The sequence below is a fragment of the Pipistrellus hanaki genome, assembly GCF_964339955.1.
Source record: "Pipistrellus hanaki genome assembly, chromosome: 1".
NCBI lineage: Eukaryota > Metazoa > Chordata > Mammalia > Chiroptera > Vespertilionidae > Pipistrellus > Pipistrellus hanaki.
Window position 1 is genome coordinate 152,324,073 of NC_140503.1, and position 288,358 is coordinate 152,612,430.

At 37.7% G+C, this 288,358-nt stretch overlaps 1 protein-coding gene across 9 annotated transcripts; it reads right to left on the reverse strand.

The window, feature by feature from the left end:
* Positions 1–3,469: 3,469 nt before the first annotated feature.
* Positions 3,470–197,527, reverse strand: PDLIM5 (PDZ and LIM domain 5). Of its 9 annotated transcripts, none has more exons than XM_084897144.1 (15): positions 197,096–197,459; positions 193,416–193,549; positions 131,779–131,930; positions 82,135–82,177; positions 77,010–77,026; positions 73,540–73,554; positions 69,979–69,996; positions 69,551–69,723; positions 68,534–68,570; positions 45,676–45,863; positions 24,580–24,754; positions 15,354–15,534; positions 12,096–12,216; positions 8,425–8,540; positions 3,470–6,629 (listed from the first exon to the last, which is right to left on the reverse strand). In XM_084897144.1, the coding sequence occupies exons 2-15, from the start codon at positions 193,509–193,511 to the stop codon at positions 6,540–6,542; spliced, it is 1,422 nt and encodes a 473-aa protein (XP_084753270.1). In that variant the 5' UTR covers positions 193,512–193,549; positions 197,096–197,459; the 3' UTR covers positions 3,470–6,539. The 9 variants fall into 9 exon arrangements, 8 of the variants coding, with proteins under 8 accessions (XP_084753270.1, XP_084753273.1, XP_084753269.1 ...); XM_084897147.1 differs by lacking the exon at positions 77,010–77,026 and adding an exon at positions 80,113–80,531; XR_014796172.1 differs by lacking the exons at positions 69,979–69,996; positions 73,540–73,554; positions 77,010–77,026 and adding an exon at positions 80,113–80,204 and having other exon boundaries at positions 3,470–4,039; positions 4,086–6,629; positions 45,676–45,860; positions 197,096–197,527.
* Between the last annotated feature and the right edge of the window lie 90,831 nt (positions 197,528–288,358).

Genomic DNA, 288,358 nt, shown 5'->3' on the forward strand with positions numbered 1-288,358 from the left:
TCCATCCGTGGTGTGTGTGTGGGGACATCTGGTGGAGCCCTGCCCCGGAGTGCATGCAGAGTGCACACATCAGTGACTTCACATCCCCGGCCGGGGCCGGTGGCCACCTTGCTGCAGCCCCTGGATGCGGATACCCTGTGTTCCAGGCCTCAGACCCACAGCAGCACCCCGACTCCCTTTGTACACCACCCCCTTGGCTTACCTGCATTCTGGAGGGTTGTTGCCTTGTTTCCAGCCCGTCTCAGCAGAGAACTCTGCCCTTCGGTTCAGTAAACCACAGCCACACTCTCCAACAAGGACTCCTTCTAAGGTTGTCCTTCCCTGGATCCTCTCTCTCAGCCCTACAATACCCTTTGGACTCTTCTTTTTTCATAGTTATTTTATCACAGCTTAGTAATTCTTCACACTAAACTTCTCCTAAGTTGCTGTGTGATTTCTGTCTCCCAATTGGACCCCATCTGACTCCCCTCCCCCCACCCCAGGAGTAATCAAACACTTTTTCCCACTAAGCTCTGATTTACTCTCAACGTCTAAGCCATGTGGATATTGTTAAAGATCATCTAGAACTTCCTGGATATTCATGAATAAGCAAGTTATAATAAATTCACAATACTGATTTATATCTTTTCTTGGGACAGAAGCACTGGGTTCACTTTAGTGCTTATTGAGTTCATGCTTCATCTGAAGCACTGATAATGGTGCCGGGAAAAAATTATTCAGCAACAGCAAAATCATTTATGCGGAGCAAAATGAATGGCGAGTCTCAGTTTGTACATTGAGTTATTTTAACTTATATTTCCAAGTTTATACTTGAAAGCTCCATGCTTTCTCCTGCTCTCCATTTCGTGCAACGAAGGAGGCCTGAGGGCTTCAGGATTCGCAAGCACACAGGGACAGAGTGAGCTTCCGGGCCAAGTGACATCACTATCGCGTCATCGGAGCAAAGACTTTTATTTACATAAAAATTCATCCTTGTGTGCTAAGTACCTGGAGTTCAATTTACCGTCTTATTTACCAAGGGAACAGCTTGCCGTATCAGTGACACACCAGGGGGAAAAAATAAGACACCTCTGAAGACATAGTCTATTGAAACACTTGGAACAATGGCATTTTTGAGTAAGTGCTTAGAATAGCACCAGCTGTGTGTGCTCTACAAGCGAAATAAAGAAAAAAAAGGAGAAAAAAACAAACCTAAGTATATTTGAACTAGAGAGCAAATGTGACAATTGAGAGCATGAGGATGAAAAACTCATTTGGAACCCAATTATTATGCAGAAACCTTGTCCCCTGAAACACTGGGTGCATGAGAGGCCATGTCAATCGGTTCAGGGACCTGGCAGAGAAGTCGTTTACCTTGGGAACTATATTTGCCTGAAGAGAAATTGAAAAATTATCCTCTCTGTGAATGCTGTTCTACTTTTCTCCCCCCGGTCAGCGATCAGTGATTTTCTGACAAGGAAATGTTTTATCCTTATTCTCCTATGCTAAGCAACAGCTCCAGGCTTTATTGTATGTGATCACACACAGTTACAAACACAGGGGGGGGGGGGAAATTCATTTATTAGGGCCCCCCCCCACCCCCCACCCCGTGCTCTGCCCTTGGTGCCAATCATGAAACACACCTTGCTCTCCCTCAGCGCGGCATCCAGGGAGTGGGAGCCACACCTTGCCCTTTAATCATTGCTGTGATCTGGCCACCTACGCGGACAGCTTCAAAATCATGGACGTGAGAGTCCAACTTCAGAAACACAAGACAGCAGACTGACGGTGTGTTCCGTGTTCTCTTCACGAAACAAGGAGTTGAGCGAATCAGACACTTGCCACATTCAAAATACTCTGCATATCTCCTGGGTATGATCACTACCTCACAGCCCGCGACTGATTTTTTTTGGGGGGAACGGGTCCTTTCACCAACTTCTGGGCATGGTGCTTCCTGAGCTCAATGCTCTCATTCATAAGAACACCACAGCACGGTCTGCGTCTGAGAGTCCTGTTGGGCAGCCATGTGTCCTAGCCCCTTTCCTCTTTTAAATTTTAAATAGTGCAAAGGAACCATTTTCCCCGCGAGGCTCCCACACTTGGGATGAAACCTCCTCTGCGGAATTTTGGCACCCTATTAATTAGCGGTTATGAGTGGGAGCTGCTCTCTCTCAGCAACTCCTATTCTGCCATCAGTCAAGTGTGATTCTGTAATAAATTCCCACAAAGCAAACTATTTCTGGTAATTCTCCCTAATTAACACCAGGCCCGCTAATAATACATCAGTACCTATGTGTTTCTGATATAACCAAGATCTTGTCTGAGACTACTCCAAAAGGGAAACCGCCAAGCTAAATTAAGCTTTTGCAGGCAGAAAGGATTTTATATGTAGTTCTGTAAGAAAACCTTTGATAATCTTATATTGGGGACATTTGACCAGCAAACATTGAACGGCAGGCAGGCTTGTTCTGGTCTGAGCACTGAATGGGGATTTATTGTGAACACACACTGTTGAGTCTTAAGCCTATAAATCTTGTACTGGATTACTGTTTCTTAACGAAGGAATGACAGATCTCTTATTTTGTCGGTGTATTTTAATGTGCAATGACGTGATTGATAGAAACCAAACAGCAGCTATTAAAATGTCAGATGCAGACTTGATGCCCTTATAAGTTTGGCTTCTGGAGTTTAATATACTGTGAGCAAATAGACTTGAATTTGTCTTTTATTCCCACTATACAGCTTGCGACAGAAACATTCCTCTTAACTTTGCACAGTTGGGGGAAAAATTCCTACTCAAACCAATAAACAAATGAGGAATAGGTGAGCCTATCTGGTCATAGGAAAGTTAGCTAATGAGAGCGGGATAGGTTAAGCATGAAGGAAAGGACCCTAGCCAATGAAAAACGTGAAAATGTAGACTTCTGTTGTTTGAATATGATATATGACACAACAGAATGCTTGACAGAACAGACTGATCCAATAATTTCAGTAATAAATATTTTTAAAAGACAAAGAGCTTACTTATCGATAAATTCACAAGTATTTGTGAATGTGTGTAACATGCAGAGTGTAAAAAAGGTTAAAGTGTCCAGCCAGTGTTGCTCAGTGGTTGAGCATCAACCTATGAACCAGGAGCTCACAGTTCGATCCCGAGATAAGGGCACATGCCTGGGTTTCAGGCTTGATCCCCAGTAGGGGGCAGCTGATCAATGATTCTCATCATTGATGTTTCTCTTTCTCTCTCCCTCTCCTTTCCTCTTTGAAATCAATAAAAACACTTTTTTTTTTTTTTAAGGGTTAAAGTAAAATAAATGTGACAATATTTTCAAATGTTTTGTTTCTGGGAAATTTGATAAGCAAATGTCATAAGGGGATTCTCCTGAGAATTATTACATTTCTTCCTGTCCTTTGAACATGATTTTTCCCCCATGATAACTTAGTAGAAACTACTTGCCACCCCAAAAGAAAAACCAGGAGAGCTAGTCTATATCATTGAAGCCATTTATTTGTTATGTGTTCATTAAGGTATTAATTTCTCATGTGATTTTTAATTAGAAAATACATCCAAAAGCAAAACAGCACAGACATATATGTATATAAACTTAAAAAATGTAAAGAAACAGAAAATAGAGATTAATGGATAAGGCAAATGATACATTGAGAATACAAACCCAAACCTTAAAATACCTGGGGGATGAAGAGTGACAAACGGAAGCCATGCTGGATGTGTGTATCATTCTCAGCATGTGTCCCCCTCCTGCCTGCCAGCCTCTCCTTCAACGGGGGCTGCAAACATCACCGACAGGTTAACAAGCTAGGTTCATGCTTGATCAGGGACAGGAAGACAGGATTCTTTATAGAAGTGACCCGAATATAGTGCCCCTTGAAAACGGTACTACAAAGACATTTTTGTTGTAGATAATTTTTAAACATAATGCTGGTCTGATATTTTGAAGATTTAAACTCTTATTTCTGTTTATCTTAATCCTGGTCAAATGATTAGGTTTTAGCTTTAGACTCTAAGTGTAACCCGAATGAATAGAAAGTATGCAAGCTACTATAAGCACAAGCACAAGCACAAGCACAAGCACAAGCACAAGCACAAGCACAAGCACAAGCATAAGCATAAGCATAAGCAAGCACAGGGGATTCTTGTTAGGCTGCTCCCTCAGGGGCAACGTTCCGTCCTTGTTATTCAAACTGGGAGGCCCTAATAGGGGTGTTTTAAAAGTCAGGTACTATGACTTTAATCTGTATTGTGCCAGGTACAGCTTTCCAAAATATACATCTAGAGAGATTAAAAGTAAATGCTCTACAATAAAGAGGTAATAATTTAAAAATGCTACTGACAGGGAACATTTATAATCAGAAAAATAAATATTCAGGGAGCTCACCAGAATAAGAAAGTGCTCTGCCTGAGTTTTTAAGAGATTAACGCTGGGGTGTTAAATATGGCATTCCCCACTGGAAAACAGAGATCCTTCTGGGTTATAATCAGTATTTATTTCATAGAATTTAACTGTTTTAGGAACCAACAGTAAAGAAGGACAAAGCACAATGATGATGATACATTAGGAAGTAATGTTATACACTCTTAGGAATAAAATTTAGAGAAATGCAACATTATGCTCTATGAAGAACATGCAGAAAGAAAAGTCTAATAAAAATGATATATTAATGTAAGATAATTTTATATGCAATCCAGGTCAAATAAATTTTGAAGAAGATATCCAAATGCCATAGACTTATCAAATACTATCTCGGCATATCAGCTATAAAGGCAAAACTAAATAACAAAAAGAAGCTTCTACCACACCACAACAAAACCACCAACTACTTTATACTGCGTAAAGCAAAAGACTGACATTAAGATATGACAACGCATATGAGCCAGTATGTCTTCTATAGGTGGTTTCAGCAGCAACAAGAACTAGTACACAATTCAGTTCCAGCGCTTAACACACACACAAACACGTCCCGCTTCCCTACAAGGGGCAGGGTGAGGGGATGGTGTGGGGTTGCTACTGATGAAGCATTCCGTTTGCCATTTTGTGTCACTCTTCTCATTCTTCTATCCCCAGTTAATAATTATCCGCATATAATTTAAATCTGCTAGAGTCTAGCAGCTAGACCATAAATTAACAGCTTTCAGGACAGATGCCTTAAAAAGTTCTTAGGGAAGTCCAACAAACATCGTAGCCTAACACTCCCCTCTGATACAAACACGTACACAACGGAAGTGAAGTCATTAGTAAGTGATAGGAGAGGAAGGACTTGGGGCTCAATCTCAAATTTGAAAGCACCTTGCTCCCAACAAATTTAAATTATAACTTAGTGGAATCATGAGCTTTCATCCATCCTGGAAACACAAAGAGAAAAACTACCAAACGCTGTAATTTCTTTTCTTATTTTTCCACAGTTCTCTGTTTTCGTGTGGTAACTACATATATTTTTTTCCCCAAATGAAGAAAACAAATAATGGGCCAGCCTTTATAATTAACCACCAAACCTCTGTGCATAAAAGTTTTCAAACTTCGTGATCACACCTGGAAATGGTTCATTTATTACTGAGAGAGAACTATCAAAATTAAAAAAAATAAAAAATCTAAATTTTATCACATGTTCAAACCAATCTGTTATTTTCTAATAGAGAGTTCGAGAAAAAAATTATTATGCAAAGTCTCATACCTTCATCAGTCAGTAGTACAACTCTGAAACTAATTCATTGTCAAAAAAGAGTAATTTTGAGAGGGAAATATACCATAATTCCCAATCACATTCTTTCTATTCATTCTCTTTAAGAGAGAGAAAACTCTCAGTCCCAAGTTACTCAATTAGCTCTTTACCAGAGCATGAAGGAAAAGAGAGAAAAAAAGAGTTTGACTACTATAAGTAATAAAACAATGAATAAAAATGGTCATATTTTTTAAAAGGCAAAAATTTGAGACTTACAAGTTGTATGGTGGCATCTCTTATTGGCATGACACATTTTGATCAAAATCTCATTGACCTTTCCTACTGGAATGATCAACTGTAAAATTTAAAAATGCATAGTTTTTAAAAAGGGACACCTACTACTACTGATAAAACTCTGTTTAAACTCCTATTTACTTTTTGAAAGATGAACACTAATTTTAAAAAATACAATGTTTTGCTTATTGATAAAGTATAAGGCATTTTCATTGCCTTTTACAAATTTACTTTTAACTACCTAAGAAGAAAAGCATAATTATTTCAGCATAGAAGTTGTAGTTTTTATTCTAAAATTCAATTCTTCGCTAACTTATTTAAGATGAACCATGAAATTGGTTTTTATAAAAGTTACTCTATGGGCAGAAAATACAAGGAAAACGTAATAACAAATGTCAAACTGTCCCTTTACATTACGAAGCCAAATATTTCCTCATAGATTTGGTTTTTAAAGCTAGAATTTATCCCTTCTGGGTTACTATTATTTTTCAAAAATCCATATAAATATTAAACCTAAAAATTAATTGGTAATTTTAATTCTTCTCTTTCTCTTCAAATTTCTTTCTCTTCTCCTGAACTGTAGACTTTCAAAAATTCACAGAATGAGCATGTTTCTTGCAAAGTGGCTTGTCCTTCTTGGAGAAAAAGGTTTGACCTTCCAAACTTTCACAACATACCTGGGGGGGGGGGGGGGGAAAGCATTATATAAGAGAAAATAATTACTTTATTAAATGCCCATGAAGGAGAAAATGATTTCTCACCCAATAGTTAATAAAGCACTTTAGTTAGTTGTTAGACATCCTGACATTCACAATGACTATATTTCATCAGTCTTTCAAGAAAAATGAAGAATGACTTTTTCTAGAATGCATTCTAATCTATTTAAATTATTTATCATTATTTATCTTTATTGGGGGTGAAGTAATTGGCCCTAAAGAAAAACTAACACCTAAGGAGGTCACACTAAATGTAATTCCTCTTCCCAAATTCTAATCAATGCTTTTAATCTGCCTCCTGTTGTAGAGAACCAAAGCATTCAAACAGAAAACACAACTCCTTTACCAAACATTCTCAAGCCCCAAAAACATAGGCATAGAATACTTGAGAGTTCTTTTTAATACATCCCTTTGTTTTTTATAGTGAAAACCCTGGTCAGCCATCTCACTGCTAGATGATTATGCAGTCAATTAGCTATCCACGAATGTCTTCTTGTCTTTCCTAATGCCTTTGTTAATTATAATGCTCATGAAGATAAATCTGCTGAAAGTTTTCATTAATTTTTAAAAAATGGGTTTTTACTGATTTCAGAGAGAGTGGGAGAGAATCACTGATTTGCTACCTCCTGCACGTCCCGTACTGGTGATCAGGCCCATAATCTGGGCAAGTGCCCTCACCAGAATGAGTATGACTTCCTGGTTCATGGGTTGATGCTCAACCACTGAGTCACACCTGCTGGGCTAAAAGTTGTTCTTTAAATAAATTTTATAACATCTAAGAGACAATTGAGGTAAACTAGAGAGTTGAATGGTAACATTTGGAATAATCATTTGGCTTCAATTAACATGTATTTTCTCCCTTCACACAATAGGTAATAAAAGCTATTTGTTAAAAACTAATTTTTGAAAATTCAAACATCTAAACAAAGTATCTTTATTGATATTTACTTGTTAAATTTCAAAAATATATCTTACGTTAATGTTAATCTCTGAATCTATGCTCATAAAAATTTTAAAACATTAAATGCAATAAGTAAACATATTACTATATGTTTATTATAGTCTCAAAAAATATTCATGGACTATTGCTAATGAAAAAAATCACCCTATACTTTACTTCCAATGTTAATTCAATAGATTTTTTTTTAATATATTTTTATTGATTTTTTACAGAGAGGAAGGGAGAGAGATAGAGAACCAGAAACGTCGATGAGAGAGAAACATCGACCAGCTGCCTCTTGCACAACCCCTACTGGGGATGTGCCCGCAACCAAGGTACATGCCCTTGACCGGAATCGAACCCGGGACCTTTCAGTCCGCAGACCGATGCTCTACCACTGAGACAAACCGGTTTCGGCAGATTCAATAGATTTTTTAATAATTATTTATTTTTATTTTAAGAAGTACCTGTGCTTCCAAAAATTACTAAAAACATTCCATTAAGAGATGGCTGTTTTTTTGTTTTGTTTTGTTTTTAAGTAAAGGACTTTTAACTGTTTTTAAATACATATAACTTCTCCTTATAAACAAAAATGTATTAAAAATATAATTTTCTCTAATGGGTAAGCATCTTATTCTAAGCCAAATAATTTTTAAAAGTGCCAAAAATGTTTAATAAACAACTTTCAAAATCACCGTAAAAATATTTTTAGGTTTGCAGGAAGATACAATCACTGTTATTTCCAGTTGGTGTTTATGCTTGAATTGGCCACACGGTGCTCCTTTGTTTGGGAGACGGGGAGACGAATTCACTTACTGAGCACACAAAGCAGGTGTCATGCCAGGTATAGCCCAGGGCTTCCAGGAACATGTCGCCGGCTTCTATAGGAAATTCACATCCGCGGCAGATAGTACCAAAGAGGGCATAGTAATCTGTGTGGGAGGAGGAGACGTAATTTAACATGCCGCTGTAGAATGACAATTCCTAGAAAGCAGCAACAAAATCTGAACTGGATGAGATGATGAAGATAAAGTCACTAGTAACCAGAAAACTGTCAGGTGGCATATTTGGCTTGAGATACTCTTGGTTAAACATTATTTATACAACTTAACATTCTTTATTCTATTTTTTCCATGTAATATCTTTCATTTCTCTCCAACTACTTCAATGCCCAAATATGTATAAGAACACATATGTTATCAATAGACATGACTGTCTCAATATAATACAACAGAGCTTCTAATAACTAGCAATAATAAGACTAATGAACTTAAATCAAGAGGAAATACCTGGAATTAGCAAATTTTATAGTATATCTGACTTGGTAAGGAAGAAAAAAAAAGTCACAGGAGACTTCCATGAATAAACGCCACAACTGAGTTTCTAGCTGGACTATGTTACAATATGAGCCACGAAGTGGAGTTTTCTTGCTATATTTTCCTTTCAATTTTATGACTTCATGCTTAAAATCATTAGCTATAGAACACCATTGACTTGACAGAGGTTGTAGTTATAAAATATTAACAGGACTTCCTCCTGAAGAAAGCAGTTTTGATAAGATGTTTCTTCATTATTACTAAACTAGAGGCTCAGTGCACGGAATTCATGCACAGGTAAGGTCCCTAGTGGCTGCCGGCTGCTGGCCAGGACCTCCCTTCCCACAGCTGCCTGCCGTCCCCTGGGGCCTTCCTTCCTGAGATTGGTCGGCCAGCCCCACCCTCTGGTTGAACTCCCAGTCAAGGGGACAACTTGCATGTTAGGCTGTTATTATATAGGATTAGATTTATTGGCATTTTAATTTTCATATATATATATATATATATATATATATATATGTTTACTCATAGTTCACTTTTTGGTCTTTGACGTTTTTAATCCAATCTGGGTTGGAAGAAGATGTAGGCTATCTTGTGCAACTTGATTCACCTTTCTCAGCAATCTTTAATATTTCTTAGCACTATTTGTTCAACACAGCCACAGAGTTCTACTGTGTGCTAGGTACTGTTCTAGGCTCTGGCTGGAGGTATGGTGGTGAAGAAGACAGATGTGATTGCTCTCCTCATGAGGCTTATATTCTCCTTGGGAAAAGATTGTCCTAATTTATTGTATTTTCAAAATAACTACCGTGTTTCCCCGAAAATAAGACATCCTCCGAAAATAAGACCTACTTACAGGTTTCCTTCTGAGTGAAATATAAGGCATCCCCCCAAAAATAAGGCCGCCCCCTAAGCTAAACTTGAGATTTGGTCCACTGATTCTGGGGAAATGGAGTCACAAGAAATTCACCAGGAAATTCAGGAATTGGATTGTTATGATGATGTTCCAGAAGATGATGACATGATTGCCATTGAATAAATGAGTAAATTCTTGATACTGTAGGATTCAGTTTGTCTGGTTTGTGTTGACAACTACCATACTACTGTACCGTATACAGTAATAAATTTCCTTTATTTTCATTTAACAATAAATGTGTACCGTATTCTTCTTCATGGAAAAATAAGACATCCCCTGAAAATAAGACCTAGCGCATCTTTGGGAGCAAAAATTAATATAAGACACTGTCTTATTTTCGGGGAAACGGGGTATCAAATAATTTCAGATTCTAAAAAGTACCACGAAGGAAAGAAAACGGTGATGTGATATAAAATAACTGAGGGATGTAAAATAACTGTTATATAATATAACATTATAGGTGGGTTAGAGAAGGCTCTCTGAGGAGGTAATAGTTATGTTGAAACTTGAGAAGGGAAAGAGGGACCACCACGGAAAAGCTGGGGAAAACATCCAGTCAGAAGAAAGGGCAATACAAAAGCTCTGAGGTGGGAAGGATCTTAACATGCTCAGAAGCAACACAGGGGCAGGTATGGCTGGAGGCTAGAGGCCAGTGACTGGCAGGAAGGTGGCAGGAGTGAGGGTGGCAAAGCCGGCCCTGGGAAGGAACCTAGTTTTTACTCTAATGAAAGCCACAAAGGTATTACACACTATCGGATTCACACTTACACAAATGTTACCATAACTGGGGAACAGAAGATATACCATTTAGTTGTCAATTACAATGCCCAGGCAAAGGGTGAGAATGCTTTGGATTTAATGTTATGGCTGAAAGGAAGAGAAAGGAATGAATTCAATATACAGATTGGGGGTATATGTCAGAACTTATTAATGAAATTGGACACAGGGAGAAGACGGGTAAGAGCATAATCCCAGATGGCTCCTAGGTGTTGGAATGGTGGACTGGGTTAAGAACAGGTCTGGGAGGTTAGAGAGAAAGAACAAAAATGATTAGAAGTGATATTTAAATAAGTCTTCAATAGTGTTTTTTCCTTCCTGCAAGCAATTTCAGGGTTTCAAAAATATGACTTCTTAGACTATATTAAATATTATATTAAGGCTAGTTTTATATATGTTTTGACTAGATAGAAATTACCTGACAGTTAGTCAAAATGTCTTGCAAAGCTTTTAAAACAAACAACAAAAGCTCTTTCTTCAGAAGAATTAAGTGGCATTACAAAATGTGAAATATTCTGGTTGAATCAGGGCAGACAGCTTATAGCCAACCTGTCCCCCAAAAGCTCATGGGAGGTAGTTCACTGGAATTTCCACAGGCTTCTGGCCTGACATAGATCGAGATTGGTCTTAACTAGGTAACCAAGATAAAGGTGAAAACAAGAGGACACTGAGCGAGCAAAAAATGGAGTGGTGTTGACCAGCCTTAAATTAGAAGCTGACTGCTCCTTTAACTTGACTCTGTGGAATAGTTCCTTCTTCCAGCATCACACTTTGATATTCAAGGAAAAACAACAATAAAACTCCATAGTGGGAATGCAGTATAGTGAGCGGAGAAAAAATATTTTACTTTTGGGGGGAAAAAATGTATATGTAATAGTAATATCTAGGTAAGAGTAATATTAATAAATAAGCATTATGAAAGTCTACTTACAGCCTTTGGGAAGGAAAAGGAAGTGTCCAGAGTTAGTAGATTGGTCCTTAGAGTCTAGTTTATTAAAAATAACTTTACCAAGGGAGTAATCCAAGCCAGGATTACCCTCCTATTCAGTAAAAACACAGGACTTCCAATTTATTGTCAAGGTAATTATCTTAAAGAGAAAATCAGTACCATACTCAAAAGTTGAACAACTGTCATGTTTATAACCAATCAGAATTTATTTACTGAAGTTGAAGATGTGGCTGTAAGCTACATGATTTGTTAGAATTTATAAACATAAGTTATTGAAGATCATGCAAAATATTTTTCTCCTAAGTAATGCTTACATGCTTAGATCTCTTAGGTTGGGAATATCTATTCTGACAGAGTCGAATAAAATTATATATAGATTTTTGCTATATATTTAGGGTAACATTAAATGTTCCTAAAAGAATTAGGAAAATTATTTTGCCTCATATTTCCTTTCAACTTTATAGTAATATAGGGGTTGCTGTTTTACCTTCATTCAAAACTTAGGAAACTAGCGGCTTCAGAAGCTTACCGGTCTCACAGTAAGGCTCGCCATCCTCCAAGTGGAAAACATTGTTACGGATGGGATTTCCACAGGCCACGCACACAAAACAGGAAACATGCCAAGTTTGTTTCAAAGCATTGATGACTTCCTGTTACAGAAAAAGAATTGGATGTGAAAAAAAGATGACAACATACAAATACTTATTCTACTAGTTAAACCAATAGCCATTCTAAACTGACCGAAAGTAAACAGCTGTAGGTTGTCTTTGTCTTGAGCTTTCCTCCTAAGTAACAGGAGATACGTAAGGACAGACTTGAAAATCATCTCAGCTAATGCACTTTTTGTGCATTTCCCACAAATACTACCAATAAACTTGTTTAAAGAATGATTAGTGTGTTAAATATTATACAAATGGTGAATAAAGGAAGCATTTCATAAGCGCTTGCTATAATACATTCTGCTTTCTCTCAAAGGGTGTCAGGAAACACTAACTTATAAAGGTTTCATAAGATTATCTTGAAAATCTCATGGGTGAAGGGCAAACATTTAAAAACTAAAACAAACCTATACTTTGGTGCTTTAGGAAAACAACAACATAATCAGTGTGACCCAATCCGTTTAACACGTGTTTAGTGTTTTGGGAATCAGCTGTGACTGTACTAAGCATACTCAAAAGAGTATCTAAAATTTGAACCATAAAGCATTGATTCTAGCCAACAATGACCCTACGGTTAAATATACCAAGTATCAAATATTTTAATTAGTAAAAGTCTTAGGCAGTTGGTTTTGCAAGGAATCATTTCTTTGGACTGAGAGAAAGAGATGGAGCCATTAAAAAATCATTTTTGAAGAATAGTTAATAACATGGGAATTTACTCTTTCATAATATTTATCACTAAAAGAAGATACTATACATAAAGTATGGTTATTATTTTGTAAGTGATTTATTTATAAGGAGCAAACTGGAAGAAAATCCATCCTAAGGTTAACAGGAATTACCTGGGATTGGTAAATATATAGGTCATTTTAATTTTCTTTACATTTTTTTGTATTTTCTAATAGTTATAAGGAGAGATGTTTTCTCTTTTAATAAAAATATTATGAAAACAAAAGAAAATGATATAGAATACATTAGCCATAGAAAATGCCAGAGTTCACTATGGAAGGATAATGGAAAGAAATGACAGCTATTTAGATCCCAAAAGATTACCATGAACATGTACTACAAATGTGCAATCAACCAAATCATTTCCCAAGGCTTCAAGTATATCCTTCCTTTTATATACTTGAGACAGGTTACTATTCCTTCTTTAGTAGGTATTCATGTAACAGTGGGGATTGTAACCCACCCAACCATTCTTTTGACATTGTTTCTGTCAATGCTGACTCTGATTAATATGTTGCTTGTAGATAAACAGCATGTTTGTATAAGAATCCTAGGAACTAAATTCAGAAGATAGAGACTCGGACCTTTGGCCATCCCAGTTCCGGGAGATTTGCTGACCTTTAACCATACAACCAGGATAATGCAGAACTGGAAGACACCAGACCATCACTGGACCAGTTCAAGATCATTATTGGAACGGGCTGTGCTGGTCTTAACATAGAAAACTTGTCAACCCAACCCCCTTGATTTCTTTGTTTTGCCTTCCCTCTCCCTTCTTATAATAACCTCTTCTTTTACTGAGGTGGGGAAATGGGATTTGCAGCATGAGTCCCCTCTGTCTTATCAGGTGACTGGCACTTGAATATCAAGCTTCTTTCCTTTTACCAGCATTTGTCTTGCCAGTCTGGTTTTCCAGTGGCAGGCAGTCGCATGGTTTCGGTGACATTTGAACAAGTAAAACGCAATCCAGTGGCTCTGTCCTTTAGTAAAGGGCTGGCCCACCTCTGAAGCAATGAGTGTAAGGCTTCCATTTCCTAGAGCAGTGGGAAGCAAACTGCAGCTCGCGAGCCACATGCAGCTCGTGAGCCGCGGTTTGCCGCTCTGTAGACTAATGAGTTTGCCGACCACTGTCATATACTTCCCTTTACTTCTTTGCACACAATATGCCACAACTGCCTAATCCTCATAGCTTCCAACTACATTTAGTCTAGCAGTGGTTGGCAAACTCATTAGTCAACAGAGCAGAAAAGCATGGCTTTTTTTTTTTTTTTTTTTTTTTGCCAACCACTGTTCTAGAGCATCATTTTGTTCTAAGACTGTTTCTTGACTTTGTTTTATTAATTATTTTAGAATCCTTAGATTTATATACTAAAACAGTATTAATTTTTATTTGGGAAGGTACAGCCTGAATCATTCTATCCTTCTGTTCCAAAAATATTGTATAAATTAATAATATAGAAATATCTCATGTGGTATATTACTGATTTCTAAGTGTCCTCATAGTTTTAGGCATACTTAAAGATATATTCTAACACTAAGACTACTCTATAATTCATGCTCACTTTTCTCTTGATATTAATTTAGAGTTTCATTATTATATTTTCACAGTGAGAATAGCAGAATTCAGCAATGCCATTTCCAAATTTTGTGTTCCTGGTATGAATTTCGTATGAAACCAGGCAATTTGGCTGCTTCTAAAGTAAAATTCCAACTCCTGGTCGCCCATAGGAAATGCCTGACTCTTACTTTGTAATTGCAAACTGGGTATTCCAGGGTAGAAAATTCATTCATTCATTGTTATTCGTTATGTGCCTGACACCTAAATTACTCCTTTTCTTTAAAAAAAATTAAAAAGGTGTGGTTTTATTATTTTTCTATAGTCTCATAAAACTGAGTTATACTTTTAAACATTATATGCATTCAAGAAAAATATATCATTTATAAGCCTGTTTTATATACTTCACGAGATCGGTGCCCTGTGCTTGAACCCTGACAAGTAGGGAAATGCTGCTCTTATAAAAGCTATGGAATTTAATTTAAAACAGTGAAGGTGTCAGTTCTGAGAACTGATATGTGTGTGGTCCTGTACGGCCTCTTCATTCCTGAGCACACAGGGGCCCGTGGAGGTAGCACACCCACGGTAAATTACTTTTCCTCACAGCCGCTAGACTTCCACCAGACAAGCCAACACTCAGTAAGACAAAACCAAAGACAACCTACCACCCATAAGGCCTATCTGCAGAGGTCTGTTTAGTGTTGCTTTACAATAATAAATAGTGATGAAATAGAGAAGGTATCCAGCAACGAGAAAAAAAAATGCCACAATGATAGAAGGGGTTCATAACAAAAATCATTCTATTTTAAAATTCACTCAGAATGAAAAGATTTCCAATACTTACTCCAAGGATCTTCCTTTGGCATCGGCCACATTCCGGAGCGAAGAATTTCTCGTAGCACAGCTCACAATACAGAGCTCCCTTTTCCTCCACAAATCCGATGTAGGCCATTGTGTTTTTGCAGTGAGCACAGTTAAATTCCTCTGGGTGCCAGGATTTCCCCAGGGCCACAAGGAACGGTCCCCTGCCAAAAGGACAGAGATCAAGTTGGCTCAGGAATCAAAGTCTCTCAGCTTTGCCTGGATCGGACCTCTTTTATACAATGTCTAAACAATGAAAGATTTGCTCACTTCTCCTTCTCAAGGATTCAACGTATGGGTGCTGTAAAGGTACGCGGGAACTCTGCGTTTATGTGAAAAGAGGGGAGGAGTAAGAACACTGAAGGGCCATACTCCTGCCCCTTTATTCTATCTTCAAGAGATTTGGTAGGCCGAAACTGGTTTGTCTCAGTGGATAGAGCGTCGGACTGTGGACTGAAAGGTCCCAGGTTCGATTCCGGTCAAGGGCATGTACCTTGGTTGCGGGCACATCCCCAGTAGGGGGTGTGCAGGAGGCAGCTGATTGATGTCTCTCTCTCATCGATGTTTCTAGTTCTCTATCCCTCTCCCTTCCTCTCTGTAAAAAAATCAATAAAATATATATTTTTTTAAAAGAGAGATTTGATAGTTATGTTTTTTTCCCCTGAGTTATAATGAGTCTGTCTGTAACATGATTATGATTAAGAATGAGGATGTTAACTGTGATAGAAAATAAAATAAATAGAAAAAATGGTGGTTTAGGCAGAGATGAGAGTTTGGCATTTCTATAAAATAAACAAAATAAAATTTTCAATTTGGTAATGTTAGGGTCTTAGAAATAGTACTGCCCGATAAGACATCCCAGTCAATTTCTCTTCCCCACACATAGTTTCGTATATTTCTCAACTTTATTAAACCCATCAAATCCTCACCCTCCAAAATGACTGCAGAAATTGTAAACTTGTATCGGAGATTGTTTGAAGCTCCTTGGAAAGGTTTTATTTAATTGAAACATGACTTATTTTCAACGCACCTGTATATCGTAAAGAGGTTTTTCCCCCTACAAAATGCCATACAGTCATGAACCGTTAAGATGGATTCCATTTGCTTGACAGGAATCCATTATGAAGCCTTATCTAGTCACGAAGCCTGCAGAGATTAACCATTTCAGCCTCTGCAACGTTCTTTTCAGTAGCTGCATCCCACGAATTTTTATTCATAGAGCAGCTTTACCTCCAGCCACTCTTACATTTATCTAATTTGTCAGCACAACATCCCTGTGAGAGAGTCCAGGGCAGTTATTAAAAACCCAGTTTAACAAATGGAGAAGCTGAGATAGAGAATGTTCAGAATATATGATAAATTCCGTAAAATCACTGACTGAGTGAAGGCCAGAAGCTGAATTTCCTGATTCCTAGTATGGTGACGGAGTGACAGATAATTTGCATATTACCCTTTTATTAGATAGGATGAGTACATCTTCAGTTCATCCACAAGCCTGGATGGCCCCATGAGGCCAGTATCCTTAGGCTTCTATGTGTGTATAAGAGTCAACCAACCTCAAACTCTGAATACTGTTAAAGCAAAGGGTTGGTATGTAATTGGAATAAAGTTTTACTTCTGGAACATATCTATTAGTGTTACCAAAGAGTTAACAACATTCATCTTAGAAAGAAAAAAAAAAGAGATTTAAGAAAATTGGTTAAGAACAATAAAATCCATTTTATAAAATATGTGTTGAGATCAACTCAAGTCCAGCAGAGAAACAGGTTCTGCAAATCCGAGACCCATTCCACAGAATCATTCCTTTAATGGCCAGTGTTCAGTGTGATGCCATCAGTCTGCACTGACACCTGCTTCAGAACATTGCTCCATGGAACCCACCTCTGCTCCCCGTTCCAGTGTTTTTCCTTAGCCCACACAGGGCGATTTCCACAGGCTTCCTTGGGAAATTCCTTTCAGATTTTTGCAATAAGAACAATTTTGCTTCTTCTGAGTAATAGAAGTATAGTAATTTATCTCATTGTATAGTAATTTGTAAAATTTAACTCCTTTTCTGTGGACTACTACAAGGCTTGAAGCCAAATTTAGCCTAACCATAGCAAGTCTGTGTGTCATTGTTGTAGGTCTTATCCAATCTCAATGACAAATTCCTGTCCAGTGTTCATTTTTAATAGTCCCATTCAAGACTTTTATTCTTCTTTTGATCCCTTTTGTGATTTAGAAGGTTTTCTTTATTACATGCATTTTTTTTTTTTTTGAAAGCTTTCTGGACTAGAGTCCATACAAAAAATAGATAAATAATATTGTCCATTGAAAGGGAAATTTTAAGATATTTCCTGTTTCTTTATCATATTTGAATAGTGAATGATCTTAACAACAATAAAGAAACTCCCTCTGCACCTTTAAAGTGAGTTGAAAATGACCCTTGCTCCTGCCAAATCTCCTTTCTTAAACAAACACGCTCAGTGCAGATTCTGACCTAACCTGATACTCCTTGGCTGCACTGAGAGTATCTTCCATCAATGCCCTTAAAGTTATGTAGAGATTAAACAATAACATCTTCTGCTTATAACAAAGTACTCTCTTCTCTGTGTTGGCAGAGACTAATTTAACAAATTCATTAACACAGGATTAGCACTGAAGCAGTTCTTCTAGTTCCGGGTAGGACTAGGTTTCCATCTGTAAACTGGAATGACAGGCTTGGATAACCGCAGAGTGGAATTAAGTATTCAGCTACCTCTTATGATACTCCGCACCTCATGAGCCCTTACTTAATACTTGTTGACTGACGACGGGAGGGAGGGGAAAGAGTTAAAGCACTGATTGGCCCAGGGAAGGGCTTTGGCGTGAAACTTTCCTCTCTGTTTCTCTTCTTTGAGACTTATGCCAAAAAGAAAAAAATAAATAAAGAGCTAGGGAAAGAAGCTAAGAGGTAAGAGAAAAAGAAAAGATTACAAATAGGTGAAAAGAATTGCAAATTCATTTTTTTTTAAAGATTTTTTTTAAATTGATTTTTAGAGAGAGAGAGACACACATAGATCAACCACGTTGACCAGGAATTAAATCGGCAACAAGAAGGTGCCCAACCAACTGAGATACAGCAAACAGGCACAATCTAACAGGGATTTAACTTAGAAATCAAATGCTTACTTCTTGCTTCCCTTTGCTATTTGGTTTTCACAATAACTCCCAATGATAGACATGAACTCTATAAACAGATGAAGCTAACATCTTAGAAGTTTGCTAATTTTCCTAAGGTCCCAGTGGATGATGACTGTAAAGCTGGACCCTCTAAGGCCCAGCCACCAAAGATTAATCATTGTATTTGACTACAACTTTCTGCATCAATAAGTGTTAGAAACAAAAGAAGTTTTTTAAAAAATGAAAAGTTAATCAACAAAAGTTTAAAACAAAGCACAAAGAAAAGAACTCACATGCTCCAAACTAAATATGGAATCTAATGTTCTACTTAACTAGATATAATAAATAATAAAAATGTATAAGCCAGTATTTATTATGCTCAACTTTTAGGGAGGGCCTACCATAAGTAAACAATCTACGAAAAGCACATCTAGAAAAACAGAATGAAATAAAAAAGATTATTAGGAGAAGATGCACAGCACACACATTTAGAATCATAAATACACACAAAGACACATGCAGGAAGAGAAAAGAGTAAAAGAAAATGAAACGCAGAGATTATCTTTCAAGATTTATAATACTTCAAAGTAGAGAGTCTAACAATCCTTCTAAAAATTTAGAAACATTGTATTTTGACACCCTTAATTCTTCATTCTCAGTGGGTTATGCCCAAAGTTTCCAATTTGGAACACAAAAAATATATAGTTCTTTCATCGAGTACCATCTTAAACTTAATAATCCTTTAAAATACTGCATTTAAAAGGTTGTAAGGCCTTTTTATTTTGAAAGACATGCTTGGTAAGAATAAATGCATAGGTAAAATGAGCCCCAATATAATAATGAATCAAAAGAACAAGTTCTAAAACATGGTTATATAGATAAGTTAAAAACAAATTTATTGGAGGCAATTATAGTCAATTCTTTATGTTGGGGTTATTTAGAAAATTAGAAAAGCAGGAGAAATGTGTGATTCCATATGAGACAAGTGGAATATAATTTCAATTTGGCAATACTGATATCATTCATTTCTCCAAATATTTTTTTTAAAGCAAATGTTTTTGTGTGTGTGTGTGTGTGTTTTTTTAAATATATTTTTATTGATTTTTTTACGAGAGGAAGGGAGAGAGATAGAGAGCTAGAAACGTCGATGAGAAAAACACCGACCAGCTGCCTCTTGCACACCCCCTACTGGGGATGTGCCCGCAGCCAACGTACATGCCCCTGACCGGAATCGAACCTGGGACCTTTCAGTCCACAGAGCGACGCTCTACCACTGAGCCAAACCGGTTTCGGCTGTCCAAATATTTTTTAAAAAGTTCCTTCATCAACTGAACAAGTATTTATTAAAGGCAGTAATATGTGCCAGGCCCTGTTCTCAGAACGGATTGTAAAGCAAGAAACAAAGCCAGTAAAAGCCCTGCTAGCATGGAGTCACACTCTAGTATGAAGGAGAGAGACAACAAAAGGAAAAATAAAAGATACGGTGTGTTAGATTTTAAATGCTGAGGATACAAATGAAGAGGAAGGGAGAGAGGGGGACTGTGTATGTGTATGAGGGGAGGGGTAGGCCAGGAATACCCTGATAATTGAGTTAAGACCCAAAGGAGAGAGTGAGCTATGCAAATATCTAGGGGAAAGAGAATTTAGGCAAAGGAAACAGCAATTTTTCAGTACAGTAACTGAAATTTTGGTCTATGTTTTGCTCATAAATCTTGGTCTGAGTCTTTGGTTGTTTCCTTAAATTCAGGGACTAACACATTAGGCCAAAAACCTTTTATTTTCAAGTAAAATCTTAACTGGAAGGGAAAATAAACAAAGCCTATAATAAAGGAGTGCTCAGAGATTGGAGTGGATGGTGAGGCAGCCAAAACACCCTATTGGCCTCGCCTTGAGATAACTGAGATGGCTCTCCTTATGGAAATGACTTAGCGAGAAACAATTCAGTAATTTAAAATTCTCTTTTTCGCTGCAATCAACAATGGGTTGACTGAATGTGATTGTTCTGGTGCAGGCAAACACAGAACGATAATACTGGGGCATTTTTTTTTTTTTAAGCATTCCATATCTAAGAAGAAATTCAAGCACCATAAATCCCTTACTTCTTTCAGAAAGATGCTAAGATGCTAAATATGAACGGCCCATTTAACTCCATGTAATGCATGCAAGTGGTCAACAGATTTTAATGCCACCAGATGTGACAGGCAAGGAATAAGCTAGAGTTTTCATAAACCCGTTCGACCAGGGAAACTAAAATGTGGTTTTGGCTACATTACTCTGATTTTCTGTTTCCCTATTTCACCAGCACTCCAACAGTCAATCTATTCATGAGGTAAGAGTGGAAGAAATGGTACCCCTATCATAAATGGATTAGAATGGTTCCATAGCAAATTGAATCACTGTTGCAGTATTATTTCTTAAAGTGTAACACCCTACCCATCTGTAAAAAGCAGCTAACTAAAGTAATGCTAAAATAATACAATTTAGGCAAAAGATTCATAATCTTTTCTAGATTCAAATTAAACAAAATTTTAAATATTAGATACAAATAAAATGATTTACGAAATTTTAAACTAAATATGGACTATAAGAGATAACAGGTCAGCCGTGGCCAGTGTTCTCAGTGGTTAGAACATACTGCAGGTTCAATCTTGGCCTGATAAGGGCGAGTGTGGAAGGCAATCAATCAATGTGTCTCTCTCAAATCAAAGTCAGTCTCTCTCCCCCCCCCCCTTCCCTCCTTCCCTCCCTCTCCCATTACCTCTATTTAAAACTCAATGGAAAACGATTTAAAAATAATAAAATTAAAAAAAGTAACCACTTCAGCACTAACGTTTAGTGATTCAGGTTTCTGAGGTTTTAAAAAACAATTAACTTTGCTAAAAATAAAACAGCCCTAGCTGGTTTGGCTCAGTGGATAGAGTACTAGCCTGCAGACTGAAGGGTCCTAGGTTTGATTTCAATCAAGGGCACGGGCCCAGGTTACGGACTAGATCCCCAGGAGGAGGCATGCAGGAGGCAGCCAATCAATGATTCTCTCTCATCATTGATGTTTCTAACTCTCTCTTTCTCGCTTCCTCTCTGAAATCAATATATAAATAAAAAAATAAAACACAAAATTTGCCTCTATCTGGCTTCAATAAAAAATGTTTTTGAAAATGTCAAACATTTAAAAACAATATATAAAATAAGCAATATAAACTTAAAACAAACAAAATAAATTACACTGTGGTAAACAAAATTACATATTGTAAACAAACAGTATAAATTCTGAAATCTTAAACTGCTTAGACTTTGCCAGGCTGCAATATCCTGTATGGAATGTATCAAGCTTATAACTGCAGCTTGCTTTTAAAACAGGTGTACAAGAGAATGTCACTTGATCCAACGCCTCCTTGCTTTGGTAAGTGATACTGGCATTGAGGCCAAGAACTAGAATTAAGCTCTGACTGGGCCCATGAACTGACAGTCTATTCAAGCTGCTTCAGCATCTGAGCACCAAGCAAATGTGCTGTGTTAGTTACTGTTAGGAGATCTTGACATGAAATAATCCTGGATCCTATTAATTTCCCAATAAATGAAGCATTAAAGTTTAATTAATAACAAGTGCTGGGATAATTCAGAGCCATAGAAAATCTAACAGGTGGGGAGCAATAAGCAATGGCCATTCATGTCATTAACACAATATATATTTATTTCACATGACAAGGAGATTGTGCATTAAAATCACATCCTGATCTAGCATTAAAACTGAAACCAAGGCAGGAAGGGTGGGGAATGTAATTTCTCTCCGGACTAAGTTTTTCAGATGTGCTGATGGTGGTGATTACAGGCTGCCTCAGAATTTGATAATCAGACAGCATGAATCAGCAACTGATATAGTTTGACTTTTTGTTAACCCATCCAATTACATGCTACAACAACACACAAATAGCAGCGCCTCGTGCCTCCACAGAGGGTGTCTCTGCCCACCATGAGGTATCCCGAAATACCAGTCCACATAACCAAAGCACCGTACTTAAAGAAGCAGTGTGACAAGTTAGAATTTTTTATTTCATTCATATTAAACCTAATATAACTAAAAAGTGTTTCATTTACTGGAGTAAAACAGTACCAAACTAAATTTTGTAATATTGTAGTTTAAGTATTTCTGCAAGGCAATAACCACATATGTAGTACTTGTAGAAAAATGAGTCTATCTGAATTAATATTGCAGCCTGAACGATGAGTGGGTCCGCGTGCCCTGTTCCTGTCAAACATTCGCTGAGGGCCTCTGCGTGCCGGATACTGCGCTGGACTGTGGGAACCTCTGATTTCTCCTCTTCCCATGGCCACTGCCACGGCTAACACTGCTCCTGGCTAATTCCTAGTAAGCAGGCACTACTCAGTATGAAAAATAGAAGCAGCTTACACAATATCGTATGATGATTTCACTTCTGTAAACAACATCGGTCCTGTGTTTGTTTTAAACGTGTGAATTAAAATACTAACAGTGGCTAGCTTAGGAAATGGAATTAGGGGTGAATTTTTGCTTTCAGTTTTTCTATATTTTTGATATGCCACAATGAACATGGACTACCTTTAAAATATAAAAGCTATTTTATTTTTAATCGCTCATTATTTAAAAGTGGGTTCAGGAGCCGAAACCGGTTTGGCTCAGTGGATAGAGCATCGGCCTGCGGACTGAAGGGTCCCAGGTTCGATTCTGGTCAAGGGCATGTACCTTCGTTGCGGGCACATCCCCTGAACGGGTTGTGCAGGAGGCAGCTGATCGATGATTCTCTCTCATCGATGTTTCTAGCTCTCTATCCCTCTCCATTCCTCTCTGTGAAAAATCAATAAAAAATATATTAAAAAAAAAAAAAGTGGGTTCAGGAGAAGTGCATTTATATTTGGTTCTTAAACAAGGTATTGAAGCTTCGTGGGCTCCCTTGGAAACATTAATTAGATACATGAACCGAAGCAATAATTACGTAACAAAGGAAGGGAAAATACAAGTTAAGTCTCAACCTTAGAGAAACCATCATTTCCACTATTTCAAAACAGAATAAATTAAAAACAAGGGGGGAGCGTGAGCAGTCATTTCAACTAGTCATTTGCTACCACCAACAAGGCAACTCCCAAAGGCACCAGATCCTGCTGGTGGGATCCTTGCAGTCAATATTCACACCTAAACCTTGGAACTTTTTGTGTTTGTGTGTGTTTTTTTAAAATATATTTTATTGATTTTTTTACAGAGAGAAAGAGAGAGAGAATAGAGAGTTAGAAACATTGATGAGAGAGAAACATCGACCAGTTGCCTCCTGCATTCCCCCTACTGGGTATGTGCCAGCAACCAAGGTACATGCCCTTGACCGGAATCAAACCCTTGAGTCTGCAGGCTGGTGCTCTATCCACTGAGCCAAACCAGTTTCGGCCCTCGGAACGTTTTAAAAGCCACTCATTAAGAAACGCTCAGAGTAATAAGTACCAGTACAGTGCACTCACTTAAGATATCTGGGCCTTTTTTCCTACGTAGAATTTAAAAGACAGGAAGATAAGATTTGGGTAAAAATATTATAATGAAGCAAGTTTTGATATAATCTAAAATTTAAAGCATTTATGTATATATAGACCTGGAGGTAATTATATCTTTCAGTGCTTAGGTCTTCAAAAACTCAATCTTTTTTCCTATAGGACTCAATGTTCTTTTTTTTATGTCACCAGTTATTTTTCATCTAAATGCAAGTTCTCACTTTTATGATTTACAAAATAATGAAGTTCAGATAAATGATTTTCAGGGTCCCTCTGAGTCTTAACATTTTTATCATTCCTTGAAAGGCCACATTAGTCATTATTTTTCCTTAGGAATAAATAACTGGAAAAAAAAAATAAATGTATTTTTAGTCTTAATTTCAAATGCCCAGAATTACTTTTCACTACAATAAATTCTAACAAATTTATTCATATTTATCTACTTCAATAATAACATTTACATAGAAAAGTGACAAGAGTGTTTTTTCTAATAATATTGTGAACCTCTCAGAAAATAAAATGTAAATAAAAATCAACGTTCTTATCAAGTAACCAACCTGATGACCTGGTTGCAGTGCGCGCACATGGGAGTCCGTTTCCCTGCCGGGATGTGCTCCGCTCTCTGCACGAAGGTGTCCTGGTCGCCTGGCTGCGGCTGCCCCCCGGCGGAGTTGGCCGGGGCCACTGCTCCTGAGGAAGTGGAGCTATTTGAGATTCTCCCAGTGGAAGGTGCTAGGGGTCAAACACAGAAAAATCAGAATGAGAACGGGCCAAATATAAGCTTTCTCTAACAAATAATAATAGTTCTTTTAAAAATAATCTACTCACTGTCTTATTCACTCACACACTCACTCATATTTAAGGAGATTAACAGAAATGAAAATCAAGGATTACAACACAAAGAGTTTCAAAAGATGCGTGCATAGCATGTTACAGGAAACAGAAATACTTCTGTATCCCGGAGGAGATAGTTAAGGTCCTGACAACAAGGCATTTCTAGTCATATATACATCTCTGCTAAGCATTAATTAGATTTCACTTGAACTATATATCACAGGCACATTAAAACTCTCGATGGGGTGAAAATAACACTTCTATATTTTTATCTATATTCTTCCCTTTTATTCTCTAAGAAGACTGTGCAGTCACCCAGTCACATAACGTAAAGGTCCTACGAAAAATCATCCTAGGACCTTCTTCTCCCTCATCTGTGGTTATAATGGGTTCTGTTCATTTTATTTCACAATAATTCTTAGTTTTGCCCTCTCATCTCCATTCCTACAACATTGTCCTGGTTTAGGTCCTCAACGTCTGCCACCTTTTTTGTCTTGTCCTCCACAAGTGATCCTCTCAACTGCCATTGAAGACTTCAATCTGGCCTGATCATAGACCCACTGGCAGGATTTCTCTGTCCTCTGAGCACCAAATGTAGTATCACCTTCCAATCACCGCAGGCAGGTTCCACTGGCAGTCTCTGCCTGGCCCGCCACGACTGCCTTTTAGTTGGTGCTACTGTAACGCCTAACTGCCTCACTTTTTCTTGTGAATGGGCCTTCACTGTTGTTTCTCTATGCTTCTTCCTCTTCACCTAGTAACTACAACTTATTAAGATTCAGCCCAAAAGCCAATTGTTCCAAAAATCCTCCTTGAATTATCTCTCCCTGCGGCCCCTTCCATGTTCGCATAGTTTTCTGTGAATTATTTTATTATTGCTTCTGCTACACATATCTGTGTCCTTTGTTCTCCAACCAGCTAGTAAGCTCCCTGAAGGGAGGGACTATGTATTATTCTTTACCCTCACATCTAATACAGTGCCTGGAATAAATAAACAAATGAAGGAATGAAGAAATAAACTGAAACCAATACATAAGTGAATGAGTACAAAACTGTAAAGACTGAAACCAACAGAAGGCCAGCTTGTTACCCACAGGCAATTAAAATGTAATGGAAGAGAAAAAAACATATATATTAAGAGGGTTTAAAAGGAACAACTTTTAAGAAAACCATGCTGTGCCCTAGCCGGTTTGCCTCAGTGGTTGAAGTGTCAGCCAAGGACTGAAAGGTCTGGGGTTCAATTCTGGTCAAGGGCATGTACTTCAACTGCAGGCTCAATCACTGCCCGGGTCAGGGCATGAATGGGGTCAACCAATCGATGTGTCTCTCTCACATTGATGTTTCTCTCTCTGTCTCTTCCCCTCCTTTCCACTCTCTAAAAATCAATGGAAAAACATCTTCAGGTGAGGATTAACAAAAAAGAAAGAAAGGAAGAAAAGAAGGAAGGAAGGAAGGAAGGAAGGAAGAAAGGAAGGAAGGAAGGAAGAAAGGAAGGAAGGAAGGAAGGAAGGAAGGAAGGAAGGAAGGAAGGAAGGAAGGAAGGAAGGAAGGAAGGAAGGAAGGAATACAAATTAATATAGTAGTGTATGTACATATACACGTGTGTGTCTATTGACAGGACCTATAGTAAAGGTGTGGTCAAAACTGGATGAGAACAATTAGGATAATAGAAAGGACAATTCTCCCTCCCAGAATAGAGCCTGTCAGCAATGACATGCAAGGACAGAGCCAGAAGCCATGTGTTTATAAATACTCCGCACGTCTCCTGAGGAGCTCCGCCTGGCACTGGAGCTGTGAAATGGCACTTTGCAGGCCAGGGAACTTGACTCCTGCCCATGTTTTAAATGAGTCCACTGGACTAGGAATATGTGTTCATTCTCTTAAACTCACACTCTCTCTTCTAGAAACGGGAGAGAAAATGATTATAACATTCACTGTGAACACTCTCTTCCTTGTGACCTCATTCACTCACACAGTGCAACTGGGGTTCTTCCATTGCTGTGTCCGGTCTGAGTTCTCTTGGAGCACCAGGTGAGCACTTCAATGCCCGACCTGGCCTTTACATTCAGGACATACAGTGTATTTCACCTTCTTGCCCACACTGCCAGCTCTTCCCGAGAATTCCTATGGTTTGAATTTTCCCACGTACTCAGACATGGCCTTCTGCCTCCCTGACACGGTCCCCAGATGCCAACAAGGGTTTCATTATAACTGTCTGCAAGGTCTGTCCCTTCTTATTAATCCGAACCCATCCTCTATCGCTTGAGTCCTGGTTTGAATCCCTCCAGCCTGGACCATTACAAGTCTCCTAAGCAGTGTCTCTGCTGCACTCTCTTCTTCAATCTCTTCTGCTAAGTTCTTTTTTCCCAGATACCCTAGTCTGACCATATATTCTTTTTTAGAAAGCTTTTGGTAAGTCCCTGCTCCGCACTATATGCCGTCCTGATAGTCCAGCCCCTTAGCGAGCTCACCCCAATCTTTCTTACAACCTGGTCTTTTATGATCACCCGTGTCCTTGTCATCATCATCATCATCATTCATTCTTGATTTTATTTATTTAATATTTAACTTGTGCTGGCACTATTCTCAAATCCTTACAACAGCCCTATGATTTGGGCATGATCAGTACCCCTCTTTTACTCTGAGGTCAAACTCAGAACAAAAGGCAGTCCGAATCCAGGCGGTGGTCTGGCTTTGGAGTCTGCTCTTAACCTGTGCTCCAGTCTAGTCACTGTCCCCTGAACCTGCCATGCCATCCCCTGCTCCTATGGTCCCAGCCACTGAAAGGGCCCTTTCTCCTCTGCCACTCAGTTTTTCCATTCTGCGAGGCCACGGATGTTCCATTTTTGTTCCCAGCATCCCCTGAGCACTCCAGCTAGAAGTGCTCTCTTGCTCCCTTTAATGTCTATCAACACCCTGCCTGTATAATTCATTTGTTATTCATCAGTAAGTCCTATTATGCCTTTTTCTTATTAATTCAGTTACAAATGCTTAAAAGACAAACTATATATTCCTTTCTAGCCACTACCAGGAAACTGCCTTAAAGACTGAAGTCAAAAAAATTAATACTTAATCAAATAAATGGAAAAGGGAAGGTTGTGAATCACTTTCATTTTGCCTTGTAAAAAGGCCACTATAAAGAAAGACGTTTTTAAAACATGTACTGGGTTCAAGATTTCAAACAGTGGGAAAGCTACCAATTGAAAAATCTGAAAGAGAGACCTCAAAGAGAGTCCAACCCTTTCATCTACCATATGCCTTTATTTTATCACATTATCTATGCATAAGCCCTAAAATCCCGAGTCACTGAGACAGTTTTAGCAATGAAAGCGCGTAGTAATTCTGCATCAGTCATTGTAAAAAGCGACATAACCCATCTGGCCCCTGCCGCCAGGAGAAGGTGCATGGGGAACTAACTTATTTAACATGAGAAGCCGTTCTTAAACTTGAAACATCTGACCATCTTAAGCGAATATAAAAAGGCTCCGAGCTCACTGCTGTTCCTTGCTGGTGAAGAAAGCCTCGCTTTCTGTGGCTGCCCCATTTTCGCCGTGTTGGATAAGACCGAAGTTCTCACACCTCCGTTTTGTTGCCGTGTTGCTAGCACACTGGCCCGCACACAAAGCTACCCGAACCTGTTAATTACCAGGCCCCAAACATGCCCAAACCCCAGTTATTTCCCATATGAATAAAGTGATGATGTTTCATTTCTTCAGACTGAATTTCTCACTACGCTCGCACAGGAATGGGCTGCTTTGGAGCCAGCCCGCGCCAGCCCGGCCTCTCCTCACTTGGCTTCCTGGGGACATGGAGGTGTGAAGAGGAGAGGCCCTGGGTGTGGGGAGACAGCGCACAGGAGCCCTGCTTCCTTTAGGATTCTGAGGAGCACTGAGCTACCTATAGGGCAAGCAGTCTTCCATGGTAACAGTGATAACACTACTTCAAATTTAGTGAACCTGTTCTAAAAATCAACCACTTTAAGGCAGAAAATAAAACAAACACGTTTCTTTAGAATAGCAGCTTAAAGATGACAATCTACTTAGTTGTAATAAATGGGGTTTCTTTTCTTTTAAGTAGTAGTAGAACTATTAAATAAGAGCACGGAACTAGCCCATTTCATAAGCTAAGGATCTAAGTCAGAAAAAACTTAAGTGACTTACACTAACTGAATAATGAATGAGTCCGTAAAGGGTCACAGTGGGAACCTTAGGGAGTTCTTGACTCAAGGTTTCCTTTTTAACCTTCACCTTGAGCTACTTTTACTAAATTTGGCTTCTTTTGTGGCTAATCTCTATCCCATTAAGGTTCTTGTTTTTAAAATAATTTTTTTCCCTTTTGTATCAGATACACTTCAGCACCATAAAACTCATCTAGAAATTGAGAGCCACTAGCTACTTTCCAAACCAGTGTTGGTGAGAATACCTTCTATTCATTTTAGAATGGCTGAGTCTTCTAAGGTTTTGAATGACGTGCACTCATAATTAATCTATGCTTCTGTTTTTTAGCACTGACAGTCAAACCCAAAATTACAAAGATTATCTTTAAATAAGTAAACATAAATTAGTGGGAACACCTAGCAGCACAATAGACTACTTTCTTAGTTTATAATATGTAAAGTTGTCGAATTAATTGACAAAATAACTACTTAAAAAAAAAAAAAAAAAACTTAAGCAACAACAGATACTGCTCTTACTGGACACAGTGCTTTTTAATTGCTGAACATATTCAGTAGAACAAGTGAGGTGCTGGAACACGAAATGCTCACAATGCAAAAGATACATAACTTGATGACTTCTTACCAGCTCCACAGTACATCCTGGTCCAAGCCACAATCATCTTGTTTGATTTATTACAGTTACCGCCTCTATTTTACTTCCACACTTGCCAACAACACAGAGGCCAGATTATGCTGCTACTCTGCTCAAAACCCTCCAACTGTTCCCTCCTAAGTTAGAACTAAAACCAAAGCTCCTATAGAATCTGACTCCTGCCATCTCCCTGCCCTGATCTGCCCCTCTCCTCTCTGCCCACTATGAGCCGCACCGGCCTCCTTCTATTCCTCTCAATGGCCAACATGCTCCTGGCTCAGGGCTTTTGTCCTTTCCATTCCTCTGTCTCGGAATCTTTCCCCAACTTTTGCACAGCTTGTTCCTGCACTACCTTTAGGTCTCTGCTCAAAGGCCATTTTATCAATGTGGCTTTCTCTAACCATCCTATATAAACAGCAGCCCCTCCCCACAAACCACATTCCCTATACTCCTTAACTGGTTTACCATTCTCCTTAGCATCGATCTAACCTATTTTACACGCTTTTTATTGCTTTTTACTATCTATCTCGTCACACTTTGAGGCCAAGGACACTGTATTTTATTTGTTGCATAGCAGTCTCTGGCATATTGCTTAATAAATCTTTGTTTAGAGAATGAATGACTCCAGCCCAAAATAATTGTCTTTCCACTAAAAGAAACCAGAATTTTTAGAGAAGCTGCTGACTCGAGGACTGGGACAAAAAAAATGAACAAGGAATGTCTAGAATATCTTGTCAGATTGGAAAGCTGTCAGAAAGTACTACAGTTGCATCAAATGGACCTGGCAAAGCAGATAAGGCAGTTTCTGCATAAATAAGAATAACTACTCCAAAAGAGCAAAGTGCTTCCAAAATGTTTAAACCAGTTCTGGATTTTCTTTAAATTGCATCACCTTTAGAGAATGCTAAAGAACCAATTCTTTATTTTAAAAATCAGCAAAATGTAAATATAGGGAAATAATCAAGCTTTAACAAAGTATTGTCTCATCTTTGATCATGTGTCATCTATATCCCTCACACTCCCTTGCATCTCTGAACTATTTTGAAGCAAATTCAAGAGTTATCACTTAATACAGACTATTTCTGTATGATCTCTAAGAGAACTCTTAAAAAAAAACAAAAAAAAACAACACCTAACCATAATATCATTATTGCACCTAAAATAACATAAATTACCAATCAATTTTCAATTTTTTTCAGACTGCCCTCTGTATTAGTTTTCTACTGGATTGAGCTAGAAGAACTGATTTCCAGAGTCATCAGCAAATTGCTAACATTTGAGGCTGTGGGAGTTAAGGAGATGGCTTGAGGAAAGAGGAACGTGAAAATTGAAGAGCTTCCAAGGCATAAGGCAAATGACAAATACAAAGAGAGAGGCAGTTGGAATAAAACCAGCAGAGAGCATCATGAAAGCCAAAGGAGGAGAGTGGACATTGGGACAATTTGGGATTCAAGACCACACCTGCCTGACTCCTAAGCCTCTGTCCCTGTGCAATTGTCCATGAAATACTTATCATGTGCCTTCTGTCAGTCAATCAAAATATGAAGGCAGATCTCCACACATGTGATCTAACCCAGGAAGTACTAACTTCTGGACCAGTTTAAAGGAGGGGATAATGGTAATTGAGATGATTAATTTCTCCTATTTTAATTTATTTAATGAGCTTGGTAGGATAGATTAAGGAATAATTGATCAAAAAATTATTTTTTATTTGCCCTGATGCCTAGCATGCTTAGATTATCACTTTTAAAACTTTCCTGTATTCTGTAAGAGATTAGTTTAGCATCCTACAGAGATGTTTCTTTCCCTAAACCTGGCTGCTGATAATTATAATCAATGGCTGCAAAGTTGTTGAACTGAAATATAAAATTATAAAGCTAGATTTTTCACATTTTGAGATAACTTAAGAGGATTCATAAAAACTGCTTCAGAAATGAAAACATAATTTATAGATCTAATACTACTTTTACTGAGGATAAACCGGTTGAAACATTAGAATTCTGTATTCATTTTGTTGTACGCTTTCTATTAGTCTAAATATTTCAAATACTACATTTGAATTAAGATACAGCAGCAGAAAATGTAAATTTAGGGATAACCATACTATATACTGTACTTTAAAAAAAAACCCTATATTGTTTCATTCTTATTAAGTCTGAAGTAAAACCCACCCCCAAAAAGAAGAGAGAGAAATATTGACAGCCCTGCGACTACAGAGGTCACCTGTGAGGTTTTATGGTGTGAAAAACAACTGTTCAACTGCAAGGGGCGTTCCTGTTATAAACGGAAGCTAATGCTGTCCCCAGAGAAATAACTGGGCTACATCAAAGTGGCATTCTGGCACTCTTGGGGGGGATAAAGTATTGCAATTCAACATCGCAGAGAATCTGTGCGCGAAGGCATGGTAGAAATTTTACACGTACTAAATTGGGCAGCAGCGGTGGCAACACACTCGCACGCCACCACACTCGGCCAGCGCTTCCTTCTTCCTCCCGTCCCCGGCCAGCTCCAACAGATGGTGGCAAGGGAGGCATGGGATCTGCGCGTTTTTTTCTGTCAAGCTTCTTATGTTGAAAGTATAAACAACAGTCTACCCTCCATAATCCAGGCATGAAACTGTATCCAGTACAAACAGAAAAGGTTTAAAGTTAAACCAAGACTTAGGATCAGAGGGGAAGTACATTCTGGAGAGGTTTCTGCAAATTTTATTAAATGGAATCAAGGAGTTTTTAATTCAATGATTAAAAGCAAAACTGGACAGATTAAACTATTATCATTTCTCTAAGTAGTGGAGAATGCTGGTATGTGCGCCATAAAGAATTGGAACAGGTGCGCCCAAGACTAAGTATCAAATATTTCCGCAACTTCAGGAGGTTAGTTTCTTCCATTAGCAACCAGCCTTTCAACTCTAAGAACTCCGATTAAATTGGATCTAGAATGTCTTAATTAAAGTGAGTGTGGGGACCTGGATAAGGTTCCATTCTCTTCTTTTTTAATTTGTTGCATTATACATCATCAACGTTCGGGAAACACAGACTTGCCTTTTTCTCTTCCTTACTGACCTGACAAAGAAAACTTCCATGTGGTTAGTTACAACTAAAAGAAACCCAGTCTGTATCTTGTAAGGAGATGAAATCATAAAATATCTAGTTTACCACTGTTCATTTAGAAGTCAACAAATTATCACTTATACATAGTAGTTTCTAAATAATCTCAGTATCACTGTTCCAACTTCAAATTTTGTAACGGAAAGACAAATCCATGCTCTATCTGGCAGCGGCCAGTATGCTTCTATGAAAGAGCAGGGAGAGAGGTAATGGGTAAGAAGGAAAAAGAAAAAAAAGAAAAAAGAAATCTCAAATAAAATATTTTTAAAAACTAAAACAGATATGAGGTGTGGTTCACGATCTCAGGAATGCTGTAGAGAATCACTGCTGACTGCATAAAGACTGTGTAATCTAAGAAGTTGTTTAACACTAGAGGCCCAGTGCACGAAATTCATGCATGAGTAGGGTCCATAGCGGCTGCTGGCCAGGGCCTCCCTTCCCATGGGTGGCCAGCCAGCCCCGTACCTGTTCCAACTCTTGGTCAAACTCCTCGTTGAGGGGACAATTTGCATATTAGGCTTTTATTATATAAGATATTACATTTCTAGAATTTTGCTCATATTTGGAGTTCTGATATATCTTATTTCCAAAATAGTCTGAAACCCAAACTGGGCTTGGCTTTTACCATTTTCCGACTGATGTTCATCTACATAAGTGAGAAAGCAGCCTAACCTCATAAATAAATGAGAAAAGTCCCTCAGGTTTGAACTGCTCATAAACGTAAAATTCTTTTAAAGTGAGCAACAACAAAAACTGAAGCAGAGCTGAAAGCGATTTGGCTCAGTGGATAGAGCGTCGGCCTGAGGACTGAAAGGTCCTAGGTTTGATTCCGGCCAAGGGCATGTACCTTGGTTGCGGGCACATCCCCAGTAAAGGGGTGTGCAAGAGGCAGCTGATCGATGTTTCTAGCTTTCTATCCCTCTCTCTTCCTCTCTGTAAAAAATTCAATAAAATATATTAAAAAAAAAAAAAAAAAAAACTGAAGCAGAAAAAGAAGGAATACTTACATAGATTTCCTCATGTCAAGCAATATCAATAACTACATTACTTTTTACATTTCTATCGCCACTATGAATTCTCTAAGATATCTCTCTCAATTAAAGTTATTAGGTCCCTGAAATAAATACAATTTTATTATCATTATCCAAAGTTATGTTTGAATTTCACATCTTTTACTAGTAAAAAAGCAGAGAACATTGCTGAGATATCTTATGCTGGAGGAAGCAGTATATATAGTGAAGGACTAATGTTAAGATACCTTGTTCTGCTCGTTTCTGGCTGTGTGAACTTAGAAATGTCATCATTCTGGGTCTTAGTTTCCTCAAGTGTAAAATAGCAATCCTAACAACTCCCTCCAAGTGTGAGAGAGTTAAATGGGATAGTATAAGTAAAGGGATGACTTACAGTTCCTTGAATGTGTAAGATGTGCTTCATAATTGTCAATTATTACTGCACTCTCTTACCTGATTTAAAAAAAAATAAAGTGTCCATGCACGCATTCAACACTACTTACTAATAGAAGATACAAACAATAATTCAGATATAGGAACTCTTCTGGTATGAATGACACACCCAAGAATAAGATTCTTGTCCCAGAAGAGTTTAAAGAGACAACAAAGTGCCTTACTGCTCATTAGTGTTGTCCAGAGTGTGCATGATGCCCTATTGCATCTATTGTGCAGAATTATCAAGCATAATTTTTCTTATTCCTATGGTTTAATTTTGTTGGCAATTAATATGGTAGGCAATTTTTTTTTCTATAAATGACCAGAAAATAAATATTTTAGATTTTGTGGGCCATATGATTTCTGTTGAAACTACTCAGCTCTGCTATTGTAGCACGAAGGAGCCTTAGACAACATACAAACAAATGAGCATGGCTGTGTTTAAATAAAGCTTTATTTACAAAACTAGATGGTGGCCAGATGTGACAAAGAGCCAGTTTGCTAACCTCTGGTTTAAACCATATGTATCAATTAATAAAAAGTATCAATTCTTTATTAAAAGCATATGTGAATAGATCCAGGTATCTTCCCTTACAAAAAATGTAATACTTTAATCTCAGGTTGAAAGGAAAATGGGGAGAAAGACGAGCTTTTACAATGTGCACTGGAAAGCTTCCAACATGGAAATAAATCCCAATAAGATGACATTTAGAAGAAAATAAAGAAGGCAGTTCATGGTTGTTACTTTTTTCTCCTCAGAATCATGATTCTAAACAAAAATCTACTTGCTATATAAAGAGATACAGCATATCGACATGCTTCACACCAAGGTTTTGACAATGGACAGCTCCAGCCAGGCCTTTGTGGCCAGTGGACTGTTTAGTTTAATGATGTCAGAAAGCAGGGGCGCAGATGGCAATAAAACATTATTAGAAGAGATGAAACATAAGCAACTGGTAGCAGTTTACTTATTCATATAAAAATGGAACCAATAAATCTATCCATCTTAGCTAAGCAAATCTAGTTATCTCGATTTATTACTGCAGCGTAAAGCCTACAATGAAATTTGGGATGGTTGGAGAAACAGTAATTTCCTTTCTCACCCCTATCTCCTTTAGATTTCAAATAAAAGATAGAATTTATATCCACTTACAACTGAGATGCACACCATTCAGTTTTTGATCTAATCAGATCTCACAAATATATCGAAGTCTTCCTTGAAAAAAATCCTTACAAAGAATATAAGATCTCTTCAAAGCTCTTTCTGTAATGAGTAAATAAGTTTTTCTTTATTTCTAAAATGCAGCACACATCAGAGACAGAGTATAATAAAGGGTCATGCTAACTAGAATCTTGGCTAAATTTAAAGAATGGACTTTAGATGCAAAGAAAATGTTACTTGAAACATCTTAATAGTTGTTAGTCACTAGTTTATCCTCCCTATGTAAGGCAATAATCCTTTCTACACTACCAAGAGACGCAGTTCCCCTTAAATATATTTATTGATGTTATCTTCTAACACAGGAGAATGAACTACTTAGTCAAAATAACTGGGTTCAAATCACCCTGGACAATTCTTTTGACTTCTCTTAGACTCTGTTAGTTCATTGGTACAATGTCCATTTAAATTTTTCATAGACTTATCTGACTGTACACTCTAAATAAAAAAGATACTTTTAAATTTTGAAGGAATTATACGCCCAGCCGGTGTGGCTCAGTGATTGAGCTTCAACCCAGGAATCAAGAGGTCACCAGTTCGATTCCTGGTCAGGGCACATGCCTGAGTTGCAGGCTAGATCCCCAATAAGGGGCGTGCAGGAGGCAGCCAATTAATGATGTTACATTCTCATCAATGTCTCTCTCTATCCCCCTCTCTTTAAAAATCAATAAAAACATTAAAAATATTGAAAGAATTATTACTACCTACCATTTTACTGTTAAATGAGGTTGGTTGCCCCCTTCAAGGCTACCCATTATATTCCTGAGTTCCAAATGCCCAAATAAGGATAGTAAGTAAAATATTCATTTTGAAAGTAATTTTGTGTCTTTTGTCATTTTTTATTTCACCCCTCAAAAAGTCCTATGTCCTTAAAATACCTACAAATGATCTCAACTTTTCTGTTTACACATTACTTGTACTGTGCTTCTTCAAAACACAAATTATATTTTATAAAAGAATCACCAATTTTTATAAATCTGTCAATTAAGAGCTCTTGCCTTTACTACATATGTTAAAACTGTTTCATAAAAAAAATTAAAAAAAAATAAAAAAAAGCAATTCACTAATAAAAAGTTTATAAACCAACAAGAGGCCCAGTGCATGAAATTCCTGCATGGGGGAGGGGGGGTATGGTCCCTCAGCCCAGCCTGCACCCTCTCCAATAATACATCCCTCTCACAATCCAGGACTGCTGGCTCCCAACTACTCACCTGCCTTCCTGATTGCCCCTAACCTCTTCTGCCTGCCAGCCTGATCACTCCCTAACCACTCCCCTACCAGTCTGATTGCCCCTAACTGCTCTCCCCTGCAGGCCTGATCCCCCCTAACTGCCCTCTCCTGTCGGCCTAGTCACCCCTAACTGCCCTCCCCTGCATGCTTGATCACCCCCAACTGCCCTCCCTTGCAGGCCTGGTCCCTCCCAAATGCCTTCCTCTGCTTGCCTGATTGCCCTCAACTGCCCTGCCTTGCAGGCCTGGTCCCTCACAACTTCCCTCCCCTGCTGGCCATCTTGTGGTGGCCATCTTGTGTCCACATGGGGGCAGCAGCCATCTTGTGTGTTGGGAGTGATGGCCAATTTGCATATTACTCCTTTACTAGATAGGATTATATGATACATATAAAGGAAATAACGTCCTAAGTAAAATAAAGGAAAATTAATATTTTTCAATATGGAATATCAGAGCTTAAGCATGCCTACTACTAAATGATAAAATACTACCAGTGTACTGAGCATGTCACCATATCAGCTAAATGAGCCTGTACTTTTCCTCAGGGGAATGTCTGCCTCCATGGACACATCCTAATAAAAGAGTAATATGCATATTGACCATCACACAAAGACATAAGATGGCTGCTGCCATGTGGTCAAAGATAGCTGCCCCCATGTGGACACAAGATGGCTACCACAAGATGGCCTGCAGGGGAGGGCAGTTGTGGGAAGTTAGGAGTGACCAGGCCAGCAAAGGAGGGCAGTTGGGGGACATCAGGTCAGCAAGGGGGGGACCAGGCCTGCAGTGGAATGCAATTGGGGGGGTGGGGAGAGAAAACTAGGCCTACAGTGGAGGGCTGTTGGGGGGCAGGGCAGGCCTGCAGGGGAGGGCAGTTGTGGGTGATCAGGCAAGCAGAGAGGGCAGTTAGGGTGACTGCGCCAGCAGAGGAGGGCAGTTGGGGGGGGGGGGCGGCCTGCAGGGGAGGGCACTTGGGGGGAACCAAGCTAGCAGTTGAGGGCAGTTGGAGCCAGCAGTCCTGGATTGGGAGAAGGATGTCCCAGATTGGAGAGGGCATAGGAGGGAATGAAGGACACCCCCCCGCCCCAATGCACAATTCCATGCACTGGGCCTCTAGTTTAACAATAAAAGTAAAATAAGATAAAATAAATCCACTACTTTCTTGCCAACATCGCAGGACATAAGAATAAACAGGGAGTTACGTGTATATATGATTAAAGAAAACATGAAGGTAGCATTATTTTATAAGGCTATAAGTACAGCTAATGAAAACAGCTAAAAAAAAATATTTTAGCACATCTAACACTAACTACAGTGAAAGAAAACATAACAAGTTGTGTGTGTTTTTTCCAATGGCTCTATGAAATAGTCACATTCCTCTATAGAAAACTGTGATTGCAATATTAGCCAATATTGTAAAGATTGCTCAATGAGTTTTTGAGAAAAAAAAAATCACAAATTTATAATGGTAATACATTTAAGTATCGTTACAAATGCTCTCAAAATCAACATATTTTAAAAGGAAAAGAAGAAAAAAACCTGTAATTAATGAAAAAAATTAAGGCCTATCTACAGACAAAGCTTTCTGTACTACATACAAATGATAAGCAATTAATTTTTGACCAACAGGGTTCTACAGAATTTTTCTTCTTTTGTTTTGGAAAAATCAATCCTTTTCCAAGCTCATCTTTGTTTCCATGACAACAAGTAGTATAAATGTTTTGTGCAAAGGCAAGCTGTACAAGGAGGATCATGCCAAAGTTACCAATCTCATATTTGCAGATATAAAGAATGGAAAGAGACAATATATAGAAAACGCTAATTTAGAGGAAATATATGCACTCCCATGAGGAAATGCTATAAAAATAGACTACTTATGTTATAAAAGTAAGCTTTACCTTATTTCTCAAGTACAAGATGCAATCCACTCAGAGTTATATTTTGTAACTAGACACATTACATTTAAAAAACTAAAGATACATTCAACCAGGTTTCCTGCCATAATCAGACTTATTTAGAATGAAGTATAGGTTCTCCAAACCGAATATATATATTCTCTACCGTTTTAATAGAAGATACATTATACACGAATAAGGCTCCCTGGAAGTGCAATGGCTAGAACGTGCATCCCGGTCAGGTGAGAGTGTAAGCACTTGGCATTCTCTTGCCCCTAGAATGCTCTCCACTGCCACTGCCACAGTCATTGCCCAGGGTGATACTCCTTATCATCCTGTCTATGCTGGATTACCTCAGCACCTCTTAGAGCAAGCATGTCAAACTCGGGTGTCCAGGACTGCAGGGCGGGCGGCTTATCCTTCTCCTGGGCTGCAGCCCCAGCTGCTGGCTCCCAGGACTGTGGGGTGGGTGGCCTGTCCCTCTCCCGAGCCTCAGTCCCAGCCGCTGGTGCCTGGGACCACAGTGCATGCGGCTTGTCCCTCTCCCGGGCCAGGCTGGGCCTGGGCCAGTGGGGTGTGTGGCTTGTCCCTCTCCCAGGCCACAGCCTAGCTGGTCCCATTTAATAAAATTTAATAAAAATGAAATTTTTATTAACACATTTTTTACACACTGTTATATTGACCGCCTTTGTATTTAGCATGTCTCTATTGAAATAAACCTATGTTTCTATGAAAGCTGAAGCTTTTGTGTGTGTTTTTTGCAGCCCACATAAACTTTGTTTATTTGGCCCATGTTAGCCTTTGAGTTTGACATGCTTGTCTTAGAAAGTCTCTAGGACTCCAATCTTAATCTTTTACACAGAGATCATAATGATCTTTTAACAACGCAAATCTGATTGTGTCACTCCCCAGATGGTGTCACTCCCTTCCTGTCAACATTAATCCATACTCCTGACTTTCAATGACCAGGCCCCCAATAACCCATCCAACCTTCCTTCTGGCTACTATGCACTGCTGAACACACCAAACGACTTGCCCTTTTTCAGAAGCCAAGTTCTCTGTGAGCTTCTGCACATGCAGTTCCCTCTCCACCTTGGCCTCTTCCTAAAAATATTCACGGGGCATTGGTTTTACTTCAGACACAAACATTAACACTCTCTTCCTGCATAAAATTTGACTCCATCATAAAAAGGGACATATTCTACCTTGAAATTGTATCACTGAATTTTACTGGTCCTTTAGATTGATCCAGACCTCCAAGCCTTCTGACCTGGGCCTTATAATCTGACTTAACTCTCCGCACTTTTTGTGGATTTCTGTTATTTACTGATGCTTCGTATCCAAGTTAATTTTCCCACAGCACAAAATAAGTGTCATTCCTAATAGTTCCTCTGTATTCGACCGCTTGGTTCCTTACATGCCATAAATTTCCATTTTTATTTTTTTTGGGGGGAAGGGATGCTACCATAGAGCTTCAGATCTATTACCAATTTTTTTAATTAGTGAAAATGAATAGAGTTCTAGCACTGCCTACAGTCACAACTATTAAGTCTTACAGGAGTTTAGAGCTTCCCCTTGTTCTTAAGCAATCTGTGTATTTTTAATGGCAGCCTTTGGCAGACAGCATGCCCACCTTCGTTCAATGACTATTGTGGCAATTTCAAGTCTGGTAGGAAAAAAAAAGAACAATATCTTGGTAATCCCTCAAATTACATGGAGATGTACAAAACAAGACAAGCTGACCTACCCACCCACTCATTTATTCCCTCATTGACACTTACTTAGGGTCTATAAACTGAGCCAGGTATTGTTTTGATGCCATAAAACAAAGACTAGTGAGACTTGGTCCCTGTCCTGTAGGAGATATACAAACAGCAGTAAAAGACAAATATGTAAACAATTAAAATTGTCATGATGAATGCTATAATAAGGCCATCATCAAACAGAAAGGAGTAGCAACTATTTATATGCTCAAGAAAGGTTCACAAAGGAGATAGCATCTGGTCATAAAGAGTGAATAGAAGTGTTCATGAGGAGAAGGGTGTAAATGCAGGAGCATGTCAAACAAAAGGAGCCGCTGGTGCAAAGCACAGAGGTGTGTGCCCACGGAACGGTATGACCTGATGAAGCTGGAGAAGGCCGGCACAGGCCGTGAAGGGACCGTACGGCCTGTTGAGGAGCCAAACATTTAATGTGCGGGCAGCAGAGACCCCAAACATTTTCAAGCCGGAAGTCACATGAGAACTGTTTTGTTGGACGGTAACAGCGTAAATTATTGATGCTATTCCTAAAAAGAATAAAGGGGTGAGAACTTAACCTTTTTTGAGTATTGTCTATGAATCAAGCACTTTGTTCTATCACATGAGCTTCACAAGAAAGCTCTAAGGGACTTTGTTACCTTTATTTTAACGGGTAAACAAATTAAAGGCTTAAAATGCTCCACTTGGGATCATTCCTGGCCTTCTGAAATCTAACTCCAGGGGGTGGACATTCCTGTTCTTCAGAACCTAGCAAACTGGACTCAATGGACAATAGGCCTGACCTAGAAAAGCACTCATATTCTAACAAATTGGTCATCCTCATTTTGTATACAATTAAACTAAACTTGGAAAACTGATGTGCTTTCAACATATAATGGCTCTTTATGGCTTTAATACTGGGTTTGGGAAAAACACCTGACTAGATTGGGTAAGACAGTAATATTTTATACATATACTTGCATTGAATGAACTAATCTGGTATCCGTAACCTAAACAGAATCTAGGAAAAACATTACATAGCAAATTAGGTCACCTACATAAATACAAGAACATATTTTTTTAAAAAATATATTTATTGATTTTATACAGAGAGGAAGGAAGAGAGATAGAGAGCTAGAAACATCGATGAGAGAGAGTCATCGATCAGCTGCCTCTTGCACACCCCCTACTGGGGATATGCCCGCAACCAAGGTACATGCCCTCGACCGGAATCGAACCAGGGACCCTTCAGTCCCCAAGCCGACGCTCTATCCATTGAGCCAAACCGGTCCCGGCATACAAGAACATATTTTTAAACTTATACCACTACATTTACAAAGGTTTTGAAAATATCTATCTAACCACTTATAATTATATATAATATGAAGTCTTCAAATATTACAAAACCTATTAGACATATAAACATAGTGAATTAAAATATGTTTAAAAAAGTATATTTCTCCAATTCTGAAAAATGACAAAACAAATCTCACCTATTTTTCTAGATCAAGTCAAATTTCTAAAGGGACTATTGCTTCTGAATTATGGAAGTCTAACCAAAGATACAGGTGAGTGGAAAGTTTTGTAAAATTCAACCTTGGATTCTAAATTCTTCTGTAGTATCTTAATTCTTTCATGCATACTATGAACTTTTGGACATTTTGCATCCTAAACTATTTAGCACTTTTTTAAAAAAAAATTGATTTGAGAGAAAGGAAGGAAGAGGGAGAGATAGGAACATCAATGATTAGAGAGCATCACTGATGGGCTGCCTCCTGCAGACCCCCTACTGGGATCAAGCACGCAACTGCAACCCGGGCATGTGCCCTGAACAGGAATTGAATAACTTCCTGGTTCATGGGTCAACGTTCAACCACTGAGCCACACCAGTCAGGCAAAATATTTAGCTTTTTATCAATCACCAGCAAAATTGTGTATGTGTGGTAGCATATACTAAACTACAGGCCTGAGGAAAAGGAGGTCCAATCTGAGCTATAATGCTGTTACTGGTATACACACACACACCTGGTTCCTAGATATCAACTAATATAGCAATATTGTGTTCTAAAAGGCTTCTGGTACACAGACTATGTAACACCACAAGTGAAATGATGGAAGATTTAAAGTCAGACCTTCAGTGGAGGTATCAGAAACCCATGACAGGTTCAGAATATAGTAGTAGGTCTTCAAATTCCAATTAGCCCTTTCAATGCAGTCTTTTCTTTTTTTCAAGCTATCATTTCACAACTACATTAAAGTGTGACTAAAAACTACTTAAATATCCAACAAAGTGTGACTAAATACTACTTAAATAAGTGACTCCCAAACTTTTAAACTATAAAACACAGTATTAAATATACTTTATCTGCTGACCTAAAATATGCTTGTATGAAAATATATATATATATATATATATATATATATATATATATATAGCTACTTACATACACACACTAACTAAAACCACATTTTTCACAACTTGATACCTCCCTTAATATATTAAAATATATTTTCTATTCTATTTCATTTTTTAATGAAAATACTATCTATGATCCACTAAACTAATTTCAGGATCAACAAAGTGGATCACAGGCTGCAATTCCATGATTTTGATACCATCCTTCTGTAGGAATTATTTTTAAATGACATCACTAGTAATAGTCATTCTTTGGTTATGGAGGGAGTGGAGGATTAAAAAAAATGTACTTGCCCTTTATTCACTTACACCAGTGCACAGCTGTGAATCATCAAGAGAAAGAGCCTAAAATTCCCTGTGAGAGAAGGCAGGCCACCTGCCTTGATGCCTTACCTAGTCCTCCAGCCCAGCCATCGGCCTCTGGAGTTCTTGCATCCCTTTGGATGAGTGCAGTTCTCACAGGTGAACTGTGAGGAGCACAAGAACCTACGAGGCACCCATCACCCTCTAAATCCAAAGAATTCATTTGCATTAGGAAGCTCTTGAAACTATTTATAAGACTCAGCACAGATTCTGAGGTGTTTTCTTTTGTTTTAAAATATAGTACACTGTTAGACAGAATAAAAGAATTTGAGGAGCTGGGAATTTTTTAAATTATTTCAAAACTTGTACAAAATAGTGTAAAATAAATAACATCTATAATAATAAAAGTGTAATATGCTAATTAGACTGGACAGCTGAACGACCTTCCAAATCTCCTTCCAGACAACCTTCCAGATGAAGCTACAGCTGTGAGGGCCGAGGCTAGCTGCCTCCGTTGCAAGGGCTGGCCCCCTGGCACGAATTTCATGCATCGGGCCTCTAGTTTACATAGAACATAATAACTCATTAAAGGTCAGTATGAAGCACCTAGAGCAAGATAACCAGCATGGGCTGAGCTGCAGGTGTTCTGCAAATACTTTCTGATTTGAGTAGAGTAAGCATCATGATGAAATTCAACAGACTTCACAATGGCAAAACATTTTATTTTTCTAATATTAATGCTTTACAATGTGATAATGCTTTATAATGTTTCATACTGTTATAGTTTTGTTCAAATTAAATTCACTTATACGTTCGTAAAAATGTGTAACATTTTAAATACTGACCATGTGAAACATGACTAATTATAAAGCTTGCCTTGATTCTTCAGAGAAGAAAGGATTCTGTCGCCCTCTTGTGGTAATTTTGCTGTAGTGTATTCTCCAGAAGTTCTGCATCAAGTGAAATTTTTCCTTTTCACTTTAATAGGTGAAGTGTTATTTTGACCGTAGTTTCTGAATTTCCAGGTTACATGTTTTCTGCCCTCCCCAGTACATATACTTTGTGCCCTCCTTCAGTTTCTATCTCAGAAACTTAGTCTTGTCCTTACTCTTTTAGGACATATTCTCTGTCCCTTTCCAATTACCATACCAGATAAATCTTTGAGGTATGTTCTGTATTTTAATGCACATACAAAATATTTACAGCAAACCTCTATGGTCATGGATAAACTTTAAGTAAATGGAAATAATTAAAAATGCATGGCTGAGCTGTCAGCATTTTTCGCCAAGGGAAAAGGTCTGGCTAAGTTATTTAATAGTCTAGAAATTTCAGAGGCTGATGATGTTAATCTAAATATTTTAAGTTTTAAAAAAGTAATAAAACTGTGTATTCTTTCATATAGTTTAGATCAAACCCAATTGGGAGCAGCAGGAGAGGAGCTTGAGGAGATAGCGGGGCCAGCGTTAACAGGATCTTAAATGGCAGAGTAAGCAAAGCACCTGTAGCAGGACAGTGATGGGTGAGGTAAGCTGGAGCTGCAGAGAGATCACTGGCGGAAGACAGACAGGAGCGGGCAGGGAAATGAGTTCAAGTTGTTTGAAGGACAAGGCCTGAACCAACGGAGTGGAGAGAAGAAAATAAGTTGGAGAAATACTAAGAAGTGGAATCGTCAGGTGTTAATTTCTTTGAGGACAGGGATAGGGAGTGGGAGGTGGCAAGTTCACACCCCAGCTTTGGTGACTGGATGCGTGCACCATTCAGAGACAGGCAGTGACATTTTCGGCCATGCTGCACTGGAGGGGCTCCCTGGAAACAGCAAGTAGGTCAACGTGGTTTGAGGAAATGAAGTCCGGGAGAGAGGACTGTATAAATCATCAGCGACTAATAGAAATCTGGATGGAAAATCGCCCAGGGAGAGTGCAAAGAATGGAAAGAGATGAAAGCTAAGTGTGGATCTGGCAACCTTCACTAGTAAGTACAGTCCCATCTTCCGTTGAAACAGTTACTTCAGTCCGACAGTCATAAACTTAGTTCACGTTGGAACAGACCATTTAGTCTGCCTACATCCCGCAGATCGGGAAACGGGATCAAAGGGGTTGAGTGACTTTATGTAAGGCTACTTATCTATAGAAGAGACTCAAAGCTCAGGTTTCCAGACTGACCCTACGCTGCTCCATCCTAACACCGTTCAAAAGCTCCCATTCTAGTACTGGGTCCTCCTTCCACTCTGCCCGTGAATCTTCAGAGGACAAGAAGACAATGCTTCTTCCTTCAATAACGTCTGATGGCAATCAGTGCTTCTGTTGTTATGTTTCACATATCATCAAAACCAAAATGTTCTATTTACAAGGAAACCTCCCAACAATATAGTTCGTTAATAAGACCCCAAACTTCCAATTCTACACATGCTTTCTGAGTAACTGGGAAACAAGAAATTGCCCAATTCTGCAGCTATACACAGCAAATGGCAATAACACCAAACACACGGAGAAAATGTTTAGGAAACGTGTCAGAGAGGAAAACAGCTGTAGCAGTTCTCTGCAGCCCTTTTAGACAGTCGATAATCGGTTTCACCGATGGGCTCTATCATATATCCCAGAACACATTTCCATAATTACACTTAAGGAAAGCAAAAAGCTGGCGATTGCCTTGGCGTACCTGCTTGGCTTGGCCGCTGCCAGCTCGGAGACTTGATGGCACTGGTGGAGCCCAGAGGCTTGAAGGCAGCAGCGGTTGTGAGCCCGGCCACCCCTGGTCTGGCGAAGGCTGGGCTCTCCGGCCTCTCAGGCACACTCTGTGCGGACGCTGCAGACGGCGCCGAGTGTGGAGAAGGCTCCTGGGTGCTGCTGGGAGGAAGATAAGAAAACATGCTTGGTGAAGTGGTAGCAAGCCAACCTAGCACTGATCATTTGATTTTCTCAGCCTATTCAATCTCCAAGGAAAACAAAAATAATCATCACTTAATTGATATTTTAAAATAGAGTACTCTAAAACCATGACTCAGGGATTGACTCTCTAAAAAAAACACACACACACACACACACACACACAAAACACACACACACACACACCAAAAAAAAACCCCCAAAAAACACACACACAAAAAGAAAAGGAGTCAGAATGCATTTGTCCAATACTTTAGAAATCCTCTTCTAAAGGTCTACCATGAGAAACTAGGCTATTAAAAAACTTACACAGCCAATCCTTTGATTTCCTATTCCTCTCTATCTCAACACTCAATCATCTAGAATAAAATAAGCCATTATTAAAGAGTCCCTGAAAAATCTCTATGAAACAGCTCAGATGTTTCTTTACTGTTTCCCACATTCTTCTGGTATTTTATGAACCAAGTTTCGCTGCCGTCTCAGCAGTCAGTCTTTTGCTCACAGACTCAGTCACTCTTTCATTCAATAAATATTTAAGCACTTGTGCCCTGTCAGACATTGTGCTTCACACTGTTCGCACAGTGGTAAACAGAGAACATCTCCCGTCTAATAGAACATCCACTCTTCTATGTTCATTACACAGGCAAACAAGAGGCAAGACCACCACTATCTGCTCTCAGAGTTATTTGCTTAACAGGAGGCCTTATCTGTGCTTGAGTTAGAGGATCATTTGGCTTTTATCATCCAGTTATTTATTATTTACTATTATATGTCATTTCCAAAAAAATCTACATAGCTCAGATAAAATATGCACTTTGGAATGACACAATACAAGAACAGATTTTCTCGATTGAAATAATAACAATTGTTATAACAAGAAGAAGAATACATCCTAACTTTTCAATAAAAGATTGAGGTCCTGGTAACTTAGATAATTGCATGCACAGAAACTCAATTTCTTCACTATCTGAAAGCAACAGCTGAAGCACCCCATGGACAAAGATAGGATACTATATTAATGACTTCAATAAAATAAATACTGCTTCATTATTTTGTTTGGTTGATAATATTTCAAGGAAAATAGATTTCGAATTCAGTCATGTCCACTATGCTTACAAATGAAGAGGAATAGCTGATTTCCCCAATGCCTCTTGAATCTGGGAAAACACCTAACTAAGGAGCCCCGAGGCTGCCTTCCCTCAGGAAGGCCCACTTGCAAGGTTGGCCTTTGACTGGCATTTGGGAGTTGGCTTGTAAACGGTTCCCTCCAGTCTTATAAAGCTTTCTCTGAAAGATAAGAGCTGCTCGCTGTGCCCAAACGATATATACAATATTGTTTATGCTGAATACTGCTTTTCTTCTGAGAGTCTGGAATTTCAGTGTGAATTAGGCACAGCGTGCTTACATAACGAGCCTCATTAAAAACCTTGTCTTAGGTACTTGGTTCCTAATGAGCTTCTGGTAGACAACATTTTGCACGTTTTGTTAAAACTCATGGCTGAGGAATCAAGCACATCCTGTGTGGCTTCACTAGGAGAGGGCTTTTGGAAACTTGAGTCTTATTTCTTCCAGACTTGATCCCACAACTTTTCCCATTGCTGATTTTGCTTTGTATTTTTTCACTGTAATAAATCTTAGTCATGAGAACAAGAGTTCTGTCTCCCTCTAGTGAATTGCCAGACCTGGGGGTGGTCTTGGGCACCTCTGACACTGAACAGTTTTGAAAAATCATACTAATGCTATTTTAACTTTCTTGAAATAGTGTTCTCCTAAATTCGGGTATAATAGAGCCACTACCTTCTGTTATAAGTTCTAATCAGTTTTTAAAATATATATTTTTTATTGATTTCAAAGAAGAAGGGAGATGGAGAGAAACGTCAATGATGAGAAAGAACCTTCCATCAGCTGCCTCCTGCATGACCCCTACTGAGGATTGAGCCTGCAACCCAGAATGTACCCCGACTGGGAATCAAACTGTGACCTCCTGATTCGTAGGTCCATGCTCAACCACTGAGCCATGCTGGCAGAGCATCTAATCAGTTTAATGAAAAACAAAACCTGCCTGATGTTAAAGCATACTATACAATGAAAATTTTAAGCACTCTGATAATTTTCATAATAAATAAAAAAATGTGAAAGATTGCTTGCTTAATGACAATGCTGGACACAATAACAAAAAAAAAAAAAAGATGACAGAATAAGTAATATTAACAGAAACAGATTAAGCATTATAGTATAACTAGAGGCCCAATGCACAAAATTTGTGCAAGCGTAGGCCTTCCTTCCCCCGGCTGCCAGCACCGGCTTTCCCTGTGGCACCCGGGATCCAGGCTTCCCTCCAATGGGCATCAGGCACCCTGGACCTGGGTTCCCTCACAGCCCTGCCTTCGTCGGGAAAGTTGGTCTAATTAGTGTATTATGCTTTTATTATTATAGATGGCTTTGAGCAGCTTTTAAAGCTATGTGATGGACAAATTATTTTATATCTCTAAGCTTCAGTTACTAAACGTTAAGTGGGGATAGAACTTTGACCAGTTGCCTCCCATACACACCCTGATGGGATCGAACCCACAATCTGGGCACATGCCCTGACCGGAAATCTAACTGGTGACCTTTCAGTGCAGGAGACAAAGCTCAATCAACTGAGCCACACTGGTGAGGGAAACAGCAAAATACTTCTAAGTTAATGACTCATTTTTAAAGCTAGTATGTAATAATTACCTAAATTAGATTGGTATCTTATTTCTAAAGACTCATTTTTTTCCCCTAAATTTAAATTGTTTAAGGCATACCTAAATTCTAAACAAAATTAAAATGCTTTCAAAAAGATTCTAATGAGGAAATCCACAAACACCCTTGATTCATGCCACAGAAGGTAAGAATCAAATATGGTCATGTTCACTAGTTTGCCAGATAAACAAACATTGAAATGAAATGTTAAATTAATACTACTTCCATCTCAAGAATACCACAATTTTTGTTTGATATTTCAAAAACTGAAAATGGAGAAAAATGTACTAATAAAGCAAAGATTTCTTTTTAAAACTGAGCTAATGAGGAAAAACAGAAAAAGGGAAAGAAGTTTACTTTCAGTGTCAGCAACCTGATTTATCTTGAGTTTACATTCCTTTCCCACATTTGTTTAACTATTAAAACAAATAAATTTCAGCTACAGATTGAGAACAGTTGGAAATTTTAAGTCTATTTTCAAAGAAAAACTCTGAAGAATACCCTTGAGGAGACTTTACTCTAATTACATATCTAAATTTTTTAAAGGGCCAATTGTATAGCATGGGTTTAATTATATCAATGTTTAAATTAAACAGTTTTTACTAAATCTTATAAAATCTTATATACTAATACACAGACTCTGAAGTGGTAGGAAATGAATATTTATAAAGGAGTCATAATTATAAGCAACTTTTTATTTTATAGATTTCTCCATCAGAATTCCGTAAATGAACCTGGACATATATAGGAGTCATGAGTCTCCTTCCTTCCAGAATTCTGTTTACAATTTTTTCTTGTATTTTTCTAAGCAAAATTCTTTAACTTAGACTTCTATACCAAAATTAAAAGTGTTAAGTACACTATAGTGAAAAGAAACAAGTTTGGTATTCTACGATACTTCATTATAATTTTAAAGATTACTATTACATAAAAATAACATCCAAGATAAAACATCTCTGACACTGTTCCTCCCAGCTGCTCTTCAGTCCCTTCTCACTGCGGTAGCAAGGCCTCCTCAGGGTATCCTGTGCTCCTGTTTTTCAGAATGCCAACTGGCTAACCTGGTACAGAACCACTTTTCTTTCCCAAATATCAAAATACATTTAGTTTGTGCCAATTGCTGTCAGTAAACAGTGGTGATAATGACTACTAACACTAGCTCAATCAGCCCATAACAACTTTTTTCTTTTTTTAATAAAAAGTTTATTTAAGCAACAAGATACTTGCTTGACTTGAAGGGAAAAGTATCTAGGATTTATTTCTTTTAGAGTAATTCATTGCTGCTTAAAGTCAGATTGCCCTATATGTAGTAGCTATATACAAAAAAGCTATAAAACTGTTCTTAGTTTTACAATAATAAGTGAAAAGCATTAAAATTCTCTAATTGAACAAAATATGCAAGAATTTTTATGTTGTTCTTTTTTCTGTTAAACAGTGAGAGCAAAATAACTTACTAGAATGCCAGAAGTGGAAAAAGGGAATATTTTCACAGAACCAGTATTTTTCCCTACCCCATCTCCGTTTGTTGTCGATCAAAACATACCTCTGGCCATTTAGTGTGTATGGGATTTCTTAAAATGCACCAGGTGCTTTTTTGGAAAGACTATTCCAAATGTGGTCAGTAACCAGTCACTGTGCAGTCTTAACCGTGACAATGAAAGAGAACTGCTCCTTTATTACTCATAACTCCGCAAATAAAACATAACTTCAGATGTTTCTTCTTAGAGCAAAATGGACAATGATCTCTCTCTCCTTGTTTAAACACCTCCCTTAAAGTTACCCAGGATTATAATGAAGTCTATCAAAAATCTCCGTAACAATGGACAGGATACACACCCATGATCAACAGAGAGCCCATGTGATACCAGGCTTTTACTAACTACAGTCACAGGATACACTGCCATTAATTTATGTTCGGTCAGAAATCGTTTTAGAGTTATTTCACTAAAATTATACCATTAGTAAGGAATACTTGGGATGTATTTACTTTTGGTTATACGCAATAATTTTTGCCATGATTGTTAAGTTTAGGAGAAAATTAATTTTGGTTCAGTATTTCTCAGATATTGCCCAAGTACAACCTTCATATTTGAGAATTGCAAGACAGTAGACAAAAAAAAACACACAATTATTCTATTATTCTTTGCCATTTTTTTTCAGAAGCTATAAAGGTATGTCTTACTAAACATTTAAATATACTAGTATAGCTATACCCATGGAATAAGAGACAGGGCTTTACTATGATTTAAATACTTGCACTACGACTCATACCTTCATACTAAACACCAACTATGCTAACAAAAGATGTCACGAAGGGTTAAAAGGCAAGTTAATAACCATACAAAACAGCATGCTGTGCATTAGCAGTGCACTGAACGTAGTTAAGTGAAAACTGGACACAAATCCGTCCTAGGAATTTCACATCTGGCCTGTTAATATGGTGGTTAAGTGGTACAGAAAGTGTCTTTTACAGCAAACCACCACTATGACATCTGTTCCCATTGTACCTTGTTTTCTTAACCTGGACAGAGCCAGTCGATTTCCTCGAGGGCTGGAGATAGGAAAAAGCTAAAGACTTGGAAACAGGACTGATGCAAAGTGCATCCAGGAGTGAATGATACTTTACAGGACCGGAGAGCCTGGTGAGCAGTTAGAAAGACTTTTAAGTTGGAAAATCACACTACCAATAGCAAAAAGCAGTGAGAGATAGAGACAGAACTAAGCAGTATAAAGAGAGTGAAAAGAGGGCTAAGAGTGTATTAGATTATTATACTCATTAATATAGAGTAGATTAAATTTTCACCATTTATCAATGCAATCTTAAAAGCATTTGTTGCTATAAAAAGACACTAGAAATTATGTATAAACAAAACCCCACAAAACAATAATCTTTTATTCTTTTACTGGGAGTATTACAAAGAATAGTGATCACTCTCAAATATAGTAAGTTTGTGGGACAAGATAAAACCAGTAAAAACTTAAAATACTTATTTGTACCGGATTCTGTTTAAGATATAAAAACTACAAATTATAACATCCCCAAAGTCAACAAGGCACACAACATGCAATAACCTACATAACTGTTAAGTATCACAGACAGATGGCAGTTAAAAAGATTCAAGGATGATTTAAAGCAAAATCTGTAACACAACCTAGACAATATGGTGATGATCTCATAACCAAGGGGATGTATTCTTTGATGTAAGGTGTTAAGGCAGTGAAAAGTGTTGGCATCACAACAGACACACCCTGTACACACAGCTCTACCTGGTTTTTGCAGCAAGAAGAGCAGACACATGAGCGGCTGTGCTGCTCAGAACCGCAGCACTGTATCTAGCAGGAGAAGAGAAGGCAGGAAAGTTTTGGAAACCTTCCAAGGAACTTGTCACCACGTTTCTTGTAGAGCTGCTTAAATGGATAGGTAGGGAAACAGAGAAAAACAGAGAAGAGGAACAAAAAGGAAAGTAAGAAGAGGTAGCATAATAAAGATAAGCGAGGAACCATTCTATATTAATAATTAGACATACACAGGTGTGACATGTCAGAAAGATAATAGGAGTTCAGGTCATTTATTGTGGCTGTGATTTTCCCCCCCTGAAATTAACATTTGATATACTAGAATCCTCCATAAAACTTGTTTTTGAGGTACAAACGTTTATGAATGTATTTTTCACTGTCTCTAATCCTATTTAAAATTAAATCAATATCACATAACAGCAAACATTTGAAGACTGAGTTGTCAACAACTAAGCAGAAAATAAACTAAATGTGAAGTGTGAGCAGAGAAAGAAGAAAGGCTGTGTCGACCATTCCAAACTGTCTCTCCAGAAAGGGTCTAACCTTAGAGATGACACAGTCCCAAAGCCTGACATTTTAATGAGAATTGTGTTTTCAGGGGAAGTAGGTAACCATCAGCTACCTATTCAAAAGCAGTAATGCATAATAATATGAATAAAAAATAACTGTTTAAAAGGTTGAGAGTAAAGCTGTTTGGGAAGGGCAAGTACCTTTGTAAAATAAAAAGTAGTTAAGACTAAAACAGCACCTTCTGTGTTGATGTTGATAATTTATTTTCAATTTTCTCTGTAAAGATTAAAAATGCTGGTATGAAGTTTTATCTTCAGGACATTTATTACTTAAAACTTTAATTATTTTCCTTTGGTCTTTGAAAAATGGTCAGACACCTGGACAGGAAGGAATGAACATTCCATCATGAGGGCTGTAATGATTTCCAAATTCGATTATCAAATTGGAATTGAGAATTTCTTTTTTATTAAGAAGAAAGTCTAAATTGCACAGTGTAAAACCTGTAACCTCTCTTCTTCATTTATATCTACAAGTTATTAATGGATATTCTCAATAGACTATGACTACTTTTGACAGAATTCATGACAGTGGCTACTTCCAACACAAAGTAATTATGTGCCAAATCCATCCCAGGTTAATGAGAGCTCAGATGTAGAAAACTGAGGTTGACATAAATCTCTTCTCCCTGTCAGAAGCTTTTGATAATCCATGATTCCTTATTCCTTTGGCTACAATTTTATAAGCCATTAGTAGTCAAATTAAAGAAATGGTGGCAAGCCATGTTTTTTTTAAAGTTATGAAGATTTGTTCAAGTGTAGGTATAAACTTTTTAGCAAGTCTGCACTTTAATTGAACTATGTGGCCATGTTTTAACAACTGCTGTGCATGGCGAGGAGAGGAGGAATGGGGCAGAAACGAGAAAGAAAGAGGCTGTCAGGGGCAGAGCAGGATAGCATGCAAAGTGGAAGAATAAAGTTACCAAGTGATGCAACTTTGAGTTTCTCAATTACTCTGCATCTTTGAGGCAATGGCTACTATTTGGGGGAGTGAATAATAACCAGAAACATAAATCTATTTTTAAAAATCAGCTAAAAGACAAATCAGCTAAATTATCCTTCTCCTTTAGGAAGAAAAGGAAATTTCTTTCATCTTACTGTATCACAATCCTTACTAATAGAAGCCCAAGTAGTCATCACGCCGTGATGCCCTTATAGGGTCACAGGTGTGCTGGGCTTGATGCTACATGTGCTGCATGGAGACTGCCTGGGAGTCTCACCTCCTCCCAGCTCCACGCTCAGAGCCAGGAGGAGGTGGTACCCCAGCTCCGCACTGTGAGGCCTGCCTGGGGGTCCTGGCTCTGTGTGACAAGGCCTCCCAGCTCCACACGGTGCAGAGGCCGGACCCCCTTCCCCACCCACTACTCCGGCCTAACTCTTTGGGGCAATCCATTGAGGAGCCCAGATGGGTGGGTGGGGGTCTACCACTTTGGGGTGATTGATTGCAGGCTCCTGTACAGTGAGAGGGCACAGGCCATGAATTTCATACACCAGGCCTCTAGGCCTGTCTAATAAAAGAATATGCAAATTGACCATCACTCCAACACACAAGATGGCTGTCTCCATATGGTCAAATATGGCTGCCCTCATGTGGACACAAGATGGCCACCACAAGGTGGCCAGCAGAGGAGGGCAATTGTGGGTGACTAGGCCAGCAGGGGAGGTCAGTTGTGGGGGATCAGGCCTGCAGGGGATGACAGTTGTAGGGGAACCAGAGGAGGGCAGTTGTGGGGGACCAAGCCTGCAGGAGAGGGCAGTTGGGGGCAACCAGGCCAGCAGGGGAGAGCTGTTGGGGGCAACCAAGCCTGCAGGGGAGGGCAGCTGGGGGAGACCAGACCTTCAGGAAAGGGCAGTTGGGATGGACCAGGCTTGCAGGAGAGGGTAGTTGGGGGTGACCAGGCCAGCAAAGGAGGGAAGTTAGGGGGGACTAGGCCTGCAGGGGAGGACAGCTGGGGGCAATCAGGCCTGCAGGGGAGGACAGCTGGGAGCATCCAGGCCTACAGGGAAGGACAGCTAGGGGTTACCAGGCCAGCAGGTGAAGGCAGTTAGGGACAATTGGGCCAGCAGGGGAGCAGTTAGGTGTTGTTTAAGCTGGCAGGGTAGTGATTAGGGGGTGATCAGACTGGCAGGCAGAAGTAGTTAGGGGCAATCAGGCAGGCAAGCAGGCGAGCAGTTGGGAGCCAGCAGTCCTGGATTGTGAGAGGGATGTCTGACTGCCCATTTAGGCCCGATCCCGGTGGGGCCTAAAGAGGCAGTCGGACATCCCTCAAGGGGTTCCAGATTGGAGAGGGTGCAGGCTGGGTTGAGGGACACAGATCCTCCCTGTGCACAAATTTCATGCACCGGGCCTCTAGTAATAACACAAATGAACTTAGTATCAGCAGAGTCCAGCAAAAGCTTATAAGAAGAATTAACCTGAATACCTTTAGAATATATTTGGGTACCTGGAATGTATGATCTCTCTTGTTCCTTTTTGTTTGTTTGTTTGTTTGTTTGTTTGTTTTAAATATTTTATTGATTTTTTACAGAGAGGAAGGGGGAGAGTTAGAAACATCAATGAGAGAGAAACATTGATCAGCTGCCTTCTGCACACCTCCTACTGGGTATGAGCCAAGGTATTGTACATGCCCTTCACCGGAATCGAACCTGGGGCCCTTCAGTCCACAGGCTGATGCTCTATCCACTGAGCCAAACCAGTTAGGGCTCGTCCCTTTTTTTAGAGGTGGATGTGTTTGTTGGTTAAAGTAGACTTATGACAAACTCAAGCAAGTTGACTTTCCAAATCACAGTGAATAAATAAAAGGCACAGCTTTCCTGATTCTACATTAGAACTTAAATCTAAACAAAAAGTGAAAAATACAAATGCAGTGTAAAGCGGTGTTCCAGGGCTCAGTGCCAAGCTTCCTTGTCTACATATTAATGATGTCAGTTCTGTACTCTATGATCTCTTTTGCTTTTTAGTCAAACAGGTTTAGCATTTCATTTCATCACCAGCATTAAAATTTAGACACACCAGGAAGAAAAAAAAAAAAACTCTACCTAGAATGTGTAGTCACTTTAGAAAGCGTGGCTACTTGGCTACGGCTATTTAAAACCTGAGGAGCTGCCGGTGGGTGAAGCCCACTCTTAGGTGGTTCTTCCAGAGAACTGTCAAACCTAAGTTTTCAGAAGTAAAATAAACAGGGCAAAGGAAATATTAATGAAAAGTGCAGGTATTTATCATCTATAGTACCTTTTATTGCACATCGCTTTTATTTTTGGAAACTGCTAGTTGTGTTTTTTAACTTTCTATCTGTATAATGTTAAAAACCAAAACTAATACCCTCACCACTACCAAATGCAGGCTGTTTTCCCCCACAATTTTTTTAACATGTTACTTCCATCTGATAAAAGATTATGATTACAGGGGAAGAAAGGTGGATGGGAATTCCCATACACTATGTATTTTGCGTGCATCAGGGAAACTTCGCCTCTAAGAAAGTAGGTTGTCCAATATCATATACCCAGTAAGGGTCAGATGGAATTTGTACCCGACCTGTCTGTACCATACATACTCCGAAATGCTCTCCAGCACACCACAAAAAGCAACATTCCAAGTCAGAATGTTGTGTTTGTAGAATTGGAATTATATGGATATTGTTTGTTTTACTGTAAATAGAATATTTTCTCCAGTCACACAAATTGTTTGCCTATAATTGTGTTACTCTTAGTATTTTTCACTTTGTTTTTCTTTTGAATGCCAAAATTAAATTTTAGGAGAACTATTACCAAGTATGAAAAAGGATGAAAATTCAGTGTGAGGTTTGAAAGGAGAAAGCACCAAGTATAATACTATGGGAAGAAATAAATGAACAGGAAACATAGAGTGTTACCCATTATTAACAAATAAAAAGCCTGTGAATAAAAAATAGAATTGGTCAGTCATGTTAAACTGATTTCAAATGGAAAATGTAATAATAATGTAAAGAAATTAAAAAAAAAGGGAGGTTATGTTCCCATTTTTTATTTGGCATTGATCAAACCTTTACCAGTGTTGAAAAAATGTAGACAACTTAAGTAAAATTTTGTGGTAGAACTAAAATATCATTTAAAAGGCACAGCAGAAAAAGTTAAAAGGGGTCAGAAAACCTGGCTCTCAGGCCAAATTCAGCCACCACCTGGCTTTGCATGTCCTGGGATCTAGGAGTGATTTATGGTTTAAAACAATAAAAAGATTTCATAACTCATGAAAATATATGAAATTCAAATGTTAGCATCCATAAATAGAGTTTGATGGAACACAGCCAACTTTATTCACGTCCATATGTCTACGGCTACTTTCACACCATGCACAGAGCTGAGGAATTGGGACAGAATTTATGGCTCCCAAAACCTAATATATTTACTATCCAGATCTTCACAGAAAAAGTGTGCTGACCCCTGTCCTAGAGTAACATCTAGGACTCAGCTAGCAGAGTACAGTTTTAACAGTGCAAATCTTTTTTTTTTAAATATATTTTATTGATTTTACACAGAGAGGAATAGAGAGAGATAGAGTTAGAAACGTCGATGAGAGAGAAACATCGACCAGCTGCCTCTTGCACAACCAGAGATGCAAACCCCTTGAGTCACCTATCATTCCTGGACTCTAATTTTTTGACTGTTTTGTGCATCTCCTAATCTGATCAATATCGCATTCTTCTCAGCCCTCAAAAGCCCTCTATCATTCTACATCTTCCTTGCAATTCCTTTCAGAGATTCCCTTTTCCCACATCACACACGTTTATAAACCTGGTGGTGATACAAGCTCCCCCTCATTACTGTTTCTAACGTTATGAGTCATCTTTGACTCTAAAATCCCAATTCCATTGAGGCTTCCATCATCAGACTATCCAACTCACTAGCTAATGTGCATTTTCTTGCCTCTACCTCACCTATTTGCTTTAGCCCTCAGCTCACTGCCTTTCTCTTTACTCAATTCCAATCATCTGTCTTGCTGACTTTAATGTTATCACGTTGAATCACTGACTGCTAAATTCTCTGACTTCTTCACCTCAACCATAATTCCTAGGTTATCTTAATTCTGCAATACCTCAGCCATGAACTCCAGAATTCATAATCTTTACTATCTTATCAACAAGTATGACATGTCTAAGATCTGGACTTGGAGAACCTTCTCTTTTTTCCTCACTTGTTCCTCTACCTCTTGATTCTATTAGCTTTTTTACTATAATGAATTGACTCTTACCAATTTTATTGACTGGATTAATTCTTACCAAATTCGCTGACTCAGCAATACCCCATTATCTACCCCACAACCCCTGATATTTCCACACTCCTGCAAAATACAAACCCATCCAATTCTCTACATCTCCATTAGTACCTCCACAGCCTAACCCAGTATCCTTTCTTGCCTGACCTAAAGGAATACATAGAACTACTCTCCTGCTTTCATTATTTCTCCCTTACAATCAATTTTCCATAGTATTCAGAGTGACCTTTTAAAAACATACACCAGATGTTACTCTCATGATTAAAATCCTATACTTGGCTTCCTATTTAATTGGAATAAGAATCTGAATCCCTCAACACAACCTCCAAGGCAATTATTGGATTTATCTATTATGTATAATATATTTATATGTAATAAACATGCACAGAGACCACTGCTAGTCTATGAGGCCTGAGATAAAAGGAGAATGTTTGGGGAAGAAGAAGACATGGCTATGAATTTAGGGCCAGGAGCTAGCCCATATAAACAGCTAAAATCAATTACTCATATAACTTCTCTGACCAGAGACAGCTTAATTATTTCATGATTTTTCAGTTTATTTTATTGAAATTATTTATGTAATTGTCAGAGGTTAATGCCAAGGATTAAACATAATATATGCCAGATGAGATTTTCCTAGTGCTAGTGTGGGATAGAACTATGGCCTGCCTTATAATTTTAGGAGCCTTATCACACAACTAACTCATATTGGGTTTATTTTCTTCTAAAATCCATAATTAAAAAAAAAAGTTGTATTTGCTAACTAAATCTCCCCCCTCTCCCTCCTCATGTCCCACGAAAGTTAGAATGATTTGATACAAACTGTATATAACCGTATCAAACTTTTCTTTTCCTTTCTTTCACTTTCTCTGTTTTTAAAAAACTAGATCTGGTCCACTGTCTTAAGCTTCCAATATGCTGGTTATGGAACATGCATGCTCTTCCTTCCTACTTCAGGATACCCACAAATGTAGGCAGTGAGCGGCAGGGCTCCTCATCCAAGTCGCTGACTGAACCTTTAAACAATATCCTTTGGTTACATTTCCTCAACCTGATAGAAATCTACACCTGACAGTCATTAGCCTCATTTCATTTTTAAATTCAATTAAACTTGAGTCTTTTTTTGGTAACTTGTTAAAATTAGCACTTCCCCAATCTATCCAAAATGGGTTAATGAAGTTGGAAGTCATTTATTTCGTGAGGACTTAATTTTAGGTATTGACCAGTCTGCCTTCTGTTCTTATGCTTCCTAGCCGTGCTTCTTAAGAATGCCTTCTAAACTTTTTTCCAGGTTCAAGTTCAAATTATAGTTTTAAAAGTTAACCTTTTTTTTTTTTCCTTTGAAAATCAGTACTACATTTACCTGTTCCCAGTCTTCTATTTCTTTATTTTCTTTCCCATTCTCCAGGTTGCTTTTTTTTTTTTTTTTTTTTTTTTTTTTTTTTTTTTTTTTTTTTTTTAATGCACATACTGTTACTTAGCAAATCCCACTTGTAAGTTCTTTAAATCATTGAGAAAAACAGACTACGGAGAGTTCATTTCAAAACACTTTTTACTGGGGCTTCAATTCCCTCCAGAATGTAAATAAAGCAAAGTCTTTCCCGTTTGGGGTGGTTTTTATTTGCTTAGTTATATCTTTCACAATGAACACTTACTAATTTCATAACAACCCTGGACATCACCACATTAGTGTATTACTTTTTATTTCCCGAATTAACATTATCTGGTTGTTTTACTTTCCACATTTAAATGTGTGTGTAGTTTGTTTGTTTTTGTATGTGTGGGTGTACATTTTCTAACATTCATGTAGAATTGCTTCAATATCCCTGCTAAGAGATTTGCTGATTTTAATGAGATGTTTGACTCCAGTGCTCTAGGCAAATGCTCTGTTTGAGTGTAAAAGTGTTGCTTCTTTGTATGAAAACCTCAAATTCATCCATTATCTAAGTAGTGATATACAACTACTTGACGCCATTAAAATCTTTCAGAAATATTCTCAAACATTTTTTTTCTGATGAACTATTTAGGATATTGGGATAAAAAATTAAAGGACCTAGCTGGTTTGGCTCAGTGGATAGAGCATCGGCGTGTGGTCAAAAGTTTGATTCTGGTCAAAGGCACATGCCCAGGTTACGGGCTCAATCCCCAGTCAGGGGCGTGCAGGAGTATGTTTAGTAATATTAATGTGTAATATTAAGTGGCGACTAGATTCTCTCTCATCATTGATGTTTCTCTCTCTCTCTCTCTCTCTCTCTCTCTCTCTCTCTCTCTCTTTTTTTTCCTTCCTCTCTGAAATCAGTAAAAATATATTAAAAAATTAAAGTATGTTAATCTCTTTCTAAAAAATTCAAGTATGTTAAGACAAAATAAATGTGTTCCACTAACTCAAAAATTGCAGAAGTGTCATCCTAGCTTTAACACAGTCTTCTGGTTAAAGAAATAAATACAGACATTTCAGGAGTAATTAATTAGTTGCATCTGGGAAATGAACACCCATCAATAAAGTTGGACATAGAAGAGGCACCCAGCATATAGTTGTTAATAGATATAAAATGGAGAAATACAAAAGAGGAGACATGGACAGTTGAGGATGCTTTTAAGATTAATTTAATTTGAAAGTAGTTCTTCAATTTGACTAAGAAAAATAAAGATGCCAAAATATACATACCTGTCATAGGTTTTATACTATATTATGTAATATAATTTTAATTTTCTTTTATAATAATCTTAACATTATTATAACACATTTTCACATAACATAAAGGTAGAAAAACCTGGGTTTCTGAAACTTTCAATGTGGTTGAAGTATTAAAATTGAATAGTGGCAAAAAGTAGAAAATTAAGCATTCCATCATGGTAGAAATTGCCTAATATCAGTGCTCCTAATTCATTTTAAGTTATGATTTTCTTTTTTAATTAAAAAAAGTAAACTGCAGGAGCTGTCTTCAATATTGAGTTCTAGTCAAGAAGGAGATTTTTTTATTTTCTGGTTTAATTCAATAAAATAATTTTGTTGTGTTATCTCTCTAAAGGTAAAGTGGACAGAATTTATCCAAACAACACTTATAAAAGAAGTGTTGCTGATCTGATAAAACTTCTAAGAAACTTAGTGCATATTCTGGACTATGAAAGTCAATTTTTGCATATTACAAACACAGATTTTTGTGAAAAAATCTTTATGTGGTAGTATTTCCAATGTAATTTGAGAAATGTACATGAGTATTTCCATAATTAAGCAGAGAATTAAACAACTCTGTGTGAAAATATACTGTATATGGTAAATAGGAACTATGTTTCTTGCTTCAATAATTTTAAAGTACTATTCTCATAAGGAAGTGTAGTAATTATTTATGTTCAATAGATGGCGACCTCTCCATGATAATCACAAAACCAGCATTTGCATAGTGTAATCCACCAGGGAAAAAAAAATGAAAGGAGGTAAATTACAAATATTCCACATTTTACAATTGACAAAATTATTACTTAATTATATACCCATTTTTATTTTGTCTTGTGGTCTTTTTTCCAGGTTGGTGAAGTACTTTGCTTTATAATATCAGCTAAGAGATTCTATTTGGCTAATATTGTTTTATTTTTATTTTTAAAAATAAGACTGTGCACCCTGGGCAGTTTGGCTCAGTGGATAGAACATTGGCCCATGGACTAAAGGGTCCAGAGTTCGATTCCAGCCAAAGGCACATACCTTGGTTGCAGGCTTGATCTGGCTCTGGTCAGAGCATGTGGGGAGGCAACCCTGTGTCTCTCATACATTAATGTTTCTCTCTCTGTGTCTCTCCCCCTCCATTCTACTCTGTCTAAAAATCAATGGAAAAATATCCTCAGGTGAGCATTAACAAAAAAATAAAATAAAATTAGACTATTCTGTGGAAGGACTGGTGTTTTTTGTTTTGGGACAAATTCAATTGTTAAATTCTCATCTCATGAAAATATGAGACTAGGGAATGATTTGTGATTTCTTTGCATAGCTTATAAAGGATAGTAGTTTTAGGTTATTTAATCAAATGGCATGAGTCTTAATAAGGGTATGCAGCAAGAGTCCAGTGCATTTGTGAAACACAGCAATAACAAAGACATGGCATAGGTCAGCAAATTGTGTCTTCATTAACCTCTTTTATGCTGGTTGTATGATATCTGTGAACAAGCCACTAATTTTTAAAAATGTACCGTTCAAAGAGTATGCTTAGAAATATTTATGTAGTTTCTGTTCAAGAAGTCACTTAAGATCTGTTCTGACAGCCTTCAGCTAGAAATCATGCGGGCATCATCTAGTGCTATGGGGCAGCCTGTAAGAGGATATTTTCCCCCCATAACTGTTTCAGTTTTGTGTAATATTAAGTGGGGACTAGATTAAAACCATTTTCCTGCTGAAAGGATAGGCAGTCACTTTCCCCTTGTAAGTATTTTAAATCTTTGAAAACTGCAAATCTGTATCATACACTAGTATTAATTCTTAATCATATAAAAAATCAAAACCTATCATTTTTTTCTTTCACATTATATGTAGAACCTATCACTTCTTAAACAAGATTTAAAAAGTATGTTTTCGTCATGATAATATACATTTTTGCTAAATAAAATTACTACCATATACTTATTTATATAGACCTAAGCCTAACCCCAACGTGACAGTATGTTGAGAGAGCTTCAAAGGAGGTAGCTAAAGGTAACTGAGGTCACAGCGGGAGGCCTCTGACCCAGTAAGGCTGCTGTCCTTGTCAAAAAGGCAGACACCAGAGCTCTGCTGTGTGCACAGAGGAAAGGCCACACGAGGACACGGCGAGAGAAGGTGGCCATCTGCAAGCCAGACAGGCCTCACATAGCACCTCTGCTAACATCTTCATCTTGGACTTCTACCTTTCAGAACTCTGAGAAAATGAATTTCTGTTGTTTAAGCCATCAAGTCTGTGGTGTCTTGTTATGGCAGCCTGAGCTTATAAAGTACATTTCTAATTTAAGAAGTGGTTCACCAGAAATGAATCTTACAGTCCTAATACCCACTTTCAAATTGAATTTGTATATATTTATATATTATCCTATATAATAAAAGGCTAATATGCAAATTGACTGAATGGTGGAAGGACCGGTTGCTTGCTATGATGCACACTGACCACCTTGGGGCAGATGCTCAATGCAGGAGCTGCCCCTGGTGGTCAGTGCGCTCCCACAGGGGGAGCACCGCTCAGCCAGAAGGTGGGCTCATGGCTGGCAAGCGCAGCGGCAGTCGTGGGAGCCTCTCCCACCTCCATGGCAGCGCTGAGGATGCCTGCAAGGAATGGGCCTAAGCTGTCAGTCGAACATCTCCTGAGGGCTCCTGGACCACGAGTGGGCACAGGCCAGGCTGAGGGCACCGCCCCCCCATACACACACACACACACACACACACACACACACACACACACCCCAGTGCATGAATTCTGTGCACCGGGCCCCTAGTATTTATATATACATTTCTAATAAATTTCTATTTATATACATGGAATTATAATATATATTCAATGTTCAGAGCTTTACTTACATAACTCTAGTTGCATCCAGGAAGAAATACCATGCCTATTAGAATGCCTTTTCCTCCCAGTTTATACTATTACACAAATATCCATAATACAAATTAGAAAAGGAGGTGCCAAAAAAGGATGACAATAATATAGTATGTAACTTCAGAAGTAAAAAGATTTCTACTGCTGAGGGTGGTGCACTGTGGGTAACAGTGCGTGGCTGGCATTTTAGGAAGGAACAAGAAAACCTCTGGAAGAGGAAGCACTCGCACTCAGTGCCGCTCTCAGTGGCACGCCCTGGCATTTGGAGCAGCATGATGCTCGCATCTGTTGGCTGATTCGGAGCATTACATTTAGCACCCCCAGTCCCTCAGGAGCACTCTCCTGGCCTCATCGTGTCTGTGTTATCTACACGTTCTCAAAGGCTACGCAGCACCAGCATCGCTTCCCAGAGAACTAGAGGTAAAATTTAAAGAATGTAAACAGCAGAGATGATCAAATGAAATGTTTTAAGTGACAAATAAATGACTAATACATTTGATTCTAAAATGCTGCATATGGAAAATTATAACATACAAAATCGTAATATTTTATTCAGTGCTGCCTTCCAGTTACAAGTGTTCATTACATTTACTCAGAGTGAACCCTAATTTTCTATTTTAAAGCTTCCCATTTCACTGACTCATTCCTAAAGCCCTGACTTTATTTCTAAATACCTTTACATACTCATTACTCCAGGATACTTCCGATGCAGTCAACAAATATGTTTTCCTTTTGACTTCCATACAACTTTCAGGCTGACTTACCTGGTATCATCTCTTTCACTTAATTATGTCCCTAAGTGGTGTTTGCGATCTGAGTTGAAGATTTAAGGAGAAGGGACAGGTGACCAAGGCAGAGTGAATGATGAGAAGATGAAGACAAGAACCACACTGAAGAGAACCCGTGCAACCCAGGCCCCAAGGTGGACCTAAAAGGTTATGATTCTGCTGCAGATCAGGTTCCCCAGAAAGCAAACATCAAGACTGAGTTCAGCATGGAGGGTGCTTATTAAGTGCCCGTAGGATCAACAGGGAAAGGAAAAGAAAGAAAAGCGCTGGATCTAGAACAGTGGTTCTCAACCTTTCTAATGCCATGACCCTTTAATACAGTCCCTCATGTTGTGGTGATCCCGCCATAAAATTATTTTCATTGCTACTTCATAACTGTAATTTTGCTACTGTGATGAATCATAATGTATATATCTGTGTTTTCCAAAGGTCTTAGGCGACCCTGCTAGCGGTTCTCACAGGTTGAGAACCACTGCTGTAGAGCCTAAAATTGTAGCACAATTATCTCGTATCATCTTGTTCATATTTTTATCTATTATTCACTACTGAATCCTGGACACATATCAGTGCTTGGTATTTAAATATTTAATAATTACTCATGTAAGGAAATGAATGCAGACAATGAATGTTTATGATTTATAGAATTTTAAATACACATCAGAAACACAATTATAAAATTATTTGTCTAGAGGAAATCATTCTATATTTCTGAATAAATTTGAATTTAAAAAAGGACTGCTACTATTTTAATAGTAATATTTTCTTAAGCTTAAATATTTTTACTCTGAATCTTCTTAAAAGTCATAATGTTGCCAAAAAAGAATATGTTTGTTTCCACAAATAATGTATTTTTAAAAATATATTTTATTGATTTTTTTTTTTTTACAGAGAGGAAGGGAGAAGGATAGAGAATTAGAAACATCAATGAGAGAGAAAAACATCAGCTGCCTCCTGCACTCTCCCTACTGGGGATGTGCCCGCAACCATGCCCTTGACTGGAATCGAACCTGGGACCCTTGAGTCCGAAGGCCGACACTCTATCTACTGAACCAAACTTGTTAGGGCAATAATGTTTGTTTTTTTTAATGTTTTCTCTGAAGGTTTCTTTTTTTTTAAATTAAATTATTATATGTGCACATATCTTACCATTGCCCCCTCCCGCCAATAATGTATTTTTTGAGGTAACAAAACTAATGTGTGGGAAACATTCCATATTCTGACTGTTAAATTTTTTTTAAGGAAAAAATGTTGAAAATTCTTAAGACTAACTTCCCAATTTTACATTAAACAACAAGCCTATGATAAAGAAAGTCTGTACAAGAGAGACAAACAAAAACAAGGTATAAATTAGGCCACTAGACTTACAATAATATTTTTGCAAGAAGCTTTTATAATTGGTGGCTAGTGTCTAAGCTAGGAATATAAGATGTCCCAGAAGATTAACTGAGTTTCGGAATTCAACCTCTGACAGGGTCAAGAGGAATATCCTTTGTGATCTTGGCTAAACATTTACCCTAACACTCAAATACAGACCATTCCATTTATCTAAGTTTATACTTTTAATGCAACATAAAAAATACTTAATTTTCAGCTGGACAAGGTATTAAATTCTTATTTTCATCTGCACCAATTTCAAGTAATACAGTTCTATACACAATTCTCTTCTCTTGAATAAGGGAAACATTATTTTATTTACCTAAAAACTCTCCTAATAGTTCTTTCTATCAATTCTGTATTTATTCTAGAAGTTTGGTTCTTAATGGAAAGTACTATGTTCACTCTACCCACACAATTAATTTTCATGAGAATTTGATTCTATCTTCTTTCAAATGTCATTTTTGAGATCAATAAGGCATTATTAAGTATAGGAAAACCTATACCTTATTTCTTATAGAAACCAGAAACTCAGACATAAATGGGACTGATGTCAGGATAATAAAATCACCACAGTATATGAAGAAGAACTGAAGCAGTAAAAGAAAGACATTTTAATATCTTATGAAGTAGAGAAGAAAAGAGCATAGATAAATACTATAATTATTTTATTTTTTAAATATATTTTATTGATTTTTTTACAGAGAGGAAGGGAGAGAGATAGAGAGCTAGAAATGTAGATGTGAGAGAAACATCAACCAGCTGCCTCTTGCACACTCCCTACCGGGGATGTGCCCGCAACCAATGTACATGTCCTTGACTGGAATCGAACCTGGGACCTTTCAGACTGACGCTCTACCACTGAGCCAAACCAGCTTCGGCCTATAATTATTTTTTAAATGCATTGAGCAGGCCAAATTTTAGATAGTAATCAATCACTAACTGACATTAATGTAGTTTCTCTAAATTATCAGGCAGTTGTCCTAGTCAATGGTAATATTAAAGTAACATGGACAAATTAAAATAGAACCTTGAATTACGGCAAGATCCTTCAGTAATCATTTCCACACAGAGTAATTCTAGGTTGTGCCATAGTCTATGATACTTAAGATATGTTAAATAATGTAACAATTGGGGAGGGGGAGGGGCCGCGCGTTAAATAGGGGCCTTTATGGTACTCTACACTCACCTTTTAGTAACCTCAAAGAATTTAGAAGGGTTCCCAAGTGACATGTCATGATAATTCTTTATTTTACCCAAGTAACATTATTAACAAATCTTGGCTACATTGTTATCAGCTTCAAGGAAACAGAAAACAAGGTACAAAGCTAAGTTAAAAGCAACTTTATTACAATACTTTTCCAAACTTCAAAATGCATTTAGTATTGCATTTAGACCTAATAATATTATATATTATATTACAAGACAGAAAGCATTTCTGGTCAGATATTTAGTTTGAATGTATTAAAAAAAAAAAAAAACAGAGCTTACTAGGAATAGCAGCAACACACAATAGTTTATATCACTAAGTGAAATGTTTCTCAGATATCTCAGAAAAAATCACTCATATTTCAATCCATTTTATGTTTACTCCCCTGATTTAGAAACAAAGCAAAGCTATATTTTCTATCACTTACTAGTTAATGCCTAGAAGTTGTCTATATCCTAATTATATCCACCAGCTTAGAAATATTTTCTATGGTAGAAAATATGACATTTTAAATTAACCAAACCAAACAAACAGTGTATTTTTCCCCACTGCAAACAGGGGCAGAAATTTCTTTCCTTTTTTGGGGAGCCAAATCTTGGCTTCCTCTCTTCATGTAGCCATCCTATATTATAATTAACTGCTCTAAAAGATACCCAAGTCTACAGTGAAATCTATTCTAATAAAGTCTTCTTGTTTTAATTCACAACCCACTCTGAACATCATGTAATAATGAACTTAAAAATAATCTTAGGAAAGGTAGTACCATAAGGAACTATTTTCCAAATTAGACAACGACATTATTTGCTCACCCACCTCTGCTTCAAATGACTAACCCAATTCACCTTATGAAAATAATTCTTTTTCCAAGGTTACTACTCTGATAACAGTAAATCCACTAAACAGCTCTAGTCCTTTAATGTGCTCTGTTGGTTTAACATCTGTGAGCTACCGACTAGCACAACACATGTTCACCCTCCTCATTTTCACAACAGCAGGAAATGGTTAGGAAAGTATAGAAAAGGTCCTTTTGTTTTCTTATGGCAAATCTAATACAGATTTCGTTCTGAGTTGGAGAAAAGAAAAAGTGAATGAAAAGGTATGTGCTGGCTGCTTGAGGGGGCAAAGCTCATGAATCACTGTACGTTAAGAGCACGTGCTGAAACTTCATGGTGCCAGTCACGTAATTTTGTGTATTTGGGGCTAAACACGTGAAGGGGTATCTTTTCCCTGTGGAAATAGAAGAGAAGAAAAAAGAAAAAAAGAAAAGTGATAGAAGAGTCATAAGAAAGAGCAAGAAAAAGTTTCTACACTAAGATCATCATGCAGAAAACATGCCTTCTAAAGCTTAATTTCACAAAGCTGTGTTAATTAAGAGCAAAAGATTTTAAGGGTAGAGAGCATTTTTTAAATACAAAAATTAACTATCAGAGCCCTCTTGAGAACTTCCATTTTTATACCCAAAATAAAGTGACTGCAAGATCACATGAATTCATTCATAGACTACAGTGTTAAAACACACACACACACACACACACACACACAAAACACTCCAAACACACCTTCCCGCCTACTTATTTCAATGCTTTCAATGCTAAAGAGAAGAAACTTTAGACATAAAATCCAGACAATATCTATTAATTATGAAATCTGTAAGTTGTACATTTAAGTTCCACAAAAGGCACCACAGTTAAATGCTTAGCTTCTGGTTGCAAAAACAAAATGCCATACCATTACACTTGCAAATGCAAATGACAAACTGAGACCATTCATGAAAGGAAACCATTCATTCAATATACAAAAAAAAAAAACAAAAAAAACCCACAATAACAACAACAACAAAAAAAACGGACAACTTACTTTGCCTTCTTTGTATTATCAGTTTCAGCTTCTTTCACTGAAATATAATAAGCGATATCCAATATTAGTTAGTTTTTTAAACTTTAAAATCACTTAAGCCAGTGATCTTCAACCGGTGTTGCCACAACAATTTTTAAAACATGAAATACCTGACTATTTGGATCAGGGGCACTGACCTTTTTTTCCTTAGATTGTCAAATTTAAAAAAAAAAAAAATGACAACAGCCAACACAATAAACAGCCATCAGGTGTAAATGAATCAAAATTATACCTATTATTTTTGTCAGATCAGCAAAAAACATACTTTTTGGTGTACCACAGAATTTTACTAGTTAATGTGTATCATCAAATGAAAAGGGTTGAAAATTGCTGATTCAAGCAATTACATGCACCGATCAATAACAAATGGTCAAGTTGTACAGAGCCACTAAAAAAAAAAAAAAAAAAAAAAAAAAATCTATATCATCTTATCACCTGGTCATAGACTACAATCAGTAGTACTACTATTACTGATACTTTTGCACTTTTCAATGAAACTCTCCTGGGCTGATTTCTTATTTACAATAGCCATGTTATGTAAGGCATAATTTAAAAGCAAACTGCCTCAAGAAAACTACTATTTCCTAATAACTGTTTATCTGTCTAAATCAGTGTTTCCCAAACTTCTCTCATGATGAGAATCACCTGGTGGAGTTGTTAAAACACAGATTCCTGAATCTCAACTAAGAAGTGCTAAACTAGAATTTTTGGGAACATATAGGTAAAATTGTATACTTAACTAGTGCTCTAAGACAGATGTTATATACAGAGCACTAAGTTAGGTATGCAATTTTACCTATATGTTCTCAAAAATTCTATTGTAGTTTAGCACTTCTTAGTTGGGATTCAGGAATCTGTGTTTTAACAACTCCACCAGGTGATTCTCATCATGAGAGAAGTTTGGGAAACACTGGTCTAAATGCTACTTCTCTATGGGAAAGAACATTCATCTATGAGAGTCCCTCGGTAGTCACTTACGGTTTTCAGTCCCAGTGATCTGGGCCAGGATTCGGAAGGAGCGAGACTGAGTGGTGCCCGTCCGCGGGTGCCAGTCTTCGGTGTCCTCGATCAGCCTCTTCTTGCTGGCGTCGCTGTGAGTAGGTATGTGATAGAACTCTGTGTTACGCTCCACAATGTGTTTTCTCGGTGGGCTAGGATTAGGCAGAAAAAAATGAATGAAAATTTTATAACTATATTAAGGATAAGTATTTTTCTGCGAAATTATTTATAATGCATATATTAATCCTTAGTGTTCCTTTTGTATATTTTACTTTTGCAAGCATACACAGCTTCAGTTTTTTTTAAGAGCACCCTTCTAAAATACAGTAGATGGAATTTTTTAAATAGAAAAAAGGCACATATATGCTAATATAATAGTATAAGCAACTATTCAACAGGAAGGTTACCGTTTGGGTGGGGTTTTCCTTTTTAAGTGACAGAAGAAGGCAGCAGAAGAGAGAGTTCCAACATGAAAAGGAAAAGAGAAGATTAAGAAAAGAAGGAAACAAAGAGAAATCTAAATACCCACAGAAGTAAAAATAGAACAATTTAAAATTATGTACTTATATTGTTCATCTATTGCCTAACAAAACACAGATATGTACTACATTCAGAACCACTGCTAAACACTGATATGCTGCTAAAATGTATTAGCTTTCACAAAATTAAATGACCATGTCTTCATTAGACCCAGGAAAGAAGTTTAGTACAGGCCAAACCAGCAATTCCAAACGCAATTTGGTGTCATTTTCTCATTCACGTGTACAGATAGATATCCCTCATCCCTAACAAGACTGTGCAGAACCAGCATAGTAAAGAAGAGCTAAGGTATATGATAAACCAATGAAATATTTATCAAAGGACCCACATATAAATCTTGGCTCTATGATTTTTCAGAGGTGGGGTTTTAGACAAGTCAATCTCACTAGGACTCACTGTTTTCATATATAAGATAAGAATATCACATACAAAGTCATATTGTTCTGAGGATTATATGAAATAATAAATGTGTAAGGAATCTGTAAACTACAAAGTTTGCTAAGAACATTCATTTTTCTCTTAATAAAGCATAAATATTGGGGAACTTACAAAGTACACTTTACCCCTTTACCCTAAGGCTGTGGTCAGCAAACTGAGAGGCTCACGAGCCACATGCGGCTCTTTGGCTCCTTGAACGTGGCTCTTCCACAAAATACCATGGCCTGGGCAAGTCTATTTTGAAGAAGTGGCATTAGAAGTTTAAATTTAAAAAAATTGACTCTCAAAAGAAATTTCAATAGTTGTGCTGTTGATTTTTGGCTCTGTTGACTAATGAGTTTGCTGACCACTGCCATAAGGGACCTTATCAAAACTGTGACCGTACACTAGAAGTGTTTTTGTCCATCAAAGAACATGATAGAATTAACATTAACCTGGCTTTAGAATGAGGAAGATAAAAGCTCAGGTACTATATCCTCCACTCAGTGTGTGTTTAATGCAAGTCATTTAATTTCCCCAAATCTAGATTTTTCCCATCTGAGAAATGGGGACTACATCTATCTTGATGGGTTGTTTTAAGGAATAAATAATGTACGTAAAGTGTTTTTCCACAGTGCCTAACAGTAATTATTTCATATTGTTTTCTCTTATTATTACCAAAATAATTATTAGTTATACATGCTCTAAAACTATGGATCATCTTCATATACAATGAATAGCATCAAAAGTATTTATCTACAAAATTAGTAATACCTACTAAAATTTATGATGTTTTAAATATACCAGAAGTGAAATCTCTAAAACACCTTTTACTAATATTGAACAAAACCAAATCCTTTTTAAAAGACAAAATTTTTAAAAATTAAAAAAATAATAGGCATAGATAACTTCATAACAACAGTCTTTGGCAGATAGAAATTCCTAAGCAGACAATACTTAAACTTCTGCAATTACCTGAATAACTTTATTTTAATATTAAACTTATAGCTTTAAATTTCTCTGTAATTAGTGACTGCAGTTTATGCTTAAATGGCAGCAATTTCAGGTATAAGACTATTGTATAGTCTATAAAAGGATTTTTCTATAAAAATATAAAACAAGAGTGTAAAATTAAGACACCACGAATTGTAAAACGAAACCATTTAAGAATGCTTTTAGCTGTGATTCACTTGTGATCCTCTGTGACATTCACCACAGCAAAGGTCTTGTGTTAAAATGATATGAATTAATTTAGTTTTTTTTTCGAGCTTTCAAACTCTAGACTCTGATTACTATGATTAAAAAAGAGAATAATCTCAATGATTTTTTTTTAAGTATTTAAAAACTTAACTAGCAAGAGCAAATTTTTTCAAAATACAGGCATTAAAAATCAGCAAGTTTATTCAAATCTTAAAAAAAAAAAAAACACACAAAACACAAAACACTAAATGGAGAGGCTGAACTACAACTCTCACAATATACATAGTGTATAATATCGGGTCTAGTAATAATTAATGTCGTTTTTAAACATTCGTTTAAAATCTTGCTTGGCGTTGACTTGTATTGACATAACCTTCAAACACGTGGTATCTACAGAACGTGTGAAGTGCAATTAACAAGTTTTGCTTGAAAAAGTTTGTGTTTGGTTTGGTTTTTGTTGCAAAACTAGGGCTAAGAAGATGGCGGATGAAGAGCATATTCGGCACTGCATGCTTTACGAGTTCCAATTAGGAAGAAAAGCAAGTGAGGCTGCAAAAAACATCTGTAGTGCTCTTGGTCAAGATGCAGTTAGCGCCAGAAAATGCCAGCGTTGGTTTGAGAAATTTCGCGAGGGAAATTTCTCGTTAGATGAGAAGAGTGGTCGAGGCCGTGTGTCCAATTTTGATCAAGAAGCTCTTCAAGCTCTTTTGGTGCAAAATCCTCAAATTACCCAACAAGAGCTTGCGACAACTTTAAATTGTTCACAAAAGCAATTTCCAATCAATTGCGTGCACTTGGCAAAGTCCAAAAGTTTGGAAAATGGGTTCCTCATGAGTTGACCGACAACAACTGTAATCAAAGAGTCACAATTTGCAGTTCGCTCCTCTCTTGTCAAAACCGTTTGCCGTTTTTAGAGCAAATTGTTACCGGAGATGAAAAATGGGTGCTGTATGTTACTTTGAAAAGGCGGCCTCAATGGTTGGACAAAAATGAGGCTCCGCAGCCCACGCCAAAACCTGACTTGCATGCGAAAAAAGTGATGATGTGTGTTTGGTGGAATTTTAAAGGAATTCTTCATTATGAACTTTTACCATCTAACCAAACCATTACAAGTGCAGTGTATAGTGCCCAATTGGAAAGGTTAGCCCAAGCTTTAAGAGAAAAAGAACCCGTGCTGATTAATCGGAAGGGCGTAATTCTTCACCACGATAACGCACGACCGCATACTTCAAGAATCACTGCTGAAAAACTGCGCCAGTTGGAATGGGAAGTTCTCCCTCAACCTGCATATTCTCCTGATATTGCCCCTTCCGATTACCATTTGTTTCGTTCTTTGCAATACTTTCTTCTTGGAAAAAAATTTAATAATGAAGAATGCCTCAAAAATGCATTGACCGAATTTTTTGCATCAAAATCACAAGAATTTTACAACAGAGGGATTAAAATGCTTCCTGAGCGTTGGGCACAAGTAGTAGAAAACAACGGCAACTATATTGTTGATTAAATTTTGTTGTATTGTTTGTATAAATTCGATTTTAAAAAAGTATTAGAAAACGACATTAAATATTACTAGACCTAATATTTATTTATCTCCCTAAGGGTTAACTGAAGTGTGGGTGCTGTACACATACCCCTGATTCATATGAAGTTCTCTAGCATGAAAAACATGTTCCTGGGCTCCTTAACATATTTGAAAATTCTTATTATGAGAAGATATTATCAAAATTTGCTGGTGTTAAGTTGAAAGCAAGATGGAAAGTTACAGAGACAATGATGAAAATGACAAAAGGAACCACTGATTAGGTACTTACACGGTGCCGGGGTTACTGAAAGAGAAATACACACACACACACAAATGTGAAAGAGTAGAGAAGACATTGATGTTCCCAGGATGATGTAAAATCGACAAAGATGAGGCCAGAAAAAGAAGAAAAGGAAAAAATGAAATAACGAAATTCAAAACAATGAATTTATATGAAGATGTTACACAAGCATCATGCTTCAAAATAACCACGTAAGCACAGACAAATAAAAATGAGCAACTGTTAGTCAAAACTTTGTTACAATTATTGGGACAACAGTCTTATCTGCGTTTTTGTTTGTTTCCCAAAACACTAAAAAATACTTTATATATCATTGCTAACTCAAGTCTCAAGCTACTAATACGAAGAAAGATCCATTATTTTTTTAAATTTTCTAGGTTTTATAAGTTTCATTTCAGTATGAATCCAAATTCCTATTATGTTCCCAACAAAAAGCACAGAATAAAACAATTATTAGATGTAAGATGTGAAATCAAATTGTTTTAGAATAATTTTTAAATCAGAGAGATTAGGAGAAAAACATTTTTACATAATATATGTAGTGGTATATAGTAATAGCAACTGTAATCACACATAAATTATTCTGAATTAGGAATTATGCACTATTTGAAAATTTTCTTAACTTTTTTAATGTGGTAATTATGGTGAAAAATACAGAAAGCACGGGTCAAAAATAATGGGCTATTAGTATTCAATTTTCATACTCTCCCCTGTCCACCACTGCTACTACTCTCAATCACAAGCAAATCCCAGGGAGTTTAGATCTGAATTTCAGAAACTCCAGTTCGGTCTTACCAACTACCTTATTTACCCAGAAAGGTGTGTCTGATATTATATAGTAAAGGACCTAGATTAATAAGATCTAAAGAGGGAAAACCTCAAAACATAATTCACTCACATAGCCTATTAGTTAACAGAATCATTTAAAAAATAAAACCCTTGAACAATGTGAGTTAGGTGTGCTGATCATCCACCCTCCCCACCCCACCCCAGCCCCACTGCAGTTGAAAATCCAAATATAACTTTTGAGTCCCCGAAAATTGTGTTGTTCCCTGGTATCCTCCAGGGACTGGTTCCAGGACCCCTTTGGGTACCCAAACCCACAGGTGTTCAAGTTCCTTATATAAAATGCATGGAAAAATACATGCAGTCATCCTTCCGTATCTGTGGTTCCCAAAAATAAGAATAAGGAGAGTCGACTGTATATTTACAGAAAAAAATCTGCATATAAGTGAATCTGTACAGTTCACACCCATGTTGTGCAAGGGTCAACTATATATTCTTATTACGTTAAGGACAGAGAAGATAAAGTATAAACTCTAGCTTTTTTTACACACTGTTTAATCAATCGTTCCACAATAGAGTTTTAGTCAGAGTAACTAATAATTCATTATAAACATAGTGAGAATAACTTCCTACCAGTTTTAATATTAAGATTGTGAATGTGCCTACATTCCCAAATGTCAAAGTCAGTTTTATAAGTTCAAGAGAGGTTGAGTTTCACTGAATGGGGTGGGATGTAGGAGTAAGTTTATCTCAACAGTTTATCAATATTTACTCTTCTCTAGCCCAAGTGCAAAGCATTCCCTCCTCTGCTTTGCTGTTTTAAGTAGTAGGGAAATTACAAAGTTTTGGGAAACAGTTGTATGTCAACATGAAGTTGGGGAGAATGTTCTATAGTATGGTGAGGAGCTGATTGTTTTTCAACATAATGCCAACTTGAATATGCCAAGTATTTTCATGCATTTTAGAAAGTTTGCCCAAGTAGAACAGCCCATCATACACCACAGAGCCGTTGTGGCAGTGAGATGACTTGGCTTTTTGCCCTGCCTGTGCTGCCCACTTCCCCTCTGCCCTGGGCAAGCTGCAATCTACAGAAAGAAGCCCCTTTTCTTCAACAGTGAAATGGACTGCAATTTCTCTCTCCCTTAGTCTGGTTGAAGGGCATATGTTTAACATATTTATTTGAAGGTACTCTGAAACTATACAAATACAGATGTGTTCTTAGGTTAGATACCTCCAATGCTCATTATTAAAAACTAATAGCAAACCCAACTGGAGTTTATGCATGTTATGTACTCATATAGCCTCAATTCACTCAATTTAGCTTCGCGTCTATAATCATTAAAAACAAATATGAATTCAAAGTAACAGAAATAAGCCGAGTTCACAAACAGGTGATATAGAAGAAGATATACCGAAATTTGACTTCAAAAGAAGTAGGTTCCAATCTTAGCTCTATCACTTACAAGCTGCCAGATTTGAGAAATTTGAGTGACTTCTCAGCATTCAGTTTAAATGAGAATTAAATCACATTAATGCATTTAGAAACACCTACCACAATGCACAGTAATACCTAATAAGTTCATCTGAATCTGAATCTGAAATACATATTTAACCTAAGTGCTTAAATTTCATTTTCCAAGTCTCATTTCCCGCCCCCCCTTTAAAGTCAAACTGTTTCATTGGAATCTAGTAACTAATCAAAGTCTTTGTGCATAAGAATTTAACTTTAAATAGACAAACAGTAAATCAGAGTTTGGGATTTTTCACCAGCACATTGGTGTGCAATATTTCTTGTGTATGTAATGTGAAACTATTCAGTTAGCAAGACCAAAGCCACACTGGAATATAGTTGCTCTAATAATTCAGCAGTTAATTCTTGAGTGTAGCTAAGATATTCCATATTTCCAATTCTACTCTCTTAGAGTAATGATAAAGAAATTTCAGCACAACTCACAACAGTAATAACTTAACACAAAATTATTTTAAATTCTAACCTAATATGATTGTAACCTATTTTAAAGTTAGCAATCACAGGCAGTTTACTGTCAATACCAACAAACAATAGCAAGATTTTTAAGTTACACTACAGTGATTTCCAATGTCTATGCCAACTACCTGTGACATTTAATAAATTGATAATTATTTCTCTTAACTAATTTAAAAGGTGTATAGACTTTCTATTATCCAGGGACACATAACTGCACATGTAGAGATTTAAATCTTTCAGCCTCATTGTTTGAAAAATCAAAAATGTTCTTGGAGACTTTACCTGGAAAATACTTGTTTTGTTATATGAATTTGGAAATCAACTCAATCTTACATATACCAATACTAGTGGTATATGTTTTCTGCTTTCTCTCTTACCTTTACTTTGTCTTCTAGTAGTATAGACTGATATACATTCAATTCCCCAAAGCATTACTTTTTTTAGCCATTGCACAGCACACCCCACATATATTTTAAAACAAAAGTCAAACACTAATATCTATTACTATAAAACAATTCACCACCACATAGCAATGCAAACCAAACTCACTGAAAAGACTAAATGTGGTTATTCTAAATTATAGCTGTTTTGCAAAATTTAACTTAATTTTGCAAAAATCGGGCATTCATGCTGTTTACTCATATATAAATCACCATATTTCCTCTCCAGTAATGTAGATACTAACTTTGTCACGTGTGTTTTCTGCAAAAAGAAAAGTATTTAAAAACATTACTACCATATCATTATATGTTGTATCTCCCAAGGCCAGGTTCTTCAAAATACCACATAGGAACTGTTAGGAAAAATTATAGTCCAAAGAAATTGAAATTAATAAGGATACATGAAAGACTTACCTTGAAAGCAGTGGCCATTATAATGCAAGGGCATATGGAAGGGGAAAAGGTAAATCACTTACACTACTTGATGCAAAACAGCTTATCTTCCAGTTTGGAATATAAGTCCCATTTTGCTCTAAGTAGAGTACAGAGAATGGTAAAAAAAAAAAAAAAAAAAAAAAAAAAAAAAAAGTAGCAAGCCAAGACCAATAATTTTCATATGTTAAAGAAAGATTAAAAACTTCTTCAAGTGCCTTGTTCACTATTATTTATAAGAAACAGGAATGCTGACATCATATTAAGAAATATTCTGAAACTATCAACATAATCATAGATTTCATATTGGATAGGATGAATAACTATTTCTCAGTTATGGTACATAATTAATAAGCACTTGTTTGTACCTTATGTTTACTAATCCTATATAAATTTGGATGAGATGTCTATCAAATTGGCAAAGTAACTATTTTATTTTATTTCTTTAATTTTTTTATTGATTTCAGAGAGGAAGGGAGAGAGAGATAGAAACATCCATGATGAGAGAGAATCATGGGTCAGCGGCATCCTGCACTCCCCCTACTAAGGATCGAGCCCACAAACTGGGCATCCGCCCTTGACCAGAATCGAACCCAGGACGCTTTGGTCTGCAGGCCAATGCTCTATTCACTGAGCCAAACTGGCTAGGGCACTAGTTACTTTAAATCACTTAAGAACTAAGACCTCTTGCTTTGAGGAAAAAGATAACATGAATTGAGCTTTACATCCTTCTAAACTCTTAAATTTTTTATTAATGGTACATATTATCTTTTAAATAAAAAGTAACAATTCTCAACTTTGAAAATGTTTTGTTGCAAATCTCTTGTAACATAAAAATATGGAAAATTTAATAATCACATAATTAGTAAAATGTCTTGACAGTAATTTAAAAACAAACTGTCTGGCACCTGATACAGGAAATGCAAATATCATAAAACATCTACCCTTCAAAATGACACATCATGGACAAGTGTGTGATCTATTTTTTGTTTCTTTAATCTTACATGTAGTAAGAGAAAGGGCACTGCAAATTTGTTTTAGAATTTCAGACACCACATTTGTTTTCAGAATAATCAAATTTTCATTGCCCTAACATCTGGACAACATTTGAAATCAAGCTATTTTTAAACACACCCATTTGCCAATGATGGCTGTTAAAGATGCAAAATGCATAATGATCCCTTTTCTCCTGACTCTTGCACAGTGCTGGGCACCAGGCCTGTGCTCAGTAATCACATGACGATGGACTAAGAAGCCACCATGAAGATCCTGTAACTATACCACTGCCTACAGTTTCGGTTTGAAATAATACGCTTTCAACCATTTCAAGTTTGATCATCAAAGCTATACTTATAAACCACAAAATATAAAACTTGGTATTTTCATATACTTGAAAAGTAGTACTTTACAATAACCTCAATTTGCTTTTAACTCTACAATTTTCCCTTAGGAAGACTTTCATATAAAATTTCAAGATGTGTTAATAAGGAGAAAAGATTTTAGTTCAAACACTTCCTTCAATGGACTTTTTCCTAGTGAACCTGGAATTTAATAAAGGTAGTAAATTTCTGCTTTTAGTTTTCTGAGGGGCTAGCATTTGAAAGGCAGCATCTGTCTTTTCAGAATATGTACTTTGATGACTCTATAGTCTTAAAACAAACAGACAACCAAACACACCTCAACACTACATACTATTCTTCTTCCTCACATGGAAGAATAACTTTCTTAGAAGGACACTAATTTTCTGCAGTATACACATCAAAACTTTAAAAAGCCACTCACAACCACAGAACCACATGCAGGGCTGTTCCTTCAGACCTCCTCCTGCTCTTTCAGCAGCAGTCTGGAACCCTGCCACCTCTCTCTCAAAGCCCCACGGTTGCCATGGTGGCAGTGCTACCCAAAGCACAGTCCCTTCATTACATGAATTACCGTTCGGAAGGGATTATCTCAGAAAGAACCTATCCACACAATTATTTTAATTATATTTTCCTGGGAACTGGCATTGGTAAAACCAATCAGGCATGCAGATCATTTCCCTTTGTTTTCCTTTTAAAGTAAATTTTTGCCACAATAAATCTGATCAAATAAATTATTGGCTTAAAGTCTGATCAATGAATTCAAAGAATAAAATGACCATCTATAAATACTGTTGAAAACAAACTTCAAAAGGGAAACATTATAAGAAATAGATTTTTAAAAACATCTGACATTATATATTTAGTGCCTATTCATTTAAATCCATTCGTTTTAGAAAAATCTTTACAATGAAAATACCTACTAATTTGCTTCTAAAGTTTTTCATGCGTCCCTGGACATTATTGTTTTGTCATTACTGTTTGCTTTTAAAGACTCAATTCTAGCATGAGCTTACCTGAAAAGAACAACGCTTGCATTTTAACCTAAGCTAATGCATCAGGCACAGACATAAGTCAAAACTTTGATTTCTATCTTTCTAAGACTTAATTCCTAGGGGAAAAAAGCTTCTTACAAACTCATTTCCTCTCTGCTTAGGGTGTGATACATAAGCTGATAAACTGATAGAAATGCAACCACTGTTGAAACTTTTGGTGACTAATAAAGGAATGGAAATTTTGAGGAAGAAAGATGTAAGATTTGCCTTGCATTATAAGTGCCAGCTGCTCAATGCTGTGCCAGGACTTGGACAAAAAGAGTTACAGTATGTTACATGGTTCATAACATGTCAAAATGCATAATTAGGTTTTGATTAACCTATCATTGCCTTGCAGAAAGTGCAGTATGTATATAATATAAAGCTACATGCTAACAAAGCAAATAAAACCTCATCTCCCTTCTTTCAAAGAACAGCAGATTTTGAGGGGATTTAGATTGTTTCCTGGAAATTGCCTGAAAGAAGAGTTTTGATAAGAGCAGAAAGCACCCTTGGCCACCTACCCATTTTGCTGTTTACTGTCACCCTGGGATCCTCTTCTCTGTCCCTCCGCTAGCTCCTGAGCAGTCTCGGAACACACGCTGGTGACTGTGGGCTGCCGTGGGACATTAACTGCAGGTTTACCAGCGCTCAGTGCAGGTGAACGCTGGTCAGCACTAAGATTGGCATTAGCATGCAGTCCAGATGAAGCGAATGGGGGAGAAGTGACAGCAGCCACGGGTGGAGGGGAAGCATGTGATGAAGTGGTGGCATAGGCTGGGGTGAAGGCAGACGATGGTGATGGGATGGATGTGACTTTTGGTGAAGACACAGAACCAAAGGGCCGTGGTGCCTTATTGTAGGCCATGTTGGCTGTGGAAGTGACTTTGGACACAGCAGGAGATGTAATGGGCACAGGTTTAACTACTTCCTTAGGTTCTCCCTATGTAAAATAAAAATAAACATATACAAAAACACACCAGATACATGCAAACCAGATTCTCTTAAAAGAACAAAGCTTGTTTTTAAAAAAGGCAAACACAATCATGTTAGCAGCTCAAACTTTACAGGTTTCCCGATAAAAACAATTAAGTTGATATAGCATAACATGCATGCTAACTGCTCCCAACATGCATAACACAAATGCACACACTGAGTACATTTTTTAAAATAAAAATGAAAGGAGTTTCAAAATATTTAGAAAATGGAGCAGGAAAGCTATCAAAAAGCCTAAAGGCCATCATAAGTGTCAATTTAGACATATTCCAAAAGAAAAATTTTCAAATTCCTCACAATAAATAATACATTGCTAATCAAAATGTTTATTTTAAAATATCCAGAGTCTCAATTATAATTCCATCTTTCAAGCATATTTAATTACTCTCCAGAGTACAATCATTTGATTCATGCAGAAGCAGCAGCATATTTCTAACTCTACATGAAAAAAAAAAAAAAAATGACTATTTTCAACTAACTCAGAAATGTGCACATTCTAATTAATTATTTTGAATCAAGAAATTGCTTTTTTAAAATCAACATAAAAAACAACAAGTGAACAAACAAAATCAATTCTTTTCTAGTCCTGCAATCCACCAGTTTCTCTCTCTGGAATGTTTTGAGATATCATTCAGGGAATAAAAAGGAATAAAATTATTTTCCTTTTCAAAAAAAATATGTTTAATAGTTACATGAGGAAAAAAAAATGATCTTAGATGTTTCTTCACTGCTATCAGCTAAAAAAAAAATAAGTAGTAAGAAAGATCAATTCTTTCTAAAATTAACAGAATTTGTGCTTACAAATCTCTATTCCAAAGCAAATATAAAGTTTAAAAAAAAATTAAAGAAATCCCTACTCATCCTAACATCCTGAAACAAAAACAATAAAAAATTTTAAAAGCATACGACGGCAACTTTATTTACTTCATTTTAAGAAAGCAAAGGTAATCTTAAAAAAATCTTATAAAAATTATAAATCTAACTAAAGGGTAAAAGTAGCTTGTTACCTCGGTAAATCAATACAATAAGCATTTGATAGTAAGATACAAGTAAAATTAAAGAGAAATTCCTAAACAGCATAAAGCAGATGTATACGAATAATAGTTTGGAACAATTTGAGGATATAGATGAGGAAAAAAAGGCATTTGCCAGTAATCTAATTATAAGAATACTCAGCAAATGTAACTTAAAACTTATTAATATTATGAATAAAATAAGATTAAGGACTTATAATATTCATTTTTAGTAAACACTTTTTATCTTTAGAATATATGAATAAAAACTGGCAAGTTAAAAGTAATGTAAAAATTTTGTATATAAGTCATTAAAAATACATAATACTGCAAAAATGTTTTAAAATATAATTAGAAAGATGGTAATTCTGTATGTGTTGATTTCCATTTTCCCATCATCTTTAAAGGAAAAGAACTGTAAGGAAAACTGTATTGAAACTATACATTGTCAGTATGGCGTGAGAAAGGAATGGAAATTAGAGTATTTCAGGAGGGACTATCAAATGGTACCCTAGTGACAGTAAGTTAGAAACACACCTTTTGAACAGGTACTGGTTCCGGCCTGGATGTAGCAGATGCTCTGGGGGGAAAAAGAAGAGAAAAAAATAAAAAACATGAACTGTTACAAACTTATTAATGGAATTTATGTTATTATATACCTTAATATACTAAATAATCAGAATTTACAGTTTTATAACTCATTATTTTTGACTATTCACAATCTACTAATTAGTTTATGGAACTCAAATGCTGCAAGATCCAATAATACCTCTACATTCATTAGTTCTCTACATACTCAAATGAGGAAAGACAAGCACCAATCATGTTTACTACTGCACTCAAGTTTAATATTTAAAGAGCAAGGATAATAAACGTGACTTTTTGATCCTTGAGTGGCTCCTGAAACATCATCTGAATCATCTCCAATAGTATCTGCCTTTCCCCCTCACATCCATGAAACCATCCATAGGATATTGGCCTCTTTGTGGAGATACTGAATAAACTCAGGTTGAACTGAGTCACCAAATGAATATTTATTTTGCATTCAGATTCTTCTCTGCTTATCCAAGTTTACTCTTGATACTAAAGTGTAAGTTCTTCCTTTAAGCTATAATTTCAGCAAAGGTGATGACCATGTACCATTTGTTTCTGTCAGTACTGTACCTGCCATGAAAGAGTAATGAGTGTTAAAAGAGAAAGAGCAAGAAAGCAGGACAAAAACCCATGTACAAAATAGACTTCACTATTTCTAAATCCAAATTAATTATTTTTAATATATGCTTTTTGTATTATTACTGTTCCTTTGGTTAGTGTGGATTAATAGTAGTAATAATTGATTTACAGGAATTATCTCATGCAATCATAAAAAATAACCAAGTGGAAACCGTCATTATCCTGACATTTTAGATGAGGGACTTCAAAGTTAGAGTGAATAAATTACTTATTAGGATGGAGCTGAGGCCACTAGTCAGGGAAAGTAACTAAATGATTGGGAACGCATCTAATGATTTAAAGGCTTTTTACCCAGCATTAGGTACATGTTATGTTTAATAAGCAGTTGGGCTCTTCCATCACACAAGCCTGAGGACAAGCCATGAAGTGCAAAATTCAAGAAAAATAATTATAGTAAGTAAACGAATGATCATTTTAAATTACAAACTATGAGACTGTTTTACTTATAGAGAAAGAAGATGCCAGCGAAGTATATTTGGTCTCTATGAGCGTAACCTAGTAACGAACTCCAAACATGTTAGCAGCAACTGATTTTTTCCAATATCTAATTTGGTTAGCTGGGGCAAGCACTGACTGAATAATTGGCTAAGCTAAGGAATGGCCAGAATAGATGCAAACACTTGGTTACGGTTATATAGAATTATATACAATTGCATAACTTTCCATGTGTACTCTCAGGCAGACTTTCCATTCATACTCTCAAGTTTCTCTTTTAGCTCAGAAGGTCATTATAACAAGCAAAGGAAACAAGTTCAGTACAGAACAACGGAATCTTCCTTTCACTGAAATTTCACAATAGGCTGAAAATCACAAAGGATCTATATTAAAAGCACCCAAGGCATTACTGACAGTTGGTATAATAGAGAAGATGGTATCCCATTTTTACTTCTGGACACTTGAACTTTTCTAGCAACATAAAAACAGTTTATGAAAAAGAACATGTTTACAAATAGAATAAAAAGCACAGGTTATATATATAAAAAATAAAATCTTATTTTTTTCCAGATGTTTCTTTTTTTAAAAAATAAAATAAAAATGTTTGATTTCAGAGAGGAAGGGAGAGGGAGAGAAAGAAATATCAATGATGAGAAAGACTCATTGATTGGCTGCCTCCTGTATTCCCCATACTGGGGATCAAGCCCACAACCTAGTCATGTGCCCTGACCGAAAATGGAACTGTTTTCTGGGGTTCATAGGTCCACACTCAACCACTGAGCCATGCTGGCTGGACCAGATGTTTCTTCTTATTTAAACAATGTTAGCAACAACAGCAAAAGCCACATAATTGTTAGTTTTCATTTTTCTTGAAGAAGAAGAAGAATACAATAACAATAAGTCCTGATACACTTTACGCATTGAAAGTTCCACAAAAATACTGTTTGAAATTTTAAATTCACAAAAAAATTATAAATCTGTTTTCCCTTCTTTCCTTCTAATAAGGTTTTACTACTGTAGTGACATGAACTAAGACAAGTAATCAGAGAAAAGAAGGGCAGCATGCCCTGAAACCTCCAGGATTGAGTCCATTACACATTAAAAACACAACCGTTTTATAGAAAAAACATAAACTAACTTACAATTAAATGTCAAATAAAATGGCTGACACCAGATGCAATAAAAATTAGTTCTGTTGGTTTAAATTTTTAAATAACCACAAAATTACTCATAGAATCATTGAAACCTGGAAGGTTCTTTAGTGCTACTTTATCGCATTGCCAATCAGGTACTCATCTGACCTCAGCTTGAATGTTTGCAGGTGCTCACAATTTAAGCCATGTATTTTCTGAACATTTTTGTTTAAACTGGCCTTCATTTGTGTGTGTTGTTTTGCTTCTTGGAGTAAACAGAGTAAGTCAATCTTTCCACATTAAAAATATTTGGAAAAACATTTTTTTAAAAATATATTTTACTGATTTTTTTACAGAGAGGAAGGAAAAGGGATAGAGAGTTAGAAATATTGATCAGCTGCCTCCTGCACATCCCCTACTGGGGAATGTGCCCACAACCAAAGTACATGCCCTTGACCAGAATCGAACCTGGGACCCTTCAGTCCACAGGCTGACGCTCTTATCTACTGAGCCAAAACGGTTAGGGATGGAAAAACATTCTGACACACAGATTATGTACATAAAATCTATAACATACATTAATTATATTTTAAAGTATCAGTCAACCACAAAAATCTTATAAATTTACATACTCTTATGACACAAACTATTGTGGTTAAGGAAATTAAGAAAATAGGACAAGTAAAATCTGCAAAATTAAATTGTAATAACACTAGTATTTTTTTTAAAAAAAAAACTTTACTAATTATCAGAGAATAAAAAAATAAAAAGATTTTTACTTTCAAATATGTAAAGACTAGAGGCCTTTGCACAAAATTCATGCAAGAGCAGGCCTTCCTCCTCCCGGCTGCCGGCACCAGCTTCCCTCTGGCACCCAGGCCCGAGGCTTCCCTCCCAGCCCCGGCTCAATCAGGGGTCCTCAAACTTTTTAAAGTGGGGGCCAGGTCACGGTCCCTCAGAGAGCTGGAGGGCCGGACTATATGAACTACTAATTCCTACCGTAACACCTCGGCTGCGCTCACTGCCCAAAAAACCTGGCGGACAGGATCAGACTCCCCTGGGGGCTGCATGTGGCCCGCGGGCCGTAGTTTGAAGACCCCTGTAAGGGTGCCCAGTCTAATTAGCATATTACACTTTTATTGTTATAGATTGGTTTTAATGTTAATACACAATGCTTGTGCGAATAATGCTATAAGTTGCTGGAAGAACTATGTATCTTACGATTCTTTTGGAAACTAATTTGGCATTTATTTACAAAAAAAAAAACTCATGTCTTTTGATATAATAATCAACTTCTGGGAATCTATCATAAGGAAATAATCTGAAATATGGAAAACGCTTATGTATAAAAAGATTTGATCCTGTAATTAAAAACAACTAATTGCACAATGAGCAAATGTTTAACTTAATAAAAACATATGATGAATCAGTATGCAATGACTAAAGTCATTCTCAGAAAGAATCCTGAATTATGATAACATGCTTTCTTTATAATGTCAAGTGAAAAAAGGAAGATATAGCACATACAGCATGAAGAGTGCATGGGGAAAAGGGGATGGAAACACATCAACATTTTAATAGAGGCTTCCTATGAATAATATTTGTATCTTCTTTTTTGTGTGTGTTTTCCATATTTTATACAATACACATGTGCTACTTTTTACAAGTAAGACTATTTCTCTAAGCATGCTTAGCAGAAAACTACTTTCCAAAACACAAAATAAATAAAAAGGTTCTGTTTTCAAAGATGTTTGGAAAACTTGAAGTTACAAAAGCATCTAAGCAACATGACTTCTCAGAGCCTTTAAATGCCTACAGAAGAAAATACTGTGGATTGTTGTCCATACCCATTTGAAGTATGGAATGCTTATTTATTTAGAATACTCATTCAAGAAACCCTTTACAAGAATGAAGTTAGGAAATTAAAAAAAAAAAAAAAAAAAAAAAAAAACTCTCTAGGAAATCTTAGTTAAGAGAAAATAAATATATGTAAGTCTGAACTGTTTACTCAGGTCTTCCAGAAGGAGATAAAATTAAGGGAAAGAAATATTACAACCCATAAACTTAGAGTATCATTCTTATCCAACTAGTACTTTTTCAAACTTTAATAAGATACCCAAAGACTATGTGCATAATTTAATCAATGTTTAAGAAGGAAAGTCCCACTTCCTTCATCAAACTAAAATTATAATATATGAATAGAGCCAAAGCCAGTTTGGCTCAGTGGATAGAGCGTCGGCCTGTGGACTTGAAAGGTCCCAGGTTCGATTCCGGTCAAGGGCATGTACCTTGGTTGTGGGCACATCCCCAATGGGGGATGTGCAAGAGACAGCTGATTGATGATTCTCTCTCATCGATGTTTCTGACTCTCTATCCCTCTCTCTTCCTATCTGTGAAAAATCAATAAAGTATATTTAAATATAAAAAGAATAAAGAAAACTATTTCTCAAAATTAAAAAAAAAATTTATAGTTGTCTTTCTATTGTAGAAAAAATATATTGAGCATCTGCTCCTTTACTTAAATGTCATAGATTACTTAAAAGCAAACACTTTTTGTCACCTGATTTTATGGTAATTTTGCCAATTCAACACCAACAGGGATCTCCAATTTGGGGTGCGGTGAAGAATGAAATTTTATTCAGTGCAAAACAGCTCATTTGTGATATAGCACGGTTGTGGCTATGATGTCCCTCTCTCTGGCCAGACAACTCTGCTCTGCTCCTCACAAGTCTGCTTTATTGTGCACTGGTCTGCTCCATCTGTGCCTGTCTACTCCTGCCTGTACTGGCCTGCTCTGCTCTGTTCCAGCGAGACATGTTGGGTGTTTCAGCTCCAGCCTGGGAAACACAGTCTTCAGTGGAAAGGGAAAGTGCACTCAAACCCAGAGGGGCCTGACTTAACATAGACAGAAGCCACCCCTACCCCCTCGTCCCTGCTTGGTCTGTCACTGTGCAAATGAGGGCATCATATCCTTGCCGTTTGATGGGTCCAAAAGGCACTGTTCTGATTGGTCATAATGGAGTCACGCTCATTGGCTAGCGAAGATGCTGATGGGGGACATAGCTAAGCAGCTCCGAATGGATGGGGAAAGCCTCGGTCCTATTAGTTGAAATAGGATCCTAGGAGCTCCTTTATAAGGACTGGCTCAGATGGCAGAAACACAGTGCAGGCAGGAAACTTAATGCACAGGCAAGTACTAGTAGTTCAATGCAGGCTTCTCTCTGAAGTGCAGTTTGTATGAGAGGCCTCTGTGTAGAAAGGGCTGCTAAGCTCGTTTGTTTTTAATTTGAGCCCAGTTAGCCTGAGGAGCCCTTCTTAGTAGTTGTCTCCTTTCTTAGGGTCCACTTTTAATAAAGACTTTTAAAGAAATAAAGTTTGAATACTAAGCTATAATTGTTAAAAAGTATTCCTACATTTTTCTTTTCAAATCCTGGGAAATATGTAATGGGATAATATATCTTCCTTTCAACCGCCATGATCATCACAAGTCACTTTTGTGTAGTATGTGTTTCAAACCAGCAGAGATCCTGGCCATGGCTTAGTGCCATGAACTCAACAATTTGCTCATTGTTCTCTCTTCCTTAGTGTGAAGCCACTGTACAGGAGTAAGCCATAATGGTGAGAGCCTACTGCCTTGGCTCAGGCCTATCCTCAGCTCATGGAATTCAAAGAACAAAGACGTCACTGTGGCTAGAACAATCTATTTTGAAAGTTGATTGATTTTTATAAGAATGGTATCCAAAATAAAAATCCCTGATACATTACAACCAGTTTCAGAACTTCTGGCTGAACAGTTGAAAGGAGTTCTAAGTTATAAAAGATCATATAAAAAACTAGAATTGTGATGCCCTGGTTAGAATAATGTATAGGAAAAATGATGCCATAAATAAGCAATAGTTCTATCAAGGACAAGATTCAAAGGAACCAAACACCCAATGAATGGTGTTATATTTAAGTTATATTTTTCATTAATAAATGCATTTTAATACTGCTTTATAAAGTAACATGTTTTAGTTAATAAAGTAGCCAATGAATGGCCACATTAGTCTTTAAGAATGAGGAATTAAGCAACAAAACTAGACTGATAAAGGTTATTCACATTACTAATTATGTCTTCGTAACTCCTTCAACCATATCTAATATACTTAACTCATAAACAATTGTACAGAAAAGAGGAGGATTTTTGTTCATCTTCTGTGAGATGAGCTCTATCTAAGTTTCCCACAGTATGGCCATCTTTGGGCTCAGTGACCTCAGGACCCATAAACACTAGGGTACATCATTAATCACTTTAATTGCAAAGTTGTCAATTTGCAATAACAAAGCAACTCCAGAGGGGAAAAAGTAAGCACTCAAGTGTGCAGAGGGATGTCTCTTTATACAATTTTCCGATATTTTATTGTACTTCCAATCAGTCTACTTTCCTAAAAACTTAAACCTTAAACATTTAAATCACATGTCAAAGTACCAGTGGCTTTTTATATATATATAACTTGAGAATATGTGAAGATTATGTTTTCCATAAGCAAAAGTGCAAAACAGTTATGTATCAGCACCTTTCAGCTTATAAAAAATTATACTTATCACATACACAGGCACTCATACACAGAGTCTCTCTTTCTCTTTCATTGTTTGCATCTTTCCTGTCTTATAATGGGAACTAATGAAGTACATTTTTCCCCTCCAGAGATAAAGAAATAAGCCAAACTAGACAGACTTTGAAGAGTGGGATAAAGACTGTAAGAGGAAAGAGCAAGGGAATTACTCAAGCCCATCTCTGCATGGGTTTGGCTGGAAACTGCGTGTGGATCTGCTATATCCAGAGCAGGCAGCTGCTACTTGATAATTATTTCCCATGGCAAGGGAAAGGGCTTCTGTTTTAAAGATCCTTTTCAGGTTAATGAGGTTTGAGGAGAAATTTTCATCAACCAATTCTGAAACCCAGAGAGGATGAGAGGGAAGAAAGAAGAAAGACACCAATGAGCTTCCCTAATCCACATGGTTACACTATTTTCAAGGGGGGGGGGGGGGGGGGATGCAGAGGGGAGGAAGGGGGAGTAAGACAAGGGAACCTTAGGCAAAACTTAAAATAAAGTATTTCCCATCATACAAATAATGACAGCATCAGCATTATAGCTACCATTTATTGGGGTCTTACTAGAGGCTCAATGCTGAATTAAAGGCCTTATGCATAATATATCACTTACATTTCAGAAATAAAGCCTAGAAGTGTTAAATAACTTGACCACTAAAAAGTTTGTCTACATAATCCTCCCTCTAATATATCTATTTACATAATCCTCCCTCTAATATATCTATCTCACCCAATAAGAGCCAACAAATTAACAAACATTTTTCTCTCTTGTGGTATACTGTTCTATTTTCTACTAGAGGCCCAATACATGCAATTCATGCAAGGGGCTTCATCCGGAAGGAGGTCCAGAAGGTTTTTCGGCTATCAGATCTAATTAGCATATTATGTTTTTATTATTATAGATGGTTGAAATTCACCAATTCAATGCTATTAAGATCTTCAGAAATGTACACTGAATACTGGTCAATTTAAATAACTAGTTTTGGTGACCGTTTTATACACTGAGTGACCAGATTATTGTGAAATCTGAATGCATAATAGTCTGGCCATTCAGTATGTACAATATATATATAGGTATAGGTATAGGTATATAGATATATTGTAGATATAGATATAGATATAGATATAGATATAGATATAGATATAAATAGATATAGATATAGATATAGATAGATGATATAGATATAGATATAGATATAGAGATATAGATATAGAGATATAGATATAGATATAGATATAGATATAGATATAGATATAGATAGATATATAAATAGATATAGATAAAGAGAGAGGCAGGCCTGGTGCATGAATTTGTTCATGGGTGGGGTCTAGCCAGGGGGAGGGGACGTGGGCAGTTGACCGGCCTGCCTGCTGGTCAAACTCTTGGTCAAGGGGGCAATTTGCATATTGGCCTTTTATTATATAGGATATGCACTGAGTGGCCAGATTATTATGCATTCAGAGATCATAATAATCTGGCCACTCAGTATATATTACTTAGCATCCTTCACTTGAGATCATCCTTCTATCTGTACAGTCATCAATATTTGTTGATCCATGGGCCCTGTTCCAGGGTTTAAGAATACTGTAGTAGACAAGTCAAAAAAGGTCCCTGTCTGAATCTGTATTCTAATGAAGGAGACAGATAATAAGCCAATAAGTAAGATAGTTTCAATAGTGATAAATGCAAAATTTCACATTATTCTACTTGATTTTAGAACTTTATTTTTACTCAACATTTATGTCCACAAGAACATTTTTTTAATAATTTTTTTAAAATATATTTTATTGATTTTATACAGAGAGGAAGGGAGAGAGATAGAGAGTTAGAAACATTGATCAGAGAGTCATCGATCAGCTGCCTCTTGCACACCCCCTACTGGGGAAATGCCCGCAACCAAGGTACATGCCCTTGACCGGAATCGAACCCGGGACCCTTCAGTCCCCAAGCCGACGCTCTATCCATTGAGCCAAAGCGGTCCCGGCCACAAGAACATTTTTATCAGGGAAGAAAGTTTTATCTGTCAATTATGTCTTATGTCCACATTTAAAATAAGCTCAGAATCATTTAAGAGGGTGGGGTAAAACATTTTTTAGAACTAGTATTTATAAAATAATTTCTATAAAAAAATGTTGAAGCAATTAGATAATATTTTAGATGTGTTCAAGATTAAATAAAAGAAAATTCAAAGTTCAAGATAATTCATTCTTATCTGGGTAAAGTTCCTCTACAATGAAAATACTATTTTAACAAAGGTTGTTATAAGGAATCTATTTTACATGTCCCATTGTGAAGAAATGGATAACTTTGTAGAAGTCCAGATAGTCAATATTTAGACTTTGTGGGTCTCGGGATCTTAATTCAACTACTCAGCTCTGCCATTCTAACAAGAAAAAATAACAGAAAAACTCTAAATAGGTGAACATGGTTATATTCCAATAAAACCTATTGGTAAAACTATTTATAAAAATAGTCAGGAGGCTAGGTTTATCCTGTAGGTCCTAATTTACCAGTCCCTGGTTTAGGTCATTTTATAGTGTTGATTATAACAAACTTTCTGGGATATAGTCCATGACCATAGTTCTTTTGGACTCTAAACCTAATAATCATTCTGCAGAATGAAAAAAAAAAATCTAATTATAATTTGTTCAGAAAATGAATTTAACTTCCCATTATTCTTTCTGTGGTTGCATGGCAGAACCTTTCAATTCCTCTTAACTCCTCTACCTCAGACTTTCGTATACTACTTGCAAGTGAATGATCCAACTAAACTTCCAAACTACCCAACACTGACACTGAAACCTGGTAAAGGGAGAGATTTAATATTATTGGTTTGAGGATGACATTTAAGCACTATTTTTAACTCTTTGACTCAGCACCTCACTTCACTTCCTAATAATGATAAAGGCTACTGAAATCCTTTGCATCTTCTGCTTCTATGTATTAGAAATAGAACCATTAGTTAGTTTTGTAACTGAGGTTTTTTAAATCCTAAAATAACAACTAAAAGGGATGCACATGCATTCTGTATAGGAAGCTGTAAAGTATAATAATGTCTTTCCCATTCTTTTTGACCAAAACTATATACTTTAGTTCACATTAGACATAGATTATAATACTTGAGTTGCATTTTCTGAATAGTACTTCATTACTGATAGGAAAATAATAGTTTACAAAGCAAATAAACTGCCTGTGAAAAATAAGTTCCATTTATAGATATACAATTTTCTGGCTCTTTCATGACACTATAAAATGCCAATGAGCTATGAATGTGGTATAGATTCATATTAGGAGAGTAGGCATTAATAACAAAACAAATACATAGGCTGGATTTTTAGACTTCTAGCAATGCATATAAAACTAACTGCTTCAGGAAAACCTTGATAATGGTCAAATGCTTGAGAATAGGATGAAAGTATAGTATATGCAAAAAAAAATGGTATATGCAGGCACAATTCATAACCTGATGTTTGTCTACTTTTTTCTTCTTCATTTTAGGAAAAGCATAGAATCTTAAAGAACAGAGCCTACCTTTCATATAGAGGAATTCTTAGGAAATAGGAGAAATAGCTATATGGAGGCTGCAAGTCTAGGTTAACAACAAAATAACTTAGCTACTCTAAAGTTTTCTTTGTTGTTACAATGAGGATAGTATTCCCTCTCTTGCAGAATTCTTTTGAGGGTGCAACAAGGTCTTGGATACAACACACCTAGCAGAGTGATAGGCACAAAATAAGCAATGGCAGACATTGTCTTCTGACCCCTTATGTAGATTTGGCCCTGGAGTTCTGGAAATTATTTTGTTTCTAATTATATACTGTTATATTCAAACCAAATTATCCACCAAGCTGTTTCAAGAGAAAATAACAACAAACTCAAAATTGACAAGAAAATATTCTTCCTGAGAATGTAGTATTGTTGTCATTTTATATATAGGAAAGAAAAGCTAAAGTAGGTAAAATAATTAGACCACAACTTAGAATCTGAAAAATGGCAGAACCAGGATTTAAACCCAAGCCCCCCCAGATGCTTAATATGCACTCTGCCTTCCAGGAATAATATCCAACTGAAATTCACAAAAGTAACTTTGGTAAGAAACTTCAGAGAGAAATCGTTTCAAACAGTTAACTTTCTATTAACTAATAACTATTTGTTTTCTATCACATTATTTATAGAATGCCATCTTAGGTTTGATTGCTGCAAACACAGAAGTTAGTATAATACATACATATAGGTATATATGTAGTTAATATAGATATATAGAGAGATAATATATGTAGATATTTATCTACCTGTTTATTTATAGAAATGCATATTTTACAGCATGGGTGATATATTCATAAATAAGTTTAAGCTCTTCAGAAAATTCCCAATTAAAGTTTAATTTACACGCAAAAAAAAAAAAAAAAAGAAAAAAAAAAAAGAGCCTTCAATCCATCCTTATTTTTCCAAAGAGGAGGAAGATTTTCCCCTATAGCAACAGGAATTCTCTAATAACTTCACTTCCCAGCAGGATGGGGCTTGTGGTTCCTTAAAGAACATCATCTGTGTACGAAACGCGACGTTCCGTACAAAATAACAACCAGCTTCTGATATTAGTGGCAAAGCAGATCAGATCCCAAGATACCAGGTCACAGGATATTGTTGTGGGTATATGTCAAGAACCTCATATTTATATCTCCTCTTCCTTGAGGTCTTAAGGAAAATAAACTGTAATCATAGTCCCCTATTACAACTACTGATGGGATGTGCTACAGTAGGCCAGATGGAATCAGACATCAGGCTGATGAATGCCCCTGTGATACATGGGTTATACTGAGCATATAAGATTACAGAAATATCTGTGATATTTCTATTTGGTTTGGCTATATATTCACATATACTTAGTCAATGAGTATATATCTACATACATAAATATACATATATATATACCTGGTCATTGAATAATACATTTTTATAATATTCAATTCCTTTTTTAATCTCTCTGTACTTTATAAATAATCACACACCTTTAACTTATTGTCAGAATCTACCTACTGTTAACCACCATATTTGTTATGACTTGGCTTTCTCTATTACCATGAATTACTTTATCCAAGTACCTTCTCATTCTGAACAATGTGTACTTTTTTTATTGATTGGTGTGTTCTTTAGAGAGAGGAGGGGCGGGGGAGGGAGAGAGAAACATTAATTTGTTATTCCACTTTATGCATTCTTTGGTTGATTCTTATATGTGCCCTGACTGGGGATCAAACCTGCAACCTTGGCATATCAAGGACAATGCTGTAACCAACTGAGTTACCTGGCCAGGGCTCTGACCAATATCTATTATACCCAATGTCATTTCCTTCAAGTTCAAGGGCACTCTGTGCTTCATATGTTTTCATTAAATTAATTTATCTAATTTAATTTATTTATTAATTCCCAAATATTTATGAAGCTCCTAACAAAGCAGGCTCTATTGTAGGAGTTGGGGCAACAGTAATGAATAAAACAGACAAAATCCCTACTGGGAAGGTGTTTACATTCTACTTGGGAGAGGCAGACTAAAAACAAATAAGCAAAGTATGTCACATGGTAATGAGTACAATGAGTATAATATATCAGAACACAGGCAGGAATATATTATTTTATATAAAGGAGTCAGAGAAGCCTTCATAATAAGATGAAACTGGAGCAGAGATCTGAAGTAGAGAATTCCAGGCCGACCACAGCAAGTGTAAAATCTCCAAGTCAGGAATGTGCCAAGTGAGCTAGAATGGGAGTGAAAGCTGGGGGAACACTGAGAGATGAAGCCAGCGAGATAAATGGGAACCAGAACACATAAGCTACATTATGCCACATAAAGACCTTGTCTTTTACTCCTAAGTGAGACAGAAAAGTATTTCTAAACACAGTATTTCATTTTGTAAGAAAGTTAAATCCAAATATCAAATTAAAGAAGATAAAATCTAAATGCAGTCTTGAGCAATAAATTGCACTGTATACATGTTTGAACTGTATAAGCCTATTTAATAATTAAGAAGGGGAAGAGAGGGACAAAAACTTGCCCCCAACCTGAAGTATGTAACAAGGCAAACAACTATTTATGAAAAAAGCAAAATGTCTATCTAGTTTGTTCTTCATATATCCAAAGTGTAAGATAATGAATGCTCTTTGAGTTTCACATTTATAAATGCTCTCTTGCTAATGTTGTAGGCAAACTTTGCTAATAACTATTTCCAAATATATCTCTTTTTCTTTTCTTGCCTAGGCTAAACAAATTAAATTGGAAACATTTTTTGTAAAAAGGATATTTTTAAGTATTTCAAGTCAGGCATTCCAGCATTTAGCACAGCCTTATTAGGAAAATCAAGTCAGTCTGTTGTCTTGTGGAGAGCACAGAAATGAAAAACTTTTCATTCTTCATAGTCTCAACTTAAGTCTTTCCATTTATTTAACCTTTGGGTGGGTTTAAGTTTTTTTTAAAATTCGGAGACTCAGAGTCAAGGAATGTAAAAATTCATAATCAAATATGGCTATATTAGCCATCGATAAAGCCAGATCTACCTTTGCTTAATAATGAACCCCTGACTTCACATTTAATGTTTAGAAGTATTATCTTTAGTATCATCCTCAATTCTGAATCTCATTTAATTTAATGAGAACTAAGTTGGTGAGGGGAACCAGACCAGCAGGGGAGAGCAGTTTGGGGCAATGAGGCTGGCAGGGGAGCATTAGGTATCAATCAGGCTGGCAGGGGAGTGGTTAGGGGGTGATCAGGCTTACAGGCAGAAGCAGTTAGAGGCAGGCAGGCAGGCAGGCAGGCAGGCAAGTGGTTGGAAGCCTGTAGTCCTCGACATCCCTCAAGGAGTCCCAGATTGGAGAGGGTGCAGGTTGGGCTAAGGGACACACACACCCATACTCACTTCCGTACACAAATTTCGTGTACTGGGCCTCTAGTCTAACATATTAGAAAATGATCTTAGAATAGTGCTTAACAGTACAGAATTCACAATATATATGACTCATCACACAAGTTCAACACCACTTAAACTGGTCTACAACATCTTTCAATGGGACAAATACACTGATTAGATGCTTGAAAATTATGGCTATGTCAAGTTGCTACAAAAATTTCTAAATGCTTATTCTCAATTTTAGCACCCATCTCATTGTAGATGAGGATCAAACAGTTCCAACTGGTATCATGTCCAGAGACAACAAATTGTGTAACACTGACACAGACCCCTATTTTCAGACTTTGTATCAGAATATATAGTCAGAAATATATTTTACTACAGGCCTGGTGCATGAAATTCATGCACTGGGGGGTGGAGGGAAGGAAGTTCCCTCAGCATGGCATGCGCCCTCTTGCAGCCCACAGGGAGCGGACCTAAAAAGTCAGACATCCTTAGCGCTGCTGTGGAGGCAGAAGAGGCTCCTGCCACTGCTGCTTCGCTCACCAGCCGTGAGCCCCCTTCTGGCTGAGAGGCACCCCCCCGTGGAAGCACACCGACCACCTACCTCTTAAGACAAATAATCTGAAAGGTATTAGATTCTTTAGTGGGATAAAAAAAAAACAAACACATCCTTTTATCTATTGGCTCCCTTATGTTAGTGCTAAGCATCCCTAAGAGACCTCTAGAGAATGGGAATAGAAGATTCTTCTCACATTTACTTTCTCCTTTATTAGATTCAAAGAAGGGCCTGAGACCTCACAAAGAATTAGAACTATTTCATAGAAAAACACACAATGTGCTCTATACTGTGATCTTTAAAAAACACACACACAAACAAACAGAAACACCAACTATTTAAATGAAAAAGTATTTATGTAACTTTGGCAGCAAAGTTCCTAATTCCTTTCCAGATAACTGCAATTCTTTTCTTCTGTAACTATTCTGATATCTAGCTCTTTTGGCTGCTTTTCTAAAATGTTCTTGCTGAATACCAACAGTGACATCTTAATTAAAAGGGCTTTCTCTTCATTAGAGTTGTAGATCAGGAACAAGCAGTTCCAAATGTGCTGCTACTTGGAATGTGTGGTCCGGGTAAAAGTTCACACAGGAGCTGTAACCGTGTTTCAGGAGGTTTTATCATAGGAGAAGGCTAGACCAATTGGCTCATAGGGTCCCTTCAAGCTCAAGGGAGCATATACACCTCTGGAACAGTTTATATCATATCATGCAGTATTTTTTTTCAGTCTCAAAATCTGTCTATATTAGCTAATTTCTTTCATTTCTCTTAGGAATGCATTACAAGGTAGAAGAGAGGCAGGACACACTGGCAAATAAGCCAGGTACTAACACTGGCCACAGGAACATGGAACACATAGATACATTTTAAAAATTCACCTAAGCCTTAGCTTGGCCACTTTGATAAGTAGTGCAGCTGCTGGAATGTTCAGTATCTTACAGAGGTAAGAACAGACTGTCTAGATTCTATCCTAGCTCCTCCATTAGTTATTCAATGTAGGGCAAGTGACTTAAGCTCTCTCCCCCTTAGTTTATTAACCTGTAAAATAAGAATAACAATACTTATCTTATTGGGTTACTGTGAAAACTAGATGAAAAAAAGTCCCTAGGTGCTTGCCATATAAATAGACCCTATTACAATGTCTGCCATCCTTCATGACATAAAAACCTAGCATAAATGGCAGTTACAATCTTCTAGGCTCTAGCATTTTTTTTTTAATTTATTTTTAGGCTCTAGCATTATACAAGATATAGTTTTGTGAAAGCCACCTCAGAAGTATCACTTCAGAAAATGTAGTTCTTAGCTACCATAACAAATAGGGCAGAAATGGGGATGTCGGGAAATGGGAGAGAGAACCCAATTCCAAATCATTCATAATATACAAAATCACCCCTTAGTCCCCAGAGTGGAACTAAACTTCACTTGATTGTTTTAAACAGGCTTTCAAATAGCAGTCCTTGGGGCTTCAAGATGGCTACATTCATTTCTCAAAAGTGAGATGGAGGAAAAAGCAGTATGTTGAATCACCAAGGCGAAGTCGATGATTCTCTTCTTCTGAATTTCCCTCAAGCACTTCACCGAATCTAAGTTACAAGAACAATGCCTAGGCTCACCATGGCATGCAATTATGGGCACTTTCACTCAGAGGTAACAATTAGGGAACAGTGTGAGTCTTGGATGCCTCTGAAATGATCCCAGTGATTGAAGACAGTCTACACAAGGATAAGAAACTAGCCAGAGAACTAGTTCTGTTCCTAATCCCTATGTGAAAATCCAGCATATTAAAACTTCTAAGTTCTGGGGGTGGGGAGTAATGATGACACAAACAGCCAAAGCTAAAAACATGTATGTTACCATAATCCAACATGTTTGCTTCTCTCTCATTTTACATCAATGGTTATAACCCAAAGGCTTATACACGTCAATAAAATATAATAATTAGCAGCTGTGTTCATGGGCCACATCCAAAGCTATGGGTGAGCAGCATACTTCAATTAATGTTGGGATCCATATTTGAGGAAATTAAACTGGCATTATAACTTTTGTTCCCGTTTGGACATGCACAAGGTTTAAGAGTTTGGCTAATTTCACACATGGCCTTATTTTTTGCTGTCTGTCATATAAAATTGAAATTTAGCAAACTCACTGAACTCCTGTTTTCCAGGGAAGCCTCCCCAAAGCAAACACAGGCATATGCTTCTGCTTTGGGGCTCCTATAAAAGCAAGATGTGGCACGACTCACCGCTCTTCCTGTTGAATTGTGTTTATGTGAGTTCTGAGAAAGAGACCAGCAGTTAAATATGCTGAAATATTGATGAGCATGGCTATAAGAAACCAGTTATTTAAAAGGAACATTTGTAGAGATAGAGCAAACTTGTAAAAAAAAAAAAAAAAATAGCACTAGATAGGTCTGGTTCAGATAATTACAGCTCTCCATTTCAGAGTCACCAAAAATATTTGCTGTAACCTAGATATCTGCTCAATAAAGTTGATACTAAGAAAATTAGAACAGTTTCTGAAAATTGACATAATTCTCAGTAAAGGTTTGAGGAGTGAAACAATTACATAGATCTTCACAGATCATGTAATTTTACACAATATCAACATCAAAATCATAATAATTTTTCTTTTTAATTTTTCAAATTTCCTGACAGGCAAGTAATAATAACTTAGTCTATGTCAAATTATCACAATTTCCTACTAGTCTAATCAAAATCCTTTTCTATAATATAAGTTTATTTTATTTATCAAAAATACTGAGAATGAATATCTATCTATACAGAGCTCAAATATCATTGCTCTAGTCTAGACCAAAAAAAATTCATCATAACTATTTGCAGAGTAAAGCCAACACACGGTTATATTAAAAACACTCATCGCCGAAACCGGTTTGGCTCAGTGGATAGAGCATCAGACTGCAGACTGAGAGGTCCCAGGTTTGATTCCGGTCAAGGGCATGTACCTTGGTTGCATGCACATCCCCACTGGGGGGTGTGCAGGAGGCAGCTGGTCGATGTTTCTCTCTCATCGATGTTTCTAGCTCTCTATCCTTCTCCCTTTCTCTCTGTAAAAAATCAATAAAATATATATTTTTTAAAACAAAAACACTCATCAATATTTTTATTCCCAAACTAGGTTAGTGTTGTAATTCCTGGTTACACTTGAATATATTTCGAAGTCCAATATATAAAACCAAATAAAATGCAGCCTCTCTAGCTGAAGTACAAATATAGGTAGAAGTGCAGAACGCCCTCCACTGGCCTCTGGTCTCACCATTCTAGGACCCTTCAGGAGAGAGTTCGATAGACAGGAAAACCAAAGTTCAGAAAGAATATGCTGACTACTCTTTGTCTTTTCTACTACATGAAATCTTTGTCTTTTCTATGCCTCACTTTTTTCATTTGATAAACAGGTAAAATAACAAAGGAACAAAGAATGCAATAGTGCCAGGAGCCATACCTCCTGGTGGTTTTATGATAAGACAATTGTTTATAATAAATACTATCACTAGTTTGATATTTACCTGGGTTGTCATGCCATTCTGGCTGCTACTAACAAAAATATTTATGGCTACATTTTAAGGAACACAGATAATTATGAACTAGAAATCTTTGATATGCTTGCTAAGGATAGTGAAGTTGGCCAAAGGTCACAGTATGAAACTTAAATCCAGGACACAGAGATGGACCTGGCTTTATTCATATCTACATTATCTGGAACACCACTGTATGCTTAAAGTCTGTGTTGAAAGAACGTATAATCTGTGTGTATATTTGTGGTCAGACTAGAAGAACATATACCAAATATGTTTGTTTTCCCTGGCAGATACATAAATTTCTTATTTTCAGTATCTTCCAAATGTTCTTCAATATAAAGATAAAAATTCTTTAAATAAAAATAACGAAGAAAAAAGGAAACAACAGCATTGATTTGAAAGTCACTTATACTCAAATAATTTGTAATCCTTTGATGGAAGATGGCCCAGAAAAGGGACTATGACATGTTCTCAGGAAAAGAACCAAAGAAAAATAATTAACTACTTTTAAATAATAAACAATAAAAATTGTATAAAAACAATAGAAAGGTTAGAAGCTCTATGACAAAAGGGAAGATGAATGTTTTATTCCTAGCAACCCATTTATCTTCCAATGACTCTGAAATGCTGGATTTCTTTATACACAAGATGGGGCAAAAGTAGGTTTATAGTTGCTCACATGGAAAATATAATAATTAAATAGTCATACAGGAATAAACTGTTTCATGTACCCAACTACAAACCTATTTTATATAAGAACTAATTTTCAAACATGCAGGTACTAAACACAATAAGTGGAGTGCTCTGCAATTTGGCAACAAGATGAGCTCCAGGGTCACTGGCATGGCACACAAAGCTAATCCGTGTGAATTAAGTGGGCAGTGCTCACATACTCCCCTTCAGGGCTCACAATACCTGGGAGTGCTCCCATGTAGACTCTGACTCAGAGTTCTGATAAACGGTAGACTCTTGTTTAATTCTAATAAACTGATTTCTCTCCAACTTTAGCTCAGCAGTAATTATTTATATTGCCTTAAAAATGAAAAAAATATAGATTTTAAAAATTTATTAAGTAATCTTCCCAACAGGATGACACTGACAAAATGGTAAGAGAAATAGAGCTATTAATAAGGAAAAATTTTCACCTGCCAAACAGGGAACCAGTGAATAATAGCCAAAACTGGTGATTAAAAAATTAGCAGATGATTATTATTTAGAAATACTAAAGAAAATACCAGAGTAAATAACTGGTTGCTGCTGATGAAAGAGACAAGGTACGGGGAGGCATGAAAAAGGGACTGCTGAGGTTTTTTGGCATATAACCCTTTTAATTTATTATACTATTTGTAAAATACATTTTGATAAAAATAAAATAACTTTTAAGGAGCACATTTGGTGATTTAAAGTATGAAATAAGTATCTACACTAATAAAAGAGTAAGATGCAAATTGACCATATCTTCATGATGCCCACCAGCCAATCAAGAGTGTGTATGCAAATTAACCCAACAAATACGGTGGGTTAATTTGCATATGCAGATGCTATCATCCAGAGGTGGGTCAGGACTCAGGCATTCCGCCCCATTCCGCTCCAGGCCTCTGGGCAGAGTGGGAAGGCAGAAAGGCAGCTCCAAGCCAAAGCGAAGGTGGTGCTGGCAGCCAGGGGAAGGAAGGCCCATTCTTGCACAAATCTTCATGCATTGGGCCTCTAGTTTATACATAAAGAGAGTATATATAGCTAATAATTTCAAATATCACATATGAAAATAAGATTTACTAAAAAAAAAAAGATAGATAGATAGAAAGAAAACCCACAAAAATGTACATATCTATCAACATATACACCTTCTCTACATTTCTAACTACTCCCCTCCTACTTCAGTTGCACTAATCAAACTAGACAAATTAAAGTCACCAATCTAGCCCTGCTCTTTCCAGGCTCCATGACCACCTACGTCACAGATGTGACTGGTATGTTCCCTTGATGTGCCTTTTTTCCTATTGCAACCTTATGAAACTAGATCAATCTTTTTTTTAGCCAATATCAAATATTTTCCCCTTAGCCCAACCAGTGTTGCCCAGTGGTTGAGCATAGACCTATGAACCAGGAAGTCATGGTTCAATTACCGATCAGGGCACATGTCCCCATTGCAGGCTCAATCCCCAGTGTGGGACATGCAGGAGGTAGCCAATCAATGATTCTCTCTCATCATTGATATTTCTCTCTCTCTCTCCCTTTCCCTTCCTCTCTGAAATCAATAAAAACATATTTTTTTAAATAAGACCTTTAAAATATTTTTTCCGTTATATTTTGTTTTATCTTTTCCTCGTCTGTGATTCTATTCTTTCTTAATTTTTTTTCTTATGGAAAATTTCATATTCTGATATATTTGTATAACATTAGTAGTATATACTAAGACAAAATTTTATTTAAATTTTGATATACTTAAAGAGATTTTTATATTTATTTTTTATTCAATTAGTCAACAGTCTACTGAGCACAGAAAGTATTATCAGAAATTAATTTTAATATTGTCTCTTTAAGAGATTTCTATTGAAACAATATTTACAGAATTAGAATTTAGACTGTTTTCATTTTGAAAAAGACTCTAAATCTCAACTATAAGCCACTTCATAATACAAGCTTTTAAAAAATCTTTTAAACAATACTTTCATTTTCTCCCTATTTTTTCCAACCACAAGAATGTTGCCCACATTTCTTTAAACAAATCTCTCAGCCACTCAACCTGACAACTTGTGGATATTTTAAAATTATATTACAGTATATATTACTTGTCAAGGAACAGTTGTTACTAAATGGAATAAATGACCTATAAAGGAGGAGATTAAAGGCCTTAGATTCTGAAAATAGTTAACTGTGATGATGCATAAAATTTTATCACCAAAGTGTTTGTTTTACAACTGCAGGAAAACACATGGACATATTATCTACAGGTCATGTGAGCGAGGGAAGACATTAGATAGCTCCGAGGACAGTGATTGAGCCAGCTTTAAAACTGTTGGTGAGGGTTAAAGACTTACCTCAATTAAACAAACTTTACTATACAGTATCTTTGCCTATTTAATGTATAAGAAATAATCAGTCCTTATATAAGAAAAAAAAAAAAAGTCAACCAGTCCTTCTGCAGAGAAGAAATAACATTATTTTCTAAAGCTACAAGACAGGACATTTCTTCCACAGCTCCATTTCCTACTGGAGAACAATTTATACTCACTCAGCTGCCCAGGAAGACTTTCCTTTCTGAGCTAACCTCAGTTGTTATCATTTTTTCCTTTATGGGTCAGATACTGGGTATAGTGGCTAGTTAGGTAAATCACCATGTTGCCTGGATTTAATTCTTGTTTATGCATACTTCAGTGTGGTAAGAACATTATGGGTATTGTAGGAGCTATCACATAGCTGAATAAAAAATTAATCTCTCCTTCAAAGTTCTTAACATTTATTTGGGGAGATGAAATAAACGAACAGTAAGAGCCAGTGGCTAAATATTTGGGCTGTGGAGTGAGAAAGACTTGAGTCTTAGAATCAAAATCTCTGGGGATAGTACCCAGTAATCTGCTTCAAGCATTTTTAAATTCAATATATAATTTCAGGGCCTTGATTTTGGAGAATTTAAGGGAAACCCTTGGATTTACTGAACACTCATAAGTTCATTTGGATCCAGTTTTAGCACAAGTAGTTAACGGAACCCCTTGCAAACAGTAAATCCAAAACTCTTCAGTCAGATTACTAATTTTTCTATCCGTAGCATTTGGCAGAATGGTTATCATGAAACAGGTACACAACAGTTTACTAAATAAATGCTGGTCGATAAATTAAATAATTTTAATTTTAAAAAAACTGTGGGCTTACCTAAGCTGAAACAGACTAGCTAGAAACCCCTGAGATGGGAATGATCTTTTCTAGTGGAAGTATTAAAATTATTCTACAGTGTCATATCACCAAGTCTGCACTGCCATTAGCTTTACATTGTGATACATGGTACAGTAATCCTCTCACCTTGTTCTTCAAAATTTTCTAAACTCTTCTTGAGTGTCTGCTCTTCCATTTGGATTTTTAAATCCAAGTGTGTTAAGTTCAAGCTTCTATTCTTTTTCTTTTTCTTTTTTTCTTTTCCGTTGGCATTTCTCATTCTCTTCTTTCTGTATCTAATTTGATTCCAAGAAGGACTTCAACCTCATAGCTCAGATAGTGTCTACTTCTAAGAAAAGTTACACACTATTTTCAAAGATTTCTTACTAGTAATGCTTGTGGCAAATATGATGGGTAATTTTTAATAAGAGAAACAATAAAAGCATCATTAATTATAATTATAAATATTCCCTTTTCCACTTAAATGAGAGAACTGCTATCAAACACTATAAAATATCAAAAATAGAGTTTTAGCATTCAAACTTTTTTCCAGAAGTGGACATTTATGGAACTGCAAGTCAAAGCTTAAGTCAATCTGTTGTGTGTCTGATGAATAAGCTAAAACACCACTGAAGATAATACACGAAAGTTATTCTGAGAAGTGATAAGCTCCAGCCAAAGTCACATTGTTTCCTGCATCTTCCAGTGTGTGACAACAGACAGAGCTTAAAATAACTTTACAAGGACAATAGCACATGTTAAACACTTGGTAACAAGTCTAAAATTCATCATCTTCAGTGATTCATTTATTTTTTACATATTAGAAAGTAATTGAAAGGTTTCTACTAAATAGTGCAGATATTTTTCTGAAACAACTTAATTTTGAATACAAAAAAATGAGGGTAAAATGGATTATATACAGAAAAATAATTCATATAAATAATCATTGATTAGGACAACAATGATAAATTTAACACTACAGAGATATCTTAAATCAAACTTTATTTAAAAAGCAAAGAAAATGTATCAGTTTACAATTCTATTGAATCATTACATAATCATGTATACTACGTGATAATATAACTCCCATATAATTAATATGTGTGCCTATATGATATTTTATGTATGTTGGGTAATGTATCACTGACTTCAGCAAGGAAACATATAAAAAGCTTTATCTATAAATTATCATGCAAATATGGGCTAATGGTATCATTATCATTTCACTGGAGATTTATATTCCTGAAGATTTACTGAAAAATTTTATAATCAAGAGATGTATAAGACCTCTCAAGACATCAAGCCTTCTGTTCATAGTACAATTTACCAATCTCAATTTTCCTAGCAATTGTAAAAAATTTGGCCCAAGAGATACTAAGTATTTAAGAATTAGTGTATAAAGTAGCTAGCAAAAAACCTTAAAGTTTTAATAATAAAACTCCTCCTCTGATAACCAGAGCTATTAAATATAGCTGGGAAAAGTGACTGCTCCATTCACTGGGCCAAAAGAGAGAAGTGCTCTGATGGATTTACAGCCTCTGTACAATACTGGTAAGTAACAGGTGTTAAAGATTAAAAAAGGAATTCAAAAAGAACAATCTTGGAGGGTAATAAGCCACACTGACAGTGGTAAGAGACAGTGTGGCAAAACACCACCACCACCACCAGGCATTCCCTGCATTAAAAATGACAGAGAATAAAAAAGTGAGTGAAAGTACAAATCTAAATTTAGTACCACAATAGTACTTTAGCCATAGGGCATTTGAGCAGAGCCTGTGTTTGCGCAAGACAAGAGGGAGGGGAGAGCAAGCAGGTAGAGATAGGCAACAGGCGGAAGCTGATAGCCATTTAGATTTCAGGAGTCTAAGAGCACCAAACTGCCACATTAAAAATACATCTGCTAAATAAAGGTAGTATACCATAAGGACTATGGACTCCATAGCTAGGCTGCCTGGGTTCAAAGTAGGGTGCTGTCATTTACTAAAGGAGTAACCTCAGCCAAGCTACCTAATCTTTCTGTGCTTTACTATGTTCATATATTAGAGGGGTGGGGAGGGAATATCATTTACTTCACAAGGAAGATGCTGTATTATATGAATTTCTCTATATAATTAGTTATTATTAATTATGTGACAGGTATTCCAGAACATGGTTCTTGTTTTCGCTTTTACCACCTTCCTATAAACCCAGCAGCAAAGTGTGCCTCAGACAATGAATGTTACCAGAAAAGTTCATTCATACAGGCGAAATATAAAACTCTGGGACTATTATAACATGTTAATGGGCCAAATATCAAGAATTCAATTCAAACTAGAAAATAAAATTTTTGCAAATGCTCAACATTTGCAAATGGTCATATGTCAAAAGCAGAAGAACTACATGTTCTGAAGCCTGAGGAAAATTTGCAAGCACTAGAATAAATAAAGGTGAGGCTAAATTCTTATGTTCATCAAGATTACACTCCAAGAAAATTCACATGCAAGTAAAACAGAGTAAGGGTTATAAGAAAGTACCTGCTTTCCACTGTGATAGCGAGATTTTAAAAACATCAAAGATAGTGTTTTCAGTCTTGGCATGATATGATCACATGTCAAAGGACATAATGTAACTTTAAAGAATTAATTATTTTTAAGGAGAAAGCTATTTTGGAAATGTTTGCTCCTGTCTCTGAAACACGAACTACTTCTAGAGGAGAACAACCACATAACAAAATCCAAAGGGCTCATTCTATGAGTAGGGGCATATTAAAAGCAACAACAATGCTGACATTCATGACATCTCAAAAAGCTGGACTCAACTTGCATTCAGCTGACCCTTGCCCCACAATATCCTGTGCTTGCTACAGGAGGGACAAAAGAGAAGCAATGTTATTTGAGCACACAAAACACTATCCAGACAGCACTCTAATGTCTGCTGGGTCTGCTCCCTTCTAAAGGTGAAGGATGGACATACCCTCTGACCTCCCAATTCCATTTCTAGATATTTACCCCACTGTATACTTGCACATGTATGAAATGAAGCATAAAGTAAACCATTAAAGCACTGTTAAAAGCAAAATGAACGTTTATAATAGGAAACCAGTTAAATGTATGTTGGTAGATCCAAATAACAGAACATTATGTACTATTTTTTAAATGAGCAAGTTTTTATTATTAATACTAGAGGCTCAGTGCACGAATTTGTGCACAGGTGTGGTCTGGCTGGCCCAGCCCCAATCAGGGTCGATCGGGGCTGGGCCTGTCAGGAGGAGGAGATGGCGGGAGGTTGGCCTGCCAGCCCACCCTGACTGGGACTGATCAGGGCCGGGCCGCTGGGGGAAGGGGCTGAGGGTGATTGGCCAGTGGACCCCGCCCCCGACTGAGGTTGGGGAACCAATTGGGGGTGGAGCCAGCCATGAGGAGGGGCTGTGGGTAGTGGGTCAGTCAGCCCCACCCCTGAATGGGGTTGGGGGAGGGGCCGTGGAAGGTTTGCCGGCCAGCCTCATCCCTGATTGGTGTAGAAGAGTAAGATCAGGGGCTGGTCAGCAAGGGGGAGGGATTACGAGGTTGACTGGCCAGCCCCACCCTCTGACCGGCTGGTTCAGAGGGCATCATAGCGACCAGCTGTTACAGTCGTTATGGCCAATATGGTCACTGGCTTTTTATATATACAGTTAGAAAGAGGCCCAAGACAAGCTATGTTTAAAAAGTTTAAAAATATATGAGACAGTATACACAGTATCTACCATTTGTAGGAAATACACATATATATTATTCTTATATGCATAAAATATTTGCAAAGAGATAGCTGCATAGTGTTTCAATATATGGTTGTATCAAAATATACTTAACTGTCTTCTATTGGTTGCTCTTCTATTGGTAAGAAATGAATGACTATGGGACAAGGGGGAGGAGAACTTTCATTTAAAAAGCTTTGTATCTTTTGGTTTTTGAAGTATCTTTTATACTACTCATTCAAAAATAAATTAACAAAATTTGGCCTTTTAAAAAAAGAAGAAAAAAATTTCATAAGGTCCCACAGCTAGTAAAGGGCAGAGCGGAGAACTAAATCTTGGACTTACAGCCAGAAAAATGCATATAGTAAGTTAGAAATAAAAGTATAGCTGTGATTTAGCAACTAACCATATATTACTCAATAAAAAAAATCCCGCACTGTATGCACATAAAAATATAAAGCTTGCAGGCACAATGCCCCAGAGTACTGGCATACAAATAAAGTGTCCTAAACTTTAGGACAGAACAAATATATATAAAAGGTATGTTTTCTGCAAATAATTATTTGTGAAAACCAAGAATGTAGAAAATCAAAAATGTAAGAAGAGCAGCCAATTGAAGAAAAACACAAATTAAAGGACAAAATGAGCATCATTACGTACTTAGTACCTTTGATGGCTTTTCAGCTCACAGAAACATTGCTAAGGCAATGGAAAGCTTAGGATTTGGTGAAATATTTGTTCGTCAGGCACTCATTTGTGTAAGGAAGAAACTGAGAGCAGGAAGAATTTGGCCAGTAGCAGGACATCAAATCACCACTGGCAAGGTGACTGCATAGCAAAAGTGGTGAGAGGAGTAAGACCACTTTATCCATGAACTATACTAGGCTTACAAGGAAGTGGGTGTGCCATGGAGAAGATTAGATGAATTCCTAACGTGTTTTTAAAGCAGAATAATGTGAGTGACTCACAGGGAGTAAACAGGCACTTTAAATCCTGATGTCTTTTGGTTCACCCTTCATTTCCTCTCTTATCTTCCCTTAGAAGGTCATGAAAACAGCCCAATTCCTTATCTCCTCCTAAAATGAAAATCGGGAGTATGTGAACTATTTCTACTGCATCTACTAAAACATAGGCATTATCCCTTGAACTCCCTTTAAAGGGTCCTGCAGAGTGAAAAGTATTCCATTTTACCATCTTCCTGGCATTCATGTAATTTACATTCAACGTAAGGGTCTCCCTTCCAGTTGCAAAGGCCTCTTTATTAAAATGTTAAAATAAATGGATTTCAAAAGAAAAGGCTCAGGGCTTGAAATGAATGTTGGGTAGCAATTCAGTCCAGTGATAAGCATGGGCTCTCCTGGATTAAGTAACCTGGGTTCAACTCCTGAAATAGCCACTGATGAATAACCTTGCGTAGTTACTCAAACTTCCATTTCTTCATCTTCAAAAAAGAAAGTACTCTTGTATAAAGAAAAAAGTGTGAAGAACAAAGGGTGGTGCAGCAAGTATCAAAAAGACTAGGGCAAGACTAGAATCTAATTATGATCAGATGTTTCAAAAAGCTGTCACCTTAAGTGACCTGGAGTTGGACATATCAACTGTGGTTAATAGTGAGAGATCTAAGATGGGAAGAGCCTTTTTTTTAGGTAATAAAGACAGTAAAACAACTAAAAGATTACTTCTTAGTGGTGTCAAACACTGATCTTCATCTCAACAATAGCCCTTAATGACTTTGGTATAGAAAATCTCTACTGTGTTTGTAGAAGTACAGTAACCTACAAAATATACAAGAGAACCACAAAGAAGGCCCACCAAACACACTGAGGGGAAACCCTAGAGCAGGGGTCCTCAAACTTTTTAAAGTGGGGGCCAGATCACGGTCCCTCAGAGAGCTGGAGGGCCGGACTATATGAACTACTAATCCCTACTGTAACACCGTGGCTGCGCTCACTGCCCAAAAAACCTGGTGGGCAGGATCAGACTCCCCTGGGGGCTGCATGTGGTAGTTTGAAGACCCCTGCCCTAGAGGGATATTTAATTTCACTCCTGGGTAATATGTGGTGATAAAACAAGTCCTCCTACCTCAAGCAATCTGTATAGCTGCAGTCAGTTCAGTATATATAATTCAGCACTTTAAGAAGGCAAAGTGTGGTAGGCAGAATAATGGCCTCCCAAAGATGTCCCTGTCCTAATCTCCAGACTTGTAAATAATGCTAAGTTATAAGACAGTGTGAAATTAAGGTACTTTAAAATAGAATTTAAACTGCTTATCAGATTACCTTAAAATAGGGAGGTTATCCTGAGTTATCTAGTGGGTCTAATGTAATGACAAGGGTCCTAAAATGTTATCAATAGAATGATGTGATGTGACAGATTCCTTAGCATTTGCCACCTCTGAAGATGAAAAGAAAGAGAGCCAAAGGAAGCAGGCAGTCTCTGGAAGGTGAGAAAGGCAGAACAGATTCTCCCAGGGAGTCTCCAGAAAGGAAGACAGCCCTGCAGACACCTTAATGTCAGCTCACTGAGACCCATTTTGGACTTCTGACCTCCAGAATTATAGAAAAATACATGTGTGAGGAGTTTTCTGCTACTACATGTGCAGTAATTTGTTGTAGCAGCAATAGGAAACTAATACTAAAAAAATTTCTGAAAGATTTTTATGAAAATGTTATAGTAATCATTTTAAAGAATTGAGGTATTCAATGATTATTTAATTAGACATTTCAGGTATTCAGAATTAGCCATGCCATAAAGTTTTTGAGATAACAAGTTTTACCACCAACTTTAGATAAATGCTTTTATTTCTTAAACCTAAAATCACTAACAGTTAACTGTATACCTAGATGTTATTATGCTGAGGTAACAACAGCATAACCCAGATGTGATTTTTTAATAACTGAAATCCACTAAAATCTTTTTAAAAGAATGGCCTGTTGCCAAAAGGAATATTAGAGTTGAATATATTAAGTAGAAATTATAATATGTATACTAACATATTAAAGTTTAAAAATTTGACATGGCTGATTTTTTCATACCTCTTACTATAAATTAAAATTGGCTTTATATTTTAAAAGTTACTTCAAATTATACCTGGGATGTTATAAAAATTAAGAACACATAATATACATATTTCTCAAAGCATCTATCAATTATCTACTAATTGTTCATATTTAGTATAATATAAACAAAAACAGTATTTCCCTAAAGAGTAAGAGTATCAGGAAACAGAATATGTCTGGGACCTTTTCACAGAGCCTTCCAAAGATTTTCAAATAGCTTCTGTTTGATATATATATATATATAGTAAATACAAAGAGGAAAAATACTACTTATCAGTATATATACTTCTCTAGGTTAAGTTAATCCTCTTTTTTCTACATTGTTATTTTCAATTTTAAATTATTCTTCTTTGGATAGAAATGTGAGTATATGCATATGGATGTGGAGGTCCTGGTGTTTAAATGGGTTGTTGTAGGAATAAATCATTTTCTACTCCAGGAGGAAGTTAATAGTAGGGGCAGTAAGTAATGCAATATCATTTGGATCAGGATACTTTTAAAAATCCAACACTGTATTCACTTCTGTGACAATACATTCTTCTTAAAGCATCATAAATGTTAATAAACAAAGCAAATTTTACATCAATCATTTGTATTATATGCACGAAAGGAGAAAACAAATATCTATAAATACTACTGAACTGGGCTTACAACTTCACAGGCTTTTGCATTATGTAACCAATAGCTCCATTTAAAATAAATTACATTAACTCCAAAACTTACAGAGAACTCATATAACTTATCAAACGGAAGATAAACAATCCATCAAAAAAATGAGTAAAGGACCTAAATAGATACTTTTTGAAAGTGGACATATAGAAGGCCAAGAGACGTATGAAAATATGCTCAAAGTCACTAATCATCTGAAAGATGCAAATCAAAACAACAATGAGGTACCATCTCACACCTGTCAGAATGGCTATCATCAAAAAACGATAAGTGCTGGTGAGGATGTGGAGAAAAAGGAACCCTCCTGCACTGCACTGTTGGGAATGCAGACTGGTGCAGCCACTGTGGAAAACAATATGAAATTTCCTCAAAAATTAAAAATGGAACTCTCATTTGACCCAGTGACCCCACCTCTATGACTATATCCTAAGAAATAAGAAGCACCGATCAAAAAGGATATATGCACCCCTATGTTCATATATGCACCCTTATGTTCAAACAGCACAATTTATAATAGCTAAGATTTGGAAACAGCCTAAATGACCATCAGCAGATGAGTGGATTAAAAAACAGTGGTACATCTACACAATGGAATACTATGCTGCTGTAAAAAAAGAAAGAACTCTTACCATTTGAAACAGTATGGATGGACTCGGAGAGCATTATACCATTGAAAGGAAAATATCACATGATCTCACTCATTTATGGACTACAATGAACAACATAAACGGATGGAAAAAAATAGATCCAGAGATATAGAAGCACCAAACAACCCATCAAACCTCAGAGGGAAGAGGGTGGGTGGGGGGAGAGTGTTGTGAGGAAGGGTTAGAGATCAACCAAAGGATCTGTATGCATACATATAAGCATAACCAATGTCACAGTAGGAGGGTGAGGGCATGTGCTGGAAGGTGGGAGTAGCCAAGGAAAGGTCAATGGGGGGAAAGGAAATATATGTAATACTTTAAACAATAAAGAATTTAAATTTTGCTGAAACCGGTTTGGCTCAGTGGACAGAGCGTCGGTCTGCAGACTGAAAGGTCCCAGGTTCGATTCCGGTTAAGGGCATGTACCTTGGTTGCGGGCACATCCCCAGTAGAAGGTGTGCAAGAGGCAGCTAATAGATGATTCTCTCTCATCGATGTTTCTAACTCTCTATCCCTCTCCCTTCTTCTCTGTAAAAAAAAATCAGTAAAAATATAAAAAAAAAAAAAAAAAAAAAAAAGAATTTAAATTTTAAAAAGTGAGACCAAAAAGAGAAAATAATCTATAATAATAAAAGCCTGGGCTGCAAGGAAAACCCGGATCCTAGGTGCCTGCCTGTGGCTGTTGCCGGCAGTTGGGGGAAGGAAAGCCTACTCTTGCACAAATTTCATGCATCAGGCCTCTAGTTCTATATAATAAAAGCCAAATATGCTAAGTGTCCAACTGTTCATTCGACCATTTGACCAGTCACTATGACACATACTGACCACCAGGGGGCAGATGCTCCGACTGGTAGGTTAGCTTGCTGCTGGGGTCCAGCCGATCGGGATGGACGAGGCGGGCCAGACAAACCCTAGAGCCCTCCCTCAGTCCCTCAACGGCCTGGATCATGCACCAGTGGGATTCCTCGGCCTGGCCTGGGCCCTCTCACAATCTGGGACCCCTCAGGACAGAGGTCCTCAAACTTTTTAAAGTGGGGGCCAGATCACAGTCCCTCAGAGAGCTGGAGGGCCGGACTATATGAACTACTAATTCCTACTGTAACACCTCGGCTGCGCTCACTGCCCAAAAAACCTGGCGGGCCGGATCAGACTCCTCTGCGGGCCGCATGTGGCCCTCGGGCCGTAGTTTGAAGACCCCTGCCTCAGGGAATCTTGGAGAGCCGGTTTTGACCCAATCCCCATAGGTCAGGCCAACGGATCCCATTGGTGCATGAATCTGTACACCAGGCCTCTAGTACCATAAAATAAATAATAATACAAAAATAAATTCTATGTTCCGTGTACTCAAAAATAAAATAAATTACATTAAAATGAGTCTTAAGAGTTTTTATTAAATATCAAGAAATAAGACATATTACAAAAAAATATACGTTTTTTATTTTTTTTCAGTTGACAATAATTTAATAGGATAAGAGAAGACAATATGTCTGTGGGGGAGGAGGGAGAATCAGGCCTTTCATTAAAAAGTAGATGATAATACCTGGAAAATATTATGATAAGCAAAATAAGTCAGAAAAAGACAGGTATTACATGATCTCATTCATGTCTGGAATCCTATGAACAAAATAAACTGATGAACAAAACAAATCCAGAGACATAGAAGCATGCAACAGATTGTCAAATCACAAAGGAAAGGTGGCAGGGATGGGGGAATGTATGTAATACTTTCAACAATAAAGGTAAATTTTTAAAAGATGGTAGATTTCTCAATGTCAAATCCACTTCCTAATAATAAAAATATATTCAAATGTAAAAAAAAAAAAAAAAAAGGTGAAACTATATCCGACTACCATCATATTATCCAATAGGCGTATGCACCCATGAAAGACAAACAAGCATAAGTAAGAACAACTAGACTGGCACAATTTGTTTTATCAACATCCAATTCTCTCTACAAACATCTGCTATAAAGGACAATAAAATGAAGGATGTTCATGTTTCCTGTCTAGAAAATACTATTCAGAGTTGGGACACAGTGCTCTTAAAAAGAAACAGTGACCAACCTGAATTAGAATGTCTCCTTAAAAAGAAGCTATGTATCCCTGACAAATTCTGGAACTATGATGATGATGAGATATAGCATTCTTTCTGATAATTTTTCCCTGTTTGGTATATGTGTCTGGCACTTGGTAAAAGGAGTGATCCCTTTTTTTTTTTTTTTTTTTTTTGTTCTCTTAAAAATACACAAACAATAAAACCAACGTGTTTTGAAGGAGATAACACAGACAGGCAAAGTAAATATTATTTGAGCTTTAAAAAAGATACCATATATGTACATGGATAATGAAAGATGCTGACCGATAAATTTTTTTTTAAAGGAACAAACTTCATCATTTGTGATATAGAGAATTGTTTTAAAATATAACTTTTATTACTAGTTAAAGATGCCAAAAATAAGCCTGAAGAAATTCATAGACATAAGAATTATATTTTAAAGTATTTATATGCATAGTTTAGGCAACTTACTTATTAAATGTTCAGATTTAACATTTTTAAGTAATCTAACTGCTCTACAAAATAGGGATCCCTAATTTATCAGTAAATAAACCGAAGTTCTAAGAATTGAAATAACTTGCTCATACTCCTAGAGCCAGTAAGTGATGAAGTGAGGATTAGAACTCTGATGTTTCTGGTTGGTTCCACTGAACCAGAAAACAAGACTAACACCTGTGTGTGCATCAAGAAAATTCATCAACGAATCCTATGCATATCCTTCCCAGCACACACACTCTGCAGTAAGTAGAAAAAAACTTAGCAGGTGTGAGTCCATTCCTAGAGAAATGACTAAATATACAAGTAATTCCTCAAAACAGACCATTTACAAATAGAGTGAATAAATCAGCATGACATCACCGAGTGGTGGTAGAGAGGCACAGCTCCCGTACTTAAGATTCGCCACTTACTGTCTCCCTGAAAAATGGGGGTGATAAGAGTATGTACTTGTAGTGGGTTGAATAGAGCTCCCCCAAAAGATATGTTCATGACCTAATACCCAAATCCTGTGAATATTACCTATTAGTTAAAGATCTTGAGATGAGATCTTTACTACTGGATGTAGATTAGACCCTAAAGCCAAGACCAATCTCCTTAAAAGAGACAGAAGTAGGGAAGACACAGACACTCAAGAAAAGGAGGAGATGAAGTGACTATGAAGGCTAATTCTGTGGTGACACAGCTGGGAGGAATGCCCATAGCACTTTACAGCCACCGGAAGCTGGAAAGAAAGTATTATTCCTTAGAGCTTCCAAAGGAGTGCAGCCTTTCTGCCACCTTGAGTTCAGACTTCTGGCCTCCCAAACTGAGATAGAATACATTTCCATTGTTTTAAGTAACCCAGTTTGCCGGTAGTTTGTTACATCTTACACAGGAAATGCTTATGTACCAAAACAGTGTTGAAAGGATTTGTAGAGTGTATTCAAAGCACTTTGATATCTATCTATAATAATAAAAGCATAATTTGCTAATTAGACCAGACAGCCGAATGACCTTCCAGACATCCTTCCAGACAACCTTCCTGACGAAGCTGCAGATGCGAGAGCCGAGCCCCTTGTACAAATTTTGTGCATCGGGCCTCTAGTATACAGATATTAGCAATTACTATTAATGAATATATGAGAGGCAGCCATTCTACAAGCAAATGTCTGTTTTTGCATTTTCCCAATGTGGAAAATATCACCTATTTCTTTCTTCACAGTGAAATGAACTGCCAAAATGTACCTTGTGCCCCAGTAAATACATTTTAACCCTTTGCACTCTGCTGTCCCCTCTCAGGGGACATCGGAATTCTAGCATATCACTCGGATGTCCCCTCTCAGGGGACATTGCAGTTTATTAGTGATTACGAGGAATTGAGTTATTTCAACGCACGTTTCCGCCGCAAAGTAGCGTCGAGTAGCTGGTAGCCAATGTCCAGAATGGTTCGGAGTGCAAAGGGTTAAAAATTAGAGCTTGTCACAATTAAGCATTGTTTCTAAGAAAGATGAATAGTTTTTCCTTTTTTAATGATTTTTCTCATTTATTTCACTAACTTAGGCTAAAGTTAAAATTACAGTAGCCTCAGAAAAGGTCCCATTCACTCTTAACCTATTAAATCCACAAAATAAAGATATTTTATGCCATTGGAAATAGAATTATAAAATTAGGGTGAGTGATTTAACAAAAGAAAGGGAAAAGATTCATTACCCAACAAGTGAAATATTGCTTTAGTCAGTGTGTAACTATTGAAGGACATCGATTTCTTCTTCTAACCCAAAGAGACACATCAGCCCCAAACCTCCTCTCACCTAGAAGGCAGGTGTGTCACCAAAAATCTCCTCTGAAAGGCTACGACCTACCGAAGACTGGTTGGTAAGTGAGAAGTCAATGTAAGACCTTTATAAGTGCAAGCCCCCTTTAAGGCCCAAGATGCAGGGCTTGTTTTGTGTTGGAGCAAAGAGGGAACTTGTTTTAAATTTCATCTCCTTTACTCCATTCACTTATCAAAGCGATAAAAAAAAAAAAAAAAAAAAAACAGGAAGGAGAGACGGCCCAAGCACCTGCCACACCTGAGGAGAGGTGAAGAAGTGGAACTCGGAGACTATAACCCTACTATGGAACACTTGATTCCTCGTTGGTACATGTGGCCAACTGACTATGAAATTAGGACCAAGGAGGCACAGACTCCAACTCCCAGGAGAGGAGCTGATCTGGATGGGCAGAAGTTGTATTGTACATCAGCCCCTCTCAGGTGGGCAGAGAAGCTGTGAATGAAGTTCTGTCCTCACAATGCACAGAGGTAGTAGGAAGGAGAATGAATTACCTCACTCCCCAGCTAGTACTGGACATATAATCCACGTCTAAAAATGTAGGCAGAGAGGAATGTGGCATGTGGGACTGCCCCACAAAGCTGTTCTTACCTATCAGCAGCCACGACTTAGTGTAGTATTTATTATTTATTTAGCATCACAAACCTGTGTTCAAAGCCTAACTCATTTCTGAACTTTTCTGTGCTTTCATGTGCTAATTATCGGTAGAAGTATTTAAGTAAACTTTCACTCTCAGGCGCAGTTTTCAACAAATAGTTTTGCACATACCCTGTGGTAAGGCTGCAGAAAAGGTCAGGACATACTACTGTACATAGATAGGTATGGCCTTTGCCCTTAGTCATTTATAGTCCAGCAGCAATTGTGAGTGACATTTTGTGTTAACGAGATTTTTTTTTCTCTTAAGGCCACAGTGTTGGGGAATCTGGAAGGGGTACGTATATGGTGTTTGTGTTAGAGAACACTGGGGTACCCAGCTCCAACCTCTTTTGACTCGTTTAGAAGCGGTAAATCTCAACGGCCCAGCTGAACTACCTCAAATGGCTTTAAAATACAAATGGAAGATGAAGTATACGGTCAAATGAACACAGCTCTACCAGAAGCTTGTATCGTTCCTCTGACCTCTGTCACGCTGACTTGAATTACAGGTTCTATATTTAATCTTACTCGTCATATTACATCAAATCTCTCCTTTGAGGCAAGAACTATGTCTCTCTATCTCTCTGTCTCTCTGTCTCTCTGTCTCTCTCTCTCTCTGTCTCTCTGTCTCTCTCTCTCTCCCCCCCCCCTGTAATTACACTAATGCAGACTAATACCAAGTAAAAACCAGATAAATATTTGTTAAAAGAATGAGTACCTAGGTGTAACTAATAGGAAAGAGGAGAGAGGAAAACTAAACAAAAGGAAAGGACAGAGTTTGCAATGGAGATAAGCAACAGAAAGGAGGCAATAAGACATGGATCAGCACAGCTGCTCAACAGAAAGCTACTCAACCAGTTTTGGAACCTTCAGCCTTCATCGGAACTCTCACTCCTCCACCCCAAGCCTGTCCTAGCCCAGGGCTTCCTCAGTTCCCACGTACAATTGTGAAATAGTCTCCTCCCTGCTCTCCTGTCTCCGCCCTACACACAGTAGCTCAGCCAGAATACCTGGGCTTGTCATCCAGGTGGGTGACCTGAGGTATTGTTTCCCTTCACTTCTTTATCTTTCATAGGAGACTTGGAAAAGCATCCCTATTTCACAGAGTTCTTAAAAGGATTAAATGAGTCATATGTAAAGCATTTAAAAGAATGTCTGACACACACTACCTGTTCCATAAATATGAACTATTATTAAATCTGTGTGTGTGTATATGTGTGTATACACACACACACACACACACACACACACATAAATACACATACACACATAAATACACACACACACACACACACACATAAAAGGGTAATATGCTAATTAGACTGGATAGACCACAAAGCTGCCTGGAGGTCCCAGTACCTCGGCCCTGGGCTCATGGCTGGCGAGCACAGTGGAGGTGGCGTGACCCACTCCTGCCTCCACGGTAGGGGGTAAGTAAGGAGTAAGAGGTCCTGGACTGCGAGAGCCCCAGACTGCGAGAGGGATGTCTGAGTTCCAGTTTAGGTCTCTGGGCTTTTATTATATAGGATATATGTTTTCAGAAGGAAATTGGGGGATATGTGTGTGTGTGTGTGTGTGTGTGTGTGTGTGTATGTGTGTGTGTGTGTATATATATATATATATATATATATATATATATATATATAATTTTTTTTTCCACAGAAAATTTAGTACCTCTTGTGACTCCTTTATATATTGCCAAGGTTCAATACTTTCAAGCTTCTTAATGTGTGCTTTATCCCAACCTCTAGCCCAGCTCATCTCATTTGATTCTTGGGAAAACTGAGTACTTTCTGTACTAACTTTTAACTTGCTATGGATATAAGCATGGGATCATTCTGAACTAGGCTCTCCCTTCTCTCAGATCCTGACAAACTTTCTCACTATCCTTAGTCTAAAAAAGTCTCCCTTTTTACAACTTCAAACTTCAGGTGACTGAACAATGCTACTTTACTCCTTCCTGCCATCACATTCATCCCACCTGAGTATGTTTGGGGGAAATGAGAGGAGGGGTGGCTGTACTTCATATTTTTAAGGTCTCTAGGTCTCTATGTTCACTGAAATTAACAAATATTTTTCCATTATATGTAATTCAATTACATATGGTTTATTAAAGCTCCAGAAATGTGTCATTTGGACAGGACATTTTGAGACTTTAAAGTGGAAGGGTTCAATGCTCTAAAGAAAGAAAGAAATGAATACAGGAAAATGAGCAACTTAAAGAAAGTTGGAGAAGGTAAGAGAAAACATATTAGTTTAACATTAAAGGTATTTGTTAGAAACCAATATATCACTAAATCCAGCATATTTCATATTCTCAGCATAAGAAAGCTTAAAAAAAAAAAAAAAAAAGCAGTGTAATTAGACCACCAATAGATGAAGAAGAGTACAGCTCGCATGTAGGAGTAGGCTGGCATGGCTCAGTGGTTGAGTCAAGATTCAATTCCTAGTCAGGGCACATGCCCATGCTGTGGGCTCGATCCCCGGTGTGGGGTGTGGAGGAGGCAGCCAATCAATGATTCTCATCACTGATGTTTCTGTCTCTCTTTCCCTTTCTCTCGCTCTCTGAAATCAATAAAAATATATCAAAAATAAATATTGAGAGAGAAGAGAGAAGAGAGAAGAATACAGCAGGGAACACGCATGTCAGATGAGATAGGTTAACCCCAGTCTGTTCTCCCTTTTCTCCTCTGCTGCACAACTCCAGTCCCAATGTCACTACAGTCACAGAGCTGTCACTGTCGGTATGTTTTCACACAGGTCAAGAAGGAATTTCCAAGTATTAATACAGACAAATGGCATAGATGGATGGACTAACAGCTCTACTGGTTGATAGTTGGTGTTGCTTCAAAGTCTAAAATGCTATGAAAATATGAAGTCTGTTCTCTATACTTGAATTTGGCCATGCATTTTAATTCAACTGCAAAACAGTTTTTCAGATGAAGTTACTTTTAAAGCTGCTTAAATTTACCCAGAGAATGCATACATTGGCGCTGCTAAAGGAATGAATGAGGTAATATTACTGCTGGAATATTTTGTGACCTTTGAAAACAGCAAATTTTTCAAAGAGCATTCATTGCCTTCTTGCTAGTATTTTCCATGGCATCTGAAATTATTGGAACAGCAAACAAATGTCTCCATAATTGCCTGTTGCTCTGCCTCCTATGGAACAAATTTAATGGTAAAAATTCTTTTGTGGTGTATTAGGAAGAGCAAAATGAACTTTTAGACAAAGGCATTACAATGACTAGACAATAAAAATATTTTTAATTCCTTTATTTAAAGAGACAATGTGATTATTGTAGAAAAACAATTATGTTAGGAGGGAAGCAGACCTGAGCTTGAATTCTGGCTCACTTACTTACAAGTTGTATGACTATGAAGTACTTACTTGACCTCTCTGAGAAGTGGGGTGATAATTTCTGCCACAATAATTGCTATGAAGGTTAAATAACTAAAGAATATAAAGTTCCTAGCTCAGTAACTTGTTAGAGTAAGAATTTAAAATGCTAATTTCTTTATTTTTAATACACTTTACTTACTGAATTCCTACTGTGTGTACTAAGAAATAAGACAAAAATTGCTTCCCTAGCAACTGAAACACTTTTTTCATCGGATATCTCAGAAAAAAACAAAAAAACTATTATCTAAATTCAGAAACATGAATATTTTATAAACAATATAAGCTTCTTTGAATAAATAAAAATGACCTCTTTTCTGCAATTACTAAAATAATCTCATTGTAAATATACAACAACAGCAAAAATTAAAAACATCACAGCAAAGTTTCAATAGAGGAACAATTCACTTTGATTCCTTGAAGACAATTCTTTGCCTCACTAGAGTGAATAGGCTTCCCATTAGAAAATGAAATCTAAATGAAAATTATAGAATTTATGAATCTGGAAAAGAGATATTGCTCTATAATCCAGGTTGGCAAGAGATTAAAATGCTACTTTGAAAAAAAGCAGTTAACTAGCCTATTTTTCAAATACAAAAAAAAAAAAAAAAGTTTTCTTACTTTTAAGGATAATTTGTTAACCAAACATATTCTCAGGATAATAAAAATATTCTGAACTAGTGAGTAATCCATTGTTTCTAAACACAATCCATATAACATAATTCCAGTAAAACAAAAGAATCTGGAAAGTCCCTCATGTCCATCGTAACAGGATGAATTACATGGGAAAACAGTACTATACACTTCGGCCAAAACAATCAAGATAAAGGCAGACTCAACTGTAAGGGAGGTCATTGAATTCAGGGTTATCATAGATTTTTGTTGTAATGCAGAAATGAAGCCTTGCTGTACTACCCAAGAAACTAAAACTCATACACACCCAAAACAACATATGAACAAAAGACTTTTTCATATCCATTTAAATTTCAGAGGAAAACTGTTCATGGCTGGTAAAAGAATTTATTGGGACTGGTGACATTGAGAAACCTGTTTATAAAGCTGGCTTACTACGAAAATGCAGGCTTTAAAATACATTAAAGAAAATGTAAGCTGCAAAGTTTGACAGTGGAAATACTCTGCCACATATGTGCTTTACACAATCACTCCCATTTACTTTTAAACTCATATAAAGCCTAAGCTATTTCAGTCTCTGAAACCCTTAATAGCAGCAACAGCCACTGGAAACAGTTGGGAATGACTTGAATTTCAATCCTTTCAAAAAGCTATGAACGAAATTTTTTATTTGGAACTCCAAGGAGACTGCTGTCATTAAATACACAAGAATGACCAGTCTGTCACTCTATCTCACTAATAAACTGCTTGTGAATTATTTCTGAATTTCTCAGGCCAAAGCAGAAATACTTTGTTTTTAAATGCTCTACAACTCAAGGTAATGAATATTTATTATATTTTATGTCCAAACCATGGTGGTAGGCACTGGAGAATGTAATAAATAGAACGTTATGTCTACCCTTCAGGAGTTACACGTGACCTTCTTGCCACTTAATCAGTGTTCACATTACATCTTACTCAGCTATTCCTTTTCATACAAGGACAAATTGAATGCTTCTCATTTTAAATCTCTGAAATTTAACTTTTTTTTCTTTCTTAAAATGATAATGAAGGTTAATATGGTATTATTCAATGCGTGGAATCATGGTCCTTTTAATCTATCAAGCAGGTGTGACCAGGAGAATCTTCTCATGTTACTCTCCTCCTCCAGCTGTCCTGCTGTCTATGTCCAGCTCCGGTTCCCTCCACACCCTCAGTCTCACCTTCCCTGTGGCTGTCTCTGCTTCCCTGTCTACTTTCAGATGGCTTACAATGTTTTTTGGCCAGTGGTTCCCAATCGGTGAACCACACCTGAAGCAGGTAACATAGTTTTAAGTTTCACAAGTGATCCACAAATTTATCTGTGTTTTTGGATGTTTCTGATCTTGGTAGCAAACTCTATTTAAAATCTGCTTAAAATCATGCATATATCTGGATTTTTTAATAAAAGCATATTCCTGTACGTAGATGTAAGCAATCTTCCTCTTCACTTAAAATGGCAATACAGTATTTGTAAAATCTGCAGTTACTAAAAATGCAATTATTAATGTGGTGGGGGAAGGCCTGCCCAGAAAATATTTGACTTTTTTTTTAAAGGTCCTTATTGAAGGTTAGAAACCAGAGGTTAACTCTGTGAGCTCCCTGAGGGCAAGAGTGAGGACTTCCTTTCTACCCCCAGGGGTCAATCAGTTCAAACAAGTATTCAATTAGTAAATGCTAACAAATGAATCTTAAACATTTCTGTTTAAGATATAGGCATTATGACTAGGAGCTGTGTCTCTCCCCACCACCACAGCCTGAACCCATGCTAATTTATTCTATTCTATTCACAGTCCACTTTAAGACATATACAAGCTACCTAACAGGTGGTTAGAGATGAATGTGGGAGGTTCAGGCAAGGAATGGGTGTTTCTGATCTTGGTTAATTGGGTGGCTGGTGGGCCATTCACCAAGATAAATTCAGCAGGAGGTGCAAATTGGTGATTCAAGGTGTTGAGCTCAGTTCTGACCTTGTTGAGTTTGAAGAATTTGTGAGACATGCAAGTGTGAAGTAGTTCCAGTGACAACATAGGAGAAGAAGCCAGACACTGGTAAGTAGAAGAGGAGGGAGAGTGAAAGAACAGCCTGAGTCTAGCAGCTAAACCTGAAGGATCTTTGGCTCTTCCCTCACATCCACACTGTGGCTTTTAGAATTACTGTTCACCACGTCTAATTTTTCTCATTTCTCCTGTTTTCCATTTCAAGCCCACACTGAGCCAAGTCACTGGCATACTTGCCTAGCCAGCCTCCCTATCTCCAGGGTCTCTCTACCTTTTTCCAAAGTCTCTCTAAATATAACCCTAAAAATGTCACTTTTCTGATCAAAATCTTTATTACTTCAGTGTCCAAGACCCTGCAAAGCACTATTCTAACCTAGCTTTCCTTTTATTCTTGTCTCTATTCCCAATTGGTCAATATCAACATGCTCAATCCAACATATGCTGGGGAGCGGCCACCTCCACACTCCCTCAGGGGGATTCTCCATCTGAGAGGTCCTCCTTATCTTTCAAAGATGAACCCAAGTTTCAGCACCCCCAGGAAACCTTTCCATTGGAATAGAGTGTTGCCCCTGTAGTACTTTCTGTCTGTGCTAATCCCAATGAATAGATATAAATCCCTAAAAGGCAGAAATCATAAATCATGCTCATTATATCTACCTTTTATGATTGCTAGTCATAAGGTAATTCTAGAGGAAAAGTCCAACTTTTAAAAATTTGGAACATTGTGAGATTTTCTTTAACTCAAGTAATTACTGAAAGTGCTGATGAAAGATGAAGAGAAATTTCTAGTAAATGTATTAGAAACACAGTCCAAAAGTCCATATGTTAACTTGATTTTAATGTTACTCTGGGAATTAAAGGGAAAAGACATGAATTTGGATGAGAGAGTAAGTGAGAAACTTTTTTTGTGTGTGGAGGGGGGGGGTGTCTTTCTGAATTAACTAACCTCAGTTAAAGAAAATTACAGCTGCCTGATTCCTCTGAGAACAAGAGGAATCAGCAAAACAAACAAGACTAGGTGTGCCAGGGTTTCTCTCTGCTGCCATAAATCACTGGATAAGACAATAACTTTAAAGGAAAGCAGCAGTTAGCAGGCAGTAAACATGATGATTGTAACCACTCTTTTAAAAAGCTTTAATTATACTTGTATGATCAAAATCACTCACTGGACTAAACAAGCCTTTCTACTAACACTTGCATCACCATCTGACTTTCTCAGATAACTACTTACCACACTGCCCTCTCATTTTCTCTCTGTTTCCCTCTAGTCACACCCATTTTGTTGCTAAGAAACAAAATAAATATGGTCTTCCGGAAGTAACTTGACAATGCATACTCTTATTAATACTCACTTATCAATTAAGGAGAGAAGTAGGAGGAAAGGAGAGAAAACTTATCTTTATTATGTCCTAGGTTCTTTACATGTGCTATTTCACTTTATCTGTATAATAGCCCTATAAGGTAATTATTACTATACAAATGGCTAACTGAAGGTCAGCTACATAACTTGCCTAAGGTCACACAGCTAAAAAGTGGTGGAATCAAGGTTTGCACCAAGTTTGCCTTATTTCAAAGCCAGTGTTATTACCATTCTCCTTCATTATATTTCCATTTTGGGGCCTATTTTAAAAATATGGGGGAAAAAACTGTGTGTGTTAAAATTTTATAATAAAGCTTTAAAAATAAAGTTGTTTTTTTTTTAATGCTTCCTAGGATTGTTTCCCCAAAGATTACACACTGAAATAATTTTTCCTTCAGAGGAATAAAACTTTTATGTTAAAAAACAACCAAACACTTTCAAGATGCAAAGTTCAAAAGGAAAAAATTTTAAAATGTAAAGTCCACCTTGACAACCTGTTTGCCAGATTTGCAATGCTCAAATTACTACAGACTATCAAAAAAGATGAGCTAGTATGAGCCTTCAAGTTCTTTTTAAAAATTTTTATCCACACTGAATAAAAGAAAAAGATATCAAATAAATACTTCTACACATGCTGATTGGTTTGTTGATTGACAATCTCTTTTCAACAGTGTCATATTGAGCAAAAATTCCTGAATCCTTAATTATTCATGGAGCCCAATGATAGAAATCTACTGAAAAACTAAGTCTTTAAACTTTAATCTATTTGAAAATAAATTAGCAAATATAGTAAATAGGCTTATAAATTTGGGATGGAAAAATAAAAAATGACATTCTGATAAAAGTCAGCAGCCATAAACATAAGTCAGTATCCAAATGAATGTTCTTATCTGGTGGCCCACCAGCCTATTAAGCCTCTTTTTTATTCCTCTTACTTTCATTCTAATATATAGGGTCTATGAAGCACATAGAAAATAATTTAGGTATAATATTTATTATAGAATACTGACAGGTAAGACTGAAAATGTAAAGTATGTTTTGGACAGAGATGCTGTTGCTCACAAGTACAAAAGTCAAAGAGTCTATCTTATCTAATTTAATTAAGAAACTACAGTCACTAAGTCCCTTGCTACATAGGAAAAGTAGGAAGGGCACAGGTTTTGAACTGTTCTGGGTTTGTTAGGCAAGTAACATAAATTCTCAAAACCATAATACACTCATCTGAAAAATGGGCATCTTAACTCCTTCCTGAATGAATTGATATAAGAATTAAATGATATATGTGAAAAGTCTTGAACAAAAGAGATGTCAATGTGTGCCTGTCTTCTCCTTTCCTAAGCAGCACTTCTAATTTTAATAATGGGGAAGATGCAATCAAACTCAATCCTAGTGAAAAATAGTCATCCTCCAACTGAAGAATTAAAAACCAAAACTAAAACTAAAAAAAACAAAAAACAAAAAAAACACACACAAAGAAACAAGCAAACAAAAAACAGTAAAACCTAAACTGTAGAGCAGACGTTTAGAAAAGCATGTAAAATACCCTGGGGGGGGGGGGGGGGGGGCGGGGGGGGGGTTGGGGGGGAGTAACTTGAAATGGGATAACATCCAATTCCAATGAAAAGAAAACTGAACTAAACACCTTTTAATTCACATGAAATATCCCAGATATAACTGAAAACTTTGACAAAAAAAAAAACAAAACACTTTCTGAAGTCTAGCCTCTATGCTATTAGTGAAAGAACACAGTTGAACTCATAAAGCTAACAGCAATAGAATGTTAAGCAATCATTAAAATGAAACAAAAGATGGCTAAGAGCCTCAGTCGGTACAATGACTACTTTTTCTTTTTTATTATAACAAAATGTACCTATTAAATTATTCCAAGTTGTCATTCATTGGTAGTAGTTATTGGACCTCTGACAATTTTCTCTGTTGTTGTTTGAAGGATAAGGAAAAAGGGGGAGTACATCAATATTTTTCAAAACTCAATCCTTCTAGATCTTTCATTTCCAATCATAACAACGTACACACTAAATGAATTCTAAAGAACAAAAACAAAAGAAAACACATATATGCCAATACCAATAATGTAAAAAACAAGGAAGATTGGAAAAGCTATATTCATTCTCTGTGATTCGAACAGATTTAAAAATATAAAATAAGAAAAATATATAAAGTATTTTAAGTGATTGTATGCTTTTTGAATATCCATCTGACCACGCTTTCATCTTAAAGTCAGCAGAATAGTACAAGTCACTTTGCTAACCTGGCACAGTTTAAGATAACTACAATGAAGAAACTCCAGTTTCCTGATTCTCTCAGCCAAAATAAGCAAACTTAAGTTAGTTTGATCTAATACCAAGCTCTAGGGAACTTATCATTTTACAGTTAAAAAACCAGAACAAGAATCCGAATTTATAGGAAGTTAGAAATCACCCATGACCTCATTTTATGGTCAAGAAAATTAAGGCCCTGAAGTTTAACAACTTGCCCCAATTCATAAAGTTAGTAGCAAGTTTATCTGTCATGTGGAGAATTATGGAAATAGATTGAAATAATAAAAAATCTTATTCATAGATTTAAACTCATATATATATATATATATATATATATATATATATGTGTGTGTGTGTGTGTGTGTGTGTGTGTGTGTGTGTGTATATATATATATATATATATATATATATATATATATATATATAACAGAGTTCTTGGACATCAAAGTTTTAAAAAAGGTGCTCTCGCTAGTTTGGCTCAGAGGATAGAATGTCGGCCTGCAAACTGAAGGGTCCTGGATTCGATTCTGGTCAGGGCACATACCTCAGTTGCAGGCTTAATCCCAGCCCTGGTCTGGGTGTGTGCAGCAGGCAAACAATCAATATGTCTCTCTTGAATCCATTTTTCTCTCTCTTTCGGTGCCTCTTCCTACCTTCCACTCTCTCTAAAAGTCAGTGGGAAAATATTTCCGGGTGAGGATGAACAAAACAAACAAACAAAAATGAAAGAAGGTAGGAAGGAAAAAAAGGAAGGAGAGAGAGGCAGAGAAACAGAGAAAGAGGGGGAAAGAAAAGCTTTAAAAAGGTATTTTCTTCTTTTTATTAGTTAAAATAATATAGTTTTTTAAATGATCCACTTTGACTAAAAAAATCAAAAGCATAGTTAAATGAGTTTCGATATTTAAAAATAAACACATTGCTACCTGCCTAATTTGCACAAGAGGAAAAATAATTCCAAATAGAATTTTTCACTGTAAACTGTAGTTCTCTTAAGAATCAGTTCCAGCCTGGCCGGAGTGGCTCAGCTGGTAGGAGCATCGTCCCTGATCAGGAGCACATATCTGGGTTGCAGGTCCAACCGCGGGGTCGGGGCACATACAGAAGGCAACAGTTCACTGTTTCATGCTCTCTCTCTCCCTTTCCCTCCCTCTCCCTCTCTCCTCCAGCATGTCCTCAGGTGAGGACTAAAAAAAAAAAAAAAAAAAAAAAAAAAAAAAAAAAAAAAAAATCAGTACCAGTTGTAGAAATGTTTTTATTTCTAATCCTTTTCAAGGATAAAAGACAAATCAAAATGAAAACTTCTAAGCCTCTGCATTCATTAGCTATCCAGAGTTTAGTGAGTCAGTCTTACTGTTCTAGGATAACACAGAGAGATAATATTTGGTTTATTACATATCCCTAAATTAAACTAGATAGAAAAAAAATGTTACTAATAACCTTAACCAAGTATCTTTTATTTTACTTTTTCCCTCTTAAATTCTATTTAGGATGCTGAGATTGGACCTAAAGCAGAGACAGGTTTTTAATTTTTATTGAATTTATTGGGGTGATACTGGTTAAAAAAATATATAGAATATACAATTCTATAATACATATCTGTTTGTATGTTGTGTGTCCAACCACCCCAAGTCAAGTCTCCTTCCATCATCATTTATCACCCCTTTACCCATTTCTACCACACCCCACCCCTTTTCCCTCTGGCAATCACTTGGATTTTTTTAATAGATACATAACGCTTATGCAAAAAAAAAAAAAAAAAAAAAAAAAAAATCACAAAACAAACTTGCTGGCAGTGTTCATTTCAAAAAACAAAGTGGGTTTTCTCTCTTATATTCTCCCCCTGGGATTCTTGGGTGGAGGTGAGCAGGAATGCCGCAGAAGTGGTTAGCAGCCAGTGTTTCTATAGGAAAAGGCAGAGCTGCCACTATCAAGACTGGGACAGGCTTAGTCTGCTCCTTCTTCGAGCCCCTCTTTCCAATATGAAGTCATTTCTATCCCAAGCACGGTAACTCTCCAAGTCTTTCTCACAATTGTTTTATAAGCCCAGGAACACTGAAATTCAATTACAATAGTTCAGTGACCAACAGGCCCTACACACCGTCCCACCCATTTCCTTCCTGCCACCTCTCTGGCCTCACTTCTTACCAGTCTGCCTTCACCTGCTCCGCTCCAGGCCACTGGCCTCCGTGACAGGGCCACTGCTGCGCAGGCTCTTTCATCTGCCTGGGACACTGAGGACCCAGATATCCAATCACCGTCTCACTGAGGCTTTCCTGACCACGCCGTTTTCCATTGCAATTCCCTACCCTGGCCTTTCCTATCTCCATTATGGGCTTTATATTATATTTCCCCATAGCACTTATCTCCACGTGACATACTATACATTTCTTCTTGTATGCCTTTGATCACTAAAAAGTCAGCACTAAGAGGGCAGGAAATTTTATCTGTTCTGTTCAATGGTGTGTCCCCAACATCTGTAACAATGCCTGGCACTTAGCAAGAGCTCAAAAATATTTGTGGAATAAATAAATGATTCCAATTGGGGGGGGGGGGGGTGGCATAAAATATTTATTAGACATTAAAAACACAAAACTAAGTTGGTCCGAAGGTTGTGGGTTATTGTTAAGCTGATTAAAAACACAAAACTATACAAATACAAATAATGCTCAAACTGGGAATGTATCCAAACAGGGTAACCTCTGGTTTTCATCAGTTCTTATGGGACCTACAAATGGTTTCAATCCTATATAATAAAAGGCTAATATGCAAATTGACTGAACGGTGGAAGGACCGGTTGCTATGATGCACACTGACCACCTTATGGCAGATGCTCAATGCAGGAGCTGGCCCCTGGTTGTCAGTGCTCTCCCACAGGGGGAATGCCACTCAGCCAGAAGCAGGACTCGTGGCTGACGAGCACAGAGCTTCTCCCGCCTCCATGGCAGCCCTAAGGATGTCCAACTGTCCAACTGCCGGCAGTCGGACATCCCCCAAGGACTCCCGGACTGAGAGAGGGTGCAGGCTGGCTGAGAGACCCACCCCAAGTGCACGAATTTTGTGCACCAGGCCTCTAGTAGAAAATAAAATACTGGGTACTGGGTCATAAAATAGGGAGCACAATATGAAAACAAGTAGGCTGGTTTGAAAGAAATGATACACATTCCAAGAAAAGAGCTTATACTCTACATAAACTTTCAACTTTAGAATTTAAGAAACAGACCATCATCATCTGTATTTGTTTTGCTTTGTTGATATCTCACAAAGTTAAGCTTCTTAACTTCTTGATTCCCTTTCAAAATCATACTTAGTAAAAATACCCATAAATAAAAATGAGTATTTTCACTTATGGGCAGAAAGAATACTATCAAATATAACTTTTTGGGCAAGGTTATATTTCATATTGATTATTTTTATATGCATTAAAATGTATAATTAATAGTTAACAAAATTTAAATTCACACAACCTTTGACTCAACAGTCCTGAAAGGAATTTTTCTCAAGGGGAAAAAAAAGAAACTGGTTAGAAAATCATGATACAGCAAAGTAAATCGGTGAGTCTAAGTTCATAAAAAATTTTACTATTCAGTTTTAAGACCAAATTGATACTCCAGACAAGTACATATAATTTACCCTGTATATATCCTTTAAATAGTCCCAGGAGAGATTAAAAAAAGTGGCCATAGCTACATTTGTAAGGCACCACATGTTATTTCCCCTCTTAAAAGATTTACGATACACAAGATAATTTATGGAAGACTTTGAGATGTTAGGGGGAGAAAAGGTGTTTTCCAGATTTTATAGAACAGAAATACTTTTGCAATCATTAAAAACAAGACTTGTTTAAAACTTTCCATAGCCACATAGTAAATGACAGCCACCTTCCTTATAAACCTAAAGGTTCAAAGCTACACTCAATCACCCTCTCTTCATTCCTTCTTTCTCCTTCTGATAGCCAAGATACTGCAGTGGTTTTAACTTTATAATTCATAATAATCACAGGGAATTTATTAAAGTACTAGAGGAGGCCTGGTGCACGAATTTGTGCACCAGTGGGGTCCCTAGGCCTGGTCTGCACCCTCTTGCAATCTGTGACACCTTGGGGGATGTCAGACTGCTGGTTTCAACCCGATCTCCACAGGCCAGGCCGAGGAACCCCACTAGTGCACAAATCTGTGCACCAGGCCTCTAGTACGCATAGAAGATCTTTGGTTAATCTTTTCTCACACTCACCCCCTATCCTCTGAGATTCATAATAATGAACTGTTCCAAGTTTCCATGCCTGTGCATTGAGCATCTTGTCCCTGGTGGTCACTGCGTGTCATAGCTATCAGTCAGTCAGGCAGCTGGGTGGTCGCTGAGGCTTTTATATATATAGATAGTTCTTGGCCCTGGCTGGTGGGCTTAGTTGCTTGAAGCAACATCCCATATACCGAAAGGTTGCAGGTTTGATTCCCAGGCAGGGCACCTACGTAGGTTGTAGATTTGGTCCCAGTTGGGGAGCATACAAAAGGCAACCAATCGATGTTTTCTCTCTCAGGTGAGGATTGAATATATATAAAATTCTTGGTTCTTTCTTGCAGATATTCTGAATCCTATCAGTATTTTTAACAAGCAATTCAGGTGATTTCAATGTAGGTCAAATGTTGAGATATTCAAAATGCCTCACACACTATCATCAGCTATTTTATACTTAAGGACAGGTAACTTTAAAAAACAAAAGGAAGTTCAGAAAATTTGAACTTCATTTGAGTATATTAAAATTTTATTTTTCTACCCAGGAACAAAGAGAAAATACATACTAAGAAAAGTCAAATCATACCTTAAAAGAATACACTCAAATATAATAAAGATTCCTAGCCTGTGCTCCACTGAGAAATGTCAGGAATTCTTAAAGTCACTGAGCTATACACACAATTTTTGTCAGTATAAGAAAACATGCCTTCTTATGGAGAAATAATCCGAAGCTTTTACCAATTCTTATACTGCTCGATATCTCAATTTAAGAGCCATCATATTTCTTATTTAACTGAAAAAAGGCTAGTAAAAATGCTTTTTAGTTAACACTATGAATTAGATACACGAACACACATTCCTGAGTTGTTCTGTCTCAGAGCAACTCAGGAACAAAAAGCAACTTACCTTTGCAGAGTCATATTCAAAGAGCCTGTACAACCCTTAATCTTGTTCTGGGCTTCAAGATGAGTCATTCCATGGGCACTTATTCCATCAATGCTAAGAAGCACGTCGCCTATTCTCACATTTGCTTGAGATGCTTTGCCACCATCTTTTAACTGTAATAAATAAATGTAATTAAAATTTATTAAGAAATAAATAATAAACAGATGAAAATTATACTTTTGTTTACATCAAAAGAAATATGTATTAATATACCATTAGACAAAGTAAAAATTATCTTAACAGGTAAAGTTAAAAATTAAGTAACATTCATGTTTATGTTCTTAAATTTTTATCTGCTCTATAAAACTAAAATCAGCCGAATCCAGTCTTGCTCAGTGGATAGAGCGTCAGCCTGCGGACTGAAGGGTCCCAGGTTCGATTCCGGTCAGGAGCATGTACCTTGGTTGCGATCACATCCCCGGTAGGGGGTGTGCAGGAGGCAGCTGATCTATGTTTCTAACTGTCTATCTCTATAACTCTTTCTTCCTTTCTGTAAAAAAATCAATAAAATATATTTAAAAACAAAAACTAAAATCATTTTATGAGAAAGGTTCCCTGATAATTTCTCCATTTCTGTATTGTGTAACAGTAGAGTGTGATTGTTACAAATGAGGAAGAGAAGTATTAGCTAAAGAAAAAGACTGTAAGCTTAATAAGGTATTTAATATTAGCTTTTAAAAGTAATTTTAAAATTCTTTAGACAGCTGCATTTTTGTTTGAGCACAAAAAGTAATACAAACGGAGGATGTACTGAATAATCCTTCCTGTTGAGTCCAATTCACATCCAGTGTTGGGGGCGTTGAATTCTTTCAGATCATAGGCCCAAACATCTTTTCTACTGATGTGTTTCCTGCTCCCAGCACTTAGGCGGGGAAGGAAACCAGTATGTCTGAGATTGTCAGACTTTTTTTGTGTACCTCAGTCTTTAATCTCCAATCTTTCTGCCTTTCTCTATAAAATTTTCTACTAGAAAAAAATATCTATTTGAGCAAGGATATATAAAATCTAACAGATATAAGATATAAAAAATATTTCAAACCTTCTAAATGAAACATTCTTTCATATATATGGCATAGTGATTTTATTTTCCTCTTTGTACTAATAGAAAAAAACAATTCATTTCAGCTGCCCAGATATTTGAAGGTAAAGAAAAAGTAATGAAATGTTGGCATTAAAGAAATAAAATTTCCAGATTAACAAAACAAATAAAAATTTAACTCATATACAACTTACCAACCTAACTATATTGTATATTATATATATATATATATATATATATATATATATATATATATATGACATACATATACACACTTTTATTAAATATATTGTATGGCTGTCAAAGTAGTTTAGAAATTAATGAAAATTAAATGAATTGGATTTCAGGATCACAGGATCAAGAATGAAAGAAAATAGAACTTTATTATATTTTTTAAAATACTTTATCAGCAGTATTTTTAAAATATAAAAAAAAATATGTGAATGTCTATTTTGGATTTAAGAAAAAGTATTTTAAATTAACAAGTACATTAAGTGATATTGTTTTACTACAGTTGTGCACTGCATAAGGATATTTCTGTCAACAACAACTATATATACAGTAGAGATCCTATCTATAATAATAAAAGGGTAATATGCTAATTAGACCAGAGGTCTTCCGGGCATCCTTCCAGACAAAGCCATGGTGGCGGGGGGTGAAGCAGAGATGGTAAGAGGTGACCAGGCCAGTTGTGGAGGGCAGATAGGGGTAACCAGGCCAGCAGGGGAGGGCAGTTAGGGGAGACCAGGCGGGCCGGGGAGGGCAATTAGGACAATGAGGCAGGCAGGCAGGTAAATGAGCCAGCGGTCCTGGATTACGAGAGGGATCCCAAATTGGAGAGGTTGCAGGCCGTGAGGGTGCACGTAAATTTTGTGCACCAGGCCTCTAATAAGATTATAATGAAACTATAAAGTTCTTACTACCTAGTAACATCATTGCTATAGTATCATTGCAGCCCAGCCCATTATTCATGTGTTGGTGGTGATGCTGGTGAAAACAAACCTACGGGCAGCCAATCTTATAAAAGTACAGCACATACAATTATGTACTGTACGTAATACTTGTAATCATAATAAATAACTATGTTACTTGTTTATGTATTCACTATATTACACTTTTTATTGTTAGATTCTATTCTTTGTATTTATTTAAAAAAAAGTTTGTTGTAAAATATTATGCCATGTTAGGCTGTAGCTGCTTCGTATATCTCATATTTACCAGTGTCTTGACTGCATGAATCCCTTTCTTTTGTGCTTGATTTATCTTAACCTTGTGTTGTACAGTAACATGCTGTAAAGCAAGCACGTCAAACTCAATGTTCGCTAATGACTGATTACTATAATCATGTTGCATTCATTTCCTTTAAGCACCATTTCTCTCCACTAATACTAGCAGCAAATATGTTAGCAGCCAATTCCCATGTCATTAGTCTTGTACTGACTTGTTTGGTATGCACAACAAGAAATATTTCGCTTTTGGAGAATAAGAAAAATATGTTTATTTGCACTATGCTTATTAATTTGTCAAGTTATTCAGTGTCTGATAAATTAATGTTCAAGAAGAAGTATTAATTTTTATTAAAATGTTCTATTATTTTATGTTAACAATTACTAATTTATTTCAGCCCTTTGTATTCAGCATGTCTCTATGGAAATAAACCTACGTTTCTATGAAAATTGAAGCTTTTGTTTTCTTGCGGCCCACATAAACTCAAACCTTATTTGGCCTGTGTTAGCCTTTGAGTTTGACATACTTGCTGTAAAGGCTTGTAGCCTAGGAACATCAGGTTATACCCTAGGTGTGTAGTAGGCTATATCATATGGGTTTGTGCACTCAATGGTATTCTCCCCAACAATGAAATCACCTAACAAAGCATTTTTTAGAACGGATCCCAGTAGTTAAGCAGCACATGGCTATATATTAAATAATAGATGTGGCCTATCATTTAATAATTAGCATTTCTTTTTATTAATTAAAATATCTTAAAATTATGTAAAATCTAACAGATACAAGATTTCAATTTAACACAGAAATAATAATTGCTCTTCTCTAATGTACGGAACTAAATTGTTTAAATTGTGAAAGACGTTTACAAAGAAAATAGTTCCTGAGGTCAATAGTTTTCTATGGGACTTATTCACAGGATTATTATAATGACTATGTGAGATGACAACTCAATAAATGTTGGCATTATTACCATTCTCGTGACCTCAGATTACTAATCTGAGACACATGGATGCTGTACTGGATGGTCTCAAAGGCCCTCCTAAGGTCCCTTCCAGTTTTACAAGTTTACCTATTTGTCAGCATGCACACAGGTGTATAGATCTAATCCCCAAATAGGAGTCAAATTTGAAAGACTTTGATGACAGTAAAAAGGAACATCTATTCCCTATTAAAATCAACAAATGAATTAAAATTGAATACTGAAAAAAAAGATATAAATATAATTTATCCTAGATTTTAATTTAGCCAAGAAAGGCAAGCATAAAAAGAATAAAAATAAAAAACAGAACATAGCTAAATTTACATGACCATTTTTAACATAAAGTAGCCTTAATATAGAAACATTGAATCCTATGGAACATTTTTCTAAATGTACCCAACAAAAGCAATTTAAATACTTTGTCCTGTAATAATATAAAGATAATGAACAATGTAGAAAGAAAATTATCAAATCTAGTGTCATTACAAGATAAAACTTTTCTTACCCCTTTGTTCTATTGCCTCACTAGATTCTAAGATCCTATGACCTCAAGATGTTCAAAACCAACATCTCAAAGTTACCTTTTTAATATTGCTTTTACTCTGCCACCTTCTTATTTGCAGATAGAGCACAGAAATCCTATAACTCCGGTGAATTCTGCCTCTTCCAAGAACCACATCTAGGGAAGCTACTAAATTTTGTATATCCTTCCATTCCCCTCCCGTGCTAGTCCACAGCATGATCATCTGTCACCTTTATCTTGCATACAGCCTACTCCAAGAAGCTCTGTATTCCTCCCCTCTCCTCCATCTTCACATTTCATAATGGTGGCCCTACTACTATTTTACACTGGGACCTCCAATCATGTTAAAATAATGGTAAAAAATCTCCAAATATCTTCTTCCTACAATGCAGCATAAAACCGTAGCCTGAGATACATGCCATCTATAATCTTTTACCACTGGTTTCTAATTCCAAAACAAGCACCATAAGGTCGGGAATCATGCTTTAAAATAAGTTGCTTTTCTCCAAGAACCTTGATTACTGCAGATATTAGAAAATATCTGATTAAATCATAATAAAGGAGAAATCAATAAACCAGTACATCAGTTTAATATACTAAATTTAATATACTAAATTCTAGAAGGATACTTAATTCACCAAAGAGCCAAAATATATTCTAATCTGAAAATGGTCATCTTTAATTAATTAGGCTGAACTGACATAAGGTAAAAAATCAAACCACATTTCTAATAGGACAAAGTAAATCCAGTTTGAACAGTTAGTAACGTACTTTTCCTATGACCTCCAAAGTGATATCACAAATCCCCCTTGGTAACTTTATTGAACAACTATTAGAGCTTAATTATATTTCATCTCAACCCTTTCTCAATAAATTATCAGACATGGAAACAAATACCCATCACCATCTGTGTCATCTTTCATTATTATTAAACTGTCAAACTCATTTTTGTCTACAGTTTTTTTAACTTAGTAGTAATATTATCTTGGCTTTTTTACATTAACTTCTTTTCTTAATCTCGAACTATTTTTATTATTCAATACTCAGGCTTTGTATCACATGACTTAAAGTAAAGATCATGAAGAGCCTGAACTAATACTGTATATATAGTGGGAAAGGACCAATGCCTAGAGACAAATTTAAGACTTGTATAGGTCGCATATCCTTGAATACTCCTGAGCTTCACTTATCCTCAGAACTACTTCCCCAAGCCAAGCACTCACTGCAAAGATAAATTCCCTCCCCCCTTAATTGGGGATTATGCTGCATTATTATGAATTGTGAGCAGCTAAGGAAAAACGACAAGGTCACTCATTATTTGCATAATTCATTTTTCCTTTGTTTGTACAAGTCTAAATAGCTTGCATTTGTTTGAAGCAGTAACAAGTTTCTGTCATCAGTAAATCTTATACATGTTATATGACAGCCATAAGAGGGTGTGTATTTCATAAATGCACAATTTGTAGGAAGGAAACAGTTGTGGGAAGCTCCTGGGTCAAGCCCAATGTAAATCAAACTAATCAAAAGCAAATGCTTCTCTTTTGATCTTTAAATGCATTTTTCAGTGCTGCTGTCCAATTTTCCATAAACTTAACTAAAGCTGTATGCTTCTTTAAAAGCATTGCTTTGTGGTCTCACTTTAAGTTGCAAGCATACATGGTGGCACATGTTGGAACTACTGCTGAGCTTCTGTTTATTAATGCATATGGGTAGACTCGGGGGGAGGGGGGGAGAATTTGCAGGAAAGAATATAAGGGGGAAAATACATCATAGACTTAGGCTTCTCCCACTTTACTCTAATTAGAAAATGCCCAAAGATAAATTTTCTTCAGTCATTTTAGGGGAAGGGAAGGGGGCTCCTTTCACATAGACTTTTTCTGCCCCGAGAAAGAAATGACCTGGAGAAAGTAAACTGTACTATTTACAGAGCACCAACGGTACGCCAGGGACTTTGGAGGCCCTTTATCATTCCTTATACTGCTATCAAAATTTTTACAGGATGGGGAAAGGGAGCTTCAAAGAGATTAAATGACTTGCTTACATCCACATAGCAAGTAAAAACAAAGTACTGAACAGAGGCTTTGAAGTTAGGCAAACATGAGTTCATATTCATGCTTTGCCTATTAACTGTGTGACATGAATTTTATAAACCTAAACTTCAGCTATCTTTCCTTGAAAAATGGGGACTATAATCCCATCTGCCTCGAAGTGCTGATGAGCAGATTAAATAAAATACCAGCACAGCATATATCATACAATGCGCAGAAACTGTTTTATTATATATAAAAACCAAGTGACCAGAATGACCAGAATGACCAGTTGCTATGATGCTCACTGCGGCAGCCAATCAGCCTGATCGGGGCCCCAATTGCCCTCCCAACCTCCCATGACCCCTCCCCCAGGCCAGCCTGATCCCCAATCAGCCCCCACACCCTAATCTCAGGGGACAGCCGGCCAACTACCCACAGCCCCTCCCTCCAGCCAACGCTGCCCTCCCCCACCCCCATCAGCCCTCCAGACCTCAATGAGGGTGGGGCTGGCCAGCCAACCTCCTGTGTTCCTCTCCCCCACACCCCACCCCCCACGGCCGGCCCAGCCCCAATCAGCCCCCATTGGGCAGGCAGCCAGACCCTACCAGTGCACAAATTCATGCGCTGGGCCTCTAGTTAATTATAGAATGCCACCAATTCGCACAGGCTGGACACCTGCTTCAAGGGCCTAAGGGCCAGGAAGACAGCTTTTCAAACTGAGCAATCGGACCTTTTAGCTTTTCCCTTCTCTCCTTAAATGAAGAGTAAATATTCCTCTTGATTCTCTTCTCTCTAACCCTCTAAGCCTAAACCTTCCCCTCACTCGGCAATCAAGTTCAATATGTCACAGAATTAGGAAACCAGCTGACAGTGTCCTCCTTTCCTGTCTACCACTATCCAAGTCTAAATTTTCCAAACTCCATTCCCACAGAATGGTGACCTCATATCACCACTTCCCAGGAGTTAGGTGTTGACATTGCACTAAGAGCCAAAGGATAAGAATCAATAAGGCGATGTTCATGAAGAGACTTGAATTTGGGGGTCAGGGAAGGACAGGAAGGAAAGAAAACAAGAGACATACAATAAGGGGAACATAGGAGGATACTGAGTATAGGGAGGGAGTGGAACAGGGAACAAGACCATGAGAGCAGAAAGGGTCAGGAGGTATCCCAGGCTTGGTAAGTTAGATTCTGGCCTTATCTCTAGGTGTGTTATCCATCCGTGTGCATATATACAAAGTAATATTTAAATTGAACAGAACATCAAAACAATAACTCATTACAGAAGAAAGATGTTGCATTTTGATTTGAATAACTAAAATAATCTAAATGACTATAATTAATAACTATAATTTAGAACTAATTAACTCACAGTAATACTTATGTGTAACATTAAACACGTCAGTAACTTTTTTGTACTTAAATAACATTATAATTAAGCTTTCCCCAAATGCTTATCCTGCATACAAATGTGTGGTTCCAGCAGCATTCCATTTTTTTTTTTTAATTGCTGAGTGGGGGGGGATACATTTGTTGTTCTACTTATTTATGCATTCAATGGTGGATTCTTGTATGTGCCCTGACTGAGGATCAAACCCGCAATCTTGGCATATCTGGACAATGCTCCAAACAACTGAGCTGCCCGGCTAGGGCTCTCCTTAAGACTTTCTAATAAAGAGAAAAGTAGCACTGCATACTTATAAAACTGCTCAGAAAAGAAAATATTAGTACCTCAAGATAGCATTCCACTTAGACAAAGACCTAAAAATTGTACTAAATAAAAAATTTATCCTACCTTCAAAGATGTATGCTATTTCGGATTCGTAAAGAGTTAGATATATACATACTATATTAACCCTTCCTATAACTATTACCTCTTGACAACATAAGCAAACCAATCGCTGGACTCAGCAAAAAAACAAACAATAAAATCAAGGAAAGCACTATGGAGTTTCATTTTTAAAAGAACCCAATGTGGCAGGTATTATTTTAAATAACTCAAACTGCCTAATATTTCTCTTTAAAATAACTACTTAAAACAGCTGCTATATCACCCTAAGCTTTTTCAAAATGCAAAATGTTTAGCCATAGTGAAATGTATCCTTCCAAATATAGGGAATTCTCAATATACACCCCAAACTTCTATTTCCCCTCCCTTGGAAATGAGCCAGCAGTTACAAACTTCAAAAAGTAGGTATCAGCAATAGAAATGATTTGTTAAAGATAAACATGCCCAAGTATATTACAGAGATCATTTTATAATGTAGATAACACCATTTTAATAGTTAGATGTTCACTAAGAATGTCTATGCTGGTTGAAAAGAAATTGACTTTAGTACTTATCTGATCACATACTATGGATAGCAAGTAGGAGACAAATACCTATAAAATGAGCCACTACCAGTAAAAGTTTTCAACCTTCTGCATGTTTTCAACAAATATGGACTGCTTGGAAATGTATGACCCTAACAACATGGGCGTGTCAGGAATGCTATCAGACTTACTAGTAAATGTGAAAAAGGAATATATAAATATGACATCTACAGAGGGAAACACTAACAGAAATTTCCCATGTCCGAAAACCATGGGAACTAAACCATGGGAAAATAAAGGCTATTGTTTTTCTAACAGTGATTTAGTAAAATTTGGAGAAATATACTAATAGAATTATACCACTACGACCAATAGAATTTTCTTGAGACAAAGGAAACACTGAGAAAAGTCTTATTAAAAAAAAAAAAAAAAAAAAAACAACCCTGATTAATGGTCAATCTTTAATTTTGCTTTAGAATGATATTTTCTAGTACCTACTTAAGAATAAACATTTGAATACTAACATATGAGCCTATGGTTGAAAGTCTCTAGGTGTTTATCTCCCACTTATTTCCCAGAAAACCAGGAGTGTGACTTTTTGCACACACCCAAAAAAACACACAAGATAGAGAACTCACAGATCTTGCTTTCCTGCTGAATGATGAGTGCTACTCAATCACTACCAAATATCACAAATGAACAAAAGTGGTAAAGTTTTTAGCCACTAAAGTGAGAAATAAAAAACATTTGCGAAGTGCTGAATTTCGGCCGCCCCAAACATATCCTTTAGGGCTTTTTTCAAATCCCAATTTATTTCCTATCATTCTGGTGCTTATTAATCAGCCCTACAATATTATTTAGCTCTTAAAGTTGTTCTGTCTTGAACTATTTATTGCTATATAATGTTGGTGCCTTGACGAGACTGTAAATGCTACTCAACTATGTATAAAATGCCAATCTCTGGCTTGCATGTCTAATGTGAACATGCCCCTTAAAAACTTGAGGCTACATTGGCTCAGATGGTTGGAGAATTGTCCTGGACACCAAAAAGGTTGTGGGTTCAATTCCAGGTCAGGGCACATCCCTATACAGAAGGCAACTGATTTTTCTCTCTCACATCAAAGTTTCTCTCTCTCTCTCTCTCTCTCTCTCTCACTCAAATCAATAAATATATCCTCAGGTGAGGATAAAAATAAATAAAATAAAATTGGAGGCTACTCTGCATTCGTTTTAATACCCTTTTCTATGAAATAAAATGATTTGGCATTTTATATGTTAGAATGGTGAGTTAACACAGCGATTACTGATGTCTGTCTGTGAGTAAAATCCTGACTCATATAAGCACTGGTTACTTTAAGGGCCTTATTTTTTGGCTTATGAGTCAAACTGTAGTCAGTTTTACCCAAAAGTCTGAGCATTTACCTTATATGGTAGCAATGGAGCAAATACCTCAAAGTATATGTCATTGTGCCTTACAAAACCAAAGGAAATAAGCCGATGATTATGCCTCTTTCCCTGTATAGCCACTGGACTACCTCATTTAAACATAGGGCTTCTGCTTATAGTTTGTCCCAGTTGTCTAAATGCATTTCCCAAGATGAGTCCTTCTTTTTTGAAATAACATCTTTATTTTTCTCTACCACCATCCTACCAAAATTGATACATGCCTTCTTAATCTGTAATTTACTATTAAGATACCACATAACACATTCATTTGATAGCTAATCCATGTGTTTAAGGCAAAGATTTAATGTGCTTTTCAGTTAATGTTTGACTATAATTCTATCAGAAATGTAAAAAGTAAAAAGTATGGTTGTTTAAAAAAAAAAAGAGCACATCTACAAACATCTCAAAATCAAGCAAACTTGTTAAGGAAAGAGAAATTGGTGTTTCTCTGTATTCACTCTATAATAATAAGGAAAATAGTAAAGAAAACACTTAGATAGCTACAATGGTTAAAAATGAATTAGTGAACTCTCATTTACCTGGGAAGGGATTAACACTGAAATCCACACATTTCAACCCTCCCTGTTCACTTGGTTCTGTTCAATGATGAGATGAATTCCTTAAAATTATGTATAAGTATGCATAGCTTTCCCCAAATTCTCTAAGGCATCTATGACCAAAAAACATTAAGAACTAATGATTTAATGAAACCTTAGAACAGTGTTTCTCAAAATGTGGTTTCTAAACCACTATTGCAGCATACTTCTAGCAAAATAAATAAATTTTTTTAAAATCACAACCTGTTCAATATCCACAAGAGTAAGATGTTTCAAAACAAACAAAAATCCATTAACATCAAGAAAATTTAAGAACTCAAAGCAAAATTAATATTTATTCAAAATGGCGCAAAAATCATGATTTCACATGTTAATGGAAGGAAAGTGTAGCTTAAAAAATTACTTGCTTTTAAAAGAAACTTTCAAAATATTCATAGTGTAATTCATTAACATTTAATAAGAGCCTATTATAGAGATTTTTCAACTGGTATGCCACAAAAATTTTTAAAGCATGCAATACCCGACTTTAAGTCAGGGGCACTGACCTCTTTGTCAAGTAAAAAAATGGCAATAGTCAACATAATAAAAGCCGTCTGGTGTGAATGATCAAAATTATAACTATTTTTGATCAACAGGCAAAAAATATATTTTTGGTGTGCAGCAGAAGTTTAGTAATTAGTTTGTGTGTGCCATGAAATGAAAAAGTTTGAAAATCACTGGCCTATTCTAATAAGGCACTAGCTTCGACACTGAGTCTTAGAAAAGCCTAAAAGAATGGGCATGGCCCTTTCCCTCATCTACTGATGTACACTATTTAACCTTTCACATGTGCATGCAACTCTCCATAAAGTGGAGTTCCTCAAGCCATCTGTGGTGGAAGACACTATCTGTGGTGAAAGTCACCCACCCCCTGACTCTGCCACGTCTCAATTGTTCTGGAGCCTATAACAATGATAAGATACTGGAAAAACAAAATTTAAATAAGTCAGACAAAATACAAAATCAAATTTTGTATTATCAGATTCAGTAGACATAAAATTACTGTCAAACTACAAAAGTTTCTAGATACTTATTCTTCATTTCGTCTGTCCTTATTTCATCTCAAACTATAACCATTAGACCAGCAAGGATGCTCCTTCTGGGCAATGACTATATTTCTCTTTAGGTCCATTGTACATGGACTGAAACATAATACAAAATATAAACATTTGGAAATGAAAGGTATTTAACACATAGGCTATTATTTAGTAATTTAACTCATTTCCAATTTGTTTTACTCTTATGTTAAACATAACGTGATTAATTATACTATACATTTATTTTGGCACACTTATCTGACTTTTCTTTGGGAGTTGTTTTTTAAAAGGTATGCACATTAAGTTTTGATTCATGATACTAGACTGCAACAGGGATATCTGTGGCCATTAATAATTCTGCAAACTGTGTAAGAAAGTGACTGTTATCCATACCCTTGCAACTCTTAGTATTATAAAAGAAACCTGAGGGTAATTCTAGCTTTACCACTAATAAATCCTGTGACCTTGGGCAACTCATTTACATCTCTGGCCTCATTCTGCTCAGCTATACAAGAAAGTTAGACAAAATGTTCTAAGGTCCCTTTAAACTCTAAGCCAGGGGTGGGGAACGTCTGGCCCTGAGGGCTGGTTAATTAAATGTCTGACCAAAGATAGCAGGCTAATTTTTAAGTTGATAATTTTGTATAGCCCACAAATTATGTTATGAATTCCTGGAAACATAGCAGAAAAAAAGGTTCCCCACCCCTACGAAAGCCCAATAAACCAGTGCATAGTTGGCTTTTATCTAAGTATCAATAGATGACTTCTAGCATTCTTGTCCCTAGTTACAAAACACTAATTTATCCTAGGTGTTTCACTTCCTCCACAGACAGCAAATGCACAATCACAAAGGGCAGCTAGAAATGGAAAGAAAATGTTCTTCAGTCAGTTCCACTGTTTTGGTGTTTCTTTTCATTTTTTTAAATTAAAATACATAATAATTTTGTATTATACTGCTTTTAAATTAAAAGCAACACTAACGAGTCTTGTTCTGGTGCCGTTGGTACACCATATGGTTCTGAACTCGGGATAACAGGTTCATGACAGGGGGCAGTTAGGGAAATATCAAGCAATGGCCCTGCTCCCAATTGTCCAGTCAGCACAGGGGCGGGAGTGAGGCAGCAGAGGGGGCTAACATTTTGATTTGCCAGGTAGAATATGCTTGATGCATACTGTCTGCTGTTCCATTTCACTGTTTCCACTCATGACATTACCACTTTGATTAATCAAACCACCTCTTCCCATCAGAGTAAGAGACCAGATTCACTTACATATAAAGAGAAGACTAAATCCACTATTGTTAGAGAAAACAAGAATTTACTAGCAGAAGTCAGTCTAGGATCTATAAAGAGCTTTTCTAATGTCAATCAAAAACTATCAATACTGATCAGTTTATAACAAATCATTATTGAATCATTATTGAGAGATCAGTTTTGCTTAAAGTATTTGAATTATGTTAGAGTAGCTGACATGAGATCCAGTCTTTCAGAAAATGGTTAATGGGTATACACCAGCACATAACGTATCTTCTGGGGATTTGGGGCATGGAGGGGGGTTATACTTTTTAATTGTTAGCTAATATTTAGCTAAGCTGGCATGGTTGAGAGTCATTCTATGAACCGGAGGTCATGGTTCAACACCCAATCAGGGCACATGCCAGGATTTCAGACTCAATCCCCAGTGTGAGGCATGCGGAGGCAGCCAATCAATGATTTCCTCTCATCATTGATGTTTCCATCTCTCTCTCCCTCTCCCTTCCTCTCTAAAATCAATGAATAAATATTTTTTTAAAAAACTAATATTTATAAGATTAACTATCATTTATTGAGTACTCACTAAAAGCCAGGCACACCAAAACCGGTTTGGCTCAGTGGATAGAGCATCGACCTGCGGACTAAAAGGTCCCGGGTTCGATTCCGGTCAAGGGCATGTACCTTGGTTGCAGGCACATCTCCAGTAAGGGGTGTGCAAGAGGCAGCTGATCGATGATTCTCTCTCATCGATGTTTCTAATTCTCTATCCCTCTCTCTTTCTCTCTGTAAAAAATCAATAAAATATATTTTTTTAAAATAAAAAAGCCAGGCACTATTGCTAGACATACTTTTCTGCTTTTTTTTTTTTTCACAAAGTCTTCCATTTCTACACGTAAAATGACAAAGTTCAAATAGCAGAAAAAAATGTTGCTTTTGTTCTATCTCACAGGTTAACATTTCAGCTTGATATTTTGATGTATGCAAACATTGATTCAAAAAGTTAAACATTAAGAATATATTAACAAGAAAATCTAGCAAGCCCTTGTTAGCTTAGCTATTATTCTCTCCTGCCAATTATTATAAGCCATTTCCTCAACTTCCAAACAAGGTGGAAAATAGTATACAATATTATTTGAATTAGAAAGCTTGGACTCCAGGAGAAAAATCTTCTAATTAGTCTATGAATTCTCCAGCTCCACTGTCCATAAACTAGAGAACAATGTGCTCACATGTAATGTCTAATCTCTCAGAAACACATTCCTTGCAACAGGCAAGAAAGAGACTCCTTGCACTAGATCCTTTAACTACAGGCACACTTCGTGGACTAAAAATTGTTCTGGCACTAAACCAATGGAATAAAAACACTTTTTTTTTTTTTTTTGTACTGAGAATTCTCTAAAGCGTTACATAGCTAGTTCCAAGAGTACAGATTTTTTCAAATAAGTATCATTTTTTCTTTTGTTATATATATTTTGTTTGGAAGAAACAAGAAAGGAAGAAGGGATACTAAGCATTCTGCCTTACCAAAATGGTTTGCAAGCCAAAAACTTTTTCCCTTAAAGCAATAAAAATAAAAAAGAACAAAAAGCCTGGCAGACATGACGCAGCCCTAACTGAAATGGTTTTTTTTTTATTATATTTACCTTTTTCACTCTGAAATCTGAAACTGTATCTGGGTATTAATTAAAAGCATGAAATCTCCTTTCTTGATTTTTACTTAATAATCACTCTGTAATCATCAAAAATCATTTCTTAGAGCTGATTCAATATTTGTTCCTAGCAACATGTTATAGACTTAGAAGGTATGCATATAAATTTGTAGGTGCCAAAAAACAGGGTAGTATTGGGCTGTGGAAGAAGAACTTAAAAGCTTTTTACTGACTTGAAGATACATAAAATATACAAGGATAAATCTATAAACCAGTATTTAGATTCAAAAGCAAGAAATTTTTTAAATTCAAATTCAATAAAAGGCTGGACACGAAGCCCAGAAAAATAGAATCAGGAAGATTTTAGAAGGCTATGCTATCTCCATGAGTCAACAGTACAATGGTCTATTGGTTTTTGGTTGTTGTTTTTTTTAATACTTTTTTAATACTTAGTAATATAGCCTTAGACTGCATTAAAAAAAAAAAAAAAAAAAAAAAAAAAAAAAAAAAAAGCCCTATCCATATCAGGAAAAGAAAGTGTTGATCCCACTGTATTCTATATGTTTTGACCAGGTCAGGAATATTATGTGTAATTCAGTACCAGAGGAACAATCTCAGAACAGTAAAAAGACCCAGAAGCAATATCATTCCAAGAATTACTTATTAAAAATGAGTGATGTTTGAAAAGACTGAGTGTATAATATAAGAATGGACTAGAAGTATTATGTTTTACAAAGCAGCAATTCATACACCTGGTTGATCAAAATCTCTCAGGAAACTTTTCAAAAGTATAGACTACGGAGACTTATTACAAGAGATTCTGATTTAGAAACTCTGAGTTGAAGACAAAGGACTATAATAATCCTATAGGCAGGAACTAGGATCCATGGGTACAAATTCCAGAAAGAAAGATTTTTCTCAGCATAGTTAAGGATTTGAAAACATTCAGAACATTCCAGAAATAGAATGATTTCCTTTCAAAGTAATGAGATTACTATTTCTGGGTATATCTAAGCAGAAGGCAGACAGCCATGTGCCATGGTACTGCACAGAGATTTATCTGAATCTGAAAATGACAAGTATTGTAAGTATTCAATAAATTATTGGTGAGTAAACAACCAGACATAAGAACATCATTACACAATTTTACAATAGTTACATGATGTAAATGGTCTTTTGCCATGACAGTAACAAAACCATAAGGCTCTGATTCTCGTTACACATCATAGTCATTTCAATCATATCAAAGATATTTTGCTTTCTTATAGCAAACACTATGTTTCAATCTAGCTAGAGTTCAGAATACCTGGATTCATATTATTAAAATAATTAATAAACATAGCTTTAAAAGAAAACACTAAAATAAACTGTGATGATACTGGTAAATAGAAGAAAAAAGAGAATACATCATCTCCTAGGCCAGATAGAATTCTAATTATTCAGGGTTTTATAAATTATCTCTACACAGGACATTTAAATTGTTCCATAAAGATGTAATAACCATCACTCCAAACAGGAATAAAAAGATGTTATGTGAGCTAAATACATTTAATTTCCCTACCGTTCTGCATATAATAAACTGCCATGTTAAATAAGTTGATGCTAACAGCCCATATTACAACTTGCAGTTTAGGAGTCAAAAGAAATCAGCAGAATAAAGTGAGAATAGAAAAGAGGGAAAACTCCAAGCGGTCTGGAGTTAGATGTCCCAATGACCTTTCTTGCATGTTTTATAGATAAAAAAGCAAATCTTGCTCTAGCCAGGTGGCTCAGTTGGTTGTAGCATCATTCTGAAAACCAAAAAGAGGTTACAGGTTCAATTCCCAGTCAGGGCACATACCTAGATTCCAGGCTTGGTCCCTGGTCAGGGCACATACAGGAGGCAATGGATCAATGTTTCTATCTCACATCTCTCTCTCTCCCTCCCTCCCTCTTCTCTTCCTCTCTCTCTAAAATCAATAAAAGCATATCCTCCAGTGAGGATTATAAAAAAATAATAATAATAAATAAATTAATTAAAAAAAACATGCAAGTCTCAGGTAACATCAGAAATTGGGTGGTTTAATGGTAACAAAAGAATAACTTCTGGTGGCCAAGTGACAGATACAAGTGGCAGATCTCTAAAATAAATTCACATATGACCTGGCCAATATCACTGCTATTCTTGTCCCAATGAGAAGTTGCACCATCTAAACATCTTCCTCCTACATGGTGAAAGGCTATTATGAAACTAGAGACCAGGTGCATGAATTTTGTGCACTGAGATGGGAGGAGAAAAGGTCCCCTCAGCCAGGGGATCAGGCCTAAACTGGCAGTCAGACATCCTTACAATAATCCTGAACTGCTGGCTCCTAATCACTCACCTGCCTGACTACCTGGTAGCCCCTAACTGCTCCCCGCCCCCCGTCAGCCTGGTCACCCCCAACTGCCCCCCACCCCACCCCCGCTGGCCTAGCTGCCCCTCACTGCCTGCCCTACCAGCCTAATTGCCCCCAAATGCCCCCCTGCCAGCCTGGTAGCCCCTAACTGCTCTCCTCTGCTGGCCTGGTCACCCCAATATCCCTCCCCCGTCGGCCTGTCGCCCCACGCAGCCTGCTTGTTCAGTTGTTTGTTCGCCCCTCAATAACCCCCATGCTGGCCTGGTCGTAGGCAGCCATCTTGGGAGGGCATGAGGGTTAATTTGCATATTACCTCTTTATTAGATAGGCTATTATTTTGGGAAAAGTCCCCATATTACTCAAAATGTACTGGCTAAAGAGAGGTCAAGGAATCCTCCAGCAATAATAATTTAAATACTGAATTAACATTAAATAGTTATTTTTAAAACTAGATATACCTGTCAGTGAACTCAGCTGTCTGGAGCTTTTTCAGCTGTTCAGAAAAAGTGTGGTGGAGGAGAGGCAGTTTTGACTATTCTAGACTGTCTTGCCACTCTACAAATTTATCTTTCCATGTCTCTGTTTTGTGATAATCAGTTCTATGGAGATATGGGATATAATTTAAGAAATATCCAAAAGCTGTCCTAGTCAGTTTGGTTTAGTGGATAAAGCATCAGCCTGTGGAATGAAGGGTCCAGGGTTCGATTCCAGCCAAGGACACATACGTTGGTTGCAGGCTGGATCCCTGGCCCTGGTCAAGGCACATATGGAAGGCAACCAATCTCTCTCTCTCACATAGACGTTTCTCTCTCTGTGTCTCTCTCCCCCTCCCTTCCACTCTTTCTAAAAATCAATGGGAAAATATCCTTGGGGGAGGATTAATCAACGAATACCGTATCTTCTGGCGTATAAGACGACTTTTGAAACAAAAAGAAGTCAACCAAAAATCGGGGGCAAAAGACCAAAATTGCACAAAAATTACCTGCAGATCTTGACGGCAAAGTAAGTCCTTTCTTTGAAGTGGGGGGTAGTCTTATACAGCGAATATAGGCCTAAACTTATGTTTTAACTGTAAAATTAGGGGGTCGTCTTATACGCCGGAAAATACGGAAAAGCAAACCCACCCTTAAAAAAAAAAGAAGCACCCAATAGCTAATATCTCCAATCTTGAAAACAAAAAGACAGTCACTAGCACAAACTTCTATTTGCTGATAAAAAGCAATAAAACTTCCAAAATGGCAAACTAAAAAAGAAGAAACCTCACCATGTGCCCATCCTGTAGTATATTTGGCTGGGAACTACACCAGTGGCAACACCCACAAAGATATCTATTTCAACATGAGAGCTAGTACAGACAGGCTCGATGCCAATAACAGGGAAGTAGAGGAAGGAAGGGAAAACAACATTGCTGCATATTGATATTTTGCATGTTTAACCTCAACAAAACACTGCAGAGTAAGTACCAGCATTCCCATTTTACAAGTGAGGAAACTAAGGCTTATAGTACAAGCCCAAGGCCCCAGAGCTAGAAGTCATAGTTCTTGGGGGTTAGAATCCAGGAAGTATGATTCCAAAGTCTCATGACCACCAGATGGGCTGCCCTCCCACAGGGCACATCACCTGACACTCTCCCTCCTAAGATAACACATCAGACATCCAGCCAAATGCATTGCTTATCCTTGAACAGTTTATTCCCTAAATCCCAGTAATCTGTTCCTCCCACTTACATAAACTAGACTGGATAAAGCAAGAGAGAAATATCTTTTCTTTAATCTTCCCTCCAAACTGCTGCCCTGGTTAACTGTCTCTAAGCCTTATCTAACTTCCAGCAGGAACACAGGTATCTAACATCACACAAGTTTAAAAAAGAGCTCCTCACCCAAACCAAAAAAGAAAGAAAAATAGAGGAAGTTGAAGAAAAAAAGGGAGAAGGAAGGAGGAGGAGAAATGAAGAAGAGACAGTGAAGGAAGACAGGGAAAGCTCCCAAAATCTTTATTCATTTTAAAATCCCTGAATTAACCTTACTGTGAAATCTAACTGATGGGCTCCTCTGGTGAAGAGAGAAGTCAGCCTGCACAGTTCTACCTCCCAGAATGGGGCATCACCTCCCAGCATTTTTATGTTGGTGAGCGGATCTTCCCTGGCACGTCCTTCAATGATGATGAAAGCCTTTCTCTGAAGAGTCCAGTGGAGGAATAACACCACTCAAATATGATATATCAATGACATAATATAGAGTACGGCTTCTCAAAGTATTAACCACAGTTACTCATCTGGAAGTTAGGCACACAGGAGAGAGAGAGAGAGAGAGAGAGAGAGAGAGAGAGAGAGAGAGAGAAGGAGGAAGGGAGGGAGGGAGGGAGGGAGGGAGGGAGGGAGGGAGAGGTAAGAAGTCACTTCTTTGGAACAGAGCAGAGCAGACAGTGGTAACAAAGAAATTATTGTGTACCATACCTGGCTCTATACTGGTGTTTTTTTTTAAATATGAACCACATAAATGTATTACTTATTCAATAAACAAATAAATGAATTAAAGTTTAAGTTTACTGTTAAGAAATAGGAAGAAAATATATGAATAATTATTTTCTTCCTCTGTTTTATGTTTCACCTCCCATAACTGAATAAAGACTTATGCTGCCCTAGCTGGTTTGGCTCAGTGGGTAGAGTGGAGAGACTCAAGAGTCTTGGGCTTGATTCCAATCAGCGGCATGTACCCCGGTTGCAGGCTGGATCTCTGGGCTCATGTGGGAGGCAACCAATCAATATGTTTCTCCCACATCGTTTTTCTCTCTCTGTCTCCACCCCGTCCCTTCCACTCTCTCTAAAAATGTTGTTAATGAGGATTAACAACAATAAAAGACTTGTGATCATGGCAAATAAAAAAAGATAATAATTTATATACTTCTTGACCATAAGAAATATCTTCTACAGAGATGGCTTCACTTTTTTCAGAAACATCTATTAACACAAAGTATATTGTGGTGAACATTTGGTCTAATCAATCTTAATCAAATTATTTTAAGGTGTTGAATATTATTTTTAAATTGTTCAAGCGCTCATTCATATATGATCCATTTACTAAAGTACACCACAATGCCCAGCCCTCAGGGATTTTTCCCAGGAAAAATAATTTGCAATAAAAAACTATGGACTCAAATAAATAAAATCAGAAATAAAAGAGATGTTACAATTGATACCATAAAAATACAAAGGGTCATGAGAGACTACTATGAACAATTATATAACAAATTGAACAAGCTAGAAGAAATGGATAAATTCCTAGAAACATACAACCTACCAAGACTAACTCATAATGAAATAGGAAATCTGAACAGGCTGTTAATAATAAGGAGGTGAATCAATAATCAAAAAGTGTGTAACTCAGACAGAGAAAGACAATTACCATATGTTCTCTTTATTCATGGCATCTAAAGAAAAAAAACACAGATGCTCATAGAGAACAAAGTGGATTTGCCAAAGGAGGAGGATGGGGAGTGAAATGGAAGAAATGAGTGAACTGTTTCTTTGCTTAATTAAACTGTTTAAATTTTTTAAAATACAACCTTTGGGTAAAGTTTTTTCTCCCTGTATTTATACCACCAACAGATTTTATACCTATTGTTTGAGCTATCTGACAGTTATAATTATGAAGTCACATAATGATGGGAAAACAGCTTTGATCAAAAACATGTAATTACTTTGTGAAAAGTCACACATTAAGGACTTAAGAACTTAGTTCCAAACGCAGCTATAAGATAAAAAGAACCTCAAAACCTTATATATTATTCAGAGATCTTTCCTCCTAATTCAGTTTCACCTTCCTCATCTTACAATGGATACATGCATGCATTCATTCATTCTGTATGCATCCATTAAGCACAAGTAGGCAATGAGAAATGAGCAAGACAGCAGTGAACAACAACAAAACAAAAACAGTTTCTATCTTTGTGTAGTACAGGAAATAGACTAAATAATTAGCAAATTTATGGTACTTCAATACAACTCTCATAAATGTACTACCTTTTTAAATATAAGGTATCATGAGAATAAATAATATAGGTATCTCATCCACTCTAGGTGTCAACCAGGTGGCAAAGTCCAGGTGTTAGCCAGGCAGAGAGAATATCAAAAAGAACAGTATGGCCCTGGCCAGTGTTGCTCAGTTGATTGGACATCATCTGAGCATCAAAGGTTGCAGATTCTATTCCTAGTCAGATTTCTTGTCAGAGCACACGCCCAGAGGGTATGGGGGCATTCAGGAGGCAGTCAATTGATGTTATGCTCTTGCCTCTCACCTCTCTCTCTTTCTCTCTCTCTCTCTCTCTCTCTCCCTCTCCCTCCCTCCCTCCCTTCCTCCCTTCCTCCTTTCTTCTTTCTGTAAAAATCAATAAACTATTCTTTAAAAAAAAAAAAAGATCAGTATGTATGAAGATTCTGAGTTGGGAACATATCATTACAATAGCAAAATATATAAAGTCAATGAAATATATGAAAACACAAAAGCACCTGTTGATTTAGCCACTGAATTTGAGTGGAGAATAAATGTAAAAGTAATATTTCTCTGCAAGTACAATCCAAATGAGCCTATTTTTAAAGGACACACATTTGGTTTCTCAATGCTTAGCCCTGATCTCAAAACCCAGCTCACTCTTCAATTGGATTACTGGCTGAACATGTAGGTTTAGCTAAGCAGTGGCAAAATAACCATTTTAGTTCTCCAAGAAGGAGTCTTGGATAATTTCCTCTCAGGCTATGTGGCAAGTTAAAACTCCCTCGGTGCATGTAGCTACACACTTGGTCTGGCAGCTTTGAAGAGAAAAGTGCTGGTGCTAACAGAAAAATCTATGACTCGAAATTGAAGGCCAGCACTCTAGATTCCATACTCTTCTATGTGGCAATAACATATATAGTTAACACAAAACAGATTTCCATTTTATTAAATGAAGTTGTTTCCATGTCTTTGTGATATGTAGACCAGAGAAGTCACACTATAAGTAAGCTTTAAGCTGAACTCCAAAATAATTTACAAAGATGTTTTTCCATTTTATCTGGGAGGAACATCAAAGTAATCATACACACAAAAATAAATCTTAAATGAACACAGTAGATAAATTCATTATCTTTCCAAAATGAGTTTTGTATTGTACAACTGGTAACCATTTACCTATCATGATCATATCAAGTTTAAACAGTTCACTAGGTTTCATGACATATCAAGTTTTAAACAGTTCAGATGTTTCTTTACCTTTTTTCCTATAATAGGATACTAATGTCTGTATTATTTTCACTTCTTTAAATAAAAGGCAATTGCTACTAGTAGGATAAAAAAAAACCTATCTTCTCAACTTTAAAATACAAAGAGAAGATTTTACTAATAGTAAATATGTTGATGTTAAAACATGCCTACATATGTTCAGCAATATCACTTGGAAGACAATAACATCACAGGATTTAATTCAATTAAGTCCATTGACAATGCCTTCCTTTGAGAAAAATAGTATCTATGGCAAAGAATCATATACAAAGTAGTCCTCAGAGGGGGGGAAAAAAACCTGCATCAGTGTATAAAGTCTTAAACAAATTTTAAATCACAATTCACTAATTTAGTATGAGCTTGAAAGTATCACACCTGCTGAAATCAGAAAGCCACAAATGTAAATGCTTTTTATTTAACCATCAGTGAAAATGTACAGAGGAACTACAGTGAGATATAATTTTAGATAAATCTGACTTTTCTGAAACTAACTGAATTTGTAGGCTGTTACCTATTTATGCTCTAGTGTTTAGGACTAAGTCAAATGGAACCTGAAATTGGCAGAGAGTGGATGGCTGGTTTTGCCTTCATTAGGTCAGATGTGCATCTGGCAAGCCATCAGCCCAGACATTTTCTGGGCATCGCTGTTTTGGCCAAAGAAGCCCCAGAACACTTCAACTGCTGCATTAGTGTTGTTCAAACTTCAAAAATAAAACATTTCCCCAGACTTTACTGGAAAACAGCTTGTACTGATCTTCATAAAAATGTCCTCTTACATATTCCTCAATTCAGTACGACTACCACAAAAATTCTATTATTGGCAATGGAATAGTCATTTCTGTTTTTACCTACACAGCAAGTAAGTCAACTACTTTGTAATTTCCACTTGACAGTCAAAACATTCTAATTTTTTAATAATATCCTAGATGGTTCATTATATGAAAATTATGTTTTCACTGCTTGATGGACAAATCTGTAAGCCTATAGGAGACAGACAAATAACTACAAATGCTGGACCTTTAAAAACAAACTAAGTTCTGCTGAAACCGGTTTGGCTCAATGGATAGAGCGTCAGCCTGCGGACTGAAGGGTCCCAGGTTCGATTCCGGTCAAGGGCATGTACCTTGGTTGCAGGCACATCCCCAGTGTGGGGTGTGCAGGAGGCAGTGGTCGATGTTTCTCTCTCATCGATGTTTCTAACTCTCTGTGCCTCTCCCTTCCTCTCTGTAAAAAATCAATTTAAAAAATTTTAAAAAACAAACTAAGTTCTATTTTAATTTTTGCCAAGCTACGTAATAGAAGATGTTGTTAAGGTCAACTTATAACACAACTTTAATTAAACCATAATTATAAGTTACCATAACTTAAGAGAAAATCATAAACTTAAAGTTTAACAAAATATTTTATTCTATAATCCTAAATAGTAAAATAAGGCTATGTTTATACAGTTGGGTCACTTGAGATTATAAAATAATATTTTAATATATATGTTGATGTCATCTACATTCTCAAACCGAAGTGGGATCTTTAGTATAATCTTAGTAGTTAGAGGACATAATTACATCAATTATCTTTGAATATAGCATTATTACAAACTATAGAATATAATATAGATAATAAGCCTGATTTGATCCAGGCATAATTTAACTAATCAGCATTGAGGAAAAACCATTTATATATGCGAAGCATGATGGCAGTTTCTGGAACTCAAAAATAAATATTTGAAATGTAGTGCATGCTTAGAATAAACTTATACTATGGGACTGAAATTGAGAAAGAATTCATTGAGGAAGGCCACATTAGTTTCAGCTCTAAAAAATGTATGGGAATATTTAGGCATACAAGAGCAGAAAAGCACAGAGATATAGCTATAAAAGTCTTAACAATATATAAAAAGACACATATTAGAGGGAGAAAAGTTTCAATGACCTGGAGACAAGAAAGTCAGTATCTGCTGTGTAGAATGAGAAGGTAGATTACGATATTCTATGGTCAATGCATACTTCTAATGTTTCTTCTGCTCCTCTATGTGTTTCATTCTATGTAAAATAATATGTGAATGCTGTAGATTGTATTTTGAATATTTTAAAAATCTGACATTTATATATACCTTTTATTCAATTATTGTTGGAATAAAAGTTTTCTTAAGAAAAATTTGTCAATAATTATTGAAAACCTTAAAATTACATAAACTGTGACACAGTAACAAGATTACTGTCATCAAATAAAAGTGCAAAATGTTTATTTTATTTTTATTTAAAAATATATTTTATTGATTTTTTACAGAGAGAAAGGGAGAGAGATAAGAGTTAAAAACATCGATGAGAGAGAAACATCGATCAGTCGCCTCCTGCACACCCCCAACAGGGAATTTGCCTGCAACCAAGGTACATGCCCTTGAACGGAATCGAACATGAGACCTCTCAGTCCGCAGGCCAATGCTCTATCCACTGAGCCAAGCCAGTTTCAGCCAAAATGTTTATTTTAGAACAGCAGATTTTATAATAGTAAATGGCCATCTTTAAGGTTTGGATTTTTTTTTTAATTGTAATGCAGTCATGAAATTAAATACTATTCCATAATTAAAATAATTATGGAATTCTATCTCTTTTTATGTCGATAAAGATATGATCTTTATCCTTAAATCTTAATTCATAAAATATTAAGTGAAAAAGTAGAAGACACATCACTAAAGAAAATACACAAATAGCAAAAAAGCAAATGAAAATGCTCAATCCAGTTATAAGATGAATAGATTCGGGTGGCCTAATATACAAGATGGTGACTATAGTTAATACTATGTTATATACAATTGAAAGTTGCTACAAGAGATCTTAATTATTCTCAACACACACACACACACACACACACACAAACTACAATTATGTGAGGTGTGATGTGTTAACTAATCTTATTCTGGCGATCATTTTACAATATGTACGTGTATACCTCAGTATGATTAGCAGACATTTGGTCCTGACAGAAATGTCCACAGAGACATTTGATCCATGCCAATCGTCTAGTTTCTTCTGGGTAGAATTCAAATTAACTTACTCACTTACTTATTCCGACAACATTGCTACTTATAAAAATGGTAGTCTAAAAGAATCATTTACCTTCTTGAATCATCTCTCAAACGTTCGCATATAGATTATATAATTAGCAGACCAGTCACAACTTTTTCTTAATCCTAAATTGGCTTTGGTTGCCATTTACCATGTGTACAATTACAAGAAACACTGACATTTTAATATCAGCCTACATAAAATAGGATTATAAATATCAAAATATTATAAAGAGAAATTTTGGAAAGATAATATATAATGTGTCCATAATGAATTAATTTTAATCATCTACTCCTTTGGTCATCTCACCAATTCTTTACCTACTGTTATATGGAAGGACATGGTCAGGAATTTTAAGTACTATACATAAATAATATATAGCATATGGGGTTATAATTCTAGCTATTATATTATAAAATTATAAATAAACATTTTTGAGGTATAACAGACATAACATTGTATCAGTTACATATTTTTAGTTTAAAAAATTGAATAGAAGGTATATATAAATGTCAAAGTTGTGAAATATTTAAAACACAATCCACATTATTCATATATTATTTTACACAGAATGAAGTACATAGAAAAATATTATAAACAGAGTTTACATTATTTTAATCATTATTTATAAAGATGTTTAAATAATATTTCAAATTCTTAATAAACTTTAATTAAAATGTGCATATAATTCATCATAAGACTCATTAATAAAATTGCCCACAATGTGTGCTTTATTTTTTTTGTCATTCATAGCCACATAAACATATGTATTAGGAAATAAATAAGCAAACATTTGTTTTTTAAAAAAAAAACCTTCTGGATCCAAAAAATAATTACAACACCAAATACTTTGATACATAAATTATGTTCATCAATGATAAATGTCTATATGTACTAACCTGGAAACTTTTTCATGATATGTTTTTTGGTGTTTTTTGTGTGTTTTTTTTTAAGGAAAGTTGCTGAACAACCTGTATTTGTGGAAGGAAACTGATGCCTATTTAGAACTCAGAAAGCTAGACTAAAAGTTGAAAATATTACATCTGGGAAGAAAGGAGATTGGAAGAGGCTGGGGGAATTTTATTTTATACTAGAGGCCTGGTGCATGAAATTCATGCTCAGGGAAGGTCCCTAGGCCTGGCCAAGGATTAGGACCAATTGGAGCCGTCTCACCCAGTCATTGAGACCTGCCGGCCAGGGGGAGGGACCATGGGAGGTTGGCTTTGGGAGCACACTGACCACCAGGAGGCAGCTCCTAGGTTGAGCACCTGCCCCTGGTGGTCAGTACATGTCATAACGACTGGTCAACTGGTCGTTACAGTCATTCAATGGTTATGTCGCTTAGGTTTTTATATATATAGATTTTGTACATTTTATATTATTTGAATATTTTACAAGTATCATTAAACTTTAATTTTTAGATTAAAAAATTGGTGTTATAAAAGATGTTACCAGATAGCTAGTCAATATTCTTGGCATTCTACACCTAACTAATAAGGATCATATTATGACCAAAACCATAAAAGCAATAAATTTTAACATCTTGATAGCCAAACTCAAGAATGAATTCATAATTTATATATTTACCATTCATATACAAATGTCTGTCCAGAATATGAATAATATACATATATATGCATTCATAGGGAACTGCCTGTATATAACCTAAGATGATCAAACATTCCCAATCAGTCTATAAGTACTAGAACCTGGGATAGGGTGTCCCAGACTGATGTCTGTTTCACAGCTGCTAGAGCAACTACTTGTCTCAAATGTCTATCCCAATGGTCAGCAAATTCATTAGTCAACAGAGCCAAATATCAACAGTATAATGATTGAAATTTCTTTTGAGAGCCAAATTTTTTAAACTTAAACTTCTTCTAACACCACTTCTTCAAAATAGACCCAGGCCATGGTATTTTGTGAAAGAGCAACACTCAAGGGGCTAAAGAGCCACATGTGGCTCTCAAGTCGCAGTTTGCTGACCACGGGTCTATCCTATTCCCCCAAAACTAAAGAGAGCCCGCATACTATTTGAGACTAAAGAACTGTCAAATCTTTTAGGACTACTTTTATTCTGTCAACAGATGGAAACGCACCTTTATGACCACTCCAAAAGTGACATCTTCTGAAATGCCTAACTCTCAGTGGGGAGGTGTACAAAGTAATTCTTCCTGCAAAATTGTTTTCCATAAAAGGAGATGAGCTGTATTCTCTGGTTTATTTCACTTCCTTATAGTCTTACAATGGAGAGATAACTGCCCTTAAGGCAAATTCTTTATGGCATTTGGATTAGTAAAAGGCAAGGCATTTTATGATGACTGAAACAGCCCAATAAAGAGGGAGAATGCAAAACACATGCTTAACCAGGAGGCCTCAAAAATGCTACTAGCCAAACTGAAATTGGCATTGCTAAAGAACTGACTCAAAAAGTATGAAAACTTTAAAATGTGCACGTGTTCTATTTTAAAATGTCTAAATTCACTTTCATAGAAAGGTCTGTTTACTTATGTCTTTTATTTGGAAGTGTGCCATTCACCATCCGTCTTAGTTGCTATGTCCTTTAAGAAATGGTCAGGCTGCAAGAGGTAAGAAAGTTGCAAGCAACTCACAGAAACCAAACTGCAAGAACTTAACCTGGACCCTAAGTTTTCAATTTATTATTCAGGAGAACAGTCTTGTATCATTATTCTTGGAAATATAATATGTTCAAATTACATGCCATTATGTATGTGTTTTCCTTATAACTTTTTCATCTGAGCTGATCAGGTTCTACACTGCTCCAAGTTCACTAACAAAATATCTGTGAGGTACTAAAAGTTTTTAATAACAAAGGCTCTGAATGAGATAAAACAAAATGTTTCTTATGCAACAAAGTTCGTACTGTATTCAGCTGCACATACCAAAAAACCCTTCTACAGTAGTTTTAATGAAAAGGAAATTATTTTCTTCATACAGAGAAATGCACAGATAGGCAGGCAATCTGAGGCCGCTCCACAGTAACGTCACTACCCCAGGCTCCTTCAATCTACCCTCAGTAACCCATATATCATATATAGATTTCTTCCACTTTTTAATTGCCACAAGTTAGCAAGAAAGTCCAAGCACATATCCATTTTCCTGATAAGGACAAAAAGAAAATTAATAGGGAGTGAGGTAAGGCAGGGGGAGCTGTGTTTCTGACTCAGGTTAAAATATAGAAATACTAGCGGCCTGATGCACGAATTCCTGCAACAGGTGGGATCCCTAGGCCTGGCCAGCGATCAAGGTCCCTTCGGGGCCAGGCCCATTGGGGCTGGACGGATCAGGGCCAAATAGATCGGGACATGCCAGCCAGAGGGTAGGGACCAAGGGAGTTTGGCTGGCCGGGGAAAGGGGGGGACACGGGAAGTTGACTGGCCACAGGAGGTTGGCTATGGGAGCCCACTGACCACTAGTGGGAGCTCCTGCTTTTGAGCATCTGCTCCTAGTGGTCAGTGCACATCATAGCAACTGGTCAACTGGTCATTGCAGTCGTTCCAGTTGTTCAGTCGTAACAATCACTTAGGCTTTTGATGACAGATAGATAGATAGATAGATAGATAGATAGATAGATAGATAGATGATAGATAGATGATAGACAGATAACCTAGCAAGCATGTACTTAGACTATACTGCAGTGTGTCTTCAAAGGCAATCTCTTAGCTGGGTTCATTGTTATCCCCCCTGCCAAAAAGAGGGTACTGGAAATAATAAAAAAGAAACATGAAAAGTACTGAATAGGAAAATTCACTTGCTCCTTTAAGTCTGTATCTCCCACATGATTATGATCTCTTCAAGGAAATAAAGTATATCTTATTCATTTTATATCCCCAGAACCTATCAAAATTCACCAACTGAATGAAATGCACATTAAACTTCCCAATTATAGAAAATGAGCTCCACAGAAAGCAAATTGTGATTAAAAAAAAAAAACATATAGAAATGCCTTCTAGTTAGTTTTATTAGATTCCTATGAAAACTTTTTTAAAAAAAGCAATGAATTTTTTTTTCTAAGTATTTATTAAAGATTGTTACTAAAATGAATACAATGTTACAAAAATGGATAAAATGATATATGAATTTTCAAGAGAACTTATTTTGTAATTTTTTTAAATTTCATATTGCTTTTACTGACATATTATCTAATTTCATTCTCAAGAAAGTTCTGCAGCAAATCATTCTAACTTAGAATAATTGCTGCTTAGTTACTTGAAATAAATTACCCAAGCTTATACAGCTTAGCTAATAAATAATAATGGATCCAGAACATCTGACTTGAAATCCAGTGTCTTCACTATGGTATAAAACAAGACTCTACATTGTTATCAACTTTGACTAGTTGTGTGTCTATGGGCAAGTCACATGATTTCTTTGAGCTTCCCTAAGCTTCCTAGTTTATAAAATAAGAATAACTCCTTTATAGAGTAACAAGATACAATTAAGAATGTATATAAAAGAGCTTTGTAAGTCCTTTACAGAAAATATATTTAGATATAGGAACAAGAATATTCCTTACATATAAAACCTAGTTAAACATATAAATCTATACAAAGTAAATTAATAAATCCCATTTTCTCTGAAGTTCATATTTTTAAACAAGTTATTTTGTTGAAATGCCTTCACAAATTTTGAGACACTTAAATAAATCACTGTTTTCTTAACCTACAATCTTCAAATTGAACTTTCCCTAAAAGTTCGTTCCTATTCAATAGAAAAAGAAATGTCTTCAGCCATTTATCAACAATAAACTGAAGATTTCAATGACAATTCAAAATCAGGTTCCTAGTGTGTGTTTTTTTCCTTCCACTATAAAATTACATATCACATGTAATGGAATCTGAACCTGAAAGATTAATATTGCTGAGCTGGCTAGACCATGATCTCAGATTGGTAACACATCTCACTAGCAGTGAACTAGTAAAACCATACTGTGCACAGAACGTACTATATGTTTGTGGAGACATGCACGAAATGTATCTAAGGTTTCAAATTGGTCCCTCTTGGGGTAACATTAGATTTCAACACATGAGATGAGTGGAGAAGATAAGGAGAAGCATTAATATTAATATTAAAGCAGTGCTTTCCTAGTATGTGGTATTCAACATGATTTAAAATGGTACATAAATAGAGGTTTGTTCTAATAAATTCATTTTACCATATATTTTAAAATACAAAAAGATACAAAATTTCATTATTGTAAATAATTAGAATGATAATAAAGTATGAATTCTGGTTTTAAAGTGGGACAATAACCATAAGATACTAAGCAGAAAACAAATCTAGGATATGGCAAAAATCATGAACATAGTACCTTTTTTTCCGGCGTATAAGACGACTTTTGAAACAAAAAAAAGCCTGCTCAGATTGGCCAGTCAGAGAGGTGGTCTATTAAAAAAAGAACTGGTGTTGCCTCAAAAGTGGGGGGTAGTCTTATACAGCGAATATAGGCCTAAACCTATGTTTTAACTGTAAAATTAGGGGGTCATCTTATACGCCCGGTCGTCTTATACGCCGGAAAATGTATAAGCAAATTACAAATCTAGAAAACACTTGTTGAACTATATTTCTGTAGCTGTTTTCCTTCAAGTAAAATGTTTTTTTAATAACAAAAATGACCTAGTTTCTTTAACATAAAATGTTAAGAAATACAGTCTTGTGGAAAAGGAGGTTATAGATTTAAGAAATTTATAGGCCCTGGCCAGGTGGCTCAGTTGGTTGGAGCATCATCCCAACACTCCAAGGTTGCATTGCAGGTTCAATTCCCCAGTCAGGGCACATACAGGAGGCAACCAAGTACATGGATAAATGAGAAAGCAAACTAGCCGAAACCAGTTTGGCTCAGCGGTAGAGCGTCGGTCTGCGGACTGAAAGGTCCCAGGTTTGATTCCCGTCAAGGGCATGTACATTGGTTGCGGGCACATCCCCAGTAGGGAGTGTGCAAGAGGCAGCTGGTCAATGTTTCTCTCTCATTGACATTTCTAGCTCTCTATCTCTCTCCCTTCCTCTCTGTAAAAAATCAATAAAATATATATATTTTTTTTTAAAAGCAAACTAATGTTTTTCTTTCCATCTGTCTCTTACAAACCAATAAATAAAATAAAATAACCATCCTATCATTGTACAAATACTTTATAATGATGTACTACATTTCAGAAGCAAATAAAATAAAATAAAATAAAATAAAATAAAATAAAATAAAATAAAATAAAAAGTGATGACCTCTCTATTTAGAGATTTTCAGAATTCCAATATCCTCAAGTCAATAAATTCACCAATGAAAAAGGTAAGGAGTTAAGAATTTAGTAATCTAGCCTTACTTATTCTTCACATTTTGACTTTTACCTCTCTACTAAATTTAGACAATGTTCTATACCACAATTATCAGATTAATATGATTACAGCAATTGATTTTAAAAGGCCAAGTTCAAAATACATTGGACACTCATTACTCAACATGGTCACCTACTCTCCCACAACTAAAGTAAATTTAAAACATAAAAAGGACTGCCATGGCTGTCTTTTCTGTACCTGCACATAAAAAGCAATAAACAGAGATGCATGCATCAATACTGAACTTGTACCAATTTGTTAGTTAACATCCAAAGGTATAATATTAAAATTAACCCAAATCACAACATGACATCCTAAACTTTTTCATCTCACTCATTTGTGGAATGCAATGAACAATATAAACTGATGAACAAAAACAGATCCAGAGACAGAGAGCATCTATCAGAACATCAAACCTCAGGGGGAAGGTGGGGGTAAGGGGGAAAGATCAACCAAAGGACTTGTATGCATGCATATAAGCCTAAGCAACGGACACAGACACGAGGGGGGAACAGGGTAATGAGTGGGGGAACAGGGGGAGACAATGGAGGAATAAGGACACGTATGTAATACCTTAATCAATAAATTAATCAATAAACTCTTTCTTTTTCTTGAGCATGGTGGCCTGGTATATCAGCCATGATCTGAGAAAGAAATGGTGACCAGGAGCTCACAACTTTCAGTATTGTACACTTAAAAAAATTTTAAGAGGGTAGATGTTATGTTAAGTGTGCTTAACAGAATAAATTTTTTAAAATTAATAAAATAAAATGCGTAGTTTTGCTGTCTTAGAATCATGACAAATTGGGGGGGGGGGCGTTAAAATGTCTTTAAATAGTCACTATGAACATATTTAAAAATGGAAGTACAGCCCTAAGCAGTTTGGCTCAGTGGGTAGAGCATCAGCCTGGGGACCAAAGGGTCCTGGGTTCGATTCCAGTCAAGGTCATGTACCTTGGTTGCAAGCTCCTCTCCTGCCCGGGCCCTGGTTGGGGCTCGTGCAGGAGGCAATCAATCAATGTGTTTGTCTAACATCAATGTTTCTCTCTGTCTTTCTCTCTCTTTTCCACTCTCCCTAAAAATCAATGAAAAAATATTCTTGGGTGAGGATTAACAAAAAGCAAAAAAATTAAAATTAAAATAATTAAAAAATGGAAGTACATTTAGTCAATAAATTAAGAAATTAGCAAAAATGATACTTCAAGTAAAATTTGAAATATTGCTATGTATCACTATCTACTAAATTTAGAGAAATCTAACATAGACAAGGCAATTGAAAAAATAAAAACTCTCAAAGCATCAGTAATCATTAAAAACTGATAGTCTCTAAAATAACACATCAACCCACACCATTTCAGATGGATTAAGAGTTTAAAATGTTGAAATGCTAGAAAAAGCAGATGACAGGACAGACTACTTATTAACTATCTCAAGGGAACTGACTTTCTTATCTGTGAGGAAATGTTAAAAAAATAAAGGAAAAAATCTGAACAAATGAAAATGATACACTTGTGTGTCCAAAATAAACAAAAATGAAAAGAGACTGGCAAAGTAGATGCGGCAAATGTAGTAACAGTTTAATTCCATTAAATATAAATGGTTCCTGAAAACTGAGACCATGTACATCATAATTATTTCCATCTTTTACAGGGATCTGGAGGAAGAGGAGTGTCTTAGAATAAAATATGAAAGCATTAATAATATCTGTTTCCAGGAGGAAAAAATCAGCATGTTTTGTATTATTTGTGCTGGTCATTTATCTATCTGCTCTCAGTTCAAGTCCCTGCCCTTCACTGTCCTCTCTGTATGGCAAGAAACTATTCCCCATGTCCCCTGGCTCTGGCTATCCGGATAGGTTCCAGCAGTAGGGGCACAATGGCAGAGGTCTGGAGGGTAGAAAGAGGAGAAAAGGCTTGGTATTTTCCCCCTTCCTGCATCTTCTCTGTGATTTCATACCTAGTGAGTTGGCCCCTGCTCCGGACCAGGATCCTTTCTGTGGTTTTAGCTCTGTCCAGGCTCTAGTCACCACATCTTCCTACTCTCTCTTGGTCCTAAGGATTACAATGGGTTCCTGGTGTTGCTCATCTCTAGATGCCCAGCCACACCCGGTTTGACTTCTCTACTCTACCAAAACTTGTTCACCAATTCCTTGTATTAAATTTCCTGTTTAAAACACCTGAAGTGTTTCATTTAGTTCCTAAAGTCATTCTTTTCCTAAAATCAAGGCCTTAATGGGATGGGATATTTCAACAAAGGAGGTAGGTAATTCAAAATAAAACTTACTGTATCTTACTTTTTATGTGCATTAAAACAGAAAATTATGATGTATAAATTATCCATGATCCAGAATTACTTAACACTAATGACCCTCTGTGGCCCACATTTATCTAAAACGTCGTCATGATGAGTAAAGGAATTAGTGTTTAGAAAATGTTTAAAAAATAAATTAAATTAAAAGATGGTTGCTAATTTAATGACCAACTAGCTCTAGCTTCCTCTAAAACTCTCAACTTTTTTCTTCTTCCCCCACTCACCCTCTCACCACACGCACAGTGACATTTTCTCCAAGAGCAGGAAAAATTCAAAAGCTGGTGAAAGGCAGTGGAAATTTTTATACAGTAGCTTAAAACTTAGACTTATAACAACCTTTGCCAATATATTTCTGCCAGGATTAAAAAATCAGAACCAAAGCAAAGACAAATGCCATAAATGATGACAACATGGATTGAAATAAACAGTAGGTATGTGAAAAAATTTCCTAAGATATGATAGAATATTTTACCTATATCTTATATATATATATATATCTTAATATAAGACAGAATAATCTAAGAATAATTTAGCTACTCATCATGGTTTACCTTGAAAACAACCCAATATACTTTGTATATCTCCTCATCAAACTCCTTTAAAGAGCCATTTTGGGAAAGAATCAAGAAAAAGAAAAAGATACTTTCTTTCTGTCTAGCATGTTTTACAAAATGAAACACACCAATGTCTCTAGAAATCAGGACTCCATAAATTTCAACCAGTGGCCGAACACTCCCAGCCAGACTGAACTTCACTGGGACCTGTGTCAGTTGTATCAGCACACTAAACCATCTTCTATGGTCTTTAACTTCCTATGTGCCTGACCTAATGATCAAAAGTGGAACATGTATAAAAAGTAGTAGTCAGAAATCAAACATTATTTTACATGTATACTTACAAGAAAATGAAACCATGACAAAAGTAAAAATAAGTTCATTTGATTAATAACTTTTCACTGACTTTAAGGATGTTCACAGAAAACTATGCCAAAATAAAATGTTACTAATATATGTAATCACAGGCCAAATATTCTTAAATATTTTGTTTCATTGCATGTATTATATTTCAAGCCATTTTTTAAAAACCACCTTAAAGTTTAAAACTAAAAGTCACAGCTTCTCTCCTTTCCTCTAAATTTCAACTTAAAAAAAAACGAAGAAAAAAAAAAAAACTATAAAAATGGAGAAGTCAAAAAGGCCATTTCCAAAAAAGGAAGTGTCTCTCAAATAACACAGCCCACTATTAATGCTTTAAGAATGCTTAAACACACAAATCAAGTAAAGTTCAGTAAGGTTACAGAGTGCATCTCCAGGCTGGACTACATGCCAAAATTCACTAACTCATATTAACTAAATTGCCTTTTACTGGCCCTGGGTTGAGAGCCTTTATAGCAATTCCCTAGATTCTAGGATATAGCAGGGCTGGTTCTACTTAGAGCAGTTCTAGTCAAAGGCCACCCATGATATGCCAAAGGCGATATGGCCAGAAAAGCAGGAATAACTGCCAACAGTAACTTTACCCAGGGCTCTGAAACCCAAAATTTCCTTCCTACCATCCTCCTCTCACTCTACCTCCATCCTACAGACACATAATAATGTGCAGAAAGTTTTGAACAGATAGGGAACTAATTTGCAAAGAATTTACAAGAATGCTTGGACTAAATCCTAATAATTTGAAACACACCTCTATCCTAAAATATGTGCAATACATAAACTTCATAGTAACAACAAAAATAGTTTTATACTGATATTGTATGCACTTTTTTTTTAAGTATTTCAAGTACTGAAAAAATATGAACTAAATTTTCACAGCAATCCTATAAGTATACTGAGTCCCAGAGGAATTTATAACTTACTCAAGGTCACAGAGAAATAAAGTGTTGGTATCAGAATTTGAACACTTGACAAACAGCTGGGTCCAAAGTACATACTCCTTCCTAAGCACTATGATATCCTCCTGCCTCTGTATTTGTTACACTACTTCTAAACCATCCTATCTAATAAAAAAGTAATATAAAAATTGACCGTACCTCTATTACACCCACAAGCCACGACCACCAGCCAATCAGGAGTGTATATGCAAATTAACCCAACCAAGATGGCTGCAGCCACAAAGAAAGCAGGAGGCTTGGGTTTCCCCAGCAATGGAGGAAGCCAAGCTTTCCACACACCCTGGCCGGCCCAGGCCTGCACTTAAGGCTACAAAGTTTTAATTATAGAAGATAAATAAATACCAACAAAAATTGCGGCAGCCACAGAGTTGGAGAGAACAAGAGGCTTGAGTTTCCCCTAGCGATGAAGGAAGCCACATTTGCCTTCACTTGAGGCTACAAAGTTTTAATTATAGAAGATAAATAAATCCCAGATACCAGGGCCTCCATTTGCTTTGCCAGGAAGCGTGGCCGGCCTGCAAACCACCAGAGGCCCCTCTCCCAGGCCGCCCCACACCCCAAGGGAACCCTCACCCTGATCCAGAAAACCCGTCAGGGCAAACCAGCCGGCCCTCACCTGTGCTCCAGGCCTCTATTCTATCTAATCCTATCTTAATAAAAAATAATATGCAAATTGACTGTCATTCCAACACACAAGATGGTTGCCCCCATGTGGACACAAAATGGCTACCACAAGATGGCCATCAGGGGAGGGCTGTTGGGAGGGACCAGGTCTGCAAGGAAGGGCAGTTTGGGGGGGGACCCAGGCCCACAGGGGAGAGTAGTTGAGAGACCAAGCCTACAAGGGAGGGCAGTTAGGGGCAAACAGGCTGGCAGGGTAGCTATTAGAGGGTGATCAGGCCACCAGGGGAGTGATTAGGGGGTGATCAGGCTGGCAGTTTGAAGCGGTTAGGGGCAATCAGGAAGGCAGGCAGGCAAGCAGTTGAGAGCCAGCAGTCCTGGATTGTGAGAGGGATGTCCGATTGGAGAGGGTGCAGGCTGGGCTGAAGGACACACACCGCGTGCATAAATTTCATGCACCAGGCCTCTAGTCAATACATAAACTAAAAAGAGTATGAAACCAACCGAGTAAAACAATATAAAACAAACCAACAAACAAAAGATGATAAAAGTTTTTATTCTAATGATGTTAGATGATCCAAGATGCGTTGCTACATAAAGAAAGTCAGCTGAAACTGGTTTGGCTCAGTGGATAGAGCGTCAGCCTGCGGACTGAAGGGTCCCAGGTTCAATTCTGGTCAAGGGCATGTACCTTGGTTGCAGGCACGTCCCTGGTGGAGGGTGTGCAGGAAGCAGCTGGTCAATGTGTCTCATCCATGTTTCTAGCTCTCTATCCCTCTCCCTTCCTCTCTGTAAAAAATAAATAAAATACATATTTTTTTTTAAAAGAAGTCAGTGACATGGCTGTTCTTAAAGATATTCATGAAAATGTCCACAGTAGTTTTCTGGGTACTTGGATTTCAGGTTTTGTTTTTAGCTTTTTATTGTCATTGTTCCTACACAGTTTCAAATGGAATGTGTGTATATTTATTTTCTAATAAAATTTTTCAAATTTTTATACTCAAAGTAAATAAGTTGTTTCCCCTGAAATTTATAGTTATCAATTACTACTTACAAAAAAGAGAAAGAGAACAACTCTTAATTTAAAAAATAGCAATTCTTCATAATTCTACAGATTGTATTTTAGGTAGAAAGAGAGATTTGATTTATGTAAAAACTTAAATATCTTATTCACCCAAGCTAAAACATTCAAAATATTGAAATTGTAAAATGCATCCAATCAGAAAAAATTGCTATAAAATTATAAAAGAAACAAAGGGGATGACTCCAGATGGTTACAAGTAAAACACAACACTGGCTTTCTCATGTATGTGTATGCTATGTGAAAAACCACAAATATGTGAAGAACCATGTTTTCAGTGTGTTCAACAATAATAGTAAATTGTCAGGTAAATCCACAATTCACACTCATGAAATATGTGACTATATTTATGACTTTTTTTTTTTTTAGTTTAGATATCATACAACTTCAAGAGCTACCTAATAGTTTAAAAGATCTGGGAGCAATACATATGCAACATTTGTGGTGTTTAAAGAGAAGGCAGAATTGAATTGCCTTAAAGTTACTGAACTGAGAGGCAGTTTGCTAATTCTGCCAAACTTTCAACTGTCTTTAGAGGCTATTCCCTAGTAAATATGTTCAACTTAGTTAAGAAATTAATTACCACAGTTATACCAATCCCTACAGTTAAATTTTAGTCTCTATAACTTAAAATAAAAATTAATAATAGCCTGACTGGGGTGGTACAGTTGTTAGCGTTAACCCATGAGCCAGGAGGTCACAGGCTCCATTCCTAGTCAGCAGTGCCCATGCCTGGATTGCAGATTCCATCCCCAGTGGGGGTGGTGTAGGAGACAACAATTGATGCTTCTCTCTCATCAATGTTTCTATCTCTCTGTCCCTCTCCTTTCCCCTCTCTCTAAAATCAATAAAAATATATTTTTAAAGTCAATAATAATTTGCATTCTGTTCATTCTATCTAAATGCTATTAAAATATTTATCAAATTAAAGATAAAATATGTATCTGTAATGCATATAAGAAATAACAAAGGTTTATAAGCTGATAATGTTCTGTTGACCAAAATAAAGTTAGATAACTTGTGTAGTTCTGCATATGATATTTATGATGAATTTTTTAATCAACAGAGCAGTTCAATATTCCACTATTTTTTCTCCAATTTTTTAAGCCATCTTAACCATTTTTTAAGTCTGCAGTTCAGTACTGGTAAAATATATTCACAATGTTGGGCAACAGAGCTGCAGAACTTTTTAATCTTCCAAGACTAAAACCCAATCCCATTAAATAATTTCCCATATCCATCTCCCACTAGTGTCCCATTTCCACCATTCTACTTTTATCCTATTGGTTATTTTTATTTTCCTTCTTAAAGAAACACTATTAACTTTATTAAGGTTAAAAAAATTAACCCCAATGCAAGTAATCATCCTCATTTCCAGTGAAGGCCAAATGTGATCATGAAACTCCAGCCAGCCACATTTGCAAAAAACCTGAATTACCAAAAACTGAACAAGCACAGACCTTATTTAACCAGCCTAAATCAACTTCCAAATTTTGTTGGAGAAACTACTTGTTTCACAAAATCACTGAAAAATAAATTTTAAAACTGTAACCAACTCTAGAGGGGCATATCACCTATATTACAAACAAAGCTTTATCATTAGGCTGAATTTAGAAAGAAGCCCTCCATTAAATAAATCTGTCCTTTACCTAGCCATTTCCCTTGATAAGAAATGTTTATAACATTTCTTACCTCTCCTTCAGGCAAATAAAAAGGATAGGGCTGCCGAGACCGGTTTGGCTCAATGGATAGAGAGTCAGCTTGGGGACTAAAGGGTCCCGGGTTCGATTCTGGACAAGGGCATGTACCTTGGTTGTGGGCATATCCCCAGTAGGGGGTGTGCAAGAGGCAGCTGATCGATGACTCTCTCTCATCGATGTTTCTAGCTCTCTATCTCTCTCCCTTCCTCTCTGTACAAAATCAATAAAATATATTAAAAAAAAAAAAAAAAAAAAAAAAAGAGGGTAGGGCTTCAATGACACAAAAGGTAATTCAGCTGATTATGAAACTTTCAATTAGGATAACTTAGATAACCGTCTAGAGACAATAAAACTTAAGTATTAAAAAGAATGAAGATTAATGACGATGATAAAATAAAAACATTTCAAAAAACTGCCCCTCCCCAAGAAAATATTTAGCTGTTTTTATTTAAAATTGGAACATAAACACAATCCCAAGGACTGTAAAAGAAGCCACGAAGATTAGAATATGGTTACCAGATGACCTGATAAGTTAGTTGACTTCAAAAGATCATTCCTGCCAGATTTAAATGAAATGTTTTAATGATCGTCCTCTGTATTGAGACCAGTGTCCCAGAAAATGTTTCTGAAAACAAACCTTAAAAGGGTATTTCAAATATGATTTGACAAATCCCTAAATATATATAATCACGTCACCTTTTAATATGCCTCAACTGTGTACATGTTACTTCAGTGATTATGCAAAGATATTAAAATGTTTCAATCTCTGTTATAAAGCTGAAAAATGAGGGCTAAGACAAAATCTTGGAATAAGGACAAAAGTAATTTTTGTTTCACCTTACCATGAAAGTGAATATTATTGAAAGGGTGATGGCAATAAAACTAAATAAGTAGTCACTATCCCATAAAACTTATCATCACTGAATATTATATTTAATCTGACCCCACCTCATTATAACCAGTTACTCTTCCTACAAAAATAACCAAAGAATACAAAGACCCATTATTTATAACATGTTAAACCTTAAATACTATTAAAATTAACATCAGTCCTGAATGAAATAACACTGCAATGACTTTTCAGTCTTCAGAGAAAATAACTGCCTGTACCACAGTACCCTGGTACTGTGTTCCAAAAACAAACAAACAACCCTATGTTGATAGGCCTTATTTTAATTTCAAGGCAAAATGTTTCTGTCCTATCAACTAATCTGCTGTAAATGTTAATATTGGGAAATAACTACCCTTAACTCTCTAAAAATATCTCCCACCACTCTCCCCCCTCCATCTTCTTTAGGCACTTGAAACTTGCTCTTCCTCAGACAGGCCACACAAATGCTCATCTTAATGCTCACTCTCTGCACCCCAAGTTCTTCCCCCACTTCATCCAAGTCTCTGCTAAAATGTCACCTTATCTGTGACGCCTTGTTTGCTCATCTTCTATAAACCGATAACCCTTATTCAACCACCACTCCCTTTCCCTGTACTTTTTTGTTTTGCCCCTTACTATTTATCACCAGCTATTTTTGTTTGATCACTTCTTCACTCACCTAAAATGCAGGCCTGAGAGAACATAGACTTCGTTTAATCACACCACTATATCCCCAGTGCCTCAGCACAGTGCCTGGCATATAAAAGATGTTCAATAAATGTTTGTGGAATAAACAAATAAATCCCAGAGTGAACAATTTATATTTATTTGTATCACTCAAGTTCTGAGAAGTTAAATTTTATATTTCATAAAAATTTTAGAGCTTGTAAATAGTGTGATCACACCCAGATCTGCTGCTAAGTTTGTGTACAAATGACTATATTTGGGTCAGGCAGCCATCCCAGGTCCAGTTGGCTATGGCCAGAGAAGCATGAGTGCAAGATAAGGAGCACTCAGACCTACACATAAAGGCTGTTGATGTTATAATAATTCCTAGAAAGAGACAGTTTCAATGACAGACACAGTGCCTGGTTTGTCTCCTCTACATTTCACTTATATTTTCTCTTATAATCACACTAGTGGCCCAGTGCATGAAATTCATGCACATTAAAAGGGAATTAATTAGAGAAAATATTTAATATTGATACTTGCCCTTTCTCTATAAGTATCAGAGATGAAAGAAAATTAGTAAAATATATATAAAAATCTTCCTGTCAAGACTCTGGGGCATGCTGGGGGGACCCAAAGTCAAGTCCCCGCTCACCTGCACGCACCTAGAAATCACGTGAAACCCAGACCCAGCCGGCCCCACCTCCATTGGGCAGGATCCAGACCTGGCCAGCCCTATCCCTGTCAAGCCCCACCAGATGAGGGGTGCAGCCTCGGGTCCCCTGTCAAGCCCCACCGGGTCGGGGGCATAGCTTCAGGTCTCCTGGCCCGGCACCAGGGCACAGCCTGAGGTCCTCCGTCAAGCCACACCAGGCGGAAAGCACAGCCTCAGGTCCCTGCTGATCACTCGTTATGGCTCATTATAGTAACCCTGGCTCCACTGTGGGCACAGCCATCTTGAGTTACGGGAACCCTGCCTTAGCTGTGGGCGCAGCCATCTTGTGATGGTGTGACAAAGTGAGGATCAATTTGCATATTACCTCTTTATTATATAGGATGTATCCTTCAATGGAGAAGAAAATTGCTCCCTAGAGCAAGTGTCTCTCACCAGCAATATAGTTTATCGTGTCACTTTAAAAATGTTTAAAAAGCCAAAACCGGTTTGGCTCAGTGGATAGAGCATAGGCCTGTGGACTGAAAAGGTCCCAGGTTTGATTCCGGTCAAGGGCATGTACCTTGGTTGAGGGCACATCCCCGGTGGGGGGTGTGCAAAAGGCAGCTAATCGATGATTGTCATCGATGTTTCTCTCTATCCCTCTCTCTTCCTCTCTGTAAAAAATCAATAAAAATATATTTTTTTAAATGTTTAAAAAAACAACAATATAGTGAATGGCAATTAGAGGTACTACTGGTACCAACCCTCCTTTCAAATCATTTCAAATTTATGCCAGGTCATGACAGGTGGAAGAAGAAAATATCCCCTTCATTCAACAAATATTTATTATATATCTTCTATTTTAAAAAGATGCTTAGTGAAATAATTCTAACTGCAGAGTCTGTGTATGTTATGTGTACGTACGTGTGTGTGCGCACACACTGAAGGATGTTTCAAAAGAATCCTATATAAAAACCTACAAAAATGAAAACCAGAATTGTATTTTGAAGATGAAGTTATCTAACAAAGGGACAGATCTTAAAATATATTTTTACAATAGTTATTACTATAAGGTAACTTTTATTATTAGGTAAACTTCACTGAGTACTATGTGCCAGGTACTTTACATGTGTCAATTTATTTAAATCAACAATACTATGATGTAAATATTATTTTTACCTTCATTTGGCAGTTGAAGAACCTGGAGCACATTTGAGTAATTTGTCTAAATATATAAATAACTAATAAATTACAGAGCCAGGATTCACACCAAGGTATTGAGCTCCAGGCTTATACTTACAGTAACTACAAAAAACAGTACATAGAATCATGTCCACTAAAATCATAATCTTAAAACGATATGTTGGGGGGGAAAATAACCCAAAAGAATCATTGTAAAAAAATAATATATTAGCTTTAGTAATACAGTGTTTACAGATGTTTGACCACTTATATTTTTATAATCACAAGGGCCTGAAGAGTTTTTTTTAAGGCTAGAAGTTAATTGCTATTAGATTATTTTAAATCTTAAGATAATATCATTAAGAAAACTATACCTGTATAACTATTCATGGTGTCAGATAGGTGCTAGATTTATCGAGATGAATACTTCATAAGTTATATAAATGTCTAATCACTAGGTTGTACTCCTGAAACTAATATAACATTATACATAAACAATAAATGAAAAATGAAAAATATGCCGAAGCCGGTATGGCTCAGTGGTAGAGCGTCGGTCTGCGGACTGAAAGGTCCCAGGTTCGATTCCGGTCAAGGGCATGTACGTTGGTTGCGGGCACATCACCGGTAGGGAGTGTGCAAGAGGCAGCTGGTCGATGTTTCTCTCTCATCGACGTTTCTAGCTCTCTATCTCTCTCCCTTCCTCTCTGTAAAAAAATTAATAAAATATATATTTTTTTAAAAATAACTTAAAAAGAAAATGAATCCAAAAATATAAACTACAGCTAAAGTAACATTACTTTTATACTAGTATATTATTTTATAATCCTTAATATAATATAAATAATTCTTAAATTGGTTATAAAGCATTATTTTGAACCATACCCCCAAAATCATAGGCAACCTTTTTTCCCCCGAAATTTAAAAAAAGCTGACCTTAAATCTGAAGTTGCATCATTTACTATGGCATTATGATTTATTACATCAGACCTGCAGCTATAAGATATTGATGACTTTTATCCATTAACAATAGGTTTAGGCATAAAAATCTGAATTTATGTGTCAACTATCAGCCTTCCCTTATTAGATAGTAATCTGTTCAAATGACCTCACTGAAAAGTTCAAAAATGAAAAACATTAAATCTCATAAACTGTCTCCACTTAAAATAATAAGAGGGTCACAAATATAACTTTTGGCAGTGGGAGCACTAACCAACCAATAGGCAAGAACATTCATTTTAAGAATAGACACATTTTAAAACCCTTTCAAATTATCTGAATTAGAATAAACAACCTAACACACCATCTTTGAGGCAAACTCAAACAAAAGTGCTACCAGCATAATTTGTAAACAATTCCTGAATGTGTACACAACATTTCTTTATTAAAGTAGAAAAGGTCATGACATCACAAGAAAATGAAACAGAAGCCATCTGGGACAGAAGCTGCTTCGTGGAGAGATAATAAAAACAAATTTTGAGGAATACAAAATAGGAAAAATGTAAGCAGTGGATAAATAACAAAACTAATCATGTGTGTGATTTAACTATATATAACTTTTTAAAACAAACATACAATATTAAAATGGGTAAGTTATTTCCAAGTAGCCACTTTGGAAGGCTATACGGTTATTCCTTTGCTCAAAAATTTTTTTTTAATTCTTCCCCTGAAATGCCTACAAAAACTAATTTAAAAACACACCAGTTAGCAAATATGGTAAAATTACAATAGCAACCCACTCTCTCTAGAGCAGTGATGGGTAACATCCAGCCTGTGGGCCTGCAATCATTTGGTCTGGCCCTGCCAAGCCATTAGAGGTGAGTTAATTAATTAATGTTTGACCAAATGTTGCAGGCTAATTTTTCAGTTGGTAATTTTGTAAGGCCCGAGAATTATGTTATAAATATCCAAACAGCCCTTGGCAGCAGAAAGGTCCCCCATGCCTGCTCTAGAGCAGTGTTTTTCAACCTTTTTTGGGCAAAGGCACACTTGTTTCATGAAAAAAATCACGAGGCACACCACCAGTAGAAAATGTTAAAAAATTTAACTCTGTGCCTATATTGACTATATATAAAGTAATTCTCTTGAATAGGAATCAAATAAACACAAAGAAAGTATTTTATAATTACTTTATTATGAAATATTAAGTAAACAAAATAGTGAAAAATTATAAAATTCTTGTCTTGTCTGCACCTACGGCACACCAGGCAACATCTCGCGGCACACTAGTATGCCGCGGAACAGCGGTTGAAAAACGCTGCTCTAGAGGAATCAAAAGCAAATCCCAAGAGTTGTCCCATCACCCCAATGTTATCTTCCTCACTACCTCAAACCTCCTTCTCTCTCATTCTGGAACCAGATATACTTTTCCTCCTTGCTCACTGCACTCCTGCCACACTGGCCTCCCTTTTATTCCTTGAACACACTAAACTCTTACCTATCTTAAGGCCTCTGCACTTACTGTTCTCTATGCCAGCAATGCTGTTCTCCTAGCTCTTTCCATGACCAGCTTCTTAATCCTGTTAAATCAATATTGCCTCCTCAGTCAGAACAGCCTGTCTGGACTACCCAATCTAACTTAAGCCTTTTGTGCACTGGGTCTCTAGTATGTAAATAAATAAGCAATGCAGTTTAATAAGGTAATGTGCAAGGGAATAATTGGGGTAAGAAGATCAGTGTATTGGGGATACAGGCAGTCCTCAGGTTATGTAGGACTTGACTTACATCATTTTGTGGTTACATCACCATCTCCAATTTATTTATAATAAAAAAAAAAAAAGTTCCGTCATTTTGACGTATGTACATATGTGCTTTATGTTTATTATTATTTATTTACCACAAGTAAAGGTAAAAAATTATTATCTTTTTTAATTTTTTTTTTTACTGTTTCACTTCATTACTGCTATATATGTGCTCCAAGGGAGTGACATAGGTGCTTATGTAGGTGGATCCCAACTTAAGGCAAAAGTAGTGTTACATAGCACAGTAGGAACAGATCTCCGGCATAACCTGAGGACTGCCTGTATCCCCAATACACCGATCTTCTTACCCCAATTATTCCCTTGCACATTACCTTATTAAACTGCATTGCTTATTTATTTATATACTAGAGCACATGTGTCAAACACAAGGCCCGCGGGCCAAATCCAGCCCGCCAGGCCTTGCAATGTGGCCCGCCCCGCGCTGTCATCACTGCACTCCGCTGTCAGTTTATGACATTGTCAGTTTATGACTGTTCAGTAAACCATTCGGCCCGCGATTTAGGCTGGATTTTAGATTTTGGCCCCTTCTCTGATTGAGTTCGACACCCCTATACTAGAGGCCCAGTGCACAAAATTCATGCACAGGAGAGGTGATCCCTCAGCCCAGCCTGTACTCTCTTTCCCAATCCGGGACCACTAGCTCCTAACCGCTCACCTGCCTGCCTGCCTGATGGCCCCTAACTGCTCTCATGCCTGCCCGATCACCCCTAACCACTCTGCCTGCCTGCCTCATTGCCCCTAACTGATTCTGCCTCGGCACCTGCCACCACAGCTTCATCCGGAAGGACATCCAGAATGACATCTGGAAGGTCATTCGGCTGTCCAGTCTAATCAGCATATTACGTTTTTATTATTATAGATTTGTAAGTCATTACTCCTTTTTACTAGAATATAAGGTCCATAACACTAAGAACTTGTTTTGCTTACCTCTGTATTATCAGTGCCTAGATCAACATTGAGCATATAGTAGGTGCTCAATAATACCAAATAAATGAGTCCATGCCCAGATTAAGTACAGAAAATTCTGTCAGTCACTGCTACATGTGTCTCCATCATGGGTTCTATAGAGCTAGTCTAGAAACTTCCTGCTATCCTTAAAGGGCCTGAATGATAAAAGTACACATTACCTTATGGTATTTTCCCAGATATGAATACTTATATGTCCTCTCCTACTACCAAGCTCCTTCCTATACACCATATCATTTCCCATGTGCCTCTGGGTCAGAAAACAGAGAACCATCTTCAAGGCCTAACACACAGTAAGGGATCAATAAATATGTGTCGACTAACACCTTCTCCTCTCAGGTCTCCGGCATAAGTGATTCAGAAGGGTACCGTAGCTGTTCCAAAATTTACCCATCACTCCTAAAATAATGATAGTAAAATCTCCAAGGACTAACCTTGACTACACCCCAATTGTTTCCTGAATTTCTTCCCATTAAGTTCCTTGATCTTTCTTGCATACAATGCAAACGTGGACAAACACACTCCTCTTAGGCTCTACTACCATAAATGTCCAGACAAGCCTGAGTTGGCACATGTATAAAGCTTAGGCTAGTTTTCGTTTTCTTCTCTTTTTAAATAGGAGACATACATACTGCAAAAATTTCAAACAGTACAAAAGTATACAGAGAAAACAATGAAAGTTCCATCAAGCTCATTGCACAGAGCAGATTCTAAATCCTGTACTTCAGTCACACACTAAAATTAGTTTCCTTACTACAAACTATATTTCTGCATCAGGCTTTAATAGGTCTAACATTTCAGTTCTAGGAGTCATAAAGAGACACTTAAAAACTGACTTTAGTACTTTTAAAGGCAAATGTTCAGGGGCACATTCATATAATGTGTCATGATTGAAACACTTAAAGAATTGGCTTCCAACAGAATATCCACAGGGCTCAAATAAAAACATAGCTAAGTCACCTCTTTGAAAAGCTACAATGTTACAGGGTCATTCTGTGTTGTGCATGACACTAAAGGACAGAAGTAGGACCCTTGGGTCAAATATATAGAAAACACCTGTGGAAGACTGTACCTTGGAAGCAGGGAGCTATCACACAATGTAACCAGTAGAAATTTTTCCTAGAAACTTAAACTTTCAATGAAATTAAAAAACAAAGAAAACCAAAATGTTTCATCAGCTAATTCTATCAATCATGTAAATAAACAAAACAAATGTAGAAGAACCTTGATTTCAATTACCACCATTTATTCTCCATTTTCATTATAATAATTGGTCAACACTTACTGAAGAGTTACTGGGAATTCTAATATGATCTTGATTGAGTAAGACCCAGGGTGTAGGGGCCTTTTTATTCCTGGTGAGACATTCATGATTTAACAAAATATATAACCTATTTACTAGGTTTACTGATTAATAATGTGGATTTTTTGTTAATAGATGGAGTTACACCATATGTTGATAAATATGCGATTTGATATGTATGCTATTTTGCTGTACTGACAAGCTTCAAAACTTCATATGTCAAATTTACTGAAGGTGTTAACATCATAGATAATTTTACACTTAAAAATGTTGAATTTCATGCACCAAAAAAAAGCATTTGCGGGAAGTTATAATTCATTACTTTATTTTGAAGAAAAATACTGCTGAATACTTCGGGAAGCTTATGGTGAACATGTTCCATCTCAAGATACTTGTGAACACTGGTTTAAACACTTTAAAAGTGATGATTTCAATGTGAAAGACAAAGAACATCCAGGTCAACCGAAAAAGTTTGAAGACCAACAATTACAAGCATTATTGGATGAAGATGCGTGTCAAACTCAAAAACAACTTGCAGAAAGATTAAACGTTGTTCAGCAAACAATTTCCAACTGTTTACAAGCATTGGGAAAGATTTTAAAGGAAGAAAAATTGGTGCCACATCAACTGAAAAAAAGACAAATGGAAAACTGAAAAGTCATCAATAAAATGTTGCTTCAACGGCATGAAAGAAAGTGTTTTTTGCATCAAATTGTGACTGGCAATGAAAAGTGGACTTAATGTGAGAATCCTAAATGCACAAAATTATGGGTTGATCCAAGTCAACCATCAACATCGACTGCAAGGCCAAATATCTTTGAAAAGAAGACAATGCTCTGTGTTTGGTGAGATCAGGAAGGTGTGGTGTATAATGAGCTTCTAAAACCAGGTGAAACCATTAGCACTGATGGTTATCGACAACAAATAATCAATTTGAACCATGCTTTGATCTTGAAATGACCAGAATGTTCTAAAAGACATGGCAAAGTAATTTTGCTTTATAATGACGCACCATCACACACTTCAAAATCAGTTAAAGACAAGTTAAAAGATCTTGCCTGGGAAGTATTAACCCACCTGCCATATTCACCAGACCTTGCTCCTTCAAATTACCACTTGTTCCATTTGATGGCATACACACTTTCTGAGCAGCACTTCAAAACGTACAAAGTGGAAAATTTGGTCTCTAAATGGTTTGCCTCAAAATAAGAAAAGTTCTATTGGGACGGATGCAATCTACAGTGACTGAACAATGAAAAATAGGAAAAGATTGGTAGTTGGAGCCAGCAAATCTGTCACCTTTAGTCAATGACAGTTCCATTGTAACTTAGCCTTAATCTTTTTGCTATAATGATCTAAGTAACAAAGATCCATAATAAAAATATTTTTTTGAATCAAGAATACATATGGTTCCCAAACCTTACTGTACAAATGGAACTCACATGGTACATAAAAAACATCTAGAAATCATGTGAGAATCCCTAAAAATACTGAATTCAAAGTCTGCAGCCTGGAATCTACATTTTTAAAAATCTCATTGATGATACTGATGATTAGCTTGGAGCCCAGTCATATTTTTTCTTAATAATCTCAATTATTTCCATACATACAAGTCTTTGATTCTACAGCATGTGTTCTCTCTTTAAGAAATATACACACAAACCTGGCTGTCAGTAGTGAAAACACTCATCTATTTCCAGAAAGCAGAGCGTCCTGGTTAAAAGCATTATTTATTACTAGGGGCCTAGTGTACAAATCCATGTACCTTGAAAGGAACTGTGGGCCATGAGGCTGTGGTGGGCACAGGGGCAGGTCTTGGCAAATCCTCCATGCCCCTGCCTGGCCCCTCCTGCCACACCCCCCACCCATTCACCTGTCTGCCAGCAACCCTGCTCCTGCACCGCTGCTCCCACGCATTGACAGCGCCCGCACCGCTCACACCCACTGAAGGCGCAAAGCAACTGGGGCCAATGCCAGCAGTGGGTGCGAGTGGTGCCAGCGCCATCAGCAGATGCAAGCGGCAGCTGCTGACCCAAATGCCCCTCAGAAGGTGGGGGGAGGGAGAGAGAGGAGAAGCCCTCAGGGGCGATCAGGGCTGGCATCCACCACTCATATCCACTGATGGTGCCAAGTGATCAGGACTGGCGCCAGGCACCGGCAGCAGGTGTGAGAGGTGGCTCCGGTGCTGGCAGTGGGTGTGAGTGGCAGCTCCAGCACCAGCACCAGCACCAGGTGCAAGGTGGGCCATCACCGGCAGCAGGTGCAAGCAGCAGCTGCTGGCCCCGATCTCCCCTCAGGAGCAGTGGGAGGTGGAGAAGCCCTGAGGGACAATTGGGACTGGCAGCTGCCACTTGCACCTGCTGATGGCACCAAGCAAATTTGGGCCAGTACCAACAGTGGGTGCAAGTGACAGCTATGGCAATGGCAGCAGGTGCAAGTGCCTGGCGAAACCGCGGCATGTGGGAGCAAAGAATTTTCAGTAACCATCAGAAGCTCGCCTGGATGACAGCGACTGGCACCTCGTCTTGGTCTAGCACCCCACCTTGATCTGGTGCCATATTCACCTGCTCCACCATCCCACCACAGCCAACACCCGCCATGTTCCGCCCACATCCCCTGGTGGTCAGCACACATCATAGTGACCAGTTGTTCAGTTGTTCTGGTTGTTCCGCCATTCGATCTATTTGCATATTAGTCTTTTATTATATAGGAGGATATATAGGATTACTCAGTTTGACTGGTTTTGAACCCTAAGCTTAACCAATTACTAGTTGTGTACAACTCCAGACATGTTTTTTAACTTCTGTTTCTCAATCCTCATCTGTGAATCAGAAATTTAAAACCTTACTTCCTCAGAGGGTTGTTATGAGGATTTAATCAAACATGTGCAAAAATCTATAGTAGGGCTTAGACAATAACAAGGGCTCAAAAAATGTTAGCATACTTCTATTTTTATTATTATCAGAGGAAAGAAAGAAGATCTAAGTGAGCCAGAGCACTCAAACATTACAAAGAACACCAGGTATATGAGTGTGCCTTGAAGGATGGACAGGGCTTTAGAGATAATAGGAAATAAAGGTACGCTGCACACGAATAAAGAGATCAAGAACTTCAGAGTTCAAATTGGGCATTTTAGACTAAAATTCAGTTGTATTAAGTAGGCCCGTTTATATGTAGCCCAAATGTCAGACTGAGAAGGTAAGCAATAACTCAACAGATAACAGGAAGCCCTTATAATCCTGTCTAATAAAAAGGGAATATGCAAATTAACCGTCGCTTCGCAACAAAGATGGCGGTGTCCATAGCGGTCATGCGGGATGCTGGCGTTGTCACCCGGGCAATAAGGTCAATGGTTTGCCCTCTGTATCTGCCTCCCCGGGGCGCGCCTGCGCCAGCACCTCCTACACACGGTTCCAACTCCTGAGGAGCGGTCAGACCCCACGGCCACCATCTCTGCCTAGAACCAGGAGGCCCCGGTGAGAGCACGGCTCTGCCTCTTGCTTTTCAGACCCAGCAGGACACAGGAGCAGAGCCCAGCCTTCACCGTCTCTCTGGAAGCAGCCTCCTGGGGCAGGGCAGTGAGATGGCTCAGACTCCGCGCCTTCTGGCAGGCGGGGAAGAGGCAGCTCCACCCCTCCTCCTCGCCCCAGCCCCCTCCCTTTCCAACCAGGGGCCTCCCTGGAACTGAACTTTCTTTGTTAAACAAGGGAATTCTGGACAACGATTGTCCGACCTCTACGAACCCAGCAGAACACGTCTGGGGCCCGGTGCCCCCACCAGGCCAGGGCCAGGGTGTCCCCGTCGGCCCGGGACCGGGCAGTGACTGTGCACAAGCACACACATTTCTTCCCACGGAAGATGGACAGCTGCTCAGAGAGCTCTGCCTGCGAAGAGGTTACGGGAGAAGGGTGTCTCTCTGCCACAGGCGCTCCAGGCCAATCCCTCTGACACCCCCAACAGCGAGATTTCCCACGGAAACTGCAAAGCAGGACAAGACCTGCATTTCCTCACCACCAAGGTCTCTGAGAAACTAAGGAGGAAGCTTCCAAAGCCGTAACTGTGAGTGCTTCATGCAAACCCACACGGTCGCCTCCCCAGCCAACACCCGGTGCCTGTACCCCGATTAGGGGCGGGGCCAGCCAGCCAACCTCCCACGTCTCCTCCCCTGGCTGGCCCGGCCCAATGTGCCCCAATCAGGGAGGACTAGCCAGACCCCACCCATGCATGAATTCATGCACTGGGCCTCTAACATATAGATAGATAGATAGATAGATAGATAGATAGATAGATAGATAGATAGATAGGTCTTTTATATCCATATATATAAAAGCCTAAGCAACCAAACAACCAGAACAACTGGTTGACCAGTCGCTAGTATGCACACTGACCACCAGGGGTCAGATGCTCAACACAGGAGCTGCTCCTTGGTGGTCAGAGTGCTCCCAAAGCCAACGTCCTATGGGCCCTGCTCCTGGCCGGGCAGCCCCCATTGGCCCCTGGTGCTAAACCATTTGAAGAGACCTGCTTCTGTGTCCAGGTTTCGTACATAGCAGAGCAGCTTCCTCGTTGCAATCTATTCAAAATCAGCCCTCAGCACAAGGGTTTGTCTCACTCCTGTCCCCTGCCTTCCCCTGGGGCTGCCCACCACCAACAGTGGTGAGGGAAGGAGGAGGGGGGAGGCAAGGAAACGTGTGTGGTGGGACACCGACGGCAGCATCGGCATCCGGCATTCGTTCCTTCCATTCCCGGCCTGGAGACCATCGCCTCCTCTCCCAACCCCACCCAGGCTAGGACGGGGAACCGGAGGTGGGTGGTGGCAGACACAGCACCTTATCCAAGGGGGCCGAGGGTCAGCTCCCTCCTTGGAGCTGGCAGCCAACCTCCCACCATCCCTCCCCCGGTCGGCCAACCTCCCACAGTGCCTACCCCCCACACACCGGGCCTCTAGTGTGCGTGTGTGTGTGTGTGTATGTATATGTGTGTGTGTGTGTGTGTGTGTGTGTATTATTGATTTCAGAGAGGAAAGAAATAGAAACATCAATGATAAGAGAGAATCAGTAATCAGCTGCCCCCTGCATGCCCCACACTGGGGATCGAGCCCACAACCCAGGCACGTGATCAAACCCACAAACCAGAGACCCTTCAGTCCAGAGGCGGATGCTCTATCCACGGAGTCAAACGGCTAGGGCCTCCTTCATTTTTAAGCATATAATATGCAAATATCCCTGGTAGTCTCACTCTTTTTGTCCCAAAGTTAACGACATATGCTTCTGCTGCTTACACCCTGGTAAAATGAAGAAATATATGGTGCCACACTTTAATATACCTCCACAATGTGTGACTCATTATGCTATAGAACACTATACAAACCTCTGTGATTTCATTTAAGCTCCACTAATTAAGGTTGATATGAAAACACAGTGAGGCTTCTAAGGGTGAGTTTCACTGTCACAGGACCATGCCTCACTGTGGCCAGTCTCTCTGCCACATCACTGAGAGGGAGCTAGAGAAGAGTGGGATTCGAAGTTACACACTAATCAATTTATTAAATGTAATTTGCTTATTTTTTCAGAAAATCTACAACAGGGCAGTATGCCAAAAACTGTTCTAAAAAACAAAACAAAACAAAAAGTCTTTCACCATGTTATTGAAAGTAATACATTAACAGAGAGAAAAAAATCCATTTTGAGATAGAAACAAATTATAGAGATAATGATTAACCAAAGCTCTGGGTGAAAAGTTCAAATAATAGCATCCCTGGAAATTAATAAAATCATTTAAAGGCCATCACACTTTTATTATGTATATTCTCATGCAAAATGGAAAACAATGAACCACTTAAAAACATAGAGTCTTCGGTAGACTACCTGTGACTAAGACCTACAATAAGGAGAAAGGTGGAAAAAGGCCCATCTGATTGGAAAAGATCAAAGTCTGTCGAAATGTGTGCTAGCACAGGTATAAGGAAACCAGCACTCTCATACTGTGGGTAGGAGTGTCTCTACAGAGTTATTTGGCAATATCAATCAAAATTACAAGTGCAAACAACCCTTTAAGCAATTCCATTTCTAGGAATATATCTGACAGATAGATATCTCATATGCATGCAAAATAAATATTAGTATATGTGCAAAAATCACACATATATAATTGCTCATCGATAGAAACTGGTTAAATAAATCATGATAAAGCCAAATATAATGTAGCTGTACAAAAAAAAGATACATTACTGACTTTGAATTAGTAAAAAAAAAAAAAAAAAAAAAAAGGCAAAATGCAATAATATAAGTATATTTTTGTTGAAAAGCTGGGTGGTGAGAACATATATATATTTACATATATCTGTACAAATTATTTCTGCAAGTACACATAAGAACTGATAACACTGGTTCTTCCAGGAAGAGGAAGTGAATAGCAAGGCAATAGGAGACCTGTTCCTATAAACCATATTATATATTTTGGACTTCAAACCACATGAATGTCTTACCTAAAGAAAAAAATAAATTAATCAAACTTTAAAAGGGAAAAAGGAGAAGGGTTAAGATTTCTTAAGTACAAAATCTGACCTAGCAAGTAACTTCCCATTTTGACCTTTTTTAAATTGCCTTTCTCCTCTCCTTCCGTCTAACTTGTTCTTTTTCATTCCCTCCTGTCAACTGTCCCAGGTAATTTTACTCTTCTCCATTCAGACCTATCAGGGACATTTGCTGACACTGCTTAGCCCAGCTGGGAGTACTATTTGCCAACAAGGTTGATGAACTTTGTTCCAGTAATTCTAACACAAAATGGGCAACAACATCGGCTGTAAAAGAGATCTGAGTATTTACAGAAGGCTAGATAACTCCACTTATGCAACAGAAAGAGGGAAAAAAAAATAAGCTGAGGGAAGAAGGGAAAGTAACCAAGAGTTGAGAGATTTATTTTTTAGATATATATTTTTATTATTATTATTATTATTATTATTATTATTATTATTGATTTCAGAGAGTGAAGGGAGAGAGATAGAAACATCAATGATAAGAGAAAATCTTTGATTGGCTGCCTCCTGCACACGCCCTACTGATAATCAGGCCTGCAACCCGGGCATGTGCTCATGGCCAGAATCGGTCCTTCAAATTGCAGGCCAACACTCTATCCACTGAGCCAAACCAGCTAGGGCTAAGAGATTTAGTTTTAACAATTTTTTAAAAATTCTTTCAAAACTATTTTTAAAAACTCATTCAATATTATCAAGTCCACTCATAAATATTACTTTAAAAAAATCTTAATAAAAACAGAATATCTGTACTAGAAAAGTGACTTTTCTACTCCATAATTAAAATCCAATCTTACATTCCCAGTAGGGCTATAGAGTGAGGGCTCTGCACCTAAATAAAGGTTCATCATGGTCACAACTCATTAGCAGCTTAAACCAATGTTTTCTCTTTTCACTTCCATTATTATGTCATTTGTTTGCAAAGTATACACAGGGGATGGGCAAAAGTAGGTTTACAGTTATAATACAATAAATAATAATACAAGTCTAAATTGTTTCTCATCCCAACTGTATACCTACTTTTGCCAACCTCTATATATTATTTCACATGCTAGGATCTTGTTTTGTCATTGTATATTATATACTCATTATTTCTCATCTCTTCCTTGTCCAGAGCAATGTTTGCCTCTAGATTAACTAACTCATATCAGATTTCTCCTCCATGCAGTTGTAACTGGGAGAAAAGGTCATGACTGGTCCTGCAGAAATTGGAATCTGGGTAACATCTACTGCAAACATGATGTTCTGGACAGTCATCTGGTTAACTGTATATTCACACTGCAGCCTGACCAACAACTATTCAAAAAAAAAAAAAAAAAAGCCTTTTGCCTTGAAAATTTTGAAAAATAACTGATAAAAAATTAAGTCCGTAGGCTTCAGTATTCAGTATTTTGTTTTAGTAACTAAATATTATAACTAACAAGAGTAGATGAATAGGTTATATGAAACGTGCCTTTGCAAAAACAAAAAGGACAATTAAAATAAATAAAATCTCCTTTGCTTTAGTCTAAAATGCTATTATTTTTTATCTTTATTCTTGAAAGTATTACTTATGTCCCCTTTTTTAAAGTGCTATTCTTACTTCACTCAATCTCTATAATATTATTTCCTTTAGCAGTTACAAAAGTACTGCATGCTAGTAAAATTCCTCTCATTTTAACAAATAACTTTTAAAAATGCTCAAAATTCATTACAATCTATAAAATTTCCTTTTCTGCCTGAAACTATTAATTTGCAATAAACATGGTGAGAAGATTTTCATTTCTTTACAAATAACAGACCAGAAAAACATCTTCAGAATTATTTTGACATTCCTGACCTTTTTGATCAAATGATAGAAAACTGCCACACAAAAGGTAATTAGTATTTTAAAAGCAGAGAATGAGCACACTTGTGAAATATATATTATGAAGTTGCACAAACTAAATTATTAACTTTCCAACTTGGCATAATGACAGAGTAGTTGGGAGGGAATGTAAAGGAAAATACTCAACAGCTCAAAATTAACAATGGGCTCATTTATTCAAGGTAGGATGGTTCTCCCATTCCGGTGTGAGAGGACTGAAAGTCTCTTTCCATCCTCCTCTAGGAGGGAAACTCTGCAGCTGGCCCGGCTGCAGAATCCCTCAACTACATTCACAGCTTCACTCAGTCAAGGAAGAGCAAGAAAGTCTTCTTCAATTGGCACTGAACCAACAGAGAAATGTTGACTTTGAAGTGTTCAAATTTCATCCTTCAAGGACCAGTTCAATTCATTTCTCCTATAATAACCTGGCCCTCACAAATACAAAAGATCTATGCCCACAGAAAATGAGGAATGCTTATCTGTATCTTTGCCATTTCATCAAGCACTGTCTTGTGACAGGTCTTATGACACTCTAGTACTGTATGTATTTCTTTTCTCTCCAACCTTTGTATACTCCATTACTCTGTATCTTCTTCAATGGCTTCTAAGAAGTATTCCTCTAACTGCTGGATAAATGAATTCACAGTAAAATAGTTCATGCTGTGTCTTTCTCTGTTCTAAGTCACACTCCCAAACAGGAATCCAAACTCCAAGAAACAGTAAATATCTTCTGCTTTTCAAGTCCAACTAAAATCGAGTCTGAGCTGGTAACAAGTGATGCTCCCCTAACTCTTGAGAATCAGTTATTATTTGGGTATTAAAATGCCTGTCCTCTCTGTACAGAAAAAAACAAAAAAAAAACAAAAAAAATCAACAAAGTGAAGAGAGCCCATTGGATGGGAGAACATATTTGCCAGTGATACACCCAATAAAGAATAATTTCCAAAATACATATCATACAACTTAACAAAAGGAAGACAAACAATCCAATTAAAAAAATGAGAAAAGAACCTGTACCGACTCTTCTCCACAGCGGACATACAAGAAGGCAGCCAAGAGACATGTGAAAGCATGCTCAAAGTCACTAAGCATCGAGAGATGCAAATCAAAACGACAATCTCACACCTGTCAGAATGGCTATCATCAACAAATCAACAAACAAGTGCTGGCGAGGATGCGGAGAAAAGAGAACCCTAGGACACTGCTGATGGGAATGCAGACTGGTGCAGCCCCTGTGGAGAACAGTATGGATTTCTCAAAAAGTTAAAAATGGAACTCCCATTTGACCCAGTGATGGCACTTCTAGGAATATATCCTAAGAAACCTGAAACACCAATCAGGAAGAATATATGCACCCTTGTTCACAGCAGCACAACTTAGTACAGCTAAGATTTGAAAACAGTCCAATTGCCTATCAGCAAGTTAGTGGATAAAAAAACAAACAAAAAACTCTTACCATTTGCAACAGCATGGATGGACCTAGAGAGTATTATGCTAAGGGAAATAAGCCAGTCGGAGAAAGATAAGTATCACATGATCTCACTCATTTGTGAAAACTGATGAACAAAATAGATCCAGAGACACAGAACCATGAACAGGCTGATGAGTTTCAGGGGGTGAGGGAGAGATTAACTGGGAATATCATATACCCATAGCCCAAGGACACAGACAAAGGTGGCAAAGGCTTGTGAGGGGTGGGTGCGGAGGGGCTGGTGTTGAGGGGGGCGGGGGGGACAAAAATACAAGGGACATCTGAAATGCTTTCAACAATAAAAAATTTTTTAAATAACCATAAAAATAAATAAAATGCCTGAACTCATTCTTATCCACTAAAGAAACATTATAGATGTTTTTATGAAAAATGGGAGATCCTCAGAAAATCCAAATACTGGCATTTAAATAAAATATTTACTTTAACATCATATATCAGAAAATAACATGCAGCAGAGTTATATTCAAGTCTTGGATACTGTATTAAAAAGATGTTATTCACAAAAATGTTATCCTTCTTATAATTCCATCATGAGAAACATCAATTTGCCAAAATATGGTCTTGAATTGTGCAACAGGTCTCCTATTTCTTCTTATAAAATATACTGGCAAAGACCAACAAACCCACACAGCTACAATAAAACCCATCTTCACATTCCATGGTTTCGGAGCAATTCCATAAATGAGCCTGCAAACTCCTGTAGCCAGCACTCCGTTTTAAGAATAGGAAACTGAAGACAATGGCTCGTGATGACGCAGTTGATGGCAATCTGAGACTCTCTTAAGAGTTTGCAGAAATTACCAATCTTATCTTAGAAACCAACATACTGAAAGGGAATACAAAATTCATATAATATAGGTGACAAACAAATTTGGGTGAAATATTAAAATTTTACAGTTCAGATGCTTTAAGATACAAGTCATGTTTAGCATATTCATATGCTGGTAACAACAAAATCTCAAGAAACAGAATGTTCAAGTTCCAGCCAATGACTTATTTATCTCAAGTATATTCCATATCATAGAGTTCAAATGTTATGAGGGAACATAAATAGCCGTTTGTAGTTCAAAATAATAACTGACCCAAGGGAAAGCTGTATACCTTTGAACTCTAAAGATGCAGCTTCCTAGCTAACCACAAACTAGTGATTTTTTTTTTTAGTTCTAACAGACAGTAAGATAAAAAATCATAAATGTTATGTTTCCTACAATTATTAGAGATTTGATGTTTCAAGTTTCTAAATAATTTTTTCTTTTTAATTTTATAATAATGAGAGCTAAAATTAAACTGCAGTATTTGTGTAGAAATGGGTCTACATTTAAAATTAAACTCTCATTATTTGCAACAGCATGGATGGACCTAGGGATGAGAGAATACTATGTTCCAGAAAGTGCTAAGAATTTCATACACACTATTAAAATAAAAGAAACAGTAAATTACATGTTTAAAGGCATGCGTTCAGGTTTTAATTGCTTCTTGATAACTATTAATCTGGTGACCATTAAAATATATTACATAAAAGGCAGAATAAATATAACCATAGAAGTAATTAAGATGAGGTGCAACATTAATCATCTTACTACAATATAAATTAGTTACTAGGCACACATCTTTATTAGGCAATCTTACTAGGCATGTTTGAACCACACAAGGGGTTAAAAATAACTACAATGAAAAGCCAACAGCTTAGCAGCACAGTTGAGCCAACATTCCCTTCTCTCCTCCCCCTGCCCTCCCCATCCTCTCCAATCCAGAATGAACTGCATGCCCCACTGCACAAGACCCAAAAAGGTCACAGGAGATGGCAGAGACTTTTGTAAGAGAACAGAAATAACTCAGCAGCTTTGTTACCGTGCTTTCTCTGAATCAGTATGTTCAAAATCCTTTAATTAGCACTCTGTCTACACAAGGAAAGCATTTCTTCTGTGCCAAGGGAGGGCACATATATACGTAACACAGTGTTCTGTTTTATCAGCATCACAACGTGGAGCTGGTGCCTCAAACTGTCTGCCAGGGAACTGAAGCACAGAAAACTTTTAAAAGACACAGTACCACATATTTACATACCCATTTGCATTTCCATTACCAAACAACAAAGTGATGATTAAGTTTATTTCATTTACGCTTCAATTATTTCTGAATTTTTTTTCAGCACAAATGGAAGTATTGTTAACTAAAAAATGTTTTTTTAGTCCATTATCGTAGAGTAGGATATTTGATCTTAATATAAAATAATGTTAATAGTACATAAAAACACACAGTATTCAAATATTGTTCCTTTGCTCATAATAGATCTTCCGTAGGGGAAAAAAATTTGCCTCACTCAAACAGAAATAAACCAAAAGACCCATTTCTACACAAATACTGCACATTTAAAATTTCATCCAACCACAAAGTCTTAAAACTTGCAGGCTGGATTATATGTATATATTTCCTTGTAAAGTCTGAAATCAAGATAGAAATTAGTGATAAATCAATTACAAGTATTTAAAAATCCACAGCCAAGAACACTTCATTAGTAAGCTGAGATTTGAAGTATTTTAATAGGGACATGTAAGTGTTACAAACTTATTTTTAATCTTTCAAAGTCAAGTTGAATATATATTGTAAGAAGCAGCACGTACATATATGTTTACTTATATATATGTAATTAAATAAAACAATAATCTTCTAAATATCTGATTATAGAAACAATCTACTTAAATTTAAGGTAAAGTTTATTATTAGGGAGAAGCATAACATAATTGCTTAAAAGCAAACTCTTCCACACGTCTATTTGTCATTTGAACTAATAGGCAGTTCTGGACAATACCACTATTTCGTAGGTTGGTATGAAAATTAAACAAGATGATGCATGTAAAGCACATTGCAAAAATCCCCAAGTTTGCTGGCAAGGCTATGAAAAGACCGGAAAGGTATTTTTATGCACTGCACAGAAGTGTAAATTATACAACCTATCATACTAGAGGCCCAGTGCAAGATATTCGTGCGGGGGGCGGGGGGCGGGGGGGGGGGGGGGGAGTTGCTCTCAACCCAGTTTGCACCCTTTCCAATCCAGGACCCCTAGGGGATGTCCAACTCCCAGATTGGGCCTAAACTGGCAGTTGGACATTCCTCTCACAATCTTGGATGGCTGGCTCCTAATCGCTCACCTGCCTGCCTGCCTGATCACCCCTAATTGCCCCCCCGCCGGGCCTGGTTGCCCCTAACTGCTCCCTGCTGCCATCCAGGTCACCCCCAACTGCCCCTTCCATGCTAAACTGCCCCCCCCCCCACCAGCCTGGTTGCCCCACCTTGCCTGCTTGTGCAGTCATTTGGTGGTCCCTCACTAACCCCCTTGCCAGCCTGGTCATCCCATGTTGCTTGCTCAGTCGTTTGGTCATCCCTTACTAACCCCCACTGATGGCCTGGTTGTAGGCAACCATCTTGTGAGGGCGTGAGGGTCAATTTGCATATCACCTCTTTATTATATAGAAATATATGCAAACTACACATATATTGTATCTGCTGCAACACTGTTTGTGATTGCAATATTGGAAACAATATAAATATCCTTCCACAGGGGATAGTTAAATAAATGTTACTCCCCTACAAGAGAATTCTATATAGTTGTTTAAAACACACACACACACACACACACACACACACACACGCACAGGCACACGCACACGCACACGCATGCACACACCAAAAAACCCTATTAATAGGGGAAAATCCTATATTAATAGGGATAGTTCTCTAAGATAAACTATTTAGAAAAAAGCAAGGTTGGAACAGTGTGTACAATATGCTACCATATAAGTAAAAGGGGAGTAGATGTTCACATTTATTTGAATATACACAAAAAAAAAACCCTCTGGAAATTTATACAAGTAATTAATAGCAATAATTACCTACAGATGATGAAATTGAAACAGTACAAGCCCTAATAAATGAAAGTTATCATTACTCCCTTCATCATCATCAGGAAAACATATCCTTAAAATGTATATACAGAATTCATTCATACTGAGGTAAGCAGCCAAATCTCAAAGTCTAATATTCATAGACTATCTAGTTGGAGATCCAAGTCTTTCATTTCTTCTTCAAAGGTAAGTAGCTTTGGGCCATTTAACTATTGGCCATCACCTTCACCAGAAAGTAAGCTGAGGAATTAACACCAAAAATAGTCATTTCATTAATAGTGATCAGTTTTTAATAAATAGCTTTGGAACTGAAAGGAACATGAAAAATTCCATTAATATAACCTTTGATTATTACATCTAAAGAAACTAAGATCCAGAAAATTCCCCAAATTAGTTACAGTTCAAAGATCTGAAGTCTACCCCCTAGATAAATGCTTTGCATTTTCTTTAAGATGATGAAGGGAAACTGATAATAAACAAAATTGAAATCAATTATCCTTGTTAACTTCCCTCCCACCACATCCTTTATTTCAGGCAACTAAGTCTGTTGAGATCAAATCCCAAATGCAATTGTAGTAAGTAGAGAATAGGTCATCCAGAGAATTAGTCCTGAGGTTTCCAGGATTAAGCATTGAATAAACATCTGTAATAAAATCTGTAAAGTTTGCTTACACTAGAGATTGTCAGAGGCATGTTGAAATCCTTGCCACCTTGCAGCCGGAAACCCCAAGGAGCTGGGCCAACCAAGGACACACTGTAGTTGCTCATGGTGTTAGTGGTTCAAAGTCCTATCCCAGGGTGTGAAACTGTGAAAAGAAAATCAAACGGTTAAAAATATATATTTACTTGAAGCCCTATTACATATTTAAATGTATCTAATATAAACCCAACTAAATTATGTCCAGTATTTTGTTTTGGGGCTTTGAAGCACCATAGAGCCTAAGTCTATATTGAGTTCTCATTTCAATCTGAGAAAAGGAATAAATGACCTAACATACAATTTCTAAACTCACGCCAATTTCCATAGTATAAAAATTCCACATCAGAATATATTTCTAGACACTTGATCTGTTTTACAACAATCTGTGGTTTCTTACAAACTTTAACTCAAAGTACTTTACAACACTGTTATATATAGAAGAGCAAGATTTCATTTCATATTTAATTCAATATGATTTTCTCCTTCCTTCCACCTCATGCATTCTTTTGCCTGCAGTTGGCAAAAGATCTTCAATTTCACTTACTTAAATTCTAAATTACTCTAACATATGAAAAGGACTGCTAATTCACAGACTCTCATTCATGCTTACTAAATTCTTTAAAATTAAGTGTTTTTTCATATACAAAACTATTCTCTCCAATCATAACCTATAACTCAAATTTCCTCTTATAGGGATGTGATATATCCCACACTAAGAGTAACATTTACTTTTTCTTCAGGCAGGCCATGATAGGCAATACTCTAGCACAGTGATATTCCAATCAGAACCTTTTTGTTTATACACACACCTCATCAGGCAAAGTAGAGGGTGAGCATTTACCACATAGTGAGACTGACTAAATGTGGTAGGAGTATAATCTTAATGAATGAAAGGGAATAAGTTTTAAAAAACAAACAGAACTTGATTGCCTTCTTTTTTGTTTTGCTGTAAGTGCACTTATAAGGACTCTTATAGTAGCACATTTTTAAATATATTTTTATTGATTTGAGAGAGGAAAAGAGAGGGAGAAATAGATAGAAACATCAATGACGAGAGAATCACTGATCAACTGCCTCCAGCACGCCCCCTACTGGGATCCAGCCTGAAACCTGGTTAAGTGCACTGACTGGGAATTGAACCCTGACCTCTGGGTTATAGGTTGATGCTTAACTACTGAACCACACTGGCCAGGCACGGTAGCACTTTTACATTTAAAAAAAATAAAATAAAAAACTTAAGTAAAAAAGTATGAGTTGGAGTTTGGGGTTGGTTGTTATGGTGGTTACATGTGGGTGGGAGAAAATGGGAGAAATGGAGATTTTCTAAGATGTAATACTAAGAAACATAATATTTCCCTCTTTCTTTAAAAATATAGCACATGTATAACTTAATCATTTTAAAACTACATTTTCAAAAAAGCTTTTAAGACACACTTCCTTAGAAAATCTATGCTGTTTAATCAAATCGACACCTTGTATTACCTGTCTTATATTTCTTTAACCCATTCAAAATGTCTATGCCATCACATCAAACTGACAGCAAATGTAGATATTAAAACCACTGGGTATATTAAAAGCAAATACATTCCATCTTTTTATAAGAAGAAAATGAGGCAATACTTTTAAATAAGTCTGGCTATTGAAAAATTAAATTCGTGAAAAATCCACGTGGCATCTACCTAGAAACTAAATTCGCAGTATACTGAAGTACTATGTAAAAATATATTACTTCAATACTGATGTATAGGCACAGGGCATTCAAAAAACCAAAGGCCAAACCAGAAGGAAAACTGTGAAATACACATGAAAACAAATAGTAGGGAGATAATAAAGAGCCACATGTAATTTAAATCCTTCCCCCTATAATAAAGAAGATTTTCATAGAACTAGAAAAGACTCTTTTGATACAGACACATTATGCAAATCAGAGGTTTATAAAGCCAACAGGTATTTCACAGTCAGCCTATTCTTCCTTCTTTTTTCATCATTAATTTTTGTCAAGAGAAGAGGGTTTGAGTTGGGCTCCACTTCTCCTGGCCCCACTGCTTCCTTACAAGAAAATGTAACTTATGTATCCGCCCGTGCACATGCAACCTTTTTTCACTTGGAAGTTCCCTTCCTGACTTATCCCATTTGTTACTAAAACGTCTAGCACTGGCCAAGTCATAACCACACTTACACTTCCAGTCAGTGTAGTCTCTAAGCATTCTCCCTCTGCTAGTTTCATTTGTCTTAAAATAATCTACACACACACACACACACACACACACACACACCAGCAATGGTAATATTTCTGGCCTTTTCCAGATCTCCTTCATCTGGCGATCAGTGCCCAAACTCTTCCTAAAATACCGAGCAAGGCAGGAAATAGCAGCCTATCCTGCTTTCAAACTCGCAGAAAATGTTGGCGCTTCTGTGCAGCTCTGGATTTTCTCTTAGGGGAAGGCTAAAGGATGGATTCGCCCTGGTACTTTGGGAGGGAAGCTTGGTTATTTCCCACACTCCTATCCTGGTCTCTCTAGGCGGGAAAAGAGAATGAGGGGGTCGGGGGGGGGGGGGGGGAGAGAAGAGAGAGAATTCCTGATGAACTGCTCAGAGTATCGAGAATTTCTGGGTCTGAAATTAAAGAGCAGCATCTTGAGATTTCTTCTTTTCCTCCCCCAGACGGAGGAGACTCAGCGGAGGTAGAGCTGAAGAACGGAGGCCATAGGCGCGGGATGGGAGCGGCCAAGGAGACAGTCTCGCAGCAGATGTTCTCGCCTCGCCCCGCGGCCAAATAAGGCTCCTCCGCGCCGGCTGCTTCGGCGGCGGCGGCGGGCGCGCCCGGCGGCCCCGCGGTCAGGGAGGCGGACCCGGGACGGGATCGGGCGCTCACACCCTACAGACCTGCCCTGCCCGGCGCAGCCACGAGTGTTCTTTCCGAGCTCTGCGCGTCCTTTTCCCACTTATTGTCAAACGCACGGGAGGCGCCGTCTTAGAAAAGCCCCAACAGGCACACGAGTATGAATAAGTCTGGCGTGGTTCACGACAGATCTGTGTGTTTTGTTTTGTTTTAAACCAGCTTTATTTCGGGACGCGCGGAAGTTTTCTCCAAACAGGTTACAAAATCCTAAATATCTGGGGCGGGGTGGGGGGGGGGGGGGGGGAATAAGTGCTTCTCCGTAGGGAGAGAGGAAACAAAAAGTAGCTCGCCATTCCCACCGAGTCCCGCTCCCTCTCCGCACGCACCCCCGAGAGAGACCGCCAGGACGGGGTGGCCGCGGGCGCCAAGAGGGGCGCCTGGGAGCGCCCGGAGCGCACGCCGGCCGGCGGGCCTGTGCGGGGCGCCCGGGGGCCTCCCCGCGCCCACCCTCCCCGTCCAGCGCGCTGCGCTCCCGCGTCCGCGCCTTGGCCGCGCTCGCCCCGGCCGGCCGGCCGGACTCCGGGACGCCCCGGCCATGCCCGTCCACTGGCCGCGCCGCCCGCGCCCGGGCGCTCCTCTTCCCACGCCCGCCGCGCTCCCGCCGCCGCCGCTCCGCGTCCAGAAAGCACCTGAGAGACCGCCCCGCGCAGGAGGCGCCCCCTCTGCCTTCCCAGCCAGCCAGCCAGCCGCTACCTCCCCTCCTCCCGCCGGGGAATCACGGCCGCGCATCCCGCGCGGGCGGCCACTCACCTCGGGTCCCGCGCTTCGTTGCCTTCCCCTCAGACGAGCGCTGACAAATGATTCGCGGTGCGTGCGCCGCCCTCACCAGCCGCGGGAACTTCCGCCTCCTCGCGCGGCAGGCCCCGCCCCGGGCACGCCCCCTTCGCTTCGGGACACGCCCCCCTTCGCTCCAAGGACACGCCCACTTTGCCCCGGGTCTGGCCCTGGGGCCGGACCGGGCCGCACCGCGCGGGCGGGGAAGGTGCCGCGGAGCCCAGCGCTCCGGCTTGCAGGGGCGAGCTGAAGCCTCCGCCGCAAACAATTGCGCTGCGAAGGAACCTAGTATTGGTGAGAGTTGTCTTCCGGCGTTTTCTAGCAGTGCCCAGCAAAGGTCTGCTCGGCGAGTTTATTTTGCATTGGATGCGTTTCTCTCCGCAGGAACTGAATTGGCAAGCAGTTGCTCTGGCTAAAAATAGAAGGGGACTTTGGATAAATCCCTATCTGCGCAAGTTCAGCGGCGGCTGCCTGTTGGTTGTTGTTTTGAGAACTTTCTATGCCCTGGGAAACGCAAGCCCTCAAGTTTACTCAACAGGAAAGTGACAATCAGACACTGATATCTCGAAGTTAAATCCTGTGATCACACCAGAAGGCAGTGATTGAAGTTCAATTACTATAGCCTTAGCTTATTTTTCTAAATCCAAATCAATAATAGTCCAGTTTCTATAAAGTTGCTTGAGTTAGCTTAAGGAATTTTTTCATAAACTAGTGGTCATGAAATTCGGGCACGTGAAAAGGGAATTAAATTAAGGAAATATTTTAATATTGCTATTCATATCCCCTGGCCTGGCCCTGGGCAGGGAGGCAGCCTCACATTCCAGGCAGGTGCAAGTCCCCGCCCATCAGCATCTGCCTCACACGCAGCCTCTTGCTGTTCAGTTATTAGGGTGTCATGGCATGATGACCATTTGCATATTAGTCTTTTATGATGATGATGATGATGATGATGATGATATCTAGCCCAACTTTTTTATTATTATGTGTGATAAATTCCTGGGAATGTAATCATCCAGCCCAGGAGCCTGAATATTTGCTACATCCTGTCAAACTGTCTCCAGAAATGCTGTCCCCTACACTCCAGAGCAGTGCTATCAGGTGTCTGTTTCATCACACCCTCTCCAGCACTGAATATTGTGATTTTTTTAATGTATCAGGTATCTTCCCTTTGAAATTACTTGATTACCTTTGAGGTTAACATTTCTCATGTATATTAGTTACTTTATTTCTTTTTTAGTTCAAGGTCTTTGCTTGTACATATTCTTCTTTGATTAATCCTATTTCCTTTGAGTTCATGGGAAGCAATAGCAGCTTCCATGGAGGAAGGTCGGGGGCTAGAAGGGGGAAAGTGGTGCTCGGCCGATGTGGTTGGCAATGGCTCCTGTTAAAGGTTAGATGGTAGGTGAGGGTTAGGTTCTTAGACTGAAATGTTAAGGTGAGGGCTTGCAGTCAAAGGTCACCATTTGGGAGGTTGGGCCCCTGAGGGTCAGACCGAGTTTGGTGAGAGATGCAGGAGGGGAGCGGTCTAGCTGGGAAGGCCCATGGGTCTGGGCAACTCCCCAGATTCAGGCGCCCCGCACTCACCGCCAGCGACAGGGCCACTGCACTGTCCAGGCCCCATGACAGCCAGACGGACCTGCAGCTTCAGCTCTGGCCGCGCTGCAGGGGCTGTGAGGAGTCTTGTAGCCCCCAAGCCTGTACCTCCTCACCTCTGAGCTGGGCATGTGCCCCTCTTCAGGGAAACCGCCTCAACAGCCCCTCTAGATGACGTCACCTGGTGACCAGCGGGCACTCCCAGATAGCCTGATACTGCATGGGGTGGGGGAAACTTTATGGGAGGAGGTCCTCTGTCCCCTGACCCTGCCACCACAGGCCCAGAGCCCTCATACCTGTTCACATGGTCGTCTATAACCGGCACCCAGAGGCCAGGGTGGGGGCCAGGAATTCCCCCGGCGTCAGAAACCACTCGTCCCAAGGGCCCCACGGTCTGTGTTGCCAGATGACTGCATGGCCTCGGTGTTATGCTGCTACTTTCTGGTGCCAGTTTTGCACCTTAAACTCTTAAATTAACTGCAAGGACAGCTTTCCTCTTCGCCCTCCCTGGACTCACAGTTCTGTCGCATATGCTTCTTTCAAAGGGCAGTTTCGCCGAAGCCGGTTTGGCTCAGTGGTAGAGCGTCGGTCTGCGGACTGAAAGGTCCCGGGTTCGATTCCGGTCAAGGGCATGTACCTGGGTTGCGGGCACATCCCCAGTGGGGGGTGTGCAGGAGGCAGCTGGTCGATGTTTCTCTCTCGTCGACGTTTCTAGCTCCCTATCTCTTTCCCTTTCTCTCTGTTAAAAATCAATAAAATATATTAAAAAAAAATTAAAAAAAAAAAAAAAAAAAAAACAAAGGGCAGTTTCTAGTTCTTGGCCATGTGGGGTGTTGCTGGCTTTTCATTCTAGGTTTGCACGTGGGACATCCTGAATTCTGTGAGGATGCTGACTCTGTCTGTTCTACAGCAAGCCTGTGAGTGAATAAATATGATCCCCATTTTACATCTACTCTCAGACTGTAGTAACATTTCCCCAAGTGGGATCGGATCCTATAAACCAATTCCCATGCTCCACTACACTGAATGAGAATGAGGATCCAAGCTCACCTGTCACATGAGGAGCCAGTGAGGCAGCCTCAGGTCCCTGGCCAGGTGCCGGGCTGGGAGACAGCCTCATGTCCCAGTGCACAAGTCCCCACCCCCGTCCTGAATGCTGCAAGTCCCTGCCCACCTGCTCCTGCTGTGCATGCAGCCTGCTGATCAGTCATTAGGTGACGGTGTCCTGATCAATTTGCATATTACCTTATTATAAGTATAGATAAACTTGAATAATATTTATTGAGCATACTAGAGGCCTGGTACATGAAATTTGTACAAGGATAGGGTACCTAGGCCTGGCCAGTGATAAGGGCCATCAGATTCTCCACCTCCCTATTTCTTCACCTCCTCCTTCCCTCGCTCCCTCAACACCCTGCCACTGCTGGCCACCCACCGTATTCCGTGCTGTCCCCTGGTGGTCAGTGCAGGTCATAGCAAGCAATCAAACTTCCAGTCTCCCAAACTCCCAAGGGGGACCATTTGCATATTAGCCTTTTATTATATAGGATGGAAAGTCACTTGACTTTTTTAAACTCTGAGTTAGCTTATAAAATATGAAAAGGACAATTCCTAACCAAGGCACACAGAAAGCAAGGGTCAACTTCAAGGGGTCCGTGTATTCCTTAGAAGTGCAAACAAAATTCTAGAGAAAGTCCAGAACTTCTCTGTCCAAAATGGTAGCGCGTGAGCCACATGTGGCTATTGAATATTTCAAATATTGCTACTGCAACTGAGGCACTGAATGTTTTGTTTTATATAATTTCCATTCATTTGAATTTAAAAACAAAAGCAGAGTAATCTATTTCCATTAAACACAACTTTATTGCCTGGGTAGGATTATATTTAACTTTACCTTTGAAATTTAGTGCCTAAACTGACATGTAATGAAAATGTAAAAATGCACACTAGATTTTGAAGACTTGATATGAAAAACATAAAGTACTTCATTAATATTTTATATTAATAACATGTTAAAATTATAAGATTTATATGCTTGGTTGAATATATCATTCAATTAATTTCACCTTTTTTAATGTGAATACAAAAAATTTAAAATTACATATGTGACTAGCATTATATTTTCATTGGATAGTGCTGGTCCTTAGTTTTTATCACATTCTCCAAAAGATTATATTGAAGGGAAGGATTTCCTATAGTGTGTGTTGGGGGGGGGGAATATGTTATTTATCATGTTTCGCATCTCTCCCAAATTAAATAAACAATAACAGTAGCTGCCTTTTACAAATACATACCATGTTTGCAAGACAACGCCTGTAGTTACATCTCTGCTCCCTCCCCTCTGTTTGCTGCTGATACAGTCAATTTGAGCCTGGATCAACAAAAGTTGACTAAGGACATCAATAATCAGGTGGGCCCGGCCAGTGTGGCTCAGTGGTTGAGCTTTGACCTATGAACCAGGAGGTCATGATCAAATTCCCAGTCAGAGCACATGCCCAGGTTGTGGGCTCGAAGCCCAGTGTGGGACATGAAGGAGGCAGCCAATCCATGATGCTCTCTCATCACTGATGTTTCTATCTCTCTCTCCCACTTCCTTCCTCTCTGAAATAAATAAAAAATATATTTTTAAAATAATAATAATCACAGGTGGTGTGTACTACCAGAGGGTAAGTATCTTGAGGTGATGAAGAAGAGTTAAGAGGGAAGTGTTGCTTAGTTAGGCAAACTCAGTTTTAGCCTACAGAGGCTAACCTGCCTCTGAATACTCCTCCTACTACTACAGTTTAAAGTTGGGGTATAGAATAAATTAATCAAATTAAGGTGTGATGTATAGACCAATATTTACCCAAGTATTCTCCAAAAAAAACCCCAACTACATTAAAAGGACATGGGCAGCTTGTCAAAATTGCATTTTCCTGGCCCCTCCCAGACCCAGGATCCTTGTAACAAACACTCCATTTCCCCCTCCTCCCCAACTCCACCCTAGGTAACTATTAAACTACAATATTTAAAAACCAGTTCCCTAGAAACATTTCTATGTCCCCAATTTACTGTGTATTGTGCTTAGGTGAGAACCCTGCATCCCAGATAGCAGCAACTTATTTCAGTTTCTTCATCTTAAAAACAAAAAGATAATTATAAATAACCTTTTCAGGCTAAAATGAGGGGTAGAGATAATTAATATATGTAAAGTACCACACAGCATACTTGGCCCCAGGTAGATGTTAACTAAATGGCATCCAAACGAAACTTTACTAACCAGTTGATTAGATTTATTCACATGTCACAAAAGACAACTTCCACATTTATTATGCATGCACGTTGTTTTCACTGACTTATGTACATTATCTTAATTCTTATAACAATATAAAGTAGGCATTTTTTTCAAAGGAAGAAAGAGAGACTTGGAGATTAAGCAGTTTAACCAAGGCCACACAACTGATTGGTGATAGAGGGAGAGCAGAGGGTCTGACTCCAAAAACCACGTCCTTTTCCTTTCAACCCACTGCCTCTCGGTAAACTCAATAAGCCATCCGGCTTTAAAGGCCGGAGAAAGCTAAAGCAACACTGTTGAAGGCCAAAGAGGTAGAATGCATAGCAGATTAAAGAAATTCAACAAATGCTGAGTTATTTGTATAAGAGTTAGGATGAGCCAAAACCAGTTTGGCTCAGTGGATAGAGCCTCGGAGCTGTGGACTGAAGGGTCCCAGGTTCAATTCTGGTCAAGGGCATGTACCTTGGTTGCGGGCACATCCCCAGTGGGGGGTGTGCAGGAGGCGGCTGATCAATGATTCTCTCTTATTGATGTTTCTGACTCTCTGTCCCTCTCTCTTCCTCTCTGTAAAAAATCAATAAAATATATATATATATTTTTTTAAAGAGTTAGGATGAAACTGCTGAACCACTTCTGGCAGGGGCATGTGCCTTAACTTGTTTAGAATGAATCTCCACTGAGCCATTCTGACTCCCCTTTTCTGTTTCACTCATGACTAACATCTTTGAAAGGGCTGCCCATATTTTGAAGGACAGTCTGTGAGGACAGACCAACAGGAAGAGAGCCGATCCATTGGGAAATCAGAGCAATGTCCTTAGCCTCGTTAACTCTGCCTGCGAGGCAAGGAGGCCTTGCCATAAAGAAAACTATACTAAAGTCGTCACTTTATTGTGACCAGAGCACAGAAAGCTGAAATAGAAAAGAAAAAGTATATTAAAATATTAATAATTTAGCAGGAATATTTTTAAAGAATATTCCATCTAAACAGTGTTTACCTAAGTGTATAAATGTTTGCTCTAACATTTTACTATCCAGTGCATGACTCAGAATCCTCTTGCAGTGCTTCAAAAATAACAGAAACTTTTAATTGCAAAATGGTATGCTGTGACAAGTTTTTACAGTTTCACTCAATAAACTATAAAGTACCAGTCCTTAAAGAATCCCTACATTACTCTAAGTCAATTTATCTTTTAAGTCCTAACCCTGAAAGGTAAATAAACCACTCATTGGTATGATTATTTAATGTTTCAAATCTAGAATGGAGAGGAAGTATTAACTATTCTAACACCTAAAGAAACATTTGGTAATCTAGGGAGAAAGAGACTGAAGGCATGGTGTCATTTTAAAAACTCAGTACAGAATTCTGGGAGAAGGCCAGAACTAAACCAGGCATAGACTACAAAGAAATAAGTGGATGAGAAAGGTTCTAAGAACAAATCCATGAAGCCTAATCAAACGTGTGATTGAGGAAAAAGTTAAGAAATCTAAACTTTTAAAAATTAGATTCAAGCCCAGTCGGTGTGGCTCAGTGGTTGAGCGTTGAGCTGTGGACCAGGAGGTCACGGTTCAGTTCCCCGTCAGGGGATATGCCCAGGTTGCAGGTTTGATCCCCAGATGGGGGCATACAGGAGGCAGCCAATCGATCAATGATTCTCTGCCATCATTGATGTTTCTACCTGTCTCCCCCTCTCCCTTCCTCCTTGAAATCAATAAAAATATATATATCTAAATATATATATTTTTATATATAGATATATATATTTTATTGATTTTTTACAGAGAGGAAGAGAGAGGGATAGAGAGTTAGAAACATCGACGAGAGAGAATCATCGATCAGCTGCCTCTTGCACACCCCCTACTGGGGATGTGCCCGCAACCAGGTACATGCCCTTGCCCGGAATCGAACCGGGGACCTTTCAGTCCGCAGGCCGACGCTCTATCCACTGAGCCAAACCAGTCCCGACCAATAAAAATATATTTTAAGAAAATAAAATTAGGTTCAAAGTTTCAACTTCAGTTTTTGTGGGTGGTATTAATGACTGGAACTGAAGGAAGAGGAGCAAATTTGAAGGGGCTATGCATTTCACTGGAAGTTTCTAGTAAGAAGAAGAAAAAAAAAAAAAAGCGAATTCGTAAGTGAGGGATATGAATAGGAAGAGTAGAGAGTAACTGAAAAAAGTACAGGGAAGCTCCAAGTTTGAGATTTCAGAAGGGAGGACTATTACCTATAATGAGATCCAGATTTTGCCAGACTTGTTTTACTTAGATTGAATCATTGTGGGTAGTTGTTAGGACAGAGACCATGTGAATTTAGAGATGAGATAGAAACATATATGTAGGTCAGTCATTGCAAAGGTTTAGTATATGAAGAAAGATCGTATTTGAAGAAAGTGAAGAAAGTTAGAAAAGAAGTAGGCCTGGGCACTGCTTCCCAATTACTTGGCCAAGAAATTAATCTCCTCGGCCTGGGAGTCAGGACTGGCTGGAAAGGAGCTTTTTCCATTTTCTTCACTTTCCAAGTTCGCCTTCATGTAAAAAGAGTTGAGAAGCACTGGGCTAGGAAACCAAAAAGAGATAAAGTAAAAAAGTGTCAGCTTTTCATGCACTCATTATAATGTCTTGTACATTTATAGTAAACTAGAGGCCCAGTGCATGAAATTCAGGGGGCCCCTCAGCCCAGCCTGTACCCTTTTGCAGTCCAGGAGCCTTTAGGGGATGTCCAACTGCTGTGGAGGCGGGAGAGTCTCCTGCCACCACTGCTGTGCTGGCCAGCTGTGAGCCTGGCTTCTGGCTGAGTGGCGCTCCCCCTGTGGGAGCGCACTGACCACCAGGGGGCAGCTCCTGCTTTGAGCATCTTCCCCCTGGTGGTCAGTGCACATCATAGCAACCGGTCGCTCCTCCATTCGGTCAATTTGCATATTAGCCTTTTATTATATAGGATGAGTTAAGGGAAATGGGATGAAAGATGATTTAGAATGCTCACTGTGAAAATGGTCACTTAGAATTATTAATATCTCAGCATAAATCATTAAGATGCTATGCGTACTTCTTTTTTGAGCGCTTACCAGGCTTCAACTCTGTTTATATGAGTGATTTTAAAAGCAAATTCCTTTTCTGGGGGAAAAAAATAAATTTTTACTTTTTGAATTTCTAAAATTGATGACTTTTTAAGTTAGGCATTTTACAAGCATCTTAAATTAAAGTGTTGTAGTATCACCCACCAGCTCTTAGTACCTGAAAATAAATGTTTTCTTTTCATATTGCTACTTTATAACCAATGAAGGAGTTAGTAAAAATTGTATATATTCTGAATCACAAATAAAATACGTCTTAAATCAAGTTCTTGTATATGCATATAAAGTTTTTTTTAAAGATTATTAGAGTCTTTTTAAAAATATATTTTTATTGATTTCAGAGAGGAAGGGAGAGGTAGAGAGAGACACATCAATGATGAGAATCATTCATTATAGTAAAGTATCAGTAGCAGTTATCTCTGGGAGATGGATTATGAAGCTGTTAATTTTTCACTTTATAGTGTTCCATATTTCTAATTTTTAGAAAATGTGTATGTTATCTATAATAAGAATAAAGCAACACAAATTGTTTTTTTAAACTATATGAACCCTGACTGGGTGGCTCAGTTGGTTTAAGCATCCTCCAGTACACCAAAAGGTTGCGGGTTTAATTCCCAGTCAGGATGCCTAGGAGGCAGCTGATTAATGTTTCTCTCTCTCTCTCTCCCCCTCCCCCCTTTCAAGTCAATAAACATATCCTCAGATAAGGATTAAAACACACACACACACACACACACACACACACAACTATATGAATTGACTAAATTAATTATGGTAACATAAATTTATATTAGTCTCACATTAACTTTAGTTGTTAAATTTCAATTTCTTTAAGCATGGTTTTCTCCCATATGATTGATTAATCTCTACTGATCCATTAGGTGGTCTTTTGCATTGTCTGAGTTTAGAATTTTTAAAACATACATATTTTTTATTGATTTCAGAGATGGAGAGAGGGATAAGAAACACTGAAGATCAAGGCCACAACCCGGTCATGTGCCCTGACCGGGAGTCAACTGGGACCTCCTATTTCATAGACTGATGCTTAACCACTGAGCCATACCCACTGGACTGGGTTTAGAATTTTTTTAAAATATATTTTATTGATTTTTTACAGAGAGGAAGGGGGTGGGATAGAAAGCTAGAAACATCGATGAGAGAGAAACATTGACCAGCTGCCTTCTACACACCCCCCCGCTGGGGATGTGCCCACAACCAAGGTACACACCCTTGACTGAAATCAAACCTGGGACCTCTGAGTCCACAGGCCAATGCTTCATCCACTGAGCCAAACCGGTTTTGGCTGGGTTTAGAATTTTTAATTTTTTTTTTTTTTTTAATGTATCTTCCCATCAGTGCTGGAACTATGAAGACATAATTATTAATGAAACAAGTGTACAAATAAGGCCATTTAAACAAATGGTATTTGGGATTGGAAAGATCCTTGGGGGACTAATTTAACATGCTTTCTTTTTTGGGGGGGAGGAGGGGGCTGAAAACATGTTTATTGTGGTAAAGGGACATGTCAGGACCACTAATGAGTGTCTGTTGGGAAGGAGCATGCAAGGAATGGTTCCTAACACCCCCAGGGACACATTCCTGAATGTAGAGGTTGCTGGGAAGAGTAGGATCATCTGCTGGGCGTGTGTCCACCACCACAGACCTGGGAGAGCCAGGCAGACCGAAGGTGAGGGTGCGGTCTCTCAGCTCCTGAAGCAGCTGGTCACAGCCTGGAGCCCACACCTGCACGCCTTGCTTCCAGAAAGCCTGGAGCTGCCCTCCTACCATGGCCACAGCCTCCACAGCTTCCGTCATGGGGATCTCCAGAGTTCCAAGCCCCCTGAGTGGGGCTCCCTCTGGCATCACCAGCTTCAGAGACCTGTCCATCCACACCGTAACTTTGTCTTGCTCCAACTGGGTCACCTGCCCTGGTCCCTGGTGCTCTGTTTGGGAGAAGGAAGTTCGCGGACAGACTCCGTGGCGCTCGCCTTTCTCCTTAGCACCCTCTCCATCCCCACACAAGTAGGTTAAACCCCCATGGGTCCTCTCTTAACAAGCTTTATTTTCAATAAAATCTCTCCACCCAAAAGACAGTACATCTACTAAGTGTTTATAAGATTTTTGTACATACTCTGGGAAAAGCAAAGAAACTAATATTTTCATTGGAAGTTATCCACATGTGTAGACATAATGGAATGCATTAAGGCATGCCACTCCTAGCCAAAATGTAAGGGGTGTAGTACGAAGAGTGATGAATCAATTCATAAAATATCCAATTAAAGTGTACAATTGTTTTTTAAGATAAGGAGTGATTTAAAGGAATGAATATAGATGAGTAACATAAACCAAAACAATACTTAATTTTACACACCACATCCAATTCTGCCAGGGTGTAATATGCACCTACCTATTGGTATTTAGTTTCATAAAATTAATTACGTGAAATTCCTCAAATTCACTTTGTGCCAGCTGTGAAAGGTTAACTAATGAAGAAAATAAACAAGACTTATTAAAACACACACACACACACACACACACACACACACACACACAAACTATGAAACTGGAATTTTTAAATATTTTCATAATCTGATTATTTCACATAACAGCATATTTTTATACTACAGGTTAGCCAAAGTTTTATGCCTGCATCTTCTCAGAATTTAATAGCTGTAACAAAATAACTACAGTTTTGTGATGTATAAATAACAAAATTCTTCTATTTTTACTTTAATATCAGTACTTTAAATGTTAAAATTTGCATTTTAAAATTCATGAAAAAAGTCTAGTATAAATGTTACCCGTGTTTCCCCGAAAATAAGACATCCTCCGAAAATAAGACCTAGTGCATGGAAAGATAAGACATCCCCTGAAAATAAGACCTAGTGCAACTTTGGGAGAAAAAATTAATATAAGACACTGTCTTATTTTCGGGGAAACGGTATTATTTTTTAAGGTATAAATGTTATTAATAGTTGCTTCTGGGTAGTGAAACTTGGTGTAATTTTTTAATTCACTCTTATAATAAACTAGAGGCCCGGTGCACGAAATTCATGCATGGGGGTGGGAGGGGGGAGGGGGTTGTCCCTCAGCCCAGACTGTACCCTCTCCAATCTGGGACCCCTCGAGGGATGTCTGACTGCCCATTGGGATTGGGCCTAAAAGGGCAGTTGGACATCCCTCTCACAATCCAGGACTGCTGGCTCCCAACTGCTTGCCTGCCTGCCTTCCTGATTGCCCCTAACTGCTTCTGCCTGCCAGCCTGATCACCCCCTAACCACTCCCATGCCAGCCTGATTGATGTCTAACTGCTCTCCTGCTAGCCCATTTGCCCAAAGTTTCCTCCTCTACCAGCCTGGTCACCCCTAACTGCCCTCCCTTGCAGGGTTGATCGCCTTCAACTGCCCTCCCTTGCAGGCCTGGTCCCTCCCAACTGCCCTTCCCTGCTGGCCATCTTGTGTCCACATAGGGGCAGGATCTTTGACCACATGGGGGTAGCCATATTGTGGTTGGAGTGGAGCTCAATCTGCATATTACTCTTTTATTAGATAGGATAAAGGCCTGGTGCACTGGTGAGGGCCAGCTGGTTTGCCCTGACGGGTGTCCCAGATCAGGGTGGGAGATCCCTGGGGGCATGAGGCAGCCTGGGTGAGGGGCCTATGGTGGTTTGCAGGCTGGCCACGCCCCCCAGTGACCCAAGCGGGAGGCTCTAGTATCTGGGATATATTTACTTTCTACAATTGAAACTTTGTAGCCTGGAGCGGAGCCAAGCCTCCTGCTAGCTCAGTGGTGGCAGCTGTTTCTGTTTGGATTTGTTTACCTTCTATAATTGAAACTTTATAGCCTTGAGTGGAGGCTTGGGCCAGCAAGGGCAGACGGAAAGCTTGGCTTCCTCCGTTGCCGGGGAAACGCCTCCCTCCTGCTCTCTGTGGTTGTAGTCATCTTGGTTGGTTTTATTTGCATACTCGCTCTGATTGGTTGGTGGGTGTGGCTTTGTGGAGTGGAGTGATGGTTATTTTGCATATTACTCTTTTATTAGGTAGGATTGAAAGTCAGGAGTAGCCTTTTTAGTACATATTAGTGCACATAATGTTATATACACATAATGTTATATATATATTGGCATGTACACATAAATACTTTTAGAACAAATTGAAATTATAAATAATAATCATTACCTATTAACCACTAATAACTAGATACACTTCTAATCCTTTATATGTCTTTACATATATTATCCTCAGCAATCTTAGGCTCTAGGTACTATTGTTTTCAGATGAGGAAATGAAAGGACAGTTAATACAACTCAAGCACTAGGCCAAGGACACTGGAGAGTAAATTGTTGCACTTCTCCTCCCTAGCCAGAGGGTAAAAACCTTAAATCACCCTACTCAAGGAGACAGATAACAGAAATCCAATTAGTGTCATTCACTAACCATACCCAAGGACAGATGAAGTTAAGAGAATAAATCTTATTTTGTAACATCAGCATAAAACTGATAAATATTTATTGGCCCTCCTTTAAAAGCCCTCAAAACAACCTACCTGTCATGGTTCAATGGTTGAGCATCAACCTATGAATGAGGAGGTCGCAGTCCCCAATGGGAGTCATGTGGGAGGCAGCTGATATATAATTCTCTATTTTTGATGCTTCTATCTTTCTCTCCCTCTCCTTTCTTCTCTTAAATCAATAAGAAAAAAATTTTAATAAAAATAAAAAAAAATATTTTAAAAAATAATCCATCAAAACAAAGGCCCCAGTATGGTGCACTCTTCCTCCCAGGAGCATGCCTACATCTTCCCCCAACCCTTCTTTTCCCACAGGCATGCATCATCTAAACTCTCAGGGCTTGCAACCAGAGCAGCAATGGCCAGTGGCTTTAGATCCCAAGCAAACCCCTGAACCTGTCTAAAGACCCCATTTTTTCTGATTTCTTACTGAGCTAAAGAAGACCAGCCTAGGCCAACTTCCCCAGCCTTTTCCCTTTCATTGTTCCCAGCTTTAATAAACATTCTCTAAAATAATTTTTTAAAATTTTAAAACAAAGAACAAAAAATTAAAGACAAAAGGAAAATCTTAAAGGTGGTGAAAAAGGAACAGTTAGTTATGCACATGGAATTCCCATAAGGCTGTCAGCTAATTTTTTAACAGAAATACTTCAGGCCAGAAAGGATTGACATGAAGTAGTCAAAGTATCGAGAAGCAAGGACCTAAAACCAAGATTACTTCATCCAGTAAGCTATCATTTATAATTGAAGGTGAAAGAAAAAGCTTCCTGGACCAAAAAAAAAAGACTAAAGGATTTCATTACCAGCAAACCAACATTGCAAGAAATGTTAAAGGGTCTTCCTTAAAAAGAAGAAAGATTAAAAAGAGGAATATAGTTATAAAGAATAAAGAAGCAAATACATACCTATCAATAATCACTTTAAATGTGTCTTAAATGCTCCAATCAAAAGTCATAGGGTAGCTAAATGGATAAGAAAACAAGACCCACATATATGCTATCTTCAAGAGACCCACCTCATACAGACTGAAAATGAAGAGATGAAAAAAGATATTTCATACACATGGAAATAAAAAATAAAAAAAGTATCGAGGTAGCAATACTTATATCAGACAAAATAGACTTTAAAACATCCTAGCTGCCGAAACCAGTTTGGCTCAGTGGTAGAGCGTCAGTCTGCGGACTGAAAGGTCCTGGGTTCGACTCCGGTCAGGGGCATGTACATTGGTTGCTGGCACATCCCAGGTAGGGGGTGTGCAAGAGGCAGCTGGTCAATGTTTCTCTCTCATCAATATTTCTCTCTCTCTATCTCTCTCCCTTCCTCTCTGTAAAAATCAATAAAATATATTTTTTTAAAAATCCTAGCTAAAAGAGGGAATATGCAAATTAACCATCACAAATATGGCGGCGCCCACAGTGGAGGTGAGGTTTCCATGTCACAAGATGGCTGCACCCACAGCAGAGCCTGAGTTCCCGTAACAAGCCTTAAGGAGTAATCAGCAGAGACCTGAAGCTCTGGGCCAGGGTAGGGGACCTCAGCCTGCACCCCCTACCTGATGGGCTTGACAGGGCCCTCAGGGCATGGCCACCCCACCCCGGCAAGGCTTAATGGGGGACCTCAAGATGCACCTCCCACCCCACTGCTGGGCGAGGGGACCTCAGGCTGCTCCCCCCATCCCAGGGGACCTAAGGCTGTGCTCCTGGCTCAGTGTGCACTGAGGGACCTGAGGCTGTGCCCCCAACCCTGCAGGGCTTGACAGGGGACCTGAGGCTGCACTCCCCGCCCAGCACTGGGCCAGGGGACCAGTGGGGTTTGATGGGGGTGGGGCCAGCCAGGTCTGGATCTTGCCCAATGGGGGTGGGGCCAGCTGGATCTGGGTCTCACACAATTTTGAGATGCTGCAGGTGGGCAGGGACTTGACTCTGGGTCCCGCAGTGCACCCCAGACTCTAATAGAAGGAAGATTTTCATATACATTTTACTAATTTTCTTTCATCTTTGACACTTCTATTATAGAGAAAGGGCAAATAGCAATATTAAAATATTTCCTCTAACTAATCCCCTTTTAATGAGCATGAATTTCATGCACTGGGCCACTAGTGTTATAATAAGAGACAAAGAATGACATTACCTAATAATACCATAAAGGGGTCAAACTAACAAGAGGATATAACCCTTGTAAACAATTGTGCACTCAGCATAGGAGCACCTAAATACATAAAGCAAATTTTGATGGACATAAAGGAAGAGATCAACAGTAATGCATTCATAGGAGGAAAACTTAACATCCCATTGACATAAGTGGATAGGCCTTCCAGACAAAAATATCAAGAAGAATAGATCAGCCTTAAAGAACATACTAGACAGATGGATTTAATTGATATTTTCAGAGCATTTCACCCAAAGCAGAAGAATATATGTTCTTTTTAAGTGCATATGGAACATTTTCTAGGATAGATTACATGTTAAGATACAAAATAGGTCTCAATAAATGTAAGAAGATTGAAATCATATTAAGCAATTTCTCTGACCACAGTAGTATGAAACTAGAAATATGAAAAACACACTAACACTGGAGGCTAATTAAAATGTTACTAAACAAAGAATGTGTTAGCAATGAGATCAAGGAAGAAATCAAAAATTACCTTGAGACAAATGAAAATGAACACACAACAATACAAACTCTATGGATCATAGCAAAAGCTAAGAAGGAAATTCATAGCAACACAAGCCTACCTCAAGAGACAAAAAAAATCTCAATAATCCAACCTTATACCTATAGGAACTAGAAAAAATAACAACAAACAAAGCCTAATGTAAATAGAAGGAAGGAAATAATAAAGATCAGAGTAGAAATAAATGAAATAGAGTCTAAAAATAAACAATACAAAAAAATAAATGAAGATGAAAGAGCTGGTTTTGTGAAACAATAAACAAGTTTGATAAGCACTTAATTAGACTCGTTCAGAAAAAAAGAGAGAGGACCCAAATAAATAAAAAATTAAAAAAAAAAAAGAGGACAAATGACAAATGACACCACAGAAATGCAAAAAAAAAAAAAAAAAAAAGTTAAAGAAAATATAGTGAATAATTATATGCTAACAAGTGGGGCAATCAGGAAGAAACATCCTATATAATAAAAGGCTAATATGCAAATCAACCAAATGACTGGTCGCTATGACACACACTGACCAACAGGGGGCAGGTGCTCAATGCAGGAGCTGCCCCTGCTGGTCAGTGTGCTCCCACAGGGGCAGTGCTGCTCAGCCAGAAGCCGGCTCATGGCTGGCGAACACAGTGGTGGTGGCAGGAGTCTCTCCTGCCTCTACTGCAGCATTAAGGATGTCCAACCAGGGGAGTAGGCCTAAGCCATCAGTCAGAACTCTCCCAAGGGCTCCTGGATTGCAAGAGGGTGCAGGCCAGACTGAGGGACCCCTCCCTCCACCGAGTGCATGAATTTCATGCAGCAGGCCCCTAGTACAATCTTATAAGACTGAATCAAGAAGATGATAACCAGAGTGGTGAGCTGAGGTTTTTCCCCTCGGTCCTGTCCCTCGACACAGAAAAATGAGCTCTGAGCATGAGAAGATTTAAGGAAAAGTGTGGAAATTTATTACAAGCAGTAATAAATATCTAATTTTTTGTATTGTATTTTTTATTTTCACAAGGAACTTGATATAGATATGCCTTAATCAATCTTAGTATAGTAATCTTAATAAAAGCTATATTAAATGTTAAAAGAAAATTTTGATTATTTTTTAACCAAATACTAATATATTTGACCCACCAGTTTAAGTAATATGATGGAAAAACTTTTAAAAAAACTAAAACTAAAACAACTATTGTAAAACAAAACAAAACAAAAACACCTGAGAAACTAAAAAAAAAAAAGTAGTACGATCAAAAGTAGTGTGAAAAGCAGGCAAGATTCAGGCTGCCTCCTCTTAAGCCTTGTAGTCCAGGGGTATATATTTGCTACAAGCTATCTCTGTGGTCATCTGATTGATTCCCTCAATTGTTTTTGCCCAGCAAAGGACCCGAACTTTCCCTGTTTCTATGTGTTTTTTCTCTGTTCCTATGCAGGACTTTCTATGTTTCTATGTGTTAGTACACCTTATGATGCAGGCTCTCCCTTGTTTTCCTGCCTCCTGCTTTGAGTCCAGAAACATTGTATTAGTTCTGCCTGGTTGGTTCCTGTGGTTAGGCTGCTCAAACTGCCATGCCTGCCCCTGTCTATGTTCCACCTGCCTTTGTTTGCCACCGGACTCCTGCCCTGTCTGCCTGCGTTTTAAGTAAACCCTCTCAAAGACACAGAAAATAAGACTGATTACAAACCATAAAAATGAAGGAATAAAAAAATTTCCCAAGAAACAAAAGTCTTGGAATAGATGGCTTCACAAGTGAATTTTAAAAACATTCAAAGAAGAATTGAAACCTATTCTTTTCAAACTAATCCAAAAAATTCAAGAGGAGGGAAGGCTCCCAAGCTTATTTTATGAGGCCAGCTTTATCCTGATTCCAAAACCAGATAAAGACACTACAAAGAAAGAAAATTCTAGGCCAATATTTCTGTGAGCATAGATCCAAAAATACTCAACAAAATATTAGCAAACTGAATCCAGCAATACATTTAAAATATCATACAGCTCTAGCCAATCTGGCTCAGCAGATAGAGCATTGGCCCTTGTACTGAATGAAGGGTCCTGGGATCAATTCTGGTCAAGGGGATGTACCTTGGTTGCAGGCTCAAATGCCAGCCATGGTTGGAATGTGCAGAAGGCAACCAATTGATGTGTCTCTCTCATATTGATGTTTCTCTCTCTGCCTCTCACCCTCCCTTCTTTTTTCTCTCTCAAAAAAAATAATGGAAAAAATATCCTCAGATGAGGAATAACAATCAAACAAAAAATATATTAGAACTGATAAATGAATTTAGTAAATTAGCAGGATATGAAATGAATATACAATAATGAAATATCAGAAAGAGAAACTAAGAAATAATTCCACTTACAATTATATGAAAAGGAAAAAAAATATCCAGGATACATTTAACCAAGGAGGTAAAAAAAACAACAACACCTATACTCAGAAAATTATTAGGCATTAAAAAAAATTGAAGAAGATACAAATAAATGAAAAGCATATACAGAGCTCTTGAATAGGAAGAATTAACATCATTAAAATGTCCATACTACCCAAGGCAATATATAGATTCAGTGCAACACCTAAAGAAATACCTATGGCTTATTTCACAGAACTAGAACAAAAAACCAAAAACTTATGTGAAATGACAAAAGACCAAAATAAGACACAGTAATATTAGAGAAAGAAAAACAAAGTTGGTGATATCATCTTACCTGGTATCAAACTATACTATGAAGTTATAGTCATCAAAACAGCATGGTATTAGCATAAAAATATGACATAGATCAATGGAACAGAAATAAACACACACTATGTAATCAATTAATTTATCACAAAGGAGGCAAGAATATACAATAGGATAAAAATTGTCTATTAAATAAATGGTTTGGAAAAAGTAGATATAAGCAAAAAATGAAATTAGACCAACTTCTTATAGTGAAGTAAATGAGACACATTTTCCAAACTAAAATCACCTGAACATCTCATTGAAGGAAATATTTTAGGCTAAATCTTTCTATGAAGGATTTAATCATTAGGGAGAAAACTGAGGGCATCCTTAGTTTTCATTTTTTTTAAAAAATATATATTTTATTGATTTTCCACAGAGAGGAAGGGAGAGGGACAGAGAGCCAGAAACGTCGATGAGAGAAAAACATCGACCAGCTGCCCCCTGCACACCCCCTACCGGGGATGTGCCCGCAACCAAGGTACATGCCCTTGACCAGAATTGAACCCGGGACCCTTCAGTCCACAGACCGACGCTCTATCCACTGAGCCAAACCAGTTTTGACCTTAGTTTTCTTTATATCTATCTAGTAGGATTCCTTGACAAAATTCCCATAGTCTTGTTATATTTAATATAACTTTATATTTCTTATAAGTTATTTATACTATTTATTAAATATATAACATTTAATAAAATTTTAAATTTTAATATAAGATATATAAATTATATATAAGAATTAAATCAGTGTGTTATCATTTCAGAATTTAGCCTCTGTAACACTAAAGTCTTTCTGGCCCCCAAACAGGAATATATATAAATTTTAATCAAGAGATCTTGCTTGTCTAAGGGGGCAGAGACCTTGAAGAACAAGGAGAACTTCTACTTTTACCAAGAAAGCAGAAACAACCCTAGGAAAACTAAAGCCTTATCTATTTCACATATATTTTAATGTGATCAACTGGGGTAAGCAAGTATCAATCCCTCCTAAAAAAGAAATGAGTTGATTCATTACAACTTGAGCCAAAGTATCAACTGTTACCCATAGATCCAAATATAGTGCCTCCTGGCAAAGAAAGAGCACACAGCAAAAGGCGAGCTGGTGGAGAGACACCTGATAGCACTGCCCGAGTAACCTGAGCTACAGTTTTGCTTGTTGTGGAGACTAATACTCTGAAAATCCAGGCAGCAAAGAAATCACATTACCTCAATTTTAGAAAGTTCTTGAATATAGATTTTAAATCTCCTGACATGCCTTTTGTTTTACCCTTTATTGTAGAATTTTCAACCATTCACAAAAGAGAAAGAATAATGTAATAAACTCCCAATGCTTCCATCAACCCAACCTCAACAATTACCATCATTAATATAATTTTAAAGTTTTATGCATAGTTTTAAACAAAGATAAGTTTTATATAGGGCAAGACTTCACAAACTATCTTTCAGGTTATATGAAGGATATGGTTTTTTGTTCATCCATGTTGCCCTTAGGGTTAGGTGACCAGATTTTAACATTGGTAAAGCAGGACACCATTGACCTGGGGGTGTCCTGATTAAAAATTTGGTCTATATGGAGCAACAAAAATTTTCATAAAATGCAAAAATAGTATTGTAATATATTTTTTAAAATTTCAACATAAGTACAATTTATAAGTATAATAAATAAAAACTATGTATAGTATTATTTTATTCTTTGGCATATTTCTCATTTGAGTGAATTCTAACAACTGATCAACAATGCGAACTTTTTTTTTTTTTAATATATTTTATTGATATTTTACAGAGAGGAGGAGAGAGGAATAGAGAGTTAGAAACATTGATGAGAGAGAATCATCAAAAAGCTGCCTCTTGCACAGCCCCTACTGGGGATGTACCTGCAACCAAGGTACATGCCCTTGACTGGAATCGAACCCAGGACCTTTCAGTCCGCAGGCCAACACTCTATCCACTGAGCCAAACTGGTTTCGGCAACAATGAAAACTTTGATAAGCAGTTCTCGATAAGCAGTTCTCAACAATTATTTGTTATTATTAAAGTTTAACATTATAAAATTAACAAAAATAATATAAAACTCATATCCTGGCTAAATAGCCACATGGCCGCCGAAAACTGTATATTCCCTTCCCGTTCTCCCGCCGTTCCCTAGCTTGTCATGCATTCTTTCCAAAAACTGGGACTTTTTTGAAACGTCGAGGAACGTGGGATAAATTGTTAAAAATTGGGACTGTCCCGCCAAAAGCGGGTCGTCTGGTCACCTTACCTTAGGGATATGTGGTAAGAGCCTGGCCAGCCTGGCTCAGTGGTTGGTCATTGACCTAGGACCCAAGAGGTCATGGTTCAATTCCTGGTCAGGGCACATGCCTGGGTTGGGGGCTCGATCCCCAGTGTAGGGGGTGCAGGAAGCAGTGAATCAATGATTCTCTCTCATCTTTGATGTTTCTATCTCTTTCTCCCTCTCCCTTCTTCTCTGAAAGCAATAAAAATATACATTTTTAAAAAAAGATATGGTAAGAGAGAAAGGGAGAGATTGGAAACTTGGCGGTTTTGTGTGTGTGTGTATTTTTCAGATAGAAACTCTCAGGGCAAATAAATGTTTATGAGGATTCCATCAATTAAAACTGAGAATGTTCAGAAAACCACTTTTATTATTTCAACTACAGAATAGACAGACTCTTGGAGACGCATTCATGCTGACACTAAAACTTGCTAGAAGCTAATGGAAAACCCAGAAGTTATTGTTAATTTATAATAAAGCAATTGGGAATGTTCAGTTCACTTTATTTCTGAGAAGAATCTAATAGAAAAATAAAGTTTAGGCTAGACGTTTGCTTATTAAGAATAGAGTCAAAGCATAAAGAGAGGGATAAGTTGGGATATTCAGGTGGGCCCTTCCCTAGTTGGGTGCTTACTTCATTTAGTAGGTGACTTTGGGTGCTCATAACACACCTCCTAGTAAGGACTTACTTTCAAATGCTTTCTTGTTAAAATTCCTTAACTCTTTTTTTTTTTTCTATTTCTAAAACACCTCACATGAAGATGTATACTTTCTAAGATTATCGTTTACCTACCTGAGTAGCATTTTAAATTCGTTTCTTCCCATTTGGAGGGAAAATGCCTAGGCGCTTGCTGAAGAGTCTAAGCAGTCTCCTTAGAAACTGTTGACTCCTGGATGTGCTACCTACCGCCCTTCAGGTTGTGGAGACTTGACTATTTGGCAAAGCAAACTGCGTACAGATTTGTCCTGTTTTTACAGCTTTCAGAGAAAGGACTTTGACTTTGTTCCCTGGGTTTGTGAAGGAAGACTATCCTATAACCCAATCTCTACAGGAGGACTTCTAAGAAGTCAGAGTTCTCGCTTAGATTTTCAACCAAAACATCGGAATAGTTTTTGCCGTCTTTTTAAAGCTTGTTGATTCTTTTAAAATGTGTTTCTCTATAAGATTAATAAAACAGAGTTTTTCTCCTTTGTGCATCATGCACATGCTACCGATAAATCATTACTGTCAGCTTTTCTTTATCAAAGGATTACAACAATTTCAAGAGTTCTCAGATTATAGAATTCAAATTTGTCTCATTAGCTCATTCTCGTACTTAGTAACAGCAGAGTGAGTAAATGAGACACTTTAGTCAACAGAGCCAGATGTTTCATGATTTCCTTCATTTGTTCTAAGCAGCTTCCTTTTTAACCCAACCCTAGCCTATCATTAAGAAGTTGACCTAATTGCCAAAACCCGTTTGGCTCAGTGATTATAGAGCATTGGCTTGCAGATTCAAGGGTCCCAGGTTTGATTCCATCAAGGGCATGTACATTGTTTGCAGGAACATCCCTCGTGGGGGGTGTGCAGGAGGTGGCTAATAGATGTTTCTAGCTCTCTATCCCTCTCCCTTCCTCTCTGTAAAAAAATCAATAAAATGTATATATATTTTTAAAGTTGACTTAATCAAACTGCCTGTCTACTGATATGAATTCTTAAAAATTGTTTTCAACCAAAAAGAGTTATACTGGAGGACACTTGACTCCTGATAATAATAAAGTTCGCTAGAAACTAATGGAAAACCCATTGTACCCTTGAAGATTGCCAACACATTCTGATTCTTGGGTTTGTAAAGAGCAGTTTCCTCCTCTGTTACTTTGTTCCAAGATGGTTGACCAGTAGACCTTTTAGTGATAAATAGTGGGATGCTAAGGAATTTCCTTGCTGTAGCTTTTAGGTATCAGTAACATCTCTGAAATAATGACACTTAGCTATTTTATATACAAATATAATGTTGGGTATAAATCGCATTATCAAAATAATTTACTTTCAGTTTCAAAGTTAAAAAAAAATAATCCCGCCAAAACCGGTTTGGCTCAATGGATAGAGCATCAGCCTGCAGACTGAAAGGTCCCAGGTTTGATTCTGGTCAAGGGCATGTACCTTGGTTGCGGGCTCATCCCCAGTAGAAGGTGTGCAAGGGGCAACTGATCGATGTTTCTCTCTCATCGGTGTTTCTAACTCATTATCCCTCTCTCTTCCTCTCTGTGACAAATCAATAATATATATTTAAAAAAAAAAATCCCTGTCTGACTGGTGTGGTTCAGTGGTTGAGTGCCAACCTGTGAACCAGGAGGTAGAGGTTTGGTTCCTGGTCATGCCTAGGTTGGGGGCTGGACCTTAGGGGGGGTGGGCAAGAGACAGCCAGTGGATGATTCTCTCTCACCATTGATATAATATTTCTGTCTCTCTCTCTCCCTCTCCCTTCCTTTCTGAATTCAATAAAAACGTATTTTTTAAATTCCCACATTAGTTCTACAAAAGCTAATACAATTTATTTGTTTCCTTCAGATTTATTTATCTGTTTTTATTTTCTCATCTATTAATTGCAACCATTATGGATTGACAAGTGATTTCTTTGAAGACCTCAGCTGTAAAATTACAATAAAATTATCTGACAATATAAGAACATAATAGCTTTAGCTCAGATGGCCTACACATTGAGCATAAATACAATGCTTTCCATTCTTCACAGTTTTTCCTTAAAAACCCATAAGTGCCACATTGTGAGTGGTAGCATATGACTTTCTTGTAAATGAAATCTTGCAAGTAGAACTGGAGGACATGAGGAATGACCTTTGGGTATAATTTGTTGACAAGTTTATTATACTATGGAATTATAACAATTGATAATAATTTTTCAGGCTTTTATTAATATGCACCTCTGCTTTGGTTACTAAGACTGTGTGTGTGTGTGTGTGTGTGTGTGTGTGTGTGTGTGTGTGTTAATCCTCACCCAAGGTTATTTTTTCTATTGATTTTTGGAGTTGAATGGGAGAGGGAGAGACAGAGAGAGATGAACATCAATGTGAGAGAGACACATCAATTAGTTGCTCCTGCTCAAGCCCCAACCCAATTCAGGGATTGAACCTGCAATCTATGTACATGGCCTTGGCCAAAATCAAAACCATGAGCTTTCGGTCCAAGGTGGACACTCCAACCACTAAGTCAAACCAGCTAGGGCAGTTGCTAAGGGCTAACTAATGATTGTGTTATTGTGGGATGAAGCAATAGAAAGGAAGTAAAAAGTAGGGGGAAAGAATACAAGAGAGGAGATAAGGAACGCAAAGGAGAAAAGACAAAGAATTTGAAAAGGAAAGTGTAGAACAGTAGAAGGCAGAATGTTCTTTAGAAAGAAGAGTGTATTAGTCTTCTAGTCAGTTTCTGGGTGTGTGAAGGAGACCTATGACTCCAGGAGGAGGAGGAAGAGGAGGAGGAGGAGGAGGAGGAGGAGGAGGAGGAGGAGGAGGAGGAGGAGGAGGAGAGGGAAGTGGAAGAAGGGGAGGAGGAGAGGGAAGTGGAGGTGGGGGAGGAGGAGAGGGAGGAAGAGGGAGAGAAAGAGAGGGAGAAGGAGGGGAAAGAGGAGGAGGGGGAAGAGGAGGGTGAGAGGCGGAGAAATTCTTAGAGGAACAGTGGGTTTGTTTCTCATAGCAGTGTGGTTGTTTCTGGCAACAGGACCCCAAGCAGCACTCCACAGATAAAAGACGCACATGTCCTGCGGTGATAAATACTCAGTTTTCAACATGTCCTTTTTATGCTCAAGTTAACTTTGGCTCCTATTAGTTATGTTCTTTTTCTGTTATTAAAAGCTGTTCATCTTTTCTTTTCTTTTTTCCCTTCTGCCTTCCCTTTCAGTCTTAAAGTAACGAGACTCCTGTTCCTCTCCTGTCATGAAGCCAGAAAGAGGAGCAAGCAGATGTTTAGGTGAAAGAATAATGAGGTTTCAGGAACCCTTTGACCCATCACGTCATCTCCTGAGTTAACAGCGCTCCTCTGCTAAGCTTCTGTAATGCGGGGATTATAAGCAACGTCCCCTTTTACAGGAGAGGAAGCTGTAGTCTAAATGCCTTGCCTATGGCTCCCCAGTGAGGGAATAAAAGTCAGAAATAGAACCCAGACCTCCTGACGTCAGATTCAATGTTCTTTCCACTTCACGGTGCCTAAAAATACAAACAAATAAAAAAAACTCCCTAAAGCAAGTAAAACCTTATCCATTTCCATGTTGTAAGTCACATCTTGGAAGCCTGAAGTTAAGTAAGATTGATTTTCTTTTAAATTCTAGCTTCTAAAACATACAACCCCTGAATTTGGAACAAATTGATCCATTTAAATGCATTTTGCTAAACAAAATTTTCTTAATTTTTATATTGAGTCTAATATGAAAACCTAGTAATGCCTTATAATAATAATTTCAAAGGGTCCCTTAGAAAATTTTCTCCTGTCATTTTTAAAAAAAAAGTCTTCGAAATGAGAATTTTTGTGGTTTTATTTATGCATTTGACTTACTTCACTACATTCACTTAGTGCCACTTCTACAAATGTGTCTTGTTGACTCTGGATCTCAGTTTAAATGTCATGTCCCCAGGGCAGGCTTCTGTGACTCTTCAGAGTAAGATATCCACCCACACACACTGCATTTATACTTTTATAGCACCTGCACTTTTCCCTCACAGTCCTTGTTATGATAGTAATTATATAGCAATTTGAGTAAATAACAAGGTGGGGCAACAGTACATTTACAGTTGTTGGTATGGAAAATAATACGATAATTAATGAATAATAATACAAGAATAAACTATATTTTGAGTACTCACAACTGCAAACCTACTTATGCCCCGCCCTGTATTGTTGAATGCCACTATTGCCTTCCAGACCGGAAGCACCATAGGGCAGCATTGGTTTACCTTGTTCACTAACATATCCCCGGCACCTACCACAGTGATTGGCACATATTAGGTGTTCAACAATTATTTACTTAATAATTGAATAGATACGTTTCTCAGGATGGCCACATAAGTTTTTTGCTTATCTGACTTAAGAAGATTCACAAATAATAATGGCTCTCTTTATTGTATGCCTACTGTGTACAGTGCACTAGGTTAGGTGATGTGCATGCATATTCTCACAACCCTATGAAGTGGCTACAATTTTAAATCACACTGCAGTGAGGACACTGAAGTTTAGAAAGGTTAAGTAACTTGCCCAAGGATACCTGGTTAGTGGTTGACGTTTGGGTGATATAGAAATTTAGGGGGGCAGGGGGGGGGGGAATGTAAGGAAAATGTTGTGCCATTTTTTTCCCCAAAGAGTAATCTCTCCTGATTTTTAATTAATGTTATATCAACACTAGGAGAAGTGGTAAAGGGAAACCCCCACTTTTACAAAAAAAAAATTCAGTGTCAGATTCTTTCACTTTTTTAAAAAAATATATATTTTATTGATTTTTCACAGAGAGGAAGGGAGATAGATAGAGAGTTAGAAACATCGATGAGAAGGAAACATCGACCAGCTGCCTCCTTGCACACCCCCCACCGGGGATGTGCCCGCAACCAAGGAATCGAACCTGAGACCTTTCATTCTGCAGGCCTACGCTCTATCCACTGAGCCAAACCTGTTTTGGCTAGATTCTTTCACTTTGATTCCTGCTTAACAGATCCCTGCTTTTATGTCTATGGGTTAAATGAAAACATTTCAGACTTTTTATTTCCATGTCCATGTATTATTTACATAACTATTTAAAACACATATGTCAAACACAAGGCCCGCGGGCCAAATCCAGCCCGCCAGGCCTTGCAATGTGGCCCGCACCGCGCTGTCATCACTGCACTCCACTGTCAGTTTATGACATTGTCAGTTTATGACTGTTCAGTAAACCATTCGGCCCGCGATTTAGGCTGGATTTTAGATTTTGGCCCCTTCTCTGATTGAGTTCGACACCCCTAATTTAAAATATCTGAATTTCCATGGGTTCAAAAGAGATAATGATATTTTTGCTTTCTTTGTTTGTTTTGTTTTTCCTAAAAGTACAAAGAAAACCAGAAATAATAGCAAATGAGGTTATTGCAAAGAGCCAAGAAGGCCCCGTTCAACCAAGTGCTGTATCTGCTTTAACAGTACTGTATCAAATGTATCAAAATCTGCAATTTCTGGAACATCAGCATTCCCCTCAGGAAGATAGTGCCTGTGTCATTTTTGAAAAATAGTTTTGAAATATTATTTCTGTTTAATTTGAAATCATTTTGGTTAGGAACCCAGAGGTCTCCCATAAATATTTTATAGGCTGAGAGGCTATAACATGGTCTCTATAAAGTTACTCTCTTACTAATAGTGCATTTTTGTGGAGACACTTATCTCATACTCTTGATTCTTTATTTTCACAGTCTTTATAGTAAGATCTGCAATATTCATATGTTAATGTTTTAGTGTGTCTGATAGGCAATAAAACAGGTAAAGACATTATTTTCAAATGGTGATAAATGCTATAAAGACAGATAAAGCAGGATAAGGGGACTGCGAGAAATTATGTGATGGATTGGGTGATATTTTAGGGCAAGAGCTTTTTGAGGAGGTAACATTTAAGCAGTCTACTGTGTGCCACACAAATATCTGAGAAAGAAGATTTCATGTAGAATAAAAAGCAAGAATAAACAAAAACAAAAAACAGAACAGATCTTGAGAAGGAAATGCATTCAATTTGCTTTCAGAACAGCAAGGAGGCAAGTTTTACAGGAGTAAAAAGAACGTGAGGGGAGACGCCTGATATGAGATCAGAGAAGTAGCCAAAGGCCAGATGTCAGGCTTTGTAACCCATGAAGAAGTTGGATTTCATTCCAGTTTCCAGAAAGTCATTGGAAGAGGATATGATTCCACAAACACAGCCTTTTAAAGGTAAAAGTGGATCAGGGAAACCATTAGAAGAGGGAGGGTAGCTTGAATCTAGGCACAGCAGTAATAGATATGTTTAGAAGTTGTGGAATATTACAAATACTTTGGGAGTGGATCTGAAAATAATTGCTGGCGACTTAGATATGGAGTTTAATATTTTTAAAAAAAAGAGGAATCAAGACTTATTCCAACATTTTACCATGAGCATATGAATGAATGAGGCTGCTACTTACTGAGATGTGAAGAGAGGTCAGGGGAAATGGGAGAGCAAAGGTTTTTAAAGGAAAATCAGAGCGATGCTTGATGATATAAATGTTTAAGAATTAGAAATAAGAATTCTTCAGATCTTAGGTACTACATCATAAAGATCACATTTATTCAAAAGTCTGGAGACTTTTTTTATATATTTTATTTTTTACAGAGAGGAAGGGAGAGGGATAGAGAGTTAAAAACATCAATGAGAGAGAAACATCGACCAGCTGCCTTCTCCACACTCCCCCCCCCCCCCATCCCCCAGGGATGTGCCCGCAACCAATGTACATGCCCTTGACCGGACTCAAACCTGGGACCCTCGCTCTATCCACTGAGCCAAACTGGTTTCGGCTGTCTGGAGACTTTTTAATGTGACATGTTTCTAAAAGAAAATAGGCAAGGGTACTGGGAAGAGAGGGGCTTTCAATTTTCTTTTTTATACATTCCTGTGCTTGTTCAAAGCTTTTCAAAAGAATCTTGTTCATGTATTACTTTTATTGTAAAAAATTTTTAATATACCAATAAGTTAATAAGAAGTAATTCGTTAAATTAGAGGTTATATAGTAAACAGGTAGACGAAATTTACCTACAATAAATCTATCCAACCTTCAAACCCTTTAATGAGCTTCGGAGGCCAACAGGTGCATCTTCAGATCCCCCTTCTAGCTTTACATTTGGCACTAATATCAACTTGTTTCTTAGTTTAAAGTTTGCTTTCTTTTCCCAGTGATGCCTTATGCTGCTCCATTTGTAGTATGATACGCCCTGCCTCAGGCTCTAAAATGGTTTATGCCCATCTATCTCAAAAGCATTTGCCATTTGTCCTAATCCAGTGACTGTTCAAGACCAAACCAAATGGCCTCAGTTAGCTAAATGAGCCCTGTTTGTTTGTTCTGTGGACTAGGCAGCAAATACAAGTATATTCCGACTTGCCATATTACCTGATGCTTTGGACATGAAATCACTCTTTCTGTTTAGAGAGTAGCCAAAGCTCCCAGGCATATTTTAATAGGCTTCTATAGAGAAGGGATTAGGATCTCTAATAATACACTCAGTCCCAGGATTCCTGGAACATGGGCTATTCTACTGATCTTTTTCCTTCACATTCTTCCAATGTGTTACCTTTCTCTCCACACGGGGGTCTTATTTCAAGGGCATTCACTAGCTCACTTATAAGGTCAACTTGCTATTTTTAAAATGTGATTGTCAAATCATTAATTCATTGTAATGTCAGCTTTATTGAGGGACAATTTTAAATGTACAATTCAACATGTCTTAAAAATCTGTGCAGTTGTATAACCACAATCACAGTCAAGATATAGAAAGTTCCTTCATTGCCCCTCTGTAGTCAATTCTCTCCTTGACCATGGACCTACTTTCTTTTTCATTTTAAAGTTACTTTGTATTTCATACATTACAGAGTTGAAATCATGGGCAGCAAGAGACACCAAATCCTCGCCAGCAAGCATTCTGATTTCTCTGGGGACCTGAGAAGAAAGGGAAAGCAACAGCAATGAGAAGAGAAAGAGCAGAGTGAATCTGCAGAGTTTAGTTTTTTCTAGAAATTCATTTAAATGGAATAATATAGTATGTAGTTTTTCGTGGATGGCTTCATTCCCTTCGCATAATACTTTTGAGATTCATCCATGTCTTTAGATGTATAGATAGTTTGTTCCTTTTTATTTCTGTAAAGTATTTTATTATATGAATTAGAGACCCAGTGCACGAAATTCGTGCATGGGGGTGGGGGTGTCCCTCAGCCCAGCCTGCACTCTCTCCAATCTGGGACCCCTCAAAGGATGTCCGACTGCCCATTTAGGCCAAATCCTACGGGCAGTTGACATCCCTCTCACAATCCAGGACTGCTGGCTCCTAACTGCTCACCTTCCTGCCTTCCTGATTACCCCCTAACCACTCCCCTGCCAGCCTGATTGCCCCTAACTACCCTCCCTGCAGGTCTGGTTCCCCCCAACTGCTCTCCCCTACAGGCCTGGGTCTCCCCCAACTATCCTTCCCTACAGGCTCAGTCGCCCCAATTTCTCTCCTTCCCTCCAGTCCTGGTCGCCCCAACTTCTCTCCTCTGCAGGCCTGTTCCCTCCCAACTTTCCTCCTCTGCAGGCTTTATCACCCCCAACTGCCCTTTCTTGCAGGCCTGGTCCCTCCCAACTGCCCTTCCCTGCTGGCCTGATTGCCTACAACTGCCTTCCCTTGCAGACCTTGTCCCTCTCAACTGTCCTCCCCTGCTGGCCATCTTGTGGCAGCCATCTTGTGTCTATATGGGGGCAGCCATCTTGTGTGTTGGAGTGATGGTCAATCTGCATATTACTCTTTTATTAGATAGGATAGAGGCTTGGTGCACAGGTGGGGGCCAGCTGGTTTGCTCTGAAGGGTATCCTGGATCAGAGTAGGAGTTCCCTTGGGGTGTGGGGCGGCCTAGGCAAGGGGCCTGTGGTGGTTTGCAGGCCTGCCACACCCCCTGGCAACCCAAGCAGAGGCCCTGGTATCTGGGATTTATTTATCTTCTACAATTGAAACTGTAGCCTTGAGCGGAGGCCTAGGCAGGCCAGGGCTATGGAAAGCTTGGCTTCCTCCATTGCTGGGGGAAAGTCAAGCCTCCTGCTCTCTCTAGCTCCATGGCTGCTGCCATTTTTGTTGGGATTTATTTATCTTCTATAATTGAAACTTTGTAGTCTTGAGCAGAGACCAGGGCTGGCCAGAGCAGGCAGAAGCTTGGCTCCTCTATTGCTGGGGAAACCAAAGCCTCCTACTTGCTCAGTGGCTGCAGCCATCTTGGTTGGGTTAATTTGCAAACTCGTTCCTCATTGGTTGGTGGGCGTGGCTTGTGGGCATAGTGAAGGTATGGTCAATTTGCATGTTTCTCTTTTATTTGTGTAGATACTAGAGGCCTGATGCACGAAATTCATGCAAGGGGCTCAGCCCTCACAGCCCCGGCTTCGTCCAGAAGGTAATCTGAAAGGTCGTCCGGACATTCGTTCCACTGTTTGGCCATCTTGTCTAATTAGCATATTATGCTTTTACTATTATAGATAGCATATTTAATTTATTCATTTAGCAGCTTACAGATATTTCAGTAATTTATACCTTACATAAACTTATAAAAAGTTTATATGGGGTGAGAGGCAATGGTGGGCTATAAGGGGTCAGTGGAAGAAAAAGGGGACATATGTAATACTTTCAATAAAGATTTTTAAAAATAAAATTTTCTAAACTTGGTTATAAATTTTTGTGCAAACATATGTTTCATTTAATTTGAGTAAATACCAAGAATTAGGATGGCCAAGTTGGGTTTTAATCTACCCTTCTACTATTTGTTTTTTTATTTGTCCCATCTGTTCTTCCCCCACACCCCCTCTTTTCCTGCATTCTTTTGTATTAATTATTTTTAGCATTCCATTTTATCTTCATATTTGTTTATTAGCTTCAGCTTTTCTTTCATAGTTTCTCAGGGGATCAACAATACACATGTTTTTTAATTTAGCACAGTATTTATTAAAATAATATACTGCTTGCCACATAAGAGACTTACAATAGTATTCTTCCATTTTGTCTCCTCCTTTGTGCTATATTTATCGTACTTCTTCTTTTTTTTGTTAATATATTTTTATTGATTTTTTACAGAGAGGAAGGGAAAGAGATAGAGAGCTAGAAACGTCAATGAGAGAGAAACACCGACCAGCTGCCTCTTGCACACCCTCTACCGGGGATGTGCCCGCAACCGTGTACATGCCCCTGACCGGAATTGAACCTGGGACCTTTCAGTCTGCAGACCGAGGCTCTACCACTGAGTCAAACCGGTTTCGGCTTATCGTACTTCTTATTTCTACATATATTATATATTCACTTTATAATACACCATTATTTCTACTCTAAATAACAAATATTCTTTTTAAAAAAATATATTTTATTGATTTTTTACAGAGAGGAAGGGAGATAGAGAGCTAGAAACAATGAGAGAGAAACATCAACCAGCTGCCTCTTGCACAACCCCTACCGGGGATGTGCCAGCAACCAATGTACATGCCCCTGACCAGAATCGAACCTGGGACCTTTCAGTCCGCAGACCGATGCTCTACCGCTGAGCCAAACCTGTTTCGGCAACAAATATTCTTTTAAAGAGATTTAAAATAGAAGAGAAATGCCTGCTATAATTTGTCATCTTTTAACTCTTTCTGAAATCTTTATTCTTTGGATCCAAGTTTCCATCTGGTATTTTTTTTTCTTTTGTTCTTATTTTGACTTTTATTGTAGTGTTAGTTATGCTTGCAATGAATTTTCTTAGCTTTTATTTGCTTGAAAACTTCTTTGTCTCACTTTTATTTTGAAAGAGATTTTCACTGAGTATCAGTCTTAGGTTGGTAGGTTTTGTTTGTTTGCTTTTTTTTCCTCCCAGTACTTTAAAGATGTTGTTTCATGTCTTTTGGTTTGCATAGTTTATGACAAATTTTTGTTGTCCTTCTTATCTTTGTTTCCCTGTGTTTTTTTTGTTGTTGTTTGTTTGTTTGTTTTTTTAATTTCTCTCTTAGGAGATCTTCAAGATTTTTGTCTTCATCAGTACATTAAAGCAATGCAATTTTGATATGCTGTGGAGTAGTTTTCTTTTGCTTGGGGTTTGTTGATGTTCTGTGATTCACGGGTTTATAATTTCAATGAACTTTGGAAATCTCTCAGCCATTGCTTCTTCAATTTTCTATGCTTCACTCCACAGTCTCAGACTCATGTTTATAGTGTTTACATGTGTATCAGAACACTCGATAGATACTGACCTTTATGTCATGAAACTCTGCTCATTATTTTCTGGCTCCTCCCCCTCCTCCCCTCCCCCGCTTCATCATCACTTTGTGTATATTACATCTTTATGTTTAATCATCTTCTCTGTTTCTCTGTGATGTCTAATTTGTTCTTAATCACATGGAGTATAATTTTTATTTCAGATAGTATACATATAATCTTTAGAAGTTTCATGTGGATCTTTTAAAATATCTTTAATTTATCTTTGCACCATCTTCATGTTTTCCTTTTTCTTTCTTGAGCAGATAAGGAAATACTTATAATAGCTCCTTGATGTTCTTATCTCCTAATTTTATCATCTCTGTCATTTATAGGTCTGTTTCTGTTGATTGAAAATTTCTCCTGTTATGGGTCATAGCTTCCTGCTTCTGTGCATGCCTAGTAACTTTTCATTGACTGATGAACATTGTGGATTTTACACTGATGGATGCCATATTTTGTTGTATCCTTTAAGTAATATAGGAATTTTTCTCAGGCGCAGTTAAATTACTTAGAATTCATTTAGTCCTCATAAACTTGTTTTTAAAGCTTTGTTAGCATGTGTTTAGAGTAGTCTATCATCTAAATGTATCTCCACTATTGAGGTGATGTTTATCCAATGCCTGTGTATTAGAAGTTGTTCCATTCGGGCTGGTGGGAACACAAACTGTTACCACCTCTGTCTGAACCATAAGAATTATTTGGTTTACAGTTTTCTGATAAGCTTTCCCAAGCCATGAGTAAGTAGTTTCTTCTCACACATATGCAGATCAGTACTCAGCCAAAACGTTCAGGAGAGCCTTCTGTAAACCTCTGGAGGTCTCTGTGCAGCTGGCTCTGCCTTACAAATTTAACTACCTTGGTCTCCCAGAACACTGATCTCTCCTCAGTCACTGAGAATTCTGAGCTCATTGGGTTTCATTTCCCTGAGCCATGGCTTGGAAAATGCCTCCAGACATTAAGCTGGAGCAATTATAAGGCTCACCTTATTTGTTTCCTTCTATCAGGAATGACAGTCCTACGCTGTTGTTGTCCAGGGTTGAAAGGCATTGTTTCATATAGAATATTGTCCAGTTTTTGGTTAAGAAGAGAAGCAAATGTTGTCCCTGTTTCTCTATCAGAATAAATTCCATTAATTCTTTTATTGCTATAAAATAACTCAATCCATTTATAATTAACATATTTGTACGCCATGTGAAGAAGAAAAAACCTGCAATAATCTTTGGAAATCTCTCAGCCATTGCTTCTTCAGTTTTCTATGCTTCACTCCACAGTCTCAGACTCATGTTTATAGTGTTTACATGTGTATCAGAACACTGGATAGATACTGACCTTTATGTCATGAAACTCTGTTCATTATTTGTATCAAAATACAAACAGGTCTTAATATGATTCATGCAACTCTGACAGATTCAAATACACAAGCATACACTCATCTACACAGCCCTTGAGCATTTTGATATTTTGAAATTAGTTTGTGGCTCCCTCTCCGTACCTAAAAAGTAAAAATTAAATACTGAAAAAGAGGTGAACATTAACAAGAACAAGTAAAGAGAATGAAAGATAACGGTGGCTTCACTCTGCAAGTGGTCCATAGTTTTTCTTTACCACGCCCAAATTATGGTTTATATTCCAGAACAACAAGCCATAACACCAAACTTGGTCTTTTAAAAAAAATTTGTGGCCACATAAATAGACTGTCAGTCTTCCTTGGAGTTATGTGTAACAAAGAGACTGAAAATCAGCAGAAGAGACTTGTGCCACTATCAGGCCTGGACCATGCGAAGCTCCATTCACAACCGACTGTGCTTTTCCATCCATTGAGGTGCCCTTGAATACCACATATTGAAAATGGCAAAGTAGCGAGAAGGAAGGAACTGAGCTACCGCTTGCAGTAAAGCTCGCCACTTGCCAGGAATCCCTGTTTTGACTTTATGGAAGCAAGACAAGAAACACAAACCATTATGTTAAAGCCACTGGTTTGGGGGGATTTGTCTGGTACTTAAGTTAGTGCTACCTTAATTTGCTCAACCAACTCCTCGTTTCTTTACAGCCACTCAAACAAATGAGCTGTACTCAAAACTGCAAAGTTTTGCATTCTTTCTGTCCTATCTGTTTGTTTATATGACTGATGTTGAGAACATTTAATGTGATAAGGCAGAGCAGGGAACAGTTACAAGCATAGGCTTGGGAGTCCATCAGACCTTAGCGGGAGTCCCTGATTGACCTTGTACTAACCATGTGACCAGATATTTTAGCTGAACAATCAGAATATTAGCTCTACCTCAGAGGTTTTTTATGAGGCTGCAATAAGGTGCTACACAGAGAAAGCTTTGCTCAGTGTCTGACACACAGTAAACATAAAAAGTTGCATGTGCTAACATTCCATCTTCTATATATATATTTTTAAACATATTTTATTGCTTTTCCACAGAGAGGAAGGGAGAGGAATAGAGAGTCAGAAACATTCATGAGAAACATCAATCAGCTGTCTACTGCACACCCCCAATTGGGGATGTGCCCGCAACCAAGGCACATACCCTTCACCGGAATCAAACCTGGGACCCTTCAGTCCACAGGCTGACACTCCATCCACTGAGCCAAACCGGTTTCGGCTATATATTGTTAATGCAGTCCATTTAATCATTTCAAAGTGTTCTATCATTACTCAAATATGCCACCACTGAAGAGTTCATCATAGTTTAACATTTTATTAATAATTTCTTTGTGAAAAAATACCAGAATATTTTTTACACAATTTTAGATGAGTCACTAATAAATTAAAGGAATAAAATCTTCCTTTCATAGAAATCCCTAGTTATCATCCATTTTAAAATGAAGAGGGAAGTTCTGATGTCACATGAATCCTGTAGTTAGCACTCTGAGTTGTGGTTCAATTCGAAGGATCACTTGGGCCCCCAAAGGCCCACTTAATCTTGTCAGAGAAGAGATAGCCAGAGTGAGGGAGTGTTTCTTTGCTCTCGCCTTCAAGTTATAATAATATTAATGGGTCTTATCTTAGAAAGTGTCTGCCAAAGTGCCTAAGTTCTTAAGACTAAAGTCCTATGGGATGTTTGAAAACTCCATAGTTATAGTTAAACTGTCCTAATATTTTTCCAAACTATCTCTATATTAGCTCTATAGGTCTGTGTCTAGGCCTCCATTCCTACATGTAAAATGTGTTTGTAATAGTCAAGCTTATTACTCTGTTCCTATTAATCACATTAAAACATTCATTTCATTTCCAATACTGGATCCATTCCTCTGTGACTTAAGAAGGCATCCACTTTTAAGCTAATAAACCAGAGTAATTATTCAAAGCATGTTCTTTTAAAAAATTTTATCTTTAGTGTTGAAAGTTATACAGATGTGCCCTTTTTTCCCCCCATGGACCCCTTCTATCCCGTAATCTTCCACCACACCCTCCCCCAGGCCTTTACCACCATGAGTTATGTATATGTGCATGCAAGTTCCTTGGTTAATCTCTTCCCACTGACCCACCCCTGCCTCCTTCCTCAGATTCTGTGTTCTTTCTTATGCTTCTATGTCTCTGGATCTATTTTGTTCATCAGTTTACTTTGTTCATTGGATTCTACATATGAGTGAGATCATGTGGCACTTGTCTTTCTCTGACTGGCTTATTTCGCTTAGCATAATACTCTTCAGGTCTGTCTATGCTGAAGGTAAGAAGTCTTTCTTTCTTTCTTTTATTCTTTCCTTTATTCTTTCTTCTATTCTTTCTTTCTTTCTTTCTTTCTTTTGATGCATGACATTGTTTTACTTTATTTCACATTTATACTTCTTAAAATAGGGGAAAGGGAGCTTTTTGGTAGGGAGTTAGCCTTTTATAAAAGGTCGTTTGTTAAAATCTTACCCAAACATTTACTAGCATTTCCTTACAATGGTTTTAGGATAAAAGACATTAAATTTCAACTGTTAGAACTCTATGGTACATCTACACAGTGGAATACTATGCTGTTGTGAAAAGAAGGAGTTCTTATCATTTGCAGCAACATGGATGAACTAGAGAGCATCATGCTTAGTGAAACAAGCCAGTCAGAGAAAGATAAATATCACATGATCTCACTCATTTGTGGAATATGATGAACAACATAAACTGATGAACAAAAATATAACCAGAGTCAAAGAAGCATTGAACAGACTGTCTAGCCTATGAGGGAAGGCAGAGGGTGAGAGGGTAAGAGATCAACCAAAGGGTTTGTATGCATGCATATAAGCCTAACCAATGGACACAGACATGAGCGAGGGAGGGCCTGTGCTGGAGGGGTAAGGGGGGGGGGGGAAGATCAATGGGGGAAAAAGAAGACCCATGTAATACTTTAAAGAAAAAAGAATTTAAATTAAAAAAAAAAGAAATGGAAAAAACTTAACATTTACAGGTGCGATTATGGGTTTTCTCTCAATTTTTATACTTTCCACACTGTGTATCAGCATATTCTATGATAATGAGATTTGAACTACTTCTGTTATTAAGAGAGGTGGTGATCTAAATGTTTCAAAATATAAGAAAGACTTTTATTTAACTTTAAAAACACAAAAATGAGAGTAATCTAAATTTATACTAAATATTATTGTATTCAAGAAATAAAAATGTTAGGAAATCATAAACATATTGGTTTATATTCCTGAGGAGTTCCAACTTTGGCGTCTTTTATTGGGATTTATCTAGTCTTCATGTCTCAAATAGCAATTTTTAAGAGGCCATAAAATAAAGGAAATAACTGGTCTTTTATCTAATGTAGACTTCAAACTGCTAACCAGGAAAAACAAGTTCCATGTCAAGACTTACTTATCAATAAAAGGAACTGATTATCTTAAAATTGCTGTATAAGGAATTAAATCACAGGTTGTTGAAACTGGAGGTGTTATTTCAATGCGAGACTATATACTTAATTACTTTTATGAATGTACACCTCCCACATTTAAGATTTCTAACTTGAAAAATTAACTACAAAAACTCATATGCAATCAAACCTACAATTAAAAACTGCAAAGTAAGTGGGAATGATTGAGACATGCTTAAGAAGAAAACAAATGAGTGTAATATTTCCATTTGGGACTAAGAGCAAAATCAAAGTAAAGAAAAGTAGATGCAGTGTTTCCCAAAGTGTGGTACGCGTACCCCCAGGGGTACGGGAAGAGTTTGGTGGGGGTACGCGTTGCACCGGAGTTTGGTGGGGATATGCACTGCGCCGTGCTTAGCTGCGCCTAATTCTACGTTCTCATGAGTATGAGGGGTACTCGGCATTATGAAAATTATAGAAGGGGTACAAATATGTCAAAAGTTTGGGAAACACTGGTTTAGAGGAAGGACATAGTGAATAAAAAACCCAACTTTTCCCATGAAAATGAACTGCTATACATTGACAGCTAAAAACCCTAAATTATTTCCACATTTTAGTGGTTTTAAACAGGTCACAACAAGTCAGTACTGAAATTGGGTTACTGGAGTATTTATTATGTGACTAAATCGAGATATGACTGACTATCCATTGTTGAGCTCCTAATATTTAAGTTGATCCCTTGAAAATTAAAGTTCAAAGTCACTTTTCATGTGACCATCTAAGACTATTAATCTCAAGCAGTAAGTTATAACAGAAGGTATTGTAAATAAATGTCTTCATGTATTATGGAAATAATAATGAAAAGTTTTCTCATTTTCCTTAAGAGAAAATTCAAGGATCTCAAAAAAGAATTTTTTTTTGTTTTTAATGAAATCACACTAATGAAGTATTATACCCTGTTTCCCCGAAAATAAGACAGTGTCTTATATTAATTTTTGCTCCCAAAGATGCGCTAGGTCTTATTTTCAGGGGATGTCTTATTTTTCCATGAAGAAGAATATGGTACACATTTATTGTTAAATGAAAATAAAGAAAATTTATTACCTGTATACGGTACGGTAGTACGGTAGTTGTCAACACAAACCAGACAAACTGTGAATCCTACAGTATCAAGAATTTACTCATGTATTCAATGACAATAATGTCATCATCTTCTGGAACATCATCATAACAATCCAATTCCTGAATTTCCTGGTGAATTTCTTGTGACTCCATTTCTTTCAGAATCAGTGGACCAAATCTCTCATATTTAGCCTGGGGGGGAGGGCTTATTTTCGGGGGGATGCCTTATATTTCACTCAGAAGGAAACCTGTAAGTAGGTCTTATTTTTGGAGTATGTCTTATTTTCGGGGAAACACGGTATTAATTAGGGTTCTCTAGAGAAATAGAACTAACTGTGTGTGTGTGTGTGTGTGTGTGTGTGTGTGTGTGTGTGTATACTTGTTATATGAAATTTATTTACATGGTTTTGGAGGCTGATTAAGTCTCAATATCTACAGGGTGAGTCCATAGCTAGAGACCCAGGGTGTGAGGGTTCCAGTCCAGAGGTCAGCAGGCTGGAGAAGCAGGAAGATCTGCTGTCCCAGTCACACTGGAGGATTCTTTTTTACTTGGAAGAGGATCAGTTTTGTTTTGTTTTTTTGTTCCCATTTAAACCTTTGATTGGATGTAACTCATTCAGATTAGGAAGGATAACCTGCTTTACTCAGTCCACCAATTTAAAAGGTAAAATTATCCAAAAATACCCTCACAGAAACACCCGGAATATTGTTTGACCACATATCTGGGTGCTCTGTGGCCCAGCCAAGTTGACACATAACATAAGAATAATGGAGTTTTTGGTCATATTTTCTCCAGTAAAGTGTCCCTGCATTGATGTGGCAGTGCAGTGGGGCAGTTATAACATGAGCTAAGTGTGAAAATGTCTGTGTTAGAATCCTGTCTCCCTAATTTATTCCCTGGGTGACCCTGAACAAGCTATTTCTACATGTTTTGATTCTTAAGTAGTAAATTAGCAATAATAACAGTGCCTACCTCATACTGTTGTTACTGTTGTGAAGAAAAAAAATAAGAGGAAGTGAGATATTACATGTAAAGCACCTAGAAAAATAACCAGCTCATAGCAAGAAACCCCTAGTAATGCACTACATTACAAAAAATTCTTGGAAGTAAAATTGTTTTTTAAAAATAATTGTTTCACATATTTTTCTTTTACACCCGACTTTTTATATAATAGGTTTAAAATGAGTTTAATATAATAGTCCACAATTTCTCACTTGCTCCAACCGTTTTTTCCTGCCAAGTGTTCAGTAGTACATATATATAGTAAACCCCCCCTAAACAGGTTGACAGATTTATAACACAAATATATCTTATAGATATGTTGATCAAGTAGCTTTAAGTGGCTGTTATCAGCCATCAAGAGAATACAAAGAAAAGTAAGAAGAGTTAGACATGGTTCTTTCTAAAAATATTTGGTTCATTCCATTGAGGAAGTAAATTAATATACAGGACTTGAAACAAGAATTAGAAACAATTCAAGACCAGTGAAGTACAGTATAGTAGGGACACAAATTCCTCACCTTCCCCCGCTACGCTCCAGAGCTGAGGATTTATTAAACTGGATGTTGGGTTTTGTTTTTGTTGAATTAGGAGAATGGGCAAAGTAAACAGAAAGCTTAAAACAAAAACTACAAAGCCAGACCAGCTAGTAGATCAACATAATAAAGAGGAGGGAGAGAGAGGAGGAAAGGAGGTGGGGAAACAAAATTTTTTAAATGAAACATCCAGGGTGAGTGGGTGGTAGTCAAACAAAGGTCTAGAGAAGCCACAAAGGTGTAGGGTATTCCAATGGGTGGGCTGGTCCTATTCTTTTACAAGTCATCCTCTCTGTTTTATGGCTCACCCTCCCCTTGCCATCGTATTCTGAGTTTGCTGACTCCTGTTGATGTCTCTCTCTACTTGTATTTGTCCCCTCGTTTCTTTGAGCAGACTCCTAGGTAGACTCCCTCTGGGCTCAGTGCAGTCACTAATCTGTGCTGTGGAGTGAATTTTTGGTGTGACCTCAGAAATGACCTTCCTCAGAGGGCTCCTCAACTGGAGTCAGGCCAGGCTGGGCAGGAAGCTAAGTAGCCAGACTTTTACCTTCCAAGGCCTGGCCCCAGGTGCGCTGGGTGTCAGAGAGCAAGAACAAAGGTTAATGTTATTTACTTAATATTGTACAGTAATTACACCTTACATTTACTGTTACACTGGCATAGTTGCAATTGTTTTCTTCTGTATTGCGATAAGACGTAGAGCAATTTAGCATGAGTCCAGGTGAGAGAAGCCGAAGGGCAAAAGATTATGATAGTCAGTTCGTGAATTACTAAGGTTTGTGAAAGGAACTGGTCTGCATGGAAATTGGTGCGTGTCAGAGAGATGCCTGCAAAGAGATCCAGCAAGCTCTGCTAGCCACAACAGTAACAGAACTAGGGGCAGTCGAGTGGCTCTGAGGTTCTGTAACAGGTAATGGCTGGACGGTCTTATAACAGGTCCAGTGTGATGTGGACTAATGCTGATGCAGTAAATTTCTCCCCATGGCAGAATTGGGGTTATGCTGGAGGTAGAAAACAAGACAAGCAGACTTATTTGAATCCAAATAAGTCTTTCCAAACATTTGCTGATACCACGGGATGAGCACTGCTCCCTCCATTGAGGGAAAGTGAAAACAATGATACTGCAATGCCTCTAGGGAGACATCCAAACAATTCCTGACTTTTAAAAAAATATACGATGGTTTCTAAAATCCCTCCGAAGGGAAAACAGTTAATTCTAAGCTGACCTTTTGCAGGTACTGTCACTTAAAGATGTTTCTAGATTTCTTGAAGGAGGAAAGTTTGTTTCTATCAGGGAAATGACTATGGATCCTCACCTACTGGGCGAGGGAATGTTTATTTTTTTATTCAGATTGCAGGAATAAATTGCCTACGAATATCTCTTACAAAGTACAACAAGCTAGGTCAAGGGAGAATAGATTTCACGAACCAGGAAAAGCCAGAAGTTCTGCCGCACCATGACTGACTTTCCTGACACGCTGACATGGATTCCGTGCGTCAGAGGACTGAGGAACTTGTCTGCTAATTAACGTAAAGTCTTTAAGAGTTTAAATACTGCACTCAGGTTCCAGGGCTGTGCCACAGCAGCAGTGTTATAATGAAATGCCATTTGCTGGGTTTGACTGGAAGTTACTTCTTTTCATGATCAAAGAAATTCATTTTAAAATCTATCTATTTGAAAAGTTTTCCGAGTGACATTGATGACACGCTCCTGTGTGAAAGACTCTCTGTTGGGTACTTTGGCTGAGGGGTATGGTTTTTTTTTTTAATGCCATTCTTCTGCAGTGTAAACAGGAAAGGCTTGGAGTGGGTGGATTAGTCAGAGGATGGAACAGGGCAAGCGTTTGGGGATGGAGACTTGTTATGAAAGCCCAAGTGAGAGAAATAACATTTCTTGGCCCCGTTCCCAGTATTGTTTGCTGGACACAATTTGCGTGTGAACTGAGCTGCGTTCACACCCGACAATTCCGTGTGGTTTTTTTTTTTTTTTTTTTTTTTTTTTTTTTCCTAATCAACTGGTGGTGCGTTTAAGTTTCTATGTGGCCCTGCTTTGGAAATTAAAACTTCAAAGGGCTGTCTTGGCCTTTGGTATGCTTGCCTAGAGAGCAGACACCCAGCTGAAGAGCCTCACTCTTTTCCCTCCTGTCATCTGTATAAAATAAGTAGGTTTTGCCAAGAGCTAACCGGCAACAGTTTCCTGATCCTGCCTTGAAGACTAACACAGTTCACTCTGAGGGGCCCAGTGTGTCCCAGAGTAACTGGCAGGGAGTTGTGAAATGGTCTTCTTCTACCGAGTGCATGTAACTTGAGTAGTGTTTCCAAATCCTAAGGCCAATTTTCCATGTGCCGGAACCTCAATCTCACTAAGTTAGGCTACAGAAAAAAAATGGGGAAAATAAATTACATCCAGCTGTGATCATGCTACACGGCTCTCCATAACCCTAAGGGATGTCTAGGAGGCTCAGAGGTTTCAATGAAACATGTGAAAATCAGTGCAAACTCCTTCTCGTTTACATTGAAATTCCCAGTAAGAATTTGACACGGCAACAACTGGGGGAAAAACAGGAAAAGCAGCCTTTTGTGGACACTTAACCTCCTTTCAGTGGCAGAGTAGCAGAAGACATGACATGGGTCATTTGTTGAAAGACTTTTGGGAAAGATGTTTTTACATTTAAATTTAATGTATTCTTTAAAATTGCTAGCTAAGATGAGCTCTAGTGTAGTATGGTAAAGACCTGTGAATGTGGAGGCCTAAAGATAATTGGAAATATAAGGAAAACTTGGAAGTTTAATAGATTAAATATTCTATTAGCAAGGACAAGAATGTACACCTCAGAACATGGTAGAATATTGGCTGTGTCTAAAGAAAATACAAATGAGGTAGCTTTCAAAAACCAAAAAGTCTGGAAAGATGACTCAAGCTAGTCCCTGATCCTGCTTCTGAGCTCTGGCCCTCTTCCTCTTCCTGCTCCTTGCTTTTTCCTGAACATGGGTAGAAATGAAGGGCTGAAGTCACTCCTCTAAATTATCAGAGGAGGGAGTTAAAGAAGCTTTTCTTTTCTTTTTCTAAATATATTTTTATTGATTTCAGAAAGGAAGGGAGAGAGGGATAGAAACATCAATGATGAGAGAGAATCATTGATCAGCTGCCTCCTGCATGTCCCCCACTGGGGATCGAGCCTGCAACCTGGGCATGTGCACTTGGCTAGAATTGAACCCAGGACCCTTTAGTCCACAGGCTGATGCTGTATCAACTGAGCCAAACTGGCTAAGGCAAAGCTTTTCTTTTATATATATATATTATTTATTTTGTACAGAGAGGAAGGGAGAGAGATAGAGAGTTAGAAACATCGATGAGAGAGAGTCATCGATCAGCTGCCTCTTGCACACCCCCTACTGGGGATGTGCCCGCAACCAAGGTACATGCCCTTGACCGAATTCGAACCCGGGACCCTTCAAACCCCAAGCCGACGCTCTATCCATTGAGCCAAACCGGTCCCGGCTAAGGCAAAGCTTTTCAATTTTTAAGTTTATAATCAGTTAAGTCATTGTCCAATTAATTGTTTTTTCATGTACACAAATATTTGTCTTTCTTAGTAAGTTGGGAGTTGCCATGACCAGACTTTCATTAAATGTGTTGACTAAAGTCATAGTTTCTTTTTAGTTCTTTCTCAAATTAATGTGGGAGAAGGATATCTGAGGTTGCAAAGCCTCCTCCTCATGATCAGGCATGCTATTGAATTAGGAAAAGCTGCCATGACAAAGTACCATATTTCTTTTTTTTCCCCTTGTTAATCCTCACCTGAGGATAATTTTTCATTGATTTTTAGAGATAGTGGAAGGGAGTGGGAGAGACACAGAGAAAGAAACATCAATGTAAAATAGACATATCAATTGGTTGCCTCCCACACGAATCTGGACCAGGGCCAGGAATTGACCCTGCAACATAGGTACCTGCCCTTGACCTGAATCGAACCCAGGATTCTTCAGTCCACAAGACGACAAACCGGCTAGAGCCCAAGTACCATATTTTTTATATGGACTTGGGGAGAGCACTCGTCAAAGACCTGTGCTTGGTTGTATTGTGTCAGCTCAGTACTGGCTGTTCCTCAAGGGAAAAAATTGTGAAACTCCACAAACCTGAGTTAGGATTAGACATCACAGATGCCAAGTCATAGTTCATGGCTGACACTCAGGCGAGCCTATATCAGGATGAAGGATGTCTTATTGAGATGGATTACCAGTGTCAGGAGGTGAAGTTCTCTCTCTCAAGTCACGTCACCTATTTGGATGTTCTTTTCCTTAATAGGAAATTGGCAGTGAACATTTGAAATGCAGAAGAGAATATTTCCAGAATAAGGTGAAAATATCCCACACTTTGGAACAGAAAAGAAATAAAATACTTAAAACAGCGATGAATAAAAATAAAGTTTGGGGGTAAAGAAAATGATAGACAATGGAAAAAAAAAACAATAGAAAAAAATTAGAAAAATACCAAACACTACACAAAACGTTTCTACAAATAAATATTGCTATAATTCAGTTCTTATTTTTGCCTTTTGAGTGTTAGCTAAATTAGAAATATTTCTAATGATGGTTAATATATACTTTCACTGGCAATTTAAGTTTTTGGTTACACTTAACAGAACTATTTATGGACATTTTCCCTCGCCTGCCTGTAAAAATACATCACTGGTGTATTTTTAACAGCAATGCCTGGATGAGATAGTCCACTTCCTTGACCTGTCAGATACTTGTGGCTGCTCTGCTTCTAAGTAGCCTCATTGGTAAGCCTTTGCTTCTGGGTTTTTCCCTTCAAAATTGGCATCATCTTTATTATTTTTTAAAATGAAATGAAATAGCGTGTATATTAACATATACATAGCTAAAATGTCACTTTACATAATGTCACGTATCTGCAGGCATTTTGGCTACTTCTAGAAATAATTTTCAGATCCAGGTGATCCTGGAAAAGGATCTATTAATACTTTCTCTGTTCTTCTTCTCCAAGCTTCAGCATGTTTAACTGGAGAGCAAAGAATAGAAATACAACCATACCATTTTCATAAAACGAGCAACCGTGGCGGAGGTATTCAGAGAGGTTATAAAATGGGTTCTCTACTTCCGAGAGGCATCTCCTCACATCATGTAGATCAGGAACGACAAACATGTTTTATTGCACGTGCCAATCAGTTCTCATGGATCAATTGCTAGCGGCTGCCTAGAGAATCGCATTGACAAGGCCTCAGAGGTTTGGCGAATGACTCCATAAGAATGTTTGATTTTGAAATCTTCAATCATTTTTTTTAATGTTAATGAATTTAGGGAAGTTGGCGAAAAGAAATGTTCTAGTGGGGAAGCTGCACAGGGGTTCGCATCTGCACCCCCTGACTAGCATTCACTTGGATAAATAAACAGATTTTTTAAAAGTAAAAGGTCACTAAGACATTTGGAAACTGTTACATCAGTCACTCATGGTTTAGTGGTAATTAATTAAGTAATCTAACTCCTGGGTGAGATCAGTGGAGCGCTGGGAATGAACCGATGCTTGATTATGAGAGAAGAGGAATAGTGATTTGTGGGCAGGAGATACTAGAAGGCTTCCTAAAATGTAAAATTCTTTTGAGAGATTTGGACACTCTAGGTTGCCAATGTGTTATCTAGGTCACTGACGAAAATATCAAACAGAACCAGGCCTTGATCTGACACCTGCTAAACATTATTTATGACTTAAGCCTGACATCAAACCATTTGTAACCGTTCTATTTTCATTTCCTGAGCGCCCTTCTGGGTTTCCAGATCGGGAGGGCAGTAGTGCTCTTAGCGCTTAGCTGGTAGATTTGCCTGAATATATAGTACTCTGAATTAGCATAGGGATGTTCTTCCAATGACTCTCTGTACCTTTACCTATACTGCTGACATAGTGGAAATTGTGTGAGACAAAGATGAAGAGACTTGCATTTTTGTTTTAGCTGACCCTAGTGAACGGTGTCCTTTTGTACAAATTGCTTCATCTCAATGGACCTCAGAAGATGAAGGTTAGCCCAGATCAGCATTTCACAACCAGTGGCCCTCAAATTCCAGAGAGGCCTGCCCACTGCTGAGTGCCCGCAAATGCAACCCCAAATTGTCTGACTGTGTGCCACCACTGCAGGTGAAATATTGTGGAGTTTTAATATGCCAAAGAGGACTGTTGAAAAAGGAGAGAAACTCCGGCATAGGTTATGGGTGAGCTTCTATGTCTGTTATCTTTTGACTCCTAGACCGCTCATCTACATTTGACAAAAGTAAGAATATTTGACAAGAGCAAGAATAATCGCCCTAGCCGATAGCTCAGTGTTTAGAGTGTCAGCCCTTAGACTAACAGATCCCAGGTTCAATTCTGGTCAAGGGCATGTATCTTCATTGCAGATTCCCCGGCTCTGGTCGGGGTGTGTGCAGGAGGCAATCAACCAAGGTGCCTCTCTCACATTGATGTTTCTCTCTCTCTCTCTCCCTCTTCCCCCACTTTAAAAATCAATGGAAAAATATCCTTGGATGAGGATTAACAAAACAAAAAAGAAAGAAAAAAAAAAAGAGAAAAGAAAAGAGAAGAGAAAAGAATAATCACTTCTATTTTACAGTAGTATAACTTTGAGGCCTAGAAAAGTATAGTCAATTAATTTCCTTTACATTATAAAATGGCTTCTTAATGATATCTTTGGATTAAGTCTGTTTTCTTCAATTTAGTACAAAATATAATTTTTATTATATTTGGTACCTTTTCCTGATAATAGTTAAACCACCATGCATGTGTAATTATGTATTTGACTTAATCAAAAGGTTGTTCTGTGGTTGACAAATTCCAATGAAAAGCAGGAGCAAACTGTACAATAAGTTTACTTTTGTAAAACATGCGATTTGTCTTATCCCAGAACTGAGCGGTGGAGTTTCTGTCAGCTAACATGAGCTGTGGCATCCTGGCTCTCAGCAGAGCTACCTGATGCCAGCTACTCTTTTAATAGTGCCAGGAGATAGTTCATCTATGATGTCAAAACTCGCAGAACATTTGAGCTAAGAATGCATGTTATGTACTCTGCAGGCACCAAAGAAAGTTGCTCAGGTCAAACAGACAAACTTGTATTTGTAATTGACGTCTTTGAGAGATCAAGCTTCCATTGTTATTTTTAAAACTTTAACCTTGGTAAAAAAAAAAAAAAAAAAAAAAAAAAGCAGACTGAAGGGTCCCGGGTTCAATTCCTTGGCAGGCTTGATCCCCAGTGGGGGACGTTCAGGAGGCAGCCAATCAATGATTCTCTCTTACCATTGATATTTCTATCTCTCTTTTCTCTTTCCCTCTCCTTTCCTCTCTGATATCAATAAAGATATAGTTTAAAAAATAGACAAGTAAAAAAAATATATTTTGTTTTTTAAAAATCACAGGTAGAACACAAATGGAAAACTATATACACACTGATGTCAGGTGTGTTTGTTGATTGATGAATGACAGGAACTGTGGCATTTCTTAGTGGGATGCAGAAAGAGTTGGTGAAGTTTAAAAAAATATCTAACCGGAAAATATGTTTCCATCTTAAAAGTGGAGGTTGAGTGATAACACATAATTTCAATGATTCTCTTTTTTCAAATCCAAGACCATATGTTGTAGGTAAAGAGTATATTATGGGTTTATTTTAAGGGGTTTATGAACTTATGTAGGCAAAGAGCCTTAACTGTTGATTGACTAAATAATAAACTTTTTATATTTATACCGATATTTTTTAAACTAACATTATTGTGGCTAATACAATATTAATTCATTAATACATGTCAGTGAAATTATGGTGGCTTTTCACAGTGTATGTGTATATATATATATATATATATATTTTTTTTTTTTTTTAATTATTATTATTTATTTATTTTTAATATACTGGTCTTAAAAGTCCAAGAGTTATCACCTGGGGGGTGGCCTATGAAATTGTATTTGTAAAGGGCCCCCACTTTGAAAGGTTGGGAACCAGTATCTGAATGGATTTCAGGTAGAGTGACAGCCTGGTGGAGAGCTATTTTTGGTAAAGGGGCTCTCTTGCAGCTGCCTGTGTGCTGTGATAAGAGACAAAATGTGCCTTGAGAAGAAGCAATCTTAGTTACCATTCAAAAGGTCAGACCAGACTTTAGTTCTAAGAATAGTCTTTGGTGTGAAAAATGATTGTTCTACCAAATTCTAGGTGTCATCTTATTTTTTAGTTACTAGACCAAAATAACAATAAAACATATTCTATTGATAGATGTTTCATTGTTCTTACACCTCTAAATTACTAGGATTTCAAAGTTAATGAAACTAACATAACAGATATTGCTGTGAGAGGAAGAAAATTATCAAGTATTAGCTGGAAGAAATATTAAACAGCTATAGGAGTAAGTTATTCTTAAGTGAAACTTTAGTTATGCAAGTGAGGGGACTACCGCCCTCTAGTGGTGCCCTCTATCTCTCACCTCAAGCACCTCAACCCTTTCTCTGGGAAATTTCCTCTTATTCAGAGTACAACCATTTAAAAAAACAAAACAAAACCAACAACAACAAAAGCTTGCCAACATAAATCTTTCATAAAAAATAATTTTTATTTTACAATTACAACTGACATACAATATCTTAGTTTCAGGTGAACATTCAGCATAGTGATTAGACATTTATATACTTAGAAGGTTATCACCATATATCTAATGACTACAATATTGCCTATATTCCCTATGCTGTATTTTACATTCCTGTGACTGCTTTTGTAACTGGCAATTTGCACATCTTCATCTCTTCCCCTTCAGGTGGCTCTCAGTGATGGTTCTTCTATAATTTAGTTGTGGGGTTAGGAGCAGGTGAGCACAGCATTTACCTACTTCACCATCTTGACTGGAAGTCTCCCAATATAATTTTCATATTCTAAAAGGTTTTATCTCCCTTGCTGAAAGGAACACACTCATACATATTTTTAAATAATAGTAGGTTTTGTTGCTATCTTAGATGTTGACATTTAACAAAGAATATTTGTTGAATATCTGTTATGAAACTACCTATAAACCACCTATATACAACTATTCATAAAACAAGTACAAGATCATTATTTTTAAAAAATATATTTTTATGGATTTCAGAGAGGAAACGGAGAGGGAGAGAGAGATAGAAACATCAATGACAAGAGAGAATCATTGATCGTCTGCCTCCTGCACACTCCCTACTGGGGATGGAGCCCAAAACCCAGGCATGTGCTCTTGACCGGAATTGAACCCAGGACCCTTCAGTCCCCAGGCCAATGCTATATCCACTGAGCAAAACCAGTTAGGGCTACAAGATCATTCTTACTCCTGAAGAAATTTTTTTCTGATTCTTTTTTTAAATTTGATTTTATTGTTTAAAGTATTACAAATAGTAGTACATATGTCTCCTTTTTTACCCACTGACCTTCCCCTGCGCCCTCCCCCTTCCCCTGGCACATGCCCTCACCTCCCTGCCCACTATTGTCTTACATCCATTGGTTATGCTTATATGCATGTATACAAGTCCTTCGGGTGATCACTTAAAACCTCACCACCATCACCACCAACAACAACTTTCCCCAGCCTTCCTGCTATAATTTGACAGTATGTTCGATGCTTCTCTGCCTCTGTATCTATCTTTTTGTTCATCAGGTTAAATGTTATAATGTTATTTATTTTCCATAAATGAGTGAGACCATGTGGTATTTTTCTTTCACTGACTGGCTTATTTCATTTATCGATAGCATAATGCTCTTCAGTTATGCTGCTACAAAGGGTAAGAATTCCTTCTTTTTTATAGCAGTATAGTATTCTTTTGTGTAGATGTACCATAGTTTTCTAATCCACTCATCTGCTGATGGGCATTTAGGCTGTTTCCAAATCTTAGCTATAGTAAATTGTGCTGCTATGAACATAGGGGTGCATATATCCTTTCTGATCGGTGTTTCTGTTTTCTTGGGATCTATTCCTAGAAGCGGTATTTTGGGGTCAAATGGCAGTTCCATTTTTAAATTTTTGAGGAAACACCATACTATTCTCCACAGTGGCTACACCAGTCTGCATTCCCACCAGCAGAGAAGGAGGGCTTCTTTTCCTCCATATTCTCTCCAGCATTTGCCCTTTGTTGATTTTTTGATGATAGCCATTCTGACAGGTGTAAGGTGGTACCTCCTTGTTGTTTTGATTTGCATCTCTCAGATGATTAGTGACTTTGAACATGTTTTCATATGTCTCTTGGCTTTCTGAAAAGTATCTTTCAAAAAGTGTCTATTAAGGTCCTTGGCCCATTTTTTTTATTGGATTGTTTATCTTCCTTTTGTTAAGTTGTATGAGTTCCCTATAAATGTTGGAGATTAAACTCTTATCTCACATAGCATTGGCAAATATGTTCTCCCATGCAGTGGGCTTTCTTGTGTGTTGATGGTTTCTTTTGCTGTGCAGTAGCTTTTATTTTAATGTAGTCCCATTTGTTTATTTTCTCCTTAGTCTCTTTTGCCCTAGGACTGTGTCTGTAAAGATATTGCTATGATATATGTCTGCAATTTTGCTGCCTATGGAGTCTTGTAAAATTTTTATGGTTTCCCATTTTATTTTAAGTTCTTTAGTCATTTTGAGTCTGCTTTTGTGTATGGTATAAGTGGGTGATCTAGTTTCATTTTTTTGCATGTATCTGACCAAATTTCCCAGCACCATTTATTAAAGACACTGTTTTGTCTCCAATGTATGCGCTTTCCTCCTTTGTCAAATATTAATTGAGTATAATGTCTTGGGTCAATTTCTGCGTTCTCTATTCTGTTCCATTGGTCTATATGTCTGCTCTTGTGCCAGGACTAGGCAGTTTTGAGAACCATAGCTTGTTAATATAGCTTGATATCTGGTATTGTGATCTCTCCAACTTTGTTCTTCTTTCTCAGGATAGCTGTGGCTATTTGGGGTCTTTTTTCATTTTATTTTTATTCCAGATGAATTTTTGGAGAGTTTGTTCTAGATTTTTGAAATATGCCATTGGTATTTTAATAGATATTGCATTGAATCTATAGATTGCTTTAGGTAGTATGGACATTTTAATTATGTTCATTCTACCAATCCATGAATATGGTATGTTTTTCCATTTCTTTAAGTCTTCCTCTATCTCTTTTTTCAATGTCCTATAGTTTTCTGAGTACAGGTCTTTTATATCCTTAGTTAAGTTTAGGTATCTTAATTTTTTTTTTTGATGCAATGGTAAATGTAATTTTTCCCCCCCATTTCTCTTTCTGTGAGTTCATTATTAGCGTATAAAAAGGCCATAGATTTCTGGGTGTTAATCCTGGGAGGTATCCAAGTTCTTCTTGGTTGAAGGTAAGGCTAGGCCTCCGATCACAGCCACTCTCCCCTTTATGATGGCACAATCTCGGCAGCAGAGCAGGCTGCTCTAGGAGAGATTTTAGCAGCAGTAGAGGCTGCCCAATCAGGGGAGCCCTATTCAGCAGTCCCCAACAGTTCCTTGGAATATAGCTATTCCTCACTCACAAATACAGACACTCCCCGCACATCCACACACTCTCCTTTAGTTCTCTCACTCACATACTATCTTGCAGCCTGCCTTCCTGTTGGCAACCATCTTCCAAAACCTCTGAAGAAACTTTTAATACAGAAAAGGATATGTACTAAGATGAAATTTATAGTAAATTTTTTTTTTACCACAAAGAACATTTAAAAATGTTTTATTTATTAGAAAAATAATTCTTTGATCTTTTGTGCTTGACTTGGTCATTGAAATGAGATGATTTTCAGTGTTTAGCAAATTCATTGAAAAGAAAATTATAATGCTAGAGAAGAGTTACAATGTTAAATAAAATTGGAATAGGTGTATGATAGGGGATGATGAAGTCGGGGAAGGAATATATCCTTGTCTTAGCTGTGTCTCGTTTTATTCCTGACCTTAAACTGTCATATTTGCTTGTTTCCTGTCTTGGTAGAAGATGAAAGGCTGGTAACCATTTCTGATAGTTTCCTTTCCCAGGCCATTAAGAAAACATTAAAGGCCACATTGTCTTTGTAATGCCATATTTAGCACATTGTCCTGCACATGAGTGTCTAGAAAAATGTCTGGCTTCCCAGTGAAATTATACCTCATGACTTCAGATTCCTTGCTCTCTAGGGATAAAGTTGTATGGTAGGAACCAGAATAGAGGATTTGGAATTGTTTCTATAATCATGTTCAGTAAATTCTTACCATGCAAATAAAAGAATATAATTTGTACTAAATCATGCATGTTAATGTGGACCCACACATCAATTTTTCATCTCACGGCATACATAAACTAATTTCTAAAACTCTGTAGCTGATCTGACAAAAAAAAAAAAAAAGACATAATTTTGATTCATTCACATTGGGCAGCTATTGTGGTATGAGTTGTCTTTTTTTCTTTCTTTCTTTCTTTTTTTTTTTTTTTTTACAATCTAAGGGAAAAGAGATCAGTGTCCTTGACTAAACAGTCAGAGATTGCATGTTTTAAAAATTCTGCTGAGACCGGTTTGGCTCAATGGATAGAGCGTCGGCTTGGGGACTGAAGGGTCCCGGGTTTGATTCCGGTCAAGGGCATGTACCTTGGTTTCAGGCACATCCCCAGTAGGGGGTGTGCAAGAGGCAGCTGATCGATGACTCTCTCTCATCGATATTTCTAACTCTCTATCTCTCTCCCTTCCTCTCTGTACAAAATCAATAAAATATATTTTAAAAAAATAAAATAAAATAAAAATTCTTGTAGCACACCAGTGTGCTTGGTGTGGCACACCAGTCCTGTTGAAAATTGCTGGATTATAGAACAATGTAATGGCAGTAAAATGATACTTTAAAACGGCACTTTTACAGATTTTAAAAATAACCCTAAATATTTTTAAAAGTTTGCCCATGTCTATGAGTTTCCTTTGAATTTTGAATACGCATAATTTAAAAATAATTTTGGAGAATAATCTGTAAAAACATTTGAAAGAAAATTGTTCAGAAGATAGCCTGACTTTGAATAACCTCAGGGAAAATTTTCTATATAAAATATATCTCAAGCCGAAACCGGTTTGGCTCAATGGATAGAGCGTCGGCCTGCGGACTGAAAGGTCCCGGGTTCGATTCCGGTCGAGGGCATGTACCTTGGCTGCGGGCAGATCCCCAGGTAGGGGGTGTGCAAGAGGCAGCTGGTCGATGTTTCTCTCTCATCGACGTTTCTAGCTCTCTGTCCTTCCTTCCTCTCTGTAAAAAAAAATCAATAAAATATATATTTAAAAAAAAAATATATATATATATATATATATCTCAAATTTGTACCTCTCTCTCTTTTCATTTAATGGATCCTAGATTTGTCCCAGCCTCTGTATTCTCAATGCTAGTATTTTATTTAGGATTATTCTAATAAACATATATCTTGTTTTTACTGCTCACCCCTGACCTCAACTATTTTAATGCTGTTACTAAATATTTCTATTTAAAGCATAGTTGATGTCATGGAGATACGATGATTCTGAATATGACTGACCTTTATCACTCCCATTTATAATTTATGCTGATTTTACCCTTTAATATTCTATTCTATTATTTGTGATGGGCCATCTGCTCAATTTAAGTTGTTTCTTCACTATCCAACATACATGTCATGTTCTTTGTCCGTTCCATGCCTTTTCCTGAGTTATATCTCTCATTTCTAACCCTCTGTTTGTAACCAGATGCCTTGAGTTCCTATCTATTCTTTGAGAGCCATTACATGCCATTCTTTCCTTGAAGGTTTTCTTAAACTATTCTAGCACAATGATTTTATATCATAAAGTGTATTTTAACTGTTCTTTAGGACCTGATTTTTTAGTAAGGTGTAGTTAGAAAATACTACTTATTTTATGGTATTGCACATGGATATCATTCTAGAAAATTTTTATACTGTTGGGATAGTTATAGTGATGACCCCAATTTATCTATGCCCCCTTGTATGCCTTGGATAGACTCTCATGTAATGACTTTGGACTAGGCCGTTTGACATAATTTAGCCAAAGAGGTAGTGAGTAAATGCAATGCAAAAGTGACTTGGAAAATGTTGTGCACTAGGGCTTGTGCTCTTTTGAGAATCTTGGGAACCCTGAGACCCACCAGGTTAAAGAGCTTAGGCTATTTTGATGGAGACATGTGGCCCTGTCAACCCTCTTCCCTAATGCAGGGTCATTACCAACCAACAGCCAATACTAACTGCCAGACACATGAGTGTGGCTATCCTAGAACCACTAGCCCCCAGACAACCCAACCAACATAAAGCAGTTGTATCACTGAGCCCAGGCAAGACCCACAGAACTGGCCAACTGACATTACTAGCTGGCTTTGCCAACCCACAGAGTTGCTAGCTAAAAAAAAATAAATAAAAGAAGTGGTTAATAGTATTGTAATACTGGCGTAAGGTGCCAGGTGGGTATTTGAAATATCAGAAAGACCGCTTTGTAAAGTATATGATTGTCTAACCACTATGCTGTACACCTGAAACTAATACAAAATAATATTGAATGTAAACTGTAATTGAAAAATAAAAATTTAAGAAAAGATTGTTGTTTTAAGTCACTACATGTAAAAGTGGCTTGTTTTAGCAAAAGAACCCATCAACAAAACAACAAGAAAGCCCACTGTATGGAGAACATATTTGCAAATGTTCACTGATAAAGGTTTAATCTCCAACATCTACAGACAGCTAATACAACTAAATAAAAGGAAGATAAATGACCCAATTAAAAAATGGGCAATGGACCTAAATAGAATCCTCTCAAAAGAAGACAGAAGGGGCGGAGCTTGAAGATGGCGACGGAACAGTCGGACTTGTTCTGACTCTGGTCCCAGAACGGATAAAAGTAACATCTGAGTCGCTCAGGGAGGGTTGATTGGCAGCTGAGGGGCAGCAGAGGTTTCAAGGAAGCTAGGCAGCGATCCGCTGGACAGGATTTCCAGCCGGTGGCCAACACTGCCACAGCGGCGGCCGCGGTGGCCGCGGCGGCCGCGGCGGCAGAGGCAGCGGCGGCGGCGCTGTGAGAAAGGAGTGGCTTCTCTGAGGCCGGGAAAGCCCACAGCGGAGAGGTCCATCCAGTAGCTGAGACGCCCGAGTTGGCGCAGGCGCGTGGATTCAAAGGAGTTCTTCGGTCACCCACGGAAAGGTCAGAATTTGCGGGGAAAGCCTGAGAGTTCGCGGTCCCGCGACGCCGGCAGCCACGGTAGCCAGGGAGTTCTGGCCCCGCCTACATGGAGCACCCGCAAAGCTGAGCCCTAAGAAGGCTGCAGCGACATCTAGTGCTGGGTTTGGCATAAGCTTCCCCAGAAGCGGGAATTTTTTTTTATTTTAAAAAAAAGCCAGGGGACACGTGTTAAGAATCGTGGCTGTCCCGCCAAGGGCGGAACATCTGGACACCTCGGCGCCTGATCCCCTTCACCCCCTAGCTTCAGAATACTAGGGAAGGACAGCCTAGTTGGGCATATCCGGGGAATTTGCAGGGAGAAAGTGCCTCCCTGGAAACAAGGGATCGGAGCCAGAAGAGATAGTCTGGGAGCCAGCTGGCACCCTGCCAGCTAGAGCCATAGAGAAAGAAGGCCGGAGCAACCAAAAAGACTGGGAGGTCAAACCGGAAACACTGACACCTAAGAGCTGAATTACAAACTGCCCTTTTTTTTTTTTTTTTCTCTTTTTTTTTCCTTTCTTTTCTTTTGTCTTTTAATTAATCAAAAATAAATGGACACAAATATCTAAGATATAGTCTACTAAAAATTAAGGATTACCTTACAAAACTGAGGTGCAGTGGAAAGCTGGGAACTGCAAGACTGTCTGGTCCGAGAATCAGAAGTGCCAAATACATTAACTGAGGAAGTAAGGGACTACTACTGGTCATTTTTATGCTAATTTTGCTATACTTTATTTTATTTTCATTTTTTACATCTTTTATTTAATTTTCATTTTTCATATCTTTTACTTAAGAAACAATTTTTTTTCTTTTTTCCTTACTTGATTTTACCTTTTCAATTATTACATTTTTCAATCTCTATCATCACTATTACTACTGCTATTTTGCAATTTTTTTAAAAAAAAATTTTTATTTATTTTTTTTTCTTTTCTTTTTTTTTCTCTCTCTAGTACCATTTTATTTTTTCTTTATTTTACATTGGGAGTAACCTTCATTCTATTTTAATCTCTACTATAGCATCATTCAACCCTATCTCAACTCAACCTTTACACTATCACTCTCTTACTAAACTTTACCCTTTAGTCTACAGTTTATCCTATCCCTTTCCGGCTTTAGTTTTTCCTCTATTCTCTCTGTATACCCCCTGCTAAAGCTCTCACTATACTTATAGACCTAAGTTCCAACCCCTGATCCAAGTGTATAAATACCAATCTCTGCACTATATTAACTAGTTAAAAAAAAAAAAAAAAATCCATTCTCCCCTCTATCCTTTTCGCATTGTATGTGTGAAGGTTGATTATTGTGAATTTTTATGCCTTTTAGTGAAATTGTTATGCTTATTCCTGTATTGTTATTGTTGCTTTGTATTTTTTTTTTAAATCCTCTGTTTTTGTTTGTTTCTTTTACTTCTGTATATCATAGCCTTACTTAATAATAGTGGATATTGTAGTTTGTATTAATCTCCAAGTATTGTTACTGGCACTGGCTGGGTCCAGAGGTTTTTCTATGGCAATTTTCTCCACATATATATAGTTTGTTTCCCATTTCTCTTTTAGTTTGCTTCTTCTCTCTCTTTCTCTCTCTCTCTCTCCCTCTTCTTTTTTTCCCTGTTTTCCAACTTCATTTTGTCATTACTTTTTTTTCTTCTTCTTCTTTTTCTATCTCTTTATCCCTCTCTTTTTTTTTAATTTACTTAATTTTTTTTTAATTTTAATTTTTTTTAATTTTTCTTTATTTTATTTTTACCTTTATTCCTTCTCTCCTATCCCCTAAGTCGCCTTTCTCTAGTGGTCACCTTTATTAGAGGTTATTAATATTGTAAATACATTCCTGTTAAGTGCCTCTTGTGTTGTACCTGGTAGTGTTGTATTTTGTACCTCAAAATCAACGCAGGAGAAGGAATACCACATAACCAGACATCCTGAAAAGAGAGGCCATGGGGAGACAAAAACATAGTCCGCACTTGAAAGAAAAGCAGGCATCACCAGAAAAGGAAGTAAACGAGCCAGAGGTAAGCAGCCTGCCAAAGCAAGAATTCAGAGTAATGATCATAGCATGGCTAAAAAGAATGGAAGAGAAATTTGACAAAAGCCAAGAAGAAATGAGAAAGAACCATGAGGAAATGAAGAAGAGCCATGAGGAACTGAAGAAGAACCAAGAAGAAATGAAAAGTGACATCGCTACCATGAAGAACTCAATAGAAAGCATCAAGAGTAGACTGATGAAGCAGAGGACCGCATCAGTGAGCTAGAAGATAAGATGGAAAAAAATACCCAAGTAGAGCAACTTCTAGAAAAAAAGATTAAAAAGCAGGAGGAGAGCCTACGGGAGCTTTGGGACAAAACAAAACAAAATAATATTCGAATAATAGGGGTTCCAGAAGGAAAGGAAACTGAGGTAGACATGGAAAAAGTATTTCAAGAAATAATGACAGAAAACTTTCCTGAAATAGAAAAGAAAAAACCCACACAAATCCAAGATGCCCGCAGAGTCCCAAGCAAAATGAATCCCAGAAGACAGACTCCAAGGCACATTATAATTAAATTGGCAAACAACAACGACAAAGTAAGAATCTTAAAAGCAGCCAGAGAGAGACAGAAAGTTACATACAAAGGAACCCCCATCAGACTAGCAACTGATTTCTCAACAGAAACTTATCAGGCCAGAAGGGAATGGGATGAAATATACAAAGTCATGCAAAGGAAGGGTCTGAATCCAAGAATACTGTACCCAGCAAGGCTATCAATCAAAATTGAAGGGGAAATCAGGAGCTTCACAGACAAAAAAAGACTAAAGGAATTTATCTCCACCAAACCAGCAATGCAAGAAATGCTAAAGGGTCTACTGTAAAAATAAAGAAATAAGAAGTGAAGAAGGAACACGGGTATAGAATAAAAATGGCGTCAAATGAGTACCTATCAATAATAACCTTAAATGTAAATGGATTAAATGCTCCAATCAAAAGACATAGGGTAACAGATTGGATAAGAAAACAAGACCCATACATCTGTTGTCTACAAGAAACCCACCTCAGAAAAAGAGATGCACACAGACTGAGGGTGAAGGGATGGAAAAAAGTTTTCCAGGCAAATGGAAATGAAAAAAAAGCTGGGGTAGCAATACTTATATCTGACAAATTAGATCTCAGAGTGAAGGACATAACAAGAGATAATGAAGGCCACTTCATAATACTAAAGGGAACAATCCAACAAGAAGAAATAACCCTGGTAAATATATATGCACCCAATACAGGAGCAACCAAATACATTAAAAAACTGCTGGAGGACATTAAGGGAGAGATTAATAGCAATACAATCATAGTAGGAGATTTTAATACCCCACTGTCACCCTTCGACAAATCATCTAAACAAAAAATCAGCAAAGAAATATCAATCCTAAATGACACACTAGACCAGTTGGAATTAATTGACATCTTCAGGACACTCCACCCCAAAGCCACAGAATATACATTCTTCTCAAGTGCACATGGGACATTCTCAAAGGTAGACCACATTTTGGGACATAGGCAAAGTCTCTTCAAATTCAAGAAGATAGAAATCATATCAAGTATCTTCTCAGACCATAATGGCATAAAACTGGAAATTAACTACAATAAAAATAATCCAAAGAAATCAAACACATGGAGACTAAACAGCTTGCTATTAAACAAGGACTGGGTTACCAGAGAAATCAAGGAAGAAATTAAAAACATCCTGGAAACAAATGACAATGAAAGCACAACAATCCAAAATCTTTGGGACACAGCAAAAGCAGTTTTGAGAGGGAAGTTCATATCCTTACAAGCCTATTGCAAAAAACTAGAAAAAATAGTAACAGATGATCTAACTCTACAACTCAAAAAGTTAGAAAAGGAGCAACAAGAAAAACCCAGTGTAAGCAGAAGGAAGGAAATAACAAAAATCAGAGCAGAGATAAACGACATAGAGACCAAAAAAACAATACATAAGATCAACAAAACCAAGAGCTGGTTCTTTGAAAGAATAAACAAGATAGATGGACCTCTAGCCAGGCTAACCAAGAAACAAAGAGAGAGGACCCAAATAAACAAAATCAGAAATGAAAGAGGTGAAATAACAACAGACCCCACCGAAATACAACGGATTGTTACAAAATACTACGAACAACTCTATTCCAACAAACTGAACAACCTGGAGGAAATGGACATATTCCTAGAAAAATACAAACTTCCAAAACTCAATCAGGAAGAATCTAAAAATCTCAATAGACCAGTGACTTGGGAAGAAATTGAAACAGTCATCAAAAAGCTTCCAGCAAACAAAAGCCCAGGGCCAGATGGCTTCACAGGAGAGTTTTACCAAACATTCAAGGAAGAACTAAAACCTATCCTCCTCAGACTATTCCAAAAAATTCAAGAGGAAGGAACACTTCCAAACTCCTTCTATGAAGCCAGCATCACCCTAATACCAAAACCCGATAAAGACAACTCAATGAAAGAGAATTACAGGTCAATATCCCTCATGAACATAGATGCCAAAATCCTCAACAAAATTCTAGCAAATCGGCTCCAGCAGAGCATCACAAAGATCATACACCATGACCAAGTAGGATTTATTCCAGGAATGCAAGGTTGGTACAATATCCGCAAATCAATAAACGTGATACATCACATAAACAAATTGAAAGATAAAAATCATATAGTCATATCAATTGATGCAGAAAAAGCATTTGATAAAATCCAACACCCTTTCCTGATAAAAACTCTTAACAAGGTGGGAGTACAAGGATCATACCTCAACGTAATAAAAGCTATTTATGATAAACCCACAGCCAACATCATACTCAATGGGCAAAAACTAAAACCATTCCCTCTAAGAACAGGAACAAGACAGGGATGCCCACTATCGCCACTCCTCTTTGACATAGTACTGGAAGTACTTGCCATTGCAATTAGACAAGAGGAGGAAATAAAAGGCATCCAAATTGGAAAAGAAGAAGTAAAGTTATCCTTATTTGCAGACGACATGATATTGTATATAAAAAACCCAAAAGACTCCATTAAAAAACTAATTGGCTTAATAAATGAATTTGGCAATGTAGCAGGATACAAAATTAACACCAAGAAATCTATGGCATTTCTATACACCAACAGTGAGTTTATAGAAACAGAGACTAAAAAAGCAATTCCATTTACGATCGCACCAAAAAAATTAAGATACCTAGGAATAAACTTAACTAAGGAAGTAAAGGACCTATACGCGGAAAACTACACGACACTGAAAAAAGAAATAGAGGAAGATGTAAACAGATGGAAGAACATACCATGTTCATGGATTGGTAGAATCAACATCATCAAAATGTCCATACTTCCTAAAGCAATCTATAAGTTCAATGCACTCCCCATTAAAATACCATCGGCATATTTCACTGACCTAGAAAGAACTCTCCAAAAGTTCATTTGGAACAATAAAAGACCCCGAATAGCCACAGCAATCCTGAGAAAGAAGAGTAAAGTAGGAGGGATCTCAATACCAGACTTCAAACTGTATTACAAAGCCACTGTTTTCAAAACAGCCTGGTACTGGCACAAAAACAGACATATAGATCAATGGAATCGAATCGAGAACCCAGATATCAACCCAAATCACTATGCTCAATTAATATTTGACAAAGGAGGCACTAATATACAATGGAGTCAAGACAGTCTCTTCAATAAATGGTGTTGGGAAAATTGGACAGATACATGCAAAAGAATGAAACTAGATCACCAACTTACACCATACACAAAAATAAACTCAAAATGGATACAGGACTTAAACATCAGACGGGAAACCATAAAAATACTTGAAGCATCCACAGGCAACAAAATCTCAGACGTATGCCAAAAAAACTTCTTCACTGATACTACCCCTAGTGCAATGGAAGCTAAAGAGAAAATAAACAAATGGGACTACATCAAAATAAAAAGCTTTTTTACAGCAAAAGAAACCATCAACAAAACAACAAGAAAGCCCACTGTGTGGGAGAACATATTTGCAAATGTTACCACTGATAAAGGTTTAATCTCCAACATCTACAAACAGCTTATACAACTAAATAAAAGGAAGATGAATGATCCAATTAAAAAATGGGCAATGGACCTAAATAGAATATTTTCAAAAGAAGACAGAAGGAAGGCCAAAAAGCACATGAAAACATGCTCAAAGTCACTAATTATCCGAGAGATGCAAATCAAAACAACAATGCGGTACCATCTCACACCTGTCAGAATGGCCAACATCAACAAATCAACAAACGACAAGTGTTGGCGAGGTTGCGGAGAAAAAGGAACCCTCGTGCACTGCTGGTGGGAATGTAGACTGGTGCAACCACTGTGGAGAACAGTGTGGAGTTTCCTCAAAAAACTGAAAATGGAACTCCCATTTGACCCAGTAATCCCACTTCTAGGAATATATCCCAAGAAACTAGAAACACCAATCAGAAAGGATATATGCACCCCTATGTTCATGGCAGCACAATCTACAATAGCCAGAATTTGGAAACAGCCTAAGTGTCCGTCAGCAGATGATTGGATCCAAAAACTATGGTACATCTACACAATGGAATACTATGCTGCCATAAAAAAGAAGGATTTCTCATCATTTGCAGCATCCTGGATGGAATTGGAGAACATCATGCTGAGTGAAATAAGCCAATCAATGAAAGAGAAACACCACATGACCTCACTCATTTGTGGATAATAAAGAACATTATGAATTGATGAACCATAAGATAGATATAGAGACAGTATATCAACAAGTAGACTGTCAAGTTACAGCGGGGACGGGAGGAAGATCTGGGGGAGATAATAGATCAACCGAAGGTCTTGTATACATGCATATAAGTGCAACCAATGGACACAAAACTCTGGGGAGGGAGGGGATGTGTGGGAGGGAGGAAGGGGGTCAAAAAAAAATCAATAAAATATATTAAAAAAAAAAAAAGAAGACAGAAGGAAGGCCAAGAGGCACATGAAAACATGCTCAAAGTCACTAATTATCCCAGAGATGCAAATCAAAACAACAATGCGGTACCTTCTAACACCTGCCAGAATGGCCAACATCAACAAATCAACAAACGACAAGTGTTGGTGAGGTTGCAGAGAAAAAGGAACCCTCGTATACTGCTGGTGGGAATGCAGACTGGTGCAACCACTGTGGAGAACTGTATGGAGCTTCCTCAAAAAACTGAAAATGGAACTCCCATTTGATCCAGTAATCCCACTCCTAGGAAAATATCCCAAGAAACTAGAAACACCAATCAGAAGGGATATATGCACCCCTATGTTCATGGCAGCACAATCTACAATAGCCAGAATCTGGAAACAGCCTAGGTGCCCGTCAGCAGATGATTGGATCAAAAAGCTGTGGTACATCTACACAATGGAATACTATGCTGCCATAAAAAAAGAAGGAATTCTTATGATTTGCAGCAACCTGGATGGAATTGGAGAACATCATGCTGAGTGAAATAAGCCAGTCAATGAAAGAAAAACACAACATGATCTTACTCATTTATGGATAATAAAGAACATTATAAACTGATGAACAAAAATATAGATATAGAGACAGTAAAGCAGCAAGCAGACTGTTAAATTACAGTGGGGAGGGGAGGGAGATCTGGGGGAGATAGGAGATCAACCAAAGGACTTGTATGCATGCATATAGATATAACCAATGGACACAAAACTCTGAGGAGGAATGGCATGTATGGGAGTGGGGGGGGGCAATGGTAATAATTTAATTTACAGATAATAATTTAATTTTAAAAATAATTAAAAAAATAAAAATAAAAACCTTAAAAAAAAAAAAAAGAGTGGCTTGTTTTGAAAAACCAAGATGGCGCATAGGTAATCACCTATACTTAATGCCTCTCACAACCACATCAAACCACAACTAAACGGCAGAACAACTACCACTCAGAACCACGGGAAAACTGGCTGAGTGGAAGTTCCACAACCAGAGAGGTGAAGAAAATGCATTGAGACCGGTAAGAGGTGTGGAGGCGCGGAAAATGCTGCACCTGGAAGTGCTGCTCTTTAAACCAGGAGGAAGATACAAGCTCCTGCTTGCTCTGAACTCCAGTTCTGGGAAAGACTCTGGGGGACCCAGACACATATGGGGAGAAACTAGACTGTCTGGCATCGGAACAGGAATGTGAGGGTGGCTCTCTTTCAGACAGAAGTGCATGGCAGCAGTCACTGTTTCTGCACAGGGACCTCTCCAGTGCAGGACTGACTGGCAGTCATTACTGTTTGCTCTTCCTTCCCAGAGACCCCACCCCACCCAATTTACAACCCCCACCAAACTGTGTGCAGAGGCTTTTGCATATGAATGGCCTGTTCTTTCGCCTACAACAAACTGCAGCTGGGTCAGAGAGCCCCAGAGATTCCAAAAGAAGGCTCAAGGCCAGCAGCAACAGTGGCCTTGCTTCACAGCTGGGTCTCATCTAGGCACTTCCAAACCCCATACAGAGAGAAGGAATCTGAAGATCTCTCTATAGCTCCTGCTGGGCAGCCCCAGACAATGGTTGACCTTGCACCTCTTTGGATATACAAGAGCCAGTGTACCCAATGGTCAGAGTAAGACCATACTGGATTACAACTCTTCACATCCATAAGAGACACACTCAAGGGGCAGCCTTAGTGAGCACCAAAGCCCTATTGAGGCAAGTTCTGCCCAATAAGGGTGTCTCCTGTGCAACAGATCTTCCAGTGTAGACCCAGCTGGTCATCACAGCCAATTGGCCTGGTGGTCGATTCCTTCCAGTGATACCAACAGAAATTAAGGGTTAACTATAATAAGACTGTGCAAACAGCCCACAAAGGGATGCACCTAGAGTGTCCACCTCAGGTGACTGGGGAGGCTGAGCCATTGGGCCTTATAGACCACCAACCACACAAGGCCACTCTATCAACTCAGGGAGACTTAGCAGCTACCCAGTACATAGAAACAAACACAGGGAAGCAACCAAAATGCAGAGACAAAGAAACAAGTCACAAATGAAAGAAATGGATGAAAGCAAAATACTGGATATAGAGTTCAAAACCATGGTTATAAGGTTACTCGATAATCTTTTAGAAACTGCTGATAAATTAGTGAGACCCTTGAGGATATGAAAAAGGACCAATTAGAAATTACGCATATACTGACTGAAATAAAGAATAATATACAGAGATCCAACAGCAGAATAATCAAGTCAAAGATTTGAAATACAAAGAAGCAAAAAAACACCCAACCAGAAAAGAAAAAGGAAAAAGAAATCCAAAAATATAGTGTAAGGAGCTTCTGGGACAACTTCAAGCATACCAACATCCGAATTATGGGGGTGGCAGAAGAAGAGAGAGAGCAAAATATTGAAAACCTATTAGAGGAAATAATGACAGAAAACTTCCCCTACCTGGTGAAAGAAATAGACTTACAAGTCCAGGAAGCATAGAGAACCCCAAACAAGAGGAATCTAAAGAGGAACACACCAAGACACATCATAATTAAAATGCCAAGGGCAAAAGACAAAGAGAATTTCTTACAAGCAGCAAGAGAAAAACAATTAGTGACCTACAAGGGAGTACCCATATTACTGTCATCTATTTCTCAACAGAAACTATGCAGGCCAGATGGGAGCGGCAAGAAATATTCAAAGTGATGAACATCAAGAAACTACAACCAAGATTACTCTACTCAGCAAAGCTATCATTCAGAATTGAAGGTCAGATAAAGAGCTTCACAGACAAGAAAAAAATAAAGGAGTTCGTCACCATAAAACTAGTATTATATGAAATACTGAAGGGTATTCTCTAAGAAGAGAAAGAAAGGGTAAAGATAAAAATTATGAACAACAAAGTGACAACGATACATATCTATCAACAAGTTAATCTAAAAATCAAGTGAATAAAAAATCTGAAAAATAGAATAAACTGGTGAATATAATAGAATCAGGGGCATAGAAAGAGAGTGGATTAACAATTCTCGGGGGGAAAAGGGTGTGGGGGTGCAGGAAGAGAATGGACAAAAATCTTATACCTATGGACAAGGACAATGGGGAGGGTAAGGGCATGGGGGTGGAGGGGAGCTCTGGGGGTAAAAAGGAAGAGCAACTGTAGTAATCTGAATGATAAAGATTTATTTTTAAAAAGGCTTGTTTAGTAGCAAAAGATAATGGATATAATGGCTTTTATTAGCCAGTTTTTAGTTAAGTATTACATCTGTTTAAGCATCTGCACTATGAGTTACTTGAGAGCAAGAACCATAAAAGCTTTTGTAAAATCTTCAGGATTTTAGACAGTATAGATTCTAACTGACATTGCATTGAAAATTTGATTAAAAATTTCCTCTAATAGTTTTAATATTATTTTATGGTACCATAAGTATTAAATTACTAATTTTTCCACACAATGACATCACTTACATTTTCTAATTTTAGGTAGAATAAAATAATTTTTAAAATATAGTATTCATGATAAGTGTAATCTTGGATTGGACTTCAGATTTTTTTTAATTTAAAGTACCAATTTTATTTCATTCTTAATGCATTTATTTATTTATAAAAGAAAAACACTATTTTTTTCTAAAGTTGTTAGATTTTTTTAAAATTTCTATAAAGAATGACACTGAAACAATTGGCAAGATCTAAATGTGGACTGAATATTAGAAAACTAATCTATCAATGTAAAATTTCCCAAATTTTATAATTATATTGTGGTTATATAGGAGAATAGTTCAACAAAAATACTAGTACTAAATTCACTACTAATAAGTACATATATATGCAAATATGTAGCAATACAATTACGATTAATAAGTGTATAGTGAGAAGGAATGGGGGGAAGAGATAGAAAGAGAACCAGGTATGGCAAAATGCTAAGAATCTGGTGACTCTTAGGTGAACAGAAATAGGGGACTCATTATACTATCCTTGTACATTTTAAATATATTTGGAATTTTTGTTCAAAATAGAAAGTAAGAAAAAAAAGAGGTAAGAGCCACTACTCACCAATTAAACATTTTAATTTATAAAAGATGTAGGTCACTTGTTTAAAGTGGAAGGTCTGTTGGACACTAAGAATGAGCTTCCAATTATTCTATCAACTCTGCTGTCATCATTCATTTTCCTCAGGAATTTGTGCTTTAGTCCATGATGAAAGACTGGGGGAGGGAAAATGGGAAGTGTTCAATGAATGTGGTAGACCGAGGGGCCAGAACAAATGCTTGGGAATCTTCAGGCTTGCCAGTTCTTCTGATGTATACAAAATTTACAAGAACAAATTACTTCAAATTTTTTTTTCTTCTAAAAATAGTGTAGCGCTGACCTGTTATCCCACCCCAGGGCCTCACTGTAGTGGAGAGCTGTTTACTTTGTAATTAGTAACTGATGAAAGAGGAGAGAGGCTGCGTTGCTATTTTTTCCTTTGAGTGAGAGATCCAGAACAGAAACCTAAATCGTTCAGTGATCTTCTATATGTTCAGAGTACTTTATTCTGCAGACTGAGCTGTGGGATCCTCAGGAATTTAGCACAGTGACCCTAGTTTAAATCTCTCTGAAATTCCCTGACTTCTTCTTAAAAAAAAAAAAAAAAAGTATGTTTTTATTAATTTCAGAGAGGGAGAGAGTGTTAGAAACATCTATGATGAGAGAGAATCCATGACTTCTTTACCACTGTAATGCGTACAAATAAGCAAAACCAGCAATTTCTGGAAAAACTCTGGTTTGCTACAGAAAAATGTGAGATATTTATTATTTCAGAAAAATTTTTCACAGCAGGCAATTTAATCATTAGTTACAACATGTTAAAGATTCGTTTTCACTAAAATGCACAACTAAAACAAGCAAAACAGTCTGAAAAACTCCAAATGCTTAGTTCCAAATACTGTAAGAGGATGAGTACTCTAGGCAGTTTTGGCATTGACTTCAACATCTTGTTTCAAAGTATTGAGTTTGGTAAGAAGTGCAGCTTTACAAGGTGAATTAATTTTATGCATATGATAGGTTGGACTCAGTTAAAATTGTGGCTCTCCTCCTAGATATTCTTAAATGAAAGCATTGAATTCAAGATAGAGATGTAAAGCTTTGCTAATAAAATTATTGGTTAAACAAAGTTCTCAGATAACATTCTATTGGGTCGGCAACTAAGTAATTGCGGGTTTCACACACATATGGCTTCAGTTGAATTTTTAGGTTTGCAGACGTAGTACAAATGTAAAACACATTTTGTTATTTGATAGTTGGCTATTCAGCTGTTAATCAGTAAAAAAAGTTTTTTGATCTGTTTTGTAGTTTTCGTTTGGCATTCGTTGAAAATGGAAAATCAAAAGGAACATTTTCGTCATATTTTGCTTTTTTATTTCCACAAAGGGAAAAACGCATCACAAGCTCATAAAAAGTTATGTGCTATTTATGGTGACGAAGCCTTAAAAGAACGGCAGTGTCAAAATTGGTTTGCCAAATTTCGTTCTGGTGATTTTTCACTCAAAGATGAAAAACGCTCTGGTCGTCCAGTTGAAGTTGATGACGCCCTAATCAAAGCAATAATCAATTCGGACTGTCACAGTACAACACGTGAGATTGCAGAGAAGCTTCATGTATCACATACATGCATTGAAAATCACTTAAAACAACTTGCCTATGTTCCAAAACTCGATACATGGGTTCCTCACGAACTGAAAGAATCACAGTTAACGCAACGCATTAGCAGCTGCGATTTGCTAAAGAAACGTAATGAAAATGATCCATTTTTAAAACGACTGATAACTGGCGATGAAAAATGGGTTGTTTACAACAATATCAAGCGGAAAAGATCGTGGAACAGGCCAGGTGAACCAACTCAAACAACATCAAAAGCTGATATTCATCAAAAGAAGGTTTTGTTATCAGTTTGGTGGGATTACAAAGGAATTGTCTACTTTGAACTCTTACCACCCAACCGAACGATCAATTCTGATGTCTACATTGAACAACTAACGAAATTAAACAATGCAGTTGAAGAAAAGCGGCCCGAATTGACAAATCGAAAAGGTGTTGTATTCCATCATGACAATGCAAGGCCACACACATCTTTGGTCACTCGGCAAAAATTAATGGAGCTTGGTTGGGATGTTTTGCCACATCCACCATATAGTCCTGACCTTGCACCATCTGATTACTTTTTGTTTCGATCTTTACAAAACTCCTTGAATGGTAAAAATTTCAATAATGATGATGATGTCAAATCGTACATGATTCAGTTTTTTGCTAATAAAAACCAGAAGTTTTTTGAACGTGGGATTATGATGCTGCCTGAAAGATGGCAAAAGGTCATTGATCAAAATGGGCAATACATTACAGAATAAAGTTATTTAGTTCCATGAAAAAATTGTCTTTGATTTTCTTTTAAAAATCCGCAATTACTTAGCTGCCGACCCAATAGTTGAAATAAAACTTTTTAAAAAGATATGCTATGATTTCCATTGCTGATGGAAAACTTGGCCACAGAGAAGACAAAATTTTTCTGTGCCTTCTCTATCTAAGTGCAAAGGCAAACAGCTCTAAAAGTGCTGTTAACTGTTACCTAGCATCAGTTAACAAAATCGTGATCAGAGCACATTTGCGTGAGAACTCTCTTACCAAAAACAAGTACAAAGCATGTAGCTCTAGTAAATATAACATAGTTATTTTTGTTATATTTATATATGTTATATTTACTAGAGCTACATGCTTTGTAGCTCTAGTAATGCTCTCTTAAAAAAACAAATAAAAGTTTCTAAATTAGATTTAAAAATATTTGTACTGTAATTTAAACTTGGGTTGAGGAAGGAAATGTTTCTCTTGAAATTCTCAAAAATCTGATTTTTTGTGTTTCTGTGATTTTTTTTCTTGTATAAATGCGATAACTGAGTCATAATGACTCTTATTTTAAAATACGTTTTACCCTTTCTGACTGAGCCCAGATGCCTTACCATTAACGGTCCCTGGTTCAGCTCCATTCCTTAGCACTCCAGAGTGTCACTGGTTGGAAGTGATGAAGTATGTCTTGGTTTCTTCCTATTTATAGAACAGAGGTGAAGACCAAAAACGACAGATGGAGCTTATCTAATTAGGTTTTAAGTGAAAGTCTAAAACTTCAAGCTTGCATTAGCATCCCCTTCTACTTTGCTAATCAATTTCTATTAATCAGCCATCTATATTAATAAAAGCATAATATACTAATTAGACCAGGCGTCCCTCCAGACGAAGCTGGGGCCGTGAGGGAAGCCTGGGTTCTGGGTGCTTCCTGGTGGCTGGAGGGAAGCCCAGGTCCAAGGTGCCAGAAGGAAGCCAGTGACAGCAATGGTGGGGCAGGTGGGGGGGAGGGAGGGGTGAAGAAGGCCTACTCTTGCATGAATTTTGTGCATCGGGCCTCTAATATATATCGTGATAATATTATATTGATAATATTATCAATATAATATTATTGATAATATTATCAATAATATTGATAATAATATATATAGGAACTGGAAAAGGCAAATTATCTTCTTTTACCTACTAAATAACAACTTCTAAATAATTGTAAACCTCTAAATAAATGAAGCTTAGTATATCCTTGTATCTATTAGGGAGAGTTTTTTCCCCTATGCAGCCTGAAACATTATGTTTTAATACTTTATATTTACTTAAGAAGAAAAAGCAACTCATTATTCCATTTACATTTGTTCACATTCTATAGATATACCACCCTTTAAATGAAAGAATATGAATTCCATTAATCTCAATAGGTAAATTTTACAATATAAAGGTCAAGATTAAGTACAAGGTGCTATAAAAGCATGTAGAAGAGCCACACAATTCAACCTTTGGAACAAGGAAATGTCCCAGAGAAAGTAGTATCTGAGCTAAGAACCGATGGACAGTAGGAATAAGGAGCTGAAAACCAGAAGTGATGGGGGAAAGGAGCGAGGAAAAGTTGGAAAAGTATTTTAGTGAGAGGTACCAGCCTGAGCAAGACCCCAAAGATTAGAGGCAGCATGATGTGAGCCTAGACAGTAGGGCGGAGTGAGAAGAGATGAGCTTCCCTCTGTCAAATACTGAAGGCAACTCCTATCCTTGTTAGAATTTGGAGCATTATGCTGAAGGCTATGAGGAGCCATTATAGATTTTTATCAATGGGGGCAGACAAAATTGAAATCACTCTGTCTGCATTTGGAAATGGATCAGAGCAATGAAATGTTGTTAGAAATACAATTGACCCTTGAACAACACAGAGGTCAGGGGCGCCAACCGCTCCACCCCCACAGCGGAAAACTCACATGTAACTTTTGACTCCCGAAAAACTTAACTGAACCTGCAAGGAGTTGGTTCTAGGACTCACATGGGTACCAAACTCCACAGATGCTCAAGTCTTGTCTATAAAATGGTATGGAACAATGCATACAATTGATCCTCCGCAACGTGGGTTCCCACCACAGATCAAAACTACTGTTTTCCATCTGCAGTTGGTTGAATTGGGAAGATATAAAACCTGGATGTATGAAGGGTTGGCAGTATTTTTTTTTTTTTTTGGGGGGGGGGAATCCACCTACCAATGCAGTTCAAGCCCCTATTGTTCAAGGGTCAGCTGTATAGTTAAGAAGCTATTGCCCTACTGGTTTGGCTCAGTGAACAGTGTCAACCTGTGGACTGAAGGGTCCCAGGTTTGATTCCGATCAAGGGCACATGCCCAGGTTGCATGCTCCATCCCCAGTAGGGGGCGTGCAGGAAGCAGCCAATCAATGATTCTCTCTCATCATTGATGTCTTCATCTCTCTCTCCCTCTCAAGTCCTCTCTGAATTTTTTTTTTTAGAAGCTGTTGCAATGATCCAAACAAGAATGATTATTTAAATCAAGGAATGAAGAGAAGTTGAGAGATATGAAAGAGATTTAAGAAGTGGTTTGGACCCAGAGAGAGAGAGAGAGAGAGAGAGAGATTAAAAGCTGATGTTTACAATTCTAACCAGGGCAAATGGTGGACAGTAGACATACAAAGAGTTATATATGTAGATATGGAGAGAATTCAGGTTCCAGATAAAGATTTGAAAGTCATCAGCAAATACTGTAATTAAAATCCTGAGCATGCATGAAACTATCTGGGGTGTATGTAAGTGACTAGAAGAATAGGGCTGAAACATGAAGGAAACCAACATTCAAAGAATGAATTAAGCAAGATAAACTTGCAAAACAAACTGAGGTGGAATGTCCAAAGAAATATAGACTTGGAAGCATAGACTTGGTTGGAAAGTCTGTAAGGGGGAACCTCTGAAAGGATGGAGGCCTCTGGGGGACCTTGCCGAAGGCGGCAGCCCCTGCCTTGACTTTTTCAAACAAAATCTGAGCCCCCAGGTATTTACTTAGACACATCCTTACTTAAAGGACACTGCAGATACATATGCTTTCTCAAAGATGCTTACCCTGCTGATAGTATCTAATAGTTAATTTCAGTTCAAGCTGTTGTTACAATAAAAGCCTAAGGAGACAGGCAGTTGAGGCTGTTTGCTCCTATAGCTAAACAGTCCCTTAGCCTCTCCTTCATAGAAGTGTGTGTCAGAGTAATCCATTCATCTGTCGCTCAGGGTCTGCTGGTCAGTTTCCAGCATTATTAACCACTCTCCTTTGTTCATCAAAAACTTTGGCATCAGACTCACGGTCTTTGCTCTGCTCCAATTCCTGGCATCATTGCAGGTGGCTTCAATATTCAATGTCCTGTCCACACTTTGGCCTCTCATTTTCTTACCCTCCTCATCTCCATAACCGTTTCTACTCTACCTTAGTTACTTCTTTCCACAGGCACACTCCGGATCTTTTAATCATCAAAATAATTGATTTTCCAAATTAATGGCTTAGCATTGAGCATTCTCACCACCTTCTCTCATCTTTTTGGCTTGCTTCTTCAATGACTTCCACCTTAACAATTCTTTGACCTCTTTGGACCCTCCAATGGAGGACCAGTCTCCATGTCTATATCTTCCCCTTTATGTTTAACTTTCCTTCTATTTGGTTTCTTTTCCATGGTCTATAATTTTAAGAACAATTTTGTCAATGCCATAAACTCTCTCTTTTTTTTTCTTCTTATCTCTTCTATCTGGCAAAAACCTCTCCAGTGTGATCCCAATTCTTCACTTTTTCTATATCCTTATCTGGACAATAGAGCAATTAGGGCCAAAAACTCACCAGCCAAGGCATATCAATACCACCAAAATTTTATGATCACCAACTTTGATTGAGCTCTCAATGTGACCCTGAAATCCTAGTGTGTTTCCTAGGCAACTTGCTTTTTTATTTGCTTAACTATTTTATATTTCTCTAGTCACCTGAATTCCTTAGACTAGATATTTTCAATCTTTTTCATCTCATAGCACACATAAACTAATTACCAAAATTTTTCAGCACAGCAAAAAAATATTGTTTGCCGATCTGACAAAAAAAAAAGGTATAATTTTGATTCATTCACAATAGATAGCTATTGTAGTGTTATCTGTTGTCATATTTTTATTTGACAATATAAGGGAAAACAGGTCCATGCCCTTGATTAAAATAGTCAGGTATTGCTGTTTTAAAAAATTCTTGTGGCACACCAGTTGAAAATCACTGCCTTAGATGTTTATTCCATCTTCTCAATTAATTCCCCATTTTCAACTCCCACCTTCTCTCCCCATCCTTGCCTGCTGCATCTGAGGAGGGTCCTCTTCTCTCATCTTGACTGATTTCCCATCTGTGCTCAGGAATCTTTCCCTTGCCTTTCAAGAACCTTCAGATTTGCTTCTCCCTTTTCTTCACCATACCTTTCTCCCCTCTGCTCTTAATGAGCTTTTCCTGTGAACATTTCCATTTGATCAGTCATTCTCAGCTTTAAAAAATGCCCTTGCCTCAACAACATAGCACAAATTTAACATTAACATATTCAATTTCATTAACAGTCTTACTATCAATGAAATCTATAAACCATCCTGAGGAACAGCCTCATCAACAGTGTTTTTTCTGTACACGTGAATGAAATTGCATTGTAAAATATTTTCAGAAACTCTCTACTGCCAGCAGGTGGCTCTGTGTCAAAAAAGGAATAAAGGAAACAGACAAACTATTAAAAGCAATCTAAGACTAGGACTCATTACTACTTATTTTGTTTAGACCTTAATAGTTACCACCTGAAAGCTGTTTATTCTCCAGAGATGACGAGAATACCCGTGAAGAAACAAATAAGTAAAACATGAAAATAAATCAGTAATTCTTTCAAGAACATTTCAAATAAACTTTAGACCCATTAATGAGAAGAGGGTTTTTTAATTTGTATTTTTATTTTATTTATTTTTATTTTATTTATTTATTTATTTAGAAAAAAAGATAAGTGGGGAAGGGCAGTGCTCAGATATACAGAGCTAAAATCTTTTGCCCCAAGACCTAAAATCTTTTCTTCTTTCAAATGAGAAAGGTTAAATACATGCAAACTGAAGATCACATCCCGTCTTCTTAGGATGTTGTGAGTCACTCTCAAGCCTCTGTTTTATTGGCAGTTGAAATATCCGCACCATGTGAAAATAGACAGGTCCAGGGTTTCCTAGAAGCAGTGCTGTAGCTATCTGTAGTGTGATAACAACACTGGAGCGAAAACTGTCAGCTCTCACAACACCTCCTCTTGCGTGATGGATAAGGCAGTATTCAATTGTCTGAAAGTCCTACAAGGCTGAAATACTTTTAGAGATCTTAGATAATGAGCCACGTATATTTTTAAATGAAGTACTCCACAGGGAAATGTATTTAGCTTTCATAGAAGATGTATTGGTGTGAGTAAAATTCTCAACCACCATCACATCACTTCCCAAACAAAACCCAAATTCCCCCGGACCAAAATACGTGAAAATCTGTTTGGGTGGAAATATCACATTGGATTATATTAACTCATAAAGACAGGATTCTGAGTTACTGCCTGTCCCTGCAACTCTACAGAGCGCTCGCTACCGGCAGATGGTAAAGCGATTTGTGTCCTGAAGAGCTATCTGGGGAAGGAGATTCTATAACGCCGCTAGGAATTCACTTAGCACTTTATGACCCTTGCTGTCAGGAAACTATTCTTCATATTTAACCTAAATCCCACACGCCAAAGTTTAGACCCGTTTCCTTTGGTTCAGTCCTCAGCGGACGTGGAGAACAGCTGGTCACCATCTGCATAATCTTCCTTTATAAATTAGAAGGCTGAGGTCATCCCAGTCTTCTCTTCTACCGGATAATGATCCCATTCGTTTAACCTGTCCTCTTACCACCTATTTGCAAGCCCTTAATCATTTAAATCCATGCCTGTGAATGCTAAGTTTTTCATGTCTCTCATAAATTGTGTATAAGACACTTTAATATTTGTAGCAGAGCTGAAGGCAATTCTTTTCTTTTGACAACTATGTCCTTAGAATCCCAATATTACATGCACTTTTAAATAATATTGTGCATTTCCAATAGGCTATTATTTGTGTTCGCTGTGGTTATGGTCTTCTCTTTAGTTGAGCCATGCATTCTTGAATTCAATTAGTGTATTTTTTTTCTTCTGTATTTGGGTCACTTTATGAATATAAATCTCTATTTTTATTTTTCAATGCAGTTTACATTCAGTATTATTTTCTATTCATTTATTAAAATGCCTCATAGTGGTTAGACAATCACATACTTTACAAAATGTTTCCCCCAATATTTCCAATACCCAGCTGGCACCACACATAGTTATTACAATGTTATTTACTATATTGCCTATGCTGTACTTTTAAGTCCTCCTGACTATTTTGTAACTATTAATGAATATTTAAACTGAATTCCACTTTTTTTTCTAATTAAGACAAAATATCTGATCAAAGTGGCAAATATCTTATTCTACTTTGAAATTACCTACAATTTTAAATTACATGCTCTATATTCCAACATGATCATCATGTAATACGAAAATATAACATAAACTCTACAAAATAAGTGGCTTATAGGTTAATATACCTCTGAGGATTGCCTCCCCACTGCCTCTGGGAAATGTTTCCATTGAATAATAACTTCAGCTAAGCAATCTTTGGGGGAGGCACACACAGCATACTCTGTTTAGGGTGTTGATCTGTATTGCTGTTGGACTGAGTTCATTCTTCAGGCATCATTATCTTTGCTTATAGACAGCCCAGAAAAGCCCCACTGTTAGCATGTGCCATTTGGCTGCAGTGTCTGCTGGCCTGTTCTGCAGCATGGTTTTATCAGAATGCCTCACTCCTGTGTGTGCCACCAAATGGTGGCTATGAGCCACAAAATCTTACCATAACCACAAAAGCAGTGTGTGCAGAAAGCTCCCTTACAGTCTGCCTAGAGACTGACTGAAAGGAAGGGCTGACACTCATGCCAGACTGTACTTTTCTAGGGTCATGATTTCCATTCCTGGAGTGACCCTATTCAAGCCGAGATAAATTGTATCTATTCTGACTAGTTCTGTCATTCTGCAAAATAGCTAGATTGGTCCCATAGGATATTTTCTTCACAAAGCCCTGCTGCTTATTATTCTGTTGTTCCGGAAGTATTTAACAAATATTTTGTAATGATTAAATTTAACTGATTGGAGGGAGTAGTTGTTGAACTTTTAAGCCTGCAATTTCTAAGCGTCATTGGAAGGAAGAGATATCAACTCTGAAGTTTATAATTTCTAAAGCACCATTTCTTTTTTAAAAAATGTTAAGCAATGCATTGGTTCCTACTAATAGAATGTACATTACCAAAGAAATACTAAAATTGGCATTTAAAAAATGAAAGTAATGAATCAATTCTTGATTTTTTTTAATATATAGCAAAATAATATAAAAATTTTCAAAGTAGTTCTCCATTCTTTTTCAGATGTAGACTTACAGAGAATGTCCTTTTTTAAGTTGGCCATGAATTATGTAATGCTTCCTCATTGCTCTGAGTTGAAAAACAGTCTGTATCTTTCAGTGGTCATTCAGAACTACACTTCACAAAATGTTTTAGAAGTTTCTAATTTAGCACTGTTGAATTAAAGAACTGAACCCATAAAGTTCAAAGGTTTTCATTTAGATATATTTGAACTTAGAGTTCCCTTGTGACATTGGAAATTATCCATATCAATGGTTTTCAAAATTGTTTGCTGCATAGTCTCTGAAGAACTTTTATTCAAGAAATATTTTTTAGCACCTTCCATGGACTGTGCTATTCTATGTTCTTGGGATACATCAACAAATAAAATAAACCAAGATTCTCAAGCACCTTATTGTCTAGAAACAGGTGATAAGCGTAATAATTAAATCAAATAATATGTTAGAATGTGACTTGTGCCATGGGGGGAGGGGGAGAATAGAAGAGAAAAAGGGAGGTCAGGAATATGAAAGTAGAAGGAAAGAATCAAGTAGTTTGTAGTAATAATAAGGCTTGAGCAATGCCTTAAAAGAGGGGAGAAGATGGCAAAATGAGGGAACAACATTCCAGACAAAGGGGACAGCCGATGCATGCTCATGGATGCCAAAGTTTCTGAAGTATGGTAAGGTCTGGGGGCTGGGGCTAGTAGAATGGGAATTCAGAGAGGCAATGGGAAGCCAGATCCTGAGGGGACCTGGCAGCCATTAAAAGGACTTTGGTTTTAACTCTGAGTAGGATGAGAAAAGAGGACACTGGAAAAAAATTAAGCATAGAAATAATATGGTATGAACTATATTTTTGAAGGATTATTCTGATTGCTTTGTTGAGAATAGACTGTACAGCAGTAAAGATAGAAATAAGGAGATCTCTAAGGAGGCTACTGAGTAACTCAAGTAAAAAAATGATGGTGCCTCAGAACAAGCTAAGTGGTCTGATTATGGATTTCTTTTGAAGGTGAGTCAAGATTTCTAGATGCATTGGATATGCAACATGAAAGAAAGAAGAGTAAAGGATGACTCAGGACTTTCTATATAGACACAGGGTATCCCCCAAAACGTATACACACTTTAACAGCGGATAGCTCAATTTTGAAAATGAAATGTATTTTAATAAACACTGCCTTTATAATTACTCAAAGTGCGTGTATATATTTTTTGGAATATATGCCTGGAGTTCAGAAAAGTGGACTGGGGTAGAAATATACATTTGAGAGTTATAGACTATGTTATTTAAAGTCACTAGGTTTAATGAGATCACAAAGGGAATGAGTGTTGAGAATGGAGAACACCAAGCTTGAGCCCTGTGGTAGACCAATATTTTGAGGTTGGGGTAAAGAGGAATTAAAAACAAAGGAGACTGAGAAAGAGAGACTAGTGAGGGAAGAGGAAACACCATGAGTGAAAAATTATTCATATCAAGGAGGAAAGACCAACTATATTAAATCCCGCTGATAGATCAAGTAAGATTTGATGATCAAATTTAGTAACTTGAAATACATTAACAAACTGTAATAAACTTGTAATGTAATGATGGGTGAAAGTCTAATTTTGTAGCATTTAAAGAGAGAATGGGAAGAGGCAGAAAAGCAAATATGGACAGCCCTTTTGAGGATTTTTATTAGAAATGAGAGCAAAAAAAGGATGGAGGTTAAAAGAGGGTCTTTTTAAAATATATATATTTTATTGATTTTTTACAGAGAGGAAGGGAGAGAGATACAGAGCTAGAAACGTCGATGAGAGAGAAATATCGATCAGCTGACTCCTACACACCCCCCACTGGGGATGTGCCCACAACCAAGGAACATGCCCTTGACCGGAATCGAGCCTGGGACCTTTCAGTCTGCAGACCCACGCTCTACCACTGAGCCAAACTGGTTTCAGCAAAAGAGGGTATTTTTAAGATAGGAAAAATAACACCATGTTTGGACACTGATAGGAGATATTTGGTAGAGAGTAAAAGATGGATGATGTAGGAAGGGGTGGAATCGCTCTTCTCGGTGCTGAGTAGGAAGAGAAAGGATGGCTCTTCATCCAAGAAGAGGAGTTGCCTTTCTACCGTAGCTTGACAGTTGTCTCTACTAACAGGTGGGAAAGCAGAATACATGGTTACATTTATTGGTAAGCAGGTATCTGTGATAGCAAAAAAATAAAAATAAAAATAAAAGTGTGAAGACCTGCAGTTATTGGAAATGATAAGATCTTGTTTATGATCTAAAAGTTAATGGCTGAGGAAGGGTGAAACACAGGATCATTGGAGAAGAGTTCAAGAAACAGAATTTGCTGACTATGTGAAATAAAGTGCTGTCACTTTCATTTTTTTTAATATATTTTTGTTGATTTCAGAGAGGAAGGGGGAGGCGGAGAGAGATAGAAATATTAATGATGAGGGAGAATCATTGATCAGCTGCCTCCTGCACGACCCACACTGAGGATCCAGTGCATGAACCAGGCATGTGCCCTGACTGGGAATCAAACTGTGACATCCTGGTTCATAGATCAATGCTCAACCACTGAGCCATGTCAGCTGGGCAAGGTGTGTCACCTTTAGAATGCATCGCTGATGCTCTTTGCTTTGGTGTCATTGCACTCGCCCACAGATGAACTATATTTTGTTGCCTATAATTAGGGGAGAGAAAAAGAAATAATCATTGAACAAAAATAGTCATCACCCTTGCTACTCCTACTCTACAATACATCTAAATTTCAGAACATTCCAACATGGGCCAAAACACCCCATTTCTAACACCATGTACAAAAATATGTGTAAGACAGGGAAAATATTAAGTGCTATTGTAGCTTTATGGTACCTTGCTTAAACGTGGCTTCACTGACAGCAAATTTTGAGCATTCCTATATTTGGCAGTTTTAGAGATTTTTACACCCTGATACAATGTACACAGTAAAATTTGGAATGGCTGAACTGTTCACTTTGCTTTTATGTTCTGAAAGGGAACGTGGGAAAGGAAATTTGGCATAATTCCTTGGAATAGTCATATTTTCAGGCAAATCAGTTTTAAGAAAAAGTACACATGGAAGCTGAGAATTTGAGTCAATTTCCTTATTCTTAAAACTTTCCATATTTACATCCTGCATGAAGAGCCTTTGTATGCCCCAATTTGCAGACTACCGCTACTGATAGTTGAAAATTTAAAACAATCTGGTTCATTAACATTCTGCCTGGACAAAACCTATTACAGCGCAACATATTCAAGATGAATGTTTAGGTCAATTAATGCAGAGGGCAAATAAAACAACAACAACAATTTAGGGCTCTCCAGAAAGGAATGGGTATTCTTTTTCTAAATGAAGAGCTGTGTTCTCCTTTGGAAAACATTTCTGTTTGATATTCATTCTTGAACTTTATGACACTGTATGGCCCTGGACTAGCTGGGACATAGATGCAGGGATGGTAATAAACCATCCACCAGAGCAGAACAGGTCTAAGAAAACCTCCCTCAACTATAGTATTTGATAACACAGATTTATTCTTGCAGAAAAGCTTATATCCACAGGTTTCAACTGTCTTCAATTACAGTTCAAGCAAACACCAACAAAGGCCGTTAGTACACACTGAAGCACCAGGCTGGAGGGTCCTACAACAGAGATTGCAGCAAGACTATTTAGAATATGAGTCATGCAGTTCTGACCTACAGAACTGGAAGATAATAAATTTGTGTTGTTTTAAGATGCTAAATTTGTGGGGGTTTGTGAAAGCAGCAATAGAAATCTAATACAGCACTCAAAATACAATAGTTTCTTAAAGGAAACATGATGTGATGAATTATCTTTCGTTACACAGCAAATAATGATAATAATGGAATATATACCATTGAATAAAATAGAATTAGTAAGTCTTTCCTGATACGAATAGATAAATGGATAAATACCAGAAGCACTACTTTACAGTGGAAAACCAACTAATAAGTATAGAAGGAAAGATGAAGCTAGGAAGTCATCGATGGATGTTAAAATTAGTGGTGGAAAGTCAGATAAGGATATTTATAGTCAAAAAGAAAGAGAAAAGAAAAAGAATCTGAGTAATATAAATAATTACCACCAGGGGGGGCTAATCCGCAGGTAGCTGGGCCTCTGGTCACCAACAACAATCTGTAACTTGATGGAGAACTTACTTCAGCAGCTTTTACCAAGATATGTTGGTCTTTAGAAGGAAAGAATGACAACTCTCACTGAAAAAAAAGAACATTTGGTGCAGATTATTTGCTTCCATTAAAACGGAAATTTCTGACATCACATGACATTTCTGCTCTAACCCAGACCAACTCCTCCTCTGGTTGTGTTCTGGTATTGGGACTCATTCACATTCCACTTGAGGCCTGGCTGGTTGCTCAGTGGCTAGAGCGCTGGCCTTTGAACTGAACGGTCTCAGGTTGTGCAGTCCAGGACATGTACCTCGTTTGCAGGCTCGATCTCCAGCCCCAGTCAGCATGTGCAAGAAGCAACCTGTCAATCTCTCTCTCTCATCAATGTTTCTTTCTCTGTGTCTCTACCCTTCCCTTCCATTCTCTCTAAAAAATCAACGAAAAAAATATCCTTTGGTGAAGAGTAACAACATCAACAAAAAGAAGTAACTGATGGGTGCCCTGGCCAGTGGCTCAGTCAGTTGTAGCATCATCCTTTACACCAAAAGTTTGAGGGTTTGAACCCGACTGGTGTGGCTCAGTGGTTGAGCATTGAGCTATGAACCAGAAGGTCACAGGGTTTGATTTCTGGTCAGGGCACATACGGGGTTGCAGACTTGATCCTCAGTTGGGAGCATGCAGAAGGCAGCTGATGAATGATTCTCATCATTGAAGTTTCTATCTCTTTCTCTCTCTTCCTCTCCAAAATCAATAATAAATATATATTTTAAAAGGTTGTGGGTTAGACCCCTGGTTGGGCCTATGGGAAATGACTGATCAATGTTTCTCTCTCTGCCCCTTCCTCTCTCTCTAAAATCAATTTTTAAAAAATATATTTTATTGATCTCAGAGAGGAAGGGAGAGGGAAATAGAAATATCAATGATGAGAGACAATCATTGATGGGCTGTCTCCTGCATGCCTTCTACTGGGGATCAAGCCTGCAACCCAGGCATGTGCCCTGATGGGAATCAAACCATGACTTCCTGGTCGATGTGTGGGGCTCTCTAAAATCAATTAAAAAAAATTTTTTTAAGTAACTGATGGGGAACAGATAGTGACAACAGCCACCATGAGTTCAGCAACACCTTGACATTTTATTACTTTTAGGGGCATCTACATAAATCTGATAATTATTAATACATACATTTATAAGGCATTTTTAAAAATCTAAATAAAGTTAGTGTTTAATGGGCATAAAACTCCTTACTTAGTTTTAAAACCTTCAGTGGTCTATGGACTACCCTGTTTCCCCCAAAATAAGACAGTGTCTTATATTAATTTTTGCTCCCAAAGATGCGCTAGGTCTTATTTTCGGGGGATGTCTTATTTTTCCATGAAGAAGAATATGGTACACATTTATTGTTAAAGGAAATTTATTACCTGTATATGGTACAGTAGTTGTCAACACAAACCAGACAAACTGTGAATCCTACAGTATCAAGAATTTACTCATTTATTCAATGACAATCATGTCATCATCTTCTGGAACATCATCATAACAATCCAATTCCTGAATTTCCTGGTGAATTTCTTGTGACTCCATTTCTTTCAGAATCAGTGGACCAAATCTCTCATGTTTAGCAATAGCACTGTCTTTAAATGAGTACTTCTTGTCAAGGTAGCCTGCTCGCAGTGCATTTGCAATGCAACGGACAGTGATTTTCTCCCATGAATTCTTCACCCACGTCACAACTTCTTGCAGTTTAGGTTTCACAAAGTTTCCACGCTGATTTTTCTCCATTCTATTTTCAATGTAGTCATTCATTTCCATGTGCAAATTGTCTTTGAATGGCTTGTTTATTGCAATATCAAGAGTGTGGAGATAGGCCGTCATTCCTGCAGGAATCATTATCTGATCTATTTTTCTTTCGTGAAGAAATGTCTTCATGTCTTTAGTGCAGTGAGTGCTGGCTGTATCCCAGACTAGCAGACCTCTTTGGCTCCCTCGCATAAAAAGCAGCAGCATTAAATCCACCCACTTCCTTATAACTGCTTGTGTGGCCCAGGCTCTTTCAGTTTTAAGAATAAAAACACCCAAAACAGGTTCAATCTTTTCCTTCTTGCCCTTAGAAATGATTAAAGGTGAGATTTTAGTGCCAATCAGACGAATTGCCAAAATACAGGAAACATGTGCACTTTCATAAGCAGTGGAGGGAATGTACACTAAGGAGGCACCCCGCTGTTCAATTGTTTGAGATGATTGGCTTATAAACACTGCAGTTTCATCCATAGCAATCATGTTGGAAAGATTGTATTTAGAGAAGTAAGCATCATCAATAAAGGACTTGAATGCAAGTGCTCACTTAATAACTTGAGTATCTTCCAACCTAAACAATGTTGTAGATCTTCTTAAAGACAGTTCACTTCGCTGAAGGAAATTATCCAGCCAGTGTTGTGATGCCTTGAAGTCTTCGGGGACTATGTCAAACTGTGAGGCCATTGCAAGGGAAAGCCTCTGCTCTCCTGTCAACAATCCATTCACAGATCAGGTCTTCCAGCTCAGAAAATAATGGTTGCTGACCTGATCCACACTTGCGCTTTTTAGCATTTCTCTTGTCCACTTGTTCAATGAGGTTACCATACTCTGCTCGCCATTTTTGGACCAATCGGATACTCAACATCTTCTCTTTGCAGAAAGCAGTAAGATTTTGGCCCCAAGAGTCTTCCACGATTCCTTTCTTGTACTCCACGGAGTAGCTTTTTCTTTTTGCACTCATTTCTAGGGGTAAAAAAAAAAAGGAATTGGGGTATCAAGGTGGGGGGAGGGGGATCACTTAAAATGACACAGGGGGGATCAGAGGGGGGAATCAAATTGGCACAGGAGAATCAGAGGGAGATTACCATTTTAGTAACCCCTTTTGATCCTCCTCTGTCATTTTGATTGCCCCCTCTGATCCTCCTGTGTCATTTTAAGTGATCCCCCTCCCCCCACCCCGGTGCCACTGAACACCTTCACCAGACATCCCCCCTACCCCTTTATCAGACATTTACTCCCTGGGGTCTGCCTGGGGACTGTCACCAAGCTTGCTGGGGCCTGGGTCTGTGCTGGAGCAGGGTCTGTCACTGACTGAGAACCTTCAGTCATCATGAGGGTGGCAGCGAGCATCAGGTAGTGTCACAGAGACAGACCAGCACTCACCACCTTTGCTGCATCCCATGAGCTCTAATCCTCCTGTTCTTCTACATGCATCTGCGAAAGTCTCCTCCACTCTCCCGCCCCGTGCTCACTGCTCACTCCAACCTCCGCTCCGCCTCCACACAACAGTGACGTCGCTAGAGGCCAGTTGGGGTGGCCCTAGAGACCAGCTTACAGTAAATTAGTTTTCATTCTGAGACAGAGCCTGGGGCGGGGGGGAGGCTTATTTTAGGGGGGATGCCTTATATTTCACTCAGAAGGAAGCCTGTAAGTAGGTCTTATTTTCGGAGGATGTTTTATTTTGGGGGAAACATGGTAGAAACTGAAAGCCTGTGTTCTAATTCAATTCCTTCCCACTTCTTGTGTCATCTGGCTTTAAGTAAGCCCATTCTCCAATGTCAGTCTTGAAGTATGTCATGTATATTTATGATTCTGAAATGGGGTTCCTGGGAGGATGAAAAGGAAGCCATCACTGCATATCCTGAAATGTGGTAGCTAGTACATATAAACTCAGTCTGAAGTTTTTATTTCAGAAAGAGACAGTATTAAATTTATGGAAACATAATCCTATGAAATATTTCAGGGTTTATGCATTAAAAAAGTGTTTTGGCCCTCACCGGTTTGGCTCAGTGGATAAAGCACCAGCCTGTGGACTGAAGGGTTTCAGGTTCAATTCCAGCCAAAGGCACATGCCCAGGCTGTGGGCTTGATCCCCAGTGGGGGGTGCCGATCAATGATTCTCATCACTGATCTCTCTTTCTCTCTCCCTCTCCCTTCCCCTCTGAAATCAATTTTAAAAAATGTTGTGTTTTTTTTTTAAAGCGTTTTCTGGGGAGTATCAAAGAAAATTATAAAAATTATTCTGAAAAGAAGAGCACTTTACAAAATCAGAACATAAATTGGTTTTTATAACATGATATATAAAAATAGGTAGTTCTTCAATTAAAGCTATAGTCTCATAAAAGTGTTTTTCTTCATGGAAAAGAGCAAAGGTTGTAAGTGAAATACTGAAGGGAAAAATGATTACCAGCGTTTTCTCGTCTTAAATCAAAGCACCACCAGAGAGCTATAAAAGTTTCTTTTGTGCTTATCCCAGCATTGGTAAAATGTTCGTGATTGGAAAAATTCATTTTCAAATACTTTTATGTATTTGTTTTGCCATATGTTTAAAAGTAGGCTTCTATCTCCCTGGATACACCAGTGCACTTACAACGCTGCTTATTTCCAATGGAATCTTGGATAAATATAAGAAAAATAGCAATAAGTAAAACACATACATGTTTTCCAAATGTAGAAAGAACTAATATCAACTTAAGAGCTTGATTTATTCTTCCTTTATTAACACCTTCAGAATAATTTGAATTATAGAAATTAGAAAGAATATCTAATCATGTGTATTAGCATTAAGACACATACAATAATCCATAAAGTATCTAAACTTAACTTACAAATAGTATTTACTCAGTGCTCCTGCCCTGGAGTGCTGAGCAGAGATTCTTATTTCCTTCCAGCTTTTGGTCTTGAGACACTCCTCCTCCCCTCCCCTGTGACTCCTGCTGCCCTCATACCCATCCTCCCATTACTTGTTTAGTGCAAAGTCTATGGCAACAGATGGGTGAGGGCAAACTGGAATAGGAAGTGCAATTTCCAGAGACTAGCTGGTTTCTGCCACATATACCCTTAAGGAATTTGCAATAATCCTATATAATAAAGAGGTAATATGCAAAATGACCATCATGCCCTCACACAAGATGGCCGCCCCCATGTGGTCACAAGATGGCTGCCACAAGATGGCTGTGGGGGGAAGGCAGTTGCTAATCAGGCTAGCAGAGAGGGCAGTTAGGGGCAACCAGGCCAGCAGAGGAGGGCAGTTGGGGGTGACCAGGCTGGCAGGAGCAGTTAGATGTTGATCAGGCTGGCAGAGGAGTAGTTAGGGGGTGATCAGGCTGGCAGGCAGAAACGGTTAGAGGCAATCAGGCAGGCAGGTGAGCGGTTGGGAGCCCACAGTTCCGGATTGTGAGAGAAATGTCTGACTGCCACAGGGATTGGGCCTAAATGGACAATCGGATATCCCCCAGGGGGTCACAGATTGGAGAGGATGCAGGCTTGGCTGAGGGACACCGCCTATTCATGCACTAGAGGCCTAGTGCATGAATTTCATGTACTGGGACTCTAGTATAATCATAAGACAATGCAAACATTAGATCCTGGCACTTGCTTTCTGTAACTATTTGTTGGATGAAAAAGTGAGTGACTAAAGGACAGGGTGTGATGAGGTAAAACGGAGAAAAACAACAGGATAATGTAAAAAGTTGTTGGGTAGGTTTTTAGTGTTTTTCAGTGGGGGACTTGGAAATTTGAGTTAGACAATTTTTCATTGTCTTAACTCCTTCTTCCATTACCAGAGGTATTTCCAGGATACTATAATAATCACAGCTACATTGTGTGCTTCTTTTTAAAAAAATATATTTTATTAGAGGCCTGGTGCACAAAATTCATGCATGGGTAGTGTCCCTAAGCCTGGCTGGCGATCAGGGACAATCTGTGGGGCAACCAGCAGGGCAATCTGGAGGCCCCTCCTAGCACCTACCTTAGCTAGCCTGGGCCCTGTGGGCTGGGGGCAGCTCCTGTGGTGAGCGTCTGCCCCCTGGTGGTCAGTGCACATCATAGTGACCAGGCGTTCCACCAGTCATTCTGCCTTTCAGTCAATTTGCATATTAGGCTTTTATTATATCGGATTGATTTCAGAGAAAAAGAGAGATGGGGAGAGAGAGAGAAACATCAATGATGAGAGAGAATCACTGATCAGCTGCTTCTCCTGCAGGCCCCATACTGGGTAGTGAGCCTACAACCCGGGCATGTGCCCTGACTGGGAATTGAATCATGACCTCCTGGTTCATAGGCCAATGTTCAACCACCTAGTCATACTGGCTGGGCTACATTGAGCTTCTTATTGTGCCATGCACTGTTATGAATGCTTTCTATATATTTAGAATAGTTTGTAGTCTTCACAACAACCTCATGAAATAAATATTATTATTCCCATAAAGGAAACAGATACAGAGAAGTTAAGTAACTTACCAGTCACTCTTTCAGTCATTGTGACATGAAAATAGTCCCACATTTCCAAACGCCACATAAGGATAGAGAACTAACTTGGTCAACAACAACTAAATATAATTCCACTGTCATCTGGCTTTCATTATAGCAGCTGAGAACTCAGTTGATCTGTATAGTAAGATGAGCTGGCTACTTCTAAGATCTTCCCTTTGGTATTTTGAAATTTCACTACACTGTGATAGTGTATTCTTTTTACTTTAAATGATTTTTTTTTTTCAATTACAGTTGACATACAATATTATATTAGTTTCAGGTGTATAACATATTGGTGAGATATTTGTATACCTTTTGAGATGATCACCCTGATAAGTCTAGTACCCATCTGGTACTTTATAGTTATTATAATATTATTGACTGTATCCCCTATGCTATACTTTACATATGTGTGACTATTTTTATAGCTGCCAATTTTCAGACATTAATCCTTTCCCCTTTTTCGCACCCATCCTCCCAACGGCTCCCATCTGGAAACCATCAGTTTGTTCTCTGTATCTATGAATTTGTTTGTGTTTTATTTGTTCATTTATTTTGTTTTTTAGATTTCACATATAAGTGAAATCATATGGTATTTGTCTTCCTCTGTCTGACTTATTTCACTTAGAATAATACCCTATAGGTCCTTCCATGTTTTTGTAAACAGCAAGGTATTATTCTTTTTTATTAGCCATTATCTCTTTAAATTTCCTCTCCCATTCTCTGTATTTTCTTTCAGTAAAATGTCCGTTATATGTATTGTAGGTTTTTCTCCCTCTATCCTGTATTTCCTGACTTTTTTTTTTTTCCTGGTTTACTTTTGGTAATTTCTTTAGCTCTGTCACCTTTTAGTTTACCACCCGTGTTTCCCCGAAAATAAGACATACTCCAAAAATAAGACCTACTTACAGGTTTCCTTCTGAGTGAAATATAAGGCATCCCCCTGAAAATAAGGCCCCACATAGGCTAAACACGAGAGATTTGGTCCATTGATTCTGAAAGAAATGGAGTCACAAGAAATTCACCAGGAAATTCAGGAATTGGATTGTTATGATGATGTTCCAGAAGATGATGACATGATTGTCATTGAATAAATGAGTAAATTCTTGATACTGTAGGATTCACAGTTTGTCTGGTTTGTGTTGACAACTACCATACTACCATACCGTATACAGGTAATAAATTTCCTTTATTTTCATTTAACAATAAATGTGTACCGTATTCTTCTTCATGGAAAAATAAGACATCCCCTGAAAATATGACCTAGCGCATCTTTGGGAGCAAAAATTAATATAAGACACTGTCTTATTTTGGGGGAAACAGGGTAATTATTGTTCCAACCATTTCCAATGTGCTATTTAGCCAAAATATTTAGTTTCTAATGTCAATATTATATTTTTCATTTAAAAAAAAATTCATTTTGGTACATTTTACAAATTTTCTTGATCAATTTTGATAATCATCTGTTCTTCCATTCTAGTTTTTTTAAATTATTTTGTATCTTTAAACATACTTATTGCACAGTCTCCTTTGTTGTCGTTTTTTAAGATGTGAAAACAACTGTTTTTGTTTCTCTTTATTCTCTCAGTGTCTTGTTTTCATGCGCTTTTGATAGTTTTTTTTTATTGTGAGCTGATTTTCCTTGGAACTTCAGCTATGAGAAGTTTTAGACATCTAAGTTTAATGTGCTTTCTTCCGGAGAGTACTATCCTTTAGAATTGCTTTAAAATATGGTTTTGGTCTAATTTTGGGGGGACTCATCAGGGTACAAAGATAGTGTGAATTTTAGTTAACAAACCCATGTGAGTTGCAGGCTTGGCATTTGGGATTATTAAAATATTCATTTCCTTCCTTCCTTCCTTCCTTCCTTCCTTCCTTCCTTCCTTCCTTCCTTCCTTCCTTCCTTCTCTCCTTTCTCCCTTATTTCCTTCTCCCCTCCTCCCTTCCTTCTTTCTTTCCCTCCCTCCTTCACTTCCTCCCTCCCTCCCTCCTTCTTTCTTTTGTTAATCTCCACCTGAGGATATTTTTTCCCATTGATTTCTTTTTAGAGAGAGTAGGAAAGAGAGGGGAGTGTGGGGGTGGGAGGGGGGGAAAGAGAAACATTGATGTGAGAGAGACACACCAATTGGTTGCCTCTGGTATGAGATCCCTCCCACCAAACCTGCAACCCAGGCAGATGTCCTTGACTAGGAATCAAGCCCTTGACCTTCAGTGCATGGGCTGACACTCTGTCTACTGAGCCACACCAATGAGACTTTTTTTTTCTTCAGTCTTCCTAGAATGTGGCAGGCATTTCTTTATGTAAGGACGGTTATTTTTCTTTTTTCCAATTCACCTAGTAAGAATGTTATCCTTTAAGTGTCTAGACTTTAGGCCAAGGTCTCAGGTCTGAACTTCCATTCTGGTAAGGGCCCAGCTTTGTCTCTTTTCCACAGGAGTGGTCCACTAAAACCCAGTGCTCACTTTCTACTTGCTTGTTGCTTTTGGCCCCTGAAGTTTCCTTAATTCCTCTGTCAGCCTTAATCAGTAATCCTTTCGAATAATATTTTATACAATAGTGTTGGGTGTGTCCTACTAGGAAAGACTTCTCTAAACATTAAACTGCCATCTTTCCAGAAACAACAGTCAAGACTAGATATCTTATCAGGGACCAGAATTTAAAGTCTCTGCACACTGTATGTTGTACAACCTGCTGATGTGAACTGATGGATTTTATAATAATTTTTAGATAATTATAATTGGATAATCCATTAAATGATCTCTGCAAAGGGACCATAAATGGAAAATATTAAAATGCAAGCACAGACAGACAAAAGAAAATTACAAGCTTTTCCCCCTGCCTTTCTTTGACATCATGCTAAGCAAATGATAATCTAATCGAATATGAGAGGAGGAGGTAGTCTAATAAAATTAGTCTAGTAATCAAGAAAGCCATTTTAGACATGAATTTAAACCTGAATGATTAACAATAAAGCCAGTGTTAAGAGAGAATTATACTTTAAGATATTAGATAACTATAGTTATATATGTATAGAGAAGAAATACATATTTGCATACTTAATGATTTTTGAGACCCCTGCTGTAATCAACCGCCTTACCTTTTTGTAGATAATAAAGAGTTACTAAAGGTTCTGAGGCAAAGAGTAATTTGATTATGTATCTATTTAGCAAGATTAATCTAATCGTAAATTCAGGATGGAGGCAGGAAACTGATATCTGTGTTTGGGGTAGCTTCCTCTTTCTGCAACCTGAACTATAGCCTGATGGCAATTTCTTTCAAACAGATGGGCAGGTAAGATGGAATTAATGTCAGTTACAGTATGTCAATAAGGTGGCTTCCCTAGCTATACTTTTTAAATCATGATTTAAAAATCCATATTAAATTCATAACCATAATGCCCTAGACAGTTTTGCTCAGTGGGTAGAGTGTTGGCCTGTGGACTGAAGGGTCCAGGGTTCGATTCCAGCCAAGGGCACATGCCTGGATTGTGGGCTTGATCTCCAGTAGTGGGGATGCAAAAGGCAGCCAATCAATGATTCTCTCTCATCATTGATGTTTCTATCTCTTTCTCCCTCTCCCTTCCTTTCTTAAATCAATAAAAAAAATACTAAAAATAATTCATAACGATGAACAAAATTAATTGATTAAATATTTTAAAGTTCAAACATGACTTCAAAAAAAAAGTATTATCAGCAGGCCTGAAACACAGCACATTCTAACTAACTGAATATTAATTTGACTTTAAGATTATAACTGCTGTAGCCACTGTACTGTGGTCGAGACAAAAAGAATGAAACTGCTGAAACCGGTTTGGCTCAATGGATAGAGCGTCGGCCTGAGGACTGAAAGGTTCAGGGTTCAATTCCGGTCAAGGGCATGTACCTTGGTTTCGGGCACATCCCCAGTAGGGGGTGTGCAAGAAGCAGCTGATTGATGTCTCTCTCTCATCAATGTTTCTAACTCTCTATCCCTCTCTCTTCCTCTCTGTAAAAAATCAATAAAATATATATTTTTAAAAACTCAAATGCTTGCCGAAGCCGGTTTGGCTCAGCGGTAGAGCGTCGGTCTGCAGACTGAAAGGTCCCAGGTTCGATTCCGGTCAAGGGCATTTACATTGGTTGCGGGCACCTCCCCAGTAGGGGGTGTGCAAGAGGCAGCTGGTTGATGTTTTTCTCTCATCGATGTTTCTAGCTCTCTGTCTCTCTCCCTTCTTCTCTGTAAAAAATCAATAAAATATATTTTAAAAATAAATAAATAAATAAAATAAAAACTCAAATGCTTGCCTCTGTTTAAAAAAAAAAAAGAAGAATGAAACTAAGCAGAAAATTTAGTAATTTGTTATTGTTTCTGTATGATATGTTTTTTTATTCATTCACAAAATTCCCTATTCCTATTTCTTTCTTTGAGGAGATTAAAGTCAGGAGATTAAGGGCACTTTTACCGTATCTGTCCTCACAGCATTGCAGTAAGGTAAATAGCTGCATGTTCAGCATCCACATTATAATGCTTTTCAGCAGAGCAGCCTACGAGAGATGTGAGACTACACTGCTTTTATAGCCACAGTGTTCAGAGTCAGAATATGTTGCTAAGGATTGCTATAATTTCTCCAGAACAATAGTTATAATTGATAAGAGAGAGTTGGGGACATAAGATAAAATAATGATACTAAAAGGAAATGTGTGTAGAATTGATATTTTTTAAAGCATAATAGATAAAGGAGACAGTAAAAGAGGAATTGGTTTGACTGATCCTGTTTAATGTGACAACAATGAGGGTGGTCACATTCTTGGTTAGTCATTAATTACTTCAAAAGGCTGAATATGAACAAAGACAAACATACCAAGAATGGAAATCAATTTGATCACACACACACACACACACACACTGTTAATAACATTAAGTACAAAAAAGTAATTAAAATAGAGATTATAATAACACTAATTTCCTATGATTATTGGGAGGATCAAATGAGAATATACATTTGAAATATTTAGAATATTATCTGACATGTAATAAACAATTAATCAATGTTAGCTACTACTATTATTCCTGAAGCAGTGGTTTAGATAAGTTCAGACTATGAACACCTGGGAGACAAGGATGGTTCTGCTTTGATTCATCTCTGGATTCCCAGAGCCTGTCACAATACCTGGCACTTTATAATGCTCACCAGATGACTGACAATCACCACGTTACTATCGCTTTCGAATGGCCTCCTGAGCATCAAACCCACACAGCCTATACCAACTAGATATCTCCACATGGATGCCTCCTAGT

Coding starts and splice junctions, on each gene's coding strand:
- PDLIM5 (XM_084897147.1), bottom strand. CDS start 193,511: ATGAGCAACTACAGTGTGTCCTTGGTTGGCCCAGCTCCTTGGGGTTTC. Junction 82,178..131,778: donor TTGAATATGACTCTGCAAAG/GTAAGTTGCTTT, acceptor TTTTCCCCCCAG/AGCATCTGCTACATCCAGGC. Junction 12,217..15,353: donor GCCAAAGGAAGATCCTTGGA/GTAAGTATTGGA, acceptor TTTCTGTAACAG/GAAGTCATCAATGCTTTGAA.